General features: G+C 44.4%; 5 protein-coding genes across 10 annotated transcripts; 2 read left to right on the top strand and 3 right to left on the bottom strand.

The window, feature by feature from the left end:
• Positions 1-9,425: 9,425 nt before the first annotated feature.
• Positions 9,426-195,701, top strand: GPM6A (glycoprotein M6A). Of its 2 annotated transcripts, none has more exons than XM_054720176.1 (7): positions 9,426-9,471; positions 168,230-168,422; positions 178,064-178,220; positions 183,906-184,059; positions 189,459-189,535; positions 190,077-190,142; positions 193,596-195,701. In XM_054720176.1, exons 1-7 carry the CDS (start codon positions 9,468-9,470, stop codon positions 193,746-193,748), a joined length of 804 nt encoding a protein of 267 aa, XP_054576151.1. In that variant the 5' UTR covers positions 9,426-9,467; the 3' UTR covers positions 193,749-195,701. The 2 variants fall into 2 exon arrangements, with proteins under 2 accessions (XP_054576151.1, XP_008150103.1); XM_008151881.3 differs by lacking the exon at positions 9,426-9,471 and adding an exon at positions 107,670-107,728.
• Positions 195,702-207,850: 12,149 nt separating this feature from the next.
• LOC114235267 (beta-defensin 130B-like) lies at positions 207,851-212,339 on the bottom strand. The gene is made up of 2 exons (XM_028161090.2): positions 212,282-212,339; positions 207,851-208,032 (listed from the first exon to the last, which is right to left on the bottom strand). Exons 1-2 carry the CDS (start codon positions 212,337-212,339, stop codon positions 207,851-207,853), a joined length of 240 nt encoding a protein of 79 aa, XP_028016891.1.
• Positions 212,340-218,693: 6,354 nt separating this feature from the next.
• Positions 218,694-223,166, bottom strand: LOC114235266 (beta-defensin 109-like). Its single transcript, XM_028161089.2, has 2 exons — positions 223,112-223,166; positions 218,694-218,899 (listed from the first exon to the last, which is right to left on the bottom strand). Exons 1-2 carry the CDS (start codon positions 223,164-223,166, stop codon positions 218,694-218,696), a joined length of 261 nt encoding a protein of 86 aa, XP_028016890.2.
• Positions 223,167-234,424: 11,258 nt separating this feature from the next.
• On the bottom strand, positions 234,425-238,540 carry DEFB108B (defensin beta 108B). The gene is made up of 3 exons (XM_028161088.2): positions 238,314-238,540; positions 237,721-237,922; positions 234,425-234,750 (listed from the first exon to the last, which is right to left on the bottom strand). The coding sequence occupies exons 2-3, from the start codon at positions 237,887-237,889 to the stop codon at positions 234,587-234,589; spliced, it is 333 nt and encodes a 110-aa protein (XP_028016889.2). The 5' UTR covers positions 237,890-237,922; positions 238,314-238,540; the 3' UTR covers positions 234,425-234,586.
• Positions 238,541-243,362: 4,822 nt separating this feature from the next.
• On the top strand, positions 243,363-253,201 carry LOC103295451 (zinc finger protein 596-like). Of its 5 annotated transcripts, none has more exons than XM_054720177.1 (6): positions 243,363-243,572; positions 246,199-246,341; positions 249,167-249,293; positions 250,460-250,534; positions 251,046-251,128; positions 251,592-253,201. In XM_054720177.1, the coding sequence occupies exons 1-6, from the start codon at positions 243,368-243,370 to the stop codon at positions 252,237-252,239; spliced, it is 1,281 nt and encodes a 426-aa protein (XP_054576152.1). In that variant the 5' UTR covers positions 243,363-243,367; the 3' UTR covers positions 252,240-253,201. The 5 variants fall into 5 exon arrangements, with proteins under 5 accessions (XP_054576152.1, XP_054576153.1, XP_054576154.1 ...); XM_054720178.1 differs by having other exon boundaries at positions 251,595-253,201; XM_054720180.1 differs by lacking the exon at positions 243,363-243,572 and adding an exon at positions 247,507-247,594 and having other exon boundaries at positions 246,276-246,341; positions 251,592-253,200.
• The last annotated feature ends 35,157 nt before the right edge of the window (positions 253,202-288,358 follow it).

A 288,358-nucleotide genomic window follows, 5' to 3' on the forward strand; every position in this document is an offset into this window, starting at 1 on the left:
GGCTTTTTCCATGAAAAGCCTTATAACCGTGGTTTTGAACTCTATGTCCAGTCGTTTGTTCTCCTCCATTTCTTTTGTTTCTTTCTCATATATATCACACACAGTATAATTTTCTCTGTATCTATATTTTTCTTTATTTTGTGAAAACAAGGGGCAGACACCTCTGTGCTCTGAAATGTCTCAGAGTGTGTTTCCAAAATGCAAAGACATTCGCTCACTAACCAAAGCAGAGCGGTCACAATAAAACAACTAACATTGATATGAGCTACAGACATGATTTAAAGTTTTCCAGTTGCGCCAGTAACATCCTTTCCAGCAAGGGAAAGTCCCGGGTCATGGCCTGCTCCTGGTGGTTAGCCGTTTGGTCTGCCCTAGGCTGGAACACCTCGGTTTTCCCGTCTCCCTCACCTTGGCCGTGGTGAAGCAGGTACTAGAAGCCGGTTGCGTTGGAGAATGCCCTGACACTTGCTTTCCTGGGAGAGGAGATTCAAGGTGTGCATTTTGCCAGGAATATCGCAGACGTAGGTGTGTGCCCTGAGCCCCAGGCATCGGTTGGTCCTGTTGCTGGTAATAGTTACTTTGACCCCTGCATTAGGGTGGTGTCTGCCCGTTCCCTGTGTGAAGTTATATTCTTCCGTTGCAATGAATAAGCGCGTACGGGAGCCACTAGTGTCAGCATCTGCTGATAGTTCTGGCACTAATGAGTACTGCGATGGCTGCCAAATGTGGTAATCCACGTGATTAATAGGACTGCTCCAATCAGAAATGAAATATATTCTATAATTGCATTTATCGTTTTTATAGTTTAATTATTTCCTTAATGGATTTTTATGTTCTTATTTTTCCCCCCATGATTAGATTTATCTAAGAGATCCATGAAAATTCCCTAGGCCATTTGGTAAAAAGCTACTGATTTTATCGTTCATTTCCTTCTTATAATAAGTAATTGCGTTAGCCATATTATTTTAATAATTTAAAAAGTAATGACACTGACTATTTAAAGAGTGCAACTTTTTTTTATATATGTATTTAAAGGGATGTCCTTATGACTTTGTATGACCTTAACCCCGGGTCAGGAGTGAACACGTGGGTCGGTTTTTTGACAACACCCTGACGTTAGCAGCACAGAGCAAGGAGCTGTGGAAAGATCTTCATCACAAATGACATTCACTTTCATTTCTTCCTTTTTCTTAACTATATGGCACCATGTGGTTAATATTACATGATACAGCCAGGAGTTCTATACAATTTCTATATTATGATTCTTTTTTTAAAAACACTTTATCATTGAAAGTATTACAGAGATCCTCTTTTTCCCCCATTAACCTCTTCCAGCTCGCTCCCAAACTCCGCCCTCCCCAGACCCTCCCCGCCCTATTGTCTGTGTCCATGGGTTATGCATGCATGCATGTATGTTCATTGGTTGAGCTCATCTTCCCAACCACCCTCCCCTGCCTTCCCTCTGAGGTCCAACAGTCTGTTCATGCTCTATATTCTTAAAGAAAATGCCATTTTAGTAACAACACTGGGCAAAAATGTTTTTTAAATTATGTATTATTGAATACTCTCTGCAATGGCATTTAAAAAATTTATCCGCCTGAATACACATACTCTACTTGTGTTACAAAGATTTTTCTCTCTCTACAGACATGATGGAGATAGGAAGCATGGGTCTCATGCTTACCACTCCACAGATGTTACCCTCAATCAGGCACTCCTTATCTCTGGGTAGTAACATGCCATAGCTGCTCAATTTTAGTGACCCAAGTAAGAGTAATGGAGAAGGGCTTCATCTTTTAAGAATGAAATAAACTGGTGACAGCACAAAGAAAATGTAAACATTGTTTTGTGATAAAGTAGGGGAGCTCTGGGGTGGCAGTCACTACTGGGGTGCTGATATTCAGGTATAACTTTCGTTTTGTTGCCAGCACCATCATCACATTTGCCCCCATGAAAGCCTGATTGACTTCCAACCTGTGCTCTTGGACGTGTCCTTTATATTTGCTCACTGGGACAATGCTTTAAATTGTTGGTACCTTAATGTATTTACTCCACGGTTTGTGATCTTTCAGATGGAACTTATTTTTATTGTTGTTTCTTCTTGCATTGCCTGGGTGAATGTTGAGGAAGTAAGTTAATTGAAAGGATGTTAGCATTTATTTTTCTCCAAAACGAGACTGGATGACATTGCAAGGAAGTAATAAAATCTGTAGCCAAAAAGACAAAGGTAACATAATTCTGTGAGGATAGAAATCACGCATACTGATCTGTCTTCCTTTGTAACTTCATAGTAACCTTATAGTTACCTCTGCCCATCGCCCTCACCCCTCACCCACATCTGCTCCACCCCATCCCCTTTCTCAGCTCCTAACCATCCCCTTTCTCAGCTCCCATGCGCAACCTGCTTTCTCACAGCTTACCTGGGCCTAGTTTTATGTCTGCAGGATGTAATTTTCACAGATTAGGTATATCTGTAGAGGGTTTTAATCCTGGAAACTATGTAACCATATTTGCAGTTTTAGGATCATAAATTTGGTGGCAGAAGGGAGGATAAAAAGGTGGAGGAGCCGGGACACCATCAAGAAATTGTTGTATGTTGTAAATCAGGTGGTTCCCAACAACCCACTTCCTTTTTTCATTGAATTTACTGGGTGACTTTGGTTAATACAATTATATAGGTTTCAGGTGTACAATTCTACAACAAATAATCTGTATACTGTCTTGTGTGTTCACCATCCCAAGTCAAGTCTCCATCCATCACCCTGTATCACCCTTTTACCCTCCTCCACCTCCCCCATTCCCCTTCCCTCTGGCAATCACCCTACTGTTGTCTGTGTCCCTAAGTCTGTCTTTCTTTCCTTTTTTTTTTTTTTCTGCTTTGAAACACTGTTGTCACCTTCAGGCTGTCACATCCTACTCTGGTCCAGATGTGCCCCTTCAGAATAGAAACCTCTAGACCTCTGGTGGTCTCAGAGAAACTAATTTCTCCCGCGGTTCAGCTTTCACCTCTGTGTTTGGATCTTGTCCTCAGCACTCTGCAGGAAAGGCCACTGACTGGCCTCACACAGGCCTGTGCATCCCTTCAGGATCAGGGCCTTCTTCTGTTCTCGGATGGCTCCTCTGCACCTGCCTCCACACACAGGGCGGCTGTATGACTATGAATTACTAGTAATGCCTGCTAAACTCAGGCTCGCTACGAGGACTGCATATGGCATGTTTATGCAAAGAACCCAGCACCTAGGAAGCATTGCAATTAAATTCATGATTATTCTTCATAGTGGATCTGTTGCTTTCTTCCTCACAAGACTTGAGTATTCTCATGTGAATGTAACTTCTTCCCCCCACCCCATTTCCTAGACTAAATATACGAAATGGAATCAAAATAACTTTAAACCACGTGTATGTCTGTCAGCACAAAAGACAGCATCACGACTCAAATGTCGCAGTACAAACACTAGACCAGGCGTCCCGAGAGAAGTACTGGCTGGTGCTCATCTTCATGAGCGAGATCTGTGAGGTGCGGCCGAAGTGATGGGGCTTAGGCCTCGCTGTGAAGGCTGGCTCCTCAGCCACACACACAGCCATCCTCCCCACCGTCTAGTCCTCAGTAGGGACGTTAGAGTCGGAGCAGATAAGGGGTGTCTGGTTCTTCTACATTAAATGTAGATCGCATTTGAATTGCATTTTAACGATTGTGTTTCTGATGTCCTGAAATAATTTATTTATACTACAAGAACGCTTTGAATTTATGAAAGTCATCAACTATTTTTTTTCTGGGATTATCAAATCATCCTTATCCTTACAATATCTAAAGTAAAGTGAACAGCATTTAAAACTGATTTAATGGTGGGGAAAAAATGACATCTCATTTGCTTCGGGTAATTGGACCACATTTCACAGTAGATAGAAAGTGAAGTTTCTTAACTTTCCCCATGTCCTTAGGGGCATACAGAGCGGCATATTGTTGAGTGAGCTTATTTTATATGCAAAATCTACAGTGCGTCTCACACAAATCATCCTAAAGTAATCTCACAATATAGATGGGCTTCTTTCTAAGTTTATGTTTAATTTTGGTGGGGACCTCAATGCTACTTGATATTTCTTTTATATACTAGAGGCTGGTGCACGAAATTTGTGCACGGGGAGGGGGGAGGGTCCCTCAGCCCAGCCTGCACCCTCTCCAATCTGGGACCCCTTGAGGGACATCCCTCTCACAATCCAGGACTGCTGGCTCCCAACTACCCTCCCCTGCTGGCCTGGTACCCCCCAATTGCCCTCCCCTGCAGGCCTGGGTCCCCCCCAACTTCCCTCCCCTGCAGGCCTGGTCTCACCAACTGCCCTCCTCTGCCGGCCTGGTCACCCCCAACTGCCCTCATCTGCCGGCCTGGTCACCCCTAACTTCCCACAACTGCCCTCCCCTGCAGGCCATCTTGTGGCAGGTATCTTTGACCACATGGGGGCGGCCATCTTGTGTCTTGGTGTGATGGTCAATTTGCATATTAGTCTTTTATTAGCTCTCTGTCCTAACATCATAGCACCTTTACAAACTTCATCTCTTCCTTTAAGTGGAATGTAGCCTGAATTTACTCATTCCCAGCTCATTTCCTTCCTACTGCCAAAGAGTATTAAGATGATCAAGCACTAGATGGTCCACCTCTGTCCCCAAACTCCATAGTGAAATGAAATCTTGAATGAACTCTATCTCTTTTCCAACCTCCTTCCCTACCTCGGAGGACTGGGATTTTTCCTCTTCGCCCTTGCTGGTTCCTCCTCCTGTGTTCCAGATCATATCTCTTCCTTCTCTAGTATTCTGGGACATAAATCTCTAAGATCATTATCTCTCTGTTCACTAATCTATTAAACATGGTTTCGCTTCTTTTATAGTTCACAAAAATAAACTTCCCTTGACCCTAACAGCTTCTAGCTACCTCCCTACTTTCCCTGATGAGCTACGAATAGATTGTCTACATTGTTTTCCTACCACCGCCCACTTCCTCATTGCTCCTTCCTTTGAATTTCTCTGCTCCTCACCGTTGACAATACTCTTTGCTGATTGTTGGAGGAGGTCATGCAGAGGATGTGACTGCCAGTTAACCTGTGAGCTGGACCTGGACAATCAGAGGCCCCTCATCCCCGCCCCTGTCCTGGGAATGCACCTCTAGCCCACTGTGCCAGGAACCGCTTCAAGGACACAGCCTCAAGAGAGCAATGCGTTGTCGTGTGTGGTGGGTAGGTGTGGGAGTCTACATGTGTTGCAGCGCCCAAGACAAACACCATACGCAAATATCCGTGCTTATTGTAACTGCCACTTCCCCGGAGTGGTTGCCTCTTTCTTAGGCCTTCCCCCGCCCTCAGTAGGTCCAGCGGCTGGTTTCAGGCTCACCCGGAGAGCTCCCAACTGCCTAGGTTTCAAAGCAACACTCGTAGTTCACCAGTGATCTCACAACTGCCAAATCCAAAGGAAGCTTTTCAGTCCTCACCATATTGGCTCTGTCTGTGGTATCTAATCCAGCTGACCTAATCCATGCCGCCTCCTTGAAATTGTCCTTCCAGGACTTTCTCTGGGATCGTTCTTAGCCTAAGAACATTCTCTTGTGCTCCTATTTGTAGACGCCCTTTACCCACAGTTATTAAATGCTTTTGTCACCCATTTCCCAACTGTTGGTTTTCTTTTCATACTACATTCTCCCTCAGTGAATCAAACCATTGGTGATGTTGGAATGACATCTGACTAAGACAGAGAATGCTCAGCCAATGACCTACAGTCACTCTATGCCTAGATCAAACCTTTTTTAGTTTGCAATAGAATCTGTAATGAAACTTTCCCACTGACCTCAGAATTTGGTGAAAGCCTCAATGGTAAGAACCTCCATATTCTAAAAAAGGAATTGCTAGTCATAACTCTATAGAACTTGTGCAGAGTGGGTCACGAGGTGGGGCAGGCAATGAGGGATCAGTGGGGGGATGGTTTGAAGGCAGAATCTTAGGACTTGATGGACAATTAAGTGACAGGATGAGAAAGCAGAAATACAAGAGCATTGGCATTATGAATAAAATACATTAATTGAGGCTATGAATTAATTGCCATGCTTATTAAATCCCATGTAAAATGATATAATTTGTTAAATCTCAGGTGAGATAATGGCTTCTCTATCCCGCAGATCCAAGATATTGACGGCCATTTATATGGTCACTGTGAGATAGATTACTTCAACATCAGCCCTTATAACCAGCCAATAGAGAGATGGCATCATGATTTTGATTATTAGATGGCAGAATATCAAGAGTTATATCTTTAGTGTTTTCCAATATTCTTATAAGTCACTGGGGATGTCTTAAATATTTATGATTATAGTTAACGCTGACAATACCACCTCTTCCCCAAGTACGTGAGAACACACAGATCCAAGGAAGGAGCGTGGTGAACAGATAAGGTCATGCACTCTGGAGCACTCTGCCTGGGCGGGAGTCTCACCTTCCTGTTTATCACCTATGCGATTCCGGCGAGTGCATTACTTCCTAGTGGCTCAGTTTGCACAGTTATAAAGTGGGAGTAACAGTTTCTCCCTATAAGTTTGTTGTGAGAATTATATGAGTTAATATAAAGCCCTTAGAACAATCCCTGACAGTAAGTTGCACTGACTTTATGTTATTATCATTATTTCATGTAATTTGTAGAATTACAACATCTTGAATAGATCCTCAGGAAGTAAGTGGTGAGTTGTCTGCGGTGACCCCAAAGCCGTGCTCGTACATTTGTCTCCAAACATGCGTCGTCTGTCTCTGTGAACCCGTGTGTCAGTGTGAAGCTCTGCTGCAGCCTCGGTTCGTGCTCATCGATTTCCAGAGCGGTGATGCAGGTCTGAATGGCGCCCCCCTCCCGCTGCCTCCCACAGAATGACTTCCTGTTCCCACTGAGCTGAGGTGCACTTACAATGTCCCTTCCAGGAGCGCCCTCTTCCCTTATGGGAGAAAGAGCCACGTAAATGAGTTTGTGTCCCTTTAACCCTTTGTACTTGCTTGCTTTTTTCTCGATTCCTTTATTCTACTCGGGATTTAATTTTTTAAATACCCCAGATTTTACAAAGCGCGGCAGTAGAATAAAAAACTGGAGTTTCTTTTCATACAAACTTATTTATTTGGAATTTTTTATATTTCAAATTATTGATACATTCAAAGAGTAATTTCAATCTCTATAATTTTTCATGGTGTGATATTTTTTGAAACATTCACCCACATGAAGACCTGGTTTACATTCACATGTTTCGCAAATATAAATCGTCTCTCTTCTTCCTCCTTTGATTTTTCTGTTAGAACAAACAACACAATCTTTGTGTTTTTTGTTAGGGTGAGGTGTGATTATATGGAGCTTTCCATCTAAACATTGCTCTAAGTTAGTGGATAATAATCTACCCCTGGAAGTTAGTGTACCATCTCTGAATTCTCCAATAAGATCATGTACTAGTTTCCTAATAAATTTCACATGCGTTACCGGTTTTTCATTTTTTCTTTTTTGGCATCAGTTGAGACGGCATTTACATTTTACTTGTCCTTTCATGCTAATGAAAACAAGAAAAGATACTGGAAAAATAGACAAAAATCCCCCTTCCCCCCGCGGTGAAACTACGTGTCAAGTGTGGCTCGACATAAGAGCTGCTACCGATGCTAACCGTGTCGAGTCAAACTCGACATCCGAGTGCAAAAGGTTAATGATGTGCTCTGCATTTAGTCATCTCTTTCTGCCCAACATAGTGTTTTTATTTTTTAATCCTCGCCCAAGGATATTTTTCCACTGATTTTTAGAGAGGGAAAGACAGAGAGAAACATTGACGTGAGAGAAACACATCGATTGGTTGCCTCCTGCACTAGCCCTGACCAGGGCCAGGCCGGGGAGGAGCCTGCAACTGAGGTACGTGCCCTTGACCAGAATTGAACCCGGGACCCTTCTGTCCACAGGCCCACGACGCTCTATCCACTGAGCCACACCAGCCAGGGCTGCCCAACATATTCTGAATTATCTTTCACATCATGTCTTCTCCATTCCATGGCCATTTCCTCTGGGTCAGCAATCACGTCCCCACCGCTTGCTGTGTGTGAAGAAGAAGCGGCAGATACTTGGGGACCGACTCACTGAAATAACCTCCCGTGTGGATCTGGAAAGAGCTAGGCCAGTAACCGCAGAATTATATAATTCTTTTTAGCTCGGAGGGACCTTCGAGATTACTTTTTCCAGATCCTTCACTTTACAGATTAGGAAACTGAGTCCCAGCGATCACAAGCCATTGCTCCCGCTGAGGAGCCCAGTGTTCCACGGGGCCTCCAACGACTCTTGCCTTGAGTCACCTGTTCTGCAAGTGGCTGCTGCATATTAGGGCGCGCGTGTGTGTGTGTGTGTGTGTGTGTCCTTCAGGCCTTCACAGCCTGGCCAGGCTACAGGGAAATAGATTTCACATAGAAGAACAGAGAGAGGCATTGTGTAAATTAACGGGAGAATTTTCTCTTCCTCTTCTCTTTATTAATATTCTTATCATCGTTATTAAGGGGAACGGTACACTTAAGATTTCAGGGAATGTAAAATCTACATACAGACCAGTCTGTCCTGGAATATCTTCCCCTGGTCTCCAGGCAAGGATTGTTTTCTGGCCACCAGGTCCTTCTTAGCTGAGACCGTGAGTGTGTGTGTGAGTGTGTGTGTGTGCATGTGTGTGCGAGTGTGTGGGAGTGTGGTGAGTGTGAGTGTGTGTGTGAGTGTGTGTGTAAGTGTGTGTGTGTGCATGTGTGTGTGTGTGAGTGTGTGTGTGTGTGTGTGTGTGAGTGTGTGTGTGCATGTGTGTGCGAGTGTGTGGGAGTGTGGTGAGTGTGTGTGTGTGTGGGAGTGTGTGTATAAGTGTGTGTGTGCATGTGTGTGCGAGTGTGTGGGAGTGTGAGTGAGTGTGAGTGTGTGTGTGTGTGAGTGTGTGTGTGTGTGTGTGAAGGTGAGTGAGTGTGAGTGTGTGTGAGTGTGTGTGAGTGTGAGTGTGTGTGAGTGTGTGAGTGTGTGTGTATGAGTGTGTGTGAGTGTGTGTGTGAGTGTGTGTGAGTGTGAGTGTGTGTGTGAGTGTGTGTGTGTGAGTGTGAGTGTGTGTGTGAGTGTGTGTGTGAGTGAGTGTGAGTGTGAGTGAGTGTGAGTGTGAGTGTGTGAAGTGTTTTCAAAGTCTTTAAGGCGGAGGCCTTGCAGGTGGCTCCCTGGGAGTGAAGGGCGCGGTGGGGCGGTGGGCGGTGGGGCGGTGGAGGAGGAGGAGGACGGCCTAGGAGAGGGACCCGCGGCCAGAGGGGCAGGTGGGGAGTGGGGAGGGCGGGGTGCAGGAGCCGCCGGCTGCTGGGAGGGGCCAGGCTGTCACTCTGAGCCCGGAGCAGAGGGAGAGCCACTTGGAGAACTTGCCGGGCCAGGGGCTGCGCTCCGGGGAGGACCAAGGACAGGACCGGCCATGGGTGAGCGCTGGGCGCGGGCTGGAGGGGGCGGGAAGGAGAGCGGAGAGCGGGCTGGGGGCGGCGGGGGGGGGGCACCCTCCCGAGGTCTGTGGTGAACTTGTCCCGGAGCGGGGAGGGCGGAGTGGACCTGGGACCGGCCCTGCGTGCCCGTCCGTGGCGGGAGCAGGCGGCGGTGGGACGGGAGCCGGGGTGTGCGTTCGGGGGGGCGCTCGGGGCGGGGAGGGGCACTGCCAGCCCCGCTCGGGAAGGGCAGCCGGTGCTCGGAGGCTCGGAGCTGCGCCCCACGGCGATGGGTCCCTCGGACCCGGCTCAGTCCCCGCAGGCGCTGCTGGAGCTTCTGGAGCGCCCGCTCCCGGGACCTGGCGGCGCTGGGGGCAGCCGGGCGTGTGTAGGGGGGTGGGGAGCGGGTGGAGAGTCCCAGGGGCGGGAGGGCGTCCCCGGGAGGGCGGGGAGGCGGCGGAGAGGGGGTCAGGACCTGCCGGTGCGTTGGGACCCCAGTGGCTTCCAGTGAGCTGAGCTCCCCGCAGGGCGCCCGCCGGGTCTCCAGGCGGCTCACCCTTCCTCCCCGCGGCCCCCGCCCCTCCCTGCCCTTTGTTCAGGGGGTTCCCTCCCCCTCCCGAGGAAAGAGCCCGGGACCCCGGATGTGCCGGTAGGAACCCCTCGGTGCGCAGGCTGGGCCAGAGGGTGCGGGACCGCTGGTCCCTTGGGGACGGACAGGCCCACGTGGAAGGAGGGGAGACAGGGCGCTGCGGGGGGGGGGGGGGTGCTGCCTGTGGGGTAAGGGGGCCCCGACACTCACCGCCGTCCCTGCCTGACCCGGGGGACACCCCTGCCTGACCCGGGGGACACCCCCCCTGACCCGGGGGACACCTCCCTGACCCGGGGGACACCCCTGGCCTGACCCGGGAGACACCCCTGCCTGACCCGGGGGACACCCCTGCCTGACCCGGGGGACACCCCCCCTGACCCGGGGGACACCTCCCTGACCCGGGGGACACCCCTGGCCTGACCCGGGAGACACCCCTGCCTGACCCGGGAGATTCAGAAAGACCCGCGTTCAGGGCCTTTGAAGAAAACAGTGTCGCCAATGGTCTCCAGAATGGCCTGACTTTAAAAGTTTCTGAAACGGGAGTGTTTTCAAGTTAAAGATATATGACAGCACACTTCCCCAAGTGCAGGGGAATGTACTTCAGGCCTGCCCTCCTTCCTGCCCTCCCTCCGCCCTCCCTCCTTCCCTCCTTCCCTTCTTCCCTCCCCTCCTCCTCCTTTCCTCCTTCCCTCCCTCCCCCTTCTCTCCTTTCCCTCCTCCCCTCCCTCCTTTTCCTCCTTCCTTCCTTCCCTCCCATATTTCCCTCCTTCCCCCCTCCCTCGTTTCCTTCCTTCCCTCCCTCCCCCTCTCCTCCCTCCCTCCCTCCCTCCCTCCCTCCCTTCTTTCCTTCCTTCCTTCCTTCCTTCCTTCCTTCCTTCCTTCCTTCCTTCCTTCCTTTCTCTCTATCTTCTTCCTTTTCCTCCCTCCCTCCCTCCCTCCCTCCCTTCCTTCCTTCCTTCCTTCCTTCCTTCCTTCCTTCCTTCCTTCCTTCCTTCCTTCCTTCCTTCCCTTGCTTATGGGCTTTATAAGCTCTGGGTAGTATAACACTCTGCAAGAAAAAGCTCTCCTAAATGGAAATCCAAAGTGATAGATAGAGTGTAATCTATTTATTTACTCTATTAAGTGCATTAAGATGATATTTGGATCCAACATAAACTGTGTGGAAAGAATGGCATTTTTCTTACCTTGTAACCTCAAGCTTGTGTGGATTCTCTGCCCAAAGTGAAGGCACTCCTGATTTGAGAGTTCATTCTTTCTCTAGCTTGCATCTCCAAACTATAATAAAACAGTTGGTCTGCATTTTACTTCCATGCCCTGGGATAAATTTCCCATGACCCCATGTTCCCGGAAGGTGTTACTGTGGGGAGGAGGTGGAGTGAACGCCTGAGCTCTTGTGACAATCCTGGGCTTGGTTTTGAACTGTTACGTTTTCTTTCCTATCTGCAATCTGACCACTGCCTCCATATCATGGGTTCCTTCTCCCGCCAGGAGGGGAGGCCACGCTGTCCATGATAGTTAAGTCACTCAAAACTCCTGTTGGTGTCAGCTGGCTGGGAGGGGAGCGTGGGTCGGGGAAGCAGGTGAGAACCCCGAGGTGAGGGAGGTGGGGAGAGAACAAGAATGCACCGGAGAGGGCGAGCCTGAAGCTGGGACTCACACAGTGGCCCAGGCACACGGCCCGGGAGCAGGAAGAGCCAACAGGCAGATGGGCCGATGGCAGAAGGAAGGAAGGAAAAATGTCCAGAAACGAGAGAGAAAACAGAGGATCATCTTTGTCCTCCTTTTTAAATTTACGTGTGGAAAACACCGAACTTCATTACTTGGAACGTCTTGCACTTGGTGGTGGTGGAGGATGAGGGCGCAGCGTGAGAGGACACGTCGCTAAGAGAAGGGGAGGAACAGGGTAGGCAAACGGTGACTCCATCTTTTCTGGTGTCACGGCAACTGAAATTCATCATTTAAGGACGGGAAGGGGGTGCCCTGGGGTGAACACAGCATCAGTTCCTGTTTGACTCAGAAAAAGAAATCCACACTCTAGCATTGTGGAAGAGTGAGAGGAGTTGATTCATCAGGTATTCTGAATAATTGATACTATCATATCCATAATGCACAAGGCTAATTCTCAAAAGAAAAGTTATTTGCAAAGTAAGCAAATTGAGATGTTGGCATCTCATGCTTCTCCATTTTCTTTTTCTTTCTTTCCTCCACTTATCTAAGAATGCAACAGGGTTCTCTCCACCCCAAAATTGTGCTCTCCAGAGAAGGTATGCCGCAATATTCCATACTCAATATGCAGGACTGGTTCTTTGCTAGGAGTGTTTACATTTAGTTGCAAGATTCAGTTTCACCTGCCGGCTCTCTGATTGTGGAATCTCAGGCCCTAGTACGATAGGTCACTGGCTGATCTTTGTTTTATTTTAAAAATAATGAAGCTCTTGCCCTAACCGATTTGGCTCAGTGGATAGAGTGTTGGCCTGCGGACTGAAAGGTTCCAGGTTCGATTCCGGTCAAGGGCATGTACCCTGGTTGCGGGCACATCCCTAGTAGGAGGTGTGCAGAAGGCAGCTGATGGATGTTTCTCTTTCATCAATGTTTCTAACTCTCTATCCTTCCCCCTTCCTCTCTGTAAAAAATCAATAAAAATATAAAATAATAATAATAATAATAAAATAATAATAATAAAATAATGAAGCCCAGCCAGCGTGGCTCAGTGGTTGAGCATCAACCTATGAACCAGGAGGTCACAGTTCAATTCCCGGTCTGGACATATGCCTGGGTTGCAGGCTCCATCTCCCATGGGGGACATGCAGGAGGCAGCCAGTCAATGATTCTCTCTCATCACTGATGTTTCTCTCTCCCTCTCCCTCTCCTTTCCTCTCTGAAATCAATACAAATATATTTAAAAAATAATGTTGACCATTATTTAGCTCCACAGATATTACTAGGAAAGGGTTCATGAAGGGAACGGTATTGAACCTGGTTTGGAGGGATGTGAAGGACTTGGGAAGCGAAGAGGTGGTCTGGATAGAATCATGGGCCCCTCCTCAAAGCAGGAAGGAAGTGAATTTGAGGAGCAGGGGACATGGACCTGGGCTGCTGGGTGGGACTTGATTCTGAAGAACTTTTGAAAACAAGCAGCTAGAATTTACCCGGCAGGAAACAGGGAATCATGGGAGGTTCGGGAGTAAGAAATAATTGTAATGGAATTGGTGTTTAAGAAAGGTAAGTTGAGCAGTGTTTTGAAGACAAAGGATAAAATGGAGAGGGTAGAGCCAGTTGTGATAGTCATCTGGATAATAGGATCTATGTCAAGCCCAGTCAGAGTAGAATGGCGGTAACCATGGAAATAGAACAAGATGGAGGAAAGATAGTTCTTATGTAAAAAAAAAAAAAACCTATAAAATTAGGCAATCGACAGAGGAGCATGAACAAGAGAGACTCTCTGGAAATTTGAAACCTTGAATATTGGGAAATGGTCGGTACCTTGATAGAATATTTAAAGGAAAAACCAGATGGTTTATTTTCTGGACGCTTTGGGCTGAAAATCCATTTTATTTTTAAAATGTTAATTAAGAGGTGATGGCTAGATATCTGAACACAAATGTTGAGTGGGTTAGAAATACATAATGAGAATTTAATCAGAGCACAAGAACACGAGGAAAATAAGATTTGAGGGTTACCAACCTTCAGTGGGAGGTGGGAGGTTAATCCACATAATGAATTACCTGTTTGAAAGCATGAGTGGGGGGTGCTGGTTGAGGGGTACGGAGAGAAAAGATAAACACTCTTTGTAGGAAGAGGAGAATCAACCACATAATATGACTAAATGTGATATCTTTAACATTCTAGGAGTCCATAAACTTGACAAGAGAAGAAATTCAGGCAGAAATATTTTGCTGTCATTCAATTTTAGTAAAAATTAATTTGGTTAAAAATCTGCAAAATTGTTTGCTAACTTAGGGAAATAATAATGAGACATGGTATTATCTTGAACTCATAGATTTTCCAGGAAAATTTGACCCCCAAGTGACAGATATGAACAAAGTACAAAGAGCCAAGATTTGAAGCAGGAGTAGATGATAATCCCTTATGTCTTTGGGTGGGTCCTGTTAATCTTGGGGATCCTGTTTCCTTTTCTGGTTGAGGAGGGGGTTGGGCAAGATTCTATAAATTTATGTAGCTCAGATCTTGATTCAGTAACAATTAGAGGAAAAAGCATGTAAAGCAGATAAGGTTGAGCTATTTCCATGAAGCAAATCAAGAACATTTTAATGATGTTAGACTACTAGGTAAAATTTTTAAGGGTCATTCACTAGAAAATTATAAAAGTCTGACAGTCTGAACTTGAGCAGAGAAAGATAAACTCATGTTCTGGTTGTCTTTACTGTGTAATAACTATCAGTTATTAAAACATCAGTTTTAATTAAAACATCAGTGAATTAAAACATCAGTTTCTATTATCTTTCACGGTTCTGTGGGCTGACTGTTGAGCAGTTCTCTTTGCCATCCAATGTCTACTGGTTACTCGGCCGCCTGAAGACTTGTTCGGGCTGGTTGTTGAAGATAGCTCCCGCATCTCGATGGCAGTTGGTGCTGGCTATTGGCTGGAAGTCCAGTTGGAGCCATCTCTAAGGGGGCTGGGCCTTTCACAGAGGGGTGGCTGAGAACATTCCTAGAACAAGTGTTGCAAGAGACCCAAGCAGAAGCTGCAAGGATTCTCCTGCTCTAGACATTTAAGGCTATCATTTCTACTAGGGTGATTGATGGTCATAAAAGACATTCCAAGCAGTCATGAGACCCCTCTCTTGATGTGGGGAGTAGCATACTTGTTCAAAGAGAAAGAATTGAGGTAGCCAACAAATGGATCTTATTCCTACAGCAAGTATGTCAAACTCAAAGGCTAACACGGCCCAAATAAACAAGGTTTAAGTTCATGTGGGCTGCAAAAAAAACAAAAGCTTCAATTTTCATAGAAATGTAGGTTTATTTCGATAGAGACATGCTGTATACAAAGGGCTGAAATAAATGAGTAATCATTCACATAAAATAATAGAACATTTTAATAAAATTAATGTTTTTTCTTGAACATTAACTTACCAGACATGGGATAACTGCACAAATTAATAAGCGTAAAGCAAATAAACCTATTTTTCTTGTTCTCCAAAAGCACAATATTTCCTGTTGCGCACACCACACAAGTCAGTCCAAGACTAATGACGTGGCCATCGGCTGCTAAAATATTCGCTGCTGGTATTAGTGGAGAGAAATGGTGCGCCTGCACGTAAGGCGTGTAAGGGAAATGAATGCAACACGATTATAGTAATCGGTCATCAGCATATGTTGTAGTACATAATTAATAATTATGTATAACAGGATATTGTAAAATTTAAGTTACGAATTTTTATTAAAATGTTTTTTACATACCGTTATATTGGCTGGGCTGCAAAAATATTCGTTGTGGGCCACAAGTGGCCCGAGGGTCTCGAGTTTGACGTGCTTGTCCTTCAAGAAATGTCTGGTATGTGCACTTCACAAATAGACATCATCAGGTTTACAACTGAAAACTTGATATAAGTTTTATGAAACACATATGATAAAGGGCTGAACCTTTAATTAGAAATCTGAAGAAACCTAGATAGTCACACTAAAATGTCACGCAAAACATTTGAGTGTGTACATTGATGCCTGGGTGGAAATGTGTCAGTAGAATGCTGGGGAAACACTACTCACAACTATGTCAAGTACCACCAGCTAATCTTTCTTACTTTAATTTAGGTTGATGTTTCTAAGGCTATTTCAAATTACTGATTATTTTACTTTTAATTGAGTTTGTATCACAAATTGTAATATAAGTCAATTGGTATAAATCAGGGGTCCTCAAACTTCTTAAACAGGGGGCCAGTTCACTGTCCCTCAGTCCGTTGGAGGGCCGGACTATAGTTTTAAAAAAACTATGAACAAATTCCTATGCACACTGCACATATCTTATTTTGAAGTAAAAAATCAAAACGGCAAAAACACCCGCATGTGGCCCGCGGGCCGTAGTTTGAGGACGCCTGGTATAAATCCTTTATTCACTATCCCTTTGTCAGAAAAAACTAAATGCTTTGAGGTGAACTGTTTAGCAGCTGGCTTTATTTTTCACGTGTGTGCTACTTGCACAAAATACATAATTTGAATTGGTATTATATCAACTTAAAGTAAGTCTAGGCTTAACTGTACTTAACTGTACTTTTTTTGCAAGATATGTTTCTAAATTAAATATGTAAGATTTCAACTTAACAAACCTTTAAATATAAATCTCATTTTATTGTTTTTAACTGGAAAGGGTCAGAGCTGTCATTTACGATTACAAAAATAGAGGTCTTTCTCCTAGACAACTTAAGAACAAAGAAAAATTGGGATAAATGAGATGGGTTTAAACTCAAGGACAGAATTAGTTTCAACCTGGAAACTTAGAGGCCTTAAAAAGAATTAGATTCTGACAATTTCAACTTCATTGGTTTGAGGTCATTCTATTTTCAACTGTTTGACAAGAGCTGAGGAAATTAGGGTAATGTGAAGCTGTGTGCTCCATGCACACTGCTCTCGTTCAGCAAACAAAGCCACGTGTCCACAAGAAGTAAGGGCTGACCCACATAACCAACATCGCCGAATAATGCCTGAGGAGTCCGAAGGTCACTTGACATGCAGTTAAAACAGCTTCTTCATTTTGTTAAGATAACTCGTCAAGCCTAGCCGGCATGGCTCAGTGGTTGACCATCGACCTATGAACCAGGAGGTCAGGGTTCGATTCCCTGTCAGGGCACATGCCCAGGTTGCAGGCTTGATGCCCAGTGTGGGGCGTGCAGGAGGCAGCCAGTCAATGGTTCTCTGTCATCATTGATGTTTCTCTCTCTCTCCCTCTCCCTTCCTCTCTGAAATCAATAATAATACATTTTTAAAAACAAAGATAACTTGTCAAAATAGTCACTACTCACTCCACAATGTATAAGACATACAAAGAGTATATAATAGCAAAATAAACATCTCTTGTTGTTTCTATGAAACTTCTTGTTCTAGAAACCCTCATTTTAGTGTCTAATTGCAGTAAGTTAGAAAATATGTTAATACGACGTCCTGGATCTCAGGCTCAGAGGCTGGGGCTGGGGCGGGGGAGCTGGTCGTGTTCACATGCAGGCCACCGGCATCAGGCAGGACGCCTGGCGCTGCTTTCAGAAGCAGCTGTCCCAGAATGCCTCTCTCCACCAGCCCTCTGAGGACCCCCGATAACTGTTAGCCTTTGCCTGTATCTCTACTATGTTGCCTTCAGTTTCTCATCCAGTTCCCGGCTGTACGAAATGTTACCAAGTGCTGCGTCCTGGGAGTGCTGTTACTCTCCCTGTTGTACTTACTAAGTCCCCTAGTTGCCTTCTCCACCCTCACCTGTCAGTCACATCCATGGGTGTTCTGTAGAGTTTCCCGAAACTCTCCCCCTGAAAATTACTGCTGACTCGCAGCCTGGTGGTTTCAGGTATTATTTATGTGTCCATAATTCCCAAATTCTTATTGCTCGACTCAGCTGTCTCCACCTAGCCACGTCTCTCATCCTCAACCTCAGTGCGTTCAAAAGTGAATTCATCCCTCCCAGACCTAACTGGGTCTCTCTCCCCTTCCATGCCCTCTCCCTCCTCTTTGCTTTTCTTGATGACTCGGGTATCCCTGGCCGGCTGACCTCATGTCATAACATCACTTCTCGTCTGCGTCCGCATGGATTGATCCTACGTGGGTGCAGCTGGTTTTCTTGGCCCCTCCCCCCTCCCACCTGGGCCTCAGTGGTGGCTCCTCAGTGGGTCACTTCCCTCTGCCAGGGTCCTCCCACACTGCCCCCAAGGATGGTCAGAACCCACCTGTGGTCACGCCATGTGCCTTCTCCAGCTTTATTTCCTGCTATCCTCTCATGCTTGTTAGACCCAAAACAAAACCAAAAACCAAACACACCCACTAGCAATTTCATTGGTTCACCCTTTCTTACCTCCGACCATTTGATCGTGCTTGCTATCACCGCTTGGCCCGCCTTTTCTTACCCGTGGTCCATGGAAATGCAGACCTCGATTTGAGCCTTCATGAGCTCAGGTTAAGTGTATTTCCTGCAGGAAAAATCCCTGTGATTTCAGCAGCTTAGCATTCTCCAAAGCGTGGGGTAAGTACCAGTGAACCGCAAGGCACTTTTACTTTGTGTATTTCACAGGTACTTCTGTAGTACGTCCTATGTGCCAGGCGCCATATTAAGTGCTTTCTGAGCACTTAGTAAGTCAACTAAGTGCAGGTAATGGACGTTGAATACTAAGGGGTTTTCTGCATTCCCGTTTCAGGTTTTCTTACTAAATAGGACAAAAAGGACAAAAAATCACGACAAGGACGTACCAGGTAGATGAGACCGTGTGTCAGGTTATCCATTATTGTCACTGTTTTCACATTCTTCCCCTTCTGAAGAGAGATTTACAAAGAAGAATGCAGGTTGGCTTGCCAGCCCCTGTGTATGAGAGAAAGTGCATCCACAGTGCCAAGTCCCCAGAGAGGAAAAAGCCAGAGCAGCTATTCATGTAAGTGCACCATTTGTAAGTAATTGGTTTCTTAGTAGAGATGAAGTGGAGACCACTAGAAAAATGAGTGTGATTAATTACTTTCATTCATTTCACAGCAATTATCTTAATGGACTTCCTTTTACATAACAGGATAAATGCATCCTGGTTTAAATAAACAGAAATGTAAACTGATACTCATCTCACAAGAGGCAAAACGATTTTTAAAAAGATGGATGAAAACACATGTATTTCATGGCGTCATATTAAAATCATTGCTGTACCTGTGGTGCCCTGCACGCCCATGGTAAAGGAGCTCTCTGTAGTGTATGCTTGCTATTTTTAAAATGTCAGATATTTTTAAAATTAAACTGATTTTAACATGATCATTGGTCAACATGATCACATAGGTTTCAGGTGTGCGTTTCTAGGTTACAAGATTGCCCACCACCCAAAGTCAAAACTTCTCCTGTCACCACACGTTAGGACCCCCTTCTCCCCCCACCCCCTTCCCTCTGGAGACCACCACACTGCTGTTTGTGTTCATGAGTTTCAGTGTTATATCCCACATATGAGTGAAATCATATGCTTCTTAGCTCTCTCTGACTGGCTTATTTCACTTACCCTAAATTCTCAAGGTTCATCCATGTTGTTGCAAATGGCAGTATTTCATCCTTTCTTATGGCTGAGTAGTATTCCATTGTGCATATGTACCACATCTTCTTTATCCAGTCCTCTATCACAGGACACTTTGGTTGTGCCCATGTCTTAGCCACCATGAATAATGCTGCAGGGAATATAGGGGTGCATATATCTTTGCAAATACGTGATTTCGAGTTTTTTGGGTACATACCCAGGAGAGGGATTGTTGGGTGGTATGATAGCTCTATTTTTAGAGGAATCACAGACTGCTTTCCATAGTGGTTGTACCAGTCTACATTCCCACCAGCAGTGAATGAGGGTTCCCTTTTCTCCACAACCTCTCCAACACTTGTTATTGCTTATCTTGTTGATAATGGCCACTCTAACAGGTGTGAGGTGATATCTCATTATAGTTTTGATTTGCATTTCCCTAATTGACAGTGATTTTCATATATCTATTGGCTGTTGGTATGTCTTCTTGGGAGAGGTGTATTTTTTGGTCTTCTGCCCACTTTTTGATTGGATTGTTTGTTTGGTGTTGAGTTTTATGAATTCTTTATGTATTTTGGAAATTAAATCTTTGTTAGAGCTACTGTTTGAAAATATCTCCCATCTGGTTGGCTACCTCTTTGTTTTGTTGTCAGTTTAGGAGTATAGATCTTAAGCATTCTCATCATAAAAAAATAAAAAGGTAACTATGTGAGATGATGGATGCGTTAATTAACTTAATTGTATCATTTCATGGTATCTATATATATAAAAGGCTAATATGCAAAGTGTCCCCTCAGGAGTTCAACTGGGAGACTGGAGTTCGATCCCTTGCTATGATGTGTGCTGACCACCAGGGGATGGTGCTGAATGAAGGAGGGCCCTGGCCAGCAGCTGGAAGGCTCCGATAGGCCCTGATTGCCAGCCAGGCCTAGGGACCCCACCTGCGCATGAATTTTGTGCACCTGGCCTCTAGTATACATATATAATCCTGTCACATACTTTCAATTTTGTCAGTTACACCACAATAAGTTTGAAAATATTTAAGAAAATAAAAACCTATATTAAAAACTGATTTTAATATCGATTTGACTGAACAAGTATTTCTTAAGGCTCGATCACATGTACACCCTGCTTCTAATTTCTGCTGCAAAAGGGTATTAATTGGAGATATAAAATTCACATACAGAAAACTATTTGAGAATTTTATGAGATTTGATAATGGAGTTCTAGATGAAGTAAAATGATTGCTAAAACCATTGGTCCGGAATGGAAGAGATCAGTGGAGGCCACAGTCATCAAGGGAAGTTTTCTGAGTGAGAACCTTGAAGGAAGGCTGGATCATGTGTGACTGTCATGCAGTGGGTGGTTGTTGTGTGGGCGTAGCCCCAGAAGAATCGGACCAGTCACGGAGGTGGTATGCACCCACTCAGGGACCGTCTGCAGTGCTTCCCCCCCATAGTTCTTATGTGAAGGCTACTGAGTTTTCCACTCTGATGACTTCCGGAATGGGCATCGGTCCCATCCTAATCTAAATGTGCCTCTTTGATGTTCAGCCTCCTTATGGATTCAGCTTTCTAATTGGCCTCTGCAATGGACTCACTTCCAGCTCACTCTCTTTTGTCTATAGAGCACCTTGTCGACTCTGTTGTTCTCTTATGTATTCCCCAAGATATTGCCAACATTGTCAGCCCATGTGGGCATCCCTTTCAACAGTAGTTCTTTCCACCTCCACTCCTCTGCCTCACCTGGGCTTTGGTAGCTCACCCCTTGGTTTTGTCATTAAGTGAGATTTTTCTGAATATGTAATTATTTTGGTACTTTTTAATCCCCTTCCCCCTTCCCCTTTCCCACTGAATGTGTGAATTAAAACCACTCACACTCACACCACCAATAACATGGCAGGACCCCAGAGGGCATGATTCGCATTGTATTACATGTGCACCAAGGAGTTCCAGTCAGTAGAACAAAATGTGGATAGTGCCCTGGTGGTGAGCAAGTTGGGTTCTGCTCGTCACAGCATGGTATCCTTCGGTCCCTTCGCTCTGTTACCAACTCTAAATCTCTCATTGTCCTCACAACCCTTAGAACCTCGTCCCACTTGCTTGCTTTCTACTCCAACCTATCATTACTTCTTTCCTGCGCAGTCATGGCCTGTGGTGACAACCACTCTTTGCAAATATTCTTGACTCCCTTAGCCTTTTGTCCCAAAGAGTCTAGATTATTGCAGCATAGATGGGAGAGAGGCTTGAAACGAGGACTGAGAAAATGGTTCTCTTGCAGGATCATACAGTTGTAGCACTTCAGATAAAGAGCGATAGGGACGTCAGCAGATTTCCCGACTGATGTGGTTGAAAGGCAGGAAGTGGGAGAGATAACGAGAACAAACGCTATCTTCTTCTCTTTTAGCAAACCAACCAGTCCAAGTGGGTATTCCGGTGAAAGAGAGGAAGGAACCACCCAGCGCAAGCACACTGAGACTATTCACCACTTAGGCCAGGCAGCCATGTGCTCTCCCCCGGCGGCCGCCTTCTGTTTTCTTTGTCACTGGCTTTCTTCTTCCATCCCAGAGGCTGTAGCTCATTGTTTATTTATTGGCTGTTTAGCATGAAAAGCATCTAGTCCTTGATTGTTGACAGACAGCCAATGGGAGCGCTAAGCCCGTCCCTCACGGTCCACGGGCTGGCATCTTGGGCTGTTGGGCTCCTGGCTTGGTTAGGCTGGCTCTGCTGCTCTTCACTGCCCTGAAAGTTTAAGGACTCGGGCTGCTGTGTTGGTTGTTGTTGTCCTATCCTTCTTAACACTTGCCAAAGCTTTTCCATGCATCTTGGCAACCATGACAACTTTTAGGTCAGATTTCCGCTCTGATCACAGCATCCTTAGAAGTACAGCTCAGGACTGCGAGAGCCACTGCCTTTCTCAGTGACTGCCGCGGATGCTGACTGGCTGCTGGCTCACTGTCCTGCTCACTGTCGTCTAGACACCTCAGGCAAGTCTCTCCACTCTGTGAATATACAACCACAGAAGAGCTTGATCTCCTGGGGAGAATGAAGACGTTCTTTCACTGAAGAGCAGCTTCATGGAGTTAATTAAGCCTCCTTTTCTAATGTTCATTTCTGAACTAAGCTAGAAATCACTTGCACTCCTTTTTTTTCTTCCCGTTTTTATAATTAGGCTTTCAATGGACTTAATCTTTTAATTTAAAAATGATTATTTGCCAACTTGTTGGGTGCCACTGCTTAGGTGACAAAGCTAAGCCTACCAGGGAACAAGGAGAGGCGCAGCGAAGTTGCTATAAACACAGCGTGACAAATTTTCAAGTTTCGTTTTCCACAAAGACCCAGGGCATTTTGTAGTCAACGAGAGGAGCTATAGTTATTTTATTTTTCTAGAGAAAGGAAGATTTGGGAAGGCAGTCTATTTTTTGTATTAAATTCTGCTGCTATATAAAATATGAATAGAAAAAAAAATATATATTTTTTGTTACAAGTCACAAGTTTTCTCCCTACATAAAGAATCTTTTGGAAATGGAATTATAAAGTTTAGAATTCTCCCAGACAGGTTAATAGTGAAAAAATGGTTACGGTATTTTACTTTATATATCAACTTGGCTAGCATTTTAAGTTCTCTACTTCATTAATTTGTAAACAACCTGAACAAATCAGCTTTCCCTGGCAAACTCATGGCATTTTTATTGCATCTTTTAACTTAAAAACTCTGTTTTCAATTCCTAGATTCACTGCTTTGAAAAAGTGACCTAATCTCCCTATTATCTTATTTGTTATTTGTAGGCAAGATAATAATATGTACTACTTACTTTTGTTGACATGAATAAGTAAGGGGATGCATTTTAAATAGTTTAATGAAGTGTGAGACCAAGAGATAATACTCCAAAGCATGAACACGCATGCATGTATATACACAGATGTGCACACACACAAATTAATTATGAAAGAAAATTTGTCTTAACTGAGCCTTTAGTCTTAATTTCTTTTTAAGTTTATCACACAGGAAACTCTAGATTTGTGAGTATAAGACAAACTTCACTCAAATTAGTGCTTTATCCCTGTAGCCAATGCACAGAATACCAGGTGTTTTCTTAGGAATAAACAGACTAACTATGACTTTCATGGATAGGAAATAGTATTAGGAATAAAATTGAATTAAGAGCAAGACACCACCTTAACCGGTTTTTCTCAGTGGTTAGAGCTTCGGCCTGCGAACTGAAGGGTCCCAGGTTCGATTCCGGTCAGGAGCATGTACCTTGGTTGTGGGCACATCCTCAGTAGGGGGTGTGCAGAAGGCAGCTGGTTGATGTTTCTCTGTCATCGACGTTTCTAACTCTCCCTTCCTCTCTGTAAAAACATCAAATATATATATATATATATATATATATATATATATATATATGAGCAAGACACCACTCAACAGGTGTTTAGGGATGGATTAAACATCAGACTTGTAAAGCCTATCTGCAGAGCCCACTCCTCAGGCAACTTTTAAGCTTGCGATTTGCTAGTTAGTATGCTTAGTACAGGTATTGCCAATCCAAAGATGAATAAGATGTGGTTTTGACTTGGTGATAAAACAGTAGGAGTTACATGGGGTAGCAGATGCTGCAGTGGAGTTTGTGTGATATCTATGGGCAGAAATTAGTAGTTAAAATTCCTCCTAAAATGTCAGGAAAGGGTTCCTAGAGGCAGTCTAGGGCTGAGCCAGAAAGCTTGAACATGGTTTGCATGACTCATGGATCAGTAAAGGCCTTCCAAGTCATATGAATAAAGGATCAAAATGAAAGTCATGAGGTGTTTAATGAATGGTCAGGGGCTCAGTTGACTGGGGTGTAGAGATGTAGGAGATAAGCACTGGATGAAGAGGCCTGAACAGGTAAGCAAGAGGCAGTCAGGGGTCTTGATTGACACACTAAACAGTTGGCCTTTGGTGTAGTTAAGCATGGGGAGCACTATTGGGAATTCAGAAGGGACATAAGATTCTTATTTTATTAAGATCATTTTAGCCAGTTGGTGTGGCTCAGTGGTTGAGCATCAACCCATGAACCAGGACATCACAGTTTGATTCCTGATCAGGACATACATTCGGGTTGTGGGCTCAATCCCTAGTAGAGGGCGTACAGGAGGAGCAGATCAATGATTCTCATCATTGATGTTTCTCTCTCTCTCTCTCTCTCTCTCTCTCTCTCTCTCTCCCCTCCTCTCTGAAATCAATAAAAATATATTTTAAAAAAGATCATTCTAGCAGCATTGAAGATGAAAAATATGGTAAGTGGGAGATTAGAAACAATAAGGAAATTTAATAAAGTACATTTTAAAGAATTTAGGTAGAAGCATCAAAGACTAAAAGAGCTCATCTAAAAGTGTTTTAAAAGTAATTATGTACAAGCTAGAGGCACGATGCACGAAATTCGTGCAAGAGTAGGCCTTCCTTCCCCCAGCTGCCAGCACCAGCTTCCCTCACAGCCCCAGCTTCGTCCGGAAGGACGTCTGGTCCAATTAGCATATTATGCTTTTATTATTATAGATAGCATTAATTGGAATGGAAGGATGATTAAGGATCTGAAATTTTATTTTTAAGGTTTAAAGAAGAAAGATCATATAATCCTCTCAGAAGAGTATATTAATTTTTAATAGTAATTTATGGTAAATATTACATGCAAATTAGAAATAGAATATAAACTGATCTGGGATATTGGGCAGAGACCTACATGTGACATTATATTTAGTGGTGAAACACTAAAAGCATTCCCAATAAAGCAGCAACAGGACAGGGCTGCTTACTCTCAGTGTTAACACTCAGCACCATATTAGCTGTCCTAACCAGTGTAATTAGAAAAGAAAAAGAATTATAAGTGCAAAGAGTGAAAAGAAAGCAATGAATTTGTCATCTCAGTCGTATGATAATTTTTGCTTACCCCGCAGCATCTGGAAAAGTTGTGTTTAAATAACCTCTTAGGCAGTCTTGTGATTAAATATTCAGCAGTATAGATCGGCGACTGTTGAAAACCCAGCTATTAGTTCATGGAATTGAAATAGCATTGAGGTAGCAATGTTTGTAAACTTACACCATGAAACTAATGTTCATTTTTACATGATTGTGGCAGTTGTTCCTTGGTGGAAACTAATTTTTTTTTTCAAACACTGTGTTCTGGCCAAATGAATATTTATTTAAACTCAGGGAAGGCTAACATTTGTTTGAAACTGAAGGACGAATTCACTGGAAGCCATTGAAAATACTTTGGGAGATTTTTTTTTGCTACAAGGGTTCCAGATTTGCAATGTGTATTTTGCCTTCAATTGGTAGTTTTAGGTTGAACATGGACCATGATGAAATAGAAAAAATACTGGATTAAGACACCACCTTTACCATGATTGAATGCCAATTTAGCTCCACAATTGGCAGTGGTTCTCAACCTTAGTATGGCTCAGAATCCCTTAAGCAGCTTTTAAAAATTGTGATTAGTGGCCCACCCACTGGCATTTTTAAAGAGCTCGGTACTTGAATCCAATATGCAGTGAAGACTGAGAGCCGCTGAAGGGGACACTAGGGTCTCTGATTGAAAATTGTTCACTCACTCAGGATAGACTAATGGCTGTAACGAGCAGTACCCACCTCTCAGCGGCTCACACAATAAGATTAATTCCTCCCGTGGGTGACAGTCAGGGTGAGTGTGGCGAGGGTGTGCCGAGGCTAGTGGGGAGGGTACCGGCCTCTTTTATCCAGCAATGCCATGGTCCCCTGGAGGCCGCTGACCTTTCCACATGGTAAATGAGGGAAGGGAGAACAGGAGGATCAAGGGGAGACGTTTCTGTTCAGCCCTGAATTGGCAAATGTACTTGTATCCATGTTACCTTGGCCACACTCAGTCTTGGGGTCTCCACTTAAGTTCAAGGAAGTCTGAAATTCTCGTCTCAATTTCTGCTCTGGAGGAAATGAAGCAGGTGTCCTCCACCACAGTCTCTCTTTTTTATCGATGACACTATTACAGATGTCCCTCCTTTTCCCCCCTTTGCCCCCTCCCCCCAACCCCACTCCAGTTGTCACCACCCTATTATCTTGTGTCCATGGGTTATGCCTGTATGAATACATGTTCTTCAGTTAATCTCTTTCAGTCCTACCCATTCCCCTTTTTCTCTGACATCCGTCAGTCTGTTCCATGCATCCATGCCTCTGGTCCTATTTTGTTCATCAGCTTATTTTGTTCATTAGATTCCACATATCAGTGACATCATGTGGTATTTGTCTTTCTCTGACTGGCTTATTTAATTCAGCATAATAATCTTATTTTTACATGGTCATAGAATTTGGATTAAAGACGTCTGAAGCTGGGGCAGCAGTGAGGGGAGAGGCCTAGAGTCGGGAGAGGGAGGTTAGGCAGTGTGCTCAGGAAGGCGGAGGGTTGACTGGTGTGTGTAGGAACTCAGAAACGCTGCAGAGAAGGTCAGGTTCACATTTTCCCACCCTTCCAGGATCAAAGATCACCTCTTAAGAAGGACCCAAAATTCCTACTTTTATTTTGGTACTAATGTTAGTACATCACACAGATACTCGATTTGGTAAAATACTTTACTTGCCAGCCTGTTATTGATCATCTCACTGTAAGGCTGCTCATGTCGGGAAGAGAGAATTGGGGTCTCTAACTTTCTGTATGGATATTGTGTTGTATAAATATAGGTTCTGAATTGCAAGGCTTTTCCTGTGGGGCTGCTATTTAAAATCGGGTCAATTTATCGCTATTTTCAGATATTGGGAAGAATATAGTATATTTTCATTCACCAGGAATGTCTAGGTTCTTCTTGTAGGTGTGAAGAGTTAAGGGTAAATTTTAGCCAGCATTCTAAGATATTATTAAAGAGCAAAAATACTTTCATTCTCAACTCAAGACATTGAAATAAATTGCTCATTTAAATAATATACAACAGTGTGCTGAAGAGAGAATGCTAAATAAAATACTGCAAAATTTTGGTTTTACATGAATATTTTTAACCAGTGTAATAATACTAAAGATACAGAAATTGATGTTCAATTTATGATAAGAATTTTCATCATTAGCATGGCAGAAATCAATCTATTTTATAGTCATGTCATATCCTAAAGTCTAATTTTGATGAATTCTTCTGTCTCCGATGTGATTTCTTCTGGACAAGCATATTCAAGTTCCTTGGCAAACTGAAGGGTCTTAGGTTTGATTTCCGGTCAAGGGCACGTACCTGGGTTGCAAGTTCAAAAAATGTATTTTTATTGATTTCAGAGAGAAAAGGAGAAGGAAAGAGAGATAGAAACATCAATGATGAGAGTCATTGCTTGGCTGCCTCCTGCATGCCTCCTACTGGGGAATGAGCCTGCAACCCAGGCATGTGCCCTCCTGGTCATCAAACATGACCTCCTGATTCATAGGTCAATGCTCAACCACTGAGATACTCCTTCCAGACTGAGTTGCAGGTTTGATCCCCAGCCCAGTCAGGGTGAGTGCAGAAGGCAACCAATCAATCTCTCTCTCTCCCCCTCTTTCCCTTCTACTGTCTCTAAAAATCAATAAAAAAAAATATCCTTGGGTGAGGAATAAAAAAAAAAAGAATTATTCGAGCTATTCTAAAATTTATTTCTTTGATTCCCCTATTTATTATTTATTAAAGAATGAAATGTTAGTATTTTAACCCGATTTCAATGATTATATTAACATATCAGTCTATTAGTTTGCAGAATATTTACATGATTTTAAAAGACCAGATAGTTTCCAGTCGCTTAATTATGTAAATATATGAACACTTCTAATATCCAACCATATTAAGGAATGTGGGGTTTTATATTTGCTGTATTTTTCTATATATATTCAATTCTATATTTTTATGTTGTTTGAATATAAGGACTTCTATATGTTGTTATGCAATTTTGTGATTTATTTGAATTCTCTGAGTGTCGGCTTCTTTGTGGGCAGTTCTGCTTCGGAGGGTCATAGTGATGCTCAGAAGCAGAGGGTGCTACCCGACTGCCTCAGTGCCTGGCACAGGGCAGGGCCTGGTTAAGGAGCTCACTGTTGGGTTACCTGTGACCTGTGTGCCCACTGCACCGAGTGCAGCCTCTGGTTCTTGACCTTCTTTGGTGTGAACTTTCATTTAGTGAGTACACCTGGTACCTAGCGTTGGTTCTGAGTCACAATGGCACAGTGTGATGTTTGGTTTATTCAATAATTGCCTACAGTGAGCAATTGAGGGACAGCACATTTCAGCTACAAACAATGAGTAAAAACCTGTGAAGTCATTTAAAAACTGGCAAAAAACGTCAGTGTAAAGCATCATGAGATGATTTGTTAAAACTCGATAAGACAAATCTGAATTAGAAGTCTAAATTACTGAAATTTCAAAGGCAAGCCCTAGCCGGTTTGGCTCAGTGGACAGTGTTGGCATGCGGACCGAAGGGTCCTAGGTTCGATTCCAGTCAAGGGTACATGCCTGGGTTGCTGGCTCCGTCCAATGTGCAGGAGGCAGCCAATCAATGATGCCCTCTCATCATTGATGTTTCTATCTCTCTCTTCCTCTATGAAATCAATAAAAATATACTTTAATGAGTAGATAAGAATCACTTAAATAGGAATTGATTTAGTGCTTTTAATATTGTTTTTTTAACATAAAAATAATTAATAAAGTACTTATCAAACCTAAGACTCTTATTCTACTTACATTATTTTATCTCTGACTAATAAAAAAAAAACCCTAAAAATGAAACTCTCATTTGACCCAGTGATCCCACTAATAGGAATATATCCCAAAGAAATCAGAAACACCAATCAGAGAAGATATATGCACCCTTATGTTCATAGCAGCACTAGTTACAATAGCTAAGATTTGGAAACAGCCTAAATGCCCATCAGCAGATGAATGGATTAAAAAAACTGTGGTACATCTACACAATGGAATACTACACTGTGGTAAAAAATAAGGAATTCTTACCATTTGCAACAGCATGGATAGAACTGGAGAGCATTATGCTAAGTGAAATAAGCCAGTCAGAGAAAGATAAATATCACATGATCTCACTCATTTGTGGAATATAATGAACAACATAAACTGATGAACAAAAACAGATCCAGAGACAGGGAAGCATCAATCAGACCATCAAACCTCAGAGGGAAGGTAGGGGAGAGTGAGGATAGGGGGAGAGATCAACCAAAGGGCTTATATGCATGCATATGAGCACAACCAATGGACACAGACACCAGAGGGGGTGAGGGCATGAGTGGGGGTGGGGGTGGGGGGTGGAGAGGCAATGGAGGGATAAGGACACATATATAATACCTTAATCAATAAAGAAAAAAATATATTTTTAAAAAAGCAAATGTTGCCCTAACCGGGTTGGTTCAGTGGATAGAGCGTTGGTCTGCGGACTGAAGGGTCCCAGGTTCGGTTCTGGTCAAGGGCATGTACCTTGCTTACGGGCACATCCCCAGTAGTGGGTGTGCAGGAGGCGGCTGATCAATGTTTCTCTCTCATCGATGTTTCTAGCTCTCTATCCCTCTCCCTTCCTCTCTGTAAAAAATCAGTAAAATATATTTTAAAAAGCAAATGTTAACCTAAGATAGAGTAAGTGCAAATACTAAATTAATAGATTAAGAAATATCAATGCTTTAATATACATTTTAAGTGTTTATTTCTAAAGAGTTAGCTGGGAAGCAGGTAAGAACGGAAATTCTAGAAGCATTAATGCAGTTCTGAGAAGGTTGGATTTTATTGTTCTGGTTGTTTGTTCATTTTCTCACTAAATAAATACTGATTGAGTGCCTGCTACATACCGACTATGTGCCAGGCGCTGTGCTAGACACCAGAAGCATCTCGATGATGATGACAAGCGTGGTTAGTGATGTCAGATATGCGTACACTATGGGGGAGAAGAACAGGTGGGAAATTACAGCCCAGGCCGGGGTATTCAACAGATCCAGTAAATAAATAGCTCTTATTACTCACTCAGGTTGGATTGAAGACAAATGTTCTGGCAGATGGAACTCAAAATGTGGGCTCAACCGGCAGCCGCCTCGCAGAGCCCACCCTGTAGTCCTGTGGGGCACGAGGGGCAGGGATGCAGCGGGAACCGGGGTGCTCTGGAATGGCCCAGGGCTGGGAGAGGAGGTGGAGAGATGGTGGGCCTTGGGGAGCGCCGAGGTTCAGGGTGGAACTAAAGGAAGGGTGTCAGCAGAGATGTCTGGGGGAGACATGGTGCAGGGCCTGGGGTTCCGTGGAGAAGTTTCAGTTTCTTCCTACGAGCAGCATGGAGGCCACTGGGCAATTGTACGCAGTTGACTTGGTCCTGTCACTTTTTAAATGTCACCTAGAAGCATGGGGCGGGTGGATCTGAACAGAATGAAGGTCTGCTCAGCATGCTGTTTCCGTCACAGACCGTGGAGGTGATGTCGAGTGAACAGGAGGACGAACAGTCTGAGTGGACAGGTTGGGGGACGCTCCCTCCTTCATCTCCCAGCCTCCCAGCCATCTGGCTGCTCATTCGCACCTCCCCCAGGGGCGGCCGGAGGAGCTGACGGGATCTTCCTGGGGTTCTTCCAGAGCCTCTGTCCTGGAGGATGCTTAGCAATTCTTTTCATGGCAATGGACCGTTACAGTGTGGTGTGGGAGTCACTGAGCATTTTATTTATTTATCTGGTCCCAGGATCTCATTAGCAGGTATGATCGAGTTGGAAGCGATTTTAAGGATTTAGTTGACTCTCTTAATTACCTCACTTTGCCTGTGACAGTCTGTAAGCTTTCTGCACAGTTTTAATTTGATCACATCAGAGGAGTCTCAGTTTCAGTATGATGGGCCCCACTGAAAACCCACCGTCAGCAAAGCCACGTGGTCAAGGTCGGTGGCGCTCATCTCGGGATGGGATGAAAGCTGCCTTGCTTCTTGCATCACACGGTGCCTCTAGAACAAGCTTCTCCTCGCTGTGTGGGCTTCCTGGAGGGGGTGATGGGAAGGCCCAAGGGCCCAGCGGCCATCCTGCTGTCTCAGCTGTGACCCCACCTTAGAAGCTGCTGCGCCTGCAAAGCCAAGTCATTGGTTAACCATCTGGCTCCACGCTTTCCCGCCTTTTTGAGGTGGGAATGAACCGCCGTGCACACATTTCGTTCTCACGACCGCAGCCTTGTAGTAGAGCTATCCGTGGTCGGAGATGACAGCCACGTGATTGTCCACTCCTTCGAGGGGCAGCTCATGCCCACCACGCTGTGCCCGCACGGCTGCTGCCCTGATACGATCTAACGACTGTAGATGAACTGAGCGTGATAAGTGATCACAGACAGAGCTGCCTGCACAGCACAGGACAGAGAAGGGCGGGGAAGCTTTGGTAAGGCTCTGAAGAACGGAAAAGGGTGCATCAAACCACACAAAGGAAGACCAAGCCACGGGGATGAGCATGCGCAAGAAAAGAGAAAAGCCCGGAACACAGAGAACGGGTCGGTCCTGAGCTTCTGTTTTCTGCTGTCACCAGGGAGCATCCTCTCCAGATGTTAGATTACTGACTGTGCGTGTGGCCCCGAGAGCTGGGAGAGCTGCACATGATCTTCGGAGATCCTAGTCGCAAACCACTGATTCCACAGTGTGGGCCTGAGGCCCCGAAGCCGTGCCCGGCCCGAGGAGCGGTGGTGGAGGTGGGGAAGCATGGACTCTCTTTCCAATGAGCAGGGGGACAGCAGAGGGTCTCTTCTCCCCGAGAGGGTTACGCCCTCACAGCGACCATGTCAGCCGTTGCAGGCACAGCCATTACATTGAGTAGATCATCGCCACGCTCCGCAGACTGTATCAACATATACCCACTCTGCTGTCTTAAGTTATAGAAGGTTCTGGGGAGATATTTCCCCATTTGCTTTGATCTGACCAAGCAGTTTATATTACAGATTCATCTTCAACAAATCCCATGGCATTTAAAAAATATGTAAACTAGACCGGCCGGCATGGCTCAGTGGTTGAGCGACAACCTACTAACCAGGAGGTCAGGGTTCGATTCCCAGTCAGGGCACATGCCCGGGCTCCATACCAGTGTGGGGCGTGCAGGAGGCAGCTGATCCATGATTCTCTTTCATCATTGATGTTTCTATCTCTCGCTCCTTCTCCCTTCCTCTCTGAAATCAATAAAAATTTAACAAAAAAAACAAAACAAAAAAAAAGGTAAGCTAGCAGTTTTCAAAATAAAGATTTCGAAGAAAATGTTACAGGTCACCGGTAAGGTCTTTCAGTGTGCAAGTGAAAGTGTGTTTAAGATCAGCTTTACAATTTCACGGGCGGGATTTTTGTGGCTGTCACTGCCTGGGAATGCAAATAACATCACCTTTGAGCAGACTATCTGTACATTTTATGGTTTCTATTAAGGTACACTGGAGTGTTGTATTGTTTTTAAATATATTTCCAGCACAAGAAAATTAAAAGCAAAAAAGTTCTAGTGCCATTAACAGCTACATCTGATACAAGTCCAAAAACATTTGGCTTTTCATAAGTTTTAGAGCGAAGCTGGAGTTCTTTAAAGGAGCTGATGAGGAACAGAGTGTGTGCGGAGAATCATGATGTGCGGGGCAGGGCAGGGTGAACAGCAGCTGTGGGAGAATGAGGTCAGTTTCCCTGCGCGGGACCCTCCAGTGGAGAGCATGGAGAGTGAGGCCTGGGCAGCGAGTCCCAGCCGCCACTCTCACCAGATGTCCTCGTTATCTCCGCGTGTTTCCTCTGCGAGTGAAGAAAACTACCATTTCCTATTGCTGATTCCAACACCCTCACCCGCCTGCTTCCATTTCCTGGGGAAATCCATTAAGTCCTTTATTTCAAAAATGTTACTTTCACATAAAAGAATCGATAGGAGACTTCAAGGCCGATATTTTCACCCTGCCCACCTCCTTCCCTTTTCTACACAGGTCTCTCCATCTGCTCTGCTTCCGCTCTGCAAAGGGCCAGTGGGAGAGCGGGGAGGGGGAGGCAGGAAGGAACAGATCAGCTCGGAGAGAGGAATTATGGGTGCCATTCCTTAGGAAATGGTTTGGTGCCGGTCTTACATGGAAGAGATGAAATTTTATTTTATTTATTTTTGCATTATTATTATTTAAAATTTTATCTTTATTGTTGAAAGTATTACAGATGTCCCCCTTTTAAAAAAAAATATGTTCCCACACTACCCAGGCATGTCAAGCCCTTACTTAACTTCCGTATTTGATTCCAGCTCTGAAATCCATCGGGCTCAGGGGTGTCACTCGGGGGTGTGAGTGCTAACCTGATGGCAGGTGCAGGCGCTGGTCCCAGGACAGAGCTGGTCCAGGACAGAGCTGGTCCCAGGACAGAGCTGGTCCAGGACAGAGCTGGTCCAGGACAGAGCTGGTCCAGGACAGAGCTGGTCCAGGACAGAGCTGGTCCAGGACAGAGCTGGTCCCAGGACAGAGCTGGTCCAGGACAGAGCTGGTCACAGGACAGAGCTGGTCCAGGACAGAGCTGGTCCAGGACAGAGCTGGTCCAGGACAGAGCTGGCCCAGTCAGAGCTGGTCCAGGACAGAGCTGGCCCAGTCAGAGCTGGTCCAGGACAGAGCTGGTCCCAGGACAGAGCTGGTCCAGGACAGAGCTGGCCCAGTCAGAGCTGGTCCAGAACAGAGCTGGTCCAGGACAGAGCTGGTCCAGGACAGAGCTGGTCCAGGACAGAGCTGGTCCAGAACAGAGCTGGTCCAGTCAGAGCTGGTCCAGTCAGAGCTGGTCCAGGACAGAGCTGGTCCAGTCAGAGCTGGTCCAGGACAGAGCTGGTCCAGTCAGAGCTGGTCCAGGACAGAGCTGGCCCAGTCAGAGCTGGTCCAGGACAGAGCTGGCCCAGTCAGAGCTGGTCCAGGACAGAGCTGGTCCCAGGACAGAGCTGGTCCAGTCAGAGCTGGTCCAGGACAGAGCTGGTCCAGACAGAGCTGGTCCCAGGACAGAGCTGGTCCCAGGACAGAGCTGGTCCCAGGACAGAGCTGGTCCAGTCAGAGCTGGTCCAGGACAGAGCTGGTCCCAGGACAGAGCTGGTCCCAGGACAGAGCTGGTCCAGACAGAGCTGGTCCAGTCAGAGCTGGTCCAGTCAGAGCTGGTCCAGGACAGAGCTGGTCCAGGACAGAGCTGGTCCCAGGACAGAGCTGGTCCAGGACAGAGCTGGTCCCAGGACAGAGCTGGTCCAGTCAGAGCTGGTCCAGGACAGAGCTGGTCCAGTCAGAGCTGGTCCAGGACAGAGCTTGTCCCAGGTCAGAGCTGGTCCCAGGACAGAGCTGGTCCCAGGACAGAACTGGTCTCAGGACAGAGCTGGTCCAGGACAGAGCTGGTCCAGGACAGAGCTGGTCCAGGACAGAGCTGGTCCCAGGACAGAGCTGGTCCAGTCAGAGCTGGTCCAGGACAGAGCTGGTCCAGTCAGAGCTGGTCCAGGACAGAGCTGGTCCAGTCAGAGCTGGTCCAGGACAGAGCTGGTCCAGGTCAGAGCTGGTCCCAGGACAGAGCTGGTCCCAGGACAGAGCTGGTCCCAGGACAGAGCTGGTCCAGGACAGAGCTGGTCCAGTCAGAGCTGGTCCAGTCAGAGCTGGTCCAGGACAGAGCTGGTCCAGGACAGAGCTGGTCCAGGACAGAGCTGGTCCCAGGACAGAGCTGGTCCAGGACAGAGCTGGTCCCAGGACAGAGCTGGTCCAGTCAGAGCTGGTCCAGGACAGAGCTGGTCCAGGACAGAGCTGGTCCCAGGTCATAGCTGGTCCAGGACAGAGCTGGTCCAGGACAGAGCTGGTCCCAGGACAGAGCTGGTCCCAGGACAGAGCTGGTCCAGGACAGAGCTGGTCCAGGACAGAGCTGGTCCAGGACAGAGCTGGTCCCAGGACAGAGCTGGTCCCAGGACAGAGCTGGTCCCAGGACAGAGCTGGTCCAGGACAGAGCTGGTCCAGTCAGAGCTGGTCCAGTCAGAGCTGGTCCAGGACAGAGCTGGTCCAGGACAGAGCTGGTCCCAGGTCAGAGCTGGTCCCAGGACAGAGCTGGTCCCAGGACAGAACTGGTCTCAGGACAGAGCTGGTCCAGGACAGAGCTGGTCCAGGACAGAGCTGGTCCAGGACAGAGCTGGTCCCAGGTCATAGCTGGTCCCCATGCTGCCTCTGAGAACGGTCCCTGGGCCGGGCAGCCGGGGGGCAACGCAGGCCACAGGTGGCCCCGTTGCTGAGATGCTGGGCTGCAGACGCTGACTTGCTCTGCATGGGGAAGTGGGGCTGCTGAGAAATGCCCTCGGGAGACAGCGCGCAGACGGGCAGGCGGCTTGCTCTAGCAGCAGGCTTCCTCCCCTGCGCCCTCACTTTCCTGACTGAGGCTGCGACTTTCCCCGCGGTGGGTCCAGGGAGTGCTGACCACTGGCAGGATGTGACCACGGCACGGCCCCCTCCCTGTCCTGCAGCCCGAGCGCCTCCATGGCACAGGCGGACTCTGAGCATCAGCTGATGCCGGGTGAGTCCATGGCCTGACACGCAGCGGAGTGGGTCTCCCACAGCTTCCAGCTCTGAGTAGAAGGGGCCACAAGGATGTAAAATCTTGTTCTTCTTCGAGTCTCTATTCCTGCCTCGTAACGCGGCCCCCTTTCAGCACAAGGAAGTGGCTTTGAAGAGAAGGTTTGTGGGGTCCCTTCTCCTCCCCGTGTCACTGGGGATGGCATTGAGCTCCACCGCCCTGGCCCTGCGTGCTGCCCTGCGAGTCTCGTGTGAATAAGGAATAAGCTTCCAATGAACGTGGTTTTTCTTTCAAAGAGGGAGAGGACCAGGCCCAATTTGCTTTATGTCCCATGTAGCTCCCTATTTTATGCATAGTCGTCAGTGGATCCATGTGTGAGAGCACACACACATGCACACACACACACACACACACACATGAGCTACCTTGCAGAGTCTATTGCTCTGGTTCACTAGTAATTTTTCTTCCTTTTCCCTGATTTCTTTTTACATATTTTCCCCATTGAGGTTCTTCCTACTTAGTGTCTGATACTGTAGGGTGTTGGACAGCCACTCGGCGCTCGCGTTCACGCAGCGAGGATGTGACCTTCGACCTGTGGTTTCCTTCCCTCTTCTAAAGCCCAGGTCAGCTGTGCTTGTGTAGAAGCCAAAAAAGCAGATTTCCGGTGAAAACAAGCTTGTTTATTGAGAGGCGGCAAAGTGCACAGGCAAACGAGTCTGTTTTCCAGAGAATCTGCCAAACACTCTTTGATAGGAAAAGTTTTCTTTGATGTAAAAGAAAAAAAAAGAGAAAGGAAGGACACAGTGGAATATTTCAGAGGCATTGTGTTTTAAAGAACAATAATGACCTCTCAAAGCTATTGCTGAATTGGCCTTGAAAATAAAACTAATCTAATAGCTGTATTTTGCAGGCTTAATGATTACTCATCTTCAACCACGTCACTGTGTGCTGTTCTGTGGTACTTACTTAAAAATTAATAGACTTTTTTTTAAAGCAGTTTGAGATTTACAGAAATAATGAGCAGAAAGTACAGAGTCCCGATGTGTCCCCTCATCTCAACACAGTTTCTGGTGTTATCAACATTTTGCATTGGTATAGTTCATTTTGTTGCAATTGATGAATTGCTATTGGTACATTATCATTAACCAAAGCCCATGGTTTTCATTAGAGTTCATCCTTTGTGTTGTACATTCTACGGGTCTTGTCAAAGGTATGACAAGTGCCTGCTTTCCTAATATCATCCAGGATGGTTTCACAGGATGAACATCCCCAGGCCCACCTGCTCATCCCTTTCCCCACCCACTCAGGTCCCTGGCAAGCGCTGACCTTCTCACACTCACTCACTTGCATATATGCTTATCAGGTCTACACAATGTACTTTACACATTCTGTGTGTGTCAAATTACATTATTGCTTTTATCCCTAATGATGGAACAGCAGCTACATCATGCAATTAACGGTCATTTCCCCCAATTCAAACAACTTTGTAGTTAAACAGAATGGATTTTGTACATTGTAATGTAGCAATGTTTTGGGATTATAAATGAAATTTTAGAATTCAAAGGAACCCTTAAGGCCATTTAGTTTTGTGTCTTTTGGTACAGATCAAACCTAAAAAAGTGGAGTGTCTTATATGCATATGTGCATAACCCATGGACACAGACAGTAGAGTGGTGAAGGCCTGGAGGGGGCGCGGTGAGGGATGGAGGAGGGTCACTGGGGAAAAAGGGGGGAACATCTGTAATAGTTTCAACAATAAATACGCATTTACAAAAGAAACAGAAAAAAGGGGGACATGAGATTTCTAGACCCTCCTAAAAAAATGAAGTGTCTTGTCTAGCTTTAAAACACTAGTGCTGTACGTGGCCTGGCTTATACTATGTTCTCTTTAAATATGACTCCCTGTCTTGATCCTAACCAGGTTCAGACCATCCCGCTCTTATTTGCCAGGTGAGGGGGTTATGGTAGAATAGGGTTGAGAGTGCGGATCCTGAGACCTGGATGATTTCAAAGCCTCATCTGATGCATCACAGAATGGCTAGAATCTATGCTTAGAATTCTATTCTAGTTTTAAAACATTTCTATTCAAATCATCAAAAAACTTACCTCAAGTTTGGCAACTCTGTTAGAAGAAGAAAAGTTTAGTTAGCACACCCTGGTGCCCACCTGTGGGGCTTAATAGGAGCTGCCTAAGAGAATCGGCCAGGTGGTTTGGAACTATTTGGCATTGAAAGATTTGGCAGCGATTCCGTGGTGTTCAGAAGAGATGCTACACAGTGGCTGTAACAGTGGTCAGACTACTGAGTCTCATGCCTCAGTTTTCTCCTCTGTGAAATGGGATGTGGGTAATAGTTTCTGTCTCACAGTGTCATTATAGGGATTAAACAGAGGAAGTGTGTGCCTTGCTTAGAACAGTGTCTGGCAGGAGTTTCCCAGTTAATGTTAGCTGTGATAGTCAAAGAGTACAGAGAATCCACTCTCAAGCTTTGCATTTTTGGCCCTCTTCCATTGAAACCCTTTCTGAAACCGTCCTGGATGGGAGATGGGCCATTTCTATGTTACCTCTGAAATAGTTCCTTTCTACTAATTTTGTATGGATGTGTGTGTGTGTATGGGGGGGGGAGGAGGGGGTGATGAAACGGGAGTGTGTCCCAGGAGTGTGGATGATTGAATCTGCTGTCACACAGGGCAGCAAAGACTAGTCTTAAAGTTCCTTCGCATATAATCATCTGTCAGTGGTGACTGACCTAGCACATTCCCAACTTCCTCTAACTTGAAAAATTTTTTAAAATTAATTTTAGAGAAAGAGAGGAAGGGAGGGGAGAGAGAGAGAGAGAGAGAGAAAGAAACATCAACCTGCTGCTTCCTGCATGCCTCCTACTGGGAATTGAACCGGTGACCTTTCTGTGTATGGGATGGTACTCAACCAACTGAGCATACCAGGCAGGCTGTCCCCTAACTTTTGGATGTTGTGTTCATCTCATCTGTTACCGCATTTTAAGTAAACCTGTGTAATGGCAGCAGTCACTGAATTGTGTGCGTGTGACATGTGAGTGTGTGTGTGTGTGTGTGTGTGTGTGTGTGTGTGTTGAGGACTATTTCTAGGGGCATGCGCGGTTATTAAATGGCAGGCATGCAGCGGGAACCTTCAGTCCCTCGGATGATGAAGGAGGTGCTGGCTACGTCGCATGAGCTCTCACCAGGGGAGAACACTGAGCTGTGTTATTATGAAGGTGGACACACAACTGATTACATAATGTGAATATAGACTTCTCATAACTCCCAGGCCCCGTCCACCCAGACATTTGGAATTTAGTTCAGTTAGTGCATTTTACACTGATTTTGAGAGTCATTTCTACAGCCCACAGCGTATTGCTGTTTTCAGTCAGTTTTGTTGACCCATGTTTGCAGAATGATTGTGTGTCTTCCCTCCCCATTCCCATCCTCCGCCGCTGCCCGCCCCCCGCTCCTCGCCACGCTGTGGACATGCACTAGTGGGAGCGTGTGGCTCAGCGGGGGTCCCTGGCCCTTTCCTGTGTGTCCCGGCTCAGGGGCCTCTTCGTGCGCTCACTGCGTTTGCAGGCCTGTGACAGGAGCTCTGATCTGGAGAGAGAAACCCTGGTCCTTTGCGTGGGGAGGGACTCGGACCACTTCGCTTCTGTCCAGAGGAAAGACCTCAGTCAGGCGGCAGTGAGAGGCGGCTGGGACTCTGACAGGGAAACCCAAAGGGCTCCTCAGTGTAACCAGGCCTCCTGGACCCTAGCGCTCCGGGAAGCAGATAGCACAGGTGCCGGCAGATACCCCCACAGTGCATTTCCAGATAGGATCTACCGCAGGCTTAATGGGCCCCTAATAGATGCTCAGCTTGCCTGGACGGGAGTGTTCTCCAGAGAGACCCAGATCGGTGGAAACCCCTCTTTCTGGTTGGGAGGCGAGGGGTCAGGGCGGGGAAATAAGACCGGCATCTTTGTTTAGGGCCCCGTCTGGGCTATTTCTGCCTGTTGCCCGTCACTTAGCAGTGGGTTTAGAAACAGGGTTTGAAAGCGGCTCTGCAGTTCTCAATGGCAGTGGCTTTGAAAAGACATTTCAGATACAATTGCCCTTCACACACCGGAAACCCGACGCCACAGAGCGGCACAGCGGACTCCCTCTGAGAGCACAATGGTTTCCCAGACCTGTGGCTTCGGTTTCCCTAAGTGGCCACCATTCGGAAGGTGCTTTGAAGATGAAGGATGCCTTTGAAGGGCCTTATTTGGCCCATGAACTTCTTACAGGAAAACATGCGCAGTGCTCGGCGCTCACAGCCAGTGCCCTGAGTGACAAGGTCACAGTTACGGGAGCGTCGCCTCAGTAGGCGCAGACGGAATCAGGTTGTTTTAATAGTGCGTTTCTTCTTTGTTGTTAATTCTCACCTGAGGATATTTTTTAATTTTTTAGAGAGAGTGGAAGGGAAGGAATGAGGGGAAGAGAGAAAAGAGAGAGACAGAGAAAGAGAGAGAGAGAGAGTGGGAGAGAGAGAGAGAGAGAGAAACATTGATGTGAGAGAGACACGTCCATTGGTTGTCTCTTGCACGCACCAGGAACTGAACCACAACTCGGGGACATGCCATCCTCCCGAAATGGAACTCCCTGCGGTGCGTGGGCTGACACTCCAGCCACTGAGCCACACGGGCCAGGACAAGGACTCCTTTCTTTTGAGTGCAGGTCCCCACAGGCCAAATGAGTGGCTTGGCTTTGCAGGGCAGTGATGAGTAGATGTCACCCATTGCCCCGAATTTCTTGAATCTGGAGAATTTATTGAACATCATCTACAAATTTCACTTTTTTATTTTGTTCTCCTGCACTTTTCACTGGGACACCCTTTGCTGTTGATTTCCGTTTTCCCGTGGCCGTTGGGAAAAGGCGCCCTGACCCGCGGAATCCGCTCCGCATCAGTGACAGCCACGGCAGCGGCGAGCGGCCCTGCATTTCAGGTTGCCCCAAGACTCACCTCCACAGGGCATTCTGTACCTGTTCGAGCTCTCGTTAATATTTTGCTCAAATTAGTGTTCTGCTGAGACCTTGCAGTAAAAACTCTGAGGGTTTCTCTGCCCTTTGGTGATGTGTTTTCTATGTCGTGACATCCATATGTTATTCTTCACACAAACCACTGAGCTCCGCTGTGATCTGGGCGTGAGTGACCGTGGCTGTGCCGCCCGTGTCCCGTGGAAAGTCTGGCCCACGCATTCGGGCTGTTGGACAAGCTCAGAGGGGTGGTCCCTGTTCATTCCAGGTTGCTCTGGACATGCACTTGCGAAATGCAGAGGTTGCAGGCAACGTCCTTTCATCATAGGTTTGCATTTCTTCGTTTTGCTGGCCATTTGACATAGCAGACGAGTGTGCCTGTGGTACCTATCCCACCACCCGTGGGAATCAGGAAAGAGAAGGCGAAGTTCTTCTTGGCCCCCACCTGTCCTTGGAGATCTGCTCCCAGCACCCCAGGCGACCTCCTCTGTCATTACACACGGAGCAGATTGGTTCTCGGGACAATCCACTCCCTGTCCCGAGTGTGTCCTCATCGCCAGCCCTGTCTTGGCCCACGTGATTCCTGTTGCCTGAAATAATGTCTGGAGACTCGTGTATAGAGACCTATGGGTTAGCATTACTTTCATGTATACCGGATGACAATGTTCCATAGAGGGGACGTCTAAAACCAGAGAAGTCTCTGCTCAAGTACACAGTGACACACTTGTCTCAGGGACACGTTCATGGGCCGTGGTAACCTGCCCCTACGTGGACCCTGCTTGTGATGCTCCGGGATGGATTTACCCCTCGACTGCTTTTTCCTTTTTCTCCCATGACCACCCTTTCCCCGTGGGACTGCATGCTCTGGTCACAACTGAGCTCTTTTTTTTTTTTTTTTATTGTTTAAAATATTACATATATTAGTACATATATCTCCTTTTTTTCCACCCCATTGACCTTCCCCCAGCCTCCCCTACCCCCTGTGGCATGCCCTCATCCCACCCCCCACCCCCCCAGTGTCTTGTGTCCATTGGTGTGCTTATATGCATGCATACAAGTCCTTTGGTTGATCTATTTCCCTCCCTCCCCAACACTCCCCAGCCTTCCTGCTGTAATTTGACAGTCTGTTCGGTGCTTTACTGCCTCTGTATCTATCTTTTTATTCATCAGGTTATAATGTTCTTTATTTTCCATAAATGAGTGAGATCATGTGGTATTTTTCTTTCATTGCCTGGCTTATTTCACTTAGCATAATGCTCTCCAGGTCCATCCATGCTGCTGCAAATGGTAAGAATTCCTTCTTCTTTATAGCAGCGCAGTATTCCATTTTGTAGATGTACCACAGTTTTCTAATCACAGCTGAGTTCTTGCTGTGAGCTGTATCCCCGAGATGTCGCAGAGGGGCAGGCACTGTGCTGTGTGTTCCTCCTCCGTTGCCCGAGCGCCGGGCTGGGCCTTCCTCCACGCAGGGACCTGCCATCACCCCAGGAGGCTGCTCTCCCACGGCTGACATCCACGAACTTCTCCCCGTGGGACACCCACCTGCCGCCTCCTGATCAGCCTGCCCCCCGGGCTTCCAGGACGCATGCTCAGACTTGTTCCCTTCTGAAACAGGCAATTGTGTGGTTTTCCTCGGCCAGGCCACGCGGCGTGAGACCCTGCATCTCCCACCCTCCTCACATCTCCATTCCCTTCGGGCAGCCTTAGTTGCGCCCTCCCTTCTGGCCCTGATTAACCAGCGAAGGTGTCTTGCTGGAGCCTCCTCGCTCCCCCTCCAGCCGCTCTGCCACCAGGTCACCTTCTACCCACCTTCCCGCAGTGCACCCACTCCCAGAGCCACGGACACCAGTGGCTGTTGTGCCATTGAAATGTGGCAGGTGCGATTGATCTTATTTGTTTGTTTGTTTATTAATCCTCACCCGAGGATATTTCTCCATTGATTTTTAGAGAAAGTGGAAGGGAAAGGGAGAGATGGAGAGAAACACAGTGATTGGTTGCCTCCTGCACGGGCCCTGACCAGGGTTGGGGAACCTGCAACCAAGGTACATGCCCTTGACCGGAATCGAACCCGGGACCCTTCAGTCCAAGGGCCAATGCTCTATCCACTGAGCCCAAAGGGCCAGGGCCTGAGCTTTGCTTTCAGTTCATTTAATTCATTTGGATTTAAATAGCCTCACGTGACTAGAGACTTGTTAGATGGTCAGCTTTAGACTGAGCTGTCTCTAGGAGAAGCAAGGTACAGCCACGGCCTGGAGGAAGAGCTGGAGCGTCTAATGGGGCAAAGCCTCCCTCATTCCTTCTGCCCTGCCTGTTGTGACTGTGGGAAGAAGCCATTTGAAACCAGCCACCAGGAGCACTGCCCAGGGCCGTGAGCATCACCGTGGCGATATGAGCATAGCTGTGACTCCGCCCCTGTCCAGCAGGCTGGGTGCTGTGTGGGGTGTGGTCATAAAGACACAGTGATATTGTGAAAACTAAGAATACAGAGGCTGAGGGGAGCACCGGGACATTCCTGCCACTGACCACGTTGCAGGCATCGGGCGGCTCCTGCGTGGCTGGCTCCTGTGTTCTGTAAATCTTACAGAGGCTGTAACTTAGGTTCCCAAAATGCTGCTCCCCCAGCCACGTTCAGACCTAGTGCACCAACTCTGATCCTCTGGATGCTCCTGTGTGGAGAGGGGTCGGGGAAAGCAGAGGTCCCGACAGTATACTTGAGGGTTTTCAGCTGCAAAGATTATGGCATTTCGGGACCAGCTAGATATAGAATAAAATGCCCCTGCCCCTTGCTACCCTTCCTTATTTGGTAAACTGAGGACTGTGGATATGCACAATGCATGCTGCAATCTTCGATCAAGGTGCAACCTGCCGAGTGTGGCTCTCTCTGCTTCTTCTGGGCATGTCCTGCACGGAACTGGACTCATTAGAGGACAGCCGGGTCCTTGCCCACATCATGGTGGGATAGCAGCCAACATAACTTTATTTATTCTTTTCTAATCATATCATTAGATGTCCTTATTTGTGATAGAGCTCATAAAATATCACAATACTCTAGAAAGCAGATATTTTAACTTTATCAAAATATATTGAAATCTTCCTCCTCTGGCCCCCGATACTCAATATAAAATGAATGAATTTTCAAAATGGTGAACTCGGAGTGCTTTTATGGTTTTCTGAGGGAGTTCTTACTTTTTTGTGTGTGGGGTTTTTTGTGTTTTTTTTTTTTTTTTTTTTTTTTTTTTTTACAAAAGCACTTGTTCAATGGTGCTTGTACTTGCTCAGTACTAATAATTCGATCTTGTTCCACACATGGTGTATTAAAAACAACATGTGAACTCATAGAGCTACAAGTGCTTTTCCTGTTCAGTTCCATGCATTGTCATTCAAAAAACTTAGCCAGTTATCAGATAATTTTTAAAGGAGCTGTTTGCAACACCACCTATTCCAGGAATGTACTAACTGTGCGGAATGAGCAGACACCGTCAAGCCTATTGGTTCAGCGTTATCTCCTTCATGCTTTCAAAGCAAACTGCTGAAGGACGAAGGTTCGGCCAGAGCAGGCACCCTTGTTCCTTAGCTGGTCCCCAGGAATCTCTGCGAAGGCTAGCTCTGGATGCGAAGAAACAGTACCAGGCATGGCCCATCTCATAGCACTTGGTCATTTAGCATCTGAGATTAAAAAACATACCCAACTGAACCTCTTCTTTTACACAGAAAATATGCCACATATAGCTAAAGTAATTTTAAGATCTGATATGAAATTTATATTTAACGTTTAAAAATTTCCCTTTCATTAAAAAAGTAATTTATTTTTCAAATTACAGAGTATAGTAAGCATGAAAAGGAACATCAGTATCATTTATAATAACATCAGCCATTGATTAGCACTTTCAATACTTCTGGTGTTTTTTTTTTTTTTTTCTTTTCCTTTTTTTTATTGATTTCAGATAGAGGAGCAGAGAGGGAGAGAGAGATAGAAACATCAGTGATGAGAGAGAATCATGGATCGGCTGCCTCCTGCACACCCCACACTGGGGATGGAGCCTACACTCTGGACATGTGCCTGATGGGGAATCGAACCATGACCTCCTGGTTCATAGGTCAACACTCAACCATTGAGCCATGCGGGCTGGCCACTCTGTTTATTTCTTTTGAAAATATTAATGATGTGTTGGGGTTATATGGAATGTTGGGTTAGCTGTTCACATTAGGAGCTGGGTCTTGACTCCTGAGTTGCATGGAAGGGAGTTTACTGTGGGAGAAGAGTGCCTTCCTCTCCCTGTCCCCATCCCTCCACATCACCAAGTGCAGCCTTCTTGCTGGAACAGGAAAAGGGTCTGGTCTTTTCCAGGAAATTATCGCTTTTTTCAAGAAAATTTACTCGATTTCAACAATTGCCCTTGACTCAGCAACAGCTGAGTGGTGGTAAATACGGTTATTATTATTAGTAGTAGTAGTAGCATCAATATTTTTATGTTACTGGAAGCAGTATAGGCTCAGAGCACAGCTTTGTGACAAATGCTTCAACCTTCTTGCAAAAACCAAGGGTGGAATCACAGTTACAGTTCTCTGTTCTAGTTCATTGTTCCTGACTTACTCTGTGGTTGTATTAACCCTTGGGATTTATTTTTATACTGGAGACCCAGTGCACAAAATTTGTGCACTCAAGGGGGGCGGGTCCTTCAGTCCGGCCTGCTCCCTCTTGCAATCTGGGAGCTCTCAGGGGATGTCCAACTCAGGGAGCAGGCCTAAACTGTCAGTCCGACATCCTTAGTGCTGCTGCGGAGGCAGGAGAGGCTCCTGCCACCACCGCTGCTCTTGCTAGCCATGAGCCCGGCTTCTAGCTGAGTGGCACTCCCCCTGTGGGAGCCCACTGACCACCAGGGGGAAGCTCCTGCATTGAGCATCTGCCCCCTTGTGGTCAGTGCACGTCATAGTGACTGGTCGTTCCGCCATTCAGTCTATTTGCATATTAGCCTTTTATTATATAGGATTTGAGTTGTAATAATGCTTTAAGATTTAGTGGAATAATCAGAACTTCCTAGTTTAAATTTTCTAAAGTAGACAGTATAGAGAAGGTAGGACAAGATGAGGTGTATTACTTCAGCTGCCATAACAAAATACCACAGATTGGTTGGCTGAAAGAACAGATATTTATTTCTCACATTTTTGGGATCTGGACGTCTGAGATCAGGGTGCCAGACTATCAGGTTCATGATCAGGGTCCCTCTTCTTTATTCACAGATGGCTGTCTTCTGGTTGTAACCTCATGTGGCGAAGAGAAAAATCATCTCTCTAGTCTCTCTTCTTAAAAGGGCACTAATTCCATTGATGAGGGCTCCATCCTTATGACCTAATCATTCCAAGGCCCCACCCCTCAATACCACATTGGGGGTTAGTATTTCAACCTGTGAATTTGGGGCACCTTAAGCCCATAACATGAGGATTCTGATAATGGAGAAAGGATTGCAAAGGCTTGTCCTTCTTCAAAGGGCTTATTAAGCTGAAATAATACCCTCAGGTGTCCTGAAATAGGATGTGGTGGGAAGGTCAACGGGCATCCTATTGCTAGGCACTGTTGCCAAAAAAAAGGAGTGGACTTCCTTCACTCTCATTTTTATTCATATATTAATTCATCCATACATTCATTCATTCAGTGTCTGCTATGTTCCAGGTATCTTGCTAAAAGTTTAGAATATGATGCAAAAACTGAGACTAAAAGGTTTTCAGTTTTCCTTAAAAAACGTTAAAATATAAAAAAAGGAGACAATGTACATGAAAAAAACTCAGATCTCAGTTCTAGTATTTATTGTGTATTTAAAATCTTGGGTGTCGTTTGTTAAATCATTTGCGTTTTTAAATTTCAGCTGAGTGGTCCTGATGCCTGCTCCATTAGCCATTGGTGCGGAGAAGCAGTGGGGTAGTAAAGGCAAAGGCGTTTGCAGAGTACATGTTATAGCAGGGATGCCCATTACCGTCAGGGCTCATTGGAATGCATGTGGGATTTATGAGATGCTTTTATAATAGTTCATTGTGGACACATCATTATTTCTGAGTTCTCCACTTTTATGAAACAAGGGAAGCCATTTTTAAATTTCCTTCAGTAGAAGTCTTCCCTCTAGTGGTTGCTGTGGAAATAACAGGAGGAATTTCTCATGGCAGATATCCAAATGGAAAACACCCAAAGTAAAACATTTTTTTAAAAATTTACTTCGAATTATGGAGAAGACGTTAGCTGGGTTTTGTAAGACCATCCAGTTGGATTGTTAAAAATTATATGACACTCTTTTTGAAATGAGGAGGAAAAGTCTTTGCTCCTTTTACAGTATCTCACTGATTTGAGTGTCAATGATGATGGGGACATCCTAGGTGTGGGAGCAGGGACAGAGATGGCGTGCTGGGGGGCGGGGAGGACATCCTAGGTGTGGGAGCAGGGACAGAGGAGTGTGCTCTCTCCATCTCATCACTGCATGGACTCTCCAATCCTAGCTCCGACTGACTGGCTGCTCTCCTGGGAACTGCTCACAGGAAGCTGAGCACATTCGGTCTTGCTTACAGGTACCTTTTAGGAAATCACTCCCAAGTGGGGATTATATTTTAATTTGTTGTGAGGATTGGTGCACTGAAAAAATCTAGTCCCTGGTGTGGCCAGCCAGGGCCCCGTCCTCCCTCCCCTGCCTCCCCGCAGTGCTCCCCGGGGCTGCTGTCCTGTCCCTCGGTCACCGTCCGCTTGGACTCACTGTTCCTTACTCTTGTCCTGCTCTTCATCACATCGCTGGGTCCCATGGATGGGCTCAGACCTCACCGACCCCAGCAGGTCTTCCCTGAGAGCCCGGCAGTGTGGGCTCCGACAGTGCCTTTGTCCCGTCACCACTGATTTCCCCCAGGCGCTCATCACAACCCAAGTGCTGTGTCATCTACTTACTCACTGATCGCTGTCTGTGCCCCTCACAGAAAGGCAGCTACGGGAGGCAGGAGACTGGCCTCTCATTCCGGTCCGAGAACCCAGATCAGCATTTCTAGTCAATAGAACGAATGGAAGGTTATGTGAACATCAGCCGATTGGCGTCCAGTGTTTGACATTTTACCAAAACATCCGCTAGTCTTTGGGGCCCTGTCTTAGTTGAGACTCGTTTTTCCATCTTTGAAATAATTGAACTTCCTAATTTATTTCACGTCGAAATAAGGTTTGCGATTCTTCATCCAGAAACTCTACTCTAGAATCGTGAAATTGAAACATTGGGGTGGAATGTTTAGTGAGCTCTTGTTGTACCAAACTAGAACATGATGTTTCTATGTCTTTTTTATTAAATTCAATTGGACTCTACCGCTCATTTAGGGAGAAATTCAACTTCTTCTGTCGGTACAATAAGAAGTTATTTCACAAATTGAGGTTGTTTTTCTCAGATCTATGTTATTCTCTCTTGTTCTGCCTTCCATGAAGAGATGATTGCTGTTCACACTCTCATATTTGGCTTCCTCAGAGCTTTTTCCTGCCTCAGTAAATGATGAAAGAAGAAAAAAAAAAAAGCCAAGCCTCTTCTCAAATGGCTCACTCTTTATACCTTTCATCAGCGTTGATTGGTGTTCTCTTTGGAAACTGCTTTAAATATGCCTCAGATTCTTTCATGCATTTTAGACCAAAGAATGTACCCTGAGTGCTGAGCCGCCCAGGTGTGTGTGTGTGTGTGTGTGTGTGTGTGTGTGTGTGTACACTCAGGTCTCCCTGCGGCTGCAGAGGGCCCAGGACTGTGGCCTGAGGGAAGGGTGTGCTGGCGGCCACCTTCCCCTCCCTCCATGTGCTGCCGCCAACCTGAACGTGTTGCCTCTGCAGCCAGGAAACAGGTGGCTTTGCTCTAACTTTGTGGCAAAAAGGCAAAGGCTCCCCAATCTGAACTTCTTCTGTACATTCTCTACCCTGTCACTGCTGGCTTGCAACACAGCCCATGCAAGCAAGGGGCATGCACACGGACTGTGAGTGTCCCCTGAGAGTATTTTTAAAGAATCTCTAATGGAATAATAATCTGCGTCTGTTCTGACTGGCACCGTGTGTGTGTGTGTGTGTATGTGTGTGTGTGTGTGTGTGTGTGTGTGTTTACAGAACAATATGTTTTAACCTATTCCCTAGGAATGGCATGTACTGGGGGAAATTAATATGCATTTTATAGACAGTTCTGCTTATTACAAGGACGTTAAAAATAAACATGAAGAACAGCGATCGTCGGCTTCTTCGGGCTCTCCCTTTGCACTTACGCTTCCCTGCCTGCGTTTCCATAGTTACTGGTTGAATCGTGGTGCACAGCCCCACTTCTAATTGCAGAACATGAAGCACAGAAATTAATTCTTCGCACGTCTGAGGCCACAAACAGCTTGTGGCTTGTTTTGGGGCACTTTGTTACCACATATTCAGAAAAAGATGGTCGCACATAATTTTAAATCTGTTATTTTATGCTATTGGTTATTAAAATTAAAATAAGTCTCTAATGTGGATTGATGTCAAAATAAGCAAAGAAGGCTCCTAAGAGATGAGGGTTTATTACAAGGGATGTTGCTGGTATTATTCATAACACATTAACCAGCAGCAATGATAAGCATTTGACATTCTTTTCTTAACAGAATAATACTAACAGAATGCTCCTCATTTAGAGACCGACATTATTCAATTGCTGTGCCTAAGCACTTGAGCCAGAAAGCATTGTTCGAGCATTTATATTTTCTAAAAAAAAAATGAACAGTTTACATCAACATTCCTGCCTTGAATTTGTACAGGATCTCGGAGGTCCCTTAGTACAACCCATCACGTCTTGGTCTGTGGCCCACCCTTGCATGCCAGACACCGGAGAGTGCCTCCCGGCAGCGGCACTGAGGTGGACCAGCCCCGCTCAGTCTGGCTTCTTAGCTCCTCTTCCAGGAATCAGCTGTGTGCGCACAGTTAGAACAGATTAAAAGCTGTTGTAGGCACTCTTGTACATTTCTGTTGTTTTGCCAGCTTAGTAGCTGTTTTAAAAGAGCAGTAGATTATTATCAACAATGGAGATTTTACCTTTATGTATATTTTTATTAAGTTAAAATGCTATTATTATTATTTTTTAATATATTTATATTGATTTCAGAGAGGAAGGGAGAGGGAGAGAGAGACAGAAACATCAATGATGAGAGAGAATTATTGATCAGCTGCCTCTTGCACGCCCCTCACTAAGGATCGAGCCCGCAACCAGGCATGTGCCCTGACCGGGCAATTGAACTGTGACCTCCTGGTTCATAGCTCAATGCTCAACCACTAGCCACTCTGGCCGGGCTATTATTATTTTTAATTCCAATATGTTACCCTTCATTCTGCCTTAGTAAATTGTGTGATAAATGGAAAACATTATTTTTTTTCTCACAAATTTACAATATATCTTTTCCCCAAACTTCTAGGTGAATGTTTTCCATTAGATTGACCAAAGCTATTGCTGTGACAGATTGGTGTGATTCTGCTTCCAAACCTCACTGAGTCCTCAGTGCGTTGGTTGGCCTCTGCATTTTCAATAGGGATCCATGGATGGGGCCTTCATGACGCTTCTGGTTCTAAAACCTCTCACGTATTTCACGAATGCTAGTCCACCAGGCATTCTCAAGGTCACTGATAAAACTGGTCACACTGGTCACAGTCACACGAAATGTGTTTCTCATGTAGAATAACACATGGACTAGTGCACCATCGCGATCTGCCCTTGCTTGGCACTCCCACGCGGCCCTCTCCCCGCCTTCCCTGGTTGGGACCTCTATAGCACACATGTATTGCCCCCAAAACGATGCATGTGGCCCAGAAGTAGGCCCTTGGGGTCTGTGTGTGCTCCTGGGAAAACCTGTGGCTGCCAAACCATAAATGTTTTCCTGCCCGTGAAGACCGAAGCAGGTAAATGTAAAATAAAAACAGACAATCTCCTGCTGCAGAGACTAGTTTCTTTTTCTCCTTACTTCTCACTCCGGTTTGGAATCATCACACTAGAGGCCAGGCTATGGACGCACTCACTTTGTACTTTATTACCAAATAAATTTGAACTCCCAATTGAACTGTATTCTGACTTTTTCTGTCCGGTAGACTTATCGTTACAGTTAATGGACACATATAATGAGTATCTGTCCATTAACTGTAACTTTATTAACTGAAATGGCTATAAAGTCAGTGAATTATTGGATTGCCACTTAAATCGGTGAAGAACAGCCTCTCTTTAACTGGGGGAGGCATTTATTGGCTTTTTATTTGGCATTTTCACTTGCCTGGCAACAAATGCAAATGAGCGAGTGCCCGTGTAGCTCTGTGACTTCAGAGAGAGAGAGACGTCCTAGTTTGGGTACCAGCTTTTCCCTCAGGAAGGAGGCGGGTTGTGAAATCGTTCAGGATTGTAAGTGCCCGGAGAGGGGATGGCGGCCAGGAGCTTGCCTTCCTTTTACCTTTTCAGGACGTTTCGTTGTTCCGCTGGCACCACAGCAGCCGAGCACCGTCGGCTGCATTTGCTGGAACCGTGCTGGGTCTTCCTCACAGTTCATTCTGAGTCCTGCCTCGTCCATGGCTGTGACGGACAATGGAGCTTCCGCGCAGACCTGTCCACCGGCCGTCACACACAGGGTGGACAGCTTGGCCTTTTTCAGTACTGAGCACTTTTCAAAAAAAAAAAAATGTGATAAGCCAATTTGCAAAATTATCTAAATTTGCAAACATTTGTTAATTCTTGAAAATAAAATGATTGAAGATAAGCCTGAGATATATAAAAATAGAAACCTGGACTCTGTTATCCATTTTATGAGTAGATTTTTTTTTTTTTTACCAAACATTTAGCCAATATTTTCTATGCAGTTTTTTGCATAGCACTTAATGATCTACTGATTTTGAAATCTGAAAATGTTACTCTGATGAATTAATATGTTTCTGAGCTTAATTTGATTAAGTCAATAATATTGTACTTTTTCAATTATTTTTTAGTGAGTCTAGCACATTCACTCTCCAAGGTCAACTTTGGATTTGCTCATTATGTTCTGTAATACTTATATTATATAACTTGTACTGGGGTTTACTGAGTTTCTAGACACATTGGGGGAAGCAGAGGGTGTCTTAGTAATCATATCATCATCATTCCAGTAACCAGGAAATGCACATGGAATTAAATGGGACTGAGAGATTATCGTTCCTCCATCGATCACAAGCCATTCTTGATATCCGCTTTGGAATTTATGCTTGGTCGTACACTCGGGGCATGAGAGGGGGATTTCAGCAATAATTGAATTGTATCACTATTGCTTTTAAGGGTGTACAGAGCGTTAGCTACTTTAGGTGACAAACCTAAAACAATGGCGCTGCTCACATGATGGCTGACATCGTCAGCAGGAGGCAGTTTGCTATGCAACCTGTATATATGCCTGGGGGTGTACACGATCGCTCCACAATGATAAACGGAAGGAAAATAATTAAATGTGACAACTTGATTGTCTTGCTGTCATGTGAGTGTCTGAAAGCGTTTATGGAAAGTTAACTTCCTCTTCTACATTTCCTGTTACGGAGCTAGTTCATTTCAAACAAACCCCCACACGTTTCAGAACCAAGAGCCAAGCACTGCTGTGCGGCCTCAGCAGCACAGGTGCATCTTAGTGTCTGACCGCATCTTCCCGCGGCCATGGTGCCGACATTCCCTAGAGGAGCCTCGTCTATGGAATTTCTCCTGCATCTTCAGGTCTGGGCGCTATCATAGAACCTTCCAGGCACTGCCACTTCAAACTAACAACTGAAGTAAACAATTTCATTTTCAAGTCGTACATTATTTATCTATTTGATGTATAGCCAGTGTTTGGGGTACCTGTGGTTTCCTAGATTCATGGATAGAGCCCCTTTCCTCTTGGGTGTTTTATCTATGTATTATCTATCTATCTATCTATCTATCTATCTATCTATCTATCTATCTATCTATCATCTATCTATCTATCTATCATCTATCATCTATCTATCATCTATAGAGCCCCTTTCCTCTTGGGTGTTTTATCTATGTATTATCTATCATCTATCTATCTATCTATCTATCTATCTATCTATCTATCTATCTATCATCTATCTATCTATCTATCTATCTATCTATCTATCTATCTATCTATCATCTATCTCTATCTTCACCCGAGGATATTTTTCCATTGATTGTTAGGGAGAGTGGAAGAGAGAGGGAAAGACAGAGAGAAACATCGACGTGAGAGGAACACATCGATGGGTTGCCTCCTGCAGGAGCCCTGACCAGGGCCCGGGCTGAGGAGGAGCCTGCAACCAAAGTACATGCCCTTGACAAGAATTGAACCCGGGACCCTTTGGTCCGCAGGCTGACACTATTCTATTCACTGAGCAAAACTGGTTAGAGCCTATTGGGTGTTAATTGGTGAAAGTTTGCTTTTACAAAAGAGATAAATGCTATAAAATCAAAATGTAAGAAATCAACTTTTTGGAGGAAACATTTGCCTGAAGTAAAATGCACCCATTTTGAGGGTAGAGCTCAATGCCTTTTGGCCAATGGGAACCCATGTAACCACCCCCGGTGTTCAGAAAGGTCGCTAGTGCCCTTTGCTCGTCTCCATCCCCTCGCTGCCCCCACCATCACTGCTCTGCTGTGACCTCTGTAGGTTAGTTTTACCCGCTTTGGAATGTGATGTAAATGAATGGCACTGTTTGCGTCTGGCTTCTTTTGCTCAGCATAAAGCTTCTGAGTTTCACGCATGCTGCTGTGTGCATTTGCAGCCCATTTCTCCTGCATGCTGACTAGTGTCCCGTGGCATGGATTCACAGTTGGTTTGCCCACTCCCTTGTTGATAGGCATCTGGGTTCTTCCCATTTTGAGGCTGTTATGAAAAACACTACTAGCCCATCACATGATATCGCACGCAGTAGGCCGGGAACCACAGCGTGCCACCAGGAGCCACACTGCTTCCATGGGAGGTGGGCCAGTCGTCTCCTCTCCGGGCCTGCGCTCAGTCACGGAGGCTGCAGGCTGGCCTCCCTGTCCCCCAGAGGCCCTCTGTATCTGGGGCATTGCCGCAGCAATGAAGCAAGCATCCCGCCCCGGCCGCTCAGTGCCCGCTGCCCAGAGGCCCTCCATCACTGCAGCGATGAAGCAAGCATTCCACCAGGCCGCTCATGCTGCCCACTCACAGCAGCAGCTCCCCCCAAGAACTGGGGGACTCCCGTGAGGCTGAGGAGACTGAGCGCCACCATCTTGTGGCTATGGGCACTGCCATCTTTGTGATGGAGTGACGGTTCATTTGCATATTACCCTTTCATTAGGTAGGATTATGTACAAGTCCTTGTGTGGACATACGTGTTCATTTTCCTTCACTAATGACTAGGAGTGCTATGACTGGGTCATATGGCAAGTGCATGGCTGACTTTGTAAGAAACTGGCTCCCCATTGTCACATTTAACATTCCCACGAGCAGTGCAGGAGGCTTCTGGGTACTATATCCTCATTGGTACTGGGTATTGTCAACTTCTTCATTTTAACCAGTTAGAATGTATACACTGAGTGGCCAGATTATTATGATCTCTGAACGCATAATAATCTGGCCACTCAGTGTATATCCTATAGAATAAAAGGCTAATATGCAAATTGTCCCCTCGACCAGAAGTTCGACCAGCAGGCAGGCCGGCCAACCACCCATGTCCCCTCCCCCTGGCCAGGCTGGCCGGACCCCACCCATGCAAGAATTCATGCACTGGGCCTCTAATATATATTATGCGTTCAGAGATCATAATAATCTGGCCACTCAGTGTATGTATATAGTGGTATCCCATTGTAGCTTTAATTAGCATTTCTCTGAAGGTTGGCAATTTTGAGAACCTTTTTGTGCACTAATCAATCATACGCACATATTATTTTTGAAGTGTCCTGGTTTTTGCCCATTTTTAATGGAATTGTTGGTTTTCTTGTAATTAGTATTTGCGTGACATATCTTTTTCAGTATTTTTCTTTTAATCATATTTCTTTCTTTGTATTTAAAGTATATATCTCATACAGAGCAAATAGTTGATCACTGCTTTTATATACAGCCTGACAATTCACATTTTATTTGCAGTTTAGACCATGATTGTTATAGCAACTGACAGTATGAATGGGTTTAAGTTCTTGTTATTTTATTTTTTGTATGTTCTACCTATTCTTTGTTCACTGTTTAGTTATTTTCTGACTTATTTTGGGTTAATTGAGTATTTTTACTATTTTTATGTTTTATTTATCAATTAGATTTAATTTTTATTTTTTAGTAGCTGCTCTAGCATGGACAATGTACACTTCAGCTTATTGCGGTCTATCTTTGTATACCATATGTCTTCATATCTAAAGTAATAACCTTCAAACAGTGTCCTATTTTCACCTTTCTGTCTTTGCTTTATTATTTTACATCCATATATGTTATAAATCCAGAGGACTGGGCTATTACTTTTGTTTTAGACAATTATCAAGAAATGTTTTAAAACGAGGAAATGCCTTTAAGATGTACTTGCATGTTTATCATTTCTGGTGCTGTGTAGTCCTTCCAGTAGACCTGAGCTCTATCTAGTATCATTTTCTCTCTGATGAAGAATTCCCTTTGCCTTTTTTTTTTTTTTTTTTTCCTGGCAGCACTTCTGTTAGACATGGATTCTCAAAGCTTTTGTTTATGTGAAAAAGTCTTTATTTCACCTTTTTTCTTGAAGTATTTTTCCTGGGACAAAGAGATTGAGGTTGATGTTTTTCTCCTCCCAGCACTTTAAAAATAATGTTCCCTTGCTTTTGATTGTCTGGTATCTGATGAGAAGTCCTGAAGGTCTGATCTTTGTTCCCCTGCCTGTGATGTGTCTTCCTCTATGGTTGCTTTTACGGTTTTCTTTTTATCATCTGTTTTCAAGAATTTGATTATGATATGCCTTGCTGTGATTTTCTTTGAAGACTTGTTAACTTTTTTGGATCAGTGGATTTAGAAATTTTATTAAATTGGGGCAAATTTTAGGCATTATTTCTTCAAAATGTTTTTTCTGGTTTATATATTTTTTCTTTTTCAGACTCTCATTACACATAGATTAAACTATCTCAGAAGTCACTGAAGTGTTTTTTTTTCTTTTCAAGTCTCTCTGTACTTTAGTTTCCATGGTTTCTCCAGCTATTTTTTTCTACTCTTTATAGCTTTGTAATGGAGAACCATTAGGTCCATCCAAGGCACTTTTTTTTTTTTTTTTCAGACATTGTGCTCTTTATTTCTAGAAGTTTCATTTGTTTCTTTTAAATCCTTCAACACATTTATAATTGCTGTCTTAAAGTCCTTGTTTGCTAATTTCATTATCTCTGGCACTCGTGACTTAGGGGTCAGTTCTGTTGATTGATTTCCTGCTGGTCTTCACTTTCTGGGATATTTCATTGGATGTCGGAGAGGTCGTGAGTCTTTGGTTCTATGTCTTCCGTTAAGAGCTGACGTTTGTTTTAGCAGGAAGCTGAGTTCCTGCAGATCAGCTCAGTCCTTCTAGGCTTGCTGTGAACATTTGTTAAGGCTGGTTTACAGTTGTTTTTACTTTAGGGCTCGTTCAGTCCTGATGCTAAGACATGACCCTCCCCTAAGATCTCTACTGTTTGCCTTGGGACCTCAACCAAGATTGTCTACAGTGGCTGGTTGAAATTCAAAACTCTGTGCTTTGTTCAACACGTATCTCCCTGGCTGTCATTCTACAGAGAGCAGTGAGTCAGAGCAAGAGCTCTGTAGCCAGTTTGTTGCCTGGGCTCCAGTCCTATCGCTTGTCATGTGCTTTGGGCCAAAGTGCGTAACCTCTCTGTCTTAATCTGGTTGGGCTGCTATAACAAAATTCAACTGACAAGCTAGCCTATAAGCCACAGAAATTTATTTCTCAGAGTTCTGGAGCCTGGGAAGTGCAAGGTCAAGGTACTAGCAGGATTGCATTCAGCGGAAGGTGATCTTCCGAATGGCAGGTTGCTGGCTTCTCACTGTGTCCTCACCTGGGGGAGGGGGTCTCTCTTATATGAGCACTAACCCCATCATGAGGGCTCCACCCCGGTGACCTCAGCCTGCCCGAAGGCCTCACCTTTTAATCCCCTTGGGATTAGAATTTCCACATATGAATTTTGGGAGCACACACCCATTTAGACCGTAGCACTTTCCGTGGTTCAGTTTATTCTGCTGTAAAAGTGGGATACATTATGGTACCTACGTCATAGGGTTGTCATGGGGGTTAAATGCATTAAGACACATAAAGCACTTAGAATATGTATGGTACGTGGGTAAGTGCCCAATAAGATTTGGACACAGTTATCACAACTAACACTTTTAAGTAGGATATTCAAAATTATTGTGCAGGTGTGTGTGTGTGTGTGTGTGTGTGTGTGTTTATATAATGACACATATATGTCTACATAGCATCCATTGGTTATGGAAACCTCAGGCATATAAATCAAGTTGGGAAATGGAAGGGGTTTGGGAAGGGGAACCGTAATTGAGGATTGCCAGGTTTAGCTAATAAAAATAAAATTTGAATTTCAGATACACAACAAATAATTGCTTAGTAAAAATATGTCTCAAATGTTGCCTGGAACATAATTATAATAGAGAATTGGGTTTTATCTGGCACCCCTAGCTGCTTTCCACAAGCAGGGGAAGGATTCAAGCAGTCTAACCTCAGACTTCAGTAGTGGTTACATTAGTCTCTCTGCCCCAATTTCCTTACCTGTAAAATGGGCACAATAATAGTGTTTACCTCATAGGATGGCTGTGTAGAGATAGGAGAAACATATGCTGAGAACTGAGCCTATCTCAACCCAGTAAATATTCACTATGTGGGGTCTGTAATAATGATTTTATACCAAGACACTGCAATTGCTACTGTCTTGATGTTTTCAAAAATTAGGTATGATTTCCTGTCCCAACAACCTGACAATTTAGCTAGGAAGAGCTGAACAGCATCACAACAACAGGTGACTAACTTATATAACTCTGTGCCATACATTGCTCCCCACGCATAGTTATTTATCCGAGTATCCATTTTTCAATATTATGTTGTCACATTAGCTGAGAAGGAAGAGCCTACATGTAGGAAATGGTTGTGTTACCCTCACTGTTCAGTATGTGGGAGGACTGGAATGCCCACTTTATCTGCAGGAAAAGTGCCAGGATTCTTGACGGAGGTTTCCACATTATTGGAATAGTTCTTATTTTTAAGAACTCAAAGGGATTAAAAATGAGGTTCAGCAGTTAAGACTCAAAACAAAACAAAACACAAACCCAACAAAAACATCACCACCACCACCACCAACAACAAAAACACCCTCACCAAGCAAAGGAGGATTATTTTACATGTAACTCAGAGTTGAGTATTGTTGTCTAAATTCAGCTTGTGAAATACATACAATAAGCTGTGTGACACCCAAGAATACAGGAGTGGAAGCTTCCTTCAGGAATAACAGGAGAAGGGGTTATGAAGGTTTGACCTTTGCGTTTAGGCTTGCGCTGCGCCGTTTGCTGTCGGTGCTGAGGCCTGGTGTGAGGCCTTCCCGTGCAGAGCAGAGTCCCCCGGAGCCGCCTTCACCGAGCACAAGCTGCTCTGGGCACTTTGCCTTCAGTGCCCAGGAGAGCAGGGCCCTCCCAGCAGGTCTGATGTCTCCATTGCTCCCTCACTCTGCCGGCTACACCTCACCAGGCATTTATCACATCTGATTTATAATGTAATGACTTATGGTCCTCTTCCCACACGACCCTGGAAGCACAGGATGTTAGGAGAATGGTTTTGCTTATATGTACATCTACTAGTATGCATGAACTTGTATGGTGGTTTGTACATGCCATGCCTCTGTACACATTTTCTTATATAATTTTTTAAATCTTTTTATTGATTTTTAGAGAGAGAGGGAGGGAGAGAGAGACAGAAACATCGATGAGAGAGAAACATCCATAGGCTGCCTCCTGCATATCCCCTGGTGGGGATCGAGCCTGCAACCTGGGCATGTGCCCTGACTGGAATCAAACCAGTGACTCTTGGTGCATGGGTTGACGCTCAACCACTGAGCAACACTGGCCAGGCTGTACACATTTTTTAAAGAATTAAAACGTCATGATAGCTGAAAGGAATAAACAATTCACTGTGTTTACTTCTCAAATGCTTCTGCACTCCAGATGTGTGGGTTTTCTCCCCACCCACCAAGCCATTCAAACACTAACTGCCTGGCATTGGCATCAGATTCCACAAGTTTAGGGGCCAGTTATGTAAGACTGCACCCCCTTCGGACACTAATAGCACACTGAGGACATGCCACATCTAATTAACATGTGGAAATATACAAACGGATCATTTTATAAATGCAGCACACTGTTTTTTATTTGCATTTTAACAGCTGAAGTCATCTTTGTTTAATCTGAGTCCTACCCATGGACCCGCCTTGAAGAAATTCAGTCCAGCCCTGGCTGGGCACCCACCCCCCCACCCCCGTACCCCCGGAGTTCTTTTGGCTTCTTGAAGCATCAGCTAACAAGGCTTCACTTTTAAAACATGTGGACTGAGGTAGATGATTTCGGGCATATAAAGATATTCCCATTTGTTTCTGGAAGTGTCTAAATCCGAGAACATCCCTGATGCTCTGGAATTGGAGCCTGCCGCTGTGGTCCACGGCAGAGGGCTGGCGTCTCTCATTTCCATCTGCATTTCTGGGCAGGCAGCTGTTTTTAAAATGCTGTTTATTCCTTTTGCTTAATCTCAGCTCTGAAACTGTGGAGAGTGACGGTGTGTTTATTGGCTGCACATAAGCCTGAGACCTGCAGCAGGTGGCCTGTCCCGTTTCCTTGTGCCTTGGCCACCTGTGAGCGTGAGCGCTCCCAGGAAATGCCAATTGCAGAAAGGTGCAATCGACATATTTTTACACAAACCCCTCCATGCACGTTCATTAAAGATATCACCAGCTAATCTATATATATAAAAGCCTAAGTGACCTTTCAGCTGTTTGACAGTAGCTATGATGTACACTGACCACCAGGGGGCAGATGCTCAATGCACAAACATGGAAACATGGAACAGAATGATGAATCTCAGAGGGAAGGAGGGCGAGGGGGAGGGTGGAAAGAGATTAACCAAAGATCTTATATGCATACTAGAGGCCCGGTGCATGGATTCGTGCACCGGTGGGGTCCCTCAGCCTGACCTGTGGGGATCGGACCGAATTCGTCCACCGGGCCTCTGACATCCCCCGAAGGGTCCCGAATTGCAAGAGGGCACAGGCCAGGCCGAGGGACCCCACTGGTGCACAAATCCGTGCACCGGGCCTCTAGTAGTAAATATAGTGTTTCCTGTGGAGCTCCTTTGTTTTAATGTCCAGAGTTTGATATTAAGTAGAAATCCTATTAGAAATTGAAGTTCTTTGCTCAAACTGACTATAAAATTGAGTATATGAAAATGTAATAATCAGGTTGAGTATGCTTATTTATATTCCAACTCTTGGCATATGACAATTCTAACAGGAAAACAAAACCCTGCCATTTTCGGCCCTGCCTTTGGGTGTGTTTACAGAACTTGGCACTGCCCACCACATGCCAGACGGGCCACTGCAGCTCCCACGCGGTTGGTCAGCAAACAGCTTCTTAAACTACTCCTAAATCCAATCCTCATGGTGCCCAGCTCTTCTGCATGAGTTTTTCGTCCTCATATTATTTTAAATATGTTTTATATGGATTTTTTTTTAGAGTGAGAGAAAGGGAGAAGAATAATAGAGAGGTAGAAACATCAATGATGAGACAGAATCATCTATTGGCTGCCTCCTGCACCCCCTTACGGGGCAATCATCAAGCCTACCACCTGCGCATGTGCCCTGACCTGGAATCAAACTGGTGACCTCCTGATTCGTGGGGCAATGCTCAATCACTGAGCCATGCCAGCCAGGCTTCATTCTCATTTTTGTTGTGGGTAGAGAGTAAAAGTGGGGAGTAGCCCAGTCTTTGAAACTTGCAATACTTGGTACACAATCACAGTCCCAGGCACTGGATAATTTTTCTGGGTTAGGGTTTATGTTACTAGAGCAAGATGTCTCCAATGTATGTGTATTTTAGAATAAAACCTTCAAAATTGCGCTCTTTTATTCCATTCATTCCTACCTTCTTGTACCACGTGTTCTTGAGCAAGGTTATGTCATGAACAGGCACATTGCAAACTTTTCTGTAGCATGTCAGTCTTTCTGAGCCTTCGGGATTCAGAAAGGAAGAACTTGTCACTCCAGGAGACCCATTTTATAAGAAAAACATGAGTTTTTCTTGTTTTTTTCTTTTTTTCTTTTTCTTTCTGTGCCAGCTTATTCTAAGAAATTGCAATTGACCAAAAGCATCAAGAGCCAACTATATAGGCATTTCATTTATTGAATACTTTGAAAAAACATTCAAAATTTGGAGAATTTGTTCATAAACATGCACACATAAATTTTTGACAATTCCCGGTGTATTTTTATTAGTTCAATATTGAAACTAGAAACTAGTTTGGATGTAATTATACATTGTAATTCATCTCAACCAATTCCAAGTGGATATATTAGGAACATTGCTTTTATTTTTAAGTTCTGCTCTAAACAAAATATGTACTCATGGTAGCACCATAAAACAACTAGTTTTTATAAGTGGTAATCTTTTAAACTACATTTAAACTAGTATTTACCATCATGTTACATGTTGTCTCATGTACTGTCCACATTAACCCTGGGAGACATGTATGAGTGGCTCTATTATTGCCCCACATTGCATGAGCCATACACCTGTCAGGGAGCAGAATAGGATTTGAACTCGGCTCTCTTGGCCTTCAGTTGCGACACAGCCGGGGTCCTCTGGTGTTCATGTCCGAAGCACACTTCCTCCTCGCCCACTTCCGGTGCCTGGGTTACTGCTGGAGAGCAGTCAGGCACCGGAGAAGGACAGCTCGCCTGGTCCGGCTCCCCGCACCAGCAGCCGGAAGGCCCGTTCAACTCACCCCACAATTAGGGCTACGCTCTACTTCTCCTGGGAGTTGGGTGCTTCCGTAATTTGATGGTGTTCAACAGGTTATGGAATGTTTCATCATCTTTAGATTCCACTGTTTTCACTGGGAACAGGGGTCCTTGACTTTTCGGTGAGCTAGGACATGGCATCCTTGGAGGCGCTGAATAACATCCTGAAATTCCCCTAGGCCTGTGTAGACAAAATCTTGTTTTCACCTGAGGCAGGCCACAGGTTTCTAAGGTGCCCATTAACCCCTGGAACTCAGATTAAAGTCCCTATGACGTTGTCTGAGTAACTAACCAAATGAGTTTGTAATCTATTGGGGCACTCCTACTCCTTTCTTTTTCCTTTTCTTTTCCTTTTTCTTTTAAAGGAAAGAAATTAGTCATGGTTGTGTGTGTTATAAGTATTCTTTTCACAGCATGGTTTAATGGAGCGATGGTTATTGATCTAGAGCCAGCACAGTCTGACTGAAATCTGTGCCTGCGTATCCAGATGACATGCAGTTTGTGTGTACCTTGACACTTTTTATAACATGTACTTTTGCACCCTTTGCATGTACATGTGCAGAGTAGTGTCTGTATCTTCCACAGCTCTTGCTTCAGCCGTATTGTGGAGTCACTCCACATGAACCAGCCAGTGAGTGTCGGCCTGGAAAGAGACACTCGTCTTAGGGGCATCAGTAACCGTCCATGTATCCCGGCCGCACGTTACCCAGATCCTCATGGGCCCCTTCTGAAGAGCCTGCCTCGGGGCATGTAGGCAGACCTCCCTGATGCTTGTGAGTTTTGTTGATGATCAAAAAAATGACAGGACATGTTTTTAAGTTAGCAACGTTGGGTGAAATGCCAATTGTTATTTAACTGTAATGTGACCCAACAATCTTTCTTTCTTTTTTTCCCTGTGGATCTTACGCTGTTACAAAGGTGGGATTGGAGGCGGAAGGAAGGAGTGAGGCCCACGTAGCTCTCCTAAGTGACTTTCATGACACATACAATTGTTACAAGTTTCTCTGCCCCTCATTTTTGGAGACATGTTCTTCCTGACAGTTGCCTCCCGCTGTGTCCTTACGAGGTGGAAGGGGTCAGTTGCTCTCCGTCGTCTCTTTCAGGAGGGCACCCATCTGATCACAAGACTCTGCCCTGGCGACCTAACATCTGAAGGCCCCAGCTTCTCATCGCATCATATTGGGGGTGGGATTGCAGCATATGGATGGGGGCGGGGACACAAACATTAGACCATAGTGAGGGGTGTGTAGGTGAGGAAGAGCAGAGGTGCGAGGCCAGAGGACCAGAGCACCCAGGGGCCCCAGCGGAGAAGCACGCTGAGCCCAGGAGGCTTATGGCGACATTAGAGGGCTGTTTAGCTGAGATGGCCAAGGCCACTTGTCCTCGCTGTGGGGGGTGGTCCTGCTGTGATGCCAGAGGGAGTGTTACAGGTCTTCAGAATCTAGAAGTGAGATTTGCTTTCGAAGGCACCACATATGCCCTTCATTGGATGCATTTCAGTGGCTGAAAATGCTTCTAACATCTTAGCTGAGGTTGCCCGACTTAGTCTGGTTCTCGTGGAGCAGATTTCTATCCAAGGCCATCACGGCCTCTGTGCCTGCATCTCTGGGAAGGAAAGGATCTGTTTGCCGGCCTCCCGGGGCCTCAGCATTGACCTGAGCATTCGAATCAGGAGGAAATGAAACAATGGAGGGTGCAGTGGGTTTCAGGGGCGCTCTCAGCTCTCAGGCAGGGGCTGATGGGCACACAGGCAGCTCAGCTGTGCCGGGAGCCACGCTGTTTCTGAGCAGCACCATGGCTACGGTCTCCAAAAATACAAAAATCATGAGGCGGGGAGAGAAGGGCTCTGGAGTTTGAAGACATTTCTTTCTAAGACTAGTTTTTTATCTACGTGTCTGATAAAAGGAAAAATCCCTGTGGTTTGCATTATCTTGACCAAATGAGAAGCCAAAAGCAAATCATAAATTTCTGTCTAAATGCTTGCTGCTAAGCATGCAAGAACATGCTTGCTCCCCCTCCCTCCTCTCGATAGCCTGAATCTTGGGTTTAAGGAATCATGGTGAAATAGCAGCTCTCCTCCAGGCCGACTGCTGATCTGCAATCAAAATCCAGCCTCTGCACCCTCCGCCCACCCCTCCTCAGCCGGTTACCACTGACGCAGGGGCAGAGCGGCTTGCATGTCGATGCTCCTTGCATCCAGCTGGGCCATGGATTCGCTCTGAATTTGATGGTGTTCAGCACAATGAGAAAGATGATTTAATGGGCCTTAAATGTTGACTGGTGTTGAAACCATCCTGCAATTTTCATTACCCAAAGAAGCTCCTGTTGAAATGTGTCTCTTTCTACTTCCCAAATGCTTCTTAGAAGCAAAGGTACAAGGAAATGCAGGCCCCGCCAGCTGTCCCAGCCCCATTTAGAGAGAAATTAAGGCTCAGATTCAGTAAAACTCCACTAAAACCCTCTTCTTTTCTTAAGGACGAAAGGGTGTTGCTTTTTCACAATCCAAGTGAGCTTGCAAGTCGGCATTTTCCCCACACGAGCTTGCTTGCCAGAGGTGAAGGCCGGCTCTTTTAGAAGACTCCTTAACGCTGAGGGTCTCCGGCAGGGGACCAGCGTGCCTACCCCATGCTATTTCCCCGTTTTAGGCAGAAGCACGTTCATGAAAGGAGCCCGTGGAACTACATGTGTTCCGTGAGTGATGAGTTCCACCCTGTGTCATATTGGGAATTCTTACATGTCCCAGCCTCTGCACTGTTTGCTGCCAGGACCAGCCTCCCCGGTCCCTGCTCAGCAGACAGGAGATGCTCCTCTCTGCTGGCTTCCCTGGCAGCTGGGTGCCAGCCAGATTCCACCAGTGGGAGGTGCTGGCGGGAGACTGGGAAGTAGGAGGTAAGGAGAGAGCAGGTATGTGTCGTCTTCCTCACGGCAGCGGGAGCCTCTGCAGTTGAGTCCATTGTGGACTCTGCCACGTGCGTCGCACCTGGACCCCAGGGGCAGAACACCCTCCCTCCAGGTCACCCTCCCGCCTCTTGCTCTCACTAATCGCCATGGTGTCCGGTGTCCGCGGCTCACTGTCCCCTGCTTGGCTCCTCGCCAGTTCTGTCACCTACACAACCTGTTCCCTGTGTTGATTCTCTCATTTAAATTCTTAGCAGTTTTTTGTTTTCCATGTTGTTACCTAGTCATCAAGCAAGCAAGTTCTTTTAGGGTTTGAGTTCATCATCTCGAATTAAAACGTTTTCAGTAAATATAATCATTATCGCTGATACACTATTCAGATGAAAGATCCCATCCACAGAAGGGGGTTTCTGAGTGATGCATGAACAACCAAACAAAAGAACCAGAAATCTGGTCAAACTTCCTCCTCTTTTCATTGGCAAGCAGACTTCGGCCTGCAATAATAACTGTCGTGGCGAGTTGCTTTACTTGAATATGCATTTTTGGATTTCTCCTCATATCCACTCTTCCCTTCCCCTGCCCCAGCCCTAGAAGATGATTTAACGGGGTGGGGCGGGGAGGTTGTAAGGCAGGAGGCAGGAGTAGAGAGTCCTGAAGTCAGTGGCGCTTTGCATTTGCTCAGCTCTTTCACAGTAATGTGAGGTCCATGCCTGGGGTGGAATGAGGACAGATGTTGGGGTGGAAAGGCTTTTGCGTGGTTCTAGAAGCTGAAGGCTCCGAAGAGGACAGAGATCTCGGGATCTCAGTGGGAGCTGGAACTCACCAGCTGGGTGCAGGATTTTAGAGGGTGATTTTCCGCTGCATTCAGGAGGTGTTAAAGAAAAAGGAATACACCAGATGTCAAGGGAAAAATTGTGCATGACACTTGTGAAACCACAGAAAGACAGACTTTCTTCAAGGGGGGGCCATGGTGATAGGTATGGGGATCTACAGTGGGGCCTTGGGGGGGAGCAGAGATGGGGTTCAGCTCAGAAAGCAGCCTGGAAAGTGGGGTGTGCAGCCAGGGAGCAGGATGGGATTGGTGGATGGAAACATCAAGGGGAAGGGGCATCTGGCTCACCCACCCAGCAGGGGTCTTGCTGAAGGCAGCCTGGTGACCAGACCTCAAGAAATCAAGGATGCCAAAACCGGTTTGGCTCAGTGGATAGAGCGTCGGCCTGCAGACTGGAAGGTCCCAGGTTCGATTCCAGTCAAGGGCATGTACATTGGTTGCGGGCACATCCCCCGGTGGGGGGTGTGCAGGAGGCAGCTGGTCGATGTCTCTCTCTCATCGATGTTTCTAGCTCTCTATCCCTCTCCCTTCCTCTCTGTGAAAAATCAATAAAATATATTAAAAAAAAAAAAGAAAAGAAATCAAGGATGGCCACATGGCTCAGCCGGATTCTTGCTAAAACTGAACAGTGTGGAGATGAATACAGACACCTGCAAGTCAGGCTACTGGAAAAGGCCTGAGGCATGCCTGAGCAGGATTTGGTCAATGAGAAAACCTTCCAGCAGCAGAGTGCCAGGGGCTTGTGATTCTGGGGACCTAAGGCTCCCACAAAAACTCCAGAGCATTGTGACCTGAGGAACCACATGGACTGGGACTCGTCCTGAACCTCTCCCACCCCTCCTCTTCTAGGGCTTTTTTCCTTTGTAAGATGCAGGAGTATCTTTACTAGACTAAATGTAGATGATTTGCTATTCTTGGATTTATCTAAACACTTCATCTGAGAGCATTTAATTTAGTTTGTAACTTTTACTTCTTTCTGAGTGAAAGTATCTTCAAAGGACTCACAGAAGCCTTGTAATTGAGAGGTGGGGATATGCTGCCATCTTGTCCTGTTTTCTATCATCTCAATTTTAAGGTCATCAACAAAGAAGGTGACTAGGCACTTGTGAAACTGTCACCTGCACTGAGGCCAGAGTGTTCTCAGAAGGTGGGAGTTAAATGACATCTGGAATCAGAGGTTAATTCATCCATTCTCTATGTTTAGGACTAGATTTTTGACTAATCAGTTTTGATAGGTAAGATTCCCAAAATAATAATGTGAAGTTTAGAGTTATCTGGGGTCAATTTTGACTATTATATTCAGTACTGAAGCCCTGTGCATGAAATTCGTGCACGGGAGGGGGGTGTCCCTCAGCCCAGCCTGTACCCTCTCACAATCCGGGACCCCTTGGGGGATGTCTGACTGCCAGTTTAGGCCTAAACCGGCAGTCGGACATCCCTCTCACAATCCAGGACCGCTGGCTCCTAACTGCTCACCTGTCTGCCTGCCTGATCGCCCCTAACCATTCACCTGCCTGCCTGGTTACCCTTAACCCCTCTGCCTTCCTGCCTGATTGCCCCTAACCGCCTCTACCTACCTGCCTTATCATCCCTAATCACCCCTGCTGCCGCAGCTTTGCCTGGAAGGAGGTCTGAAATGACGTTCGGAAGGTCGTTTGGCTGTCCGGTCTAATTAGCATATTATGCTTTTATTATTATAGATCATTTTGTTAACAAATACATTTATACTGTTTTTTCTTGCCAAGTTTTAGCATCTCGAGGTCCCACAAGGGGATGAGGTAGTTTGTTATCGGTAGGGAGAGGTCCATGTCCCCGCTGGTTTCTGGTGGGAGTGGCTTCTGGCGATATCCCCAGAAAAGGAATTTTCTGAGATTTGCACAGGAGGATGAGGTATTGTAGAAAGACTTATTTTTTTGTGGGAATCAAATCCCTGAGCTTCCAAGGCCTACTTCCCTCTGTTGGACTGAGGAAGAAGTAGAGCTGTGGCATCGATAGGGCTAGAGTCAAAGCCAGTGTCCAGAATTTTTGCTCCACATTGAAGCAGTGTTCAGTCCAGCATCAGACTGGCTTAGTTTGTGTTCCCAGTTGCAGTCCATTAGTCCATTGCATGTGGGGTCCACAGGGCCACATGGCTACGGGAGGAACATGGGTGAATGCAAGAAAGCAGGAGCAAAATCAAAGGAACCGGAAAGGCAAGAGTTAGCCAAGAGCCAAGAGAGTGGACTCCTTTGTTTTGGGCGATTATGTATCCCCAAATTTTCACACATCTGTAGTGGCCTTGCCCATTCTGAGCAATGATCTCTGTTCCTAGCTTTGACTGACAGGCACCTTCCCTAAGTCACTCCAACTTCACTCTGCATGTGTCTATCTCCCCTTTGTTGGACCCCCTACCCCCAGTAATATTCAGGGAATAGGCTGGTGGCTCCCTGGGGAGTGAAAAGTTGCAGCTTCCTGGTTAAGCTGCCCCGATGACCATGCTTATAATGTCTGGCTTCCCCCTTGGCTCCCTTCCTACTATTAATAACTAGCCAATCACAAATGTATCAAGTTGATAGATGTCAGGGTATCCCAGACTATAAATTCCTAGGGTAAGCTTAAATTCTTCTGTCTTGTCTTAGGAGGGTTAGCAAATTTCTTAACTAGCTTATGCAAATCTGAACTAAACCAAGATTTGACTATTAAACCAGTAAGGTTGGTCATCACCTCCACCTGTATTATACAACATTGGGAGGGAACATCATGCCTTCAGAGGGATGTGTTTAAGCAGGACAGTGAAGGAAAGGGAGGAGGGGACCATGAAGGTGCTGGAGGATCAGAGGAAACAGACAAAGGGGGAGGAAGAAGCCCACATAGGGAGGCCAGGAAGGAGGCTGATCAGAGTTTGACCAGGAGAGAAAAAGAGAAGTGTTTAAGTTTGGATTTTAGGTCCTGCATGCTTTATTATATTTTCTAAGGCGTTCTTAAAGGAAGCAATTTTAAGTTTTAGAGGCCTCTTCATAACAATAAAAAAATGCAGCTCATGGAATATTTGAAATTGTTTTCTAAGGAATCTCACAAAATGATTATTTTATTCATACCTCAAGCACCCCTAGTGTGGGCAAGAAAGTTCAAAATTATCTATGGTGAAATCCTGCCAGAGTATAAGAAACTGAACAACATAGAGGTTCATTGAAATGACCAGGCAATTGATTGAAAACAAGAGAATCTGGGAATCGGAGCTTTTGAATCCTGGGTCTACTCACTGCCCAGCCCAGTCCCATCCATTGTTGACTAGTGGTTGGCAAACTCATTAGTCAACAGAGCCAAATATCAACAGTACAATGATTGAAATTTCTTTTGAGAGCCAAATTTTTTAAACTTAAACTTTTTCTAACGCCACTTCTTCAAAATAGACTCGCCCAGGCCGTGGTATTTTGTGGAAGAGCCACACTCAAGGGGCCAAAGAGCCACATGTGGCTCTCGAGCCGCAGTTTGCTGACCACGGGCCTATACCAAGGGCAATAGAGAAGGAAGAGTCAAAGCGTGGGCGGGGCTTCCGGTGCAGGGAGCAGAGCACTGGAGAGGAGTGGCTGGCCCCAGCAGCCACCAGTGCTCCTCAGACAGCCGCAGATGGCTGGCACATGAGGGCCCACGCGGAGCCCCAGAATACCTAGGTGGTCCTGAGCTGAGCTGTGGCATCAAAACTGCAGAAGGAGATCAACCAGGACATCAACAAGACCTTTATTTTTAAAATGCCAGGCAGGGAAGACTCAGAGAAAGATGGAAATTTTAATGAAGTTTAGCAAAAGGGCTCAAGTGATATTCATCTAATAGCAGGAATAGCCGGTCAAGGATGATTCCCGTGTGTTCACTGCCACTGTGTGGGAAGTTCAGGTGCTTTCGAGAGAGTGAAGGTCATGTGCAGAAGAGGATGGGAACAGGGCACCGCTGTGGGGACCACGGACATGTATGAGCCACTGTGGAAATTTTTAGTTCTTTGGTGCGTCTTACTCATGGATATATACACTGAGTGGCCAGATTATTATGACCACCCTATCAGTACTTGGTTGGGCCACCTTTTGCCTTCAATACTGTGGCGATTCTTGGCATTGACTCCACGAGATGTTGAAAGGTGATGCGAGGAATCTGACACCATGCCTAATGAATAGCACTGTCCAGTTCTGTGAGATTTGATGGTTGTGGAACCAGCTGCCTGATGGCTCTTTTAACTCCGTCCCACAAATGCTCAACTGGATTGAGATCTGGTGATTGTGGGGGCCACCTAAGCAAGGTAAAGTCTCCCTCATGTTCTGGAAACCACTCCTGCACAATACGAGCACCGTGGCATGGCGCATTGTCTTGTTGGAAGAAGCCATCTCCATTGGGATACGCCATCAACATGATAGGATGAACTTGATCAGCAAAGATTCTTACGTATGTTGTGCTATTCAGATGTTGTTCCACACAAATTAAAGGGCCCAAATCATGCTAGGAAAACATGCCCCAAACCATAACACTGCCCCCACTAGCTTTAAGGGTTGTACACATGGGCATGTGGGGTGCATGCTTTCATGCTGTTTCTGCCAAATTCTCACTCTGCCATCTGCATGATGCAACTGGAAATGTGATTCATCGGACCACATAACTTTTTTCCAATGCTCGACCGTCCAATCCTTGTGTTCCTGTGCGAATTGGCGACGTTTTATCTTGGTAACTGCAGACAGCAAAGGTGTTCGAACAGGCCTTCGGCTTCCATATCCCATACGATGCAATGTGTGGCTAATTTGCCTACAAATGTCAGGTGGTCATAATAATCTGGCCACTCAGTGTATACTTACTGACTAAATGAATGAAAGAATGAACAAATAAACAAGAGGTGGAAATAAAGTGCCACAATTCAGGGGCGACCCAAGAATGTTGCATGAAATGGGTAGCCCGTGAATTGCACCCTGAAGGACAGATGGAGTTTGGAAGAGGTGGGAAGAGGAAGCCCATTCAGCGGAGAGAAGAGAATGAGAGCGTAAACAATAACCGAGACCTGAGCAATCGCAGGGAAGGGCTCAGAACAACACATCGCGCTTTTTTTTCTAGATCTAAAATTTTTAAGTTCATGAGTTACATTGGAATGAGACAATAGAGAACCTTGAGTTCCTATCTCATGATATTAATTATTCAAATGCTGAATGCCTATGACATCGCCTCTAATTTGGGAGGATTTCTATCAACAAGATGCCATTTTGTTCATTTGTTCTTCTTGAATATACGTGGTTGTTTGCTGTAGTTACCAAAAGGTGGCAAGGTACAAGCTTGGCAGCTTTAAACCGGCACACTGTTTCTGACCAACTGTCCAATTTTGTTCCGTGACGGTGACAGCGCACATACAACATGCAATGTAACAATGGGCAGGACACACTGCAGAATTCAGTGCTGAGGGTCACTCTCTGCTCTTGACAGTCCTGTGGCATCGCAGCGTGGAGTATGATGCCATAGCCTTGCCTTCCACTGTATTCTTCCTTTAGTTCCATAGTTGTCCAGAAGAGATTTGAAATTGTGAGTTGACCCTTCTGACTAGTTTCTGACTCTGCTATTCTCAGCCTCAATTTGTTTCAATACTTAACGTTACTTAAAAAGAGAAATGAGGAGCCTGCCTGGTGTGGCTCCATGGTGGAGCATTGATCTGTGAATCAGGAAGTTGTGGTTTGATTCCCAGTCGGGGCACATGTCTGGATTGCTGGCTCGATCCCTGTAGGAGGCATGCAAGAGGCAGCTGATTGATGATTCTCTGTCATCACTGATGTTTCTATCTCTCTCTCCCTCTCCCTTCCTCTCTGAAATCAATAAAAATATATTTTAATATGGAGAAAAGAGGAAAGTGATTTTTAAGATATAGTTCAAGTTCTCAGCACCTATTCATGTCCCTTACTTTCTCCCAAGGAAAAGCCACTGCCCTGAAACTAGAGGGACTTTTTTTTTCTATGTATGTTTCTGTGTTAATTACTGATATTTGTTCAATGCCTTCCCAAGACCTCCATGCGCACGCCTGTATTTGAACAAGTTGAGTGTATTTCACTGATGGAGAATGCACATCAGAGGGAGATGGGGGGAATCTCAGAGAGTGTTGGGAAGGACTTGTGAGAGACTTGAACTTGTGTTAGAGGCATGAGGTAGGAAGTGGGGCTTTGCTCTGGTTGTTTACTCTTAGGAATCAGGGGTAATTCTGTTACCTACTATCTTCCTAAGTCTCCCCGGGAAGGAGGAAGGGATAGGACGAGACCAACGCTGTATGGTGAAGAAACAACAGTCACTCATATGCACCAGGATTAGGGGACATTCGGGCGCTACTCCTGGTTTGCCGTTATTCAACATGAATTCCTAGTGGTTTTGTTTCTATGTTAATCCACGGCGGTTACCGATGTTCAATAGAAGAACATAAAGGCCATGGGTTATTGAACTCCTCCTTGATGGTACCAGGTCTGTTCACAGATGTGTTTTTTCAGAAATGTTCACTCAGGTCCAGGCAACAGTTTTCTGTTAAACTATTTCCATTTGAACTCCAGAGAGTTCCAGTTGCCCAGAGCTCTCACCAACACGTAGGTTTGCCTGTTTCTTTCATTTTACCATCCTGTCTCAAAGGACTTTAAATTTACAAACGCATTTGATCTCCGATATTTTGAACCCAAGAAGCACTTCGTTGAGATAGGAAAACAGTAAGTTCCCTAGTAATAAGTGTTGCTTCAAGTACATTTGATGGGTCAGGTTTATTGGGATTTTAAAACTAAACTGATCATTGCCTCCTTCCTTTGTTCCACTGTGTGTTACGTTTTGCAAAAACTGGAGCTCAGTTTCCTAAAGCCGACTGTGAAGAGCCATGCATGCAGTTGTTTAAACTGTTCAGAATATACGTGTAAATGATATGAATCACCGGAGTGTGTGGAAACGTAGGAGGAAGGAGAAGACAATGATTCAGTAACGCTTGTTGATTGAGTCATGGGAAGGTTTGACAAAGACTTGCCATTCTTTTAATACCATTCAAGATTTCTTGAAACGAAAAATAACGTCTGTCGAATATTCAATAGTCAGGGACAAAAATGGCACTGTGGTTTACATCTTGTTATCAATATCCTACTGCATACGAATAAGCTAAATTTGAAGCTCCAAGGAAAAGAAAACCTTATGTTTGATTTTGCTAGATAGCAATGAGAATTTATTTTGAAATTGAAAACTTTTTATAGTACAAAGCAAACATTGTATGTGTTTTCCAATATGAATCAATGTGTAAACATTTTAATTGATATTAGCAGCATTATCTAAGTTGGCTGTAAAAGCAACAAGAAAAAGTTGAGCAACACCTTTTTGCTACTGATAAACTTAGAGTTGCTTTTCAGTTCCTGAAATATGTCTGTGATTTTGTTGTTAATTCTGAGTTGACACAGAAGTTAGTGATTTGTTCTTTTGAAACATAGTTTTGCTTATATGCTTTTGCTTTAAAGCCAAATTTATTGCTGTAGAAAAAAATAAAAAAAAAAACATATATAATTGCAGAAATCAAAGGAAAATGACTTACAATACCCAATTCGGTGGCTAGGGAACTTTTAAGTATGTTTGGAATAACTTGGACATGCCTTCTAATACCTTTGATCATGTCATGAGGGTTCACCACCTTTAAATTTTACTTAAATTGTCCTGCCGCTTAGAATCCCTGCACCACCTTGACTTGGGGCGAATTCCTGCTAATTTTCCCCAGGCCCTACTCTTGTTTTTCCATTTGATAAGTTTCCTGGCTTTTCCCAGTGGGAGATTAATCTTCCTCTGTGTAGCCGCCTTGTTTTCCTCACAGCTCTGTTATTACCCTTCATCAGAATATTCCTGTTGACAAATCTACTCCCTACCATACTGCTGATTCTTTCCATCCTGTTCCTTACATTTTATTACATGTTCCTTACAGAGAGTCTGGAGTAGCACCTGGCTCAGAGTGCGGATATTAACATTATTTAAATGTATGATAGGGGGAAACCTATGTAAAGTAAGACATCTAATTTTAAAGAGAAGGTGAAATGAGTAAAGGGAAAATTAAAATTTTCCAAAAATTGTAAAAATGGTAGGCTGGGTCTCTATGGCAGTCTTCTTAGCTTGGTTGAAAAATAATCGTAAATGTTTGTCAAAACTCTGAGGTTAAGTCATATGAAAAAAGATGAGCTTTTCATTTTTAATTTAATATGAAATAAGGCATTATATAAATTCAAGATGTTAATATTGAGTCCTTATCATTCTTTACTGACAGTGTTATTAACCATTCAATAACATAAAATAATTTCAGTGCTCACTCATGCATTAAATTACTGGCTGTTTCAGCTACCTTTAAATATTTTGGTCAGTACTTAGCAGACCTCCTGGAAAATATTAAAGAAAACTGATGTCACTGAAAAATAATAATGGGTATTAAAGACGCACACTAAGTCAAGCAAAATGGAAACACACATTCTTGCCATCTATTAACTGAAACTGGGGAAACCGAGGCGTGAGGTTCTCATTTGAACTGATTAAAATGATAATCATAAACTCTGGATAAATAAATGTATGACAAACTATTAATCTAAAATATTATTTTAATCAACTTTTCCCCTAAGTATTTTTTAAAGCTTTTGGCTACAAATTACATATTGATTATTGCTTGACATAGTGAATGTTTTAAAAAGTCTGTTTCATTATTAATGATTATTATTATCATTTCTATTTTGATTATTTTCTCATTCAATAATAAATATTATTCTTTTTTAATAAAAAATATTTATCAAAGTAAAATAAATTTCTTATACATAATACTAAGCAGAGAAAAGGAAGTCATTTTCCCCTATCTACACTAATAAAAGAGAAACATGCAAATTGACCATCCTTCCGCTACACCCACCAGCCAATCAGAGCAAGTATGCAAATCAACCCAACAAAGATGGTGGTTAATTTGCATTCACAGATGCCAAGTAAAGACTGAAGACAGCATAGAAGGAAGCCAAGCACTGCAGAAGGGAGCAGAGCCAAGGCAACGGAGATGGGAGCAAAGCCCACCTCGATGGGCTTCTCTCTCTCCTCTGCTTCACTCTGGCTGCAGGAAGCCCTATTCTTGCAGGAATCTTTCTGCAACGGGCTTCTAGTTTTATATAAAGGCGCTCAACTCTCCATGTCATAGGAGCACAGTTGATGTGAACAATATGGGTTTGAACTGAGCAGGGCCACTTAGATAAAGATATTTTCACTGAATATGAAATGTAAAGGTATTTTCTCATGATTTTCTTAATACCATTTTCTTTTCTCTAGCCTATTTTATTGTAAGAATACAGTATATAACATACAAAATATGAGTTAATTGACTGTATGTTATGATAGGCTTCTAGAACAGTAGGGTGTCAGTAGTTAAGTTTGGGGGGGTTGAAGTTATGCAGGGATTTTCGAAGGTGCGGCCATGTTGATGCTGGACCCTCCGCTGTGTAAGGGCCGACTGTGTATAAACCCTCTTATGAGAGCACGTGACTTGTAAAGAAGAGAATGAGCTCTGTGGCATGATTGCTGCCACTCCATCCAGGGCCACTGACTTCGGTGGCAATTAAAACGACTCTGATTTACTGCCCCCTCTTCTCCTGCAGCTGAGTGAGAGACAGACTTCCCCGGAGGTGAGGACAGCGGCCTGGCCCCACGTGTGCCCACAGGTGCCCCTGCTGGCTGCCCTCACCTCGGGGCAAAGGCCACTTCCCACTGGCCTTGCCACTGGGCACCCACTGATACCCCGAAGGCAGGGAATCGGGAATCTTCAGGGCCCGCCTCCTAATCAAGCTTCTAGAACCTCCAGAATGGCCCCCGAGGCCCCCTCGGCTGTGCAGAGCTCCCAGGGACAGGGTCAGCAGGGGTCATTCCCTGTCCTGCTCCTGAGTGGGAGTCTCATCACTTCTGGCCCCTGTCTTTGGGGACCACGGGCTTCCACCCCAGGCAGAGAACCACTGAGGCGTAAACCCCAGATGACTTAATGCTGAGGCTGGACAGAAAGCACGCACACACACACATGCACACGCGTGTGCAAAGACAAAGGACTGATAGTTCTGAGCAGCGGTTGTGCTGGTTGAATCCCACTCCTCGTCCGCATTCTCAGCCGTGACACCAACACTGAGCGGCGCCCCCTGTCAGGGTACAGCACCCTCCTTGCTTGCTTCAGCGTGATGTCAGGTGGCATTTGCAAATGTCTGAAATGGCGGGATGTGGTTACCATGGTGCCCAGGAGATGGCTCTCAGGGAGAAATCTATCTCCTCCACAGAACAGAAGTGAAAACTGAAAATAGACTGCCACATCTTCTCTCCCGCCACCGGGGCCCTGAGTCTACGTCAGCAGAAGGCAAAGTGTCATTTTAGCGTCTAAAGCACCCTTTCTCCTTTGAATCCAATCGAATGCATTGTAGTCATGAACGTGGCCATTGCACGCGTCCTCTTATTGCTCCTGTCGCTCATTCTGACATGAGAGGCCATAGCCTGGCAATCTAACAGGACTATTTCTCTGGACCGCTCCTCTGGGATGCGGGGCCTGTCAGCACACTCCTCCTCCGTGTCTTCCCACAGTCACCCTATTTTTAGCTCCGTGAGCCACATGGGAATCAGCCACACAGAGAGATCACAGCTCCCGTCGTGGGAGGTTTGAGCTGGATGAAAATTTTAGACAAAAATCTCAATTTACAGGAAGATAAAAAAGACAAAACAGGTATCTGACTTATCTAGTCAAGCAGGCGTTATAAATGAAGCCAGCACTGCTGTTAGGTCTCGTATTTCGTTTCTTGCACTGGCTGGTAGGCCGCCTTCCACTTCCCTTACCCCTGTCCGACCTCAGGGGCCAGTCTGCCACGGAGGCGTGGCTCTGAAAGACAGGTGGTCCTCCAGGGAGCGCCCCCGAGAGCCAAAGCGAGAGTTCTGCTTCTCAGCCAGTCACTCTTCCAAGGACCGCAGGGACCTGGACAGGATGGCGACTACTCACCTGCTGCTTTCTGAAAAGCCTGGAAAGGCTTGCTGTGTTATAAATCATGTCATTGGGTCTGGATGTTCCTACTTTTGAAAAAATACATGTTTTTATTGATTTCAGAGAGGAAAGGAGAGGGAGATAGAAACATCTGTGATGAGAGGGAATCATCGATTGGCTGCCTCCTGCACACCCCCTGCTGGGGATGGAGCCCACAACCTGGTCATATGCCCGTGACTGGAATTGAACCGGGGACCCTTCAGTCTGCAGGCTGACGTTCTATGCCCTGAGCCACACCGGCTAGGGCTGTGTCTGCATTTTTATTAGGCAATGTAATGGTGTCTTTGGGGAGACTGTGCAGTGTCTTTACCGGTAACCAGTATTTGAAACCTATCACATGATTTGCTACAAAGAATGCAAGGTGTGGGAAATAGTCGTCGTGTAGGACATTGCACGTGGCCATTAGAAAACTGTGTGTCCTTTTATGTTGCCCGGTTTCCAGTGCCCGGTGACTCTGTTGCCTCCAGTTGACTGTTAATCATCCCAGGATCACAGCGGCCAGTGCCTTCTCTCCTCCTTCCGGCCAGTTACTTCGGGGAGGCGGGATGGTCGTTGCCAGAAATAAAGCTACTTCTGAGCTTAGGGATGACAAGCAGGTGAAACTTCACCAGCGTGTGGACTTGCTGGGCGGCTGGAGAAACAGAGGCTTGAAACCAGGGGTCCTCCAACTTTTTAAACAGGGGCCAGTTCCCTGTCCCTCAGACTCTGGAATTCATTCCTAGAGATATAGCAGAATCAGCCCACAGCGCGCAGCTGCTCGCCAGCCCCAGGGACCAGTTGGAGGGCCGGACTATAGTTTTAAAAAAAACTATGAACAAATTCCTATGCACACTGCACATATCTTATTTTGAAGGAAAAAAAACAAAACGGCAAAAACACCCGCATGTGGCCCGCGGGCCGTAGTTTGAGGACGCCTGGTTTAAACCCTGCAAGTAAGGCGTGGAAAGAAAAGGGGTCCATGGGGTAGGACAAGGCCGTGAGAAGTCGAGGGGTCAATGGACAAGCCTGAGGCAGCTGCGGCACTGGGAGGCGGGGGGCAGGAGGCGTGGCACGGCTACTCGGCAGGAGCGTGAGGGGTGCTGCGGGGCGTGTGCCCTCCTCTTCCTCTAGCCCTGCTTCTGGGAATGAAGGCTCAGCCCAGTCTCAGGCCTGCCTCTTGGCTGGAGGCCAAGCAAGACCTGGCCCTTCAGGTCTGTGGTGGAGGCAGGCACCTGGGTTCCACGTGTCAGCTCGCCACAAACACGGGGTGCAGGTGACAACACAAAGGAAGTCAACGTGCTGCTGAGGAGCAGGAAAAGGAACCGAGGAGACACCAGCTGTCGGGCAGTCCTGCCTGCCGCCCCCCAGCCTTTGCGGGGCCACACGCCGGATTCCTTCTGAGGGCCGGTGCCAGTGGAAGTGAGCTGCGGAGATGCTTCTCGTTCCCCGCGTCCCATGTGTTTCAGAACAGGATTCCTTGGTTTTCATTCCGTTTTCCTTTTCTGTCACCACCTATACTTCCTGGCATTCAATTTCACGATCACCATTTCTTTTCCCTTGACTTTTAAGATGTTCCCCTCCTCATTGCCCAGTTATTACAAAGAAAGCGTGGCCTTGATGCTTCTCTCGCCTTCAAGTACCATCAGGGCTCCCAGTCTCTCCGCGAGTCTCACTCTGCCCCTATGAGGAGTCTCACTCTGCCCCTATGAGGAGTCTCACTCTGCCCCTATGAGGAGTCTCACTCTGCCCCTATGAGGAGTCTCACTCTGCCCCTTCCACCATTGCTACTGTTCCCTCCTCCTCTCCACAGCACACAGCTGCTCGCCAGCCCCAGGGACCAGTCCTGTCCGTGCAGTCTCACCCGTCCTCACCCTCACAGAGTGCCCAATGGCCACTGTCTTTTCCCGGCCTTACATTCTGGCTCTAAAGCGACGCTGGCCTCCTGCTGTCCGTCTTCCTCCTGGAACAGTTTGCTTCTCTGACGAGCTCCATGTGGGTGGTTATCAGTGATGCATCCTAGACCTGTCATCACCTCTGTTACTGGTCGAGGCAACTGCTCAGGTCCCCACTTCCGTAAGGTGCCCTTTTTCACTTTACTTCATTACGCCTCCTTCATGAAAGATGTATTGTTTTTTTTTTTTCTTTCAGACCAGCTAGCCATGCATTTTGTGCTAGTGTGGCTAGAGATTGTAATCTTCTGGAGTTTATGGGACTCTTTCATTACTTTTTTGCTATATGACGGGTGCTCAGTAAATGACTATTATATTAATGAAATAAATTAATACAATGTAAAATGGACATCTTAATAAAAGTCTGTAGGAAGCTGGGTGCAGGAGAAGCAAACATGTGATAGGCATAACTTGGGGCATATTAAAATTTTATGACTATAAGCACAATTGTTTGCTGAGCTTTTTGAATTACAAGTTTGGGATGTGGTTCTATATTGAGAGTGTAATGTAAATCAGACCAAAAGAGTGTATCATATTTTATTACCTCTTAAAAATTAAGAATTCACTTTAGAACTGTATAGGAAATAATGGGACTCCATACAAATTTTAACAAAAATTGTATGCCCTTTTCTTTTGCAAAAATGAAATCAGTTCATTGACAGTTATTAGATTTCTATGAGAAAAAACAGTGTTGGTCCTTCACATCTATGACTTATTATAATTAATTGCTTCATAATCCAGTCATGTTTTTATTAGAATATATTTTCTCATTATTGTGGAAATTATAATAATGTAACTGAATAACAAGTAAGATAGTGATTATATGTATCTTAAAGTATAAGTAGTCACCTGTTGCAGCAAAAACATGATTAAATTTTTAATTGTAATTTAAACTATTTCACACAAAATATTTTTGGTGATAATTTTTTTTCTTCACTAGCCAATTTTCTTTGCACACTTCTGGATAAATTTTCAGTAGACATATAGTTACAAGTGATGAAGTAATTAATTTAATGAAGGGATATCTTGATGTGACATTGTACCAGCTAAATAGTTATTTTTGAGAAAAGACTTGCTGATGTTAGCTCATTAAACTGAGGAAGGCATGAACATTCCCCTACATTACTCATATGAAAATTAACATATATACATATATTCAACAGGAATATTTGTAGCAGACACACAGATGCACAGACCCAGAAAAACAAAACTTAAAAATATACCTTAAGACCTGGCACTATCGTCCAGTGGTTAGAGCATCAGCCTGTGCACCGAAGGGTCATGGGTTAGATTCCTGTCAAAGGCGTGTACCTGGGTTGCAGGTTCCATCCCGAGTGCAAGAGGCAACCAATCGATGTGTCTCTCATCTCTCTCTCTCTCTCCCCGCACCCCGCACCCTTTTCCCTTCCACTCTCCCTCCCATTCTCTCTAAATATCAATGGAAAAATATCCTCTGGTGAGGATTAACCAAAATATATATACCATGATATTTTCTTCTTCTACTTCTTCACCCAAATACTTTAAATAAAATCAGTAGGGATCCATTTGGCCAGCAAACAATGTCATTTCTTTGTAGCCCTTTTAGAGGGTTAATTAGCATCATTTCTAGACCCTGAGCACTATAATGTGATCCATCCTAGTAAGACTTGTTAGACAGAATCAGAGGACCACATTCTGGTTTCACAGAAGTGTACATTTTAGAATCTTACTTTCCCAGGAAGGCAATACCATCTGTCTCCATGTTAATTTGTTGCTTCAAATGCATTAACTTTTTGTGCCTTTTGTTACATAAATGTTGACATTGTTTACTTATTAATCCTTGTATTTCTAAGGTAGAATTGATTTTTTACTCTACATACCCCAAATAATAAAGCGACTGTAAAGACAAGAATATTTGTTAATACTATATGCACTGATAGAAGATATTTATAATGCTTCTTCCATTTCTCAAAGAAAGCCAACTAGACAGAGTTTAATTATATTAATTTTAGAGATATTTTAGCCTCACTTTTTTGCTTCAGATTTATGTACTTCAATTGTATGGCATTTCATGATTTTTAGGAATAATTGAATGCTTTCTGGGGGAAAATCAAGATGGCTGGTGCCTCAGAGAAAAAGAAATAAATCAGAGCTGCTCTGGAAGCCATTTTCAGAGGCGCATGGAAATAGAGAAGGGAGTGAGTCTGCAGTGGGGTAGCGGGGGAGGGCGTGGAGATGAGAGTGGATGGGGTGGGGACAGCCCAGTGCAGAGGAGGGGCCAGAGACACGGCACAGGTGTGTGGAACCTAAGGCCACCAGCCCCACACCTGAAGAATGTGCACACTGAAAGGAGAGGAGATTTTTTACAGTTACTTTTAATTTAGCAGGTTAGTTTGCCTAATTAAAGCATTCCAGGAGACCGAGAAAAAGCCAGTAGAAAGAAATGAATGAGTGTGTGAATACTCTGAGGGTAAGAGAACAACAGAAAGATGAAGGGATGCCACATTGTTAGTTTTATTGTAAGGGATTCAGAAAAAATAAAAGAAGAAAGAAAGCATAGATTATGTTGTATAAGCTGTAATTGTGAATCTCAGTGGAACGCATTAGACATTTTCTCTGGATGCATATGTCAGCGACAAAAAGCATGTTCGTGGAGCTTTAGTAATGAAACATTCTATGTCCTCTTTGGGAATATCTAGAGGGAAAAGAGAGAATAAGGCTTTTGATCTGTTTCTGCTGCAAAAATTGTGAGTAGATCACAGATATTCACAGACGAAATAGTTACTAGAGGTGTGTTGGTCTAAGGTTAAAGAGACATCGTAGTGCCTTAATTTTGCACCAAGACCCTGCACAGAACAGTGACTCTATGTAGGAGAAGTTAAGGACAGGAAATCCTGGGGTAGAAGAGGTCAAATAAGCCAAAAATGGTGATGTGAATGGGTGTAGGAAATGGTGTTATTGTCAACAGAGGTGACGAGGGAAAAAGAGACAAAAGTGAGGACCAGGGTAAGAACAGAGCTGGAGGCATGTTCAGAGGTGGAGGAAAGGCAACTACTTTTGTTGGTAAGACTGACTTCTTCCTTAAGGACAAACATTCCTGTATTTTGGTTAAAGCTTTGTTCAAGGCAAAGGTAAAGTGTTCATATGAAATCCCGAGGAGAGACTAAGCAATAAATAAGGCGGGAGGGTTAAAGAAGAAGACGAATTGTTCAGATAAGCTCTGAAGACATGGTATTAACATCATGAAGATAAATAATGACCGTAGCAGGTCACATTTGTTGAACATTTCTTAATTGTTTCTCACAATGTCTTGTGTCTTGAGAGCACTTATTTCATCCTCACAACGAGCCTTAGGATGAGCATTCCTTGAGTCTCTGTTTTATAGGCTGGGAGGACCCAAGGGATTTGTCCAGGATCCAAACTGGTAGAACTTCCTTCCTGTCTGAGCTTGACCACAACAAACAGGGAAAGGGGAGAAAGAGCAAGTTTTCATCATGAAGAAAAGTGTGGGGAGAAGGAAGTTAGAGAAGAGAGATCATGCCGTGGAAACAGGAGCCCCATGTACTTAGAAGAGGACCCGTCCGGGGCTCCAGGTGGAACCCCAGGGCAGCAGCCCACAGGGAGAAGTGCGAGGTTTCCAATGTAAAGTCAACGCTTAGGAAGGTTTTGGTTGCATAACTAAAAACCCTTCATACCTTATCTTCTCTTTCTATACTCACCACTGAGCAAAGTGGGTGCCTGGTGAAGTTCTGTAGAAAGGGTGAACAGAGGAAACCTGAGAGCAGATTGGTGGGGGTTAGAAGTAACCTGAGAACCAGAGCTGGTGGGTCAGGGTAACTTTCTTCAGCCGGAACTCTTTCAGGATGTGTTGCTGTTTGCTATTCGAGGAAGTGAATTAGTTCACTGAAAAAAAAATCGAAGAAGAGTTAAGACTCGTTTCAAGAAAAATTAGATCTTGTGTTTGCAAGTGACGTTCGGATGGTGGACAGGTTCAGGGAAACACTCATCAATATCTGAGGGCGGAGATGACACGTCAAAGCATTGTGTGCCCTTTGGAACAGTTGTCCTAGCCACGCCGATTATACCAGGGCCGCAGTTAGGTTTGCTAACCAGTCTGTGAGTGAAGGGGAAACCAGCCCCCAGCTTTGCATGTAGGCCAGGGAGTGTGAGTGCAGGGCCCAGTGCTCACACCGTGAGCCCCGTGACCGGAGGTGAACTTCTTAGTGTCTCTGTGCTAAATTTCCTGAAATTCTAGCTTCCTATAGTCCTACATTCCTGCTAACACAAGGGCAATAATTGCAGACAGGAGGATGAAATGAACTAGGGTGTGCGAAACGTTTAGGATAGTGTGTGGCCCTCGGTGAGTGCTGTGTTGGCGATTTAAACACAAGTGATTCTCCGACACGTGACTAAAGAATTTTTCTGGGTGTAGGTGCCACCGTTCTGTTTTCTGTTTGTTCTCTATACAGAATCACCTGCTTCTATAAAGAGGAGACCGGTTTCTACCAGCTTGATCTTCAACTATTGCCTTGGTCTTGGAAAGCCTCAGTTTCTTGTTGTTGTTGTTTTTAATTACTTTAGTTTCTCTTTCAGTATTCCTGAGTTATGTTCTGGGATGTAGTTACTTATTTGGGAGCAGTTTGATCCTCTTGGGGCTTCCTCTTAGCATTTGTTAGTTGGGTCCAGAGCAGGGTTTTGTCGAAAGTATATTTGTTGCTGAGAGGAGATTGCCCTGAGCCTCGAGGTGCTCTCCTCCAGCTGCTGGGACAGTCACATGTCCAGTTCTGCATCGGGAGCGAGAGCTGTGCCTCCTAGTCCTTGACCGTGGTGTGCCCCTCACATGTGTTTGTGGGCCCGCAACCCGCATCCGGCCATGGATCCCCAGAGGCTGCCCTTCGGTCTCTCTCTGGTCAGCTCTCTTCTGTCTGCTCCCTTGTCTCTGGAGCTTCTGCGTCCTGGTCCCTGTGCTCTAGTCCAGTCTCTCCGGCCAGGGAGTTCAGCAGACCCTGCTGGGTGTCCGCTCCCTGCGCCTCTGCTATGTGTCCGCTCCCTGCACCCCTGCTGGGAGTCTGCTCCCTGCGCCCCTGCTATGTGTCCGCTCCCTGCACCCCTGCTATGTGTCCGCTCCCTGCACCCCTGCTGGGAGTCTGCTCCCTGCGCCCCTGCTATGTGTCCGCTCCCTGCGCCCCTGCTGGGGGTCTGCTCCCTGCGTCCCTGCTGGGTGTCCGCTCCCTGCACCCCTACCTGGATGGCCTCTCAGGGAGCGAGCTGGGCGATCCAGGGCTCACCTTCCTCAGACCCATCTTCTGGGATCTCTGTCTTTCGATGCCCTTGGTCTCGAAAGCCTTGTTTCATGTACACATGTTGCCAGTCTTTGGTTGTTTCAGGTGGGAGGTTAAATCCTACCCGCGTTCCTCAGTCCTGTCCACCCACTGGTCACTCATTAGACCTTTCCTCTCTCGGGGTGTGACCTGAGCTTCCACTGGTGTCAGATCAGAGCAGGTCATGTGAAACAGGCTCTGACCTGCCTCACCTGTGCGTGCAAGAGGCTTCCTGGAATTTCTGGGCGGCACACACTGTCTGTCTGCACATCCCTCTTGCTTTCCTGTCCCTGGTTCCCTCTGTGCTTTGCCTCTCATGTTTTTCTAAGAAACAGGTTCTCTCTGTGTCTCTCTCCTGGAGCACTTCTCTTCTGCTCACTTGTGCTGACGCAAACTATTTCCAAAGGACGTGCTGCATAAGGACACACATGTAACACCGTAATCAATAAAGAAATTAAAAATAATAATAATAAATAAATAATAACATTAAAAAACTTAAAGGACGTGCTGCTTTTATAATCAAAACAGCGTCTCCAGAGTTTCCAGGGAACCTGGCGAGTCAGGGAGCCCCTGCTCTCTAACTTATTCGCTTAAGTCAACGGGCTCCGCAGCCCCTCTCGGGGGAAGGAGGCGTCGGCCGCCCAGGGAAGGTGGGGCTGTTATAAAATAAGTCATAGGAAGCCGCTTTGCGAGGGAAGCAGTTAGGAGGGCTTAGGCGGCAGCGATTGTCTGGACTTGCTAAGAAGGCTTAAGGTTTCCTCCTGGGTGACTGAGTGATATTCATATCATAATATCTTCACGGAAAAGCCCTGCTGGGAACGAAAATCTCGGTCATGTGCGTTCTCATGCTCGGCGGGTGTTGTCCGTTCCTGTTTCCTCCACGTCCACGGAATAGATCCCCTTACATAAGAGCACGGGCCTCGCTAATCGCATTAACGCTTTGTGAAGAGGGTGAGGATCCCGATTCCCTTTCCCCGGGCCGCACTGTTTCTGTGGCTTTGCCACGCTAAGAAAAACAGACAGAAAAGCACTCGTTTGATTTCCCATCATCGTCTGATCGGTGCTGCACTTTTATTGAATGCGTCCTTAATATTGCGAGAAGTTACAACACAAGTTTTTAGTTAAGATCGGGTTAAAAAAAAAACGGGTGGGGGGGGGGGTGGGGAAAGCTGCTTTTGTTAATACTTTACGATAAACTTAGCTCCAGGGTATTTTTATTAAATAATCCCATTTCTATATTGTGCCAAAAAAAGTCCCATTTTAATAGTATTTGAGGGTTGAGTTGAAGTAATCACTGCAAATATGCGTTAGTTATGGAAGTTAGAAGAGGGAAGTTCGTTTTAAAGTGCTTTAATAACTTTGAATCAGAGTGGTATAGAATGTTTTCCTGGAATTATAAAGAACGGGAACGAGGCAGGTGGACTATGGCGCTCGGGCCCCTCCATGGCTTTCTGTAACTGGGCTTTTGGGGGACCCACGTGTCCTGCGGAGGGTGGTGGACTCGGGGTGGTGCCCGCAATCACTGGATCCCCAGATGTTACTGGGTGCAGTGTCTGCTGCGTGTGGATCCAGGTCTTACTCGTCGCCCTGCTGTTCACACGAGGCCGTCTCTCCAGTGCTGCCTCGCTGGAGGACTGTGCAATGTTTTATTTGATTAGCACTCCCAATTTTCATGAAAGCTTCATCATTTTTTCCTTCATGTTTTTCTGAGATCAAAAAACTTATTTTATATTTAAAGGCAGCAGATTCTATATATATAAAAGCCTAAGCGACCAATGACCGAACGACCGAGTGACCAGTCGACCTGTTGCTATGATGTGCACTGACCGCCAGGGGGCAGACGCTCAATGCAGGAGCTGCCCCCTGGTGGTCAGTGCGCTCCCACAGTGGGAGTGCCACTCAGCTGACCAACAGGCTCACAGCTGGCAAGTGCAGCTGTGGTGGTGCGAGCCTCTCCCGCCTCCATGGCAGCGCTACCCAGTGGCAGCAGGCACAGTGGGACTGGGATGAGCAGGAGCGGCGTGGCACCCGGCCCAGGCTTGGGCTCCTCCCCAGATGCCTGACACTTCGCACACTACTACATCTCTCAGGGGATGTTGGACTGCTGGTTTCAGCCTGATCCCCGCAGGCCAGGCCAAAACCAGCACTCTGACATCCCCCGAGAGGTCCCGGATTGCGAGAGGGCCCAGGCCAGCCTGAGGGACCCGCCAGTGCACGAATCCGTGCACCGGGCCTCTAGTATTGAATAAAGAGAAGAGAAACTTAAATGTTATGTAATTAGCGCTCTGGAGTTGTTTCCCACGGTCCATTCCTCAAGGGAAAGGAATGCATTAAGTGACTTTTCAAATCTGGGCGTGGAAACGCCTATTTCTGACGTGAACTCCCAGGGCTTTCACCGAAGGGGTTTGGAGGAAGACAGACCAGGGCACAGGGGGTGTTTCACTTTTTCGTTACCGGGTAATGAAGTGCCGATTAGAGCAAGAATGAAGCCGAGTCTGCGCCCTAGACAGCATTACAGTTTTAGAAGCTGTCTCTATCTGCCTCATTGTCTGGCCTCTGTGCCCTGGTACCTCCCGGGCGTCTGCCCATCCCTGAGACTGGCCCTGGCTTCCAATCCGTCCCTTTTCTCATTCCGACCTTTCCTGGGATAGATCCTCCAAAAACATCCTTTCCTCCAATATCTTTTCTCTCGCTGTTTCCTCCTTCCGGTGCTCACACATTGCCACTCATTTATGTGTTCGTTCCAAATGAAGTGAGTATTCTTGCCTGGGAATAATACCAAATGCCAGGGATAAAGGTTTTACTTCCTGGTCTCTTCCTTTTACTTAACATTTAGTAAGGTGCCTAGGACTTCCATGGCGAGTCCTCTCCTGGGAGCTCGCTTCCTGGTAACTGCTCCTTATTCCTGCTCCCGCTGGCCCTTGGGTACCCAGTCACTTCCTGAGGCTGCGTTATCCACGTCCACCTTGTGAGTGGCCACTGTCCTGGTTTGTTTGTTTAGGACGGGGTGGGGGACCTTATCCCGCCAAGGGCCATTTGGATATTTATAACATCATTCTCGGGCCATACAGAATTATCACCTTAAAGATCAGCCTGTTATATTTGGTCAAACATTTCATTAACTCACCCTAACACCTTCGAAGGGCCAGACCAAGTGATTTCGAGGGCCTTACATGGCCCGAGGGCCGGACGTTCCCCACCCTGGTTTAGGGCACTGCTGACAGGTGTCTGTTGCACAGAAAGGATGGGACAGGAAGCTGAAGGACCTTGGAAGAAATTGTTGCTCAATACAGAACAGAAACTTATTCAAATTCATTATTAAACTGAAAACAAACAAAACCTTGGAAGTGAAAGAAATTCCCGCGTGTGTGACCTGGACTTGCGACCACAGTTTGTCTGCATCGATGCCACCTGTGGGTGCAGCGAAGTCCAGCATCCATGACCCCGTCTCACAGCGGAGGACGAGGTGCTGCCCTCTTCAGTGTGACCTGGCACTGTGCCCTCTCAGGCCCTGCAAGAGTGTGTGCATGCTCACCAGAGCCTGCAGCCGCTAGAACACAGGAGAAAAGGGGCTGCACCGCACTGCATCCTGGGAGGAGGAGTTCCAGTATGTCAGGGACAGAAAGAGCACCTATGTGACCGGGATTCAGTTTCATATTATGTCTCATGTGATGGACTGCGATAATGGGCACCAGGGTGTCCAGGAGAATAATTCACATGTCGTTGCTGTTCAGAAAGCTTCTCCCAGGCTGCACCCCTCCTGACCTGCACCCCACCTTCACCTCCTCCGGAACTGCACCCCCTCCTGACCTGTACCCCCTCTTCACCTCCTCCAGAACTGCACCCCCTCCTGACCTGCACCCCCTCTTCACCTCCTCTGGAGCTGCACCTCCTTCAGACCTGCACCCCAGCTTCACTTCCTCTGGAACTGCACCCCCTCCTGACTGCACCCCACCTTCAACTCCTCCGGAACTGCACCCCTTCCTGACTGCACCCCACCTTCACCTCCTCCAGAACTGCACCTCCTTCTGACCTGCACCCCTCTTCACCTCCTCCGGAACTGCACCCCCTCCTGACTGCACCCCACCTTCACCTCCTCCAGAACTGCACCTCCTTCTGACCTGCACCCCTCTTCACCTCCTTGGGGTGCTGTTGGCATAGCAAAGCTGGCATGTCCAACATCAGATCCCCTCATCCCAAACTTGTTTCTGGTCCTGTTTTATACTAATGACAGTCCTTAAACAGTCACATCTATATCTCTTCCAGTCCCATCGTCCTTATCCCCTTATTTTTCTTTCCCTGAGCTTTTTGAATCTACATTTCTTAAAAATGTTCCAATTCATCATCTCCAGTGTTGAATTCCAGTGCTAGGCCCTTGCCATTCTAATTTAGTTTCCAGTTACCTCCCGAGCAGGGTATTGTAATGAACTTCTTGCTTATTGTCCTGTCTCTATTCATCCCTTTTATACTAAGACTAGAGGCCTGGTGCACAAATTTATGCATGGGTGGGGTCCCTTGGCCTGGCCAGTGATTGGGGGCGATTGGCGCCAATTGGAGCCATCTCGCCCAGTCTGGGGGGAGGGACCATGAAAGGTTGGCCAGTTGTGGGAGGTTGGCCGTAGGAGCGCACTGACACCAGGGGGCAACTCCTGTATGTAATGTCTGCCCCCTAGTGGTCAGTGCATGTCATAGTGACCAGTTGTTTTGTCATTCGATCACTTAGGCTTTTATATAGAGAGGATAGATTTCTAACATGGAGTGTAGAAGCATGCTCCTCTCCAGATTAAAACCCTTCAAGGTCATTTTCTCTCACACTGAGTAAAGTTTCCATCGCTCTTCAAATCTTTACTTCAATAACTTTGTTAGGTTTATCTCATATTTTTATAGACGTGCATGAGGGTGGATAATAACTTTTTATTGTTTTATTTCCATCCTTGCAGACTCACCCAGCCACTCTTCTCTGTTCCTGGCTTTACTCATGCTGTTCCCTCATTTGATCACCACTGTTTGCTCTGCCCTCATATTCTGCTCATCCACACTTGTCCAAAGCATCCCATTCTTCCAGACTTAAGCCGTATGGCCTCTCTTCCCAGAAAGCTCCTAGCAGGACTTGTCTTTCTTTCCTCAGAAGTCACTTAACACGTTATCTGTGCTTAGGTGTCACCAGGACCCTGTCTTGTTATAAATGTTTTTCTTCTCTTTCTTATCAGGCAATGACCTAGTCAGGAAAAGTGTCTACACATCAGTTCCATTATCTACTTATTAAATGAAATTGAAGTTATGATATTGGAAACGACTGAAGATAAAGACAGGTATCAAGGGACAGATTAATGCCACATCACGATTGTTTTCACCTCTTGTCAATGAAACCATTTCTGTATTCATCAGAGTCGGCGAGATCACGCCGCAATAACAAACTAATGCACAGATTTTGTGGTTCCGCACACCAGTGGATTATATTCTGTGGATGCCCCGGGTTCCACATGGATCTCAAGGGAACTTCAGGGCCTGGGCCAGGGAAGACACAGCATCTATCAATGTGCATTAACCAAGAAAGGCAGTGCTCTCATCTTTCTCGTGTCTGTTACCCAGGCTTTTGCTTAGAAATGACACCTGTGGTCTGTTCAGTCAGCTGGCCCACATTAGTGACAGGTCGCATCCATCTGAAAAGGGGCCGGGAGATTGGGGCCGCATGGGAATAACCCGGCGCCATCTTTACCCGCTTCCTCCCCAGGCGAGTCAGTGCTGACCACCTGGTCCTCTGAACAGGGACGTTCTTTACACTATGGGACTGTAAATGCCTGCAAAAGTAATCCTTGCTTGGATCGTTTAAAAATTCATACACAGGTAAATAAAGCTCCAACATCATAATACTATCTCCTTAGCCTAATAATAACAATAATAACAACATTTATCAAGTTTTTGGTTATTAGTTAATAGGTGACAGTATTTATTACTGTGTACTAAAAACACATGCTGAGCAATGTATACATTATCTGCTAAAATATTCAGAAATTTTGTCTTTGGTAGGTAAATTATTAATATTTTCATTTTATATGTGAAGGAATTAGGAGCTAAGAAAGATAACTTTCCAGAAATACCGCAGTTACTGCGAGGTAGAGGCTGATTTGATCTCCGTTGTGTCTGACCCTCGGACTCAGTGATAATGTTCTCAGGTAACCACTGCAGGTCTGACCGTAACTCAGATCGCCTCTGACCCTCCAGAATTCACGTGACTTGCTGGATTTTAAAGACTTTGAAACAGCTGGATAGGTTCAGAACCTAAGTATAAAATGAGAAGGAAGATGTAAGGCCTTCCGATTAAGAACTCGCTCATCTGATGATTCCCCAAGGCACCAATGAGTCTTACCACTGGCTTTCAGGGCTGGAAACGGGCTGTATCGATGCAGGAAAAGGCTTCGCCCGAGGGGCTGCTGCCTTTGGCACCAGCAGACCCTGACAGCTACAAAGCAGGCTGTCACGGAGATGGCACATGACTGCCTCAGGTTCCAGGAAACTTCTGCACGAGCGTGTAGAGCCGCCAGCCCCCAGCCTTGGTGTCTGACAGCTGTCCAAGATGCGCTCTCTTAACCAGGGACAAAGGAAAAACGTCTGGGCCAGGGCGCAGGGGTAGGCAAAAGGGACGTGAAGGTGTGGTCTCGAGAGGGAATTAAAGAGTGCCTACTTCTTCAGGAAGGTGCTAGCGCGCACGGGCACGCGTGCCCACAGAAACCTGGTTTCCAGATTGAAGGAAGGGGGGCCGTCCGGTGGGTGGTTCTGAACGAAGCTGTGGCAGGGGGGTGTTCCGCGCTCACTTGTGAGCATGTGTTAGACAGAATGTTCTAGTTCTTTCTCTCTGTCAGGCCATACTGCCTCCTGCTGCTCCCTAGGGTTGCTGTTTTGGTTTAGTCTCTATCTGCACTGTGCCTTTCTCTGTATGTTCTAGGGAGCTTTTAAGCCAAAAAGGGAAACTCATTGATTGTTGGCTTTTACTTCTTATACAGCTTATATTAGCAACAAAAATATTCCAAAAATATTGTTTGTTTTTGAGCTCAAAATGAAGCTCATGCAAATCGAATACATTGAACTTCACCTCCATTCCTTCATATGTAGGTTCAGTCACATCAAGGCTTCATTTTAGAGGTAGGGGATTAAACGAGTACAGAAGTGTTTTACAGGTGGGGCAAAGGCAGGTTTAGAGTGGTGGGTACTTGAAACAGAGTGTAGATTTGTACTATTAGTTATTAATTATCATACTATTATTTATATGAGCAACTGGAAACCGACTTTTGTCCCAAACTGTATGTTAGTATGAATATAGTTGTGACATGTCTAAAATTCTTTGAATTTGATACTATGTACCTCAAGTTCTTGATATTCTGTGCAGCATCTTATTATACGGCTTTGTGAATTGCAATGTGATATGGCAGAATCAGCCCAACAGAGTTGGGTTTTATAGAAAGTCATGAAGAACAAACATGGAATAGGTTTACATGTGAGAATGAACATGGGCAGTCTGCATAGAGAAAATTGCTGTCATTGAAACCCAAAATGGACAAGTCAAGACAGGACCAAAATCAGATAGACACTGTAGGACAGTTCACATCTTTGGTTTTATACGGTGAAGAGGGAAAACGTTGCTATTGGAATAAAAGTGATGTTGACAGTGGGTAAAGTGGGGTTCAGATGGCTTAGCTTTGTGGGGGGAGGCATGTGAAGAAAGGCTGTCTTCTCCACTAACCTTGGGGGTCCCATGACCTCTGGGTTTGAGGTGAGAGAGATTTAGGCCCACATAATTACATACTTGTCATATTAAAGAAAAATTATGACACTTATTAAATTCTGTACAAACTTTTTCTCAGATTATCTTTAGCTTTGTTTTTAAAATGACCTTTGAAATAAACTGTTAAAACATCAAATTAGCTCTAGCTTACCTCTTTTTCTCCAGAATACTCTAGGCCCATCTGGAATTTGTGCTATAGTTTTACAAGATGTCCCCAGGGAGAGGAACTGGTTAAATTATGCTCAAGAACTTTCTGCATTGTTTCTTACAACTATGTGAGAATCTGTAATCATCTAAAACAAAAAGTTTAAATTAGGTAAAATGACGTTTTCTAATTTTTCTAATTCCGTCTTCTCAGGTAGATATGTTTATTCTTCTGTGTCCACTTAGCATGTAATGTTGGCGAGCATTAAAGGCCTCACTGATGAAAGGAAGGCCGGTGAGGGTGTTTCCCTATCCATTCACACTGGGTTTCTGTGAAGGCCAAACTTAATCCCATAATGCCTTTAAAATCCATGATGTGGTACATACAGTTTCATTTTAGAAAATATATTTTTATTTTTATTATTGATTTCAGAGAGGAAGGGAGAGAGAGAGAGAGATAGAAACATCAATGATGACAGAAAATCATGGATCGGCTGCCTCCCACATGCTCCACACAGGGATCGAACCCAGGCATGTGCCCTGAGAGGGAATCGAACTGTGACCTGCTGATTCATAGGTCAACGCTCAACCACTGAACCACACTGGCTGGGCTGGTGCATATAATTTTAAGTAGCATTTAGAACTTAAATTATCTTACATAATTTAATGATAATTTGCCTTTGGAGAATCTTTTAAATTTAGGAAACTTTAGAAATATTATCTCCCAAAAGATCTCTGTGCAAAATATTGTTATTACCTTAGAGAAACAAAGCTATTTTCCAGAATTTTCTCAAGTGTTTTATATATGCAACACCAAAAATAACTAAATTCTAATATCTAGGCGAACCAAGTATGAATGACTATGTGTAGCTTATATCATATTTTTGAATTAAAAAAGTATTTTGGCTCCATGTGTATTCATGAGCAAGCACTCTGTATGTTATCGTAAAGCAATAGGACTTAACTGGGCAATTTTTAAAATGATGAGTTGAATTACAAATATGGAAGCTACAAAACATGTAGTTTGTAAGCAATGTGAATTGATGCTGTCCATTTTATTTCTGCATTTCCCAGAATCAGTAGAAAACCTGCTCATTTGCATCTGACTATTAAAAATGTTGGCTTCTTACCCTCGTTTTTAGAAAGGGCTAGCATGTTTTCACATGCGTAGTTATAATTTAGCATGAAAGATTTTTCCTTCTCTCGAAAATATTTTAGGGGGTTGGATGTGGCAGCAGTGGCGCATTGCGGAGGTGTGCTGGCCCTTTAATGCTCTGTTTCTGTTGTCATGGAAATAAGATTTTCAAGTAGGTTTATCTGTCTGCTTTGCTTTTTATAGATTCCCTATCAGTTTCAGTTGGTTTTGGACAAGCATCCTTATTCTTCAAATAAAAAACCAATCTTTACTGGTTTTCGAAATTTTTATCAATATAATTTCTTAAAAACCTAGAAGGGGAGACTTCCCAGGAGTGTACATTAGATGTAGATCCTTAGCTCCTGGCTCTAAGGTGTAGGGTTTCTTTTAAAAGGAGGATAATACAAAACACCAAAGCAGGATTCAATGCCAATTTCAAGCTTGTAAAATGCGATGTCCCTTTCACCTGGTTATTGGTTGTGTGAGTACAGTTTATACAGGGAAAGTTCTTGAACCATGAACAGAATCATGTAACTACTCGTGCTGCTCATTCAAGTCCTCACCTTGGCCCCCGGGTTCCTTTACAACTCAGCAGCTGCTTACTCTGGAATTCATTCCTAGAGAGAGATCTATTGGGTTTGGATGTAGATTATGCCACTAACTAGCTGGGCAGCCTTGGAAAATTACTTCACCTATCTCTTTCTCTGTTTCTTTCTTTCTTTTTTTTTTTTTTGATTTTTCACAGAGAGGAAGGGAGAGGGATAGAGAGCTAGAAACATCGATGAGAGAGAAACATCGACCAGATGCCTCCTGCACACCCCCTACCAGGGATGTGCCCGCAACCAATGAACATGCCCTTGACCAGAATCGAACCTGGGACCTTTCAGTCCACAGACCGACGCTCTATCCACTGAGCCAAACCGGTTTCGGCTTTCTCTGTTTCTTTATCTGTAAAATGGATTTAGTAACAGAGTTATTGTGACAATGAAATGTTCTAATATATGGAGAGTAATTAGAACAGCAATTTGAGGCAAATAACTGCTCCCCCGATGTTGCGTCTGCCATTATTATTGTTCACCGTTCTCCACCACTCTCCCACCCATTCCTCAAGTGCAGCACGCCTTTGGCCTCCTTCCGGCTTTGGCCTCCGGGTTTACCCTGAAGTTAGTAATGACACCTGTTTTCTCTCTCACCGTAGCCTGATACTCCCTTGACATGTATAAAACTTGGAAATTATATGTTTATTATATTAGTGGTTTATTCTCTGTCCTTCTCCATGCCAAAGGGCCCCATACATATTTATTGAAGTAACAAGTAACGGAGAATATTCATTCAAACTGGCCAGATACTCCCCCACTTCCTGAATCACGGAGTAGCTATTTTAAAGATAGAAATGAGCCCTAAATTTCCAAACGACACATCCTCCTATGCTCTGGAGACTTTGGCATGTGTTGGCATTGTTGTTCATTATGAGGGGACTCTCTGTTCTACTCGAGAGTTGTAGCTGCAGCTGCTTTCCAGCATCTGCCCTCAGACCTGACCACACGCTCCTGCTGGACGGGAGATGGCCACGCGGCCCTCCTCGGTGCTTCGGCCCCAGGAAACCATCACTCTCCATGCGGGAGAAGGCTCGTGGCGATGGCGCTCAGGGAACCACGGTTCCCATGGCTGCCCCCTTTAGGGATCACCCTTGGACATTTGTCTTTCGTATTTGTCACCCTTGGATTTGTCATCCGTGCCGTTGTCCGAAGAGAGGATGGTGGAGTGTTGTTAGGCAGGGTCCCCTCCGGCCCGTTCAGATAAAGGTCCGTGCCCTCTGTTGGCAGCGGAGACAGGAAGACACTCTGGAGGAGGCGTAAATGAACAGCGAGGTGGGAATCCCCAGGCTCATCGCTTCGTCCTCTCGGGCGTGTTCCTAGAAACCTGTGGTCCAGCCTGGTCTGTCCCACCGGGAGCAGGGGGAGCGGCACCTCCTGTTCTGGCGAAGTGCCTGTTGCTGTCCAAACCCTTTGCCTGTTTGTTTAATCGTCGTGTTTGTTTTTAAATGTTGAGCTGCCAGATTTCCCGTGTACCCTGGACACAAGGTCATTGTCAGAGAGCGGAAGCATGGCTCTCAGCCTGGGACTTGCCTTGACTGTTCTTAACAGCGTCTTTCAACGGGGAGTGTTCTTACTCTTGATGAAGGCAGATGATTTTCTGCCAGTGTGTCCTTTGTTAGGTTTTGCTTATGTTTCATGCGAAGTCTCTTTTTCACTTTAACATAGTAGAACATTTTTCTCTTTTAGTGCATCTGGGATATTAGTCATAGCTGGAAAGGTTGTTCCCTTATCTAGACAACAGCGGAAGTCATCTATGTTTTCTTGTAACACATTTCATGTGATTTGCTTTCTTCTGACTCATTTGGAGTTTATTCTAGTGTGTTTATAATGTGTGGATTGAACTCAAAGTGGCTATCTTGCACCAACACCGTGTATTTAATATTTAAACGTCCATCCTCGTAAGGAGCCTATTAACCTTTGCCTTATCTTGAATAACCTTAAGTGAAATTCACTAGCAATGTTAAGATGAAAGAACAGTGGAAAATGATGCCTCAAATAGCTATTTATTTTGACTTATTTCTGAAGACAGACCAAGTATCGTGTATAGATGACAACTTCCAGCGCTTAGAAACACCATAGCTAACGGCCAGCAGGGGTAATGGACTAAACGTGGGTTGCGACGTAGTAACCGAGTCTACTTGTGTCTGCCCGTAGTCAGTCCTGCTTCCTCGGAGTAGCAGCTGAGTCTGCAGGGACCTGGCATTTGGTGCCGTAGGCGAGAATAAAGTTGTAATGTCCTTACTTAAGGCCGTAGCATTTCATGTGTGGCTTTATTTCTATTTTAATTTTTCCTGAGCAAATGGAAATATGGGTTTTCATGTCCAGAGATAAAGAACATTACGAGAAGAGCGGTTTTTTTCAGGGGAGGGGGGGGGCGGCTTTAGGTGAGGGGAGAGCAGGCACCGGAGGTTTGATGTCTGAGTCGGCGGTTCCCACGGATGCCCACGATCTCCCTGCGAGACAGGCGGACCCATGAGCCGACTTCAGCGGGTCATTCCCTCAGGTGCCAGGGAGACGCGTTTCACAAGTCGCCGCGGTCTGTGGCCTGGGTTACAAAGCACTGTGTGTCTGCACTGCATGGCGCGTTCAGCGTTCAGTCTCCCTGTCGAAGCTTGGGTGATGCTACGGTGCTGGTTTCTGTTTTCCTGTGGGAGAAAGGGAACCATTTCAAAATGAATGGAAAGTCCTCATACACAGATCAAGACATGCTTTATTTTTTCTCTCAACCCCTTACCTTGGAAAACACAAGCACAGTCACTGATTTCACCATGAAAAGTCATTATTGGAAGTGTCTGTGTGTCTGTGTGTGTGTGTGTGTGTGTGTGTGTACGAAAGGGTTATCCAACATCCATTGAACGGCTTTCCTTTGCAAGGTGCTGTGCTGGGTGCTTTGTGGAATCAAAGGAAACAGGAGCCTGGCTCTTGGCCTAAGGTGCAGGCACTCCTCTATTGAAGAGCAGGTTTTACTTGTGGAGTTTGTCCCGTCACCACGTGTGCTCTCAGGTTGAACAGTCTCCCTTCTGCTCTGGCAGGACTTCAGACCCAGCCAAGCTGAGAATGCCGAGTAGAGACACTAGTGCTTAATTGTAGCCACAGAGACGGACGTGGCCACAAGTGACTGAGTGCTAACTGCCGGGGAGATAGCCACGTCTGTCTGTGATAGGAAGAGGGGTCCTCGGTCCTTTCTTCCCCAGACCAGCTCCTCCTGCCCCACCTCCCTGGACAGCAGCTTCCTCTCAGCCCAGGCTCAGAGCTCCTGTGTCCTTCTCAGCTCCTTCTCCCGCACCTCACCGCACACTCCTAGAAAGTTCTGTCACCGCTGCCTTCCAGATAGTTCCAGAATTTCACCATTTCTCAGTAACCCCACAGGCACCCTCCTGGTTCTACCCATCTCTCACTTTTGAAAGACTCTGTGGTCACCCAAGCAAACAAGCAGGCAAGAATACAGCACTGAACCCGGCAGCTGCGCAGTCCTCAGGGACGGTGGAGTCTTGTCCTTCAGCTGAAGCACGTGGCCCCTCCCCCACGCTGGGCCTGAAGCCCCCCGGGAGGCTCGGGGACATCCCACAGCCCATTTCCTCTGCCCCGTGGAAGCCGGGCCATCGTTTTCGGACTAAAGGCCTGAGGAGTAAGGAAATCTCAGCACGTCTCACTGAGGGGAGGGGGGGGGTGGTCCACGGCCACGCTGGCAGCCCAGGGAGCGCCCCCCTCCGAAGCTGCCATGGGTGTCAGGCCCTGGTTACCTGGCACCATGCGAAGCGACGCAGTGCCCAGTAGAGCTGGCTTCTCCCAAAGCACGCCCGCTCAGAGGCCTGGCCTGGCAGCGCGTCTCTGGGCGGACGGCGGCACGTCCAGCCCGTTTCCTCATTTCTCATTCAAGACCCATCAGGGCGGAAGGATGCTGCTCTCTGTCCTCTCCCGGCAGCTGCTGCTCGGTCCTGTGTGCTGCCTGGGCATTGCCGGTGTGAGGTGCCCACTGGGGACCAAACATTCTCGGTGGCTGTTGATGGGGAGAAGAGTTCAGATGGTCCCGGTGAGTCCCAGTGTCTGCCGTGACTCAGGATGCTCTCGGGAGCACTGCGGCCATTCTCCGTCCCTCAGTCTCCTTGTTTGTTAAATGGGGACATGATGCACCTCCTTCTCCACTGAAGACACCGCGGAGCTCAATGAGACTTGGCTAAAAATATTCAATTGCATCTTCCCACCTTGCCTTCTTCCACAAAGGAGATCTGTTGGCTGGGAAGTAGGCATGAAGGACGGAAGGCTGCTTTGGGAGCTGGGTTGAGGAAGTGGTGAAGACACCTGAAAACAAGACAACAGCACAGACCGGCCGGCATGAGAGTGAGTCTCTGCATGTTGCTTTCCCACCTTCAGAAAGCTGAACGGAGCCCCCACGGCAGGGCCGTGACGACACGCCATTGAGTCCGGGTAGAGGAAACAGCCACTACCCAGGCCTGTAACCAAACATGTGTCCGATCTGGGTTTCAGCCTGTGTGCTGGGAGGTGACACTCGGTTCGGGGCACATTCAGGCCTTGTTCCCTTCAGTGCTGATGGGCTGTCTGCTGGGTTTGCTGCGTGACGCGCGACCGCCACTGTGACCGCGCGCCACGGTAGACACGTCGAAGCCACTGCAAATGTTTCCTGGTCCCTGACCTGCCCCCTGAGCCCATCTACTCGCCTGCTCCGTCTCCAATGGTCCCCCCTCTGTGCACCCCCTCCCCACGGCCCTCCCTCCGTGGTCCTCCACCAGGTCACCCTGCGAACCCCGATGTCACTAAGCTGCAGGTGGCGCCTTGAGAAGAACTGAGCATCCTGCCCCATCTCTCACTTTTGAAAGACTCGGTGACCACCCAAGCAAACAAGCAGGCAAGAATACAGCACTGAACCCGGCAGCTGCGCAGTCCTCAGTCCTCAGGGACGGTGGAGTCTTGTCCTGCAGCTGCCTCCCTCCGTGGTCCCCCCTCTGTGCACCCCCTCCCCACGGTCTCCCCGTCTGAGAGCGGCCCGGTGGCGCTCAATGGCAGCGAGGAACCCTGCGGCACAGATGCTATGCATCCTCCTGAATCAGGTCCCGAGGTTGGCATCTATTTCTTACCATTTCTTATCCGTTGCCGTCCCCAGCAGAGTGCGGTCACTGGGCATGTCCTCGATACTGAGGGAGGAGTTGAACTTGTCAGAATCACTGCGTTTCCCCCTGCTCTGTCCCTGCTCTTCCGCTCACGCAGAGTTCTGTGGGCTCAGTGGGGAGTCAGGGCCGAGAAGGGCTCCGTAGACCTGCGGACAGGCTTTCTATCATTTTTCCACCAACTCTCTGCCTTTTTCAGTGGCCCACATTCCTACTCCATTTGTCTTGTCTCTCTAATTGCCTCCCTGGGAGTCTTTATCCCTCCTCAGTGTTCACCAGAAATTCTCGCTGAGGATAGGTTTGCCTTTGCATTGAACATCTATCCAGAGAGGACTTTCATCGTTGCTGCCCAGCCCCTCGGATCTTCTGGGAGCAGAACCTTCTCGTGTTGGGGAAATGGTTCTCCCAACCAGTTCTCCCTCCTGTTGGAGTAATCCTTCCTTCTGGTGCTGCACGGAGGTGTGAACCTTGAGGTGCGACACTGTTGTCAACCATGATTCCTGCTGGCAGAGGAGTCCAGAATGGAGAGGCTGGTGTCAGGTGGCAGACATGGGAGAGGCCGGAATCCCTCCTTCTCACCCCTGTGGGCAGGCATTCTTGGGACCCACGTTCCCTGTCAAGACCTGCCCACTTGGTAGACAAACACCAGCAATCCGCTTTGGGTTCAGCTTCTTGGAGTTGGCTTTCCAGCTTTTGCACCAAAAGAGCCGTGAATAACACACCCAGTAAACATAGTATGTACACATGGATAAATGCCGAAGTTTGGGTCGTTTTTGGAGATTAGAAAATGGAGATCAAGATATAAAATCATGTAGTTTCTGTCACATACGTTAACATTTTATAAAAAAATAGAATAATACCCCAGTTAATGTTTCCTTCCTGATGTCCCAGCTGTCATTGGTTCTCGCCGGAGCCTATGGGAGGCTGGCGTGCTTTGTGAATTGTGCTTTGCTAGCACAATTTCTGATACATAATAAGAACTATGCTAATGATGTTGAGATGAAATCATACATTAGTATTATTAATTATAATGTAATAATTGTCCTCATACAAAATCCTTGGACTAGCCAGGATAATTTTTAGGAATTTGTTACATTACTTACTGTATCAGTTTGTTTCATACTCCTTGTGTTTATAAAGAAAAAAATGATATTAAGCTTCCCTTATACTGTCAGGTAATTTACTTAAATGGGAAAAACACTATCTTATTATTTATTTGGGGTTAAGGTTTAAATCTTAAATACTTGTGAGAGGTCAAGATTAAAAATATTTCTAGAATCAGCTGGCCAAAGAATAGTGTGTGTGGTTTTTTCTTGTTGTTGTTATTGTTTATTTGTTGGTTATTAAATGAGTTGCTGAGTGCTTTGAGAAAAAGATTAGAAAGCCAGAATTTTAAGAAACAAACAAAGGAAAGTGGAGATGGGATTGACAGTGAAAACCAAGGGCGAGCTGATGCGGACACATCGCTGTGTGGCATCCATGAGGTGCTGACAGTGTCGGGAACTCATCTAGAATTAAGATGGTAAATTGGGCCTTACGGTCAGAAATCAGACGTCCCATTCATGACTATTGAGAGCAATATTAGGAAGATGAAGTGACTGGAAATCAAATTTCAGGGGACCTCCTAGCGGGGGAGAGGATGGGGGAAGCCTGCCAGTTAATCTAATTAATACACAGATTTGCTTTGCAAACAGAGAAAGAGGCTGTTCCTGACATGGAGCCCAGCGGTGGAGGATTTTCAATTTCATGTGGAGGAATTTGTGCTCGAGTCACTGGGGCATCGGTCCGTTCAAAACAAATTACTCCCTACAGTCAGTCACAAAGTAATCTAGACTCTGGGAATGCAAGCTTAGAGCTCTGAGCTTTTCTTTAAAAAAATGTGCCAAAGGAGGTAATGTTACAGTAAACAGAGCAGCCATTCAAGGCTTTTGCAGCTTAGACCAATCATTTATCCTGGTTCTTTCTGGTGTCTTCGGGTTTAAGCATATAGTCTACTAGATTCAAACTCCATTTCGCTTCTATCCAGTGAGTGTAATTTATCCAGAGTGTAGCTCCATAGGGAGTCGCAGTAATTAACTAAAGGGCATTTCTTTCAGCCACTCTGCCCGCTTGGAGAAAGCTAGCCTTAATTACTAATTGACAATTAAAGGGCAAGTAAAAATAGGTGCTATATTATTTACAATAAAAAGAAATTATTGTGTAAGTTTTTAAAAGAATACATAAATAAGTGAATCTTACCTTTCCAATTCAGGGGATGAATAAAAATCCCCAAACTAAATATAAAGGTGTTCAGCCCACTTTTTTTCTTAGCCCCGTTAGCCTAGGATATATATGGGGTGACAGACAGAAATAAGTCAGGAAGTATATGTCAACAAATAAATGGCGAAGTAAGTCAGAACTAACGGAGACGCATGTGAAGATGAACAAACTCAGTAAGGACAGCAAGCGGGCACTGAGCAGCGGCGTGGCGGGCCCAGGTATAACAGGAGCCTGTTTTGGGTGTAAATTCCTTCCGCATGGATGGAGGGCATGGACCCTGCGGACAGACGGGCCGCCTTGAACCTCAGCTCTCACTCCTTAGTTGTGCGATCTTGGTAAAAGCACGTAAACCCTTAGCACCTCAGTTTCAATATCTGTGAAATGGGGATGATAATAGTATCCACCTCAGAGTGGTCTTGTGAAGATTAACGGGGCAATGCGTATAGTGTTTTTACAACAGTGCCTGGGACATCCAAAGGGTTTAGAGTAGCATTAGCCATCATTATCATAATCACCATCATCATCCTGACTACCATTATTATTATATACATTATGTACTACATAGCTATAATGTGTCAATAAGTAATGACTAGCGTGTGTGTGTGTGTGTGTGTGTGTGTGTGTGTGTGTGTAACAAATGTGATATAGCAGACATGCCCACCTTTATACTGCCATCTTATCTAGCTACACAAGAACAACTTTTAAATATATTTTTATGTCACTTATTTTCAGGGATTGATTAGTAAACACTTATTTGCTTTTTGCTTACCGAGTCATTTAAAGTAATGGGAACAATGAAAATTTGAGAGCTCCTGTTCAAATTTTGCTTCCTCACAGCTGTGGGGCTTGTACGAATTATTTGCTTATAAAAGCCTCAGTCTTGTCACCAATAACTGGGAACTCCACTTATTTTCAGGGTTGTAAATCATCAGGAGGGTAAAAATGTGCCTAGCCTGCAGTGAGTGGCCACACAAATATTTGTTAAATATTATTGAACAAGAAGAGTTAAGCACAGTCCCTGCAAAGCTAGGGAAGTCAACATCCATAGGTCTGTCCTCAGTCTGACTTCACCAGCCGTGAGGGAGAAACAAGGGTGACTTATGGCATCTGCTCTCAATGACGGGAATACATATTGAAACAGCTTCCATATTGAAATATTAAAAATGAAAAATGGATGGTTCTTGGCAAATGTGAGTTGAAGACAGATGACCTTGACATTCAGGCGGTGGGGTAGAGGGAGGAAATAAAGTACTTCTCCCTCAGTATTGGCAGTAGCCAGCCCGGAACGCAGCCTAGCATTTTATCGAGGACACTGCAGTGGGCTGTGCATGGGTGACTTGTGCGTCCGGCAGAAAACCATAAGGAACAGTTGCAAATGGAGGGATGGCCAGACTGCTCACAGCCAGAGGAAGCCCAGCGTGAGCTCCAGGCCGTGAACCTGACAGTGAGCACTGGCGGCAGAGGTCCAGTAGGATGTAGGTGATTTGTGTCACTCGAAGACTCGAGTGTGTCGATATTCCTGGAGCCATGGTCTGTCATCCAAAGAGACCCTATACTGTTGACAATAAAACTTTCTTGGGCGAACATTTGCTGGCTGTTTCTGGTACATACAGGACTTGAGCGTGTCTGTATTGTCTTTGATGAATGGAGAGAAGGTCGCAGTCAAAGGTCTCTTGCTCAGGACTAACACCCCAAAATATCTGCAGATATCCAGCTCCCAAAAAGGGACAATGCAGAAGTCACAACCCCACTGGGAGTCGGGAGTGGGGAAGGAAGTGCCTTTATTGGCTTGCCTGCTTCCCACTGCCTTTCAGTCGTTGGTGTGGATTACTGGTCCAGGCCACGGTGAAGAATGAGAGCAGTTGTCCATCTGTGAGTAGTCTCCTCCTGGAGACAAGAATTTGTAGGTCACCTTCGATGGTCTCTGGAAATGTGAGAGTAGACGTTCACATATTTTTTCACCCATGAACGTGCTTGCAGGGGAATGTATAAGCAAGAAGGCCAACATGCTTATTACAAAGCTGAGGAGACAGTCTTGTTTTTCCGTGTCATTTCTCTGTGCACCACATTGTGTAATCAGCTTTTTCAGAGGATTTTCCCTATCATCTGTGTCTGCGAGAATATTCAAAGCAAGACTTAAAATCGGTATTTCAAAACTCAGGACTTCTGACAAGCTGTAGCTTTGCCTGACATGTACTTCCTCCCTCCCTCCCTCTTCTCTCTCTCTCTCTCTCTCTCTCTCTCTCTCTCTCTCTCTCTCTCTCTCATCTCTCACTCTCTCTGTTCCTATTTATTTATTTTTATAGGCTTGTCATTTGCAATATCCAATGTGGTGTGTAAGGTTAGGCTTAGCTGATATTTCTAAATTATTAAACTTTAGTTCAAATGAATGGAAGAAAAAAAAATCCATCCTTCAGCTGAGGTATAAGCTATGTCCATTGTCACTAAGGTAACACTAAGGCTTTATTCAGAAATGAAGGCAACCTGACATGACCTGCCTATGGCTGTGCTTAGTACTGAATGACTTGTCTGTGTGGGTGAATGTAGAAATAGAAAGACCAAAATTCAAATCCCAGTTCCTTCATTCACCAGCTGGGCCGCCATGAGAAACTCGTTCAGCCTCTGAAAGTCAGATCAGCCTATGCCTTCCAGAAAAGCAAGAACACTTTCCCAGCTATGAGCCGGAGAGCAGGCTCGCTCTCCTTGCTGTGGGCTCCCGTGGCTCCCGTGGCTCCCGTGGCTCCCGTGGCTCCCGTGCCCGTGTTTCCGTATCAGTTTCACATGTCGCACAGATGGAGGCTTTGGACCTGCCTGTGCTGTTAGGCTGCAAACATCATCACGACAGGGAATGATCTCTCTTGCCTACAGCAGGTCCCTAGGCGTGTGAAAGCCTTGCGTTTTATCGAGGACAGCTGCAGTGGGGAGTTTGATGCGTCCTGCCGATACTTAAGTTTAGAACATCCGTGGTCATTCCAACTCTTAATGGTCATTACAACTCTTAAGAGTTGGATGTTCTGCGAATCAATTGTGTTATACAATTGCACAACGTCAAAGAATGTTCTGCTACTTTGACCATTTAAAAAATTCAAGTGTTTGTGGTCATTTTAAGTCTCTTTGGGAAAATCCTATGTCAGTCCATTTCTGACCTAGAGCTTACACCAGCGGTAAAACCAACTAAGACACTTTTTTTTTGAGCTAGTGATGGATCTGCGTCTGAGACATTTGAGGAAAAGACCAGTTTTTACACAAGGCTCATGGTGGTTTGTCCTGTGTGCTGTGTACTTGGTTCATATGACTGTTTCCACACGTCCTTTTTTCTGTGTCTGACCCACGGACCTTGACCACGGTTTTCCATTTCCCTCAGTTGATGCTGACTTTGAGATCCTCAGCTTGCTATTTGATCCATAGCTATGTTTCCTTGTCTCTATGTTGAACCTTGTATCACAAAGATGACTGATTATCTATTAGAGGAATATGTAGATATTTTCTTGGCTTATGTAATAAAATGTTTATAAAGACAAGATGAAGTGTTAGAGAAAGTGCCAACTCCAAACTAGGATGAATTAGGAGAAATGAGGACTTCCAACAGGTTGAGGTTTAGTGGGCGATGTGTCTTCTAGCTAACACAGGAAAATGGGGATATATATTATAAACATTTCCTGGACAATATTTGAAAGGGAAATTGTGATGAACATTTGTTACCATATTTTTAAGCTAGCTATTGAATGCATATTTTAAAATAAATGACTAAAAATAGAGAGAGGGGAGTACAATGTACAATGTGGTATAATGAAAAGAATGTGGTATAATGAAAAGAATGTGGTATAATGAAAAGAATGCTAGATGAGCCATCTTGTCATCTCATGTTACAGGTCTTGAAGGAGACCAAGCAGGAAAACATTGTCCATTCTTAAGGCTCATAGAGTAGCTTTTAGAATTCATAAAGTTGGTCTATAACACTGTCAATTGTTTCTCTTTCTTTTTTGTTTAATGTGTTTTTGTTGATTTTTAGAGAGAGAGGAAGGGAGAGGGAGAGAGAGATTTCTCAATGACAGAGAAACATCAACACCGATCAGCTGCCTCTTGTATGATCCCTACTGGGGATCGAGCCCATAACCCGGGCATGTGACCTGACCAGGAATCAAACTGTGACCTCCTGGTTCATGGGTCGATGCTCACCCAGTGAGCCACACTAGCCAGGACCGTTGTTTTTTTCTCACTAGTTTTCAGATAGTGGGTTGTTAAAAATATTATTAGTTCAAGACTTTAAAAAAGAACAATTCTAAAAATAACAAAAATCAACCACAGCAACTCAAAGAGGGGAGAGGAGAAGGGCAGTTCGTGCTTCACGGGGTCAGAGTCTCCCTGTGGGAGGATGAGAAGTTCTGGACATGGCTGGCGGCAGTGGTGACTGTACCTGCTGCCCCAGGACTGTGCTCTGAGCCATGATCACAATGGTCGTGTCATGTGTGTCGAGTGTGCTTGACCGCAACGGAAGACTTGACTTCGCTCTGATGGGTGGCTGCCATAGGAAGCTGCGTGCACACGTTTCTCTTCACGGGTCCATCTGGCTAGCATTGGAGGTGGTTCTTTGTACATTTAAACACCTGCATACGATGCTGTTGTCTTCTGTGGGTGACGATTTTGGCGTGGAGACGTCTGTCTGAGACGAACAGTGGGTCACTATCGGAACCGGGTGCTCGGCTGCGGTTTCCAGGAGGAAAACAAGTCACGGCTGCTTTTCCCCTGGTCTTGCCCCGTGCCTTCCTGTCCCTTCCATCCCCCTTCGCTCCCCCTCTCCTGTGCGGGGCGGGAAGAAGGCCGAGGCCCGAGGCTGGAGCTGGAAGCTGCTGAGACACTCGCGAGGACAGAGCAGCAGGAAACGCGGCCTCGTCCACAGCCTCAGACAGGACGTCGCGGACATGGGTTGCGAGACTTCCTTGGTCCTTGACTGGCCCATGCCTTGGTGTGCCCAGGTCTCAGTTTTTCCAACATAAAATGGGAGGAAATAGTATTTTCCCTGTTTCTTTTCACAAACGGCTCCATGCACACGCACGTGTTCTGTAGGTTGTGAAGTGTTCTAAGAACTTAAAGTGGCTTGGTTTCTATTGCTTTGCCTGTTAATGGTCTGTTTCACTGGTGACCTGTGAGGTATGCCAGGCGCAGGGCATGTCAGGAGGAGCGCGCGGCCTCTGCAGGGGGGGAGGCGGGGGGAGCTCAGCTGCCTGTGGCCGGGGCTCGGTGCCTTCCTCCTGACCCCTGCCCTGAGCAAGCGGGCCTCTCACCAACCCTGGGGCGCAGATGTGACTAGGTTTCCGATTTATTTCAATTATCCTTACCTAGGGGCTCAGCTCAGCTGACCAGATTAAGCAAACGCAGGTGATTTACAGAATCAAGAAGACGAGCCATCCTTTGATGAGAAACCCCGAGAAAGAAAATGGGATGTTGCACAAGACGCCTCTTCTGAACAGTTGCTTTTGTAATGACTTAGAGGGTGATGTGTAACATGCTACTGACCCACTTTTTAAAATGGATGTGAAATATATTCTTTAATGCCAGAAGCATACAGTAGATATTCTTAGGCTGTAAAGTGTTTTTGATGAAGGGGAAGGAATACAGTGTGCCTGTGTGCATGTGTGTGTGTGTGCGCATGTGTGTATGTGTGTGTGCATGTGTGTGTGTGTGTGTGCATGTCTGTGTGTGTTTCTCTGTGTGCTTGCTCAGCGATGGAAACAGAGACAGGGATTCTTCCTCCTTCATGTCCCAGCGAAGGTCTGCTCCCCTGAAAGAGACGCTGTTTGTCTTCTCACTGCACCTCTGTGCAGCGTGGGGCCTGGGTCGTGCCCTGCCACTCAGGGGCTGCAGCACAGATGCGAGCTTCTGGCCAGCCTGCGAGGCTGGGATTTGCATTCCAAATCAGGCTGCAGACGCCCATTATCAATGGCTTAGCCCCTTGTTCCTTCTCTAGAATTTCTTCCTCCGCCTTCCCCAGGAATGACCCCTGAGACCATTCTCTTTCAAGAGATTCCCATTAAAGTCAGCAGTTCTGGTGGGCTGTGATCAGAACAATAAATGACAAAGACAGCGATAGATGCTTTTATGGGATATGGGTGTTTTTCTCCCTTTCCTTGAGGAGTCTCGTGGCACTGAGGAAAAATAATTACTTAAAACACATCTTTCAGGCTTAAAGATTTATACTTAATTCTTTTGAAAGCCGTATCATTCTATATCCTTTTAAATCTGAAAGGTGTGAGCTTACACGTCCTCTCGTAATAATAACCCTTTGCAGACTAGACCTGGCGATGGTATAACTGTAAGCTTGGGGGGCACTCTTTAATCAGATTAACTAGCTCCTGAGTGAGTGGAAGAAAGGAGGGCGCCTTTTGCAAGGTATGTGGCTGGGGAAGCCACTCCTGCCGCATTGAGAGGGACCGGCTCTGGGCTTGCCCACTGTGGTGCGAAGGGGGGTTCCGGGTGGTGGTCGCTTCCTGCAGGAGGCCACCCCTCCGTCTGTTCGCAGCCCAGCCTGCTTCCCATTTAAAGCCCAGAATTCAATACAGCCCTCTATGCCTTTCCCCCAATTTAAATGCAAAGCGAGGCGTATGAATCATAGAGTCCCCGCTCCTGGGATCCAGACCAGATTTCCCCCCAAAACTCTCAGGCTGCCTGCGTGCCTCCCTGCCTCCAGTGCTCCACAATGGGCAGCTTTGAGAAGAAAAATTGATAATCTTCACGGAAGAGTAATTTGAATGAAATTGCACTTGACAGCCTGTCTCCAAGCAAACAGGAGGCGCGAGGAGCCGGGCTCAGCTCCGGGGGCTTGGAGCCTCTGCGGTCGGAGCCTCCCGGGAAGGAGAGCCGCCCGTCCCCCAGCATCTCATTGAGCTTCTGATTAATTCCGGGGACCAGACTCCACAGAAGAGCGGTGGCCATGGAGGAGAATATGGAAGAGGGGCAGACACAAAAAGGTACTGTGCCGGCGGGCTTTCTCCGGAGCAGGCATTGTGCTGAGCTCCCCGTCTGCGTTAGGCACTTGCCAGGAGGTGACGGGTGCTGCTCCCCGGGCGGGCATTCCGGTCCCCTCTCCCTGGCCTCGCTTGCAGGCCCCTCTGGCTGCGCGGTTGCCATGATTGCGAGTCCCGGGGAGCTGTCAGGTGGCAGGGATGCAAGCGTTGCGCTGTGGCCGAGGACAGTTCTTTAGACCCGTCTTGGTGAACCGTGTTGGGTGCATGTTTTCATGCTTGGCGAGCTGGGGCCAGGGATGCCTGGTGTGAGCACAACGCAGTCTTTGGCGCTGGTCGTACTTAGATGAGACATCTGGTGATGTAACCCTCCTCGATGCCTCTGAGAGGCCATCTCCTAGAACAAAGACCAGGAGTCTGTTTATCCCGGTTTGGTGGGGACACCTGTTTTAAAAATCTTTTTTTTTTTTTTTTTTGCATGTTTGCGGTTAAAATATAGATGAAGCCACGGCTCGCCCGTTTCCAGAGGGCACCGACGTTAGGTTTTCCTGCCTAAGGACCTGGCTGTCGTCACCTCTGAGTGACACACGCCACGGGGTCTTCTGATGCTTTGTTACGCCTGTGTAGGTCCATCTGCCCATGTACGTTAACGGGGAACTGTCATTTTTATAGGTTGAGAATGGGCAAATATTGGCAATTTAAAGCGATGCAAGCACCCCTGAATGTGTGTGCGTTGAGTGGTGGCTCTGAAGGGACCAGCTTCACCCGGGGGAGCAGCGCTTCCCTCTTGTCTGCGTCCGGGCTTATGTAATGTCACAGGGAACGCTGTGTGTTCTTAGAATGAAGCAGGAGCACAGGCAACACATACATGAAGGCAGCATGCAAGAGTAGTCTTGAAAGGATCCAGGCATCAAACCTGATTTCGCATGTGTATAAATGCATTATTTTAGAAGATGCCATATTTTACATGATAAAACAGCCAGTTTGGAAGCACAATATAGTGTTTTTATTATTCTGAGCCATTCAGCTTTGCTGGGTCTCTTACACACATGCGCGCGCACACACACACATACACACACACAGAGTCCATGACAATAAGTACATAAGGATTTTACATAAGCCATAGAGGGAGCTAATAAAAAAGCCCGTGCCTACATTTTTGTCATTAGCATGCTTGTTAATGACAATCTGTACTATAAACAAAATAACCTACAGAGATTCCATGTGATCTCTCTGTTAAATGTAAAAACAAAAAAAACAAAAAACCTCAACTACCTCTATCATATGAACAAATAGCTTAAGTGTTCGTCAGTGATTTGAAATGGTGAGTTTTCATGGTACGTTCCATCCTTAAGAGGCATCTCCATGCCTGTTTTACTTTAAGAATAAAATACTTCAATATCTTTTCATTGCACATAATAAGATAGCTTTTTTGGCTAGTCAACTTCTTTAAGGGAAGATAAGCTGATAATTTTAAATAGAAAGATGCTATTCATTACACTCAATAAAGCCTTGAGATAAATCATGGATTGTGGTAACAGGTTGAATGTGTCTGAGCAAGCCTTGGTAGATGCCGGAATGAAGAAAAATGATGTAATTAGTTGTTATTTTTTTCCCAGGGAGCATTGACAGTCTTTCCCCTGTGGGGGTGGAGACAGCGGTGATGTGATGGGGAAGAGTCTGTCGCAGTGGGCTCTTCTTAGCATTAAGATGTGCGCACTTACATCAGGAACAGCAGTGGAAAACAATTTTTAAAAAATTATAAGAAAAAAATTTGTATCATGGTCTATAAGTATATAGAGATATACAGTTAAAATATCTCTGGTTACGCTTTTTTTCATATTTGAGAAGAAGATGATTTAATTCTCTCCACACCTGGTGGTCTGTTCCTCTCGACTCTGCCTGCGACGCCGTTTCTCGGTAACTCTGTTGTTGGGGAGTTGTCTTTGAATATTAAGGCTTCCTCTGCATCCTGATGGGATCTAAGTTGGAGGAGCCACCTGACAAGCAGGTGGACTCTCAGAGCTTGGCCAGGAGTCTGGGTGGACAGGTTGAACGGCCCATCTGCTTTCAAGGGGAGCCATGCTTGGCGTCAGCTCCTCTCCTGTTTTTCTGACCTGCACAGGCTTCTCTTAAATAATAGTTCAGATACCACACAAGGTTCTTCCATCTGAAAGAGGCTTCTCCCCACCCCCTTTGCAATGAAAGCCTACTCTTCCCTGTTACAAATGGGAAGGACTCAAATCCATGTCAGTGCTGACCCGGATCACCTTTCAAATCCAACCAGAATGTAAAATGGAAGCTGACAGTCTCATACACACACTTAAAATAACATAGTTGATGCTTAAGAGCTCTAAAAGGTCTTTCATAAGGAATATCTTTCTCTTCATAATGAGATTTCCCTACCCCACTTAATCTGTAAAAGGCAATTGATGGCAGTCCTAACAATTACCCTAATTTAACTATATGTGCTCGGCCTGGGAGAGAGGATGACTTACAAGTACGGTGACTTCACAGCCACTGCTCACGAGCCCCTGCCTCGGTGTGACGCGGCACTGGGGTCATTGCTCTGTCTCTCCATTCATTTCTGCCCCCCTCGCCGAAGGTACAGATCTACCTCGTCACACTGAGTGGGAGTCTAGTCTTTAAGAAGCATATGTTCTTGGTAAAACATGTCTTCTAAATGAAAGCCAATTACTTTATCTTGTGTTCAACCAAAGCAACTGTGTTCTGGTTTGGAGGGGAAAGAGACAAAAAGAAAAGCAGCTGTTTTGAGCATGGCCCTTACGTATGGCCACCATAAACCTAGCATTGTGGGCATCAGAAATTGAGATATGTGGTCACCAAATCAGGACAACAAGGGCCCCACTTAGAAGGGTTGGCAAGGTCCATGAAGAGGTCTTTAAAAAGATGTAAAAAGGTGTACACTTATGACTCGGAGACATGTGATTATGTCTGGAACATGAAAATTATTTAAGGGTGTCTGATCATTAGTGAATTAGTGAATGCATGTTCTGGCCGCCTGGGAAGTATGTGACACCATAGATAACCTCAGTGACAGTGTTTCCAGATTAAGAGGAGGTCACCAAGGTAGGAATCAATGATCGATGATCAGAATTGATCAAATTATATAGACGTAAAGGAGAAAAAAATATGCACAGAAAGAGCTCTCAAGCTGGAATCTTCATAAATTGACTAAACTGTCCCAAAGAGCCAGAAACCTCATTGACCTCATTATTGAACGTGAACATCCTATGAAGCAAGCTTCAGAATTCCATCTTATGTACGGAAATTTTCTGATCAGCCCAAAAGATAATGCACGGTGTGACTCGTCGTGTTTTTCTAGCGTGATTAACCAGGCATATGAACGTATGTCTTCAACTTCTCAGGATGAGCAGTCAGCCACTGACCTCTTCTCCAGCACATTCCCCAGGGAAGCAAGGCTCGGTGACCCTTCAGGGCTGGGTCACTGGAGGAAGGAGAAGATCAAACTTGGTGTGAACCGGGCCAGCTTTTCCATCTCAACACCCAGCACAGGGCCACCTGTTCGTGGTCATTATTCATCCTTAGACCAACACCACTAACACATGTCTTGTCAGCATACGCTTACCTTTGAAAACCAGCAGGAATATCTAGATGGAAGGACATTGGGTCTTAATGTCTATCTCATATTGACAATACTGTACAATTAAATTTGAGTGTCTGCTCATAAGTACTTGCTTTACATTTTACATTCTACATTTATATGCACACATCACTATAAAGGAGTCTATTCACAAAAACATATGTATCATATTTAGGGGCTGATTGAAAGTCTTTTTGAACATTTTTTTGACCAGGGTTATTTTTGCCTTGAAAGAGGACTTTGGTGCCTCACCCTTCCTTAGCCAGACACCATCCCTTGGAGAGACCCCACTATAATAAAGGAGAAGGGAGGCGCTTTGGCTCTATGACACCAGATGCGATTGGTCAACCTAGATTGCTCAGTGATTCCAGTGCCAGACAGTGGCCTGAGGACTTGACATAAATTAACTCATTGACTTTTCACAATGACCTTAAGTGGTTCTAATACTGAGGAAGCTAAAAAGTCAAATAGATTCATTAACTTGACCAGAATCCCAGAGTAACAAGTATTAGATCCAGGGCTCCATGCAGTCAGACTAGACTGGGGCCTGACTTTTAACAATACACTGAGCTTCACCGGACATCGGACATCCGTAATGGCTTGCCTGCCACACCCCCTTCTCAGTGACTCTGCCTCATCCACACAGGTCTACTGCAGGAGTCAGCCGCACTCTGTAATTTATGGCTGCATTCTTTATCACCTGCGCTGGCTTTTTTGGCCAGCTGTGCACAGCCTTCCCAACAGCAGCCAATCCCTAGGTGAGCCTATAATCTTGGCTCAAAAGAAAAAAAAAAAAAAAAAAGCTGGGTCTATGGGCTCCTTTCTTGAGAATTGGGAAAAGATGAGTCTCGGTAGCCCTGACAGTCTCCTCATTCCTCCACATATTCTTAGAGTGACCATGCTGCCCATCCTCAGGTAACCTGAGTGAATCCTTGTTCTTTGCAATCAAAAGACCCCAATAGAAGACCTCTTCATGTCCAGATTCTGTTAGCAGTCTTAGGTAAAGAGGCTTAATGTTAAGAACTTTCCCCCCAAGTTTAACCTGCAAAGGGGCAGCTGAACCAAATGCATACTTACTGTGAACTTAAATCTCAACTTGACACTACCTTTTAACACATTCTAGGTGATTCCCAGACTCGAATAATTAGTTTACCCTAAAGCCACTACCTACCAGTAACTAAGTATTGGTAGTAAAATATTTTGAGCACCATTGCAAAGAGATTAAAGAACCAGAATGACTCAAAGTGTCTGCTTTATTAACAGAATTAGAAACTTTAATAGCATGCTATTGAAATCAATAGACCAGTGGCTAGGAAAATAATAACAACATCAAAACGATTTGAATAACCTTAGAAATGGAAGAATTAGCCTCCTTTTGCTTCTTGGACATTGGCTACTTACAGACCTGTGAAAAGGAGGACTTGTCTTGTTTGTCTAGCGCCATGTGGACACATTTCACTTCAACCATATTGTCACCCGCCACCTGACAATATTGGATGACAAAGCTGGACGAGACGGAGATTCAGACTGTGTGCAGCGTTTCGGAGAAACCAGTCCCACCATTTGCAGCTGTGTTCCTACTTGCATGCAGTGCTGGGGGCTAAGGAATGAGCTCATGCTGTCACCAGGGTGGTTCTGACACTTGTCAGTGAGGAAGATTAGGTGTGTTTTTCATAAAATTTAACAGAGATTCCAAGAACTTCTGCATTGCTCTGGTTATTGTGACTTCTGTGGTTTAGATAATAATGATTTAGAATTTTTTTATCTTATATTTTCACTGGATCAGTTGCTAATTAATTTTTTTATAACGTTGGTGCTATTTGTCTCAGCAATCCAAAATGCTTCATACACGTTCTATCATCTTGTTAGGATAAAGCGTGTGTGTGTGTGTGTGTGTGTGTGTGTGTGTGTGTGTGTGTTTAACAATATCATTAAAATGAGTGTATTCATCTTTTAGAATGAAAGTGCTTGATATAGTTGCTTCATGAACTCTTTGAATTTAGGGAGACTGAGAAGTTCGGTGCTGTAGTCTGAGATAGTCACACAGAACATACGTACAGTGATGACTACAAGATGGTTCTTAAAAGCTAATCATTCTTAGAAGTTAATCCCAGAGGTAACGGCACATGTGGGATTTATGAAGTGCAGGAAGTACGTCCAGTGTCCATTTTGGCCTCCATTTCCCTCTACACATACACCCCTCCCCGTGCAGAAGGTTTGACAATTTTGTTTTCCGTATCCAGGGCAGACTGCCTGGCTGCGCTTCAAATCCCTTTGGACAGCGTCCACACGAACAGGTGGCACAGCTGTGGATTAGCTGACAGTGTAAAAATAAGTCTTGTTTTCCCCTGAGTTCTCTCTCCACATCGTGACCATTGTCTCAGAGAGTCTTAATCTGAGGGCAACTTCCTCCTTTGTCTGTGAAAATAAAAGGAAAGAACAACAGAAGATTATGATTTGTTTTCTCTTAAGTTGTGAGTGGGAAATTTGATGTGGGTCACAAATGAAAGTCAGTGGAGTTCACGGGGGAATTACGTTACAACGTGAGAAGACCTGAGGTCAGAGGAGAAAGGAAGGGTGGCTGTTGGCTTCTAAACGAGGAACGTGAATATATATCAGCAACGTTGGAACATTGCTGCTGTGAATAACTAGATAGCTGCTCAAAGGAAGAACGACATTTTGACACATAGTTTAAATGGCTGAATGTTTTGGGGCTTAACTTACATTATATGAGAAAGAGTCATCTTTTCATTTACCTGCCTCAACAAAAGAGTGATTGGATGGAATCTATTCCTGAGAATTATGCTAGGAGTACCAAACATATTGTTCACATTGCCTCCCATCATGGAACATGCGTGCTTTTTTTTATTATTATTATTCTCAAGTACAAGTAAAGCAATTGAAAATTTTGGCTAATTATTATTTTCCACTAATAATAGAAATTTCAATGTTTTGGCAAACAACTTATCTGTTATTTTAATGTAATTTATTTCCCCCATTAGAAGGATTCTTTGAATGAATGAATGAGCTATTCTTTCTTAATAAAATAAAATCTGGAAGAAATACTTTATAATCATTTTTATTTTTATTGTTACTTGATGAGAAAAAAAAGTTCTAGTAAATAATTCAAATAAGAAATAGTACTTGGTCAGATTCCTTTCCCCAAAGAGCCATTTCTTCTCAATTTTTTGTTGTTGTCAATCCCCATCTGAGGATATTTTTTCCATTGTTTTTTAGAGAGTGGAAGGGAGGAAGGGAGGGAGGGAGAGAGGGAGAGAGAGAGAGAGAGAAACATCAATGTGAGAGGGACACACATATATTGGTTGCCTCCAGAGGAACCCTGACTTGGGCCTGGTATCAAACCTGCATCCCAGGTAAGTGCCCTTGACTGGGGATTGAACCCGAGACCTTTTGCTCCTCTGGCCAATGCTCTAACCATTGAGATAAACTGGCCAGGGCTCTTAAATTTTTGAAACACCTCCCCATATCACCTTTCTTATATGAGTGGATATTGATTTTCATTTTTAGTAGTCTATACTACATCACATTTGCACTTCAATTTAGTGATTGCACATCTAAACCGTAGCTAGCTCCCTTTACTAACATGATTTTGTTTTCATGGAAAATAGTAAGTACAGGTTGAGGCAAAAGTAGGTTTACAGTTTTTTGTATGGAAAAATAATATAATAAGTAATAAATAAGAATATAAGAATAAACTATTTTGTGTACTCAAAATGTAAACCTATGTTTGCCAAACCCTGTACAATAGCCAATATTTAAAAATCGGGGCACTTTCCTAAGCATTTCATATTGAGTATCTAGTGTCATATATGTTAATATTAATAGATATTGATTATACTTTTCTTATAAATTTTAAATGCTCTTTAACTTTATGGGCACACTATTTAGTCAGGGGATATTTAGTAACTCAAATCTAACCTCACACAGTTATCTAGACAACACAGAGAATTTTAACTTAATGAAATGACTTATTATAACTTAATAAACTTTATTTCATTTCTGAGAACAAAATGTGTCTAGTTAGAAAATAATTTTTTCCCATAATATAGCATTTAAATTCAAATTTTGGAATTCTAGACTTAAATTTTCTTTCAGTGGTAGTAAAGAATTACATTTATTTTTAATAAAACACCTCTACAAATTTTGCAATTTAGAATCAATTTTTAAAACATAGGGTTGAACATGGTTTGAGCACTGAACTTTTAGCTGTGACTCTGAATATGGTTTGGGAAGGTCTGACTGTCTGAGGTAGTGCCCTTATGTTACCAAACCTAGATTGACTTAATGGTTTGTTATAACTCAGATTTTTTTTTAAATATATTTTTATTGACAGAGAGGAAGGAAGAGGGATAGATAGCTAGAAACATCGATGAGAGAGAAACATCAATCAGCTGCCTCCTGCAACACCCCCTGATGGGGATGTGCCTCTAACCAAGGTACATGCCCTCGACCAGAATCGAACCTGGGACCCTTCAGTCTGCAGGCCGATGCTCTATCCACTGAGCCAAACCGGTTTCGGCTATAACTCAGATATTTTTATGACTAGAGGCCCAGTGCATGAAAATTCATGCACTGGATGGGGAGGGGGAGGCGTCCCTCAGCCCGGCCTGCCCCTCTCACAGTCCTGGAGCCCTCAGGGGTGGGAGGCGACCCAGCGATCAGGGGAAGGAGATGCCCCATCACACCTCTGCTGCTGCCACTGCCGGCAGTGCAAGCCTCGGCCGGCCCTGGTTACCTGAGCCTCGGGAGGTCCTGGGCAGCTGGGAAGCCAACATCTGAGGCTTGGCTGCACCTCGGGCCGGCCCTGGGAGGCTGGGAGACTGAGGGGACTGGGGGACTCTGAAGCAGGCGCATAGAGTGGCCGGGCCCGCCTGGGGTGGGCCCAGACTTGCTGTGTGCCTGACACCCCAATGGGGCTGAGGGGACTGTGTGCCGCCATCTTGTGGCTGTAGGTGCTGCCATCTTTGAGGGAGGGGCAGTCAATTAGCATATTCCCTCCTTATTGGCTGTGGGCGCTGCCATCTTTGCAACAGCATGAGGGTCAATTAGCATATTTCCTCTTTATTAAATAGACTGGTTTGTCATCAAATGTTTAACATTTCTCATCCCTTTACAGTAAAAGATGATGTTGAATGTTACTCATAGAATAATTGAACTTACAGCATTTAAGTCTCGTTACTCAAACATCCACAATAGAAATTTGTGATTACGTGATAAGGTCTAGAATTCAAAAACCATGCACTCAAATTCCTTCCGTGAACCTTAGGGAAGTAGAGCAGCCGGCGGTTTGCAGTCGGCTGCCATCCCGAGTGGCCAGTGACCTGGCAGGTTCCCAGATCAGGTGGCTTCTGCTGCAGCCCTGGCTCCTGCCACACCTCACTCACTTCCTGTGAAACTCAGCCTGCCTCGTCCACGCCTGGTCTTCTCAAAACCCACTTTTTAAAATAATGTTTTAAAATATGTTTTTATTGACTTCAGACAGAGGAAGAGAGAGGGAGAGAGAGAAAAACATCAATGATGAGAAAGAATCATTGCTTGGCTGCCTCTTGCATGACACCCACTGGAGATCGAGCCAGCAACCCAGGCATGTGCCCTGACTGGAAATTGAACCATGACTTCCTGGTTCATAGGTCAACACTCAACCACTGAGCCACACCGCCGGGCTCCAAACCCACTTTTTAAAATCCATTTTCTCTGCCATTATCTTTGGATTTAATGTTAATATTAGTTGAAATAGTGACCTGGTGAAAGTACTGTCATAGTGTCTGCACCATAGTAGGAGTTTAGAAAATTCGAATTCCTCCTCCTTTTCTCTCCTCATAACCCATTGTAACCATTTACAAAATAACTAAGCAACTTCCCTCGAGGCAGAACATCAGAATTAAAATTAAATAATGCTAAAGGGTTAATCACTCTTGAATTCTTATAGCAGTTATTTTTTAAATGTCTGTTTAGCATTTAATATATGGCAGGTCTCGTTGATTAGTTTTAATGTGTATGTTATGCCCCATCTCACTTTTCAAAGGATACAGATTTTACCTTTCGTTCTTGAACCCAGCCTGCCAGGTGCTCTGAATACAGTTATATGTGATGATGATGATGACGACAACGATGACGATAGAGATGGAGGAGATGATGATGGAGACTAGGGGAAGAGGGAAAGGAGAGGAAGAGCAAGAAGAAAAGGAGGAGTCTACCATACAGGCCACAGGATGGAGGGAAAACCCTTTTCCATGTGAAGACATCTCACAGTGCAGCTAAACCTAGCTTGGAAAAATGCTGCCATTACTCTATTTTATGTCATTATATTTGAACTCAAAATAGTTTTAAAAAATGCTTTGACCTAAAATACATTCAGTGGTTTGATAGCAACCTTCATGAAAACAGATTTTTGTTTTTATTATTAAAGTGCCCACATATTTTTCACATTACAATTCTAGCAATTAAATGAAATACAGTGAACTGTTAAGTTCAGCAGATGAAAATTATAGCTTCCAATATTTTATAAGATGCTAATAAAAAAAGTGTAGCATAGTGGCTTATAAAATTGCTGACATTGGGCTCACTGTATTCCTTAGTAAGTATTGTTCAAAAAAAACAAAACTGCAGAAGAAATAACAGTTTGAAATTATTGAAGACAGTTTAATAAGATAAGGCCGATTGGAGGCTCTATCTAGGCAGTCAGTTTTCAAGACCATAAATTCGAAGAATAGCATGTCATTGAGTAACAGATTTCCTTTGCCTTCTTTTATGCCTTCACGTTCCCTGTTTTCATCAGAATATGGCCTCTACAGCTGATCGATGTTTCTCTCTCATCGATGTTTCTAACTCTCTATCCCTCTCTTCCTCTCTGTAAAAAATCAATAAAATATATTAAAAAAAAAATCAGAATATGGCCTCTAACAACTGCCTGATACTGTGGTTGTGTGCAAAGCACAGTCTGAAGCGGGGCAGCTAGCATGAGGCAATGGTGTGTGCAGTGTTCCCCCAGGACCCCTGCCGTTTGCTGGGCTCAGTTTTCCGTATGCTCATCATTCGTGTGTGCTTCAGGAGAAACACGGGTACCCCTACTTGGTGGAATTGAGAGTGAGTTCTTCCTGAACATCTAAAGCAATGCTGTGCTTTCCATGCCAATGATGTGGCCACGCCCAAAAGCGGACCCCTGAGAAAAGATCATTTCACTTACGTGTTTGTGTGTGATTTTGTGGTTTGTGCAGCGCTAGATAAAATGTAATCCTCATAGAGGTGGCACACACTGCTGGCAGTGATCTCTGCACCACACGGGCATGAGAGGGCCTGCTAATAAATACATGACATACGGGCCTTCCATTGTGATGTTTGGTAACAAGTGTGGCTGCCACTTTTTTAAATATATTTGTATTGATGTCAGAGAGGAAGGGAGAGGGAAAGATGGAAACATCAATGATGAGAGAGAACCTTTGATTGGCTGCCTCCTGCACACCTCCTACTGGAGACAGAGCCCACAACCCAGGCATGTGCCCTTGACCGGATCAAACCCAGTACCCTTCAGTCTGTAGGCCAATGCTCTATCCACTGAGCCAAACCAGCTAGGGCTGCCATTTTTATATGAACGTTAAAAATAATTTACCCGCTGAAACTGGTTTGGCTCAGTGGATAGAGCTTCGGTCTGCGGACTGAAGGGTCCAAGGTTTGATTCCGGTCAAGGGCATGTACATTGGTTGTGGGCACATCCCCAGTAGTGGGTGTACAGGAGGCAGCTGGTCGATGTTTCTCTCTCATTGATGTTTCTGGCTCTCTATCCCTCTCCCTTCCTCTCTGTAAAAAATCAATAAAATATATTTAAAAAAATAGTTTACCCATTGTTTCTGAGAAATTGGAAGGGAATTTTGCATCGCATTCACAGTTGTATTATCATTCTAATCTCTGTCATCAACTCTAGTACTCTATTTTTTTTCTTTCATATCCAGCAATGATGCAAAAGCAGCATCATTATAAACTAACTAGATGCCCAGTGCACAGATTCATGCACTGGTGGGGTCCCTCGGCCTGGCCTGTGGGGATCGGGCCAAAACTGGCTCTCTGACATTCCCCGAGGGGTCCTGGAAAGCGAGAGGGCAGTTCTCGGGTGATGCACCCCAGAATCGGACTCCTCTCTGGTTCTGGGTGCATCACCCGAGAACCGCAGCTGCCAAGTCACCGCAGCTCTGCAGCTCCTGCATTGAGCGTCTGCCCCCTGGTGGTCAGTGAGAGTCATAGCTACCAGTTGGATGGTCACTTAGGCTTTTATATATATAGACTAGAGGACTGGTGCACGAAATTCATGCACTGAGGGGAGTGTCCCTCAGCCCAGCCTGCATCCTCTCCAATCTGGGACTCTTCAGGGGATGTCCAACTGTAGGATTGGGCCTAAACCGGCAGTCGGATATCCCTCTCATAATCTGGGACTGCTGGCTCCCAACTGCTTGCCTGTCTGCCTGCGTGATTGCCCCTAACTGCTCCAATGCCATCCTGATTGCCCCCAACTGCCCTCTCCTGCTGGCCCGATCGCCCCCCAACTGCCCTCCCCTGCCGGCCCAGTCTCTCCCAACTGCCCTCCCCTGCTGGCCTGGTCACCCCTAACTGCCCTCCCCTGCTGGCCTGGTCACCCCTAACTGCCCTCTCCTGCTGGCCTGGTTGCCCCTAACTGCCCTCCCCTGCCAGCCTGGTTGCCCCTAACTGCCCTCCCCTGCAGGCCATCTTGTGGTAGCCATCTTGTGACCACATGGGGGTGGCCATCTTATGCAAGGGCATGATGGTCAATTTGCATATCACCTCTTTATTATATAGGATGGTGCTGAGGCCTCTCCCAACAGCTGGATTCCCCATGTCTCTGTCCCATGGAGCACTGCACACTTTTTTAAATATTAAAAATACAGACTCTATTTTTTCACCTAATATGCTCTATTTCAAAATATCAGATCCACTGGCCACTCCATTCCAGCTGTATCAGATTCTGACACATCTCCTATTGATTGACAGATGTTCATTTCACTTCAGCCTTTAGGTATTAAAATAAAATTTTTTAAATGTCTAAGTGCCTGGCCAGTGGCTCAGTGATTGAGCATCAACCTATGAACCAGGAGGTCACTGTTCAATTTCCGGTCAGGGCACATACTGGATTGTGGGCTGGATCCCCAGTGTTAGGCGTGCAGGAGACAGCCAATCAATTATTCTCTCTCATCATTGATGTTTCTATCTCTCTCCCCCTCTCTCTTCCTCTTTTAAATCAATAAAAAAATATATTTTAAAAATATCTATGTAGTGATTTGTAACTCCTTTGATTAAATGATGGATGTATTAGGTTGCATTGCTAATATTAGATCCTTGTGATCTACAAAAATGGCACTATAATATATCTATGCTATCAGTGTGCTGCACTTATGGAAATGTTCAATGTGTGCATTATTTCTCTGTAGAAATAGATAATATATGACATAAGATTTGCATGTTGTATTTACATGGATTATAGTAAGTTACAACCATTCTTTCTCCAAAATCTTTGTAAGCTCATATCTTTGTAAGCTCATTAATTTGTTGTTGTGTTATTTTTCCCTTTTAACAAAAATTGGCCCAATGTTTGGAGACTTTGTTGTTCGGTGCATTTATATATAATGCCAAAGCTGATCTTATTTTTTTGAGGTCGGATGAGTTTGGCGTGTTGGAGCTTGTTGAAGATGGTACTGAATTCGAGTCTATGGTTTGCTTTGCTGGTCTCAGTAACCAGCATGACCTTTCACCTGGGGAGGGGAATACCTGTATTTAATCCCTTGGATGAGTTATCACTCCACCATCACCTCCATACACGTTGCAGGACTCCGTGGAATCTCATCTCCCCCAAGCTGACAGTGCCACCCTGTCACAAGTGGGAGTTTTATATCATCGAGGACCGTGGTCAGCAAACTGCGGCTCTCGAGCCACATGCGGCTCTTTGGCCCCTTGAGTGTGGCTCTTCCACAAAATACCACGGCCTGGGCGAGTCTATTTTGAAGAAGTGGCATTAGAAGAAGTTTAAGTTTAAAAAATTTGGCTCTCAAAAGAAATGTCAATCGTTGTACTGTTGATATTTGGCTCTGTTGACTAATGAGTTTGCCGACCACTGATCTAGGATAAGTCTACAAGGGTTTGTGTGGCTGTGGAGCAACACTGAATGTCATGCCATTTCCTTAGTGAATGGAACCCAGAGAGTCACTTGAACTGTTATGTCTCTTTGCTTAGTTTGAAGCTTCACTGTGCAGGAAACAGCAGCCTTCGCCGAGAGGGTCTTGTGATCTCTGTTTAGACATGGGATGAAGCGGCTTCTCAGGTTTGGGAGTGGGTGGTCCTGCAGGACAGCACGGGGGGCAGCGGAGCCCCCTTTATTTTAGGAAGACATGCTGTCTTACCTGTGGCTTTTTCAGGGTGGGTGTGAGGGAAAAAGGGGGGAAGGATGGGAAAGAATTGGGTGTACTGATCTTGCTGTAGGGTGGACGCTCTTGCTACTGTCCAAAAGTGACAGTAGTTCAGAGTCAGATATGGAAGAAATGTATGTATATTTCCAGCCAGAGCAGGAATGATGTTGTTTGAGAAGAGGGCTGGTACCTGTGAGCGTGTAGAGAGGAGCTGGCTGGAGCTCCCGGGAGACCTGCGGGCTCTGCCCAAGCTGTCCCGGGGCAGCGATGGGCCTGGAGGACCTGGCTGCAGGACATGGGTGGGAAAGAATCATGTGGCTTCCCATTTTCCAAAGTGAAAAAGAAAAAAGAAAAAAAAAGGAGATGTTACTATGCACCAGACCACAAATTCTTTGAACTCTCTGCTCCTAACTAGCCCCGGGCAAGGATTTCCAATTTGCTTCAGTTTCTTTTATGTGAGGTGCAGCTGAGGATTTGCCAGGAGACAAATGGAATGCCTCTTTTGGAGCAGTGTAAAAGAAATGCATTTTACATTTCCCTGGGTAAATTGCTTTCCCGGGGAAATCCACTGTTTTCTAAGGAGAAAATGTAGGTCACAAAGGAGAAAGAATCATCACATTTTCGGCAGTGAGCTGCATTTGCTGGGATAAAGAATGGCCTCAGGTTGAAGAGATTAATCGGAATGATACATTGGAGAAGGAGAAACCAAACGTAGTGATCTGTGACTGCCAGCATATTTCCCAAACATTATGGAAAGGAAATGAAGTATAAGAGCAATCAAAAGATCATATAGGATAGCTTCTTCTCTTTGGTTACTTCCTTCCTTGAATTATCTTCTAGTCTGACTTTAAAAATTTTTAAGCACAGTACTTTTAAAAGTAGGTACCAAATTTCCCATGAAAAATTACAGAATAAAAAAAGACTGGCACAACCTGTATTCTGATTTTAAGGTTTCCTACTAGTTATTTTAGTTTATTGGAAATTCTCATCCAATTCTAATCCAGAAGAAATAAAGGCTGTATGGTACTGCCAGTGAACACAAGGAATGAAAGTGCACACATGAGCTTTGACATTCTCAATGGGAATTTAAGAGACTAAAACTTTTTTGTAATAAGATCAAATTATTCATGCAATGTCAATGTTATACCTCAACCAAAACAAATACTATCACTTGTTTGTAGCATTACTACCTGCCTTAATAAATTATTTTGTTTCTATGCTAATTTTATTAATGACTTCTTAGGCTGTGTGAAGACTCCTCAGGTTACATAATTAGTAACTCAATATGACGACAGGCTATGGTATTGGGGTATTAATTTGATGGGAAAACATGCTTCTCATGAAGATGTTAATGTGTGCAAATGTTTGGGAGGTCAGATGGGACAATATGTCAATTGTTAGAAAGATAGTAAAAACCACAAAATATTTGTAAAATAATGTATTCTTGTTGTGGGAGGGAGGGAGGGAGGGAGAGAGGGAGAGAGGGAGAGAGGGAGAGAGAGAGAGAGAGAGAGAGAGAGAGAGAGAGAGAGAGAGAGAGAGAGAGAGGAATGTTCCTGTTTTGTAGTAAGTAGTTCCGTGCGTTTTAGACCAATGCTCCCACTTTACCATCATCATTCTACGAGCAGCCTCTATTAGCTAAGAGATAAACAGCGCTCTTCTTCCTTCCATAGATTAAGATGATTGCAACCAGTTCCCAAGTTCAACTGTAAACATGTAAAGTTGGTCTTTTATACATTAGTCTTCCTTTACACAGAAGAACATCTATAAGAGCACATCCAAGAGCTTGACAAATTCATGCGGAATAATCAAGTGAGCTCCGAGTGCTGTGGCTGCCACTAGCTAGCTGGCTGGGGACATCCGGCCATCACTTAGCCCCCATGACCCTCATTCTCCTATTTGCAGTGTTAAGGGAATGCATTGGAGTTCCATTTCTGTGCTTCTATTAATTCTAGACGACATGTCCTTTAAAGCCGATATTTGCATTAGTTATGTGAGGACATTATTACGTTCTTGCCATCTTACTGGAACTAGAATATCTTTTCTATCTGTACATTTTATGTTTTTATAAAATCTACTTAATTTTTTATCAGATAAGCTCACCTGTCACTTGATGTTATTTATACAGTAAACTCATCTGAGCATCGATATTCTATTAGCTAGTAGGTAGAGCCAACGCATGGGTTGATATATTAAAATGGAATCTCTAGTCAAAACTCATAGAAGAAAATAAGATCCCTTATATTTTACTCATTTATTCTCCCCCCACATGCACACACACTTACATAACTGACGCAAAGGATCATAAATACAGTAAAGAAATGACTCAGTGAAGGTAAAACGTTTCATATGTTATAAATGCGAAGGATTAGTCCAAACATTTTCCCAGCCCAGTGCTGGTGTCTGTGCGGGCTGCTGGCCTTTTCTTGCTCTACAACAATAAGCAATCTATCTCTTTTGTAATTAATAGCTAACTTCATCATGTTGCAAATCCTCCAATCCATAGCATTTGTTGTTCTTGCCTTTGAGCTAACAACTAATAGGGTTATACAGCTTAACCCAGGCCTTTGTAAATTTTCATTTTTATAACACAGAATTGAGATAATTTTGATATCCACTGATTTCCAATTTGGAGGATATGGTATCTTTATACCATGTGTAAGTAAATACCCCAGTGGCATTTGCTTTTGTAGTAAAAGAGAAGCGAAATATATTGACTTCAGGCATTTTTGATTAAAAAATCTCATAAAGACAATAACCAAGGCGGAGCATTAAGAGGATCCTACTTGTGAAACATGCAGCGTTTGGATTATTTTGAATATTGATGACAATCTTGTTGCAGACATCCCTATAGTTCAGCCTCAGAAATTACGTGTGATTAGTGTGCGAGTTCCTTTATTTTGCTGGTGAATTTGTTGACAGATTGTAATTGGGTCACGGTATTGAAATGCCCCATGGAAGCTCAGGATTCTCTGTGTTGGTTGGCATGACAACCATAGTGGTCGATTAAACATGCTCAGAAACGGAGAAACTGTGCTTCTCAGAAGATGTTAATGAGGTGGGGAATAGAAAACTGTCTAGAGACTGGCCAAATGGACAGACTTCTCAAAGAGTTGCCTTGAATTTGCTACTTTGAATTCTTTTATTTACAGCTTACTACGATAAACATAGTATGTGCAAAAAGCTAGATGTTTAAAGATTTACTTAGATGAATATCAAATACATTTTCATTTTGTGTGGATTTTAATAAGAAGAGGTTGAAATAGCCTTAAAATATTAAGTATTCTTTCAGAGAAAATGCTAATACTACTTAGAACAAGTCTAATTGCTATAAATACCGGTTTCCACTTAGCTCTTTCCCCTTTAAACCATTCTGTGAGCAGCATGGCAGATGACATATGCAGATGGCATAGATTGGCACCTTGGCACACGAGCCCTGCCTTTGGCGGCCAGTGTCTCCGCAGCCAACTTTAGGGACCAGGGAGATGACGAAGGAGCAGGTCTTTAGCAGCAGAGGCAGAGCGATGGAGGAGGACGGGCAGTGCGGCTCACTAACCTGTCTCCTTCTGCATCTCAGCCCCATTCCTTTGGCTGGTACATAACTGGGAATCTAAGACAAAATCTCAGGTAGAAAGTGAGAGCAAGCTTTTATAATCATGATTTTGTCATTCATTTTTTTGTTTTGTTTTCATTTCTAATCCTTTCAAACATTTGGGGTAGGAAGAGAAGGAATTGACTATCTAGCAAGTTTTTGTTGTTGTTGTTGTTTTAGCTGCTTTTCTCTGGCTAATAAAATAACAAAGACAAGATCAAACAGAGTTACTGTGATTGCAGCTCAGTGTAGGTGCCAAGACAGTCGATCCCTGCATGAGATCAATGAAGGTGGCATATTTTAATTTGATTTTTTATTACTATGCCTGTGTGAAAATTCGTACATGGATGTTTTGATTAGTCAGTGAACAGAATATGCAGAGCAATTATAAAAATGATTTTCAATAGACCAAGGTAATTCCAAAAATCTATTGTTGTTGAGATAAATTTTTAAAATCAACATTCATAATGACATTTTTTAGAAGAAGAGATATTACAGATCATCTTCATTCTACAAAAGGAAATTAACTGGGTAGGATTACGGAGCTAATGAGCAGTAGAACTAGGCCTAAAGCCCTGCTGGCCTCATTCAAAGGCAGGCTCCTTACAGCACCACCAGGCCTTCTAATCCCACCTCCATCAACACTGTGGTCAAACAGAACTTGCTATTTCCATGAGGTGCCCATTTAGTGCAAAGGGAACTGACACTGTAGTACAATGAGCTATATTTTGATAATCCTCGTTTTCTTTCTTTGTCATAGTTTCTTGCCTGGAGCAATGGGCCCTAACATTACTTTTTGTGTTCGTTTTTGTTTAGTTTTAACTTTGAGGTATCCATGTTAATATTTTCATTGTATTTAAATACCTGATTTTTTTCACCAAGAATTGAAGGTTAAACATTTACCCATCATGGGTTGGTATTTAAAAATCAATCTCTGAAAAACAAAATCGACTTTTGAAATTACCCTGTAACATTTTAGATACGCACTTTGTAATTTTTTTTTATTTTCTCTATGCAGTGATCAACAATGATAAAACCTAGTTTCAGTTTGTTTTAGAAGTGTGTTGGTTTTTTTTATTAAATTTTCTAGTTTTGAGGACAATGGTTTTGTTTTATCATTGTGATGCTTTGGTTAAAGCTTTTCAAGTATTACACTAAAAAATGTGGCATTTTTAAGAATCAGTTAACTGTACGTTTCTGTCTTAAAATTCTGTTAATGAACATGAACTGAATATATCTTACCAATTTTAATATATTTCTTTGAGAAAAAAAATTGCCTGTTTTCCTTGACTTTGGTATTGAAAATGCATGGGTCCCTTGTCTTGCTGTGTGTGTGTGTGTGTGTGTGTGTGTGTGTGTGTGTGTGTGATATCAGTTGAAAATCTTTGTTTTCATTCTCCTTTGTTTCCTCTTTGCAGTCTGTCCTGAGACCTTTATCATCTTCCTTTTTTTGAAAAGTCTCTTCTCTATTCTTTATTCCCTAGTCAGATGCATCCCCCTCCCCCTCTTGCAGTTGCTTTGACTAGATTAACACCCATTAATGAATATCCACAAAGGAACAAAAAGAATGGGCGGAGGGGGGAGGAGACAGAGAGGACTGCACCAGGGGAGCGACAGCTAAACTGAAACAGAAGAGCTTGGATAGGAAAACTGGGGGAAAGGCTAGCACAATGGACAGGATGCTATTTTGCAAGTTAAAACTCCATAACATATATTTATTTATTCATTTTTATGTCATTAGTAATTATTTTATTTATTATCTGATTTTTTTCAGACTCCATTGTATACTTAATGGAATCTGACAAGTAACAGAAAAGCATAAAAGAAAAACAGCCATTTCCTGTATATTTATATAAAGATAACCACTATTAATCTTTTTTATGCATTCCCATTTTTCCCTACTTTTCTTTCAATTACAGTTGGCATTCAATATTATTTTATATTAGTTTCAGGTGTACATCATAGTGGTTAGGCATTTATACAATTTATAAAGTGAGTCCCTCCACCTGACACCATACGCAGTTATTATAATATTATTAGCTATATTCCTTATGCTGTATTTTACATCCCCGTGACTATTGTGTGACATAACATACATTTATGATATTTTTTCATTCCTTATTGGATTGATTGATTCATTCATCATTTAACAAATATATAACACCACCTGCTTTGTGCCAGCTCTAATGAAGTTGCTTGGGATAGAACAGATGAAAATGCACACAGATACCAGGTCCTCACCTGGAGCTCAGAAATAAGGGCAAGAAGAGATTTCTCACAGAAAAGTATGTCTCGCGTAGATGAAATTTGTTTGACTGTGAAGAGCGAGGTCCCATAAGCAATTTGATGCAGAGGTTCAGAGTTTGGGGAAAAAGTCTGCATTGGAATTCTCTGATTGTAAGTTATCAACACGTGTGTGATTATTGGTGGTAATGCTAATCAACCTAAAGATGTACGCAGACTTAAAAGGGACCCCAAACAGAGATTTAAAGAAAGGGTTGTAGAAAGAAGCTGAGAATAACAGAGAGAATGTTAAGTTGCCAGAAAGACTGTATAGTGTCCTTGAAAGAGGAGAGGTCATAAGGAAGAAGTGGCCAACAATATCACACTCTCCGGAAAGACCAGTGAGATGGGGTCAAGGAGAACTTCGGGGAAAGCAGTTAAACCTTCGAGTAGATCTTTCTGCTGTATTTCCCTGCAGCCCGTGCCATATTAAATACATTATTAAAGCTTTAAGATATAGTATTTTAATACCAGGTATGTTACATCTAGGAATAGGATGTTTTTTGGTGTATTGTTGGTCTTTGACATGGTTAAGGGTTAGAATATGCATTTATTTATTTTATTTTTATTGAATTTATTGAAGTGACATTGATTAATAAAATTATATAGGTTTCAGATATATAACTCTAGAATATGCATTTATTTCAAGGGCAAAGAATCAGAATAGTGGGAGAACTAGAAAACAAAAGGAAAAAATCCCGCAAATTATAGACTGATAAGAAATGAGGAAGCCAGTGGTGGGACATGCTGAAATCCCACAGAGCAGTTGAAAGGTCAATGCACACCTTTAGAGATGACTGCAGATTTTTTCTGTCTCTATTTAAATAATAAAGTGACTTGCTTCTTGAACATGAAGAAGGTTTGTCTAAGCCTCGTTTTTCTGTGCCTTTCGTCTTATGTATTTTGTGGGAGAAAGCAGGGTGGTGGTGGATTAATCTGGAGGTTTTGTGCAGGATGGGCTGGAGGATAAGAAACTAAAGGTTGGTGGTGATATAGGCTAGATCAAGATAAAGGCTATATTTTGGAAAGATTCAATTAATTTAAAGGAACAGGGTGAGGAAAAGTTGATAGTACACATTGTCTCTAGGCCAAAAGAAATACCTAGCACTTTTATCTGTTAAATAGTTATCTTTCGTTTTTTGTCTTTTTTTTTTATTGTATTACTTTAAAAAAAATGTTTTCAGAGAGGAAGGGAGAGGAGAGAGAGATAGAAACATCAATGATGAGAGAAAATCATTGATTGGCTGTCTCTTGCATTCCCCCTACTGGGGATCGAGCCCACAACCCAGGGTATATGTCCTAACCGGGAATCAAACCATGACTTCTTGGTTCTTAGGTCAATGCACAACCACTGACACACTGGCTGGGCCAAATAATCTTCTTAATAATAGCAGCCCAACACCGTCTGGCAGATGTCACCGTGTTTGCTGTTAAAAAATGAAAAGTATCCAGTATGCTGTAGGTGCCTTGGGTTGCAGGTGGGAAAACCATTGGCCGATGCTACTCTTCCTCATATCTTGTTCTTCTTGTATCAGAGCATATATTGCACTCTATCATGATAGCTTGTGGAATTTTCTGTCTTTTTCGACTGAGTCTGCAGAGTATACTGGTACGAGGAGAGGAACATGTCTGTCTTGTTCGTCACTGTGTCCCCTGCGCCCAGGACAGGGACTGGCTTGTGACAGGTGTTCAATATCTAGTGGTGGAATCCATCCAAATTTTGAATGGGTTAATCCTATTAGTCTTTATAAACAATGCTAAGTTATATCCAATGCTAATTTAGCTGCTTGCATTTTTCCATCTCTGAATTAAATTTCTGGCATATTTTTTTAGTGGAGACATCTTAATGGTCTATGTAGACTTCGTTGACAATATATAAATATAATTAATGCAAGTGCTAAAAAAAAGAAATGCATTTTAGTTCTGAATAGGAGAAGATAAATTACGTGAATAATCAGTTTGGGTACACTTTTAAGGGAATTGGATAGACATGAGAATAATAACTATGGCAATAGTTAGAATTCGTGTAGTGCACTTAACTCATTTTATTCTCCAAACAGCTGTAGGAAGTATGATGCAGAACAAACTACCCCCAGAGTTAGTGGATTAAGACAACATTTATTGTTTTCTCTTACCGTTATGTGGGTCGTATGATTCTTTCTTCTGCTCCATGTGGTATTGGCTGCAAGACAGGGACATCTGTAGTCATGTAAGGTCTGCACTCGTCTGGAGTGTCCAGGGGGCTCAGTTGATGCTGGTTGTTGGCTGTGAGCTCAGTTGAGATTCTGAGCCAGTACACGTATGTGTGGCCTCTACATGGGACTAGGGACATCTCAGCATGGCGGCCAGATTCTGAGAGGGAGCACCTCAGGAACAAGTGCATGTAGAGACCCAGGTAACAGTGGCAAGGATCTCTATGATGCAGCCTGGGGATTCGGAGGACTTCTCCTCACCAGGTGAATGACGGGCCTATCGCTATAAAGGGAAAGGTGAGATTGATTTTAGGCGGGACCATGCACTGGAGAGATTTCAGATGACCATGTCATACAGCACGTGGAAAGACCAAAGCATTTAGAAATGCCAAAGGGAATGTCAGGTGAAAGGTTAAGATTAGGAATGAAGAAATTTGAATAATCTGCAGAGAGACAATGATTAAATGTTTAGGATGGAGGCTATCTGAGACAAAAAGAAGGAGTGAGGTAGAGAGAGTTTAGTCCATGCTCATCTTTAGAAGTTAAAGGAGGATAAAGAGATAGCAAAGGTATCAGATAATTATATTCAAGATTCATTAGTGCTGAGGTAGAGGTTCAAAAAGGAAAATGTTTTAGGAAGGTTGACGTTAAGACTGAACCCCTGCCCCCCATCCCTTCCCTCCATTTCTTCAGGGCATTGAAACAGACTGCTCGGGTTTCTTATTGCCACTTGGGTCTCTGGTAGAAAAAAATCTATGTGCTTCTATGGACAAAGGCAAAATTCAACTGAATAAAATGTTAAAAGGCAAAATTCTACTAAGTAAAATGTAAAGACTTGTTGGCTTTATTCAAGGATTCATGAATCAGGCGGGGTATCATCTAGCAGATAGAATGGAGCTCGGGCAAGTTGTACAAAATGAAAGACTGAAGGGGGCAAGCAAAGGAAGTATCTAGCAAAGAGTGGATTGTTTTAGGCAAGGTCATGTTCCCACGGCTGATGGAAGGGGTCTGTTGGGTAGATTACCTCTCTAGTGCTAACCAGGTAATTCCTCATTAACTGGTTAAAGGATACATTCCCGGGAGGCTGTACCCTGCACTTACTAGTAGGTTAGGTGTTAAGTCTTGGTTTCCTGATGTGGGGCTTTGCACAAGTGACTCCATATTGGATCTGTTGTCTCTCTCTCTCTCTCTCTCTCTCTCTCTCTCTCTCTTTTTAACAGTTTAAAGTTTATGCTAATGTAATATACTGTTAGAAAATTAATTCTATTTAAGATTTGCAATGTTCTGATATTTTCTAATTAAAAATTATCTTTGTTATTAATGATAAAGTATGAAGTTAACCTTGTAATTTATGAGACAAATATATTTATGGAGTCACAAGGAGAAAATATATATTATAATTTTTGTACTAATTTAATGTTCCCTCTCCCATAATTGCATCTTACATAGAGAAATAACTTCATGTGTAAGGTAAATCAATAAAATAATAGATTCTTTATATAATTTATTGAGTGCCTATATGACAGGGACTAAGATATGTAATTTTATTTATTATATATTCAGTATTAGGCAATATTGAACCCATTCACATTCTCAAAGGATCTGAAAGACTGAGTGCTATTATTCATACAAAAACAATTAAATGAAACAAAACCTATGATCTTCATAACCTCTAGCTAATATGGTAGGCCAGTTATCGAATCTCATCTCACTAAACTAAGCTAATAATTGCCAGAACTAGAATTAAAACCCATACCTATTTCTCTCCAAAGACTCTGTTTCCATAACAACAGCTTGCCTCTCTACCTTGCATTTATGTCTCCTTCCTCCTACTCTCTGCCCCCCGCCATGTATCTGTAGCTATTTGCAAAATCTAAAATTAAATGTTGCTATTAAATATGTCTATATATATATAAAAGGCTAAGTGACTGGCCAACAGGCCAACTGGCCAGTAGGTATGATGCACACTGACCACTAGGGGGCAGACACTCAATGCAGGAGCTGCCGAGCTGCAGTGACTTGGCAGTGGTGGTTCTCGGGTGACGCACCCCGGAACCAGAGAGGATGGAGCCCGATTCCTCACAGGGCCACATGATTCTTTGTATGGCTGTGGGTTATGTTGTTGCTGAGGCACCGTCGGCCAGAATCTGGTTTACTGCACACTTGCGTTTGCATTCCACACCCTGTACCACAGCAACTTTTCAGAGTGCCCTCTCTCTCTCCAGAACCCCTCGGGGGATGTCAGAGAGCCAGTTTTGGCCCGATCCCCACAGGCCAGGACAAAGGACCCCACCTGCTGGAGGGACCCGGCTCACTCGCAGATAACCTTCGAGCCTCTCGCACCCCAGTGCTGCTGTAGGTCGGCTGACTGGGGAGGGACTGCTGTAGGTTGGCTCCAGGGCATGTCCAGCCCGACTCGCCCAGTCCCGCCCCACCGACCACCTTCTAATTAATTTCCTTTCAATGTGCACGAATCCGTGCACCGGGCCTTTGTTCCTTGACTCTCTATGGAGGGCTTGCTGTTGGCATTTGAGCTGGGTGAATAGGCCTTAGCAATGTGGTTTGCAGACCTTTATCTCATTTCAGCGCCCAGACTCTTATTTTCCCTTTGTTCCCAGGACCCCCACCTGTTTCGCATACCTATTCCTTTGTTTAGATTACAATACATCAGAGGTTTAAGAAACCATGATGGGGGTGGACATATAACATGTAAATGTGAACTTCAATGGTAACCTTCAGCAGGGAAAAGAAAACTTTGTTAGGAAATTAAATACACAAGGAAACTAAACATTATTTCGGTTGGGATTCTTGCTCCGCCTCTTCCTGAAATTCCTTTCCCAGGGCAGCTTCTTGGTCCTTGCAAACAGCCTTCCTGCTTCCCAGATCCGTGCTTGGACATGTCCGGGCCTGAGCAAGTTAAAGGATGCTCAGGGATCCTCAACACCTGAGTCTCTTGGCAGAAGCTCAACCGTTGACATCATGGACCCGCACAGTTTGCTCTTTCAGAGCCTGCCTTTCTCTTACTCCAGCCAGATTGCCTCCCTCACACCAGGTCGGCCGGGTCTTTGTTTGGAAGCCAAGAGGCAAGATGCATTTGCTCTGACTGTCAGTGACATGAAAAGGGCACAGTAACCTCATTCTCCATGGAATTTACATGCAAATGGACTTAACACAGGGGGTATGTCAGTTCCAAACAGGACACTTTTAGGATATACACTTAACATAATGCTTAGTATAATATTGAATTGGAAATGTTATCTAAGAAAGGTTTATTAAGGTTCTTGCCATAGATCTCTTTTTGAAAATCCTCTCTTTCATCGGTGTTATCTCATCTATTTTTTTTGTTTAAAAAAATCTGTTTCACCTTCTTGCAATTTCCATGGTTATTATCACACCACAAATTAATAGAGATGTCGGGTATATTGTGCCCTTGGCTTTTTATAATCTTATTTCTTTGAACTTAGTGTCAATTTATTAGTGTCTTTTGACATTTTTACTTTTTTCTCAAGCTCTGCTCTGTAGTGTCCTCGCCCAGTGCCTGTCTGTACAGAATGAAATATAACCTCTCTTTTTGTGCTGTCATCCCAAGGGCTGACTTACAGATTTACAACGTAGGTATTCACAGCATGCTGATCCGAGGTGGTTAAAAAACAAACAAAAAGCAGTGGCTCTGTTTTTATAAACTGTTAATTTGCTTTTCTGACAATAGTAGATCATGGTTTGGGGTGTACTTCACACATGACTTGCTTTACAATAATTTTTATATCATCAGAAGTTTTCCTGATTTTCCCTATTTAATCATTTGGAAATTCAGTAGATAGTCCCATATAGGTGCTACAGGAATATGTAAGAAAGGTGTTTGGGAAGGCAGCTACCATTGTTTTCCTCTGCTGTGTCCTTTCTTCCACTTGATTTTTAAATGCAAAATGTTTGATAATGGGTGGGAGAGAATTAAAAATTACTCACAGGCAATGGAAATGGAAAAGTCTAGAGATTTTAGTAAAATCCTGGAAATATATGCTGGACATCAGAGTCCTCACTTTTTCTATTTGGAGGCATAACTTTGGAGAAGTATTTGAAAGTGTTCCTTGTTTTATATTGATTGTCAAGTAAAAATGTTAAAAAGAGAGAAAACACCCCCTTTTTCCACTTGTGTCCTTCAGTGGCTGCGACTATCGGGGGTCCTCCTGATGGAGTTGCGATGCCTCGCCTTTTTAGAGTTTTGTGAAGTTCATGTTGTTTAACACAACTGCAGGCATTTTGGTGATGCTGCTATTACATGACTTTGCAGAGTTCCAGACCAACTGTGAATACTTGTGAGGTTTCCCCAAACACCAACGCTGATGTGGGAGTGAGCCTCCACACCATGGCGGATTCGACCTTCTCACGCCCAAGAAAGAAAATAAAAATGTTAGCTCTGCATGAATCTGCTCGCCTTATATTTTGGTTTTAGTTTCTATCCACAAGGAATATGGTTTTGCCACAATTTCGGTAAACTGGAAAAGAGAAACTATTTTATGGAATTCTTCATTGAAACAATGAATAAATGAACAAAATTCAGTCCATTATCAAGTGTTTGAGAATGTGTTTTTTATATGTCAGTTTTATAAATTCAGAGATAGACAATAGCTATGTTTTATACATCCCGTGTTTAGTGATTTGTCAGTTGTTTCCTCTTAAAAATGCCCTTTGATAAACAGTCATGTTTACTTTTTTACTGATTGATCGTCCTTTAACAATCCAGTGTTGACAGTGACAGGTATGCCTTGCTCTGTTCTTCAGTTGTTAGAAAGATCTTGTCATTATTTATGGTCGTCTTCATTGTAGGAAACATCTGTCCACTCATGACAGTTGTTCTATCTAAAAAGTTTAGTGCCTGATGGTTCTCAGATTCTCTTTGGAACTTCTGTTGGATTCTATGCCAAAATATCAAAGTTTTGGGGTGTGTCTTTTTTTGTTTTGTTAATTAGATTGGCTTTATTTTTTGACTATGTTAATGTCCCCATTTTTTGAACATAGATTTGAAATACTTCAGTATCAGTATTATAGAGTGGATGGGGAGGGGTATCCAATGACCTACTATTTAGATTTTATATGAAAAAATGAACATGTTTATTAATAATACAGTTAAGTAATTACCAGGGTGAGGTATATTAGATGCTGTGGGAATAGTCCAGGGGTTACTTACTGACTGTTTGGGAACTTTGGGAGCAGTAGAAGAGAGAAACAGGATAAATGCAAATGCAGATTTCCTCCCCACTGGCCTCATGGGCACTAAGGGATCCCACTTCCTCTGAGCAGATATCTCAATGGCAACAGTGACGCTACCAGAAGTCTGGCCCACAAACCTGGGTTGTCCTTCATGGACATTAGACAACTGGGATTTCCGATTTTGCTGATGAACTTCAAGCTGTGTTGAGCAACAAACTTGATAGAACTGGGTTTCATTAATTTCATATGTGGATTGAAGAAATAATTAAGGGATTTCAGTTACTCCATTCCAGTTGATTTATGGTGAAGGGTTTATTTTTAAAGATCTTTATGAAATGGCATATCATTTTGCTTTTGATATTTCACACATTGAAAATGCTCCTTTCCGTTCTTAATGAGAAAGGCTTTGTTCTCTACATGAAGCTCAGGCCAGCCTTTGTCTGGAGATGACTATTGCTTTAGCGCTGGCTATTGCTGTGTTTCTATGGAAACGGCAGGACTCTGAGGTATAGAGGTTTTGTCCAACAATGCACAGTGATAGCCAATCAGTTTCTTTCCATAGTTAGCTCATCAACATGTAACTGTTGTTCTCCAAGGAATCCATGTTCAATGCCATTAATTTTCCCCCAAGTGCCCTAGTGTGCACCAGGCATTTTGTATCTAATTAGTATTATTTAGTATTAGTGTTATTTTAAAAGATGATGTGATAAATACAGAATCAATATTTACCTGGAGAATTGTCTATTTTTCTATCAGATAAAAACATTTCCTTAAATTTGAATGTTGGGATTTTCTTTTTCAATTTGCAACCAGTCTATGCCAAATGGGCTCTCCTATTTTCTCTATTTACTGTAAAGATCCTATATAATAAAAGCCTAATATACAAATTGACCAAACGGTGGAACGACCAGTCGCTATGACACGTACTGACCACCAGGGGGTAGATGCTCAATGCAGGAGCTGCCCCCTGGTGGTCAGTGCACTCCCACTGTGGGAGCACCGCTCAGCAGACCAGGATGAAGGGCTGCTCCAGCAGCAGGAGCAGCTGCTCAGAGGGCAGGTCCACAGCCATTTGGCTGACTGGGATAAGGCGTGCTCCCACAAGGGCCGATCCTTGCGGCCCATGCCCCCCACTAGTGCATGAATCCCGTGCACCAGGCCTCTAGTGCAATAATAAGTCTGGTAATAACTTCATGTGCTGGCTTTTTGTTCCAGTCAAGGCTCTAAGTGTATGGGAATAGAGATTTGTTCCCCTGAATCCAGAAAGGTGTGTGCCGATCTTATCCCTTGACATGGCATAAAGATGGCAGTGAAATTCAGCCTGAACATAGGAAATGGGTCTGAAGACCCAGCAACTGTTTTTTAACATGTCAGGCAGCTGGTCAGCCTTTGGTCATCTGAGCTGATGGAGAATGTCCAGAGAGATGTGTGGCACTTCCAGCGACAGATCATTGGAGGAGAACATTTACATAATTATAAAGGGATTTTAATATGCTGATTTATTCCAACGCCCTGGTCAAGACCTAGGATGAATTATTGACCAGAGTTCAGGGTAATGCAAGATGCCTCGATCTGTAAGCACATGATTCTATATTAATTGGACATCCCCTGCTCCCATTTGACTTCTGAATACTAGATAGTTATGTCTTCTCCTGTGATGACTATCTTCCCCTCTTTGTCAGTACATAACAAGTAGGTAGGAAGATAAAGTATGGAGAGCTCTGGGTGACTATAACGGAGAAAAGGAAAATAGATTCTAACCCCAAACGGATGTGCAAAGCGAGACTAGAATCTGTTCCTTTTATCTTTGCTTTTGTTTTTGTTTTACTCTTGGTCCCCAGAGGAAGTATGTGGAAGCCAGTTAGGAGCCTGCAGCTTGAAACCCAGCACAATAACAGGAAGGCAGCCGGCCAGTCTAAACAGGGTGGCTAGGGTTGGGACAGGCTCACGCTGGTTCCCTGCAATCTGCCTGGGACGTTTCTGGTGGCACGGGCTCTGGCAGGTCTCCTTGACACTGATGGATAGACTGCTGCAAGCAGCTGGTAAACATGCTATCTCGTATTGCTCTTCATCCTTTCTATCCCCTAGGCCTGTGGTCGGCAAACTGCAGCTTGCGAGCCACATGCGGCTCTTTGGCCCTTGAGTGTGGCTCTTCCACAAAATACCACGGCCTGGGCGAGTCTATTTTGAAGAAGTAGCGTTAGAAGAAGTTTACGTTTAAAAAATTTGGCTCTCAAAAGAAATTTCAATCGTTGTACTGTTGATATTTGGCTTTGTTGGCTAATGAGTTTGCCGACCACTGCCCTAGGCTTTTCGCCTTTCCTGGTGCTTCTATTCCAACCAGAGCCTCTTTCAAAATGGCTCTTGCTCAGAACCCATCCTTGTCTTCCCATTAAAAACTGGCATTTCCCGAGGATAAGTCCAAGAGCAGTGTCCCACTGAATTACCTGGTAATAGGCTGTGCTTGACATGTGTGCTGACCCCCTAGGAAGGGGATCATGTCCACAGACCCAAGCAGCTGTGTGGGAAATGTTCATGAGGAAGATATTCTTTTCCCTCCTCTGTGGTTGACCTGAGATCAACACATGTGTACTGAACGGAAGAATAAGAGAAGAGGACACTCCTGGCAAAGCACCGGAGAGCAGGGCAGACGCAAGAATCCGGAATCAGTCTGGTGGCCTCTTACATCAACAAACACTAATTCAGATGAATGATAATAACAAAATTAACTTAAATTTTTAAAGCAAGGAATGTTAGTTTATTCAGAACAGTAGGGACATGGATGCTGTCTGCCTTGTTTACTATGTACATATGATTTCTCTCTCCATAACCAGTGCTTAATAGCAGTCCTGAACATTGTGAATCAAGGAATAAACAAATGATTTATCTGTACAGTTGCACTGTAATCCCAGGCATTGAATTTTTTTTATTTGAGTTTGTTTTTTTATTTCTTTTTTCATACTTTCATTTTGTTTTGTCTAGTAAATATTAGCTGTTTATGAAAAATCATAAAACCAAAAAATGAAAATATTGAAGGCACTTGAAGACCAGAAGCAATGAGAGTGACAAAATCCAATTTGAGTTTTTGAATTTATAAAAGATTCCATGTACGGGTTGGGAAAGAACAAAAGTTAGGAGGCTATTAACCAAAATCAAGGTGATAAAAGTTAGGACAGAAAAAAAATGAATCGTAAAACACACACACACACACACACACACACACACACACACACACACGAGTAAACAAAAATTTTATATTTGGGAGAGCTAACTTCTAGATATATACCTAAAAAAAATCTAGATATTTTCGGTAAGTATTTTTACTATTTATTTTATTTTATTTTTTTACTTTTGTTGCCTATTATTTCATTCTTCAGAAAGTAAGGGAAGCAGTTCTCAGTATTTGATGAATAAGGGACGTCCCATGGGTGAAGTCACAGGAAAAATCAGGTTATAATGGATGAGAACTTTTGGGGAAGCGATGTATAGAGATTAAAAGCAATCCCTGAGTGTGTATGGACATCATGGCTGAGGCACTAGTGGAAAAAGAGGTATTAAAGATGCAACAGGGCGGAAGTGTGGAGTGGGGTCATGGCTGAGGTGGGAAGGATCAGAACTCAGCAGGGGTGTCAAAATCAGTCTTCAGAGACAGGACCCGCATAGGAAAACTCTGAATGGGAAGACTGTCTCCTGAAGAAAGCTCACTTACAGTCATCCAGTATGAGGAGAGCATAGAGTGCAAAGAAGGAAGTGTGAGCGATGAGGCTGGATGTGGATGGTTCAGGTCTGCTGGTGTCTACTCATCAGACACGGGCTCAGCACCCATGGAGTCAGGCTTGGAATATGGATGTGGACTTTCAAAACACTCTAGATTGCTACACTGGGAGTCAAGAGTAGAAGACTTGTCTTCAGGAGTTTAAAGGCTACAGCATTTAGTTCGTGGACAGTACTGTTATATCACACCCTATCACCAAAGAAACAACAAAGAACTCTGCAGGACTCCAAAGGCAGCATGTGCCATGGCTGAAGCCATCGCCCAGCCATGTATTTGATTTGATGGGGCACGATAGAAATATAGTTGATTTCATGAACATTCTTCTATTTAAAAAACCAAATGTGGAAAAGATTTCTTCTGAGAAGGTAGGTCTGCGCTGTGCTTGTTTTCTGACCTGTGGGCAGGGGATTGTGGAAGGCCTCCGAGGCAGAACAGCGCAGGGCCAGGCAGGGTTTTGGGTTTGGCAGACGCTCGCTGGACGTAGTGCGATCCCAGGTTCCTTGGCCAGGATGCAAGCAGTGTCACGTGTAGAGATGTCACCTTCCTGTCCCCCGCAGGAGCGTCACCGCGCTACAGCATATGTGGCTCTCTTCTGCCAAGAAGGGGGCAGATTGGGAATCTTGCCTTTCCGAGAGCTGTTTCCATCCGTAGCTCTTCATCTTCTCTGTCAATTCTCTACCTTCTCTTAAAAGAATGCTGTGTCTTCAGGAGACCGGCAATGTGCCTGATGCATTAAGTGGTCCTGGTAGATTCCACTTCAGGAAACTGTGCTAGACTCACTTAATATACAAAGAATGAAAAGAGAGAAGGGAAGTCCTTACCACCTACAGTATTTCTTTTTGTGCCCTGAGAAGCACAGGTGGGAAGCCAACTAGTGTGGCTCATTAACCGCTAAGAAAGGTTATGATTTTGGGGGCGAACACAGAGGTAAAGGGAGAGTGGGCACATGGTGTTCTAACACATGGTTGATTAGAACTTGTCAATGGTAGGTAAACGAGGGGAATTTAAATCTACTAAATTGATACATTAAAGACAGCCAAGTACAGCTGAATTAGAAAAAGAGAAAAATGAAGCTAGTGACCAAAGCTCAGCTGATTAGTATAAGCTGAAATTGCTTTCATTGAAATCACTTGTGTAATTTGGATTGGCATTCTTTCCGATTTATTTTCCCCAGACAGGGGCTTGTTTTACTAAGCACCGTTTTCCTAACAAAATATGACCTGCGGCTCCTCAGAATCTGTTAACCTTGGCTAAACTTTTTTCCCCTCATCTGTAAAATTCAAGGGGTAAAGCCAATGAAAACACTATCCCCAATTTCTAATGATTTTTGAAAGCATCTTCATTAAATGAACTATTATAGAGACCACAGGATAATATGTCCTTATCTGATATATGATTGTTTTAATTAAAAGAGGAATATTTCTTTGTAAAAAAAAATCCCATGAATTTACAGGATGCTGTGGGAATGGGAAATTAAACAGATTTACAGTCAAACAAATAGCCTATATAATAAAGAGGTAATATGCAAATTGACCATCACGCCCTCACAAGATGGCTGCCTATGACCAGGCCAGCAGGGGGGCTAGTGAGGGACAACCAAATGAGTGAACAAGCAGGCTGCATGGGGCAACCAGGCCAGGAGGGGGGGTTAGTGAGGGACGACCAAACGACTGAACAAGTAGGATGTGTGGGGTGACCAGGCCGGCAGGGGGGTCAGTGAGGGACAACCATGAATGAACAAGCAGGCTGTGTGGGGCGACCAGGCCGGCAGCAGGGTGCAGGCTGGGCTGTATGGGTGCACCAGGCCTCTAGTATAATAAATAATACACTAGATTAACTGCTAAGATAAAGTTAAGTACTGGACACCCTGATTTTGATTGGGGGTGTTGGAAGAGAGTTTGGAGAACACAACATGGCTAGAGGTTTGAAAAATGATTGCGCAGTTGCTTAGGTGAACAGCATTTGGGAAGATTCTAGAACAGTGTGGTGCAGGGAGGATGCTAAAAACCGTTTTTGTTGGGGAGTAAGTCTGATAATACTAACTATAGAATTCACAGAGTATTGATTATAACCTATTAAAATCAAGCATAGCTGAGGATTTGTAAAAATGAAAACTTTTCACTGGGAAAGAAAAAGAAATTCAAGGTTTTCTTTGGGTCCACAGAAGACTTTTTTAGAGAAAAAATATGCCTCTTTTCTGATAATAGCAGATCGACTTCCTTAAGAAATCAACATTACTACTTCAAGTTTTATCATTGAGACACGTAGAATGTTTTGTTTCACAGAGTTGCATGAAGAGTTTATAATTAAATGGTGTTGGGTTATTCTACATCATTGCATTTTATTCCCTAGATAAACTACACTTAATGAGGCCACATTGCAAAAGTTAAGAATTTGACACATCATTAAATAGAAAGTGAAATTAATTTTCCTTGGCCATTAGTAAGTTATGCTCTATTTAAAACCTAAAAATGTTAGTAATATTAATAAAAATAATATGATTATTAAAAATGGCACAACTTAAAACAGCATCTATTTTTAATAGACTTATTGAGATATAAATTACATATCAGGACATTCACCCATTTAAAGTTTACAACTCAGTGTTTTCAGTATCTATGTAGGCAGAGAAATAATCATATAATAGACCTGAAACCATCACCACGATCTAATTTTAGAACCATTTTCTCTTTAAAAAAATATATATTTTTATTGACTTTTAGAGAGAGAGGAAAGGAGAGGGAGAGAAAGAAAAACATCCAATTGGATGCCTCCTACACACTCCCCACCAAGTATGGAGGCCATAAACCGGGTATGTGCCCTGATTGGGATCGAACCGGTGACCTTTCAGTGCATGGGATGATGCTCAACCAACTAAGCCACACTGGCCAGGGCAGTACCTTTCCTTTACCCCAGAAAAGGGCACTTCTCATTAGTAGCTGCCTCTTCCCTGTCCCCTCCCACTCTCCATCCTGGGCAATCACTAATCAATCTATTGCTGCCCTGTAGACAGCACCCCAATTTTAAAGGGGTAGTCTGCTTTGTTTTCTAGTCCTGGTGTTCTGGTATTTTAATTAGGTCCCTCCAGGTTTCAGGGAAACAAAAAGGAATGATATTTATGTCTGGCCTGTTGAAGGGATGTTGAGATGTTCTCTTTTCATTTTCCCAGCTGTAATTGCTTCCCCACAATTCTTTATTTTTTAATCTGGCACCTTTTATAATAGACATGAATATCATTTTATCTGCCCAGAAATGTATACTTAGATTCAAACATTTAAGTCCTATATTCCATTATAGTCTAACTAATGTCCTATATTGATTTCAAAGTTTAAGTATTTTCCATAATAAATATAGCAATCCTATATAATAAAGAGGTAATATGCAAATTAACCCACACGCCATCACAATGGCTGCACCTGCAGCAGAGGCAGGGTTCCCATAATGAGCCATCAGCAGGGACCTGAGGCTGCATGGTGCTAGGCCGAGGTGGGGGATCTGAGGCTGTGCCCCACACCCAGCGGGGCTTGACGGGGGACCTCAAGGTGCGCCCTCCACCCCAGCACCAAGCCAGGGGACCTCAGACCATGCCCCCCGCCTGGCGGGACTTGACGGGGGTGGGTCCAGCCAGGTCTGGATCTCACCCAATGGGGGTGGGGACGGCCAGATCTGGGTCTCACATGATTTCAAGGCACATGCGGGTGCGGGATGGCGGGGGGTGACTTGACTCTGGGTCCCGCGGTGTGCCCCAGACTCTGACAGGAGGAAGGTTTTCATATACATTTTACTAATTTTCTTTCATCTCTGACATTTCTATTATAGAGAAAAAGCAAATAGCAATATTAAAATATTTCCTCTAATTAACTCCCTTTTAATGTGCACAAATTTCATGCACTGGGCCACTAGTAATCAATAAAAAAAATAGCAAATTGGTACTAAACAGTGAATTTACTCTTAGGGCTTCAATAGTTGGGATGTAATAAATGTTTCTGAGTGAGTGAAGGAAAGATAAATGAATGAATAAGTGAAAATATGGCAAACTGGTGGTATATGGATAATATAACATACATTGTTAATAGAAAATGTAGATGGTCGTTTCTTTTGTAGCTCATAATATTAAGCAGCATCTCTGCATTCAGTTAAGCACTCAGCAAACAATAGTAAAATACACACATGATGTCAGGTAAGCATCAAGAGGGAATTCTAAGCGCAGCCACTTACACTCCAGGAGCCTTTGTTCTCTCTCGGAATTCAAGGCTTGGTGTTGGACAGGTAAGAAATTGTTGATGTTACTTAGCATTACTACAAATGTTAAATTAATTTAGATTTCATACATTTTATCTTCATTTTCCGCAGAGAGGGAGATGCGTATTATTCAGATGACTTCTATTCCTTTAAAAATGTTATCAGTATGTTATTAATGATTAGATTATAAATTTCCAAGATATTTATTCCAAAGTTTTAAATCTGTCACCTGCTACTTACTGATGGCAAGATAGATGTAAACAGTGAATAAAAGTGCAGAGCTTTTGTGGGTCAAGGTTTACCTGAAATATTGGTGTAAGGGTCTTGTAAGAAATGCAATGTTCAGTTGTAGGAACATAAACATCCTTTCATTTATTCGGCACATGTCTACTGAGGTCATATTGTGCAGCAGCATAGTGTTACAATTGTGGGCTCCTACCTCAGTGTAGGACTTTGTTCTTGACGTTGAGAGCATGGCTCCACTTCTCCACACAAAATGCTGTCAGTAATTCCAGGTCAATAGGAGTGCTCTCCTCAGAAGTTCTTATTGGTGTTAAGATTCTTGATAAACTGGGCTAAGTGGGTAATGACGGTGACACAGGTAGACAGAGCCTGGTAACTGTAGGGAGAGGAGATATAAAGGGAAACTTCTCATGTTCAAAACTCATGGTTTTGTGCTTCTAAATTGAGTGGTTTGGAGCCCTGTCAGCTTTTATGAGGAAATGTAACAGTAATTTATTTTTTATTATATTGAGTTTAAGGTGCCTGTGGATATATTGGAGCAGGAAATAGACAGTTCTGATTCTTAGGAGACAGCCTACACTACAGCAAGAAATTTGAGAGCTATAAACAGATAATTTACAAAATTGTGAAAACAGATGACATCATGGAGAAAAGGGGCAATGTGGGAAGATGATAGAACCAGCAACATTTCCATCGTGGGACAGGAAAGGGAGCCAGAAAGGGGGGTAAGAAGTTGAGAGAATGGAGGAGACCTGGGAAGGAACAGGGTTGATGAAGAAAACTAAGGAGAGATTTTCAAGAAAGCAAAGGGAGGGATGTCAGATGCTGTGGAAAACATCAAGTCAGAAAAGTGAGAAGCTTTCCCTAGATTTGGACTGCAGTGACTCTGTGTGGCCTCAGTAGAGCCCTATCAATAGAATGAGCAGATGACCTCAAATTGTAGGGTCAAACTTGAGGATTTGAAGAGGGAAGGTAGTAGAAGCAATGGGTGATATTTCAGGAATATTTACTAGTATTAAGCCAAACACTTAGAAGTGGAATACACTTACAGTCAGGGACTCCATGCACTTACCTACTCCCACGTTCCTACTTCCGTGTTTTCAGTGGCATTTAGGGGCCTGCTCCTACAATGCCCCTCATCATTTCCTCGGTGCCACTGAAAACACTGCCCTTTCAGCATATTTCAGGAAAGCTTTACATTTGAGAGAAACATGAATATGAAATAAACTCTTCTACAAACACAGTCAAATCAATGATCTATATACGTATATATAAAAGGCTAATATGCAAAGTGTCCCCTCCGGAGTTCGACTGGGAGACAGGGAGTTCAATAGCTCACTATGATGTGCGCTGACCACCAGGGGGTGGCGCAGAACAAAGGGAGGTCCCGGCCGGCAGCCAGCAGCTGGGGAAGGGGCCCCTGGCTGGCAGCTGGAAGGCCCCATTCAGCTCTGATCGCCGGCCAGGCCTAGGGACTCTACCCATGCACGAATTTCGGGCACAGGGCCTCTAGTAGTAAAATAAAAATGAAACAGAAAAATCTTTCTAATCTAACAGCTGCTTACCTCTCTGCATAGAGATATACATGAAGCCACATTCCTCAACCTCCAAACTGTTTCCAGGGCTCCAAAGACATTGCTACTGAGGCCCGTTAATTCAGTTCTTTTTATTCCGAGGCATCCATGGGAAAAGGACTACAGGAAACAGACAATGAGAGATTGTCTCGTGCCCCAGAGGTTCCCAGTGACCCTTGCTGGTCTTTAACTCTGGGTTTCACACAGAAATTCCTTCCAATGGTGGTAACTAAGAATGTTCAGCTATTGGAATTCTATCCATAATTTGCATGTAATGCTGATTCTTTACAAAGTTAAATAGATGTCAAGTATCCAAATATGTGTAGGGGCAGAATGCTTTAAGACTCATCTCCCCATGCACATTATTTGTATTATACAACTAAGAATTTTAGTAGGACTTTTGCCTTAAATACATTATGAAACAGAATAGTAGCCATTTTGTAATTTTTGAGTGTTATATTAGATCAGGGCATCAAACCCTGTTTGATATGGTAATAAATGATTAGCCTGTCCTTCCTCATGCCCTAAAATTTTACTTTAACTGATAAAAACTGTGTTTTAAAGATAGTGTTTTCTGTATATTTGTCTTAGTAAGCCATTGGTCAAATATGATTTACTATTTTTCAGCTTTTTTTGAAGTTTTTTGCTTTATGTTTTCTATTTTCTGGCAGCTTTTTAGATAATCCTCAGATTTGTTTAAGGCATAAAATGATCAGTAACAAAATTCTTATTTTGAATAATTTGATCATTTCTAAAAGCTCACTTTGTATCTAGGGCCGCATCGCAGGAAAGTCCTATGACGTCAAGGTGGCCAAACCCATTGGGAGGAGCCAGATGGCTCAGGCGCCCAAGCTTCATCTAAGCATCTTTGAAATGTCCTTTAACTACCTGCAGAATTAGATGTTCAATGTTGTAGGGTTATTTACTTCTAAAAATGTGGCTCCTGAATGACATTAATTAAGAAATGTCAGCTACTACCAACCTCTGCATTTCCTATGTAACACATTTCCCCAGGGCAGATTGTTAGCACCTTCCACCAACACTTCTTCATTAACATCAGTCCTCGCACTGGGAATTGCAGGAATTAAACTACAGGCCTTGGTGACGAGGGAGCTTAGAGAGAACATTTCTTTCTAGGAATAGACATACTTTGTGTGTGGAGAGAATATGGCAGATTTTTATGCCTGAGACCTTTGGAGGAAACCTCTGCTCATAGATATTTGACAAAATGCATCTAATTGATTACTATTAATAAGTGGACTAGAGGCCCGGTGCACGAAATTCGTGCAAGGGGCTCGGCCCTTGCAGCCATGGTGGCTGCCTCGGCCCTCACAGGCCCAGCTTCATCCGGAAGGTTGTCTGGAAGGACATCTGGTCTAATGAGCATATTATGTCTTTATTATTATAGATAGGTATAAACTAAATGACCTGGCATGAAATTTTGGGAGAAGAAGGGTGTAAAAGGAAACACAGCTATACCAATTTTTAAATGCAGGCGAGGGACTTCATGGGAATGACCAGAAGTTGTGCCATGGACAGGAATGCATTCGGCCCCTGGGCCGCAGCTGCACCTCCCGGGACGCCTGCTCCAGGCTTACACCACATGCTCTCGAGTTGCTCAGAACAAGACAGCCACCTCCTCAAATTATGGCAGTTTTGTACTGAAATGGCTTTTTAATTAAAGCAAAGGCTACTAGGCTTCAAAACTAAGCTGCATGGTCTTAAAATTAAGATTGTAAAAGTCAATCTTATATCCCCTCCACCTATATCTTTTATGTCTAAAGCAAATAGCAGATGGTGTGTAGGGAGGGGAGGAGTGTAGAATCCATCTGGAAGGAAAACTCATGGAATTTCTTTGACTTATTCTCTGCATACTGAATTACAGCATGAACACATGGCTCAATTTTAAGTGGAGAATTGCATTTAAAATAATTATCTTTGCATTGGTGTTTATCTATTTGTCTAATATAGAACGAAGTGTTTAGAAATTCTCAGACTACTGACTGTTCCAACCCTGGCTCTCTATTTTTGGTTTCTTTGGCCCTGTTTTGCCCTGTTCACTGGCTCCTTCCCAGGCACCTCCAAGGCGTGTGGGCCAGGAGAGCCGCAGCCTTGCTTGCTGATCCAGTGTCTGCATTCAGTTTGCTTGGGATGATTTCAGGAAGAGAGACGGAGGAGACTCTCTCATGGTAGTGTCATCAACAAAGGCAAGATGGTTGTCCTGGCAACAAGACGCACTGGCATCTTCAGAGGAATTGTGGGTGATGGCCAGTGAGGAGCCGTGAGCAAACAGCTTTGTTTCCAGGCTGGGTGGCCAGGAGGTGCTGTGGGATTTGATTGCACGGGAGCAGGGAACACCTCCTATCTCGTACCATGCCCCTAAAACGATGGGTGCCCAAGCCACCCCAAGGTGATACCTGGAATTCTTTCTGCCCGCCTGGCTCCTTGGAGCCCACCCTTAGCCTGTCCTATTTCTTTGTGTCTTTGCTCCTGTCCCATTTTGACCTACGGAATGGTCCTCTAAATATCGATTGCTTAGTTATTGCTTATTGTCTCTTTGCCACACTCCAGGATGTAAGACTCACGGGGCAGGGATATTGGTGTTACTCAGCAATATGAAAAAATTGATGAGGGCAGTGCCACTCAATAAGTATTTGTTAAGTGAGTAAAAGAATATTAGAGTTGATGTTATTATTACTATTTTGCAGCAGAATTTTACACTCAAACGTTTCGGGAGGCAATGTTCGGGATAACTTGAGAAAATTGAGTCGATGTGGTTCAAAATAGTCCCTGGGGGCTTCCCAGGTGCTTTAGTGCCTCAGGCAGGGAGAGGAGAGGAGGTTGAAATCCCCCAGTTTCTTCCCATCACAGACTGGCTGCGGGACAGGTTTCCTCACAGGCAGAGGCAAAGTGCAAACATCACCTCGAAACAGCTCCCCAGCGGCCACCCATTCTCTGTGAGACTCAACTGCTCCTGGTGTGGCCCAGGTGCTGCTAGGGGTGGAGAGCAGTGAGCCCCTGAGCAAGAGACAGAAACCCTATTCCATCAACTAGCACCTCAGCCATGGGAGATAGAAGAGTGAAGAAGGAGGAGGCAGTCACCACAAGATCACTGTAGCGTTAAAGAAACCAAGAATGGAAGGAAGAATAGGTGATTCCCAGGGTGAGGGTGTTTACAGCTTTAGCTGGAGGAGGGAGAAGGTGACAGGGCACTCCCACTGAGAAGGTCACATCTGAACAAGGGCATGAAGGATGCCAGGGACTGGCCCGGTGGAAATCGGGGTGTTGCATTGCGCGGGAGGACCTCCATGTGAAAAGGCGCCTGGCCAGATAGAGTCTGACTGCGGGGGCTCCAGGTCAGGGCACCAGTAGCAGGAGTCACGGGGGGGTTGTTGGGTGCCTTGCTGGATTATGAGCACCTTGAAAATAAGAGGAAGTCTTACTTATCCAGGGCCCAGTCCTCAGTATATCCACACCGGCACTCAGTGAGTGCTGTTACATACCCCCCAAAACCTGCTCTCCCTCGCTTCATTTTCCTAGCTTCACAAATGTTAAATCAAGACAGCATTTGCAGTAAGTAAGCTTGTAACTGGCACATATTTCACCAAGAATTCAAATATTCTTCTTAAAACCATGCTTTCTCTCCTTTTTGCATTCAAACAAAAAAACGCAAAAAGAGCTAACATGCCTTCCTGGGACTCTCAATAGCAGTAAAATGCGTCCTGGAGTCCGTTTCTGCCTAATGTCACTTTGGTTAATCATTAAGATTTGCAACTGTTTTTTAGCCAGGCACTTGATAATGAAGTTATTTTAAGGAAAAGAGCATTTTTATGAAAGTACTACCTATACCATTGTTTGACTCTAAAACCCATGAATATCAGAACTCTCTCCTAACAAAAGCATGCAAATACATCTTGTAATTAATGTAATTTGCATATCTTGCTTGTTTTTAACTTATTCCAATTAGTCCATGACTGTATTTTAAATAGTCATTTTATACAAGGATGCCAGTAAGCATACTTGTTAAGGTAAGCCTGAAGGCTGTTTTGCTAGTTTTCACTTTGTGAATTTAGCTGTTTCAGGATACTACTTAAAATTTATTTTATTTCAATAACACAAAACTAATTTTATAGAGAAAAAAACTGTCTTCTATATTATAGCATTTTAATTTTTTTTAAAGATATTAAAAAATAAGCTTAGCATTGATACTGTTTGGTGTACCAGAAGACAATCAATTGGTAGCAAGAGGTCAATCTAAGACAGAATCTCATCTGTCAAGATTCTGAGTTGGTTTATTCACATTGATAGATGCCTCCTCCTAAGAGTCCTTTCTATAAGTCATCACTTGAGTCTCAGGGAATTTGTGGGTGAAATCCACCAGATTGAATGTAGAAAGAGGTGTGATCGCCTTTCTATTTTTATGCAGGCCTATTTTTAAACGGCTTTATGCACACTCTGTTTGTCTTCCAGCCCATTTGTTCTTAGACTTATAAATAATACAGGTTCCTAATTTGTGTTCTACTTTGGTTAATAATTCTTATTTGTAAAAAATCTTACAGTGGTAATATCTATGCATTCATTACATTCATTACAGTGTATTTGTCCTCAGGAACTAAAAATGGGCCACTTAATGACAATAATTAGGAATAACAACCCCTTTTTGCTTCCTAAATTAGACAGAGTGTGGGGCCAACTCTGAAGATAAGTATGGTCAATTTCTCTTCACAAGACCTCTGAGATTTTTAAATTCTGAAAATCTAGGCCCATTTGTTTTGCGTTTTCCTGTGTAATCCCCACATTCACTCTTCACACTATAAGTGCCTGGAAGCTTTTCTTGGCATAAAAATGGGCATTGCTATTCATTCTAGATTTTAGAAACAAAAAGATATGCTAAAGTAATGGAAAACTCCAGAAGGACATTTCTTTATAAGAGGTGCTCAGTGACTCATATTAAAAAAAAAATAGAATCGATAGCATTGTTCTGGACAAAGATAAATATTGTTTCATGACAGGGAGGCATTCAATCTGGCTCCCCGGCTCATTGGAAGCCTCGCTAGTGAGAAAACATTCTTACAAATGAGTCAGGCTCAAAGTGTGATCCAGCCTCAGAAAGAAACGTTTTGGCTGCCGTCAGGTTGGGGTTCCCAATACAGAAACAGGATAAGGAATAGTTTACCTGATATAAGCATTACAGCACAGTTTTTAAAGTGGGGGACTGACTGCCTTTGAAATAAGTTCACGTAAATTGCAAAACCTGGAAAACTCACAAAGATCAACAGCCTCGGGTAAAACATCTCTGCGTAGAAATGATCAGTAGCAGGGGCTGAAGCATACCCGCTGACGACTGTTGGGATGTGTGTTAGGCAGGAGAACACCATGACAAGGGGACAGAATGCGGTTCTGAGCATAAATCCCAGTGAGAAGTGAATGGTTATAAGTTAAAATGGCAGCGCTGGAAATGGCAAGGAAATGTTGAATTAAAGAAGAAAAGGTTTGACCAAAAAATAAAAAAAAACTAAAGCAATCTGACTTTGGATTGACCGCAGGCAACAAAAGAGAGGAATTTAATCAAAGTACACTTTATTTTTTTTTCAAGCTTGGGATGATGGAAATCAGCTTAAGATGATAAAAGTTCAGCTTGGGAAATTTGAGTATGATCAACATCAAATGTGACATACTGCGCAGGGATTCGGGTGTTTGGGGTGAAAGATTAAATAGGAATGCCATTAATACTATTGTAATGCATGACATTTTCATCTTTTATATTTTTAAATATGTTTTTATTTATTTCAGGGAGAGAGATGGAGAGGGAGAGAGAGAAACATCAATGATGATCATCATTGATTGGGTGCCTCCTGAGTGCCCCCTACTGGGGATCGAGCCCACAGCTTGAACATGCGCCCTGACAGACCACCCTGGCTCATGGATCAACGCTCAATCACTGAGCCACACTGGCCAGGCCATTTTCATCTTTTAAACTAAACTGATTCTCAAAATGGAATTAAAGTGCCATGCTAGAGATAGTTTAAGGTTCCCTTTTAAGCAAAGTTAGGGGCCTATGCTATGTACCCACGATTCTTAAACGCGTAATTAGGCTAAAAGCTGTGCAGGTACAAGCCTAGCCTTTGACCTGGTCTTTGCATCCTAATCTTTTCATGGTGGCTCCATGGTTCAAATGCACGAGTTAGACACACAGTAAGTGAAGTAAAAAGCACAGGATGGCCTGAGGGAAGCTTCTGCTTTGTGGAGGAAGTTCAAGTTCTTCCAGTGTCTCAGAAAGGGGTATTTCTCCCCAGTTAGGTAAATCAGCAAGGACACAGGATGATGGAGTTAACTTTTAAAACTAGCTTGAACTGTTTACATGGCTTGATTTCTCAATCTTTTCCAGAAAGAAGTGATGTTATACAGTGAAAAGCCATTTGCCACTGGGCTGTGGGCTTCCAGAGAGAAGTAGCATGCCATTGTCATGCATAGTCTTACTGCCTGTCCCTATCGTGGGGCTGACAGTTAATAGATCTGGCTTATATCTTAGCTGTGCCACTGCAGCCTTCCTGCCTTGGGCAAATCAGGCCCTATCTCCACGGCTGAGTTTCCTCAGGTTATAAAGCTCAGATGATAACATGGAAATTCTTGGGAAACAATTGGCTCACAAGATGGGAAATCTCTTCAGAATGCAAACCCCTATCTAAATGCAAATCCTAGAACATTTCATAATATTTCTCTGAGATAAGTGGCAAGTTAATGATAACCTTCAATTACATGGGGAATATCATACGGGGACTACAATAAGCTCTCCTAATATCTGCTGTTGCAAGGCACTAAGTATTTGAGTTCATTACATCAGGGTAATATTGTCGTGTCAAATGATTCTCTTTAAAGTACAGGGTGGAATATTTCTGTAATATAAGTGTATCACTTACTGAAACTAATATAAATCCTTCAAAATCCCTTGCTACTTCAGATTATATAGATGAATTTAATGAGAAAAAGTGTGTTACACACACACACACACACACACACACTCACGGAAGAACCTGCCTCCTCTGTTACAAGGTATGGACATTATAGTTCTTGCAAAGTAAGTGACATTCAAAACCAGGCAGTGAATGTATATCCATTGCGCCATGTAGCCTGAGTCTCTTTGTAAACCACTGTTTGTGGAACACGCGGTGGCTGCCGGGTGTTCTCAGGTGCGGAGTCTCCTTTGATTTGGGGCCCTGCCTCCCGGTTCTCAGGACAGTCTGTTCATCCAGAGCAACCTCAACGGTTGCTGCATGTCCAGCGTGGTTATTAAGAACATCCTCTCTTCTTTTATTCTCATGGGCATCCTGAACTGGAAAATCAATTCTTTTGTCACTTACATTGTATCTTATAAAAGAAATCTCTGCAGTAGGAGCTTTAGATAAGAAAAATGACTGAGTTTCAGAAAGGGCAAGTAGCTGGTTTAAACCCACGTACCCCTAGTACGTGGCTGGCCCAGCATTTGAAACCAGGTCTGTCAGTTTCCATCTTTACTCTGCTTATATTCATATACTACAGGCCCGGTGCATGAAAGTTCATGCATTGAAGTGGGGAACCCTCAGCCTGGCCTGCCCCCTCTCACAGTCCGGGAGCCCTCAGGGGCGGGAGGCGAGCCAGCGATCAGGGGAAGGCGACATCCCCATCACACCTCTGCTACTGCCAGTGCTGGCAGCGCAAGCCTCGGCCGGCCCTGGTTACCTCGGGCAGCCCTGGGCGGCTGGGCAGCTGCCATCCAAGGTTTGCCTGCACCTCGGGCTGGCCCTGGGCAGCTGGGGCGCTGAGGGGACTGGGCGTCACCATCTTGTGGCTGTGGGTGCCGCCATCTTTGAGGGCGTGTCAGCCAATTAACATATTCCCTCCTTATTGGCTGTGGGTGCTGCCATATTTGTGAGGGTGTGATGGTCAATTAGCATACTCCCTCTTTATTAGATAGGATTTTTTTTATTTTTTTCATCACCATTTATCCCCTTTATACCCCATTCCACCTCCACCCACTCCCCTTTCCCCCACAATCACCACACTATTGTCCATGTCCATGAGTTTTCTCTCTTCTTTTCTTGTTTGCTCAATCCCTCCACCCCCTCAACAACCCTCCCCACCACCAAAGCTGTCTGCCTGCCCTTTCCATGAGTGAGTGTGTCTCTATTTTGCCTGTTAATTCATTTTGTTCATTAAATTCCACATATTAAGTCATTTGGTACTTGTCTTTCTCTGGCTAGCTTATTTCACTTAGCATAATGTTCTCCAGGTCGCAAAGGGTGAATTTTTTTTTTCCTTTTTAAAGCCCAGTAGTAGTCCATAGTGTAAGTGTATCACAGCTGTTTTATCCACTCATCTACTGATGGGCACTTGGCTGTTTCCAGATCTTAGCTATGGTGAATAACTCTGAAAAGAGCATAGAGGTGCAAACATTCTTTAGAATTAGTGTTTCAGGTTTCTTCCCATAAATTCCCAGAAGTGGACTTTCTGGGTCATAAGGCATTTCAGTTTGCATTCCCCCAACAGTGTATAAGGGTTCCCTTTTCTCCACATTCTCACCAGCACTTGTTGTTTGTTGCTTTGTTGAGGATAGCCAAACTGACAGGTGTGAGGTGATTCTCATTGTGGCTCTAATTTGCATCTCTCTGATGATTAGTGACACTGAGTATATTTTCCTATGTCTTTTGGCACATGTGTGTCCTCTTTGGAGCGGTGTCTATTCTGACGCCTCGTCCAGTCCCATCCAACATCCAGCACGGTCTTCTATTATGTGTGTAAATAAAACTAAGGAATTCGAGGTGCATGCTTTATGATTTGCAAAGGTGATGGAAGAATATCAGTATCAAAGTCAGCCTTTCCAGCCAACAGGATGTACCCACTGCTCCAGCCTTGCCCCGGCCCCTGCTCTGAGTGTCCTACAAATGCACCTGTTGAGTTTCAGTCTGTATTTTTTTAGGTTCATATGCAGATCTGTGCCACGAGTAAATTAATCCCTCTTCCTTTTCTTTGGGGTTCTTATTTTTTGTTTCTCATTGTTAGGAAAGGCCGATGAACATTTGATTTGTTAACTATGGCTTAATGATAAGCTTACAATGACAGCATCTTTCATTTGCACGGCTTTTATTGGTTAAGACTTCTATTCTCACTTCCGTAATTGAGAAAAGAGAGATTAATCTGATGGTAATGATTTATTATTTGATCAGCAAATATGTATTAGCTTTACTATATGTCAGGCACTGTCCTAGGTGCTGGAGATACAGCAATGAACAAGACTCCTGCAGGCAAGAGTCCTAATGGGTCTTCCATTCTAGAAGCATACAAACATGGAATTTAAATCGTATACTAGAGCCATACTCGAAGGCATTAATTACTATAGAAAAAGAAAGATTCAGGAATGGAAGTTCCATTTAGACGAGAAAAAGACGGGCCCTTCCATTTGAGGAAGTGAAGGAATAGCCATGTAGGTATTTGAGGGAAGAGCATAATAGGCACAAGGAACAGCCAGTGCTAAAGCCTCAAGACGAGCATTCCTGTCATGTGTGAGGAGCAGCAAATGCAGTGGGAATGGAGCTGAGTGAGCGTTAAGTCCATCAAAGAGACGTTCAGGGAGGTGACAGGTGTTGAAATTCTGAGGGCTTTTGAACTTCATTAGGACGTGGCTGTCACTGTGAGTCTACCATTGAAGGGTTGTCAGATGAGGGGTCGCCTGAGCTAACTTTCTAACAGACTCATTCAGGCAGCTCTCTTGGGGGCAGGAACAAGTTAGAGAAACTAATACTGACCCCACCCCCGCAGAGCGCTTTCCAGATTCATTAATTGTTCATTCACAAATACTTGTTGCGCATCTGGTTTGTGCCAGGCCTTGCGCTGGACACTGAATATAAAAACCCAGAGCCATAAAGAAATGATCACCTCAAGTCAAGAACTGTGCCATCTACTACGCAACCACCAAGATGGGGATGCACCGCCGCGGGCTGATCCTGGATTTCCACACTATCGCAAGAATTCTTACAAAAATCCTGGAAAGTGAAACTAGAATATTATTTAGAGACTTTAACAAATTTACCAACAGGGTCCCTACATAAAGCTGTCATTTCCCAATTATGTCAGCTACCAATCCAATCAATATGCCAGGTACTGAAATAAATAGAAGTTGGTATAAAGCTTAGCTATCATTCTGTGTCACTTTGTGGCACGTTTCTCCTGATGGCTTAAAAAACAAAGCAAGAAATCAAAATAGAAAGTCTACTTGTACTGTAGCCACAATTTTTTCCTCTCTTCCCCTGACATCGATGAACTCTTGTACAATCAATTTATTCTGTCTATCATGCACATTCAGCTTCTCCAGTGGATTTCCCATTGGCTTCCTAACATCTTCAAATACTTTTTATTTTAAAAACCTCTCCCCTATTTCCACAGGCCCTAGCAACTACATGTGGCTGCTGACCTTGTCTCCTTCTTCCTTTTGCAGCCAAACTGCTTCTGATGGCTGCTTCCATATTTGCCTCACTTTGTCATCTCCATCCCACTCCATTATTTCTCTAGTAACAGATTTAACATTTGGTGACTTACTATATCTCTATAAATGGCGAAGCCAGCTCCCTTTTATTACTCATTGTCAAAAGCAGCCAGCCTATTAGATGAGCATTCCATATTTTCTCTTACTTGAGGTGATAAATGACTAAAATTTAATAAGCCTACCAGTTCAAATTATGGACTTTTGGGTAAAAATATAACATGCTGGCCGACCTTCTCCAAAAATATTCTTTTGGCTTGCTCTTTAGCACTTTGGCATGTGTTAAATTTTCAAACTGGTAGACCTGATTAGTCAGCTCTGTCTATGTATTTAAAAGTCAAATATGTGGTTGAAGTGGGAGTCCTGACAATGTTGAGGAATGAGGGAGGCAGTTCCTGCAGACAGTGAGTTTATTTTCCTTAAACATTTATCTGGGATCAAATGTGGATGGAGCCCCAGTCCCTCCGGGATATTTGCTTTCCCATCATGAGATGGTCAGGGTCACTGCTGTAGCCAGTTTCCCCTGGATTTTCCTCCTTCAGTTCTGGTTGTGAAACCTTCAGGTCTGTGATTCCGTAAGTGAAAGGGAAATGATGGTAACTATCTCATCCTGGTGTAACCAAACAGCAGTAGCGTAGTTCTCACTTAGAATCTCATCCTGAGCGAACCATTGGGTTACTCTAAACCTCTTCTCCCAGGATATGATCTTGAAACAATTATAGATTTTTAAAAATATTGTTATTTTAACAGTAAAGAGAAATTTTTGCATATTATACATTATGCATAATATAATTTTATAAATTACTAGAGGCCCGATGCATGAAGATTCATGCAAGAATGGGCCTTCCTTCCCCTGGCTGCTGGTACCGCCTTCGCTCTGGCCCAGAGCCACCTTTCCCCCTTCCCGCCTTCCCATGCTGCCCAGAGGCCTGGAGTGGCTAGGGTGGAGAACACCTGCGTCGTCACCATGGCGATGATGCAAGTGTCCCACCCAGCTCCTGGCTGCTCAGCGCCTGCATATGCAAATTAACCTGCCATCTTTGTTGGGTTAATTTGCATACTCACTCCTGATTGGCTGGTGGGTGTCGTGAAGGTATGGTCAATTAGCATGTTACTCTTTTATTAGGTAGATTACATGGAATTTGGTTCACATTGGTGAACTAAAAGAAAATTGCCATACCATTAGAATACATTTTTCATTACATTAAGTAAAACCATTTAAATGTCTTTCACTCCAATTTTTTTCTCTTACTTCCAAGTTTATTCTTAACATGAACATTATCAGGTGGTTGAGAAAAACTTTCCACTGTCTAAATGTGACCATACACACCTGTTGAAACTGCATGGAGTGTCAACAGTTCCATCCTCAATACAAAGTGCTGTCTTCCCTGTTTTAATTCCAAACAAAGTCTTTATTTAGTAAGCAGGGTCTTTAAGGACCGTCCAACCTAGGGCTTTGCTGAGTTTACACAGCAGCTTTAAGGATAGAAAAGGCAATTGTATACCCCACACAACCCCCCAAAGGACTTTTCTAAAATAAGATTTTGCTTTTTTAAAAATATAAAAAACATATACTAGAAAAGTTTAAGTGACTTACTGGAAAAAAAGCATAAATAGAACACAGTTCTTCTATTACTTTCTATGGGGTCTTTTAATTATACCTTAACAAGGACCAGTCATGGCCAAAAGCAAAAATTACTGTTTTCCTCTACTTAGGAAATACACCTGTAAGGTTTGCCCATGGTTAAGCTCCAAACTTTGGTTTTCTTGTTGCGTGACTCCAGTACATTTTTTTTCAATATAACTGAAATTGAAGGATAGAGATTTTGTTGGGTGAAGTTGACTCAACCTTCCTGTGCATAAGTCACTAAAGCCAACAAAGAACAGCAAATAGAATTCCTTAGAGTGAACCCATGCTTGCTGGGTTCATGAGCCAAATGGGGTATGAAATGCTGGATGTGTCAAGTTACCGAAATCCTAGTCTTTGGTCTCAGAAGCTCCTGATCAAACCCTGGGCACACCGCAGTACCCGAGCGCCATCCCCAGCATAGGGTGGTCCTGGAGACTATGGACTCACATGTTGTATTTCAGGTTCCCGGGGCATTCTTCTGTTCTTCTGCAGCAACTCTAACTTCACAGCCACCTGAGGGGACTGGCAGGAGCTGAAAATGAGTTTTGTGTGCATTCACACAATCCTGGGGATTAGGGACACGGAATAAAGAGATTCATGTGAAGCACAGATTTTCACATGAGGCTGAGCTCTCATGAAGATGCGCCCCATGGCGAGCGGAACACAAAGGGAGCCAACAGGCATGTCTGTCAGCACGTGTCCACACTGCTTTGTTGCCTTCGCATCTCTCTCTCAACACTTATTTTTCAGTCGCCACTATCTAGGAGTCATATGGGATAGGATCCAAAGAAGCAAAGGACACTGAGTATCAGGGGTCCAGGACAAATTAGTCAGGAGTGAAAATCTCTGTGATAAAAAAAGTGCGTCTATATTTTGTGATCATGGTGCTCATTCAGATTGTGATAGAGGCAACAAGATGGCAGGCTTATCGTTGGCTCAGATAAAATCAGCATTTCCTCTATAATACTTAACAAGATTTATTAGAGGCTTTGAACTTGAGCTTCCCTGGCCTTCAGGGAGCAACGCGTGTGACATTAGCTCCTCTAATGAGAGAAAGAGACAGGAGAAAAGAAACATTCTGTGGATTTAAAAATATATTTACCTTTTGAAAGTCTGTGATGCTTGAGAAAAGATACTGCCTGCAGAAATGCCATTTCCACTTAGAAATGCTGCCGGTTTGCCTATGTCCAAATGTGCTTGACCACTGAGATGCTCTTGCCAGTATTTCAAGAGAGCAGTTTGTGACTAATTGTAAAAACCACCTGGTATGTGCCCATTTTGAAACTTCTGGGAATGTTCAGGGTAAAACAGCATAATGTAACTATCAGGAGACCATTAGAGAACCTATATAAGCACTGTTTCAATTACTCTGAAAGAAAAAGCAGCTGATTTGGGGACAAGAAAAGAAAAAAAGGAAAGCTAGTGTAGTAACTAATAGCCACCCTACAAGTGTCTCTGTCTTGCTCCCAAAGTCGGAAATTGCCATGATTCTGACACTTGTCTGTGAGGTAAACACGGTGGGAGCTTTGAGACGACCTCTTTTTGACCCATTCTGGTTGGTTGTCAGAACAGATTTCCCAATTAATTCATTTATTCAACAACTGTTAATTGAGCATCTATCATGTATCAGGTATTTTTCTAGGAATTCGCATACAGAAATGAGCAAAACCCAGAAATGTTTGACCTCAGAGTTTTTTACACTGTGGCGAGGAGAGTCAATAAAGTCAACAAATAAGATAAATAGTACATCAGATGCTGATGAGTGTCATGGAGAAAAACAAAGCAATCCTGGGTAGAGAGTTCAAGTTTAAATTGGATGTTTTGTGGCAGATTAAAGAGGACTGCAAACTCTTTATCACCCCTCCCATCCAGGATTCAAGTCAATTTCTCAACGCCCCGAAACCTGGGCTACCTATGAGGACTTGGACAGTCGACTGTGGCGAAAATGATGCTCTGCCATTTCTGGACTCAGCCTTTAAGAAGATAGGAATCTTTGACTTCCTCTCTCTCTCTCTCTCTCTCTCTCTCTCTCAGAGACCACCTGAAGTGAGATGCTCCTAGGAAGTCATACCCCAGGCATGCTCTCAAGACCCCATTCATCCCATTTAGCGCCCACCCCCAATGGAGCATTCATTGCCTCCAGCCCTATTCCCCTTTCAGCTACAGCCACTGGAATGAGTCCAAGTGAGAACTGTCCATTGGAGTCCAGGAAAGCCAGGAAGATGTGAGAAACCACAACATATTGTTGTTTTAAGCTAATATATTTTTGGCATGGCTTGCTAGGCTGCAATGGATACCCCAGCCAACACACTAACAACATCTTGAACAGATCTGGGGGCTGTGAGGAAACAGGCCGTGCCATATTTATGTTAATCGGTTCAGTCATTACAGGAGAAGATGAGGGCTTTACCTGGATTTCTAACGTCATCTGAACAAGCAAGATGTGTTCTGCAGAAACCGCACAGGAGTCTGGACTCAGCAGCCTCTGCTCCACCTTCCTCCTCCCAAGGATTCTGCTCGCACATCAGAATAATGCCCCCACCCCCAGCTCTCTCACCCTTGGCCTTATTTATCCAGTCAGAGAGGATGGCTCCACTGAAGCAATTAACTTTCCGGTCTCGGGGAAATCAGCTCAGTTAATCAAAACATTCTTGCTTAGTCACGTTGACCAATACAGAATGTCCCATAATTAGGGATATATTTTTGAAAATTGTAAATGTTACTAATCATAAGCATTTTCATAGTAAAAATATTTTAAAAAGAAAAATATCGCTATTCTCCCAGAACATTCATCTACTTTTCAGGATCAATGCTCAATAGTCATTTGAGAAATCACCTGTCTGTAATGAACCCCCCACGTGGGGCATGGAGATCACACAGACCAATGCGTGGGAAGTCTTGGCCCTGTTTCTCATGCACTGGAACTGTTCAAGAATTCTCACGGATGCCATTTCGTTCGACGCTGTAGACTTTGTTCAATCCTGTTCAACATTCCTAGAGCAAATCCCTTTTAATCCCTGCATTACACATGTATCTAGTTCACTCGCTCGTTTTCGAGCGTGCTGGCATTGAGTGTGGTCATGTGTAACCCTGCACAGTTCCCATGTGCTGCTGCCTCTGCACATCAGAGGCCACCGATGCTCCTGACAGAAACAGGCCTTTTCTACAGAGGGGATCCTGGAGGCTCTGTATTTGATGAAATCCCTGGTGACCTTAGTACCCAGCCACAAAGTTAGGAGGTTATGAAGAAAATCTCCAAATTCTGCCTATTCAAGAATTTCTTTTTAAAATTCGGAAGTAATTTAAGCATGGTATTATAGCAATGACTAAAATATTTAACATTAAAAGCTGTCATTTGAGTTTGTTATCTTGATAATGGCACTTTGTCCCCAATTATTCCAATGTTTACCTTAACTCTGTACTCTGTTTAGGCCAGGAATATATCTAAATAAAATGTAAGTTTTATAATATTGGGCCTATTTGAACTATATGCTAGAATGCTTTGAAAATATAGACAGCTATGTCATCAACTAAAGGGTCGGCTGTCAGGAAGCCTGTTGACCATAAAGTTTACAGTGAAAGCTTTCTGCAAAGCATAATTTTGAACCAGGGTATTATTGTCATCTTCTGTTTTTACAGCAAGGCATTTTTCTACTTTACCTGAGTAATGTTGAACTCTGGGCTCACTGACACTCTGATTTGTTGACCTTGATTCTGGAGGTGGAGGTTAGGAACCAGCCTGTGTCCCTGATGGGAGTGAGCTTGGTATACACAGCGGACAACCAGGACTCTGGAAGGCTTGAGTGGAAGGCTGAACCAAAAATACAGACTTAAACAAAACAACAACAGACAGAACAACAGTAATGACCACAATTCTGTGCAGGACAGAAAAGAAAAGTTCTGTCTTTACCTTGGGTGTTGTTGAGGGAGAAAGACATCTCCCCAGGAACTGATAGAAGCAAGCTCTGCTGTGTTATGACCTTAACTTCTGTTCCCTTTCGAGACTGAAAAGCTCTCAAGTCTTAGATTTATTTTTTAATCATTTTTTATTTTCCAATTATGGTTGACATACAATATTATATTAGTTTCAGGTGTACACCCCAGTGATTAGACAGAATATAACTTACTAAGTGATCATCCCAATAAATCTCATACCCATCTGACATCATGCATAGTTATTAGAATATTATTAATAAAGTCTAAGATTTAATTTAAAGGAAGTCGTCATGGACATGGACAGCAGTGTGGTGATTGCTGAGGGAGCAGGGGTAGAGGTGGAGGAGGGTATAGGGCGGATAAATGGTGATGAAAAATACATTTTTAAAAATAAGGTAAAGACATTCAACATAAATTCTGAATTGCTATTGTATAGACTGTGCTTTCTAATGACAATGCAATTAAGGTAAAAACAAATAAACTGAAAAATAGAAAATCTCATATATTTGGAAGTTAAACAAAAAAAAAAATAACCAAAGAAAATAAATATATAAAGAAAGTATGTGTCAAAAAGAAATCATGAGCCCAGAGGGCATGGTTCAGTGGTTGAGCATTGACCTATGAACCAGGAGGTCATGGTTTGAGTCCTGTTGGGGTACATGCCTGGGTTGTGGGTTCAATCTCCAGTGTGGGGCATGCAGTAGGCACTCAGTCATTCTCTCTCATCATTGATGTTTCTGTCTCTCCCTCTCGGTCTCCCTTCTTCTCTGAAATCAATAAAAATATGTATATATAAAGAAGAAATCATGATAGACTTTAGAAAAAATTTTTATAAGTGAACAATAATAGAAATATTATATATGAGAACTTGTGGAAATAAAATCAGAGGGAACTTTATATCTTTAAATGTTTTTATTAGAAATGAAGAAAGACTGAAAATTAAAGAGCTCAGCATTCATCTCAAGACATCATGAAATGTACAGCAAAATGTACCCATAGAAAGTAAACTAAAGAACTAATTTAAAATAGAAAATAATGAAACATAAAATAATCATACCAGAAAGAAGAGCCATATTGAAAAACCATTTTAATTACTTAGCATGATCACCATTACTGCTACTCGCCGAGTCCCTGTGATTGTGGGCCTCTATCTGTATTGTGAAAACTAGCCATTGGCGTGTCCCTGGCAGCCCGGAGTAATTCCTTTTTAAAGTGAGAGCTTCCTGATGTTCTTTATTCTGGTGTTATGACTATTCGTAATCAAGAGGATGTCTCCTTTATAAGTCTCTGTTTCTGAATGGGCAGAGAGCCCATGACTAATCTGGGGTGTACATGTTACAGCATAGCCTGATTGAAAAATAAATGTGATGTTTTAAGCCATTGAACATTATTTTATTTTGTGGCATCATAGAACATAAAACATAGGCTGTCTTGACAGATGCACTGTAGAGAAAGAGAGAGAGAGAAGAGAGAGAGAGAGAGAGAGAGAGAGAGAGAGAGAGAGAGAGAGAGAGAGGTGAGGTGGTAGGGGTGAAGAAAAGAAGGACAAAAGGATGGGAAGAAGGAAGGGAGGAAGGAAGGAATTGAAATCATTAGAGAAATAAAATGTGTGAAGATGATTAATAAATTCAAAATATCATAAAATAAAGTTACCTACAATTTCATCAAAAATTTAAATCTGAACTTAAATTTATAAATGCCTAGAAATATGGAACTTAGCAAATAGACTTAAGAAGAAAAAGAAAACTTGGTTAGTTCTATAACCATTAACAAGTCGGATCAGTAGTTAAACTTCTTTCCATAAAGTACACAAGTGGCCGGAAATGTTTTACTGGCTGATTCCACCAAATAATTGCCGTGCAGCTAACCCTTGCGCCGACAACCCAGGCCAGAGGAATTGGTACTTGCTTTACAAGACTAGGGTAAACTTGATCCAAAACAAGTAAACAAAAATTAGCTGTCCTGTCATACCCATTATGGTTATAACCTCATCCTACGTTCCTTTAGTTCTATCTATTTTACCACCACTGGCTTCTCAGATTTTCCTCAAACTCCCTGGGCCTCTACTGGCCTCAGGACATTGGCATTGACTTTTCCTCTGAAACCCCTTCTCCCAGACAGCCTCTGAGAGAACAGCCTCCTGCAAGGCTCCTTTACCTCCTTCCTGTCTCTCTGAAAATGTCCTCTCAGTCATTCCTTCCCTGAAAATCACGGACACTGAAGCCATTAGGCCGATAGTCCCTACCCCTCTCCCCTGGTTTGTTTTCTTCTCTGCACTTTTCACAATCTCACATGTATCACTTCTGCCTCCCGTGTATTTTCTGTCTCCCACCCCTAGGATGAAAGTAGGGGTTTTCTTTATTTCAGTGCCTGGTGAGGGCTGAATACCTATTTCTGGAATGAATTGGTAAATGCAAAAGTATTGAACAAAATGTTAGCATGACAAATTCAGCAATGCATTAAAAAATACAGTATGATTCAGTTGGATTTTTCTCAAGAATTCAAGTTTAGCTTAAATTAGAAAATAATGATTGAAATGGCAGAGGAAAAAAAACAAAACCAAAAACATAAAATTATTTCAACAGATGGGGATAAAAGCATGTTATGGAATTCAGAATTAAAAAGACCTTACCATCCTTAACCAATAAACCAACAGCAGGCATTACAGTTCATGGTAAAACATGAAAAGTGCTTTTTTTAAAAAAATATATCAGGAACAAGAAAAGGTGCCTTTTTTTCATTACTACCACTCTCCTCACTGCATTTTACCCAACAAAGTCAATAGAAAAGTAGATGAGAAGGTACAAAGAACGAAAAGAGATAAAGCTCAAAATTTTCACAGATGGTACGATTATCAACATAACACTCTCAAAGTAATTCACAAAATGAAAATAATTCAGAGGGTCCCAAAGAGAATTTTGCAATTTTTTTAGATGCAAAATCACGCCCTAACTGGTTTGGCTCAGTGGATAGAGCGTCGGCCTGCGGACGGAAGGGTCACAGGTTCGATTCCAGTCAACGGCATGTACCTTGGTTGCAAGCACATTCCCAGTAGGGAGTGTGCAGGAGGCAGCTGATCGATGTTTCTCTCTCATTGATGTTTCTAACTCTCTATCCCTCTCCCTTCTTCTCTGTAAAAAAATCAATAAAATATATTTTTTAAAAATCACGATGAAAATACCAATCAGAATCCCAATGAGTTAAATTGGGGAGTCAGATGAACTGTCCCTAAAATGTATATGTTATTGTAAAAGGGCCATGAATAGCATGACACACAGGAGGAAGATGAACAAGGTGGGGAATTTCCTCCACCAAAGCAAGACCTACTATAGGGCAATGCGGCGTGGCCCAGGGACAGCCCATAGACAAACCCAAGCCTCTCTGGATGCTTGGTAATGACAAGGTGATGCTGTAGGATGGGAGAGAAGAATCAACTCATTGGTAAATGGTGCTCAGAAAGTTTGCCAATGAATATACTGCCAGTCTCTTGTCAATCTCCTTTGTCATCCTCCTTTCGATGGGCCACCGTTGCGTTGGTCTGGCTTCTCAGCTGTCTGTCTCCCATGCCAGTTCTGTTGGGTTAGATTCCTTCCCCATTTATTTTGGAGCATCTGTGGGGTGAGCAAATGCAATGGCTTGTGCTTATTTCACAATGTTTAAGTGGAAGTAAATTAACCATATAGCTCATCTTTTTAAAAAAATAGGCTAGCTTAAGAGTTTTTATTTTGTTTGTAATTTTTGTGTTGGGATAAGTCAACTTATAACCCCACAAAGCATTGGGCAAATGCTAATGTTTCAGACTGTGCTGGAGGTATCCTATTCCCTTTAATTTAGTGTTAATTCATTTGAGAAAATGCACCCAGGAACTGGATCTGAGGAATGCTTCTTTGTGTATTACAGGCAGTTCTAGTCCCATGTAAATTCCATGTTCAACATTTGAACCATTAGCTCTATTCAAGAATCAGTGGGCCCTGTTCTCATTATATCTGGTCCTGAAAATGGTTCTGGTGCCAAGGACTCTCTATTGTCTTCATAATTTCTGAAGAAAGGTGTTTCCTTCCAGTGCCCACACTCCACTCAGGATGCTCTCAGAGGTATTGATTTAACAGACTGGTTTCTCATCTGAGGTGCAGTGACAATGTGGTGATGGGTGGCAGCAGAATCCACAGCCTCCAAGAAGGAGGGTTGGGAGCATATCCTGGGCCCAGGAGCCTGGTTGCTGTGGCAACGCTGCTGCTCTGCCAAGGCTGCTTCTCACTGTGGGTGGGAAGAAGCTCCCTCCCCTGCCAGCAACTACGTGGGCTTCTGGCAGCTGGAGAAAATGCTGAGACGATGCACTGCTTTCCAGATGGGAGCTCTGAGAGTCTTCGTTTCAATCCAACAGGCAACTCAGGCCCTGCGGAAGCTCGGGGTAATTAGTCCATCACAAGTGCAAACTGTGCAAGATGAGGCACTCAAAGTTTCTTACTTTGAGTGACAGTTTTGCAGAGGACCCGGACTTACTAGTAAACTGAATGGTTCCAGCCTGACCTGGAAGGAATGGAGGTTTAGAGGAATGTGTATTTGTCAATAGGGGTAATATAATTCTGAGCAATTTAAATGGCAGCATTTGAACAGGGAATAAAAGAAAGATTTCCATTTAATTTGGAGATCTTAAACTCATTTGGAAATGCCTGTTAACTCGGGGTTGTCAATTTAGGGTTGCTCAGCATTGCAATTTATCTCATGCTTTTCTAAATTTAAAAGTCACTACTCAATTAAAGCCATAATTAATGACTGTGACACTAATAGCGCACGTGTGCGTACACACACACACACACACACACACACACACACATACACACTAGGAATATATAGTCTAGGTAACTAAGGATACTTGCTGGCATGGAGGCTAGTATTGGTCCATCTAAACCTCAATCAGGAAAATGTGAAATGAGTGGAAACTAACTCTGAACTAGTAATGGAATGAACCAGATGTCCTCCGTGGCAGTTTTGGTGATCATCTGTGAGTTTACCACGTCATTGGCTCCTAAGCCCAACTCCTCCTGATTTTATCTTTATTGTTATATGCTTTAGGTCTAGGACCCAGCAAAGGTAATTCCTATCTAGGAATTTGATGTTTGGACCCTTTTCTTTATATTTGAAATTCCATTCTGAAGGGTTTTGTTGAACTTGTTATTCTGGCCTTGACACCTCCATGCCTGTAGTAGCAATCTCACAAATCTGTATCAAATTCTTCGAGAACAATCGGGGAGAGAAATCACAAAGGAATGGGATTTGAGATCATGGGGCTGTTTGAGGCACTTGCCAAAATTAGGAGTAACTCTTCCTTGAGTTGGCACTAATTTTATTTGTTTTAATTTTTAAATGATCAGTAAGATGTCAATTTTACACCATGGCGAGACTGAGAATAGTTCAAAGATTCTTCCGCTACTCTGTTCATCTCTATCCACAACTGTGTTCAGTGACATTCAGATACTACACACACTGGTCTCCTCCATCTGCTGGAGATATTTCCTCCTATCGTATGAAGCGTCAAGCTGTTCTAACCTTTTCTACTTCCCCACCTGGGGTGTGTGTGTGTGTGTGTGTGTGTGTGTGTGTGTGTCGGGGGAGGAGTGTTCAGGAAATGATTTTTCCTGTAGAGGCAAAGCTATGGAAGCAAGGAGGTGTTCTGGCTTCCTTTCTTTTTAATCTCTTCTGGAACAGATGAGATGAGCTGTAATTCTCTTAAGAAAGCCAGTTCAACGGTCAGTATTTAAATAACCCTCTGAATATGAAGTTGCTGCTCACCGGAACTTTGCGATCATTGCATGTATCATATGTTGCTACAAACATATAGGTGTTCCAGATAAAATGCACACAGATCTTCCTGGGACTTACGTACAATAAATAACAATGCATTTTCTAGTCCCATTCGTTTCTGAGGAAAGAAAAAGGCAGTTATGTGGAGAGTTTTTGAGGGGCTTCAACATTCCGAAAAAAAAAAAATTCAATCAAGGATTTCCCAAAGGAGAGAAGTAGGAGGAAACCTTTGGAGTAGGACGTGTCGGGGGAAGGAGTGGTGGTCAGAGGTGGCCCGAGGTGAGACAAGCCATCTTCCTTGTAGCCTGTCAGCCCTCTTCCCTAACTGTGACCGCTCACCAGTGGCTGGCACATAGTATGTGGCTCATCAGTATTTCTTATTGCAAAACATAGACACTTAGGCTTTCTAGTCAGATTTTGGTAGAAGATACCTATAAGTCACCTAGAAAATTCTGGTGCTTAATTTGAATATTAACAACAATGGTTTTTTTATTTCTCAAGCTAAATGCTTAAAGGCATCTTTTGAAAATCAAGGCTAAAGTGACAAAACTTCAAAAGTGATCACTGTGGTCAAAAAAAATTATGAAAGCCGTATTGCAACACAATAATAGTTAATATTCACGTTAAAGTGGACACTTACTGAGTAGCTCCTCTGTCATGCACTATTAACTCATTTAATGCTCACAAGAATCATTTGAGGGCAATCTTACTGTCACCTTTTTGCAAATGGCGAAATTGAAAGAATAAACTTGCCAAAAACACACACAGTGGTGGACCAGGATGCTAACTTGCCCTGCTCTCTCTTTCCCACTGTGCCAATACCTTTCTCATTTTGTTTACCATGCAGCACAGCAAGAAACAGATTTGCATTATGAGTCACTAGAAAAGCAACATACATCAATTATCTGAACTAAAAAGATTCTAAAATAATTTGCCTTACCACGTGCAGGATACTGGCATTGTCCAGTCTGCTCTTTCACGTTTAAAAATTGCTAGCTAAAGTTCACTCAATTGAGTTCCCAAATAACAGATTTTGACTCAATGTTTAAAAACAATACATCTACAGGGAGTTCAGAAGAATGAATTTCATTGAAATAAAAGCTTCAGCATGTGAAACTTGAGAGCCATGAGTCAAGATGGAATGACATGCGTGCATATCTGTGTAGATTCATTGTTAGCGGACGTCTGGGTGGCAAGGAAGGGATTCTGTTCTTTTGGGTTGGAGGAGGAAGCCATCAGCAGACGCCATCATTCTCTTGTTTGGAGGAAGGTTCATAATTAAGGAACTTGATATTTATACCCTTCAGGGCAACCTAGGACTTGATTGACAGGGTTGACCTGATGTCATCTACAAATGCAAATATACTTTCCCATAATGCTGAAATTCGAAAAAAAAATAAATTAGATGAACAAAAAATACTAATTTATGCCTTTTTTCTGTTTTCTTGTGCAGGGTGTTTCGAGTGCTGTATTAAATGCCTGGGAGGCATTCCCTACGCCTCTCTGATCGCCACCATCCTGCTGTATGCTGGCGTGGCCCTGTTCTGTGGCTGTGGTCATGAGGCGCTTTCTGGGACTGTCAACATCCTGCAAACCTACTTCGAGATGGCGAGAACTGCCGGAGACACGCTGGACGTCTTTACCATGTAGGTCGCTCTGTGTGGCTTCTCATTTCCAGAGTATATGTGCACATTGCTGTGTGTGAAATGCATGGCCTCTAGAGTTCAGTGAGGCAATGTTATACAGACGAACAGAATTCTCTTAGGTTATGTACACGAGTCAAAAGGACATTGACCCTGACCACGAGCACAGGCTGCAGAGCAGAATATCAGAGCCCAACTTAATTTGGACTTAATTTGTGTGTTCCTTGACTGTAATGCTTTACCCAAAATTCGGTTACCATTAAGTGGATTGCTCAAGTTTCTGTTACTCTTGTCATCTGAGCAGAGGCTTTGCTAATAGGGTAGAAAACAAGATGGAGCACAGGGCCTAGTGTAAATGGAGACTCTGCTGCTGACTCTAGGAAAATCACCCAAACTCGCTGGGTACTCAACCATGGGTGTTCTATCAACTCTCTTTTCCTGTATCACAGGATTGAGGTGACTACTAAGTTAACATGGTGAAAGGTTCCTTATTGACTCCTGCAAAAGGACAAGTCATAAGACACAATGAGTCCCTTTCCCCAGCACCAATTCCTCTTCAAATGTACACTTTACCCACAGCATGTAAACTCCTGGGGCCACTAAATTATGGGGATGTTAATGTTGTTTAAAAAGAGAACACGGGCATAGTCTGGAGGTAGAAAAGAGTTTGTGGTTCAAGCTTCAGTCCCTGACTGCCTAACATTATAGGGAGCAAACATTTAGAACTGAACTACAGAAGAACTTACTTTCCAGTCAATTCCCAGTTCAGATCATTTATTTGGCGATTTCTTGCCCACACAGCTTCTTGCAGTTAGTTCATGCTTCTTGAGACTGCTGTTCACATTGCTTTATTTTGTCATTCTAAATAAATTAAAACCTTCTTAATGTGTATAATTTTTCTGGAATGGGATGCTTTTAGAGTTACAAGTCTTGGTAGTTATATGGCTGGTAGAGTGACTTTGCCTTTGACTTATATAACTCGATCAAAAAGGGATTAATCACATTCTTATTTACCAGGGCAGTTCCTACTGGCCAGGTATACCATATTTTCCGGCGTATAAGACGACTTTTTAACCCAGGAAAATCTTCTCAAAAGTCAGGGGTTGTCTTATTCGCCAGGTGTCATCTTATAGGGCGGGTATATCCCAAACTCTATATTTTAACTGGAAAAGTTGGGGATCATCTTATATGCCCAGTCGTCTTATATGGCAGAAAATACGGTAATTATCACCTCAGACCCTAGTCTAAGACAGCACTTGGGCAAGCTGGACAACTTTCTAACTAGAAGATAACGTTTCTCCAACCCCAATTTCAGAAAATATAACATATTGCTATTTTTTAAATAACCCATCAGCTACAGATACATAGATTGTCTTGAGAAAAGCATTGCTCGTAAGTTATACTTGTTACTTTATTTATTAAAGTTGCTTATTTCCATGAAACGAGAAAAGGAGATGCACATTACTATCAAATCACAGGGCAAGAATTCCCTACTGGTGGGTGGAGGGCAGGTACCCTGAGTGGTAGCAAAAACTTTAGGGAAAGGGAAGTTGAAATATTTGTGTTTATCTAAAATATACTAGAAGTAGTTCATTATCCACTTACTTAAAAACTAGATTTATTTAAAAACATATTCCTGTGTCCATGGGTTATGCATATATGCATACAAGTTCGTTGGTTGATCTCTTCCCACCCACCCATTCACCCCCGCCTTCCCTCTGAGGTTGGATGGTCTGTTCGATTCTTCTCTGTCTCTGGATCTATTTTTCTTCATCAGTTTATGTTGTTCATTGGATTCCACAAATGAGTGAGATCTTGTGATACTTACCTTTCTCTGACTGGCTTATTTCACTTAGCATAATGCTCTCCAGGTCCATCCATGCTGTTGCAAATTGTATGAGTTATTTCTTTTTTACAGCTGTGTAGTATTCCATTGTGTAGATACTTTTTAATCCACTCATCTACTGATGGGCACTTAGGTTGTTTTGAAATCTTAGCAATTGTATAGGGGGTTGAAGGCCTGGGATGGGGGGACAGGGGTAAGCTGGGAGAGGTCCATGGGGGAAAAAGAGACATATGTAATACTTTCAACAATAAAGATTTTTTTTAAAGTGGAATTTAGCAGGCATATAAAATAGGAAAAAAAACACAAACATATTCCCTAACTCTGAAGTATCAATTTAAAGTTTCTCTATGTCACTGACAAATGGAAATGATAGTTCTGAAAAATTGGCATTATCCATTAAATTTATTTCTTTAAGCCCACAGTAGATAATTTATCAATTTCCATTATATTGGCTATATAGCATGAATTGATCCTTGAGAGTTTATAAATGATCATCATCATTTGAAATATAATTAAACTATTGAAAATGATTTGGATTGTTGCAAGTTAGTTTTATAGAACCTTAAGAAAATGATTGCATGGATATATTTTAATGTGATAAAACTGACATTTTCTTTTTCGTTTTATTTCAGCCTACACTGGACAAAATATATTTTCACTGTGCATTATTTTAAGCTACCACAGATGTCCTTAAAATCTCCAGATCCTCTGTATTTAGACCACATCCAAATTGCTAACTTTAGTTTTGGGATAGATAATTTAAAGAAATACAAGCCTAATAAATGTCATGAGATGGTTGTATACATTTATCAGAAACCAATTGTCAAGATATTTATTTGACATTTATACAGTAAAATTTAATATACCACAGAGCTCTGCTAAAGCTCTGAGGGAGTTCAGGAGAGAAGTCAGAGACCATGCTTAGTTTAGCACTTTTACCAAAAGCTGGTCTCTTAGATTGGAAGTGAAATGCAAAACCAATAATGCATGGTTGGATTGGAAAGGATACCATTTTGACAGGAATAAAAGCAAGGGCTCAAATGATCTCTCCTATCAGACTTCAAATAACCAAAATTCCTATACCAGACCCTGTGATGCTACCAAATGAATTGAGATTCTGTCAACAAACAGGTCATGAAAACACAGAGGGAAGATAACGCACCATTAACTACTCGGTACAACTAGTACCAATGGATACATTCAAAAATTTCATAAAGGTTCAGACAAAGTAGAGATTACCTCAGGTGGGGCTGCCTTACAGGGATCTCAGCCATCAGAATAGGTAAGACACAGACTTGAAATAGGGAATACAGAGCAGAGGTAAGTGAAAGCTGATGGCAGGCAAAACACACTTGGAAATAAGCTAAGGCAGGTTTGGAAAGAATGATTTAAGAGAATGATTGTGGAGAAAAGACTTGCTGGCCAGCCTTAGTGATTTACGGAGTCAATTTCTTTTCTCCATCGTTCTTATGCTTGATTCAGTCAAACTGAGCGCTTCTATACCACATGCTTATAAAGGGAGAGAAGCCTGTTTACTGGGTGTGTGAACCCAAAGGTAAAGCCAGTTGTCCCAGACCCCTGTCTTCCTCATCCGACACACACACACACATCTCAAGGCGGTCAATGTCTCCGAGTCTCAGGAATCATGAAGGACTGGCACACTGAGATCTGGCTCTTCCGTTTCACTAGCCATCTGTCTAGCATCCAATCTTCTTCTCATGAATGAATTGCAAATCACCTCCATTCTCATGAAATCTCTATTTTAGACATAACATTCTAAATACCACTAGCCTTCACCAATGGATGGCGATCTGAAATCTGAAATGTAGCTCCTGTTCTTCAGCTGACATCACCCATCAATCATTTTGTCAAATGCTACTTAAGGTGTGAGACCTCTCTAGAGAGGGAAAGAGCGAATTTCTCAAAGATTTGGGACTCGTTGATACATATTTAGAACTCGCTCTGCTCCTCCTCATTTACTTGTTCTCCCAGCAGCTTTTCCTCCCTTAATCTGTCGGTTTAGTATGGCAAGTCCATGGTCATCTGCTGGCTCCAAATGGTTGTGACAATGAGTATGTAATTTCACCCACTGTTCCCGTTGGGGAATTATTCCCACACATCAAGCACAACTTCTATTGTCCCACTTAGCCGGTTAGGCCTCCCAGCACGGGATAGAGTTCAAAGCTATGCCACATTCAACTACAAGAGGAGGCCTGGTTTCTGGTTTGTGATTCAGACTTTGTCATCGGCCAGCCCCTTGGCAAGGTGTTATCATTGTGCTCCCTATGGGGTCTCTTGACTGAGTGAGCAAGTACGTACGGTAGGTATTTTACTTTTGCAAAACAGATCCACATATAGGACAATGAAATATGGAAACTGGCTAGAAAATTAGATATCAAAGAATTCAAACCACTAACTTGGCTCAGTGACTTGGCTCCTTGAATAACTTTCCTGAGGACTGAGCAAGGGACAGCCTTATTGACGAGTACACACCCCTTCCCCCTAAAATGTATTAGACAGGGATTGTATCGGGGTTTTGACAGATTATAGTGAGGGCTGGGCAGCTTGGTACTATTGATTTCCAGAATGACTATATTTCATTTTCAAAATGTTATGACTGTCACTTGAGGTCAATGCATTAAAAACTGAGCTTACTAGATAGTGAATTCTTTGATATTTAATGCACACATAAAAATTAGTTCCTGTTTGCCGAAAGCAAAAGCAAGCAGTAAGCTCATAAAATAGATATACTGGTTTTGCTCTCAACTAATGTAATGAGTGTATAAATCTTTGTCTGCTTGTTGTTCATGTTTATTCCTTGGGTGTTAATGAAATGGGAAACTGTTATCAGTAAGTTAATGGATGGGAGTGAGAAGGAAAGGAAAGCAGGAATAAATTCATGGCACGATAAAACCAGGTTTCCTAGGCTCATGGAAAGCACTGCAATGCGCAAACCATCTGTTCTGACTCAGGGGGTTGATAATGACACCAGCTGGCTGAAGTCTCCTACTTATAAGAAGTTCGAGGATCAGACAGATTAGTATTGATGTGAGATTATTGATTAGTTGTGGAGAGTCAAAACTAATTTCAGTTGTAGCTAGAACTTCAGTTAGAAAACCGTACTGAATTCTTAACTTCTGATAAAATAAACAGTGAGCATCTCCTTGGGCAATATTTCAGCCAGACTGGTAGTTCTGAAATGAGTGTCTAAAAAAAAAACCCACTAATATAAAACAACAACAACCACCAAACCAGTACACAAACCATGAAGAATTGAGACAGAGAGACAACAGAGTGTGTGCTGATTCTGGGACCAAACTCCCTGGGTTTGTTTCCTGGGTCTCTGCTCCTTTCTACATGCCTCACCTTGGACAAGTTCTGCCTCTGCCCAGTCCCTCACCAGTAAAAGGGACTCACTAATGCTGCCTATTCCTAAGGTTGGCATTTTAAAATGATTGTAACATGGTTTACACATTAAAAGCACTAACATTTGATGAACATGTTGGTGATAATGGTGGTGACCATGGATATCATAATGGTGGTGACCATCTATACTAATAAAAGGGCAATATGCTAATTATACTGGGTCGACCGGACATCTTCCAGATGTCCGACTTCCTTCCAGACAAAGCCACGGTGGCAGGGGCCGAAGCAGAGGGAGTTAGGGGTGATCAGGCCATCAGGGGAGCAAGCAGTTAGGGGCACAATCAGGCCAGCACGGGGGAGCAAGCAGTTAGGTGTGAGATCAGGCCGGCGTGGGGGAACAAGCAGTTAGGGGGCGATCGGGCCGGCAGGGGTGGGCAGTTGGGGGCAATCAAGGCAGGCAGGCAGGCGAGCAGTTGGAAGCCAGTGGTCCTGGATTGTGAGAGGGATTGCCAGTGGGATTGGGCCTAAGCTAGCAGTCGGACATCCCCAAGGGGTCCCAGATTGGAGAGGGTGCAAGCCGGGCTGAGGGACACCCCACCCCCCGCACGAACTTTGTACACCAGGCCTCTAGTGATATCATAATGATGGTGACCATGGCTATCATAATGGTGGTGACCATGGCTATCAGGATGGTGATGTCTTCCCTGAAGCTGTATCACAACTTGAATGGCCACCATCATGCTTCCTAAAGTCTGTTGGTCTCTGGACCACAGTGGAGCCAACCTATTCATGTAATTAATCTATGAACTTAGGTTTTAACTAGAGTAGATATTTCAGGTAAATATCTGAGTAGATTTCAAGCTGAATTAGAATTCAAAGATCTAATTTCTGTTTACTTTGATAACAGCCAGGAATACAGCAACTTTAGAAAGAAAATAGTTACAAATAAGAATATGATGATTTTATATTAAAATAATATTAAGATAATCAGGTAGAAAGGAAACTTGCTTTGTTCTTTGTGGGTCAGAGAGAGGTTTGGGCCAATGAGTTCCAATTTATAGGGAAATCGTTGTTTGGCTTAGTATAAAGAACTTTCCGAGGGTCAATTTTCTAAAGAGTACATGGCTGCCCCTGTGAAGGTGTTCAGACAAGGCTGGTGAAGAAGTTCCAGACCTAAGAGCCCAGAAGTAAACCCTTGCATGCACAGAGAAATGATTTTCAACAAGGTGTCAAAACGACACCATGGGGCCAAGATGGTGTCTTCAGCAAATGAATTTCAGGAAAATAGATATTCACTTGCTAAAGAATGAAATTTTCCCCCATCTTACATCATTAATAAAAATCAACTCAAAATGGTTTACAGAATGAAATGTAAGACCTGAGACTGTAAAATTCCTAGAAGAAAACAGAGGGGAAGAACTTCGTAATATCAGTATTAGGGATGATTTCTTGGATATGTGGCAAAAGCAAGAATAGACACGTGGGACTACATCACACTTGGAAGTTTCTGTGCAGCAAAGACCACAGCAGAGTGAAAGGCAACCTGCAGAGTGGGAGAAAATATTTGGAAACCACATGTCCAATAAGAGATTAATATTCAAAACATATAAGGAACTCCTGTCACTCAATAGCAAAACAAACAAATTACCAGACTTACAAATGGGCAAAGGTTTTAAGTAGACATTTCTCCAAAGAAGACAGACAAGTGGCAAACAGGTACATGAAAAACTGCTCAACATCATTCATCATCAAGGAAATATACATCAAAACCACAGTGAGATACCATCTCACAGCAGTTAGGATAGTCATTATATAAAAATCAGAAAACACCCCCACCCTCAAAAAATAACAAGTGTCGGCAACTATGTGGAGGACTTGGGACACTTGTGCTCTGTTGCTGGGAACATGCGCTCTTGCAGCCGGTATGGAAAGCAGCATGGAGGTTCCTCAAAGTGAGGAACTGTCATGTGACCCAGCAATCCCACTTCCAGAGGAAATTCCAATGTTCCTCTACCAGCAAATCTTCTGACCGGGTATTATTTATCTACACAAATGCTATTGATTTTTGCATGCACATTTTATATCATACTACCCTGCTGGATTCTTTTATTATTTGAATTAGTTTTATCATTGATTCTCTACAGCTTTCCAGGTGCACCATCTATCATTTGTAAATAGAGGTAGTGTTGTTGTTCTCTTCCAATTCTTAGGGCGGGGATTACTTTCCCTGATCCAAGTGAATTGGCAGATACACCCAGAACAGCTTTACATGGAAGCAGAGACTGTCCTTCACTTCCTTGTTCCTGACTTTACTGGGGACACCTCATGGAGTAAGATTCTGGGCTTAGGGTCATGATATTTACATATATATGAAAACATTCATCTATTCCTGTTTCTCAAGAAAGTATTAGGAAAACATGACAGTTTTACCAACATGACTTATAGGTTGAAATAAAAGCAATCAGTAAAAGATTGTGTGTGAGGTTGTGTGTGTGTGGTAGTATGTGTGAGGTTGTATATGTGATTATGTATGAAGTGTGTGTGCTTGTGTGTGTGACTGTGAGTGTGAGGTTGTGTGTGTGGCTGTATGAGGCTGTGAGTGTTGAAGTTGCATGTGTGAGGTTGTGTGTGTGGTTGTATGAGGTTGTGTGTGTTGAAGTTGTGTGTGTTGAGGTTGTGTGTATGTGTTAGGTTGTGTGTGTGTGGTTATATCAATAATATATTTCCTGAAATAGTTAACTGTACTGTGGAGCATTTCTCTATGTTCAGATATAATTTTCCAGAGAGAGAAAGAGAACAATGAAGTAAGATAAAATGTTATAAAATAGATGTACAATTTTTCTTCATACTATTCATTTTCTGCAACTTTTCAATAGATTTGAAATTATTCTCAAATAACAAAAATCTATTATTAAATGTCACTTTAACCTGGACATTTTACGGGAAAGCCCATTCCTCCAAGCTCTCCAAAGTGTTTGTGATGTCCCGTTAGATCTGTAAGCTGAAATCCTCAGATTCTCTGACACGCGTGAGGGGCTGATGCAGTTCACATCATCTGCCTCATTGCCCTTGACAAACACAATTGTGACAATATTTAGATTTTCAGACAGTGGAAAGCAGCCACTAAACAATCTCTCTGGTACATTGAATGTTAGCAAGCTCCTCTTGATCTTTTTTATATGCCAGAAATTCACTTATGCTGTTCTTTAAAAAATATTGCGAAGGCTGAGGAGGGGGAGGGGATAAATGCAGGGGGTCAATGGAGGACATCTGTAATACTTTCAACAATAAATTTTTAAAAATATTGTCATAGCATCCAGAGTTTGCAAATCTCCATGAGCATGAACTAAACTTCTATGCCCTCATCTCTCTCCTTGTATAAATTGGACAGGCTTTGCTGCCACCTACCTGCTCCACTCCGTCTAACTAATGTGGAGAGGCACAAATGACGCAGGACAGTGTGAAATAGAGCCCCTCTCCCACATGGCTCTCCCGGCTGCAGAAAGAGAGCGCTCGCTAGCATGTGTGCCTCTCCACATACCAGGGCCACACAGCTAGCTTGCTTCTAGAGGCAGCAAAATGATTACTTTATGATTTTTCTTCGAAAGGGCTTTGGGGTTCCCATACAATATTTTGAATAACAGAAAAATCCATCTGCAATTTACAGGCAATACACGCGTCTCTCTCTCTCTTAAGTACATGGGCACTCGATTGTGAGAAAAGAAGGAATACCTACCCATGCCTCTATGCTATGGAATTAGGTTCTAACTTGGCTCAGGCCCAATTCCATGTAATATCTGTTAGTGATTCTGCCTAAAAGTCTTCCTCACCAAAATCACAACTTCTCTCTGGAACTATATTTTTATGAGTGATATTATCAGCAGCAGACAACACGAGGGGTGGTTTCCAGTAAGAGTGACAAAATACCACCACAACTGACTCTTAACAATAACAAAAATATGAGGTGGTGACTTTCTCGAAAAGGAACGTATCATTAACCATAAGGCTTTGTTCCTCTCTTCGTGTAAGTTTTTAAAATTCGGTGATAGATAGATAAGTCTTTCAATTTGACATTTCGTCATAATTAGAGGCCTCACAGGCTGATGACCCTGCTCATCAGCCGGAGTTAAGCAAACTCCTTTGGAAATGGGATCCGCTGCTTCACCCAGACCAGCCTGGCATGAGCCGGGGAAGGGCCAGGGGAGGGAAGAGGAAGAAACTTAGACGTGGCCAGCCCTGTGCACAGACCCCGGGTGTGGCAGAACAGAATGTACACACAAACACGGGGCCGTGGAGCCACAAGGCTTCTCCATCCAGCTTCGGTTGTGAGCATCAGCACCCTCAGCCTTCATCCCAAAGGAGGCATGAGCTGGGGGGCCTGGCTGCAGGTCAGCCGTGCAGAGGTGCTGACACAGTCCCTGTCTCCCCGCAGGATCGACATCTTCAAGTACGTGATCTACGGCATCGCGGCCGCCTTCTTCGTGTACGGCATCCTGCTGATGGTGGAGGGCTTCTTCACCACGGGCGCCATCAAGGACCTGTACGGGGACTTCAAGATCACCACCTGCGGCCGCTGCGTCAGCGCCTGGGTATGCTGTGTGCCCCCCGCGCTGCGTGTGTGCATCCGGGGCTTGTCCTCCTCTGCCAGGAACTCAAGTGTTTTTATTTTTATTTTTTAAATATATTTTTAAGAAGATGTTTAAAAAATATATATTTTATTGCCCTAACCGGTTTGGCTCAGTGGATAGAGCGTCGGCCTGTGGACTGAAGGGTCCCAGGTTCGATTCTGGTCAAGGGCATCTACCTTGGTTGCGGGCACATCCCCAGTAGTAGGTGTGCAGGAAGCAGCTGATTGATGAATATATATATATATATATATACATATATATATATATGTATATATATATATATATGTATATATATATATATATACACACATATATATATTCATCAATATATTAATATTATTGATTTCAGAGAGGAAGAGAGAGAGAGAAACATCAATGATGAGAATCATGGATCTGCTGCCTCCTGCACGCCCCACACTGGGGATGGAGCACAACCCGGGTCTGTGCCCTGACCGGGAATCGAACCGTGACCTCCTGGTTCACAGGTTGATGCTCAGCCACTGAGCCACGTCAGCCGGGCTCAACTATTTTTCTTAAACATAGTAACATTCCCTCCTTTGATCACTATCTTAACTCTTAGAATATTATGTTCTAAATTAAGATTATTTCATGTGAAAATTCAGTTTCAAATTCTCAAATCACACACAACACAACTGGTTTTATTTTAGAGGCAGCAAAACTGTCAATTGATTTATGATTCATTTTTCCCCAAAGGGCTTTGGGATTTCAATATAATATTTAGAAATTCCAATAACAGAAAAATCCATCTGCAATTTATAGACAATACTTGGGTCTCTTCTCCTTAAATACATGTGTGTGTATCGTACCTTAAATTTGGGGGGAATTGTATCATCTAATGTCTGTTTAATCGTGATATGAGGTAAGCATTATGCTGTCATACTAATTTAGGTTGTAAAGCCTATTGGTATGACATCTAGTGGTAAGCCAATGCGTGGCACCCTAGAGCTGACACAGCCAGTGCATGAACCTCTATGAACGCACAAGAGGGCGGCAGTGAAGGGCGATGCGGGTGCATTAACTTTTGCATCTTTATGCAGCAGAGTTTCCCTGTAATGACACATCAGAGCTGCCATCCTTGACTAACATGTTTTCTTCTTTTCCAATGTCATATAAGAACATGAATTTAATCTCAGCACATATTTCATATTAAATAAGATGTCTCTAATAAGGAATGATATACTTTATTTCAATCATACACAAAAAGTTTTTTAAAAAGCCTGTTAACCACAAACTTTCCCCCAGCTTGTAACAAGTTCTGTCATGCTGCTCATGTCGGTGGCCATAAGAACCTGATATGTTTGTCTGTGGCATGAGTATCTGTGGTTGTCTCTGGAATGATTTCTTGTAAGACCCTTTGCAGAGACGGGGGGCAATGCTTATTGCAATATCTAAGTTTTTAGGATCAGTAATATCAAATTACAGCTCTGGAGGATGTTAAGTGAAAGGTCTTGGATTAATTTAAAAAAATAAAATATGGCTATTCAATGGGCCAACTGTCAGTAAGAACTAAGTGATTTCTCTATTAAGAAGCCAGATCTGATTTTAGATCCATTTATATACTGCCAATCGAGGATAGTGAAGTCAATTAATGATAGGCTTTCTCTTATCACTGGGACAATATTACTCATTTTTAAGTATTTTTTCTTAAATTTATTGGGGTGACATTGGTTAATCACATATACATTTCACATGTACAACTCTATAATCCATCATCTGTATATTAATTGCATCAAGTCTCCTTCTGTCACCATGTATTTGACCCCCTTTACCCTTTTCTCCTCCCCCCACCCTCTTTCCCTCTGGTGACCACCATTCTATGGGACAATATCATTGTGACACATCTGTGTGCCTCAGTAAGTCCCTCAGCTCCTCTGGCTCACGGTTCACTCATTTACAAATGAGACAGTGGGTCATCTCTAATTCGCACCGCCGCTCAGGGCCCATGATTCCAAAGCACCCGTGAGATGACAGAGAAGGGGGTCTCCAGGCAGATTTCACCCCCGGGAGCCACCCTGGCAGGAGGAGTCAGCACCGGGGGTTTCATGAGAACGGTCATGTAATGATCTGCTCGCCATGCAGACAGCTCAAAGCCCTCTCAAATAAGAATTTTTAAAGCAAACACGCAAGTCACATTTTTTTCGGTAATAGTAACAGTTGTGTCACCAGTTCTTCCCAGCAGACCGGAAGGGTGGCAGCCGCTTCATGGGCTCCTCCAGAGGCACCCCACCTCTGGCTCAACCTCCTCCCACAGAAGCTGAGCTCCTTCTTCAGGCCAGTAGCTCAATGGGGAGGTCTCTGCATCTCAGCGGGGAGGCATGGCTGTCCAACCATGCCACGTGCGGGGAACCAGCTCCCCTGCACACCCAGAGCCCAGCACCCCTCTCCCACCACGTGCCCTACACCCCTCTCCCCACCACATGCCCAGCTGGCTCATCGTGCTGGATTTGTGGCTCCATGGAATCAGAGGAGAAAATGAATGCTTTATCACTCACCCATCTGCTGCTTCCCTTCCTTTCTTTCCCATTTCCCTTCTGCTGCTTCCTTTTCGGTCCGCAGGTAGAATGTTCTCCACAGTCTGCTTCACATTCTGTGCCTCACCTGTGAGCCACTTTCTCCATCAGCCTCAGCTTTAAAACATTCTTTCGAGACTGTGCCCCTCGGCTTAGCATCTACCTGATGCGACTTCTCGGTCACAGGGTGGAAATGCTCTGAGCTCGTTCTGCCACTGATGGAACCTAACGCGGTCTCCCTTCGTTAAAGTGGAAGCATGATTGAACTGATAACTTTAAATACCTTTCAATTGAGGGATTATAATTCGGACATGTATTACTGTGAAGTGGCAGGTCCTGAGTTCCGAGTTAGTGAGTTGTTTCTATATTCTGTGCCAGAAACAGTTCATGAGACGGACCCTCCTCGGCCGTGGCCTGGATGGAACCTGGTAGTGCATGTCTGGTGCACAGAGAGGCTGTGCATACATCAGGAACTCCATTTGACTCACGTCCCTGAAGTTTGGGTCTGTCTCCTTCCTGAGTGTGTGTGCTGTATCACAGCAGCATGTTCACTGCGGGCCTGTTTCCCGGTGTTGAGGTGGCTCGGAGCTCAGAACCTTTGGGTCAGAACCACCTGCTGCTTTTCGTCAGCGCCTCCGGCTTCTCGGGTGTGAGTTTTACCTGACTGGTGCGTGTCTGCTCAATGAACTGTGAATGTCTTAGACATCAAGGCTAAATTGATGGGAATTCAGGTGAAAAACCAATGACCGTTCACAGTCGCTCTCAGGTCAAACACTGTAACCTCAGTGGCTACACGTGCCAGGAGCAAATGTCTAGGCTAGCCTCCTCCCGAAGGGCAGGGCCGCTGGGCCTCTCACAGGTCTGCAGTCCAAACTCCTGCTCAGGCTCCAACAACCAATGTCCAAGTGGAGATCAAAACAGCAATTGCATGTTTCTTTAAATTTCATGTACTAAGAAATAACTCCTAGCAATCTTGTTGAATTGAATGTTAACACATGGTAGCACGTGTGTAACATATGTGTGGCACAGCTGAAGAAGTGTGATAACAGGACGCTTCCTGTGGCAGTCATTTGCATGTTCTGATGAAATGGCACTGAAATAATGATGTGATAATGAGATGTGCTGGATATTAATTATGAGTCTGGCACCCAATCCCGATCACTCTATGGCAGTTTTTACCACCCAGTATCAATGAGTTAGGGTCAACCAACTCAGAGAAATTTTACTGAGTTTTATTTCTTGGTGAATGAAAAGGTCAGCATCTTAATAAGTGTGAGTGATGTATAAAACAATGGCTGAAATACAAAAAGCCAGCGAGGCCACTTTATGTATCTAATGTCCACAGGGCCCCGTCCTCCCCTCCTCCCTACAGTCAGGGCCCGAGCTACTGGAAATTAAAAGTCAGTGTTGATCAAGGCCACGAAAAACAGATGCGACTTAAATAGGTCACCCCTGTCTGCACCTGACCTTTAGAGATACAGATTAATTAACAATTTGCTAAACCAAACAACTTCCTTTGAGTTTATTTTTGATGTTAGATTGATGGTGGACTGTGGTGAGTTTCCTTTGACTCCATCACAGCCCCAGAGGTCAGCTCACTCCCAGCTGGTGAGTGAGGACGGGACCTTGAAGGGTAAGGATGTGCCCCGCTCCCATACGGGCGACCCAGTCCCTGACTTCCAGTCCAGGGACTCTTTTCTCTCTTCCAGTTGTTGCTGGTTTTAACTGTATTCCCCAAAGAGAAGAAGTGGAGGTGAATTTTACAATGAGTTTCATCTAAAAATAGACATTAATAAGGCCAAAAAGATTAGGAGAATGTCTATAAATCCTCACACTGTTCTAATAAGACTAGTTTATTTAAGATCCAGAAAACAGATTGGTGGTTGCCAGAGGCTGGGAGCGGAGGGCGGGGAAGTGGGTGAAGGGAGTCTAGACATGCAGACTTGCAGTTATAGATAATAAGCCCTGGGGATGTCATGTACAGCGTGGTGGCTGCAGTTACAATACTGTGTTGCATATTTGAAAATTGCCAAGAGAGAAGGTCTTAAAGGTCCTCACCACCCACATAACATTTTGTAAATGTGTGGTGATGTGTGTTAACTAGACTTACTGTGGGCATCCTTTTGCAGTGTATATAAATTTCAAATTATGAGTTATACTTATGTTCACACGTGCCGGACATCAGGTGTTCTGACTCTGATCATGGAACTATACCACAATTCACTCATGAGACACAATAAGCAAAGAGTGGCTCTCTCAGGAGGCAAATTCAGATTTGTTGGTACATGCAGACATGCATCTGTGCCCAGAACACATCTTTATCCAACTTCCAGTTTTGTGGTGAAGCTATAGTTAAGGGTAGTTGGGTTGTGAGAGAGAAAGGGAAGGAAAATTGTATTCCTATTGGGGAAATGTCCAAAACACCAATCATAAAAACACAAACTGTGGATTGAAAGAGCCTACTGCTAGGTGAGTTACCTGGAAGATGTCTGTACACCTGGGTGTTCCCTGCAGGCAGGAACTGAGTTCCACCTCTGACCACCAGGGTTAGAGCAATAACTGAGTGGCGCGTTTGCTCATCCCTTCAGTCCATGAACACTGCGTTAGTGACAAGTGTGGGTCAGTCGTTGAAATACGGATATGACTGTAGTCCTAAAAGCTCTCTCTTGGTCTTGTTGTTCATTCCTGTTTTCTGTGTGTAACTGGCAGATGACTTGCTAGCATCAGGTCAGGCACATAGGTGATGGTGAAGGCTGCACTCTTACTGAAACAGGATTCAGCTGTGACTCATTCTGCACAATCCACTCTAAATATTCCAGTTCATGTTTTCTAAAGTTCACAAAACATGTGGTCAGATTCATATGATCAACGCACGAATGAACTGGGCATTGAGATGCAGGCAGATCGCTCCTTGTACATCCCAACCACTACCGTGGTGACTCCCCAGCAGGTTTATTCTCCTAACCTTCAGAGTCCCTTCTGTTTCCCACGCCACAGCCCTCACCAGTGTTGTATTTACAGCACCGAAACCCTTCGATATGGCACATTGTGAACAAAAAATCCTTCTTTCCCAGTGAATAACATGTGTTCTCTCTCGACTCTTTCTCGGTTGCAGTTCATCATGCTGACCTACCTGTTCATGCTGGCCTGGCTGGGCGTGACGGCTTTCACCTCCCTGCCCGTCTATATGTACTTCAACCTGTGGACCATCTGCCGGAACAGCACCCTCATGGAGGGGGCCAATCTCTGCCTGGACCTGCGTCAGTTCGGTAGGTGCATCTCTGAACACCATCTCACAGTGTTTTCCCCGAGTAACTGCCTCAGAAATACTGCCAGTCACCTCTGCCAAAGGGATGAAGTGATCAGAGTATCCATTCCCTTTTAAGGCATTGCATTTGATTATGAGTGGGCATTGGAGACGGCTTGGGAGTTGATCTCACATCGTGAACATGGGATCGCCCATCTGACTCCTCGCACTTTCCCAGGCTCAGTGGGTGCAGCCTGTGTTCATGGTCCCATGATCAGCTGTACATATCATGAGGTCTAGTCCAAAAATCACCTCAGAAATATGCACTTCATTATCTTCTGAAACAGGACAAAGATACTGAGCATTTTTTGTTTAGTTTTATAATTTTTTTCATAAAGAACTCATCAGGCTTTCAAAGTGGAAACAGCCACCTAACCATACTCTATAAAGAGTTTAATTTCCCAAACTGCAAGTCAAAATAGTCACATTTCCCCCCAAAATGTGTGTTTTAATATTTGATTTTGTTTATTCTTTTAATTAGTAGAGCAGGGAACAAAGACTCTTAATAATTGATAAGTCACTATTGTAAGTTTCAGTTTTATTTTATGGATTAAAGTCTACTATGTCTGATATTATAAAAGCTACACCAGCTTTTTTTTTCATTAGTATTTTCATATAAAACACTTTATTCATACATTTATATTCAACATTTCGGTATTCTTACATTTAAACTGTGTCTCAGATATAGCAATATAAAGTTATTTATAGCTTACATTCAGAGTGATTTAAATTCACCTCTTGAGCCCTAACTGGTTTGGCTCAGTGGATAGAGCATAGGTCTGCGGACTGAAAGGTCCCGGGTTCGATTCTGGTCAAGGGCATGTACCTTGGTTGCGAGCACATCCCCAGTAGGAGGTGTGCAGGAGGCAGCTGAATCGGTGTCTCTCTCATCGATGTTTCTAACTCTCTATTCCTCTCCCTTCATCTCTGTAAAAAATCAATAAAATATATTTAAAAATAAAAATAAATTCACCTCTCGAGCAGACTGGGCTGGGAGCTCTAGCCATCCTTACCCTAATCCATCAAGAGTTAAGAAGGTTTCAATCTGGGGTTGAGTATTGGACTGGCCTATTTCCACCTCACCCTGGGGGGTTGCTGTTCATTATTTAGCTTTTCTAGTTACACCCAGGTGGTAATAACAACAAAATCAAAGGATGTTAAATGAATCAGAAGTCCTCTTTGGTTATTTTTATTTAGGGCTGAGACCTCATGTAATAACAATTTTTTTTTTATGTGTGTATGGGCTCATTATGTGTGGACCTTATTCTAAATGATGTATATGCATTGACTTGTTTAATTCTCACAAGAGTTCTGTGTGGGGGACACTATTACTACATCTCTTATAAATGACAGAACTAAAGCACGGGAGGGTAAACGGCTTGCCCATGGTTACACATCTAGTAAGTGTCCGAGAAGGATGCAATCCTGGCAGGCTGGCTACAATGTCTATGTTCCAAATTTTAAGTCCACTGCATCTCCTGTTGAAGCAGGTACTGAATTACAACTGTGGAAAGGTCAAGTCCAATCTCACCTACCCTATTTGGAATTCTATTCCTTCATTTGTAAAACCATGGGGGCTATAGGTTTTATAAGAGACATGCAAATCCAAACTTTTTTCACAGAATGACTATTAACATCTCACCTACTAACATCTGGGAACATTGTAGATGGTTAACATCTGGGAATGCTGTAGATGGGAATGCTGTAGATAGTTAACATTTGGGAATGCTGTAGATGGTTAACATCTGGGAACACTGTAGATGGTTAACATCTGGGAATGCTGTAGATGGTTAACATCTGGGAATGCTGTAGATGGTTAACATCTGGGAACGCTGTAGATGGTTAACATCTGGGAATGCTGTAGATGGTTAACATCTGGGAATGCTGTAGATAGTTAATATCTGGGAATGCTGTAGATGGTATTCTCCAATGAGGTTTCCTTGTGCGTTAGGAAAGCGGGAATCTTTCACCAGTTGGTGTCCTCAGGCCCTGTGGCTCCTCGGTGATAGTGTAGATAGAATGTGGGGGGTGGGCAGTATAACTGTTCCGTCACCACCCCCATCTGTCAGACCAAGTCCTCAGGTCCCTCCGTCTGACCCAAGTGAAAAGCGGATGATCTGCTCTGAGCATGAAGTTCTCAGCAAGAGGATGATGGGAGGGTACGAACGGCTCTCCCACTGGGTAGGTTTCCCCCATGGAATCGTGTCCCATGTGAACACAGGCAAAGGACACCTCGGCTGGCAGTCACCACAGGACACCACAGAACAGCTGCTTGGAAAACCATGGCTCTGACCCCAGTCCCTCCCCGCAGTGTCTTCCTTTTATTCTGCTCATCTGAAAAATTAAAACTGGAAAGATGTGACTAGTCTCTCAGAGAGAGTTGCCAGGCAAAATACAGGACACCCAGTTAAGTGTGAATGTCAGCTAAACAAGCGATGTTTTTAATACAGTATGTCTCAAATATTGCATGGGACATACTTATGGTAAGTTCAAAGCATGACTTTGATTAGAGCTGCCCTTGAACCTTAGCACTGTTGACAGCATAGTCATCAAGATTTATTCCAATTTAACTTCCCTCCTGCCATGGAAGAGAAGACGCTTTCCAGATGTCATGCAACCTTACATCAGCGATGAAGCTTTCTGTTTTCCCCAAACACAGTCTACTGTCTGACAGCTTTTATTTGCCCTCCAGAGAGTGCACCCTTCATAAAAAACTTGGAAGTAAGCTTGCAATCAAGCTAGCAACAAGGGGCGTCAGAATAGAAAAGAAATGCTCCCCAAAACCTGGAGTATAATCAGAATAGACATTTGATAATTTCATCCAAAAAGTAATTGTGTAGGTAAGGACATAACGTAAAGCTATTTGTCTTATTTTGCAAAGTTGTCTCGTGAGTTTGTAGATGATGGCACCTTTGCTCTTACAAATGGGAGCTCTCCCGTGTCCTGGTGTTGTATCTGCTTCGTCTCCACTGCGCCTCCGGGCCTCACCCCACCAGCAGCAATAAGCACGCACATTTCAACCAGGTCTGGTGGGAAGGGGAGACTTACTTCAGACAGATGAAGGATTTGAGGATGGCTCATCACATCAGGGTTTGCTGTATTTCAGAGTGAGTCATGACATCATGTTACTTCCAACTTTAATTTTTCATACTTTTATAATGATCTTAATTGTCCTTCAATTCTGTGTACAGCGATGTAATGACATTGAATGTATTAGGTATTTGTCCCAGTAAATTTGTTTCATAAAATATTAGAACTGGTCCCATCATAGCATCTAGATCCAGGATGTAAAATTGTGTTCTCTTAAAACCTGGAGATGATGAAACTACCACAGGGCCAACATAGGGAGCACGTGGCCCCAAGTGGGCGGGGCTTCTGCTAGCCTTTTTGCCACGCCCACCTCTGGTCCCGCAGGTCCCCACACTGGCAGGAGTAGCTTGCCTTCATCTGAGTTCCATGAAGCTCTCATCATAGGATTTCATTTCACATACTTAGCCACCCTTTTCCCAACAAGTATTGACTGAGCTCCTATTATGTTCAAGCACTGCACATGTTTGATAAAAACATACTGTATATCTCCGTGACCAAAAAGTAAAATAAAATAAAGTTTGACAAACTCTGAGATTGTGAACCTGCCCATCACGCTCATCCTGGAGAAGGGACCTGCTGGGAAGACTGCGTTTCTTTGCACAGGACAGACCAGAATCACAAAATCAGGAGCCAGGTTTGCAGGCCCCATGAAGAGAGTGGAGGGGGAGGACATCATGGGCAGCCTCCCTCATGAGCAGAGGACCAGGAATTCGCCTTTGCTTTTAACAATGCGAGGTCTTGGTGAGCTTTACAAGAAAAATGTCCATGGAGGGTTGGGGCAGAATCTGACTGGAAAGGGTTGAGTGGAAATGAAAAGAAAGGAATTGCCAACGGCAAACATGGCAGTGCTGTCTAGGGTTTTGCTATGAGTGAAGAAATGGGCATTCCACACGAATGTCACCTGCCTGTCACTGATCCGATGGAGGAGGCCTGCACCAGGAGCCTCCTCAATGACAATGGTTTATTAGACAGATCGTAGGCGGGCCCCCACCCCGCCACTGTGGCAGAGACAGAAGAGCTCCTCATGCTGGGTATTGCATGGAGATTATGCTTTTTATGGAAATCATTGCACAAACTATTGGCAAAGCAGAATGGCGGCAGCTCCAGAGAGGGGTCTGGCGGTGCTCCTTGAGCTAAGAATATGTGAGTACACATACCGTAAAACTAAATACAGAGCAATATACAGATCCTGTAACAGAGAAACCCACTAAAACCTGCTGATCATATTAACCAATGTCACCCCAATACATTTAATTTAAAAATAAATTCAATTAAATAAAGAGCAGCAAGTGTGAAAAGCTTAGGTATTAGTTTGCCCAGAACTTGCGATTTTTTTTTCTTTCTTGTGTATTTGTGTTTGACACGTCAGTACTTCTGGACATCAAACTAAAGATCCATTTCTGGATGAACTGGATTCCTTCTGTAAATGAGACCTGTGGCAGTGGGTCCCTGAGTAGCTGTTCGATGCCACAGGCTGGGCAGATGGCCACAGGCTCTCATTCAACAGCTCTCTGCTGGGTCCACAAGTACTTTCAGAGAGGAAGGGAGAGGGAGAGAGAGAGAAACATCAATGATGAGAGAGAATCATGGATCGGCTGCCTCCTGCATGCCTCCTATTGGGGATGGAGCCTGCAATTGAGGCATGTGACCTGACCTGGAATCAAACCATGACCTCCTGGTTCATAGGTCAATGCTCAGCCACTGAGCCACACCAGTGGAACAATCCTTATTTTGATCATTGCCCCGAGTGGTCCTGAGACAGTTGGTCCATAAATCAACTGGATCCAGACTCAATCGAGTGACATCACAGCTTTGTATCCCTCCTCACTGACAGCACTGTTTTCGGTCTGAGCAGAGAAGTCCTCCTTCAGACCGTGTGCTTCTATAGACTCACGGGAGCTTGGTGCACAGAATGACATGAGATCCAGGCTGAGGGCCATCTGGGACGTGGCCGTCACTGTAGCTGCGATGCCTATGCCTCACATTAATGACCAAACCAATCCCCTGGCCACAGCTGACCTGAGATTCAGGTGCTGGCCCCGTGAGTTCAGACTGAACACGTTTGGCCTTGCTGAGGGCCGCAGAGGTGGGACCTCCCACTTACCACTCTACTCATAGTCACTCTCCAGCAACGAAAGTCCAGGACAGAGGTTTTATTGTAACAAAACCTAAAATGGACCGTGCTTAGTTTTTATCTGCAAAAGTGTCATTTTCTCTCTGGGCTCTTGAAAACCTGTGCGACGCTAACCCGTCATTGTCTACATGTCGTAGGGATTGTGACCATCGGAGAGGAAAAGAAAGTCTGCACCGTGTCGGAGAACTTCCTCAGGATGTGCGAGTCCACGGAGGTGAGTCTTGCAGCCTTCAATCTGGTGGGAATTCTCACTCCCTGGTGTGGTTTGAAGGACACATAGTTAATTCTACACTCGGTTTTCCCCTTTTTCTTCCAGAGGCCATTTTTCTTGTCCAAAGATTATGCAGGGGGTGGGGCTAGAAAACAAATATGAGTTGCGTGTTCTGCGCACGTCGATAAAAATGATATCTATTTTAAATTTTTTTCCAGAAGCTGTCATTTTAATGCAAGTTGAAAAATTATAGATTTCTTTAAAAAGAGATAACGTCGCCTTCTATTGTTATATTACTGAAAACCATCGTTATTCATCATGACGTTATCTTTATAATGAAATCGCATTCACATGATGCTGTTGCGAAGGTTGACATGATTTTCAGGAGGAAAGATCCTGCCGTGGTGTTTTTGGAGGAGGGGGTTCTCGCAGGCTCACTTCTGTTGAAGATGCACGAAGCTCTTGCTCATTAGAAGCTGCGGGCCTGACCCCTCTTCCGCTTGAAACTCTGACACGCGTGTTGGTTCTGTGGTTTCCTCCGCAGCTGAACATGACCTTCCACTTGTTCATCGTGGCGCTGGCTGGCGCGGGGGCAGCGGTCATTGCCATGGTAAGATCTCAGAGACCTCGGGCGTGGTTTTCCCATTGGAATTAGAGGTATTTGCTTGTAGAGATGAGTATCTCAAATGTCTGGCGTTCATAGGAATGATTTATTTTATTATCATTTAAAAAAAAAAAGTGAGGGAACACTGGGTTAATAAAGGCTTCGCCTGAAGCAGTATTATCATAACAACAGAGATAATATTGGTAATCAGTGAATGGATTACAACACCCAGTAATATGGTAACATTAATGAAAACAAGCAAATTCATTAGCATGTAGATATCAAGTTACTATTAACATAAAAATTATCTCTGTTGCATATATGAATGTGTCAGTGCACTATCCTATATAATAAAAGGGCAATATGCAAAGTGACCCTAATGGTGGAAAGACCAGTCGCTATGACATGCACTGACCACCAGGGGGCAGACGCTCAATGCAAGAGCTGCCCCCTGGTGGTCAGTGCGCTCCCACAGGGGTAGTTCTGCTCAGCCACAAGCCGGATTGACAGCTACAAGCACAGTGGTGGTAGTGGGAGCCTCTCCCTACTCTTAGGCAGCACTAACGATGTCCGACTGCAGCCTAGGCGCACTATCCCAAGTGCTCCCAGGATGTCTGACTGCCAGCTTAGGCCTGATCCCCCTGAGAGTGAGCCTATGCCGGCAGCTGGACATCCCCCGAGGGGTCCCAGACTGCAAGAGGGCACAGGCCGGGCTGAGGGAGCCCCCCAAGCACATGAATTTTTGTGCACCGGGCCTCTAGTTCTAAATAATATCATCACTCATTCACTCACATTATCCTTTTTTCCTCCTTAAATAAGAACACTAAAAAGCCATTGAATCACTTATGAGAAAGGGATTAATTTTGTTAAAATAAATCCCGGTAGTTTAAAGTCAATGTCTTCTCTATCTAATTTTCTTCAGAAATATTAACAAGTCCTTAAAGCCAGACTCTTAACACGTGAGCAGGACCTACTGTGTGCCAATCCTGCTCCCCATTTTTAACTCCCCAGGAATTCCAGATTGCTTGCTGGGATGCCGGGGGTCAACACTGCTCCAAGCATCAATAAGAGCTCCTGCAGTCAAATATCACAGAAATCTAAAAGGTTCCTGGTAACCTCATCTATATAATAGCCAATTCAAGATGCAAAAATCATGAATTGATTTGGGTTTATTTAATTCTTTTCCTATGGTGCCAGTACATGGTCTAATGTGTTGGTAGAAGCAGCACCTTTTGAAAAGTAAGAGCATTTTATCTCTGGTCAAAGACTAAAAATAGGAATGATGAGACAACGCTAATGTGCTAATGAGCATTTCAAACCAGTTACTTTTAGTGACTGCGTACTCTTGTATTAAGATCTGTTTTATTAAAAACGATTTTTTAAAATATCTAACAAAACCAACTATGTCAATGCTACAGATATTTTCTTCATTTTAATCGTACTAGAGGCGTGATGCACAAAATTCAAGCAAGAATAGGCCTTCACAACCCCAGCCGCCTCAACTGCTGCCTCACAGCCCCGGCCACCTCAGCTACGGCCCCAACACCAGCACACTGGTCTTTATGGAAGATCATCCGGAAGGTTTTTCCGGAAGGTCGTTCTGCCGTCCAGTCTAATTAGCATATTAGCTCTTTATTATGTAGGATTAATTCTTCCACATTTTAGATTTAGTGTAGGAACCTCTAATAGGAATTTCATTAGAGAATATGAGCTGCTTAATAAGGTCATGGTGGCTGACTAATTGGAGGGATGACAATAAAACAATCAGCAAAGACCTTATCATCCCTAACCCTAACCCTAGCCCTAGCCCTAACCCTAACCCGTCTATAACTTAAGGCACAGATTATTAGAAAATGTACTAAAAATAGCACGTGCTCCACTGTGTGAGTTTTTGGAGCTCTTAGGAGGCTCCGTATGCCCACAGAACTGTGGACTTGGCACTGCACCAGCTTCCACGATGGTGTTCACCTGCGGAGGGACAGTGGCCAGCCTGGCGGCTGTGTCCCTGAGGCCAGGTGAGGCATCTGAAGACCAACTGGGAAGCACCAGCGTCTGCTGGAGTGACATTGAAATTCAAACATGCAGACGTACATCTTGGATAATAACTTAGGGGTCATATCTCCACAGACTTTAAAGGGAACATCTGAAAATATAGCATTTATTCACATGGCAGGTACTTGAGTACCTACCACTTGCCAAGCTCTCTCCGCAGCACTTGTTATGTTTACAGCAACACAAAATCACCACATAAACGTGGTTTATGCATGAGACTTATTCCCCTTTCACTATGGATAAGCCACTGATTAAAAGAATGTCACTCACAGCTCCTGCCTACACATGGCTTATAGTTTTCATTAACCAACATGCAACATTTCAAAGGAAATGGAACGTTCTGAAAACAGCTTACTCTGATGGGGATGCATGGTTTCCCTACACTCTTGTGTCAAGATTGCTTTGTTATTTTTCTTTCTATTGTGTCTTAATCACCTTACTATACCACAGCAGGCACCATTTAGGATGGACTTTGCGTTCTTGATGTCCATCTGTACTTTCCTAGAATCAGCCTACCTCCTGCCTTTCAATGTATTCTTGAGGAACCAAAATTTTAGTGTTCTGTTTTACTAAATTACAGAGGAAAATATTGCCCACCCTTCAAACTTAGAGAAAGTAAATAACTGACCTTGGTTTCCCTTTCCTGTTTACCCATCGAAGTCCATCACTTGGAAAACGGCTTTATCTCTCCCATGGTCCAAGAGGGAGGGTAAGAAAGAAAACAAATAAGTGGCCTCATGGCTGAGTCAACCCAAGTCAAATGTGGATCATCATTCCCTGAGTAATTTCATTATCCCAGACAAATCAGGAACTTCCTTTTTGAACATGGCGCTAGTCTCTCACAAAATCCATGACACCATACTTGCTCTTGTGTAGTTTGAATCAAATGGAAACTGCAAAATTCACTGTATGGGAAATTAACTGGATAATTAAATGCACAGATTTATTTGGGGGCTTCCATGATCCCCCTTTCCATTGCACAGTGGACAGTATATCCTCCCATTAATTCAAGTTGACTCAAAGTATATACGAGACCATTTCCGATGATGGGTTAGAAAACATAGATCCATGGACATGAAATGTATCATCTTGTGGTTCAGGCATATGAGGCCAGAATAGACAGAAAATATCACATCGAGGTTAAGAATCAGTCTTGGATACTTCAGAGTTGAATAAGAAGAAGGAAAAGAGATAGTGAAAGAGGTCAAGATGGTGTCTTGTCATTGGAGGAGTGAGCCAAGAATGCATTTTATTTATATTGTTCCTATTACCACAGAAATTTTGGTCCATTTTATTAGTGACTATATCTTCCATAACTATACACTTTGAACATTTCTTTCCCGATAGCAAGGTGAAATGAAGACACTGAACAGGCTTCCTGTATAAATTACTTTTGTCTTTGATTAGGTTCACTACCTTATGGTTCTGTCTGCCAACTGGGCGTACGTGAAAGATGCCTGCAGGATGCAGAAGTACGAGGACATCAAGTCCAAGGAGGAGCAAGAGCTGCATGACATCCACTCTACTCGCTCCAAAGAGCGGCTCAACGCATACACATAAGCAAAACCTTCCCATCCTCCCACTCAGATGCATTGGTGTTTAACTAAGGGCCATCCAACCATCCAACCATCCAACCTTTTGAAGAATAAAATGAAAGTGCTTCTCATCAATGATATGGAGGGTGACTTATGAATCACCCAAATATAGTTCTTTGTTGTTTAGCACTTAACTTCCGAATCTGTTAAATTGGTGTAATCAGATCTCTTCTACAAGCTCCTGTCCAGCCTTTTTTCTTTTTTTTAAATTTCTCAACCTCACTTAATAATTCTTAAGATCAATGAAACTAACATTGTCAAATACAAAGATTTGATTTTTAACCACTTCCCATGTTGTTATACATAACACCTATTGCATTATTTCTTATGTTTTGAAAAGAAAAAGTAGCTTTTTATACTTTTTAGTTTTCATTTCGGTAACTAGCTTGACTACAGGTAACCTTCAAAGGGACCATTGTACATTACCAACAACAGACAGAGATGACACCATGATGACTCTTCTTGAAATACGGAAATCTTTCTGAAGATCAGTGGCCACATGACTGTAGGCTCTGGTTAATGTTTTCAACAATCTAAGGTGCAATTTCTAAATTTGTAAGAGTAGGTTTTAAAAAAAAGTGCTTCTTATCTTTGTTAACGTTGTGTTTTTTCTCGATGTATGGAAGAGGTATTTCCCTTGGATTCTTCAAGTTTATGTTGTGAGCATGTAGAAACAGTGATGCTAATGCATGGCTAGTTGCCGTTTTAAGACCGTGACACCAGGCATACCTTTTAAAGTTTAGTACAGAGACAATTTTCATGGGAATAACGACTGTGGACCTGCTTGGAGAAGGGTCTCTTTGTGACTTATGCAGTGGCTGGATTGGAACTTGAACATGCTAATGTGGAACATTAATTGCCTTCATGAAGGTGGCATATGAAAAATAAGCACACTCACCCCTCAGAAGTTGTTTTGCCTACCTTAGAAAGGTTCCGTGGGTTGCACCTCTGTAAACTACCCCTCAACCGTGTATGATATATTTGAAAAGGCTTCCATTAATATAATAGCTTTGCTTGCAGCCTTCCAATCTACGTTGGCTTACCTGTAGTGTTTTTTAAAGTATGGTAGGAGGCCACGTACACTGTATCCTTCCAAAGTGTGGTGGCACATCTGTGTTTTCATTTCCAGTGAGTCATTTTAACCAACTGTTCATTCACACTCATTTATAAGAAGTACCTATATCAAAGGAATAAAAAGAAAGCAATCAGTATTACTGGACCAAATTGGGTGTTTGTTTTAACCTTGACTCGTGATTATTTCTAATGCTACAAGAATGCTGTAAAGTGTCTTTTAAAATGATGTCGCCTGACAAGACATTTTTGTCAGTGTATAAAATCTAGATAGTATATTGTGCACTGATTTTACCATTGTGAAATCTCTTATCAACGTAAGTGCATTTCTAATAACATTTATTGAGTGAAACAATCTTTGTACAATGACTAGCCATGCATCATCCACGATTTTACAAGTTCTTGTAGTACGTAGGGATATCACTAGGGTTCTCCATGGCATGATAATGCATCTGTAGTATTATTTAATTAATTTGGGGTTTGCTTCTTGTTGTTTTTTTTATTATCTTCCTGGTTCAACATTTTTTCTGATATATGCAGTATTACAGATATTCAGCAGAAGTATTAATGGGCTTCTTTAAATTCTATATGGTAGTGTTTCAGTTCTGTGTCTTAACAGTTTGTGATGATTTTTAAAACTGTCTTTTAAACTTATGTAATGATGTTGACTCTCTTGCCTTTCTTTTCTCCTGGTATTAGAGTTTGTATTTTCACAGAGAGTGCTTTGTAGCAGGCATTACAATTAATCTGTTTTGTACATACATGTGCCAACAGCTTGATGGTGGCGTTTTTGAAATGTAGAACAAAGTGCTTGCAAACTGTAATAAATACACTTGTGTACTTTGTGTACTTATTATTAGTTTCTGCAGTGTTTCTTTTGCTTGTTCTGCTCATTCCTCTTTCCTGTGTGTGCACATCCTTTTCCAGTGCAATAGGTCCTCTTTCCTTCGGATGCTTATTAGCTCAGTAGAGCTGACCCAACACTTCGAACTTCAGTGGAAATTCTCTGCGTGGACACACAGAATGGGGGTGAATGCAGGGAGGTGGGGAGAGCGTGAAGCATGACAGACTTAGAGGCCATTTCGTTTAGCAAATGGTCACAGTTCCTAAGTTGTGCTACTTTCTCACTTAACTTTTGTTGTTTTGTGCTTCCTTTAGTGCTTCATAAACTAACAGAGAAATAAAAAAGACTAATGCATGTCAGCAGGAAAAAATGACTTCTTGGTTCACTTCAACATATCAAGGTAAGAGCAATGAAATGAAAAGAATATTTTCTTTTTTCTAGACTTTTTTGTTTGTTTGTCTCGGGTGTAATTTCTTCTGGCCAAACTAGAAATTATGTCAATTTGAAAATAATAACATAGTTTTAATAAGAATCTTAATTTTCATAAAGCCTAAGGTTTTGTATCAGTCTTCAGTTATCTATGTATTAAGTAGCAACTTGGAATCTTCACAGATTTAGGTTACAAATATCCTATATAATAAAGAGCTAATATGCTAATTAGACCAAACAGCCAAACGACCATCCGGATGACATTCTGGACGACCTTCTGGATGAAGCCAGGACTGCAAGGGCTGAGCCCCTTGCACGAATTTCATGCGTTGGGCCTCTAGTCTATAATAATTGTAAGTAGATTTGGACAAAATGTTTTATGTCTTTAAAAGTTAATTTTAAGACAATAAGAAAAGTATCCCCTACCTAAATCTTATCAAATGGTAATTTTTGTTCTTTCTAGTGTTTATGAAATTCTTAGCATAGCAGCAAAATAAAGAATTATATGTTAAACAATGTCAACATGAACAAAATTTCACATTTTATGATTTTTTTTTAAAAAACTGATCATTATTAGATAATTACAATGTTTGAAAACTCAAAAGGCCATTTCTCTTTTTAATATACACATTTATCTTTAGAGAGCACAATTTCCTTTGGGGAATTTCCTGCCAGACTTTACTGAGATATAATGAACACCCAATCCTTTGGGGAACTGTGAAGCTAATGTTAAGACTAGGAACTCACTCGCTTTGAGAATGAAACGCGTGTTGGCCTGTTCTGATTTGGGTGTAATCAGACTACATCTTCATGTTAAAATTTAGAAACAGCAGCTCCTGATTTTTTCACTCAAAGATCAAGTACACTTGACTTTCTCATTGTTTTGTTTTGTTTTCTTGGTTTTTGTTTTTTGTTGTTGTTGTTTTTTGTTTTGTTGGGGGTTTTTTGTTTGTTTGTTTGTTTGTTTGTTGTCTTTTAGACAAAATAGAAACATTCTCCCCACGGAGCCAGGCAGGGGCTCGATGACTCAGGCGGAAGGGGGTGAGTGGGGACCCAGGGGCCCGGGTGCTGCCCAGGGCCCAGAGGTCAACTGGGGCCGGCCCTTTCACACCAGATGCTCACGCTTCAATCGCTGGCCAGGCCTACGGCCCACACCTGTGCACGATTTCATGCACCCGGCCTCTAGTTAATAAATAATCACATAAGAATAAACTCTTTCACATACTCACAACTGTGGACCTACTTTTGCCCACTTCCGTATATTTCATAGAGTAACTTGATAGCTGAAATACAATGAACATGATGGAATCTGAATTAAACTATCATATTTTTTAAAGTCCATGGAGCAAGTCAGCATTAAATGCCGCTGACTTCAAGGCCGGTGTCTCCCTACAGGTGGAATAAACCCAGACATGTCACGAGTGTTGTAAGAGAGGAGCCAGGGGTTCTCCTCAGGGATATGACCAATTTGGGACAGCCACTGCCCACATCTAGCTGGAGAGAGAGAAACATTGCTCTATGGTTTCACCTCTTCACGCATTGATTGGTTGGTTTTTGTATGTGCACTGACCAGGGGTCAAACCTGCAACCCTGGTGTATCTGGAAGATTCTCTAACTAACTGACCTACCCAGCCAGGGCAGGAATTCACATTTCCGATTCTCTGAACTGCTCCACAAATTGTTTTTAATTAAGATTTTATAGTTAGAACAGACAACGAGCAGCACCCTAGAGAAAATGGTTATGTAATCTCAGGTCACCCCATGGCCTAGCCTGAGCCATTTCTTCTAAAAATTCCAATTACTGTGTCTATACGGTCAGCTGGGGAGGTCTGATTTCTCTGCCTGTGAAATGTACTAATGAGAAATGTCTGCAAGATGATTTCATGTCTCCTGTCTAACTGTGCTATGTGAGTTTCAAGTACTGACAAATTAGGGAACATTATTAAGACGATTACAAGTTGTAATTTAGTTAGATGATTTATTTTAGGCTCAGAACACATCCTGTTTTGAACACATCTCTGTGTCTCCCCCAGCGGCCCTAGCACCGTGCCCCAAAGACAGCTGGGCTGAAACGGTATTTACTGAGTAGATTTTATAGTCTCGGTCTGTAGCTACCGTTTCTCAGAGAAGAGGGGAGACCTGTGTTAGAACTGGGATTGAAAGAATGATCCCACTCCAACGAACAAGTACCCCCGAGCTGTAGCCAGTTTGCAACAGGAAACTGTTGCATCGCTGATCGTTAGGACCTTTGTGAGTATCAGAATTTCCCAGTTGCATGTGTACCCTCCTTCTCCCCAAACTGCCACCTACACAGCCGCAGACTGTATATGTTATTCCACTGTCCGGTGCAGGCGGGGGGCTGTGCTAGGTCTCCGTGGGTTGTGTCTTTCATAGTTGGGATGAAGGCAGACAACCCTTCTCTCTCTGGCTCTCCTCTCTCCACAGGTAGGTGTTGGGAGAAAGTGATACGAGGGGAAGGAAAGGCACAGGGTAGCTCCTTGGTGGCTGTTTGAAGATTCCTAATATCTGTCTCCAAGGAAATGTAACGAACGCTACGTCTTCTCCAGCGTGCCTTCCTCAAAACTCTCGGACTGGCTGAAGAGTCACAGCTTGCTCTTAAAATTATCTCCTTTGGATGAATTGATTACTCCACATGTTAATTCCCTCCCAAATCTACTGATGTTTACCCTGCACACATGGTGGGCAAGAGACTCTGCTGGCCCTCAAGGAAAGACTAGTTAGTTCGGCCCAAGTGTGGAGCTATCCAAACACACACACACACACACACACACACACACACACACACACATACACACATACTTACATACACACACATACATACATACACCACACATACACACACACACATACACACATACATACACACATACACACACACACACCCAAAAATATCCACACAGAACATGGAAAGGGCTACATTTACAATAGAGTAAACCAGAACCCAAATCATCACGTGTCTGTGTTTTTACCCACACGGCAGCAGAGGGAACACTCTTAAAACGAGGGAAAAAGCCTTGTTGAGCGTTTAAGGTGAGAATGTGTTAAGCGGTTCCTTCTCAGAACAAGGGCAACACGCATCATGTACATCCATACATGTATAGACACTACTGGCACTTTTAGGATATCTCTGCTTAACATGTCAGAACATGTGTGACTGGAAAAGTCGTGACATCAAGTGACCTGCTGGTCTTCTTGCGTGCGATCTGATGACTGTGAACGGCATGGGATGTCTCATTCCCTCTTTCCACGGATGGGGAAGATGGCTGAACAGAAAACCTGTCGCAGAGAAATGAAAAGGCAGCCGGAGCCCTTTTCAGAGAATTGTCGCGCGCTGCCATCTAGTGGCGCTCACGACGCATAGCCATGGCGCACTCAAGGATGCTCCTCTCCCTTCACCTGCCGCAGGCCTCCAGGCACAAGGGCTCACCCGTGCACACGGCATCCATCTCTCACTGTAAGGCCCATATGGGGCCTTTCCACGCAGTGCTTTACGTTAAACTTCTGCTGCTATTTAGACTATAAAACACTGGATGCAACGAACAGTTTGTGATCGGTTTTACTCCACATTCTACACAAAGCTGAAGAAAGCCCCCCACCCACCCCCCATTTTTTTTCTTAATTACTATTTTTATTGCCTAGGAGAATATCTTTCTAAATAGCCTTGCCACTTCCTGTTTTAGACCTCTGGTCATCTGAGAAAAGCCTGTGGATTAAGTTCTTCTGACCTTTATTGAAGTGCTTGCCTCAATTTCCCATGTCTGTGTATGTGGCATTTTCCAGGTTACAGTGCATTTTTAAGGCTGTATATGATGTACTAGTATGTAGCTAGTCAGTAGCGTTTTAACTTGGTTTCTTTTCTTTCTCCACTTCTTTCTTTTTTATTTCCCTTCCTCTCATCCTTCTTGCACCTTATAATTTCAGTTCAATACTTACTGCTAGCACAGACCTCCAAGGCTGATCAATGCTTTTCCATTGATCGATGCTCCTAGTAAAAACCAGGCAGATTACACTGAAAGCTTTTTTTTATTGTTTCCCCCCCAGCATGCTTCTCTCCTTGGTCCTTGTCCAACAGCCATCCATTTACAATGAGTTTGCAAGGAGCTTCGTAAGCATCCACAGCCTCCTTTGTGGAGTTTCCATTCGTTTTCCCCAGGGGATGGCATAGACAGCAGCTCAGGGACAGGAAAATGCCCCCTGACCAGCTCGGTGCTCTCACTCCTGAGTTGCGTGGAGCTGAGTGTCAGAAAGTGGGGGTGGGAGGGGAAAGGACAAAGAAAAGGTGCAGCTCCACCAGAGAGTGGCCTCTGGGTCAACCTGAGTGTCTGCAAGGACGCGCGTGCCATGCAGGCTCCCCGGCTCGGGCACCTGAGAAGAGCTCCGGGTCCCTCCGGGCCTGTGGGAGGGGAGTCCCCAGTGCTGTGGGCACAGCGCTCCTCCCCCGCCTCCTTCCCTGCGGCATCAGCGAACAGAGTAGCGGGCTTCCCAGGGGTGTCACCACGGGAGCACCAAGTGCTCTGTGGACATGATCTCCTTTAATCCCGACCACAAGCCCAGGAAATGAGCTATTTCACAGCTGAAAAGTCAGCCACAGTGTAGGGTCCCGTGGCCACTGGTCCACTGATAGGCCCATTCCATTCGGCGTAATGAAATTAGACAACAAAAATATCTACGTGAACCCGGCCGGCGTGGCTCAGTGGTTGAGTGTCGACCTATGAACCAGGAGGTCATGGTTCGATTTCCGGTCAGGACACATGCCCAGGTTGTGGGCTCCACCCCCAGGGGGCGTGCAGGAGGCAGCAGATTGATGATTCTCTCCCATCATTGATGCTTCTATCTCTTTGTCCCTCTCCCTTCCTCTCTGAAATCTCTGAGATAGATAGATAGATAGATGGATAGATAGATAGATAGATAGATAGATGATAGATAGGTAGGTAGATAGATAGATAGATAGATAGATAGATGATGATATATAGATAGATAGATAGATAGATAGATAGATAGATAGATAGATAGATGATAGATAGATAGATAGATAGATAGATAGATAGATAGATAGATGTCACTTGATAGCTGACTGTGGGTGAACAGTGCGGCAGGATTGTTTTTCGGCAGGTAGTGCTCGGTAGCACTATTCCTCCCAACAGCCTTCTGAGTCTGGCTGACAGCTGGAAAACACAAGGCACTTGTAACTGATCTTTCTTCATGTGCAGGGCTGTCTTCTGATCGATGCCATGCTGCAACATGCCACACACGCAGGAGGGCTCGCCCATTGGAGCCGAATCAAACGCTCCTCAAGCATGGCCGGGCTGAGTCGACATGCAGGGCAGTCACACGGCCTAATTGTGTGCCATTGAAGGGACGGAGGAGAGAAGAGAGAAAGATGGGACAGAAACAGTATTGAAAAGGTACGTGGGGTGAATTTTCCCAAGTGAGATTCAACACGTTATGGAAGCACTTGGGCACACGCTTGGCAGGAGAAAAACAGAGAAAGCACCTCTCGGCCTGTCCTAGTCACCCTGGCTGGAAACCAAAGGGAAAGAGAAGGCGTTAAAGCCCGCCGGTCTCGGGGTGTGGGGGCGCAATCATGTCAAGGGAGCAGCAATAGGACGTGGAGCTGCCTTGGTGGGAAGACAGGGGACACGGGAAACAGTAGCTCACTAGTCTTGGAAGACTGGTCAACCTAGAATTCTTCACTCAGCAAAATACCTTCCCAAAATAAGGCAAATGAAGATGATGCTTCCAGATGAACGTGGGCTGAGGGAGTGTGTTTTCATTGGAGCTGCCCTGTGTGACGCGCTAAAGTACATGACTTAGATGCAAGTGAAATGATCCTGAATGGAGGGCAAATCTGCAGGCAGAGGTTCCTGAAGTGGGAAAATAGGAAAAGAATAGTTACCACTTAAAGAAACAACCATTACTGTGTCAAAAACTATTCTTACAATTTTATAAGGTGTGGCGTTAACTATAGCACAACAATAGAAGGCCGGGGAATAAATATAGCTACATTGTGGTAAGGTTTTGTATTTTATGGAAAGGTATACAGTTCTAATGTAAGGTAGAATCTAATAAATCCTGGATGCCTAATCCCGAAAATGATGCAGGTGTGGCTTGGTGCAATGAGACACGAGTAAATAGGTCTCGGAGAATCTGATGGTTTTGATCCACAGAAGCCAGCGTCTTACTCCGTCTGGACTATCTCACTCTGTGAATATATGGCCGGCCCACAGCTGCAGACAAGACTAATTTCCCCTCGTGGTGACATCTCTGAGAGTGACAGCATTTCCCGTTTAGATGCACCATTTCTGTCAGGACTAATAAGTCCTAATTGGCATTAAGATAAAAATATATGCTTACGTAATAAGAGACGTGCCCCTCAAACCCATCAGACAAGCAAGTGTGCTCTTCGGTAAATAGCTTCTTTCCTTATCAAAACTATCAGACGCGAACATCCCAGATCTCCTAAAAGACTCATACGCTCACATGCCTCATCCCTAATAATCATTCGCATACAATAAATTCAGGCTTCTTTTGTGGAATGTGTCAACCAGATCACACTTCTGTTTAGAAATACAGAAGTTAGCTTTTACTTTATGGTGCCTAGAGTTTGCACCCCTATGTGGGGTATAAGATAGTTCAGATGACTTAGCAGAGCTCAGGCATGGAATGAAAAGGAATCCCGGCTTCCAGAACACTCACTAGTGTGGCGAAGGCTGCAGCCGGATCCGAGGGGGTGGGAGGGAGGGAGCTGGCGTGGCCGCACACTAGCCCAGGACTGTCCGCGCTCTGAGCGGCCCTGGAGGTGCTGAGTCAGGACCCAGCCTGCCCTCTCCTTGCCTTCACTGATCACGAGGTCCTTGACACCTGCTTACACGTGTCCTTACTTCTTGAGCCCTGCCTTCGGTGCTAGCTGAACTCATCCCTCCCAGAGCCCGTCAGCAGCCTCCTAGTCACACCCCCAGCCCCCAGGACTCGCTGACGGGCTCATTTTGTCTGACCCTTTTCACAGCTCCTTCCCTCGTCCACGGCGATGCACCAAGTCATTGCTTGTGGCACAACCTCTCTGCCATTTCCCCTCTTCCTCTCGCGGCCTCGATATGGGCATTTCACAGTATTTTCCCTTGGTGTTGTGATGGACTAAATGCTGCCCCCACCCATCCTTACACTGAACTCTAATTCCTAATGCCATTGGGAGGTTGGGCCTCTGGGGTGGACTTGGTCATGAGGGTGGCGCCCTCAGGAATGGCACTGGTGCCCCTTTGAGAGGAGACAAGACGTTAGTGGCTCCCTCGCCGCCATGTGAGGACACTATGACAAAAAGATGGCCACAGGCACACCCGGCAGAGCTCTCAGCCGACACGGGATCGCCTGCACCTTGACCCTGGACTTCCCAGCCTCCAGGAGTATGAGAAATGAACATGTGCAGTTTTACGCCACCGGGCGTTCATTTTGTACAAGGGACGTCCTTATAGTTGCCACAGTGAAGGCGGGGGTGGCAGAGGGAAGGGGAAGGGACCAGGTGGGTGGGTTCTGGCCCCAGGGTCCCTGGAATGCCAGGTGCTGAGGGAGCAGTGCCGGGAATGGTCACGTGTGGGCACCAGCCGCACAGGACGCTCCAACCCTAGGTCCAGCAGGGAGCTCGGGTCTGTGGGTGCTCCCCCAGGGTCTACTGGACCAGCCTGCACAGGGCCACTGGCCCAGGAACCCCCTCTCAGGCCTCCGACCCAGGTGTGTGAGGGGCAGGGCAACGACACAACCTGGGATCTGGTCCAGCCCAGCCAGCCCCTCCCAAGGTCAGCCCAAGGTCCTGTACCAGCTCCTCACCAAGGCTGCGCTGCTGAGGCCACCGGACCTTCCCCGTCAAGGACGTTTCTCTGGGGTCAGGCCGAGCTCCAGGTGGGCCAGCTTCCTTCCTCACCATCGGCCTTTCCAGACCCGAGCCAGCCCAGGTGAGAGGGCAGAGCCTCTGAGGGCCGCACGGTGATGGGGACCACAGGTGGTGGGGACCCGAGGGCAGTCGGCAAAGTGCACTGAGAGTGTGCCAGGGGTACAGGCGGCAGGGGCCAGGCTCCCAAAGTTCCGCAGGAGCCATGGTGGGCCCTGTCCAGCTCCCACCTGGGGCCTCACATGGCTGGGGGCAGGGGAAAAGCTGAGAGCTCCTGGTGGCCTTTCCTGCTCATCGCTGTGCTCTGGTGCCTTCATTCTGCGCCTTCAACCAGCACCATCTTCACGGGCTATCCCGGCTAGCTCCTCCGTGGCTGAGCTCCTCCGTGCTGCAGGGTCACTTTATGGCTCTCTAATTTTCACATCATAACACACAATTGGTCGATATCTTTGTGCATATGTCTTTATGTCTATTTTTATCATTTTCAAGAAGAATTCATTTATAGTGAATTTCCAAACCTCTTCTAGCCTGCTGCTTATGTGAAATTGAGACAAGCATTTAAGTGCCTTAAGGCACATTTTCCTAATTTCTCAGAAGAACAACATCGAATTCACAGGGTCTTACGGGTTAAATGAGACAATGATGTCAGGCACATTGCACAGTGCCTGACAGATGATAAGAAATTAAATTTTTTACAATACTTTGTAAAAAAATGGCTCTAAGTATTGTAGTGTTTATAATATAAATTATTAAGAGTATTCTTTTAGTTGTTTTGTATAATTATCTTCTGGCACAATTGAAACGATTTATAGTCCTACCAGCAGGGTCTAAGGGTCTCAACTTTTTATCCTTTCTTTTTATTTTATCTTGTTGATTTGAGAGAAAGAGAGAGAGAGAGAGAAGCATCGATTTTTTGTTCCACTTATTTATGTATTTATAGGTTGATTCTCCTCTGTGTCCTGACCTTCAGGATCGAGCCCACAACCTTGGCGTACTGGGATGACACTCTACCTAACTGAGCTACCTGGCCTGAGCTTTGAGGGTGTCACCTTCTTTATATTTCCATAGGAAGTAGCGTAGTCAGAAAGTTTCTTACTATAAGTGTCCTTTTGTCGCTGAAGGAAACCATCACTAGACGCTGGTACCACCTTCCACAAAGGGCTCATCGGCCAGACAATGTGACAGCCCCAGGCCTAAACCCCAGAGGCCCAGGGAGCAGGGCCAGAGTGGTGATCTGTGGTGAGTTAGGAGTCCCTCCTCCCCCCCTCCACCCCCTACTTCCCATCCAGAGGAGGCCCGACCATTCTGAGGAAGACACTGGTCAAATCTGCAGGTCGGCAGGGCTTTGCCAGCTGCTTTCCTGATCCAGATGAGAGAGGAGGTAAGACAGTGCCAACGGAAGTGCTCGCTAAAGAATCCTGGGAGAGAATGGGCCTGGGGCCTAGATTTGACCAATCAGCGTGGGGGAGGCAAGGGATGGGAGCCCGGGGGAGGCAGGTTTCTGTCCCGCTACCTGAGGGGTCACGGCGTTGTTCAGCAGCATGAAAGTTTTGGAGAATTCGATCAGCTTAGCTTGGGTCCTAGAAAGTTTGATTGTGTTTGGATGTCCACAAGGAGACATTGAATGCACGGTTGCATTAGGCTGTTACATGGGCAGGGTGCACGGGGCTGGGTTTTGACAAATGTGAGTTAACAGCCAGATAAAATCGCTGGCTGTGGAAAAGGCGTGCTACTTCCTTCACCTTGAACATCATTCCTGCACAGTCTGCTCAGCAGCTCGGCACAGCAGGATCCACGGTGGCGCTGGGATTATTAAAGCGAGCGGAGGGAGCACATGGGTGCCCAGCTCAGAGCCCGGGCCTGCTCTCTAAGTTGAGCTTGCACAGGACTGTGGTATTTGGCAGAGGAGAATGAAAGTGGGCGAAATCCACGGAGGACAGTGCTTAGCAGGTTCATGATGATGGCGGGATGGTCACGTTCTGCCAACATCTACTGCCCTGCGTCTGCCATTCATGACAATTATCCCTGACTGGCAACGGAACCATGCAGCCCTGTCATCCTAGCGAAAGATGGCAGTGCATGACAAATTCGAGTCCAGATATCAGGGGCATGATTGATGAAGAGGTGGGTGTCAGCCGTGTGAGCAGGAAGCATTCTGCTAAGCAGATGGAGTGCCTGGAATTTCCCCCCAACGGGGATTCAAAGTAGGGTTGCAGCTTTAGCAAATAAAAATATAGGACACTCAGGTAATTTGGATTTCAGATATAACGAATAACTTCTAGTATAAGTATGTGCCAAATATTATCCATTTTTATACTAAAAATCTTCACTGTTTATCTGAACTTTGTATTTAATGGGGCATTCTGCCTTTTCTCTGGCAACCCTCATTAGAAATGGACAGTCACAGAAAGGCTCAGAGAAAGTGGGGTGAGTCTCCCTTGCTCTAGGGTTCATTGATTTTGCTCATTTCTTGAAGGAGAATGCTCAGGCAGATAAAGGCTAAGTAAATAGTTCAAAGTCCTATGAATAGTGAGCAAAAGAATGACAGTTGTAACTTAGAGATGACTGTCACAAGAACCTGTGATCGTCACCTCGTGTGTTAGGATACTATGCTATTCTGGACATACAGGTGTGGGTGAAGGTGGCTCTTGTACTCAAGAAATGGGTGGTCTTGTGGACAACAGCTGTCCACATTAATAATAGGAACATAGCCCAGCTGGTGTGGTTGAGCGTTGAGCCATGAACCAGGAGGTCACAGTTCGATTCCCAGTCAGGGCACATGCCCGGGTTGCAGGCTTGATCCCCAGTGTGGGGCGTGTAGGAGGCAGCCAATCTATGATTCTCTCTCATCATTGATGTTTCTCTCTCTCCCTTCCTCTCTGAAATCAATAAAAATATTTTTTTTAAATATTTTTAAATTAATACTAATAGGAACATGGATCCTACAAACTATTAGAAGGTGGGAGCGCCCATCTTCCTCTGAGTGACCATGGGCTTTATGGCTCAGAAAACAACAACCCTGGAATTTTGGTTGTGGGGCCTCATTCAAGAGGGTCTGTCCATGCCTGTGGGCCTGCGGGACTCGTGTCATGTAACATTCCCGTCCTCTTTTTTGCCATTAACTTTTCTTAGCCATGAAGGAGAAATGATCCAGAGTTGTTATTCTGTTGGGAATTACTGCAACCAGGAAGTGGAGTTATGTGACGGTGAACTTGGAAGAGCCAGGACACATTGATTTCTCAGCTCCTCTGCTTTCCGCTCTCCGGTGTCCCCAGGGAGCCTGGCTGCAGAGGGCAGTTCTGTTCTGCTCCTCCACGGCCAGGGGAAGGGGAAGAGGCCACAGCCTCAGGACAGGACAGTGCCACGGGGCGGGCATGTGCCTCATCTCCGGGTTTGGTGTTAGCCAGGCCACGTGATTAACCGACCTTACCCCCACATCCCCCAAGCAGTAATGAAATGACATATGTTCAGAATCAGATGAGGTTGCTATTCCACTTCAGGTCATCCAACAGAGCCTCCTGCTCTCTCACACCTGTATTATTTTACACATTTAAAATGTTATCTTTATATTTTCTTTTTTAAAAAAGTCATATTTTGTACAAAATGTTTAAGGTATGAGATTCCTCTCTTGTTTCGTTGAGCCTTGTTGTGCGTGAGAGGCTTTGCACGCGCGGCGTCCAGAAGAAATCTCTCAGGGATCAGTACAGGAAGCAGGACCTTTATTTCCCATCAAGGGAGGGAAAACAAGTCGGATTGGACAGGGATCTTCCAAAGGCATCCGTGTGTCCTGGAATCAGAGGGCCCGGCGGGTTGCTTCCTCCTAAGGAGACTTGGACTTGGGAGCCGGCGTCGCGTAGGGAAACAGTATCCACCACCTCCGACAACATTTTTTCTCGTCGTTACACTCCCCGATGGTGTCGTCCGTGGAGGTGCAGCCGCCAGGCTTGCAAATGCCTCTCAGAAGGACGCACTGTTTTCTACCTGGGATAAGGCCGGCCCTTGCTGCACAGGGAGACATTGGACAAAGCCATTAAGTCACCATCACATTCTGGTCATGCACATAGAGCAGGACGTTAACAGAAAACTGGCTATGGGATGAAAAATCAGACTTTTAGGCCAAGAGAGTGCCTTTGGGGGAGGGCCAGAGACTGTGGGACCAAACTCATGTGGAGAGGGCGGTCCACGGACTTCTAGAAGCTTGGAGAGAGTGGTCCTCTGCTGGGAAGCACACTCTGACACGTATGGGGCAGTGTATTGTCAGCATGACAGGGGAGGTGTCCGTGGTGTGTAGTGGGTAAAGCACAGGGTTGTTTTCCTGGAACAACATTCTCACCTCCTTCTGCAGACAGTCTAGGAGTCCTTCAGTTTCCACCTTACCTAGTTCCCCATTTCGGCACTATGCAAGGAACACATTTTCTACGTTGCTCCACACCCCTTAAATGTAGATACACAGAGAGGATTTCTCTCAAAGGTGAAAAGCAGTTTTCCTTAAATACATCCCTATGTCTTCTTCATTCATTTGGCTGGGGAGAGACAGAACTGTATGCTCCAACGCCGTCGTTCCCTTTAGTCTCAGTACCTGGATCTCATTCCATCCTTATTGTCCGGTGATACACTAACCCTTTACTAGCCCCCTGGTGTAACTGGTTTGGGAAAGACAAACCAGGCTGATCTTTACTGTTGTGGAAGAAAGGAGACCTCATGGCTTCAAAGGCTTCTGAAGGCCTCGGTGGCAGGGAGGCTCACTGCTCCAGATAACCCCCTGTTCTCCACCGTCTCTTCTTTTCCTGTGATAAGGACACTGAACGTGAGGTCTACCCTCTTACATGACTGAGTGCACAGTTCAGGAGTGTTCAGTCTAGGCTCAGTGTGGGCCAGCAGGTCTATGGAACTTGGTCATCTTGTGTAAATGAAACTCTACACCAACTGAGCAGCAGCTTCCACCCCTCCAGGCCCTGGCAACCACCCTGCTGCTCCCTGGTTCTATGAGTTTGACTATTTTAGACCCCTCATGGCAGTGCAATCCTGCAGTATTTGTCTTTTGTGACTGGCTCAGCTCACTTAGCATCATGTCCCCCTGATTCCCAGTGTTGTGCATCCTGTCCACCAGCCTCGTGTCCATTATCACTGGCCTCGGTGGTTTCTGCCTGTGAATTCCTGGCCCTTCATACCTTCAGTGATGTACTCGCCGTACCACCTTTGCTGATCCTGCCTATGCGTTGGGACCAGATCATCCTTACTGTCCTGTGATACACTAACCCTTTACTAGACCCCTGGGATCTGGGTGCCTAGAGTAGAAACTTCCTTTGGGAGAATAGAGAAGGGGCCTCATCCAATGAGAGGTGGGGACACAGGGGCAGCAGAGGGTTGGGACAGTACACGCTTTCAATCCAGACGTGATGCTGACCCAGAGAACCCATGCAGAGTTGAAGCAGGCTTATTTACCTTTAGATCATGGGAATTACCAGATTGCAAAGGAAGGAATTTTGACTTCCTAAATCTGCATGATTGTTCTTACACTTTCTCTCTTTTCACCTGGTTGCTGGTGGTTTCTCAGACCCAGTTCCACGTGTTGACCTCAAAAGGTGATTATCTCAAGATTAGGAAAGAAGGAGGCTACTATAGACCTGAAACAACTCCTGTGGTGGAGTCAGGAAGAGAGACTGAAAAGATAGCGGAAGTCATGAAACAAAGGGTAAGACTGTCAAGGACACCCACCTGTCAGGCTTGTGGGCTGCCTGGAGTCTGCAGATAATCCTGCTTTGTGTGTGTTACCCACACACAGAATAAAATCTGACTGCCTTGCGCTCCTTGTCCTTTAAATGCCCACCTTCCCCCAATCAACATTGGTGCCATACACCTTTTTCTTGGGCATCATTTCATAAGAGCCTTGTGACTTCCTTCTCCATCAGGGATGTGACATTGGCCTCCTTCTTTCAAAGGGTTCATGAACGAACACTTAGATTCAGTTTTTCACTCCAAAGGCATGCCTCAAGGAAGTCTTCTCTAACCTTGAACACAGACAATGGCCATGTGCAATCCTCTGTTCCTTTTCATTGACTCATTCAAATCTACAATTACCTGCTGATCTGTGCAATCATTTGACTAACATCTGTCTTCTGTATCATGAAAGTCACTTCATTTGGTTTCCCATTGGGTCCCAGGGTCTAACACAGTCTTTGTTAAATAACAGGGGCTCAATAAATATTTCTTGCTGTTGAATGCAGTTACTCTGACCCCCTCCACATTTTTTCTCTTGTTCCTTCTTAAAACCTCTTGGTTTCAGCCTAGTTTTTACGGTCTGGTTCCTGCTCTTGGATGGATTATTCTATTTGTGGGTATATAGTCTGGTTATGACTGTCAGCTTTTCTCAATCTTAGACCTAGATTTCCTAGAATCCTATTTTCCCATCAGTTATTTCTGGCCTTTGCTCTAGAACCACCTTTTTATCTCAGTTTTCTTCCCACCCTGGGACTGAACCATTGCCATATCTCTTTTTCTACCACAAGAAGACACAGTTGTGGAAAGACACACTTGTAGTGACACCTAATGTAAAATTATGTGATGTTAATGACTTAAAACTAGAAAGTCATGGGTCTTGGCTAGCCCTTTACTTCTTCCAATCTATCCCTCTTTAACCTTTAAAAAAAAATAGACCAGACTCACAACATGGGCTGTGACTTTGGATAGAGACAATAATTTAAGCTGAGCTGAGTTTAGCTTAGGTAGTGGAGGGCAAGTAGAGAGAAAAATATACACTCATCAGCCATGCTGACATATGTATCTTGGGCAAGTGCTTTCAGCTATCTAAAAATTGATAGCCATTTATCTGATTTTCAGGAACATAGATCAGGAAAATCTAAAGACCAGCATAAAACAGTCCAATAATAATACCAGAACATGAAGCCAACTCAACAGGCCCACCTTAAACACTGAAGGAAAGGAATTTGGAGGAATGTGAAATAAGATGTGTTTGTGTCTTCTAAAAGAGAAAACTTGAAAATCTCCTTAGGTTCCTCCACATCCAATTAGGGGACTGGGGGAAAGGGCCTGACAGAAATTGGGATTACCATATTATGGGTATACCCATGCCTATAGATTAATGGAAACAACACTGACCCATGTTAAAGATACTTGGTTCTAGCCTCAGTATTTGCTGCCACTTATGTGACTTGCATAAAGTCATATTCTCTGTGTGTACAAGAACTCTTTTATCTTTAAAATTAAAATATTAATCATTAAATTGCTTTCTAGTTTTAAGTCATTAACATCACATAATTTTACATTAGGTGTCACTACAAGTGTGTCTTTCCACAACTGTGTCTTCTTGTGACAGAATTGAAAACCAAAGGAGAAACATATGAACTCCAGGAGGAGAAAATTATATGTCTTATAGATCCCAATATATCCATGGATTAGGCAATGATCAAACAAAAGAGCATCTTTGATTTCATTTAAGTTGATCTTAGAGATGAACCAAGGAAGAGAGAGAGTTATCCAGACTATGTCTATGCTCAGTGGCCACAGACTTTATTTTGAAGGATGTGATCATCCTGTCACTAAAAGTGGAGAAAAGGATTTTGTCAGTTCTTACAAAAATTTGGTTGAAGGTAACCACATTCCCCTTTCTTTTTGAGTCTACATGTCAATACTCAAACTTCTGAACCATGGGTCCTAAGGGTGTAACTCAGATTCTCAAAATTCTTCTTTCAGATTTTGTATTTTGCTTAAAATTTGGCCAGTGAAGCTTTATCCCTCTGTTGATGCTTTTTCCAAATTCTGCCGCTCCCTATTTGTTTTTTATGACTTGACACAATCCTCTCTTGTTGAGCTCTGCCTTATGCATCTAACTTCTACCCTTCACAAAAATTCCTCACCAATTGACTCTACATCTTCCATTCACTAAACCAATAGCTGCTATTTTCACTCTCCTTTTGAGGGATTGTGGCCCTGGTAATAGCTATTTGATTTGTATGCTAATTCTTAGGTCACATTTCCAAGCTCCTTTACCTCTCTCTCTACTTGGGCCACATTTTATAATCATGGAGCTCTTGGGTCTTGTTTTCTGTTGATGGAAATCCTTGCCCTGCTTTGCCATGCTGTCCTCATCTGTTCAAGGGAGACGAGCGTGCTGCAATTCTGAATTCCTAAAGGTTATGCCTTAGGGTCTGAGTGAAGATGGCCACAGGAAAACTGAGCATACCAGTAGGCCTCCTGAGAAACCAGGCTCTATAATTATTCACCATCTTACCTTCCGGTATTATAGTCACAAAGAAGAGGAGCACAGGAAGCAGGGGAGGGAGTCTCATGGTTGAATGCCCAGTAGAGAGGTGAATGATCAGAGGTAACGGAACACAGCGCCTTTTATTAATTTCTGGAGAACTGACATTCCTCTTGGTCAGTGAAGCTTAACAAGTAAGAAAATAAAACAGCTTCTGTTGGAATATCTCCAAAATGTGGAATCTTTAAACTTGGTGACAAATTAACCTAATTACAGGAAACCAGATGGCCAACCCTTCACTTTTTCTAGGGACACTCCAATTCTTCAGAGGCCAGTACCTTTGGCCAGTCCTTTGAAGGAGACCAGGAGGTAGGCTTGTTAGTGTAAAGTCTTTTTACCAAAAGTCCTCTGGCTTGAAAGGGGACTCTTCCACAACACACTCTTTTCCACAATAGGGATAAGAGATTGCCAAAGGATCTTTTTTTTTTTTTTAAGTGAAGTGCAAGTTTAAATTATTTCTTAAAAGAGAGGATAGTGTCACATATGTGCAATGTTCTTAATAGCATCTGAAAGGTAAAGATACTTAGTTCACATAGAAAACTAACATTTTCTTGTCTTTTATCAATCCTTTGTGTAACTGTCCCACATGGCAAGGATGGTGAGATTGGGTGAGTTAAAATATCAGAAATACAGAGCACAATATTTCCTCAATAGCCATCTGTTGTCAAAACTGTATGTCTAGTCAACTGTAATTGAAAAATCGATTCTTAAAAAAAAGAGAGACTATATGTCTCCAACTTAAAGAGACTCCCTATCCTCCCAACCTTCCCCAACATGTTGGAACAAAGTATTAAAAGCTTAAGAAATGCCTTTGGCCAAGAATTGATTGACCTAAAACCAAGTCATCAATGCTAATTTTCCTACTAATCAATGGCTTAATGACACATCCTACCTTATAATAGAGAAACATGCAAATTGACCGCACCTCCACTATGCCCATGATTGGGCCTGCCAGAGGCTGGGGGCGGGACTCTGGGTGGCCTATCCGACCGTTGAGAAGACCAAGATGGCGGCACCCAATCCTCTTAGTTCCGGGGGTCCCGGGGCGATCGCCACCTGGGGGGGCGTGTCCGGGCCGAGCCAGGCGCTCCGGGGGGTCCTGGGCAGCAATCGCCACCCTGGAGGGGCGTGGCCGGGCCCAGCCAGGCGCTCCCGGGGGTCCCCGGGGAGATCGCCACTCTGGGGGGTGGGGGCATGGCAGGACTCGCCCAGCCCCTCCCAGTGTCCCTGGGAACATTGCAGGCATGTGGTTGCTGAGACCCAGACCAGGCCTCTGGCCACAGATTCATAGCTTTGCAGAGACCTAGGGCAGGGATCTGCCTCATCTGCAGAGAGACAGAGGTTCTGCAGTGCCCCCAAGATGTGGGTGGGCCCAGCCAGGGATCAAGGGGCATGGAAGGACTCCTGGCAGAGGGTCAAGGACCCTCACCCCTGAGGCGGGGGTTGAGGGGTGGAGCCACCTCAGTGAAGGGGTGCTGCACTGCAGGGTACTGGACTGACTGAAGTGATTCAGAGAAGCTCCCAGTGCTAATGGGCCTCGCTCAGGCGGCCTTCACACTTCAGAGGCAGTGACTACTGCTCCTGCCTTCACCCAAAAGCAAGCTTGCTACACCCTGCCCCATAGCAGAGCATGCCTAGGCAGTGAGTGGGAAGCCTTCCACCTGCTTCGGAGAAGGGGGCGCAGTAAAGAATGGGGGGAGAGGAAAGAATGTGGAGCATCCACAATGAAGAGGTGCTTGAGAAAGAGGCTGGGAAGCCTGACTGGAAGGTTTGTTCTGTTTGCTGGGCCGCTGCCCCTTAGGAAGCGCAAAGAGCATGGCTCTGAGGGCTTCCTGTGTGCTCTGAGGGCTTCCTGAGTCAAGTTCCACAGCCAACTGGAATTGGCCTCAGTTTCCTGGTCTGTAAAATGGATGAAGCGTGTCCCAGTGCCTTCACTGAGCTTTGATGGCCAATTGAGATACTATATAAAGAAAATGAGGGAAGAAGTGAGAAAGAAAAGGAAGGACAAAAAACAAAAGAAAGATTGAAAGGAACCTGTAAACCCATTGTCACTTAAATAGGGAATATAGTCAGTAGTGTTGTAATGATGGTATGATGCCAGGTGGGTACTAGAAATATCGGGGAACACTTTGTAAAGTATATGATTCTCTAACCACTATTCTGTAACTAATATAAAACCTGAAACCAATACAAAATAATGCTGAATGTAAAGAAATGAAAATTGGAGTGAAATTTTTATAAATTTCAAAGTTTAAATAAAAGCTGTAAAGGAAGGAAGGGGAGAATAAAAAGTGTTTTTCATTTTGCCACTTCATTAAAAAGACAGTTGTCTTTATGTGGTGCTTTTATACTTTTCTAAGTCATTATCTCATTTTAATTTCCGGGCAACTTAAAGACAAGATAAGTATTCCCTCCACTATTCAAAGAAAGAAAATCTTGGTGTCTGGTCCTAATGATTCAATCGTCAAGCCCTTATTGTAAAGCAGGGTTAGTAAAATTTTCTGTGCAGGGTCATATCTATACTAATAAAAGCCTTGGGGGTGATCAGGCCAGCAGGGGAGGGTATTTGGGGCCAATCAGGCCCACAGAGGAGCAATTAGGGGGCAATCAGGCCAGCAAGGAAGCAGTTAGGGGGCAATCAGGCAGGTAGGTGAGCGGTTAGGAGCCAGCAGTCCCGGATTGTGAGAAGGATGTCCAACTGCAGGTTTAGGCCCGATTCCTGTGGAATCGGGCCTAAACCTGCAGTTGGACATCCCCCGAGGGGTCCCATATTAGAGAGGGTGCAAGCTGGGCTGAGGGACACCCTCCCCAGTGCACGAATTTCATGCACCGGGCCTCTAGTTCATATATATTCTTTTTTTGTTGTTTATAAACTTTCTTATGCATATCAGCTTTTTTGAAAAAAAATGTATATAGTTTTGTGTCTTTTATTTTGATGACTTTTCATCATTTTGATGTGTGTTAACTAATTTTTTCTTTGATCTGTTTAGCGGAGTATTGCTTAATTTTACATACTCATAAGTTTTCCAATTTTCTTTCTGTTGTTGATTTCTAATGTCATACCATTGTGGTTGAAGAAAATACTTGATATGATTGCAATCCTCTTACATTTGCTAAGACTTCCCCCGCTGCGACCTCCCCCCACCCCACCCCGTGGCTTAAAATATGATTTCTACTAGAAAATATGCCATGTATATACTTGAGAAGAATGTGTATTCTGTTGTTGTCAGATAGAATCTTCTAAATACATCTATTAGGTTCATTTGGTACAGATATTATTCACATCTGCTGTTTTCACATTGATTCTCTGTCTGGATGATTGATCTATTAAGAATGGGACATTAAAGATCCAAATGACTATTGCATTACTGTGTATTATTGCTGTTGGTTCTATGAGTTTTTGCTTTATACTGGTATATGCATGTACTTGATGTTGGGTACTTAAATATTTACAATTTTTATATCTTATTGATGGATTGACCCCTTTATTATTCTACTAGAGGCCCAGTGCATAAAAATTCATGCACTGGAAGGGGGGTCCCTCAGCCCAACCTGCCCCCTCTCCCAGTCCAGGAGCCTTCAGGGGCAGGAGGCGACCCAGCGATCAGGGGAAGGTGACGCCCCATCACACCTCTGCTGCTGCCACTGCCAGCAGCGCAAGCCTCGGCCAGCCCTGGTTACCTGAGCCTTGGGCAGCCCTGGGCAGCTGGGTAGCCTACCTCTGAGGCTTGCATGTGCCTTGGGCTGGCCCTAGGCCACCATCCAAGGCTTGCCTGCACCTCAGGCCGGCCCTGGGTGACTTGGGGGCTAAGGGGACTGGGGGATTCTGAGTCAGGCGCATGAAGCAGCCAGGCCTGCCTGGGGGTGGGCCCGACCTTGCTGTTTGCCTGCCACCCTGGCGGGACTGAGTGGACTGGGAGCCACCATCTTGTGCCTGTGGGCGCTGCCATCTTTGAAGACGTGGCAGTCAATTCACATATTCCCTCCTTATTGGCTGTGTGCACCACCATCTTTGAGGGTGGGGCAGTCAATTAGCATATTCCTTCTTATTGGCTATGGGCACCATCCTCTTTGCAATGGCATGAGGGTCAATTAACATATTCCCTCTTTATTAGATAGGATAATGATTTTCTTTGTCTCTTTGTACCACTTTTAGTTTAAAGTCCATTTTGGCTGATATAAAGAATAGCTAACCTTGTTTATTTTGGTTACCATTTGCTTGAAGTATCTTTTTCCATTCCTCCACTATAAAACCTATGTGTATCTTTAAAGCTGAAATGAGTCTTTTGTAGACTGAATATTGTTGGATCTTGCCTTTTAAATTCATAGAGTCATTCTGTATATTTGATTGCAGAGTTTAATCCATTTATGTTAACACTAGAGGCTCAGTGCATGAAATTCGGATAGGGTCCCTAGGCTGGCCAGCGATCAGGGAGAATCTGAGGGCCTACCAGTGGGGGCAATAGGAGGGCACCCACCTTGGCCAGCCTGATGCCACCCACTTGCTGGCCCCACCCCCTGCTGCCGCCAGTTGCCTCCCTTTACGGGACGACCGGCGGGGTGATCAGGGGGTGTGGGGGGCGCTGGCACCTGCCTTGGCCAGCCTGGGGCCTGTTGGCTGGGGGCAGCTCCTGCATTGAACGTTTGCCCCCTAGTGGTCAATGCATGTCAGAGAAACCGGTCGTTCCACCGTTAGTCGATTTGCATATTAGGCTTTTATTATATAGGATGATTATTGATAAGTAAGAACTTACTATTGCTATTTTGTTAAATTTCTGATGATTTTGAAGTCCATTATTTCTTGCTTATTATCTTGCTGTCTTTTATAATTTGATCCCTTTTAGTATTGGTATGCTTGGACATCATGTTCTATTGTGTAATTACTACAGGGTTTTTCCCTGGCGATTACTATGAGACTTCCATAAAGTATATTAAAGTTTAGCACTTTATTTTAAACTGATAGAACATTCCCAGCCTGTGTGGCTCAATGGTTGAACGTCGGCCTATGAATCAAGAGATCATGGTTCAAATCCTGGTCAGGGCACATGACCAGGTTTTGGGTGCAGGAGGCAGCCAATCAATGATTCTATCTCATATTGGTGTTTCTATCTCTCCTCCCTTCCTCTCTGAAATCAATAAAAATATATATTTAAAAATAGTTTAAAAATAAATAAACTGATAGAATATAACTTCAATAGTATTCCTAAACATTTTTATGACAGTGAATATATTTTATTTAAAATATGACAAATTTTTAAAAAAATACCCAAACCACCAAAGCTTACTCAAGAAGTTATCGATAACATGAATAGTCCCTGATATCCCCAGAGAGTGGAGAGGGTGAAGGAGCTCTCTGACCACCATTTATGCTTAGTGCCTGACCTGCAGCCTAGCTCCAGTTTTAAGGTTAATTTGCCCTGACCCTTGTCCCGTTATGTAGAAAATGTGCACACTCTGAGAATAAAAAAGTAAATACTGCATTATAGAGAGAAAAATGGGACCCTCACCACATTTTTCCAATCATCAGAATTTAATACATGAGTGAAAACTGAAACTATTGAGATGTAACTATTTGAGGGGATGTGACATCAGGAAAGGAAAGTGAGAACTTCGGACAAGAGGGCGAAAGATGAACTTGAAGTCAGAAGTTATGAAGTAACCCAATCTCTATGTGAAAGGAGTACTGGCAGCATACTCTTCAAAGAGGTCGATATATAGTCACAGTGAAATTCCAGTTCTATGAAGAAATTATGTGTCTAGGGGAGTAAAACCTTGGGAATCTAACTGATCATAATGTTCTTTCATGGGGGTAACATCAGAATCTCTTTGTTAGTTGAAGTTTCATCGTTTAGATACTTAATATACATTTCTGTTTATCTTCAACCTCTCATTCTCTCTCTTGTTTTCACCTCTTTATAGTTATCTGCTGTGCAGTTACCATCTTTGTGTTTATCCCAAATTATTCTTTTCCCCCCTTTCTATTTTGTCCCCTTTCTTTATCTATATCTCTTCCCTTTCCTTGTATTTTCTGAATTTCCTCTGTGTTTTGCCTTTGCATTTTCTCTGCGTGTCTATTTAATGATGTTTTGTGTAATTAATTTCACCTTTGCAACTTTTTTGTTAACCTTTTGGTCTTTCTGTGACAAATTTTAAAATATGCATTTATTGTTAAATAAATGGCCTTTCTCACTTTAAAAGACATTGTTTGGATCTGAAAAGGAATCCAAAGAAGTAGCATGTGGGTAGATTTTAAATCAGTATGTATTTATTTTTAGTGACACAGAAAAATGAAAGTTGGTCATAACGTTGGAATACATCAAAATATATATATCCTAATGTTAGATGCCAGCAACGTTCCTTTGGATTCTTTCTTTTCCTCATTTCATTTCACTGCAGGCTTCAGCGGTTCTTGGTATTCTGAATATATAACTGGTGTGGGGACTGGTATCAGGACCCACCATGCTCTGCAGCATTTATACCTTCTTCGGCAGCCACCAATGGTATCCTCTATGATTTTGCAGACGTCTCTTCTGCAGACACCGGACAGATTGAGACAATGGTTTTCAGCAGCACCCAGACCGCTTCTTACTGCAGAGAAAGAGAGTCTGTGAGGCAATTAGTCCACGAGTGAATCCACTCTGCCTGTGAGGACAGAGAGTTCTGGGTTGAGCATTTCTACATGGAGAGGAGGAGCTGGATGAAGGCTCTGCCCACTGTCCCCACCGCGTTCACTGTCTCTGTTGTTCACCCAACAGCCTGAGTGTTCACAATGCCCTTCCTTTTCTTTACGTTCTTGTCCTTCCCAAGGTAAGGACTTTGGTAAATGGCAAAATGGAACAGCAGGTGGATGGATAAAATATACATTTTAGCTATCCCTGTTTTCTTCATTCACTCGTTTATGTGGGTCTTCAGCCAAGATTCACTAACTTCTTCTCTTTGTCAGTCATTTTTCTTTATATTAATAATAGAACACTGAAAATAGCTGAAATAGTTTGTATTCTCACAGAACTTATATTCAATAAATGAAATAATGACAACACAAAAATAAATGAATAATATAATATCAGAAAGTGGCAAGTGTTTAGAACAAAATAATGCGATAATGGAAAGGTCTGGATGATGGAATTGATAAAATATAGGCTTTCTGAGGAGGATGTAGCTTTTGAAATGACATCTGAATGATGAGAATAAAAAGACATTCATTCTCCTGGCTTAGTTTATTTGAAGAACAGAAAGACCTGTGTACATGGAAAATATTGGAAAAAACAATTCTAAAATTCATATGACACCATGAAAAAAATCCCTGAATAGCTAAGGAAATCTTGAGAAAGTAGAACAAAGATGGAGGCAAAGTGTATTCCAAAGCTATATTAATCAAACTGTATGGTACTGCTCTAGAAACAAATTGAATAGACCAAGGGAACTGAATTGAGAGCTCAGAAATAAACCCATGTATTTGTGGTCAACTAATATTTGACAAACGAGCCAAGAATACCCAATGAGGAAAGGACTGTCTCTTCAATAAATGATGCTGGGAAAACTGGATAGTCACATCAAAACAATGAAACAACTCACAAAAATTGCCTTAACCCTTTGCACTCACTTGCTTTTTTCTCAATTCCTTTATTCTACTCAGGATTTAATTTTTTAAATACCCCAGATTTTACAAAGCGCGACAGTAGAATAAAAAACTGGAGTTTCTTTTCATACAAACTTATTTATTTGGATTTTTTAATATTTCAAATTATTGATACATACAATAATCGTCACACTCGACATGCGAGTGCAAAAGGTTAAAGTAGATAAAAGCTTCAACATAAGACCCAAAGCCATAAAATTCCCAGAAGAAAACATAAGAACAAATTTACTTGACATTGGTCTTGGCAATGACCTTTGGATGTAACACCAATAGAACAAGTCATAAAAGGAAAAATAAATAACTGGGACTGCATGAAACTAAAAATCTTCTTCACAGAAAAAAAAAAAAAAAAAAAAAGCCATCAACAAAATGAAAAGGAAACCCACAGAATGGGAAAAAATTGCAAATCATAACTATCCAGATATATAAGGGACCCATACAACTCAACAGCAAAAAAAAAATAATAATAATGGTAATCCAATTAAGATATGAACAGAAGACTTGAGTAGACATTTTTTTTCCCAAAAAAGACTAACAAATGGCCAACAAGAACATGAAAAGGTGCTTAACTTAGCATCACTAAATTGAAGCGAAGTGCAAATCCAAGCCACAATGAGATACCACCTCACACCTGTTAGAATGGCTATTATAAAAAAAGACAAGAGATAACAAGTACTGGTGAAGATGTGAAGAAAAGAGAGCCCTGGTACACTGGGGGTGGGTTTGTAAATTAGTGCAGTCACTATGGAAAACAATATGGAGATTCCTCAAATATTTTAAAGCAGAACTACCATATGATCCAGCAAACCCGCTTCCGGGTATATATACAAAGGAGAATAAATCACTAGCTCAAAGAGATATCAGCACTATTGTTCATTGTAGAAATATTCACAATAGCCAAGATCCCAAGAGTCCATCATCAAGGCAGACATTGAATCTGTTGATGGAGGAAGAAAATGTGGTATGTATAACAACGGAATATTATTCTGCCACAAAGAGAGAAATTCCATAAACACTCTGGCATTTCACTGAGTATGGGGCAGTTATTCTCGGAGGCTGGTCATGGGACAGAAGCCCGGAGAGACACTTTCAGGGTTCAGATGTAGAAACTTTTGAACATGAGATGGTGTGGAAGACCCAAGAGAGGCTCCATGGACTGCTGGCCACAGCCGACCATGCTGGGGTAAAACTATGGAGGAGATTCATGGAGGGAAACTTGGGAGCTCATTTTTTAATATTAATTTTTAAATTAAACATCCATATAATTATATAAATTATACACCATTGAATATTCATTACAAGACTGGAGTTCAAAAGAGAAATTCAAGAGGGGAATTTAAAAAGGATGGAACTAGCCCCAAGGACTGGATGGAGAGAGAGAAGAGAAGAGGACCAGGAACTGAGCCTTGGGTCTCTCCAGTATGGGAGAAAAGGAGGTGGCAAACTACAAAACGGCAGCCTATTCCATAGAGGGCCCAGAAGGAAGTATCAAAGTGAAAGATAAGGACAGAGAAGCAAAGGCAAGGACTAGGTGGGCCAACAGGGCTGAGACCACTGGGCAAGGAGGTAGTATTTGGACCACTTGAGTCTCAAAGCTCCTTCCTGGACAGGGGTGTGGAGACGGAAGAACCCCCACGCAGCTCTGACCGTTGTTGACCCCTGCTTCCATCGTGAGCACATGAACGCCCACAAACTCATGAATCCACATGGTCTGATTCGGCATTGTCCACAGTTCAGCGGAGGCTGACAAATAAGCAGCCTGGGAACAGCGTGGAGTTCACTTTGGCAGCTGCATTTCCAGCAGCAGATTTTTCTGTATTTGAGCCATAGCCTTCGATAGTCCCCGTTGATAGCATACTTCCCAGGGTGAAATTCAGAATATTGCCTAGCAGTTAGTACAATCTGAACAAGTCCTTCTCTAAATTAAAGGATTTAATTTAGCGTTCTAATACAGTTATTAACAGCGGTCCCTTTACTTTCCAAAAGTGTCTAGGTTGGATAAAAAGGCATATGTGCAGCCTCCTTTTACAACCATGGACATACCTCTTCCATAATGAGAGCTCATCTCCAAACTGAAATATTTCCAGGTGCAAACAGAAAGACTATTTGGTGTAATATGTGTCTTCTACATATGCTCTGTTCCACTGATATGGAGTAGCCTTGCCTGACAAACAAACTAAATTCTCTCTACACCATTGCCTATTGGCCTCTTAAGCCCTGGAGCATTGTTTCCAGATGCACGTATGAATACTTAAATTCCAGACTTGTGGAGCACTGCTACAGACCTCAGTCCTCGTCTCTGAAAATGATGAGTTTGAACCTGATAACACAAAGGATTTGTGACCGTAGAATATCGCCTTTTGTATTACCCCCTCCATTCCCCAGCACAATTGCTTTCTTCCTGCATAACTAATGCATTAGTATTCCAAAGTGTGTGCTCCAGCCTCATGTCACAGGACCAGATTTAGGCTTTGGGAATATTTTTGTGACTGTCATTTACCATAAGAATCCCTTGCTAGAATGTGGATGAGCACATCATCTTCTCAGTAACCCCTCCTCCTTTTGAAACCCAACACCGGGTGTGTGCCATTTAGAGACAGTGACCAGTTTGGCTGGGACAGTTCTGTTTTGTGCCTTTTTGTTCCAATGCAGTTATAACAGGGGTCCCTTTACTTTCCAAAAGTGTCTAGGTATATGCCAAGCCTCTTCTTACAACCATGGACATACCTCTTCCATAATGAGAGCACATCTGTATCCATTCAGGTATCAAACACATCATGACAGAGATCCCTAAGACATGCCCTTAGCACCAGCTGCTGGTGATGGGATTCTGTCCATCTCCTTTGACCTAGTGAGTAGATATAATGATAGATCTGAAAAGCCACTGCCATTGAAGCCCTTCAGATTCACCTGCCTACAAATCAGTGATCATGCCTCATCAAGGCATCCCAAGATACAAGTATGGAAAAAGCAGAAGTGACCTCAGCAGGCAGTTTGGTCAATGGCAAAGGAGTGGTCTCATTCCTATCCTACCCTGTTATGGTCCCAGAGAAGCTATTGATAAGTAGGTCTATGAGTCCATAAGACTGATGCCAGGGTTTTGTTGGACCTGTCAGATAGCCTGCTAAACCGCAGACCCCAGTGGTTAGCCATCACCTTACCTGGGGGTAAGAGGGTCAGAAGGAGAAAAGTGGAGAGAAGCACATGGTGCCTCATGGTTGACCAGCCAGTGAAGAGGAAAGGCATCAGAACAGTCAGAGTCCAGAGTCTCTGAGGATGGCAGGCCCCCGGCTTTTTATGATGCTCCCGGGCCTGTGGTTTGTTCTTGGTTAGTAGACCCTGACAAAGCCAGAAGAACTCAGTCTTCCACAGGAAATCTCCAGGCACAAAGGTACACACTGTGCTGGCAACTCAATGGAGGAGAAAGCCAAAGTCAATGCTGTCCATGTCCCCAGGGGTCGGGGTAGCCTCCCTGTAAGCCATGTTCTCTCCTTCTTTCCTTAGGCACATGCACATGTGACCACTGGCCATACGTGATGACTTCCTGTGTGCCAGGCAGTGTTGTAAAGCTAGGTTACACCAGCTGGATCAATCAGGTCATTGGAGATGAATAGTAAAGTGGATGCAGGCATTAATATACATAAAGGACACAACAGGCCCAAGGAGATAGTGGTTCTTTATACCAAGGAGAAGGGAGAATGTGAATGTCAGGAAAGGCTTCATGAAAAAGATGATCAAGAGCATGCTCCAGCCTGGCCTGTTTTTCCCAGTGGTTAGAGCATAAGCCCATGGACTGTAGGGTCCTGGATTCGATTCCAGTCAAGGGCATGTAACTCGGTTGTAGGCTCGATCCCCAGCCCTGGTTGGGATGCATGCAGGAGGCAACCAATTGATGTGTCTCTTTCACATAGATGTTTCTCTCTGTGTGTCTCTCCCCGTTCCTTAACACTGTCCCTAAAAATCAACGGAAAAAAATATCCTCAGTGAGGATTAACAACAAAACAGAACACGCTCCAAAATAGTTTGGTATTTCATCCTTATAGCAACTATGTTGAAAGCATATTTGAACCTCTTTGTAGACTTTGTGGCCTTTGGAAATATATTTTTACTATTTTTATAAATGTTTGTTTTTAATTAAACCTGGCATTATAGAACATGTAGAAAACATAGAAAAAAAATAAGTTCTTGGAATTCCACTGCTGAAATTTAATCATAACTATACATTTTAGAAAACTTTTCCCAGGATAGGTATCTTTTGCTTTCTTAGCAGAATAGTCACCATAATAATTGTCCTTTGTTTAAATCTAAGTTGCACCATCTGGATAAAAATCCACTCTGTTGGATGCTAGAATCATCAACTTCTATGATGGCCCCCAATGACCTCTGCCTCCTTGTGATCACGCCCTTGTGTGATATCCTTCTCCGAGAGTGGGCTGGACTAACGGGTAGAATCAAGCAGGTGGGATGGTATGCCACTTCCTAGGTTAGATTATAAGAAGACCACTTTTCCATCTTGGGCACCCTCTCTTGCCCTCTTGCTCTAAGTAAAGCCAGCTTCCATGTTCTGAGCTGCCTTAGGGAAAAACCACTGGGACCAGGTATGGATGACTAGTGATCAGCCAGTGAAGACCCTAGTCTGATCATCACTACAGGAGTGAGTCTGGAAGCCTACAGATGAACCTCTAGTCTGGGCCAAAGCTTAACAGCAGCCTCAGAAGAGCTTTTGGGCCAAAGGTGCGCAAATGAGCCTTACCATGTAAATTGCTTAGACAGTAAAAATGGTTATTGTTTTAAGCTGCTAAATTCTGGCCATGTGCCATACATCAGTAAATACTTAGGAATACAAGCATTCCCTGCTCCTCAAGCAAGCATGCTTTAATATGGCAGGAACAGGTTGGGGGAAGAGAAAGGGGTCACAGTTGTATTCAGGTATTTTCCAGTTTATGTCAAAGAGGTGATTGTGTCAAAATATTTTAAACTAGAGGCCCAGTGCACGAATTAGTGCATAGGTGGGGTCCCTTGACCTGGCCGGTGATAGGGGCCAATTGGTGCTGGCCGGCCAGGAGGAGGGACTGCAGGAAATTGGCTGGCCACAGGAAATTGGCTGTGGGAGTGCACTGACCACCAGGGGACAGCTCCTGTGTTGAACGGCTGCCCCCTGGTGGTCATTGTGCATCATAACTACCATCTGGTTGTCCGGTCCTCTGGTCGTCCAGTCATATTGGTTGCTTAGGCAGATAGATAGATGATAGATGATAGATAGATGATAGATAGATAACTAGATAACCATGCCAATAATCCTATCTACCTGGCATATAATTACATTACTGAGTGTGTGAGAGAGAGAGATAGAGAGGGAGAGAGAGAGAGAAAAAAAAATAAAGAAATATCACCCAACAGTAATTGGGTCAAGAGTGTTCCCTGTGATAAACCATCACTTAATGTTTCTTTTTCATCTTTATGGTCCTTGTTGGAAGAAGAAAGAACAAGGAATACTCCCTGATGAAGATGTAAGAGACATTTCAGATCCTGCAGATAAAAAGTCATTGCTCCTGGTAATAAAGGTAATGGGGATGAGGGCAGAAGCAATGACAACATTCAGTTTCTGTTCACATCTCCTGCCATCAGGAGCTGTATCATCACAGTGGAAGACAGCAAACAAATAGTGTGTTTGTTTGTTTCCATTCATTGCTTCATCCAAAGCTTTAGATAATGGTGTGTGTCCATATGATCCTGAAATATGAGAGCCAGAAAAAGAGGATTGTCTGCCCGTGCTTTGGATTTGAATATTGGTGAATTTTGTGCATTTTCTGACTCACAATGTTGCCATTTCACTTTTGTTCAACTCTCCCTCCCCCAACCCAAGGATGCTGCCTCACCTGCCCCCCGTGCACCATCAAACCACACCCAGGTAGCCATGCCTTGGCCATTAAATATATTGCCTCCTTATTTTTTACTTGGCTAAATGTCATTTTCTCTTATTGTGTATCTTTATTTACACACCAACAGATATTGATTGTAGTGTAGAAGGAAGGAGATATATATATATATATATATATAAATATATATATATATAATAGCTTTCCCGTTGCAGGAAAATTCCTGCAATGGGATTTCCTGCTGCACTCTACCCCGCCTCCGTTCCTCCCTTGCCGCCCGCCTCGCCTTCTCCTCCAGCCCGCCCGCCCGCGTTTCCCTTCGCCCCCGGCCCCGCCTCCGCCCCGCCCTTGCCGCCGGCCCCGCCTTCTCCTCCAGCCTGCCTTCGTTTCCCTTCGCCCACGGCCCTGACTTCGCTCCTCCCTTCTCCTCCCCCCGCCCCCCTGGCTTGCTTGCTTCTTCGAAGCTTTACTCCCCTTTGCAGCTCTTGGCTTCTTTCGACACTGTCTTGATATGCAAATTAGCCGCCATCTTTGTTGGGGTAATTTGCATACTCGTCCTGATTGGTCGGTGGGCGTGGCTTGGCTGGTGGGCGTGGCTTAGGTGTAGCGAAGGTGCGGTCAATTTGCATATTTGTCTATTATTAGATTAGATATATATATTAGCATTCCCGTTGCAGGGAGAATCCTGCAATAGGGTTTCCTGCTGCACTCTACCCCACCCCGCCAGCTCTCTGCCCTTCTCCCCCACCCCGCCTCCGCTCCTCCCTTCTCCACCAGCCCGCCTGCTCTTCTTCTTTCTTCCCCGCCCCGCCTCCGCTCCTCCCTTCTCCTCCCCCCAGCTTGCTTGCTTCTCCGCAGCTTTGCTCCCTTCTGCAGCTCTTCACTTCTTTCTATGCTGTCTTGGTATGCAAATTAACCGCCATCTTGGTTGGGGTAATTTGCATACACGTCCTGATTGGTTGGTGGGTGTGGCTTGGCTGGTGGGCGTGGCTTGGTCATAGCGAAGGTGCGGTCAATTTGCATATTTATCTATTATTAGGGAGGAGATGTGTGTGTATATATATATATATACTAGAGGGGCCTGGTGCATAAAATTCATGCACTCAGGGGGGTCCCTCAGCCTGACCTGAGCCCTCTCACAGTATGGGAGCCCTTGGGGGATGTCCGACTAAGGCTTAGGCCCGCTCTGGACATCCTTAGAGCTGCCATGGAGGCAGGAGACATCGCTGCTGTGCTCACCAGCCATGAGCCTGGCTTCTGGCTGAGCAGCGCTCCCACTGTGGGAGCACACTGACCACCAGGGGTCAGCACCTGCATTGAGTGTCTGCCCTGTAGTGGTCAATACACATCATAGTGACCGGTCATTCCACCATCGGGCCGAAACCAGCTCTCCAATATCTCCTGAAGTGTCCCAGATTGCTAGAGGACACAGGCCAGGCCAAGGGACCTGACTGGTACACAATCGAAGCTGGGGAGGGATGCAGGAGGTTGACCAGCTGGGGAGGAACTATGGGAGGGCTCCAGGGTATGTCTGGCCTGTCTTGCTCAGTCCTGATTGGCCAGACCTCAGCAGCAAGCTAACCTACTGGCCAGAGCATCTGCCCCCTGGTGGTCAGTGCACGTGATAGTGAGTGGCTGAGAGGCTTTAGCATATCATTAGCATATCATACTTCGATTGGTTGAATAGTCGACTGGTCACCAGACAACCGGACACTTAACATATTAGGCTTTTATTATATAGAATATTTATAGATATATTTATATATTCATATATTCATATATGAATATATTCATATATAAAAGCCTAAGCAACTGTCAGACTGTTCAACCATTCGCCCAGTAGCTGTGACGTGCAATGGCTACCAGGTGGCAGACACTCCAACCAGTAGAGGGAGCCCAATTCCTCACAGAATCAGCAGTGGGTTAGGTTGCTGCTGAGGCACCGTCAGCCCCAAATCTGTTTCACCCGCACCCCAGACTCAGAGAGGAGGGAGGTGGGAGCTCGATTCCTCACGGAATCGGCCGTGGGTTAGGTTGCTGCTGGGGCACTGTTGGCCTCTTGCAATCCGGGACCCCTCAGGGAATGTCGGAGAGCTGGTTTTGACCGATCCCTGAAGGCCAGGCCGAGGGGCCCCACAGGTGCACAAACCCATGCACCAGGCCTCTGGTATATATATTTATCAATGTGTTATATGGTAAATAAGAAGTTAAAATTTGAAGTGCTTAATAGCATATGAAAATTTAGGGTTATTTGAAAGATCTGGTAACTCACTCATAGTTTTTCAAGATGTAACAATAGGATATAGGCTCCAGTTATCTAAAAATACACTTCTCATCATATTTTAAAAACACATTAGATACTGACAATTAAGAATTTCTGTATTTTCCTATGTTCTAAGCTTCATTTTTTCACTTTACCTTTTTCTGGAAATTTTCCCCCCTTTCCCATCTCTTAAGTAGGTCAAGTTTAAGATATGTGTTCTGGGTGATATGGGTTTGGTTTTCAATTCTAATCTTAAATTAACCACCTTCCTCAATTCTGTCTGTATGTTGGTACCAATTGCTACATAATTACCCCAAATCATAGTAGCTTAAACAACTTTCACTATCTCAGAGTTGCTGTAGGATAGGTGTCCTGATGCATGGGTCTGTCTTAAGGCACGCATGGGATTCTGGGCAGGATTTAGTCACCTCTGGGCTGTTGGACATGCTCAGCTCCTTGCCATGTGGACCTCTCCATGGAGCATCTCCCAGCATGGAAGCTGGATGGGTCAGAGCAAACAGGAATAGGGGGAGTGTGAGCAGCATGGAAATCTCAGTCTTTTAAAGCTCAGTTACAGGTCAGAAATAGATTATCACTGTTGCCATAATCTGTTCATTAGAAGCAAGCTGCTAGATCCACCCAACACTCCAGGGGAGGGGATGATACAGGGCAAGAAGACTGGAGGTGGGCATTCTTGGGAGCCAAGTAGGAAGCTGCCACTCTATGGGTCATAAAGATTTTCAGTGATATTTCTCCATTGTTAAAAAATAGCATGGTCAGCCCTAGCCAGGTGGCACAGTTGGCTGGAGCATCATCCCATACACCAAACAATTGCTGGTTAGAACCCTACTCAGGGTGAGTACTGGAGGCAACCAATTGAGATCTCTCTCTCTCTCTCTCTCTCTCTCTCTCTCTCTCTCTCTCTCTCTCTCTTTTTCTCTCTCCCCCTCCCTTCTCCCTTCCTTTCTCTCTAAAAATCAATTAAAACATATCCTCAGATGAGGATTAAAAACAAAATAGCCTTATCAAACATTGAAAAAGTCTTCTCATTTTAGCTTTTACTTTTTTATTTTTGTTCCCTTCTATTGACTAATTTTGGGACCTAGAATTTCTAGAACAATTTTAAATAATGGTATCTAATAGGAAATCCTTATTTTAAAACTAGCTTCTTCTATTTCATTATTATGCAATGTGCTGATAGATGTTTTAAAGCATTTTTTAGCAAGGCAAATTTATTCATATGTATAAAGAAAATGTATGTTCTATCTCAGTCTTCTATTGTTAAAGCAAATTCGTTTGGGTTTCTGTCTCTTTTAGGTTAATGCTCAATCATTTTGAGTTCATTTCTCAGCCTCTAATTTTCCCTAAAATAATTTTGTGTTTGTAAGTGTGTGTGGGGTGGGGGGTATGGAAGGGTGATGATCTTTTGTTATTAAAGGAGAGAGAAATGTGGAAATTATGTTTAAATAGATACACTGTTGAACACAGTCACTGTCAGAATTACACAAGTTGAATAAAATTTTCTATTTTATATTGTCTAACATTTGGTGGAGTAACTTTAGCTTATCTGATCAGCAAACCAGTATTAGGAGTAGTTTTTTATCATTTCCTTTCTAATTATTAAGAATGTTTTTTAAGTATTTTATTATTTGTTATTAAATTCCATTTGTGCCAAAACCGGTTTGGCTCAGTGGATAGAGCATCTCCCTGCGGACTCAAGGGTCCCGGGTTCGATTCCGGTCAAGGGCATGTACCTTGGTTGCGGGCACATCCCCAGTAGGGGGTGTGCAAGAGGCAGCTGATCGATGTTTCTCTCTCATCGATGTTTCTAACTCTCTATCCCTCTCTCTTCCTCTCTGTAAAAAATCAATAAAATATATTTAAAAAAATTCCATTTGCATTTCTTTAGGATCAAATATGCCTATCTGTGCTCTTTTCACTTAGAATTATTGAGGGTCTTGGAAGAAATATGTAATCTGTTCTTATGCTCTGGAGAAAATAGAAATTGAATTATATGTCACATGTATGATGTTTAGAGTAGAACATGTCTTCCAAATTTGGCCTGACCATTTATTGTTTTAGATCCTCTAGAGTTGGTCTTCATGTATTTAACACCTACCTGCTCTATCAGCTGTGAGTTGTGCATTCCAGTCTACATTGCTCCCCGCCCACCTGTTCAACAGGTAACTAGAGCTGTGTGTCCTACACACTGTGGTATGATGTAGTCATTGTGTGAGCAGCAGCCATAGGAGAAGCAGAGGGGTATCCGCTGGATCTGTCAGAATAGTGGTCAGTAAACTCATTAGTCAACAGAGACAAATATCAACAGTACAGCGATTGAAATTTCTTTTGAGAGCCACATTTTTTAAACTTAAACGATATAGGTAGGTACATTGTTACTAACTTAATTAGGGTACTCCTAAGCTGGCCTTTGCTAAAAACTCAAGGGGCCAAAGAGCCGTGTGTGGCTCTCGAGCCTCGGTTTGCTGACCACTGGGTCAGAACAATGGGGATTTAAGTCATGATTGTTGCACAGGTGTTGAGGTTAGGGTTAGAGTTAGGGAGTGCGGAGGTAACCTGGAGATAACAGCTGGCGGCGGCATCCAGCCTTCCATGCTGTCTGGGAGGGCTCCCTGGGCAGGCCACCTTCCCAACTGTCATTGGTACCTCTGGCGCTCTGAGAAAAGACCTTTTGGAAGACATAAGATGAGTTGTAGAGCACCATAAGAAGGTGGACAGGAGCCGACTGTGATGGCTGTAGTGAGAAGTCACTGCTGTGACAATGGCGACAGGAATAAAAATGAGAAGGAAAGGCCCTTCCCTCATCTCCAGAATTCAGGCTCTCTGCAAAGGAGTCTGGGAAATAAGTGCAGGGTCCTGTTTCCCGTGTCACCAAGGAGCATAGTATAGAAGAAGGACAAAGTGACAAAGTGGAAGCAGTGTTTTACTTGGTCTTAATTATTTTTGACATGCAAATGTTCTACGTGAGTAGGTTGCAAGCTCATTTGTGATTTCTTTGGCAGGTTTGAAGTAACCCACGGAAACTGTTTTATGAGTTGGTCTGGACCTGAGGAAGAACTAAGTCAGATTCTTTTGGGCAGTTGGATCTGATGCTAATTGGCCCAGATGTGTGTTAAGCCCTGAAAAGGGGGGACAAGCAAAAACAAGAGAGAAACAATATGTAAAAATGACAACATCAACCATGATGCTGGAATGTCAAAGAGTGACTGTCTGATGCAGCCTGTCCCTGAGTTAAGGTGAAGCATTTGGGGCGTAGATGCAGGAGGAGGGGTGCAGAGGTGACATGGATTTCCTAGGAGAGATGCCCTCGAGGCCAGGCATTTGTCCCCTTCTGCTTCTTCTCATGGGTCACAGCCTGGAGCAGAGTTTTCTGACATCAGCACTGGACACTTGGAGCAGATAATTGTGCCTGAAGGTCATGGGGGGATGATTTTACTGAAAATTCTTTGTTTCTGCATGCCATGGTTCTTCCCAGTGCTCACACATTGTAGGGTGGTTGGTAGCGTCCCTGGCCTCAACCCACAGATGCCACTGGCATCCTTCTGATTGTCACAGCCAAAAGTATCTCCAGACATTACCAATTAGGTGTTGAATCAAAAGCATCTCCAGTTGAGAACTGTGGTTTACAGCATCTAAATCCTCCTGCAAATTTCCTTTGTTTGTTTGTTTCTAGTTTTTTGGACAATTCTTAGGGCTTAGGCTTGGCTCTAGGGCCATCGGGTTGAAGCTGACTTTGAATGAACCTGGGGAAAGTTTGGGTTATATACATGGATCAGGAGCCAAGCCAGACCGGATGCTTTCCTGTCTTGGGAACAGTGCCTATTGATTTATACTTGGGACTGAGAGAGAGAACAGTGTAGGTTTTCTGCATGACTGGGCTCCTCCAGGCCACAGAGGTACAGGGAAGTTATGGGGGTGGAAGCTAGGATTACTCATGTTCTGGCTGAAGAGATATAGCAAATTCTCTTTTTTTCTTAGTTTTTCCTTTTTTTTTTCTAATTTTTCAATTACAGTTGACATACAATATTATATTAGTTTCAGATGCACAGCAGAATGATTAGACATTTATATAATGTGCCAAGTGACACACACCCCCCGTAAGTCTAGTACCCACCTGGCATCATCCATAGTTATACAGTATTTTGGACTATACTAGGGACCCAGTGCATGAATTTGTGCACCTTGAAAGAAACTGTGGGCCCTGAGGTTGCGGTGGGCACAGGGGAGAGTCTCAGCCCATCCTTGGTGCCCCCACCTGGTCCCTCCCACCAGCAGCCCCACTCCCACCACTGCCGCCCCCACACACTGATGGTGATGGCCCCGCTTGCACCTGCTCACAGTGTGGAGTGATTGGGTCCAACACCAGCAGCGGGTGTGAGCAGCGGCTGCTGCCCTGATTGCCCCTCAGGAGCAGGAGGAGGTGGAGAAGCCCTGAGGCACCAAATGATCAGGGCCAGCACTGGGAGCAGGTGCGAGTGATGGGCAAGACCATGGCACATAGGAGCAAAGAATTTTCAGTAACCACCAGAGGCTCACCCCAATGACAGTGACCAGTGCACTGCCTTGGTCTGGTGCCCCTGCCGTCTCATTACAGCCGACACCCACCATATTCCACACTCTGCTGCTGACACCTACTATGTTCCACACGCACCCCCTGGTGGTCAGCACATGTCATAGCAACCAGTTGTTTGGTTGTTATGCCGTTCAGTCTATTTGCATATTAGCATTTTATATAGAGAGATTCCCTAGGGCTAGGCTGTACTTTACATTATACTAGGTGAACTAAGTCAGACCCAGAAAGACAAATACTGTGTGATCGTGAATGCAGGATCTAAAACAGTGGCACTCATAGTAAGAGAGAAGAGAGCAGGGGATGGGTGAGGGTGGGGGTGGTAGGAATTAGAGAGATAGTGGTCAAAGGGCACAAACTCTCAGTTAAAAGGTGGCTGACTTCTGGAGACAGAAGAAAAAAATATTCATTGATTATATCTTCTCCCCAGGACCAAGGGAGGCTCAGTGACTTTTCACCCAAAAGAAAACTCTAACAATGATGGTTTCTCTACACCAAGTAACTAAAACCATTTCTAAGTAGAACAAATGGGTGACTGATGTGTGGGGCAAACCTTCGGTGGCTATTGTCGGTAAAATAGTGTCACACCTCCTCTGGCAAAGAAGGACATATTCTCATCCCTGTTCTCATAATTATTCTCAAATTATTCTCATAATTCCTGGAACTATGACTATGTCACCTGACACAGCCAAGGAGTTGAAGGTAGGGTTAAAGTTGACAATCACGTTGCCTTAAAGCAGGGAGATTATCCAGCTTACCCAGATGGGCTGATGGCATCACAGGGGTCCCAAAGGGGAGTGGAGGTAGCAGAGGAGTGTTAGGAGGTGAGAAGGAGGGATGCCCATCACTGGATTTAAAGATGGCTGAAGCCTGGTGGCTGCTGACGAAAAGCAGCAACTCCCCATTAATGTCAAGAATGTGGAGGAGCCGAAACTGGTTTGGCTCAGTGGATAGAGCGTCGGTCTGCGGATTGAAAGGTCCCAGGTTCGATTCTGGTCACGGACATGTACATTGGTTGCGGGCACATCCCCGGTAGGACATGTGCAGGAGGCAGCTGGTCGATGTTTCTCTCTCATCGATGTTTCTAGCTCTCTATCCCTCTTCCTTCCTCTTTGTAAAAAATCAATAAAATAAAAAAAAAAGAATGTGGAGAAAGGAGTCTCCAGAAAGGGATGCAGCCTTGACTACTGAGTCTTAATTTTGCCCTGAGCTACAGGTCAAACTTCTGCCCTACAGAACTCCTTGTTGTGCCTCAAGCCTTTGGGTCTGTGGTCATTTTCAGAGTGAGCAAAGGAAGCTGAGGCCCTGGTTCCCAGGGGGAGGGAAGTTTAGTGACCAAGCCCAGTGAAAGGTGGACCCAAGGAATCCAGTCTCAGCCAGGAGCACATGGAGAGGCCCTGAGTGCTCACTGCCATGGGGAAGCATGAGGACAGGGTATTTTCTCAGCTGTGACTCTGTCCCTGGTGCAGGATTCTGATGATGGCTCACTGACTGGAGGGGGGGGTCTTACTGCAGGGTACCTGTGGGCTGCCCTTCATCAGGGACAGAGACCCATGGAACAAGGTTGAGCATCTTCCCAAGGCAAAAGCAGCCACCCCGGTGAAGGCTGAAGGTTCCGGGGCCAGGCACAAAGTGTGGGGCGAATGAAAGTGTCCCCATGAAGCCTGGAGCTCAGCCAGGTGCTCATGAAGACCAGAAGACCAGACAGAAAAATGCAACCAGACAGCAATGCAGCAAGATAGAGCACATGGGTGTGCACAGTGGCTTTGTGTTTGCAAGTGCTTCTTTATTATTTATTGAGGACTCAGCGAGAATCCCTGTGAAAGACAAGACAGAGAGCAGGAGATGGAGATGGAGAACCAGATAATGAAACATCCAAACAAGCAAGACCCTCTGAAAGGCCTCAGTACTGAGGAGGTGTCGTCGGGTCGATCTGCGGTTGGTGCCCCAGGGGCAGGCAGCACGGCTGGCCGCTTAGGCATCTCCCAGAGTGGATTTCTGTTTCAAGGCAGAATTCTTGGCAGGAGCCGTTTGGACGCTCACAGATCTCCTTGAATTTGCCCCTGGCTGCACAGAAAAGAGGGTTATTGTAACTATTGATTTGTCTCCCTGAATGTCTATTGAAGCACATGGAGGGGGAGCGTGTCTGGAACTAATATTGTGTGGATTGCTGTTGCTGTTTTTGATTCCTTAAACCAACACTTAAAAATCCGCTTTCACACAAAGATTTAGATTCTTGGCATTTGTGGGGAATGTGGCAATGCTGGGTGTGTCTAAGTAACAACAGGCCAGGCTGGGGAGCTGTGCCCCGCTGGAAGTTCCAGGCAGATGCACCAGCTTCTCCCAGCCCTTCTCACTCCCGAGTAGCTCCTCGTGCTGATGTGCACGTTGGGTTTTGTTTTAAATCAGCCCTGGACTGCTAATGATAGTAAGAGGTATCAAAGCCAGCATGTGTTGGTCTCTTTATTCTGGAACCAAAGGCCAATTCTTGGATAGCTTCTCATCATTATAGAGCATTTATATACATCCAGAAAATGCCTCTTGAAACCAAGATGCAATACATTGAATGTAACTCTTCAATGTTCACAAAGCCATCAGTTAATGGCTATGAAGATCAAATATGTAACACCATATTTTTACCTTATAGACGAATTCAGAAATAACTTAAGGGTATGTTGTTGTTGTTTTAAATCAGTGACCATTGTCATTGTTGAGCACTGTGTAGAAACCACTTGGAATCGGAGCTTTTCATTCCCTGGGCCGCACATCTCTTCCTTCTATCTGCTACCAGCTCAACTACTGTGTAGATGGGCCGCAATGACATTGGGCTAGAACTGGCCTGCTGCCACTAGAAGGGTCATCTGAGGTTAGTATATGAGAAGATGAAGCACTGGCATGTCCTGTGACATGTGAGAAGTCACTCTGGGACGTCCCTCTGTTGGGGCACATCTTGCATTCTATTCTGCTGTCCTGCCTCCACCTGACCCCACTGCTGGGTGATGAACACCTTACTCTTTTCTGTATGTACATCCCAGAGCCCAGCTCAAGGGCATATCACAGGCATTCAGCCAACGGTTATGCAATGCTTAGTTAATGCAGAGCTATTTTCTATCCTTTAGTATGTTGGTACAGAAATGTGTTGTCACTTTGGTGGCACACATCTTGGAGCTAAGTGTGCAGTTTTGTGGCAGTTGACAACTGAACATTTCCTTTTGAATCACAAAGGAGCTCTGTAAAAATATGACCCACTGTTACCTGTGTGTGTAAGAAGCCAGGTCACATTCAGGGTATTTTTCTTACTTTTTTGGCCATTCATTCCCTTATACTAGTAGAGTGTGGGGTAGTCACACACTCCACACATATACAGAGACACACATGCACACACATGGACACACATGCAGACTGGCACTGAGGGAGAGAGTCAAGTGGAAACCATGGACAGAGAGCCTCAAGCACTCTTAGTACTAAATAGATGCCATGGTTCTGACTCCGTCAGGTCCTGTAAGGCTCAGGATCTGGGCTCTCAAATAATGCATTGCTCTTGATTTGCCTTTCTTTTGGTTGTTTTCTCATAGGTCCCATGCAGAAAACCTCTCCTCCACCACATGCTAATGCCGTGCTTGGGGCTTGCTTTCTGTTCCCTGGCAGTGAAGGTGGCTGACTCATGACTTTGTGGAAGTGAAGGGCCATCACATCTTCTTTCCCTCACATGCTGCTTCATAGTAAGGGTGCACAGTGATGCTTAATTAGCAGATTGACTGCCCTGTTGCCACTAGAAGGGTCCTCTGAGGTTAGTACATGAGAAGAGAAATGGAACTGTTGTCTCACCTCCAGTCTCCCCTGACTGCAACCTCCCTGTCTACTTCCTCCAGAGTAGTTCTCAAATCGAGTTGAAATTTGCCTCACAAGCTGCACCCACAACCCCCCAAACCTGAAGTACTATCTACCTGTTCACAGTATTCCTTTAAAACACAGATTTAGACAGGCAAGTTTGGATTCACCAAGAATAGGCATGCCCCCCCAGTATATTTTCATGCCTATTTTGAAAAATTGGGGACGTTTCCTTTTTCAAACAACAGAAAGCATAACAACCAACAATTACTTAAAATATAAGAGGATTGTCCACATTTCCACACGTCTGACTACTTGGATACTCCTTCCTGACCCTTGAGGGCCTGAATTCTCAGGAAAAGATAAGATATTCCACTAGATGTAGAACAATAGGTTGCTTATTCCTCTTTGGATCTACACACCCAGGTTGTAGGAAATTTCCTGATCTATCTTGGGTGTCTGGTCATCTCCTTGGGTGAAAGCAAGGAGATTCCCACAGATGCCTCACACCTGGGATGCACCTGTGCATGCTGAGTGCGGGAAGATACACTTTAGTGCAGTGTTGTCTCTGATCCCTTTGTTTAACTTCTACTTCAGAAGACTAGACATTGAAAAGGAAGAGGAAAAGCCAAGGGTGGAGATGGAGCATCACTAGGCAGAGCCAAAGCCAGGGACCAACATTATGGAGGCACAAGTTGGAGAATTCTTAGATGCACAGTACACCTTTCAAATACTACCCCCCCCCTCACTAATCCCTTCCTGGGGTCCTACAGCTCTGGTGTAGCTCTCAGGCCATCATCTTAGGGTAACTCGGCCTTTGCAGATCTTTTGCTGAAAGTAAGTGGAGGAGTTTTGGAGGTCAAGTTTAGTAGACTAACACACCATTTTTGTTTTGTTTTGTTTGTTATCTAGGTCTAGAAACTGCTAGTAAATTTGCCTAATTAATTTTATTTTTAGAAATGGAGCAGATAAGGTTTCAAGCACTTGAAACATCCTCAATTTCATTTCATCTGAGAGTGGCTACGGAGAGCTAATGAGACATGGCTGCAGGTAAGTGGCTAAGGGCTCTCAGCCAACAGGTCTTCCAAGTTTGCTATGAGACCCTCCTCAGGGCACAGGTAACAGACTTCTGCTCTGAGCACTGGATCCCCACGAGGTCCAGGCACTTCACCCTTACCATGGCTTCTGCGAAGCTGATTTGGTTACCTGGTGGAACTTGGCTCATAGAGAGAAGAATGGTACAGAGGAAGACAGCAATCCTCATGGCTTCCGAGAGGAGAAAGCTTGGCTTCGTTTCCAGGAGGCACAGAAAACTTCCGTCTGCGGTTATCACACCAGCGGAATGTCTGTGTCTGGGTATTAAGTGCCTTTCCATACCTCATTAGGGATGTTCCTGGACAGAGAGGTCCTATGAAGACACAATGGCCTTCATAAGGAGACCAAAAATCCTTGTTTTTTTGGACACTTGGTTCATTAGGAGGATGTGGGTGCACAGTTTTGACCAGAAATCCTTGTGAAATGGGAACATAAGGTACAAACATTTTGGCAACAGATTAAGGTCTATGAACAAAGAGTTATCTGTATTAAGTTACAATGAGCCAGACGATGTTGAGAAACCAGCCAATTTAGTCAGTGACTAGATACTTTGTTAGTGAACACTTCCTGGGATTTATTAGCCCTGCGAATAATTAATGCCCTCCCCCCACACACACACACACTACTCCTGGTCTGAATGCCCAGGTGCTCTGCTCCCATATAGTGCTCACTGTACCATGTTAGTTTGCTGAACATACACTTACCTCCCCCTTTATATGTGAGCTTCTTATTTGCCAGGACCATGCTTTCCTCCCCAGAGCTGATTAGACTCGTGCGTCCTGCAGTCATATCCTCCCAGGTCCTCCTCATCAGCTGTCAAAGTGCAGGGCAGCGAGATGATGAACATGGAGGCAGTGATTCTGGATTTAAGTTCTAATTCTCTAGACCTGCTGCTAATGAGAGGTCTGGTCCTCCTCAAATCTCAGCGGCATCTGTTGAATGTAGATCAGTAGGCTCTCAATCATTACTGTGCATAAAACCAACTGGGAAAGTGGCTTCCAAATGCACACTTAGATCCACTCCAAGAAGATTAGTTTGGTCAGGTGGAGGGAGCCTGGAAGTCTGCATTTTTAACAAATTTCCCAGGTAGCGATTATGAAATTTATCCTTGAATACTTACTGGAAAATGTTAACTTAGATCATCTCTAGGCTTCTTTCTAGCTCTAATATTAGCATATTCTAAGTTCTCTGACTTAGAATAAATGTCATGTTTGGCTTTTACTAGTATGAGTGTTAGGAACAGTGTGTGTGTGTGTGTGTGTGTGTGTGTGTGTGTGTAAGTGTGTGTTTTCAGCATGGAAAGGAGAAACACACACCTTAATCCATGCATAATTTGGATTCTAGTTTTATAAGGAATAGTCAGGGATCGGCCTGGGTGAATAAGATGACAGACCAATTTGGAAGAAGGCTATTGCAGTAATCAAAGTTCAGTGAGGCTCCAAACTGTACAGAGAAAAGGGAGGGAAGATGTTTGCAATACAAATTATAGGGGTGTAATGACATACGAAAAAAGTGGGCACATGCGAATAACCCAGTCTGCTTGCCCTGAGTGCCGAGGTATAGGGCAACAGCTTTGGTTCAGATCTGGAACAGTGAGTGCATTTTACTGGAACCCCAACATGGCTCTCGCTAATCTCCATCCTGTGCGCATGCCCTTGTGTCACCCTCTTCGCACTGAAGGAGATGGTACGTGTAAGAAATGGAACGGTGCCCAAATGATGGGGTCAGTCCCAGGGCTCAATCATCAGGGATGTTACGGGAACCCTCCCTCTGGGTGAAATATGCTTACATTTCATGAAGGTACTCAAGCAAGAGGGTGGGTGTGTCCACGTAGTTAGAAACTAAAGCCCCTTGCTAACAGCCTTTTGAGTGTGACATCTCAAAGGAAGATCCTCCAGACCAAGCCAAACTGGGCTGCCTGATCCTCGTCTCTGTGCCTTCCAGCAGCACCAGCATTTCTGTGGCACCCACCGAAATGTAGAACCTTCCAGAGGCTTGGGTGGGCTTTGGAAGCCATCACTGCACACCTATTTTAGAAAACATCAGGTCCAAGGGGCCCGAGGTAGAAAATTTTCCAGTCTTTCCAGGACCTGGGCCGCCAAGTTGAACTAGAAACACATTTGCTTAGACATAGCTGATGAGTTTCCTGGAATGATCAAGTCCTCGCTGGATGCAGGGATAAGCTCAGGTCCACAGGGCAGATTCGCAGGGCAGATTCGGGGAGAGCATCTCTGTTTAGGCTCAGCCTCTGCAAACATTCAGAAGTGCCCTCAAGGGCCCAGCAACCACTTCCCCTGGCCTGAGGCCAAAGCGAGGGCATCCCTGCCCTGCAGGAGCCAACACAAAACTTTCTAAGTCAACTTAGAAACTGCTCCTGGGATGGCATGGACAGCAGTGAATAGCACCTGGGACACTTCCAGGGGGCCAGACCACCGGTTCCTATTTGGAATGACAGGAGAGGGTGTCCTATCCTCCAATTTTTCTAGTCAATTTTACACTCTGGGAACTGTCATTATTGACAATGAGCATCTTTTGATGCCTGAGTTCTGGGAATGGTGTAAGTCCCCTCCAGCATACAGAAAGGCTTTATTCAGCTGCACTAAAGGCACAGTGAAGGTGACCCACCACCTGAGCAACAGCCAAATTCTGTCTCCCAGCGACAGCAAGAACGACTGCTGCTGGCCCCCTGCTGGCCAGGCGGCACACAGACCATGCCTTGAACAGACCCTGCAGAGAGGTAGAACCTATCTGTCCTGACAGGAAGGGCCTGGCAGATGCCCCAGGTGGAAGAGGGCAGTTACATGGTGAGTGCTAAGGTAGTTCTGGGGCTGAGAGTTCCCTGAAGGCAGCGCTGCTGTGTGGGACAGATGTGGCTCTGGAGCGCCTGCCTTCCTCACAGGGAGCTCTGCCAACCAGGCAGCTGAGGGAAGTACTGAGAACTGCCCAGTGCCCTGTGGCATCCAGAATTAGAGTCCTCAGACCTCTATCCAGTGTTCCTCTCTTCCAGGAGTTCATGCCCAAGACCCCATGCTTACCACGCCCTCCTTAGAGCTGGACTAAGGAGGGGAAAGATGGAGGGGCAGGCTATGTCTGGTGACTCTCACTTCCAGCTGTGGGATGTGTAAAAACGTGGAACTCCAGACAATGCTGAGGAAAGACACGTAGACATAGCCTATTCTATTTGTCAGGTTAATATGTATTTAAAATGGGACTTACTAGTATCAAACTGGCATTTGAACTTGTAATTTATTTTGTAAGAAATTGAGTCCATACACAGAGCTATCAAAATATAATGTAAACTGGAAGCTATGAGATTAATGTGTACCTGTGCAAATGGCTAGGGAAACTCTGGGTAATGTACCCACCTAGAGAGTCTGAATCTTTCCAGCAGCATATTGACCTGAAATGCAAATTTTCAATATCATAGAGCTATTTTAGTGGAAACAATTATAGGGAATATTCTCTTGGCCTTGTACATTTTAGTTATTATTGGTCACTGTAAATGTATTTAAAATTGTTGTAATGTAAATAAAGCTCTCTCAAATATGATATTCTACAGGAACTTTGATTTCTAAACATTGCTGATCTTTTTAAAAATTAATTTATCCATTCACCAGAGCATAAAGAGGATCTTGGTTGGACCTGTGGCTTATTAGATATAAAGAGTCTTGGGCACAGCCCAGCTCCACTGCATCACTACATGCATGTCAGCAATGACTCCACAGTCTGCACACACATTAAAGTGTGATCAACATGGCATTTAGATCAATTCTTAATTTGGGTTACACTGGAACCACTTGATGAGAGATAAAAACTACTGATGTCTGGATCCTTCTCTCAGAAGTATAAGTTCAGCAAGTTCTTGTGTGAGTCCTGAGCATTGGAGCTGTTAAACACGTTCTAGATCATTCTAATTCTCTAATCAGGGAACTTGCAAACAATACCCTTGTGCACCCCAGAGGAATCACTTCAGTTGAATTTTTGCCTCACAAAGCTCACACTGTGTATAAACCAGAAATACAGAAGGTTTGATGGAGAAGGTGGGTCAGAGGCTGAAGGGTTTACAGGGACTCCCATGTAAAGAAAGGCAGATGAGGAAAAACTAAATGGGGGAAGACTTCAGATATCTGGATTCTTTGAACTCAAATCATGTACAGTCTTGGCTCCTTAATCTGTGTTCAGGTCCACATAGACCTGAGGATGAGGAGTGCGATGGTAAAGGACCTCAGACCTAGAGACCTGGGGGAGCAGTGGCATGGACCCCAGAGTGTATACTGTCCCCCCTGCCTAAGAGAATGTTATTCTCCAGAACTTAAATCCATTTGAGTCTAAATATTTTTTAAAAATCAAAGCTGGAGAAACTTGTATTAGACATTAGAAAACCAGAAGGGTTCTTCTTTGGAAATACCTTTAAGATATTTCTGCAGCATGAATAGCTGGGATGTGTAATCTTGCCAAATTTCCTCTACCCTGAACTTCAGAATTTACACAGGAAATTTTAACTCACATACTTCACATTGAAGTTTATTAAAGGCGTAAATGAGGCAACTGAAATGTGAAAATCCAGTTTTACACTGCTTTCAAATGTTCATGTAGATATTCCAATTGGGTGTGTCTAAAAAGAATGGGAAAATGGATTTCTCATTGTTGAAAGCAAAATCTACCTGTCTCCTAAGGAGCACATTTTTTACAAGCCTCCTGATCCATCCTTAACATGAAACATTCAGAAAAAGAGAACAAACGCATGGATTAATATATCTCATCTTTCAAATTAAAAAATACACTTTCAGATAACGGGAGTAAAGATAAGGGAAACATGTGAAGTTACAAATATTTAGAAAATAAGAACTTGTGTGCAAGTTGTAGGATGTCATCTCTATTTGCCTGAATGTATAAATGTCAAGAATTGCGAACTATAACATTAAACGTAAAGGAGAAAGGGATACATACACACACACACACACGCATGTACACATACGTATTCGTACACAGGCAGTGATTTTGTTCTTTTAAAGCAACTGCTCAGCCCCCTCCCCCATCCGTACTGGAAACCAAGTTCTGTGGTCGTCAGTGTGAAATGCGCCTTTCACACCGGCATGTTTGGCGCTCCTGTTCTCGTTCCCATCACAAAGGGAAGAACAGCCCGGCCACGGGCTGGGTGGCCGAGCATGGCCCTAGGAACCGGGAGGTCCCAGCTCCATTCAGGTCAGGGCTCAGGCCTGGCTTGCGGCTCCATCGCCAGCAGGGGGCGGTGCAGGAGGCAGCAGGTCCATGATTCTCTCTCATCACTGACGTTTCTGTCTCTCTTCCTCTCCCTTCCTCTGTGAAATCAATAAAAATATTTTTTAAGTAAAAAGAAAAAGGAAGAATAAAAAGTTTACGCGGGGGGAACCTCAGATGTTCAGTTTCCCACCCACAGCGACCTGCCCCGAAGGCACGGGTTCACAGAGGGTTAGACGGACACCGTTCTCAGGAGGATGACCGGAAGTGCCTCCGCATCCGGTGTCAGTGGCGCCACAGCCCAGAGTTTTTGTGATGAAGCAGCGGAACCACGGAACGCGAAGCAGGGTGGGCGGCGGGCCCAGGGACACCCACCCCACCCGGAAGGAGACAGGAAACTCAGGTTCCGCGCCCGGAAATGCCTGGAGGTGGGGCGGGACTGAGGGGCGCCAGGCCCCGCCCCCGAGCGCTCGCAGTTTCCCTTGACCTGGCAGGCCCCACCCCTTCGGCTCGCAGTTTCCTGCCGACCCGGAAGCAGATGCCCCGCTCCGGGATCTTGTTGGCGGGAGCGAGTGTTGGTATTTCTAGCTCAGGATCGCTGGTGACGACCCAGCGCCGCGTCCTCCGCACCCGCAGCCCGGGATCCAGGGCCCCGGTGGCACTGCGCCCGCCCGCCCCCGCCGCGGGGAGCCCCGCGCAGTCGGCAGCCGCGGAGCCGCGGGCCCCGGTCCGCTCACCTGCAGGTACAGTCGCCCCGCCCCGCCCTCCCTGCCTGGGCCCTTCCGCACCCGCGCAGCGCCCCCGCCCCGCAGGCCCCGACCCTGGGGATCTGCAGCCCGCTGAGTCCCCTCCCCATCCGGGCGCCTTCGGGACCCCGCAACTTCCTGGGCAATTTGGGTTCCCCGGCCCTCAAGCCCCGCCCCCCGGCCCAGCTGTCAAGGCTGAGTTTCCAATCCTGTCCCACTGGGAAGTGCGCTTCCTGCGCAGGGACCGCCTCATCCCATGGGGTGCCCGCGGGGTCAGGTGGGCGGCGAGGGAGACCTGGGGTCCAGGGAGACCTGGGGGGCCATGGCGTGGGCAGGAAGAAGGAGAGGGCCGGGAAAGGCAACAAGAGTGAAAGACAGCGGCCTGGCAGAAAGCAGTGCCGCAGAGGCCAAGAGACGGGGGATCCGCAGGGAGGAGTTTGGACCAACAGTCGCCACCCGGGGCAAAAGGAAGGCAGATCCCAGTCTTATTCGAGTTCTGTTGTTCAGTAGCAGTTTGTGTTCCCATTTACGTGTGTTTTGTCCGGTCCAGATGAGGAGGTTCTGATTGGAAGTCACTATTTGGTGCTTAGCAGGGAATCGTACACTATTCCAATGTGTAAGAATGGTGGTGATTTATTTCATATAAACAGTCAAAACCTAGTTTAACCAATTAGTTCAACATTTTTCTCCCCTTATGTAATCTCTTAAGTTAGCCGGCTGTGAACTAAAATTTCCAACGAAATCTGTGTCTTGTATCTGAAGATGAGCGAGGATGGGCTGGGTTGTCATGGAATTTTGAGGGAAGAGAGCTTGTCTGTTCATGGCTTCTACATTGCTCTGAGCTATTTTCATGATTTCCGGTGCTGCTAATTAGGTCTGCTAACAGTCATAATGTGTTGTTGTTAATCCTAACCCAATGATATTTTTCCATTGACTTTTAGAGAGAGTGGAAGGGAAAGAGAGAGACACAGAAAGAAACATCGATGCGAGAGAAACACATCCATTGGTTGCCACCTGCATGCGACCCGACCAGGGCCAGGGATCCAGCCTGCCACTGAGGTACCTGAATCAAACTCGGAACCTTTTAGTCCACAGGTTGATGCTCTATCCACTGAGCCAGATCAGCTAGGGCTGATAGCTTATGTGATATTCTGGAAAAGAGGAATTAAATACTTGACATCATTTTGTTAAAGCCCTGAATGATGGAGAGGTGGCTCATGCTCAGTGGTATGAAATATGAACTGTACTTTTTATTTTTAAAAATTTTTATATATTTTTATTGATTTCAGAGAAAGGAAAGGAGAGGAAAAGAGAGAAACATCAAAGAATCATTGATCATTGATCATTGATCAGCTGCCTCCTGCATGCCCCCTACTGGGGATAGAGCCTGCAACCCAGGCATGTGCCCTGACCGGGATTGAACCATGACCCCCTGGTTCATAGGTCGACACTCAACCACTGAGCCACACCAGTGGGCGTGGGCTGAGCTGTACTTTTTAAGGGTAGGGGTGAGAAGGGCAAACCCTGCCACTCTCCCATCCAGGTCTGTCCTTCCTGTGAGGACAGTGCTGCTCCTCTCTACTGGCCTCTCCTGCTGACCTCTTTACCTGCCCCACAGTCACAACTGAGGGTATGTCAGAAGCATCTCCCCATGAGGAGAGGGCAGACTCTGTGAAGGGAGCTTGGAGAAGGAATAAGAATGAGGATCAGGGAGTGTGAAGAAGACAGAGATGCTCAGAAGCAGGAGAAATTTGCTTGGTACATACTTGGCCTTACTAAACTTCTTGCAGTGTTTTGAAGTGGAAATAATCACATATTTTAGAGAAGTTCTTCAAGCAAGGATATCTATGAAATGCTTAGTGTCAACAGTTGTGGCAAGGATTTTTTTTTAAGTTCATAATATTTAGTGAGTCTTAGAAACTTTATTAGACGATATTAATATCCTCTTAATAGCATCCAGTAGGAGCAAATGTGTGTAGGTCCAGCAGAAACTCTCACATTTCTTCTGTTTTATTTCAGAAGTCTGCGTGATATATGAAAACATATATGCTAATGTGAAAAAAACTCCTCTTGCCTGGACTTTGTCTAGTTACTGTATGACTTTTAAAATGGCCCATTATTTGTTGACTATGCATATTGCTTATTGCCAAAAGGATGTTCTAGAATAAGCCGTCATTTGAATTGCCTGTGTAATCTGCACTCATGTTGTAGCAACTGTCATCCTTTCTCTTTAAAAATATATTAAATAAATTTTTATTTAGATATGTTAATTGTTCCAAAATGCTGAAATACGCATGAGTAAAAAATGATCCTATATAATAAAAGGGTGGTATGCAAATTGTTCTCTCGACCATTGGTTCATCCAGGAGTTCTACCAGGGGGTGGGGCTGGCCAGGGAAAGGGAGGGAGGCCCTGGCTGGTGGCTAGGGGAAGGGAGGGAGGCCCTGGCAGAGGTGGCAGCAGGCGACAGGCCCCTGCCAGCAGCTGCTAGGGACCCTACCAGTGCACAAATTTCGTGCACTGGGCCTCTAGTAGAATATAAAAATATATCTGGAAAACTATCTGCCATTCAGAGACAACTCTTATATTGGGTCATTTAAATATTTTTGTGTGTGCCTTCCAGGGAATCTGGCCTCCAGGAAGGTGGCTGGATTCAAGGACCATGTCCTGCCCACCAGTCCCCCAAAGCCCCACCTACTACAAACATTCCTGGCTCTGACTGTCTTGCTGCACTGTCTGCCTCGTGTTCCACTCTACCACCTTGAGGTATGTACTTCTGGCATCCTGCTTCTGATCCTGTGCTGTTGGTGGGAGATGAGCTGTTGTGGGAGCCAGCATTGGCCCATCCTTGCCCTGTTCCATGTCCACAGGTCTGTGGAGCAGCATGAGCAGTTCCGTGGTTCTGTAGTGCACTTAGAAAATACTGCAAAGGCTCCGGAAGGCTTGGATCTCCTCTCTAGCTTTCTATGCTTGTTCTCTCTATTCCTGGGCCATGGGGGTTTTAATAATTTGTAGGCTGTCCATTACTGAAATTACTGAATAATTTTAAAATAATGTTCTGGTACAAGGCAAAGGATTCCTTGAATATTAACTTTCAGTAACTTTTCACTCCTACCTCTTTAATGCTTCAGCCTTTTTAATAGCTACTGCATCTTTTTTTCAAGTAATTTTCATTGAGTTTAGTTCTCCTTAAATCACATGAATTCATGGTGATTGTTTAGAGAGAAATATATGTCTGTAGCAGGCACTCTGCTACCACCTTATGAAAATATGAGATGGACCAAGTAGATTTCCAGCAATTTTGTATTATCTGGGCACCCTTGACCTTGAGGACCGAGGCAGTACATGCCCGGGCCTCCATGACTCATGTATGTCCTCCTGCCACTTTCTGATGGCAGAGATTTTAAGGACTTGACTGATGGGATGAGTGCCATTGATCCCTCCAAATGGAATAAGTTGGTGAGTTGATTAACTCTATCAAAAAACAAGTTCTTAGTTTCTTGGATACTTGAGCGGGAGGAAATGAGGGTCAAGAGGAGTATGTGTAGGTTAGAGAATCCCTGCTAGTGCATAAGGTGGGACTGACACCTGAGAAATTCCACAGTGCTTACCTGCAGGTGGAAACCAATGTCTACATATGGTGTGAGTCAGGGATTACTATACTTGGAAATCAGGGAGGGAATTGAATGACTGAATGCCATGGCCACATTAGTGTACAAAGCTCAGTACATTTGATATTCTTATCCATAAAGTTCCTATATTTCTTTGCTTTTTATTATCAACTCTACCCATAGTCTTCATTCTTGTGGCCCTAGGGGAGGAGGAGAGTCCTCTGCATTTCTTGTGGACTCACTGCCTGTTTGTTAGTTAGGCTTGGAGTGGGGAACACAGCTGAACACTGGAGTCTCATGGCTTCTTTCTCTGTCCCCAGCTTTGCCTGTTTAGTCCTTAAGACTGTCTGTGAATGAAAACCCAGAGAAAGATACTTGGCAACTGAGTCACTGACCATGCAGCCGCTGGTAAGTAGGAATGCCTCTTTCTACTGAAATCACTCTGCTGTGGACATCAGTGGGCAGGTTTATCCTACTTCATCACTGTCCTAAGCAACCAGGAGGCATTCAGAGATCTGAGCTCCAGGGAAAATTCCCCAGGATGCTGAGATGGCTGTAATGGGTCAGGAATGCCCCAATGACTAACATTCTTCCTAACATCACACTGATTTATTCCAGCAGATTGTACATGTACAGAAGAGATGAGAGAAGCTCTTTCTCTAATTCAGTCCATGGCCTCGCTGGGAAATAATTGACTCCTTAATCATGCTATTGACTACAGTGTTGAGTGGGTGGTGGTGAGTAGAGATGAATGAGGGGTAGAACAGTGGGGAGGCAGTGGTTTCATCAGGGAGGCCAGTCATTGAGGTCCTGGGTGAGCATGAGGAATCATTCATTTATTTTTTCCATTTTAAATAGAAGGTTTTGTTAGAATATATTTTCACTTTCGGAAAATTCCTAAGAAGACAACTAAAATTCTCATGATCATTCTTGTCCCCAATCACACATTTTGCCTTTTTTGTAATTGACCTTTCTTTCATATTTGGTAGCTGGAATTCAGGTCTAGGTACTGTTATTCCTTAACAGTGGCTGTGCATGCAGGGCAGGGAGTAGAGCAGAGTCAAATGTAAGACCCTGGGAAATCGTTGGAAAATTAGATAGACCTAAGCAATCCAGGGGCTTCTTTTATCCTTTAGCTGGAGACAAGATAAAGCTACAAAGGACACAGTGACAACTCCTGCTTGAGGCCCCAGGTAAAGTCAAGAATGGGAGGCCTCGTCCTGCAGGACGGTCAGATTAGAACTGTCCTTCAGCACAGCCTCTCTGAGCCCTGGCCTGCGTTGCTGACCATCTCACCTATTGTTTGTTATGAACACCTGAGTCCTCTAGCAGTGAGACAGACAGCACCTACTAGTACCAAGTTCTGTGTGAAACTTACTCATTTCTGAGGAATGCTGGAGTTTGCTTCAAGGATCCTGGACATTTTAGTGAGTTATAGACCAATGGCATGTATTTAATACATGTTTACATAGAAAAAATTAGTTCATTGAATCTTTCAACACTCACAAATTATTAAACCCTTTCATAGTCAAGGAATCTGATGTTCATCTAGGGGAATGATGTAACTATAGTATGGTTCAAAAGTGGCAAATCATAATTATTGTTTGCCTTAATTATAAGTCTGAAATTTACTTGACATTAACCAGGAAGTAAGTTTTACTTTTAACTTTTTAAGGGTACTTTTTATAATCATGTGTCTGGAAGTAAAAATGATCAGTTCTAGAAAATTTCAAGGTTATATTACACCATATTTCATATGATGTTCCTTTTTAACAAAGGCTTATTAATTCAGACTATGAATATGTCTGTGATATAACTGAAAGGCAGATACCAGCTCAGCACTGAGAACCCCAACTTCAGTTTGATCTTCCTATATACCCAGCTCCTCAGCCCCCTTCCTTAGGTTGCCATCTCCACCCTCCTACTCTGGACATTGGCTGGGATTAGTCTGTCTAAACCAGAATGTCCATGATATTTTAGGAATCAGTGACATTTGAAGATGTAGCTGTTGTCTTCACCCAGGAAGAGTGGGCCCTGCTGGACACACCCCAGAGAAAGCTGTACAGAGATGTGATGCTAGAGAACATCAGACACCTGGTCTTTCTGGGTGAGTGTGTCAACTTTAATGTATGTATGTAAGTATGTAAATAGATATTCATTCATTCATTCAACAAGTATCTAGAATGGCTTCCACAGCCTACTCCTCTCTCTACCATGATTCTTTCATAGACCTTAAAACTACATGGAGTAAAAGTTGTCTCTTTTCATTTACTTACACCTAGTTTATCACCCTACTAGAATGTAATCTTGATCCCAATTTAATGTCTTTCTTACTGCTCAGTATCTAACACTCAAAACAGAACTGGGAGCTCAATGAATGTTTAAATAAATTGATTAAATTTTCTAAATAATTATTTTGTTCTAATCACTATGCTGAACTTAAGACCAGAGTAGTGAAAATGACCAACTTGATCATTCTTTTGAAACTTATGTTTGAAAATAATATTCAAGCAACTTTGGAGACATTTAATTTCCCCATTTTTGAAAAGATGGAGGATTCTGCTTTCCGTGTGAATGTGAGCATGGACATCAGCACCCAGAGGTCTTACTACTGTGGACATGTGACCTGGATTTCTTCCCTGTTTTCTTTGTTAAAAGTGGTGGTGCCTGGGGTGACCTTCAGTGATCTTATTTTTCATCAGTAGCCTGTTGTGGACTTGATGAGAATGAACTTTTTTTAGCACACTAGTGCCTGGTGCACGGATTCGTGCACGTTGAAAGGAAATTAATTAGAAGGTGGCCACAAGAGCGGGACTGGGTGAGATGGGCTGGACACACCCTGGAGGCTATCTCCCATTGTCCCTCCCCGGCCAGCCACACCTGGGGCAGCGCCACAGCTCACAGGGTATCTACGGAGTGAGCAGGGTCCCTCCAGCAGGTGGGGTCTCTCAACCTGGCCTGTGGGGATCAGGCCAAAACCAGCTCTTAGACATCCCCCAGGGGGTCCCAGATTGCGAGAGGGCAGTTCTCAGGTGATGCACCCTGGAATCAGGCTCCCTCCTCTCTGGTTCTGGGGTGCGTGACCTGGGAACTGCCACTACCAAGTCACCACAGCTCGGCAGCTCCTGCATTGAGAGTCTGCCCCCTGGTGGTCAATTTGCATCATACTGGCCAGTAGGGTGGTCAGACAGTCACTTAGCCTTTTATATATATAGATATCTCAAAATCCATGTGCCTTTCTTTCACAAACATGATATCGGATCTGCAAATCAGATGTGGCTTTTCAGCTGGAGCAAGGAGAAGAGCTATGGAGTGAAGGGACTGGGTTCCTCCAAGGCCAGAATGCAGGTGAGCAGTGGGGGTCAGGTATTCAGTGTGAGGAGCTGTCTGCTCAGTGACTGAGTAAGTCCTTAGACTATCAAGTGAAGGCTTTGGGAAGTTTGAGTGACATTTTTCAAAATGTAGATGGACAATGAAGCAAAATTATTCAGATATTGTCATTATTCCATTCATTCATATATATATATATATATATATATATATATATATATCAGTCACAATTCATGTGTCCTCCTGTCATTGGCTCGAAGAATAAGGATTTTCATATACTATTGAAGTTAAGCTTTCACATAATAACTCTTGTTCTGATCCTCCCCTTTGAAAGTTTTCCCTCTCTTTTATTACCCAACATCTATTTTACGTTTTTCATATTTCGATCCTGAAAATCTTTACGAATTGTCAGTGCCTTTGGATGTGTTTCTACTTCCTTAGAGTATTTCCCATCACAATGCCAATTTTTGAGACATACTCACATGTTCATTCCCCTAAAGCTGTTCTAATTTTTTAAAAATTATTTCAGGCAGGGAAAGTGCCATTCAAAATGAAGAAATGACAGCCACACAATGTATCAGTGGAAAGGACATATTTACAATCATGCAACTGGTAAGTTTCATGAGTGTTCACTGTGGTCATTCAAATTAAAACTTGGCAATTGGATGTTAGTACTTGAGTAAAATACTGTGATTTATGTTAATTTGGGATAAAGCTTTTTCTGAACAAATAACTCAGGGTAGTTTGAATTTAGAGAAGGAATTAACCTAAGTTCATAACTATAAGCTGAGATATTAATAAAAAGAACAACTGCATGAACATTGTTTGCATACCTAGCCTTTGAAACATGTTGAAGTTTTCAAAATTAACCAATAAGCTCTGCAGTTGAGATGCTACAAAAGAGAAAATCTGTGTGTAGAGTGGAGTAACATACCATGCATATGCAGGTATCATTGGGAAGGTTTTAATTGGATACCATCACTGCAAGATTAATTTAGTACTCATTGGTAGAGAAGTGAATGTATGAACTTATGTGGGCAAATCAATTAACAGCCTTTCATCTTTTTCCCCAAAGCAGAAATTTCACACTGAAGAGGATCCCTATGAATATGATGATTTGGGAGATTTTACCCATAGCTCCACAATGACTCAACATGTGTTAACCAATATGGAAAAGAAACCCTGTATCAGCAAACAATGTCAAAAATCCTTTAGTGACCATTCATGCATTAATCAACATAAGCAACTTTACACCAGAGTTAAAGCATATGAGTGCCATCTATGTGGGAAAACGTTTAGTAATTGCTCTAGCCTTAGAAGACATGAGATGACTCACACTGGAGAGAAACCATACGAATGCCACATCTGTGGGAATGCCTTTATTCAGAGCTCTGACCTTAGAAAACATAGTCTTACTCACACTGGAGAGAAACCATATGAATGTCATATATGTGGGAAAGCCTTCAGTCAGTCGTCTAACCTCAGACAGCACCAAAGGACACACACTGGAGAACAACCGTATGAGTGTTGTCAGTGTGGGAAAGCCTTCAGTAAATGTTCTGCCCTGAGACGACATGAGAGAACTCACACTGGAGAGAAACCGTATGGATGTCATCTGTGTGGGAAAGCCTTCAGTCAGTGTTCTGCCCTGAGACGACATGAAGGGACCCACAATGGAGAGAAAATTATGAATGCCTTCAGTAAATATTCTGACCTGAGATAACACGGTATTATAAGTAATGAATGTATGAGAAAACTCCATTATAGTTTTAACATTTAAAAACAGCAAGGACTCACACATTAAGGAAACACTGTCTGTAATCAATGTGGAAGACCCTGCAGTCATCCTTACTCATCTTCCATGTGCAAATGTAGATGGAAGATAATCCATCTGTATGGAATCTCTGGAAAGGCCTTCAGTCACTCGTCTGACCATAGGTGACATGTGAAAACTCGCACTGGAAGTATAAAGAAAGCAGAAGTCTGCAGCAAGCTCTCAGCTTCATACTAGAGAATTCACGCAGGGGAAAGCCCTCAGTCTGCAGTCACTGTGGGAATGCTTTCATTTATAATTCATGGTAAACAATGTGAGCAAACCCCACCTGGGAGAACCCCTAGGTGTGTAATTGCTGTGAACAGATACTCAGCCAAGCTCAAGGCATGGTGTGCACAAGAAAACTCGGTGATGAAATAACCACTAGAACGGTATTTAGGAGGCAAAAACCTCTTAAGGAATACCAATAATTTTTCCTTGGGAAATGATTCAGTGAAAACTTAGGAGAAGTCCTTTATTCAGAGAGGAATGCGATGGCTTGTATGAGAATTTGGAGAATACAAACACTTTCTGTGTCATGAAAGAAGGACAGTGGTCACTCATTTATAGTCAGCACTGGAGTCCTCATGTTGAGGAGACAGCAGTTCTAAACCCGGAGAAAGCTTCAGCTGGATTTCATACCTGAAAACTCAATCTAGGGGAAAAAATAAACCCTATAGGGTTAACACATGATTCATAATTTTGAGGAAAAAAAACTATTTCTGGGGAAAATACAGCATATAAATGCAAGAAAGAGTGACTGAGAATATTAAACGCAGAATTTTGTAAGGAATTAGATTAAACTTTTTCAGTAGATTATTGCTATTAAACAATAAACTGTTGCTGAAAAGAATCTATGTTGCTGAAGTCCTAGTTTGTTTGTTTTTTTTACAGTTGTAAATACAGATGTGAGAGTCTGTACTCCTTGGCATGTGGGTTAGAAGTTCATCCTGTTTCTGAGTATTCCTTTCTCCCACAGCTGCTTTCATACAGCTCACCGCAGTCTGTCTCCTTCTGTGTCCTGGTGGTTACAGCAGGAACCTTTAACAGGTCTCTCTGTGCTGTGAGCTGGGCCCAGCAGGGTCATGGGAGCAGTGTCATAAACATCTAGTATAAACAGTAGAATGGGCCCCAGCCCTGCCCCTGCCCCTTCCAGGCCAAGAACTTTTGGATTATTTCTTAGGATATTTCTGACTCCAACTAATTGGGGCAGAAGTTCATCCCACATCTTATTTATATGAGTTCTGAGTTATGCACTTACTCATTCCCCAAACTGAGCCAGTGCTGTGTGTCCCCACAGCAAGCCAGAAAGAAAACTCCATCAAGATAGAATTAAGAATTACTTTGCCCCAGGGGTTGGAGGTATATTACCCTTCAACCAACCCCAGTACTGGACCCGAGCCTCAAGGAGAAATGTTCTCAAGACATAACTGGGCTGATTGTGCTCTTCCGGAACACACAATCCCAAATCATAGCCTGAGATCAGTGAAAGGAGCACTTCTCTGCATGACATTAATATGTCATTCTTTTTTAGAAAGCTCCACAACTGACTCTACCACTGGAGTAGGGGACAGTCAAGTCATGTATGAGGAGATGAGCAATCAGAATTCAACATCTCTGCCTTCTGGCTGGAGAGGCATGGGTTGTGATCAGCCAGGGACACATGGAAGTGTAAACAAGGGTCAAAGAGAACAAATTTGTTGTGATAAGTTCAGACCATAGAGACACAACCCAGGGGTTCTCATTTCTGCTGTCACAGCCCATGAGAACTTGTAACTGAACTTTTCTGTGACTCAGTTTCCTCATTTCAAAGGTAGAAGTAGCTTAGTGCCTTTATCTTAGAGTTGCTATGAGTACTAACGTATTCATACTGTATATACCAAGTAATTACAGCTGGTGGGCACTTTGTGTTTGCAAATAAAAATATTTTACTAGGTATATCCTTGAAACCTGCTCCACAATAAATTCAATTACAAATACTTTTTTTTTACCATTTACGTTGCTATCTAGGTACACCACTCTTCTTTATCTTATTTTTACATTGAAATATTTCATAATCATTTTCTAAAATAAAGTCATATTATTACATAACTAATCTACTTAATATATAATTTATCTCCTCCTCAATACTGTAATTGATTTCAGGTGTGATCCTGGGTAAGAATTGGATTTGAGACCTATCTGGTGGCCTAGCCAGGAACCACACTTTTCCCAGGGGGTCCCCAGGAGGGAAGGGGCAGGTTCGGCTGCCTGTGCTGGTGCTGGGATCCCCAGATTTGATGTCTACACTCTCAGAGAAGCACAGCCCAGTGGGATTTATCTCCATTAACCTATGCACATAAGTATGTTGAGCAGTCACAGTGAGATCAAGGGGGTTGGGAGTAGATAACGGACAATTACATGACTGCAAGGTGACAATCACACAACTAGCTTAATTTGGGTGCCACACTGACAACTTGATGGTGAGTGGAAGTCCCTCACAGTATGGTTCCCTCCAGAGGCAACAGTGCAGGGCCCCCACTCAGAGGGAAGGGAGCTTTTTGGTTATTAATAGAGTGTGGGAAACCCCTGGGAAGAGGGTGCTTCCTTGTCCAGAAGTAGTCTCTCTGCCATAGATGGGGTGTCTCGGGGACAGAGAACTACAAAGGACTAGCAGCAGCTTGGCGACTTGTGTAGTCCCTAGTTTACCTCATCTAGGGCTTGCCAATGGTGGACGCATTTTAGCAGGGTATGTGCAGCAGGCTGGCTCTAAATGGTTACCAGTACATATGCTAATTTGAACTATATTTAGAATAATGCAGAGAGTATAAGTTGGAGTTTGGCACTAGTGAGCTTTTGAACTAATGGGCCTGGTCTGCTGTGAAGATGGAATGCTGGGCAAAATGGAAGAGATCATTCAGCCTTGCTTTACAAAAGAATCCCATATTTGCCCTGGCCAGTTTTGCTCAGTGGATAGAACGTTGACCTGTGGACCGAAGGGTCCCAGGTTTGATTCCTGTCAAGGGCATGTACCTTGGTTGCAGGCTCCTCCCCAGCCTGGACCCTGGTTGGGGTCCTTGAAGGAGGCAACCAATCAATGTGTTTCTCTAACATAGATGTTTCTCTGTCTTTCCCTCTGTCTTTCACTCTCCCTAAAAATCAATGGAAACATATCCTCAGCTGAGGATTAACAAAACAAAACAAAACAAACAAACAAGAAAGAATCCCATATGGTACTTGCTATTCTTGGTTCTCATTTGCTGTAAGGAATTTTTTAGACAACTGAGATAACTTTGTGCTGAGCCTCAGCTGAGAGTTCTTGCCTTTGTGATAATAAAATAACAGGCATGATTTTCTTTTCTTTTTTTAAAATGGAGAGGAAGGAGAGGGAGGGAGAGATAGAAACATCAATGATGACAGAAAATCATCTAAAATAAAGTCATATATTATTACATAACTAATCTACTTAATATATAATTTATCTCCAAACTGTAATTGACTTCAGGTGTGATCCTGGGTAAGAATTGGATTTGAGATATATCTGGTGTCCCTCCTCCCTGCCCACTAGACTTCTTGAGGAACTGCTCAGGACTTTCCCTGATCACACAGGGTCTCCAGGACCTGACTCTACCATAACACTGCTTCCCTTTGTCCTCAGGGAACACGGGACATGGTGCCATCATAGGACACTGCATCCAAGGACTTGGGAGTCACCTAACTGGGCCACTGTCATCCCCTTAGGGGGGTTTCAATTTCCAACTATGTAGTTGATTTTATTTGCACATTGAAAATTATTTTTCCTGTCATTATGATCAATACTTTGGGTCCTTGTCGCTATTTTTTATGATAACTGAGCTCAGGAATGATTTTTGTGGGTTTTTCTATAAAGCATTAAGTTGACTTTTTCTGAGAGCTAGTTGTGTATTTGTCTTATGATGATTCGGATAAGGTTCCTACACAGTCAGACACACAGCTTGCTGAGAACCAATTCCAGCATGTAATAATTACAAGAGTTCTGTCAAAAGGTGGATGGGACTTGGGAGGCCTCAACAAGGGTAAGCCACATATGTAATTTACCTGTTGGAAAAGGCTAAGGCACTTCCCCCAAACCTGAATAAAATTGTTAACTGACAGACAGCTCAGGGCATTTTATTGCCTCCTATTGGCCAAACTCCTGAACAGCTGTGGGCTATTCCCCAAACTGATAATGCTTCTGTACCCATTGAAGTGTATATTTCCACCTTGCCTTGGGACAAATTGTGTTTAATAAATAGCATGGGGTCCTTAGACAAGAGTAGTCTTCAGTTCCTTTAGCTGAAGCTCCTCTGACCCCCAATGCCTTTCAAAACTATCTTTCCTCTTTGGACTCTTTAATCATCTACACGCAGCCACTTTCTCCAGAATGCTGAACCCTTTGTAAGGCTGGGAAAAGAACCCCAACAATTATGATGCCCTAATGAGGGACACCGGCAACAGCTGAATCCTGCCTGTCTTGTGGTTTAAAAGCAGGAGCCTGTCTGTCCCAGGGTCCCTGCCTTGCCTCAGTCATTCCATGAGTTGCTCTTCTCAGGGTCACCTTCTGTACCCTCTTTTCTCTCGGCTTTTTCCCCATCCCCCTCCCTTGGTTCCTCTGCACTGGTTTCCCCCCTAATTGGAACTATGCTCTCCTCACAAACCATTGCTGGACTTCCACCTCTCCTGGGAAATAGAAATGGTCCCTACTCAACAGTTTACCAGTTTCCCTCTTCCTCACCCAGGCCCAGGGCTCCCTTGTCCTGCCCGTTTCTCCCCTCCACACCTGGGACCAGCACCCTTCTCTTCTTTATTCCCTCTCATTTTCCGACATTCCCAGACTCTCTCCCTCTTGTCTGATCAGGTCTAAATCCAGACTCCATCCCTAGGGCCCTGCTCTTCTTCCCTAGTTTATCTTCTGAGGGACTGAGAAGAAGTGAATATGAAGGGATCCTTCCCCTCCCCGTCCCGAGAGCTTCAGCCCCACCTGTGAGTCCCTGCATATTCCCTTCCACTAATCAAGGACATCCCTTCTCCAAGTTGCACTAACAACCTTTAGGGCTTTACCCTCCAAACATGTTCCTCCTTCAGGATCCTTCAGTAGCTTAAGTGCCCCTCCCAGATGCCCTGAGTCCCTGTCCCCCTCCCCAAGGAGCAATCCTGACCCATAGGACTTAAGAACCTGTCCAGGATCCTGTCTCTTCTCCAACCATGACCTGAGATGAAAGGCTCACCAAGAACTCCAGATAAAGGATCCCAGCAACTAATATGACGAAAGGAAAATCAACCCATTTTAAGATGTCCACCTTTAGACTATGTCACGCTTGAAATAGTCACTGAAAACTGAACGTTTAAAATTTAAGTGTAGATTAATGTACTCGAGGAATGTGAACCATTATGTGGGACACACTTCTGCCACCTCAATGCTCCTTTGGGAAAGGAAGGATGAAACTCTCCGTAGCATCAGGAAGAGGTGGGTGCAGCTGAAGGAAAATGCATAACGCAATATTGCCTATGAATGTAGGAACCAAATCAAGAAATCGTCCATCTAAATGACAGCAGCAGTGGGTTTATGAGATCTCACTGTGATGGCAACATACAAGAGATCTATCCAGATCCCCATTCAGTAATTTGCCCAGATTCAAAGGAACAGCAAAAAGTAATGGATAAGTAAGGCATTAAAACTTTCTTAATTTCCTTATTGCTTCAGTTGACTTATTACAAAATGAGAGAATCTATTTTTTCAGGTATTTTGATTTTATGTCTGACAAATAAAATAGGACAACTTAAGATGCACAATATGGTGATTTTCTCTACATATTCACGGGAAAAGGATCCCACAGGATCAAAGTCATTAACACATCCATCCCTTCAAATCACCTCAAACTCGTTTCAGTTTGTGTATGGCAGGAAACCTTAAGATCTTGGAAAGGTATTGGTGTCATATTAGAAAATAATGTTTAATTAGAAAAGCCATTGTACAGTGTTTTAGAAAAAATGGAAAACAGCCATAACTGAAATATGGAACTTTAGATGTGGGGTAGTTAGAACATACTCAGAATCAAAATTTTTCAGGAGAAATTACTTCCAATGGCATTCAAAATTCCAACAGATTCCATCAGAAGAGATAAGGGGCCGAAACCAGTTTGGCTCAATGGATAGAGCGTCAGCCTGCGGACTCAAGGGTCCCAGGTTCGATTCTGGTCAAGGGCATGTACCTTGGTTGCGGGCACATCCCCAGTAGGGGGTGTGCAAGAGGCAGCTGATCGATGTTTCTCTCTCATCGATGTTTCTAACTCTCTATCCCTCTCTCTTCCTCTCTGTAAAAAATCAATAAAATATATTTTTTTAAAAAAAGAAAAGGAGCAAATTGAACAATTAATAATTTAGAAAATTGCACTAGGGTGGTGTATGCTGCTCCATATAACTCCCCCAGTAAAATGGACTTATTTCTCAGACATGACACAGTTAACTCTGACTTCTGAGGCTGAACATAAGAGAGGACGAAACAACAACTTCCGGGCTGAGGCTGACCAGAGAGAATTAAGGTCATGGGCTGGACCAGCCTGGAGAGGCAGACCCTGGGAGGTGCAGTGGCCAGGCTGAGCTCCAGGTACAGAGAACCAAAGGGTGGGGCCCTGAGCATAAACACAATGGAAGAGAACTTATCAATTATACACAAAAGACAAGGAAGCTCACTGGGAGATAAAATATATGAAAATTATAAAATGGGGCACTCTTTGATTTTTGTTCGGAAAGATCTGAAGGGAGCTACAGAATGGTGGTGGTGAGGAGTGAACAGAGAAGCCTCTGACCACAATCTGTATCTTACTTGATTCTGATTTTTGTGCCCAACACTCCTCCAGATTGGGCCTTAGCTGTTTCTGCCAACCCGAAGGAAAAGCCCAGAAAATAAAGCTGGTAGGAGACAGAGATCTGCCCACCTGGAGCTTAGGAAGCTCTTTGACTTTTGTTCTAAAAGCTCAGAATTGAACTAAAGGTTGCTGGGAGGGAGGAAGGAAAGGGTTAATTCTGATATTTGCGCTCAACACTGACTCTAGATTGGGTCTTAGCTGATTCTCTCTGACTCCCAGGAGCAGCCCAGGAAATAAAGCTGCAATAAGGTGAAATACCTAATCTTGTATCCACTCCTTAAACTGTTTTTGTTGTTTTTTAACAATGAACAAAATTTGCTGTCTCCAGGCAAAATGAAAGGATGTTTACCACTTTGTCCCAAACACTCATATTGAACATAAACATCAAGGGGAGATGCTCCCAGCAGATCCACTGGGCTGATCTGTGCTCCTCCCAACAAGCACAGTCAGGGGTAACTTAAGGTCAATGGCAGGTCAAGCAGGGACAAGGATCCCATAAGAAGTTGGTAGTACAGACTGAGCCACAGGTGGAAGGACATCAAGGGTGGGGCCAAAGATCCAGGTCCTTAACCAGGGTCAACATGGGGGCACATCCATCAATAATAGAGGGTAGACCAATGAGAAGGTCAGTGGAAATTCATACACATGCAAATTATAAAATGGGAAACTACCCAGAATGCCCACGTTTTGAAATCAGACAGGCCTACCTGTGCTGGAGCAAAGCTGGGCCTGATTGGTTGACTTGCTTTGAACACAATTCTCTGGGGAAGGAAGTGGCATAAGGCCGAAATGGGATTATTTGCCTTTAATTCCTCAAAGCCTCTTAGTAAACGCCTAGGAACCTGCCCCAAACTCTCCTCAGTCAGATGACAGTGGGAGAGAAACTGAAGAAAATACCAAGTATCAACCAGAAGGAGAAGAGACTAAAGGAACAGGGCCCAGTTCATGTACATCCACGCCCTGGAGACAAGGTGATCTTGGAGGATATAGAGCTCTTTGTGCCGACATGGAATGACTCAGGGACAATGATTTGAGTCAAAGTGCAAAGTGAGCTAGTCCCCCAGGGACAAAATTGGGGGCTCCATTCCTGTGAGTTCCCTAGAGGGTCCGCTTCCCAGGCACAGAGGTTACAATGGTGGGAGACAGTCTAGAGCGAGTCTAGGAAGAAGAAATAATTTTGACAGAATCAAAGATTCAGTTGTAAACGTGAAGAACTCTGGAGGTGGGGGCGGTGGTTTGTTGCACACACTGTGGCGGACTTCATGCCAAAGAACTCTATGCTGGGTGGATTACTAGTTGATTTATCTCGCGTGCATGTCATCACATGAAACAAGGCCAAGTGCAGAAGGAAGCGGCAGGGTAAGGGGAAATGTTGGTTTTTCTTAGGGAAGCTACATCTGCCTAAGTGTAAGAAATGGATCGAAGTCATGTGTAACTGACTGAAAACGCTAAAGGGCGCAGAACAGTGTGTCCCTCCAAGACCTGTATCCCTCCGCGAGATTATGCTAATTAGATTGTCTCCGCCTACATGTGACGTCAACTTGAACCAGCATACAAATCCAGGAGGACTGGAGATTCCCTCAGTCTCCCTGAGACAGGCACCTTGCAAGCAGCAGCGGATCCAGGGGAGCTCGTCCAGCACCCACTGCTCTGAGGATCTGCTCACGGGCTGAGGAGCTAAGCGGGATTGCTGGTGAGTTTCCTTCCTTTTCCGTGTCCTAAAAGTAGGTTTTATTGATTTTTGAGGGAGTGGGAGGGGGAGGGATAGATCCAGAAACATTGATGATGGGGAAATATCTACTGGCCGCCTCCAAGCAAACCTCCTTCTGGGGATGGAGCCCGCAACACGGGTATGTGCCAGGACAGGGAGTCCAACAGGTGACCTCTTGGTTCCTGGCTGGATGCTCATCGACTGAGCAACACCTGCTTGGCGGGTTTCATTTCAGTTGTATCCTTCAATTCTGATTTTCCATCACAGACACAAGACAGTAAAAAAAATTTAGGAGTGATTGGATTTTAGGCAGTGGGTCAGCATTCTTTCCTAATCACAGGTAATCCTGTAGAGACATGGACAAATCGCATCTTATCCATGCTCACTATTATGCCAGGTATAAATTTTTTAAAAAGTACCACAGCATTGTAATTTGTGGGAGCTGCTGGGTAAGCAGTTACGGAAACACGGTAGATTGAGCTATGGGCACTTCCATGTATGATTTATTCAGACTTAGTTCAAATATATTAATTTCACATTTATCAGAAACTATATAATTATAGGAAACTGAAGATAAAATTATTTTAAAAGACAAAATAAAGAAAACAAACACAAAAACAGTCCAGACTAGCAGATGAGAATATCTTTCTATATTCTCCTCTGCTATTTGAAATTTGCCACCGCTTCTGTCCAATGGGAACTTTGAATTTTCCAGAGGGGAGCATATTTTACTTTGATTTTCTAGTAAGTCTCCCATAATACTCAATGCATTGATGGTGATGTAAGTCCTGAGAAATACTGTCTTTCTCTGTCCTACTAGGGCTCAGAGGGTAGAATGAATCCCAGTCTCCTCTTTTAAGTCCCTCCTTTATGCATGCTCATCCAATTCACCAGGTGAGTCTCAGCTGTGTCACCTTAGAGTCCTGTCCGGGGACAGGCAATCATGAGAGGACAGACAAAGGACTCAGAAGGAGGGATCACAGGGCAGACAGATGTGTTTCCTGAGGTCCTGAGGTCTCTTCAGCAGATTTGAAGCAGAAGGTGCCAGAGGAGCTAGCTCTGTGTGTGATGTAAAATGTTTCTCTTTCCTTTTTCCTCAGGATATTCCCAAGTCCATAGCTGAGACAGAAAGACGTCAAGGTCGTAGGTGATATGGCCGAAGGCAGGCTGAGATCCAGAACATGCGCCCTTCAGACCCTTATGGCCCAAAAAGGGAAGCAGCCACACAGGGCCCCAGTGGCACATAAGGCTCCTCCACCAGAGGAGGAAAATCCCAGGGTAAGTAGAAGCCTGGCTTGGTGGGGGGCCTGGGGAAGTGGTGGCCTGGATGACAGAGACAGGGCTTGGACAAGGCAAGTTCTGTGTCCATAAGTGGGGTGTTCTTTCCCATGCAATGGTCCCCTAACCTAGGACATCGTCACTCATCTGACTGATCCCTTCATATTTGCAGGAAAAACCTTATGTCTGTTTGTTTTTTAACATATTTGATTGATTTCAGAGAGGATGGGGCTGGGAGAGAGAGATAAAAACATCAATGATGAGAGAGAATCATGAATAGGCTGTCTCCTGCACACCCCCTTCTGGGGACCGATCCCAAAACCCAGGCATGTGACTTTGGCCAGAATCGAACGTGGGACCCTTCAGTCCGAAGGCCAACGCTCTATTCATCGAGCCAAACTAGCTTCTCCCTGCTTAATAGTGTCCTATGCAGCCTGCTTTTTTGTCCATAACTTTCTACTTGGTTCTATATATTAATGCTCATCCCTTCCATCATTTCTCCTATGTTCCTTCCAAACTAATCTGGGCTTTGGGATCCACCCTAATACCTTAAACAATAGCTACCTAGTGATCCCTCCCTGGTGTGACCCAAATTGGACCTCCACCAAGCTGTCCCATTGTTCCCCTTTGAAATGTACCTGTGTTCGACCTGACTCTCTGACCTCCTTTTCTCCTCCAGGTGAGATGTTGGAAATGTGGGGCCTTTGGGCACAAGGCAAGCAGCCTCAGGTGTCCCATGAAGCGTCACAGTGGGGCCTTAGCCGCCCATGCCCTGGGCTCCAATGAGATGAAGGAGAGCCGGAATCCTTGGAATCCCAGGGACCTGAGCCACCGAGCACACTTCAACAAGGCTGCTAGGTTAACCCAGCAGAGAGTTTGGTGAGTTTCATGGATGAGTGCAGCCGAACTTTGGGGGAAATCTAGGGGACCCGCACCCCTTACCTCTCCAATATCTGCATTGTCACCTCCAAGCAAAGACAGGGACCTGGAGAGTTTGAGAAAGCTGCCTGTGGCCTCCAGGGGTGATCAGAGTTTCATTCCCTTCCTGAGAGTCACTGAGAGTTAATGGTGGTGGGGGTGGTGTGAGACATAGTGGATCTCTGCCAAGGACAAGCAGAGAGTCAATGGAGGGAAAGGAAAGTCCTTTGTGAAAAATTCTTGAGTGCCCACAGGGAGGGGAGGATCTGAGATGAGGCAAGGAGAAGTCTAGTAAATGCATAGACCCCACGCCCTGGATCACACTAATACAGGGAAAGAGAATAGACCATGGGAAGGCTTGTTTCATTGGGAACATGATTGGATGGACCCATATACTATGCTGTGTCCTCCAGGAATGAACAACACAGACAGGATCTTCGTCAGAGATTACGACAGAGAGCCCGAGGAGGGCCCCAGCACAACTGGAAGGACAAGACAGAATCCTGTGACTACGTGAGGGTGAGTGTCCCCAGGTTCTTGGCTTTTTACTGCATCAGGGTCACAACCTTCCCCTGGGACTCAGAGAACACCTCACTCCCTAGCGAGAGTCCTGTGCATCTGGTTTTGTGTCCAAGTCTTTGCATGTAGGTCTATGTATGCATGCTGAGAACTGTGCTCCTTTCACCATGTTCCTTCCCAACTAATATGGGCTTTGGCATGCACCACAACATCTTAATAACAGGCACCAGGTGAGCCCGTGTTTATGTCAGTCTCCGCAACCGATATTCCACCTCCATAATCTGTCCCCCTGTTTCCTTTGAAATGTGCCCCTGCTTTGGCTGACTCACTGACCTCCTTCTCTCCCCGCAGGTGAGATGTTGGAACTGCAGATCCTTTGGGCACAAGGCAAGCAGCCACAAGTGTCCACTGAAGCACAGGAATAGGGCCCTAGCCCCCCAGGCTATGGGCTCCAACAAGATGAACGAGAACCTGAAACCACGGAATCCCCGTGTCCAGCAGAACCCAGGACGCTTTAACAGGGCTGCTAGGGAGACTGAGCAAAGAGCATGGTGAGCATTGTGGGAGGCTGGAGAAAACATTGGGGTGGAATCTATGAAGCCTGTGTCCTTACCTCTACACTGTATGCCTTGCCATCTCCATTCAAAGTCCGAGCCACAGAGCAAAAAAATCCCCATGTCTTCACCATTCAAACTCTGAGTTTCATAGAATTCCTGGCAATCAATTAGGGTGAATGGTGGTAGGGTTGGTGCTGGGAACATCTTTAATCTATAAAGGTGTCAGGCAGAGAGGAAATGGAGTGAAAGAAAGTCCTTCATGAAAAACCCAAATGGGTTGCTTGGGGTGAGCTGAGATGAGGCAAGGGCCAGTCTAATAAATGCACTGGGCTTTGCTCCCTGGATCACAAGAAGTGGGAAGGGGTGTGGGCCAGGGAAAGGATCACCTTCATTGCAGAGAAGAAATGGAGTGTCTCATGTATTATGTTCTGTCTTACAGGCAGGAAGAACAGAGACAGGCCCCTAGCTGGAGACTTCCCTGGAGACCCACACCCAGGCCCCAGGAAAACGGGAAGGAAGAGACAGAACCCTGTGCCTATGTGAGGGTGAGTGTCCCCAGGTTCTGGGCTTTTTATTGCATCAGGGTCACCCTTCTTCCCTCCTTGTCTTCTCTCTGAGGGGAAGGTGAAAGTTCAATGGGAACTCACCTGCTTTCTCTAGTGTAATTTCCCAATTCATTTTTCTTGGTGTCTTTTATGTGGCCTACACTTGCATGTGTCCCAACAATACAGGATGGGGCAAAAGTGGGGTTACAGTATTCCTTTGGAAAATGGTAAAGTAATAAATCACAATACAGCAATAAGCTCTGTCTTTAGTGTACCTACGCAACTGTAAAGCTACTTTTGACGCACCCTCTAAGCTGATTGAGGGCAATTGTGTGGTCTCATTAGATGTTTCCACCAGGCACCATCCCTTGCGGGAAACCAGGCATCATGAAATCAGAATCCTTTCTCCCAAATTGCACATGCAAACTCATTCGTCCCCAAAATTCCTTCACATCACCAAGAAGTGTCCATTCCCTGGAAGAGGCTAAGAAAGGCTTGTTTCACTTCACTGACAGGAGACAGTTGTGAAAACTTCATGTTTTCCTATCTGATGTTAGAACAGGAATCAAGGGGACATTATATCTGCTTTCTGACTGAGCTCAAGGACCTCATCTTCTTTAGTTTCATTGTTAGCTTGTCCTTTGCAGTCCATATCTTGTCTCAAGATCTTTTTTTCATTGTTGTTGGTTTAATTTTATTTTCTACTTGGTGGTGAGAAAATTCCAATGTGTAACATATGTATTCTGCCTCTTACAGGATCCACACAAGCTGAGACCTGATCACAACACCAAGAGGAAATATGTGGGGTACCCTGATATCACCACTTTGTCACCAAAAAGAAAACCTGTCATGACATCCACAGCACCTCCCATCAAAGTTGTTGAGAGAAGTGTCTGCTTACCTCCTGGACCAAAGAATGGACAGGAAGGGCCTGTCACAGACTCCCCTCAAACAGAAGGTACACACTTTGTCCAGGATTCCACCCATAGGGTCCTTGAGAGGGACAACAGTCACCACTCTGCCTTCAGGATCCAGGGCCTGGACCAAACCCTCATCCACCAGCCACAGGCCATGTTCCCTGATGGGAACTCACACAGCATCCAACATGCTATTGATCACAGTGTGGGCCAGGACTCTGATCTCATCTTCAAGGTGCCTGGCAAGAGAGCTGCCCAGACCTCCAGCCAGACCTGCCCAAAGCCTCAAAAGAAATCCAGACTCAGCCCCTACCTGAAGAGCACCCAGAGTCCTGACCCACAGCCTCCGTACCAGGGCCCTCCGATCAAGACTCTCCAGTGTTGCCATGTGCCCCAGTTCCCACCAATTCATGAGGTTCCAGGCCAGCCCCTCAGTAAGGTCTTCATGACATTAGACAAAGGCCTGTGGAGTGCCAAGTACATGACACCTCCATCCCTGCCTCCTTCTGAGAAGCCCAGCACTCCTGCTCAGATTCCTCCCACCACTGAGAAGTCAGAGGCACTCTGTCCCTGTGTCCCTTTGAGTGTCCTCCTTGAGGCCCTTCAGCTTTCCTCTTCCTCTGAAGGTGATGGCCAGTGAGACACTCCATGTCAGGAAGACATGTTCTTCAGCCTCAGGCCACCTGGAGGTACCTGAGGAACTGGAGGGGGGGAGATCACTTGGAGCAAATGTTTCTGGGAAATCAGAGCTTCCCTTCTGTGCTATGTAGACAGAAGGTGGGAACTCTGATCAGGCTTGGGGCACACAGGCTCAGTTATTGCACTTTCAATTTACGTAGGTGTAGTGATATTTTATAAGAAACTATAGTTTGTGCTAATTGAACTGGAAAGGGAAGTAGATTTTTAGAAATTTTCATCCATTGTTTGTAAAATTAAGCTAAGTTATAATAATTGCCCTTAAAGTGGAATGGAAATAGGAAGCTATATAATGAATTTGTATCAGGTGTGCACCTGTGTTCTTTGGGGAACTTGGGGCAGGGTCACCTGTGTAGTGTGTAGATTTGAAGCAGTGCCTGTTGTCCTGATATGAGACTGTTCTACTCTACTGTGTTATCTCAATGGAAATTAGGACGGGCACCCTTCCCATGACTTTGCATCTTTGGTTTATGGAATGTCATATTAAAATTTTGTTTTAAGTATAGTTTGTGTTTGGCATCAATAAAATTTTGCAAAATAGGTCACATTGTGATTGGATTTCATTTCTGTCCATTTTGGATCATTTTAAAAACACTGACTGTGCCCCAAAGCTCATGTCACTGAGAATAGATGGGAATATGATGTACCTTGAGGTGGATTAGTTTGGGCAATGCCTGTAGGTCCCTGTACATCCCTTCTTCTCAGTCAAGATCGTCTCCTCCCTAAGGGGCACTAACAGCCTTTAGGGCCTCACCGTCCAAAGTTGTCCCTCTCTTGTGGTCCTTCAGCAGCCTCAGTGCCCCTCCCTGGACACCTGAGTACCTGACCTCCCCATCTGATCCCCAGAAGCAGTCTCTGATTTGTGTGACTTGTAAACATGTCTGTCCCAGCCATGCTCTGAGAATGAGAGCTCTCCACTGGTTCTAGAAAAAGGATCCCAAAGGCTGATTTCAGTGATGAATTTACTCATAGATCTGCTGTGTCTCAACATTCATTAATTTATAGAAGAAAGAAACCTTAGGTCAGCCAGTGAAGAGGGATGCCCTAGAGACACAATGAAATTCACACCAGAGGTAAATTATGTGAATGTGGGAAAGCCTTTAGTGATGCCTCAGCCTTAGAGGACACAAGATGACTCACACTGGAGAGAAGCCATTTGAGTATCTTCCATGTGGGAAAGGCATTTTTCAAAGATCTGATCTTGGAAACTACAATCGAATGCACATTGGAGAGAAGCCTTATGAGTGTCATGACTGTGGGAATGCCTTCAGTCAACATGCTAATCTCATAAGACAGCAGAGAACTCACACTGGAGAACAGCATGTGCAAGTCAGTTATGTGGGAAATCTTTCAGTCATTGTTCTTCCCTTAGAAAACACGAGGGAATCCAATGAAAGCCTCCAGTAGATAGTTTGACCTTACTGTCATGACATGGCATTACTTACTTAATAATTATGGAAGGAATGTCAATCATACCTTTAGCATTTGAACATACTGCAGACTCATACATGAAAGAAACACTCAGTAAGAAATGTGGGAGATCCATTTATCTTCATACTCCTTGGCCTGAAAGACCTTTAATATGGGGGTGGATCCATCTCCATGGCATCTTTGTGTAATCCTTTAATCTTTGGCCTGATCTCAGAAAACAAGACAACTCACATTGTAAACGTGCTAATTTAGATGTCCTTGGAAACAGCTCTGAACTTTGAAGATGCTTGACTCATTCTTCAGAGGAGAATGTGTAAGGCTTCATTTATAATTACTGGTATAAGGAACCAATTTCACAAGGGAGAAACCCTAGGACTGTGGTCATAATTGACAAACATTCAGCCAACTTCCAGATTTTGTGTGCACTTTAAACTCAGGGAGGACAAACCACAAAACAGGAAATTAGAATATGAATCCTCATGTGGAAATCCAAACATTTCTTTGCACATCATTCACTCTAGTAAAGTTATTCAGTGTAAAATCACAAAAAAACCTTTTCTTCATAAAGCAACACTCATGGTAAATGTGAGCATTCATACTGTACAAACCACTGTGTCAGAAAGACAAGACATTCATTGATCACTTATTTCTTAGTCAAACTTAAGATTCCCAAACCAAGGAGATAGCAATCCTAAATTCAAAGAAGAAATAGCTTAGTTAGATTTCATATAAATAATATAAGTGTATGTGATAGTCTCTCCCTGTGTGTGTGAGTGTGGAAAGTTGTTAAAGAATCCTCTAGTCCTAGCTGGTTAGGCTCAGTGGATAGAGCATTGGGTTGCAGACTGAATAGTCTGGGGTTCAATTCTGGCCAAATATCCCATTGAGCACATGCCCATTTGGGGGCTCTTCCCTAGGGTGGGGCATGTAGGAGGCAGTTGATCAACGATTCTCTCTCATCATTGATGTTTCTATCACTCTCTCCCTTCCTCTCTGAAATCTCTAAAATTATTTTAAAAAATTATCCAACACTCAATTCAGGAACTAATTGAGTGGTTAAGGAAGTAAAAGTTGTGTATAAAACTGATGGCATCAAATGTAGGAGGCTAAAGTGATCTGGATATATTGAATGTGGAATTTTAGATTTAGCAATGCTGTCTGATATTTGACCAATTCAATCTGTTGCTGAAGAAGCTGAATGTTGGTGTTCTAGTTTTCCTTATGCAGTTTTGAACACATACATTCAGGTCTGTACCCTTCAGCTGTGGGGAGAGAACTAGACCTCAGATTCACACAGCCCTTTCCCCAGTGGCTGCTTGGAAACATTTCAGTTCCCTGTGTCTATCTTCCTGCCAACACCATGTGTCTCCTTCCAAACCCTGGTCATGACACAGCTATGACCTTCAGCCTCACCTTCTAGGTGTCTCCGTTTGACATGACCCTGCTCAGGCAAGGTCATGGGGGCATATCAAAGGCATCTCACCTAAAGTCTTGGTGGTACCTCTTCCTATGGCTCTGCAACTTGAGGACAGGAGATATAATGCTGCCCACACGGACACAGAAAGCTCTTGATTTTTGTTCTAAAAGCTCTGATTGAGCTACATGGTGGCGGTGGAGGGGTGGACGGGAAGTCTCCTAGCACCCTCTATATCTTAGTTAAATCAGTATTTTTTGCACCCAGCACTCACCCCAGATTGAACCTTAGCTGTTTCTCCCCCATCTCAAGGAGCAGCTCAGAAAATAAATCTGCAATAAGGTAATTTTCCTAATCCTATTAGCCACTACCTGAGCTACTTTTTAAATGATTAAGAAAATTCGATTGCCCCAAGCAAAATGAAAGGATATCAGCACTTTGTTCCTAGAGAAGAAAATGTTTTCCTAAAACAAACACCCTTATTGAACCTAAACATCAACGAGCTGACGTGTGCTCTTCCCAACAAGCACCGTCCCCTAACCACGGGCCTCACTGAGACCCAGTGAATGAGTAATTCTGTGGTTGAAATGGACGTATATTTATTTTCCTGAAATCTCTCCCCAGGTGATTTCACTGTAGAGGCAGGGTGAGGAAATGTTAACCACAACGGAGGAAGATGAGGAATTAAGTCTATGGTCTGCGTAAGAGAATAGGTTCCTCCCATCTGTAGTTGAATTCAGCTGCAATTCTGACACCTCTCAGAGACCAATCAAAGTGTGTGATTTCACATCTTTGTTTTCATTAGAAGGTCAGCTTATGTGCATAGGAGCCACTATTTCTAACAACTTGCACACAGGACATCCTGAGACTGTGCACCCCTGGATTTTCAATGTCCTGTCAGGCGTCCTAGCTGGTTAGGCTCAGTGGATAGAGTGTTGGGTTGCAGACTGAATAGTCTGGGGTTCAATTCTGGCCAAGGGCACATGCCCATTTTGGGGCTCTTGTCCATGGAAAGGTGATGTCCTCGGTAGTAAATCTCAGAGCAGGTACCTGTCCCCCTGAAAACACTCAGAGATTTCCATCTCCACCAAAGGCCAGATCCATTGGTGCTCACTCAGTCCCTCCTCCTTCACACAGCCCCCCTCCTCCCGCTGGCCAGGATTACAGAAGAAGCTGCTGCCAACATCAATGGGCTGAGATATGGGTACCCAGAGGACCCTGAGGCTCCCAGGAGAACCTGATGTCAGAGCCCCTGGTCTGTCAGTATGATGTCCTTCTGGACACATGATGTGCAATTCAGGCCAGACTTCAGGGTTCAGGGGAGGATTAGGTGTGGCTCAGGAGACTGTTTTGTAGGGAGCCCACCCTACCTCACATTGTATACCAAGAAACTCAACTACTATATAAGATACTTTAGAATAACGATCACTGACAAAGTACAGTAGAACAACAACAACAACAACAAAAAGTCCACTTGGGGAAAACATTGTAAAGTACTTTTTTTAAGATAAACATAATTTATTGATTTTTTACAGAGAGGAAGGGAGTTTATCTTATTTTTAAGATAAATATATTTTATTGATTTTTTACAGAGATGAGAGAGAAACATCGATCAGCTGCCTTCTCTTGCACACTCCCCACTGGGTATGTGCCTGCAAACAAGGTATATGCCCTTGACCATAAGGGAACCTGGGACCTTTCAGCCTGCAGGCCAATGCTCTATCCACTGAGCCAAACTGATTAGGGCAAAAATTCTTTTTCTCTTTTTTTTTTCTTATAAATATATTTTATTGATTTTTTACAGAGAGGAAGAGATAGGGATAGAGAGTTAGAAACATCGATGAGAGAGAAACGTCGATCAGCTGCCTCTTGCACACCCCCTACTGGGGATGTGCCCGCAACCAAGGTACATGCCCTTGACCGGAATTAAACCTGGGACCCTTGAGTCCGAAGGCCGACGCTCTATCCACTAAGCCAAACCAGTTTCGGCTCTTTTTCTCTTAATGTAAACCACCCCTAACTTAAATGCTTGACATTAAATAAGTGGTAGCTAACACAATCAGAGTGGGGAAAATTTTTCATAAGAAAACACTTTTGATAATTTTCAAAATTCCAATAGATTCCATCTGCAGACATGAGAGACAAATTTGATAATTAATAATTATGAGAATTAGACCAACGAGGTATATGCAGTTTCTCATAATTCCCACAGTAAAAGGGACATGACTTTCAGACAAGACACTGTTAAGTCTGACTTGGGAGAGTGATTCTGAAAGTGAGCCGTCCCAACTTGTGTGGCAGAAAGTGGATTAGAGTGTATTGAGGTCAGTGGCAGGACAAGCAGGGACAGACAGCCTCTGGGAGACCTTTTGGACAGTCTGAGCCCAAGGGTGTGGGGACCTGAGAGATGGAGTCAGGGTTTAAGGGCCTTGACCAGGGTCACCTTGGTGGCACATTCATCAATAATAAAGGAAAGACAAATGAGAAGGTCACTGGGAGTTCAAATATATGCAAATTCTAAAATGTAAAACTACCCAGAATGTCCACAGTTTGATATCAGACATGCCCACCTGTACCTGTGCCAGCTGGTGCTGAATTGAGTGACCAGATTTGAACACAATATCCCATGGAATTGTGGGAACCCCTTTCATGTCCTGCGTGATTCAGGGTTCGGGTTCTGGAGAAGGCCACACACAAATGAAAAGAGACATTAGAAAAGACTTAATTTGGGAAATGGGGGCCAGGTGGTAGTCCAACTCTAGTGGGAGGACTACTACTTGTTCTGGCTTTTCCATCCCTTTTATTAAGATTAAAATTATAGGATACACCCATATCCCCTAGGCAGGAAACTCCAATAAAAGCCAATCAGTGAATTTAGGACTTACCGGTGGTGGCTGCTTCAACTACCAATTTCTAGTAATTAGCTCTGACCCTTTAGAGTAATTAAGGTTGACCATCCCTCCCAATTCCCTGCCCACAGCTCTCTATTATTAAAACAATAATTGGCTTCCAGCAGGAATGAAATAGAAAATGCTCAAATGAGATGATTTGCATTTCTGTTGCTCATTGTCTCTTAATAAAAACACAGGCATTTGCCTCCAACAATCTACAGTCAGTGGAAGAGAAACTGATAAATTATCAAGTATCAACCAATAGGAGATGAGGCCAAATGAATAAGTCCCAGTTCATGTACATCGACCCATAGGAAAAGACCCATCTGCAATGACATAGAGCTTCCTGTGTCCACACAGGACAACTCAGGGACAATGACTTGAGTCACAAGGCAGAGTGCAAAAAGAACTATTCGCACAAGGACAAAATTTGGGCTCCTTTCCTGTGGATTTCCTAGAGTGTCACATCTGAGAGACAGAGGAGGATGGCGGCAGACAGTCTTCAATGAGGCTAGGAAGAAGAAAGAATTTTCATAGAATCACAACTTCAGTTGGAAATGTGAAGAGCTCTGGAGGTGGAAATGTTGGTTGCAAACACTGAGGATGGACTTCATGCCAAAGAACTCTACACTCGGATTATGAGACCATTTGTCTCATATGCATCTCACCACATTAAACTAGGCAAAGTGCAGAAGGAAGCAGCAGGTGCACCCACAAATGTTTGTTTTTCTTATAGAAGCTACGTCTTCCTAATAGTGAGCTCGTGGGTCCATATAAAGTGAAAAGGCCTGAAAACCCTAAAGAACCCACAACAGAACTTCCCTTCAAGCCCTGTTTCCTTCTGGGGGATTATGCTAATTTAATGGTCACCGCCCACATGTCACGTGGCCTTGACCCAGCCTATAACTCTACCAGGAAGGCAGGCTCTCTCAGTGACCCTTCCTCAGGCACCTTCAGAGCTGCATGGCGTCCAGTGGGTGGACAGATTACTCTCAGAATCTGTTGACAACGGGGGGAGTACAGGCCAATTTCAGATGGGTTTCCTTTCTTTATTTTTTTTAAATAAGTATTTAGTGATTTTTGAGAGAGAATAAAGGAGAGGGATAGAGAAAGAAACATTGATGAAAGAGAAACAAGGATTGGCTGCCTCCTGTACGCCTGCAACTGGGGATCAAGTGTGAAATTCTGGCAAGTACCCTAACCGGGAACCAAACTGGTAAGCTCATGGTTAATAGGTCCATACTTAAACACTGAGCAACCCCAAGTGGGTGGGTTTTCTTTTAATTGGCTCCTTAGTTAGTCCCTCATATAAATGGTACACTAGGAAAAGATGAAAGAGATGTGGCTTTACTCAGTGCATAAGGATTCTTCTGTTTTCATAGAAAATCTGAGCAAAGAGACAAACTACATGTTCTCAATGCTCACTGTTACCCCAAGAGCAAATTTCTAAGGAAATGGACCCCAGCATTGTAATTTGTGTGAACATCTGTGTGAGCACATACAGAACTTGGTAGATAGAGCTGTGGGCACTTAAAGCTAAATAATTGATTTACTCAGTCTTAATTCCTAACATATTCATATCACATTTATTAGAAAATAATTAAAGATAGGATGTTGAGGATAGAATTATTTAAAAAAAGAAAACAGTCAAGACCTTCATTTTTGAAGCTTCCAAACTGGTAGACGAGGAAGTACTTTTGTCTGGGTGAATTTGCATTAGAAAGTTGCCTCTTCTTCTGTCCAATGGGAATTTGAAATTTCGCAGGGAGGAGCATACTTCACTTTGCTTTTGTAGTATGTGTGCCACTGTAGTCAATGCATTTCTGATGGTGTAAGTCTCAGGAAATACTGTCTTTCTGTCCTACTAGGTTAAAAGGGTGACCTGATCACAGTTTCCTCTTTTAACTCACTCATGCGTACTTGCACATTCAATTCAACAGGTGAACCTCAGCAAGGGCCCTACAGATGCTGGATGGCCCAGGAATGGAAGCAGCCACAGAGGGCCCCAGTGGCACACAAGGCTCCCCCACCAGAGGAGGAGAATCCCAGGGTAAGTAGGGGCTTGGCCCTTACTTATGGGAACCTGGGGACTGTGGCATGGGTCACAGAGACTGGGTTTGGACATGGCTCATTCTATGTGCATGAATGGTGGATCTATTCCAAGGACAGGCAGAGAGACAATGCAGTGAAAGGAAACTCCTTTGTGAAAAGTGGGGTGTCCTTTCCCTTCCAATGGTCCCCTGTTCTGGGACATCCTCACCAGGCAGACTGGTCCTTTGGGACTCAGAGAAATAACCTCACTTTCTAGTTAGTGTCCTATACAGCCTGTTTTGTGCCAAAATCTTTCCATTTCTGTCTATGTAGTCATGATTAAACCTCTAGTTTTCTTTCTCCTGCATTCCACCCCAACTAACATGGGCTTTGGAATGCTCTATAATATTCTCAAAAACTGGCAGCTCATGGGTCTTATAGTATGTCCCTCTCTATAACCTCCATAAATATATCTGTCCTCTTGTTTCCCTTTGAAATGTGCCTGTATTTTGTGTTAACTGACAGACCTGTTCTCCCCTAGTTAAAATGCAAGGACTGTGGGAGCTTTGGGCACAAGGAAAGCAGCCTCAGGTGTCCCATGAAGCTTTGGGATGGGGCTGAACCCCCTCAACCCCGAGGATCCAATAAGATGAAGGAGAACCAGAAACCATTGGCTCCCCAGGATCCACAGAACCCATGTCATTCTTACATGACTGCTAGGGAGATTGAACTGAGAGCAAGGTGAGCATGATAGGAGGTGTAGACAAATTTTGTGTGAATTCTAGGGACCCTGTGTCTCTTACCATTGCATTGTCTGGATTCCCATTCCATGCAAAGTCAGGGACATAAGAGATTGATAAAGCTGCCCCTGTCTCCTAGGAGTCACACTCAGAGTATCATTATGTTCCTGGAGAAATGCTGAGGGTGACTGGTGGTAGGGGTGGGGCATTTTCTATTTCTGCCAATGACAGGCAGAGATACAATGGAGTGAAAGGAAAGTCTTTCATGAAAAATCCTGGAGGGCTCCCAGTAGTAATGAGTATCTGAGATGAGGCAAGGGCACGTCTAGTGCATGCTTGGGGCCTCACTCCCTGGATTACCTGAATCTATACACTCCCTGGGACCTGTGTCTCTCAGGGCCCTTTAACGAGACTGCAGGGGAAATGGAGCAGAGAGCTTGGTGAGTATGGTGGGATGGTGGCACCAAACTTTGGGGAAAATCTAAGCAGCCTGTGTGTCTCTTATATCTACACAGTCTGCATTGACATCTCCAGGCAAAGACAGACATGGAGAGATTGAGAAAGCTGTTGGTGTCTTCCAGGGGATCACACTCAAGAGTTTCATTTGCTCCCTGAGAATCACTGAGGATGAATGGTGGTGGGGGTGGGATGGGACTGTGGATCTATTCCAAGGACAGGCAGAGAGACAATGGGGTTAAAGGAAAGTCCTTTGTGAAAAATCCTTGAGTGCTCCTGAGTGGGGACAAGATCTGATATGAGGCAAGGGCAAGTCTAGTGAAAGCAGGAGACCTCACTCCCTGGATCACACAGACACAGGGAAAGGGTCTGGGCCGTGGAAAAGTGTGTTTTGTTGGCTACAGAAATGGAGGGATTCAGTGCCGTGTTGTGTCTGGCAGACTCAGTGAAGAACAGATACAGGCTATGAGCCAGAGATTTCCCCGGAGATCCCCAAGGAGGCCCCAGAAAAACTGGAAAGACCAGACAGAACCCTGTGCCTATGTGAGGGTGAGTGGCCCCAGATGCTGGGCTTTTTATTTCATCAGAGTCACACAACTTCCTTCCTTGTTATCTATCTGAGGGAACTGTGAAAATTTTGTGGGGTCCCAGGTGGTTTCTACAGTTAGTTTCCTAATGTCATTTTTCTTGGTGTCTTTGGTGTTGCTTTCTATTTGCCTGAGTGCCAACAACTAAGGCAATAGTAAGTTTTCCATTTTCCTTTGGAAAATAGTAACATAATTAATAAAAAAGTAAATCAACAATAAACTCTGTGTTTTGAGTACCTAACACTGTAAACAGACTGTTGCCCCCCCACCCCTGCCACTCTATGCTGGTGGAGGGAATGGGCGGGATCTCATTTGATGCTTCCAGAAAGGTATAATCCCTTCAGGCAACCAGGCATCTTGAAATCGAGATCCCTGCTTCCATATGGTCCACCCAAACTCATTAGGCCCCAAACTGCCTACACAACGCCATGATGTGCGTCCAATCCCTAGGAAGAGGCTAGGAAAGGCTTGTTTCCGCTTCACTAACAGGAGACAGATGGAGAACCTTTGTGTTTTCTTATCTGATGTTACAAAAGGTGTCAAGGGCACTTTGTAACCTGTTTAATACAGAGCTCAAGAACCTCCTCGTCTGCACACTGATTGCTGGTGTATCTTTCACTGCCCATACTTGTATTAAGATCTTTTTTGTTTGTTTATTTAATTTTACTTATACTTGATGATGAGAAAACACTAATAAGAAACCTCTGTGTTGTGTCTCTTACAGCTTCCAACCCGGCCTAATCCTGTCCTCACAAACAAGAGAAAGTGGGTGCAAGACCCAGATTTAACCAATGGGTTACCTTTCAGGAAACCTGACATGATATTCTCAGCGCCTCAAATCAAAACACTGAGGGAAGCGCCTGCTCACCTCCTTGACTAAATAGTGGGAAGGGAAGACCTGCAGCAGACACTCCTCACCCAGCAGGCACACTTTGTCCAGAATCCCAACCACAGAGTCCACCAGAGGAAGAACAGGCCCCATTTTGCCTCCAGCAACCAATTCTGCCACGCCCTCATCCCTCAGGCACAAGCCAAATTATCTGATGGAAACTCACACAGCCTCCTACATCCTGCTGCACAGAGTGTGTGCCAGGACTCTAATTGCAGTGTCGAGACACCAGACATCCTTCCAGATCTGCAAGAAGTGCTGGGGGGAAAAAAACACAAACCCCAGATTCAGCACCTGCCTGTTCCCCCAGAAGAACATGCAGAGACCAGACCTGCAGCGTTTGGACAAATGCTCTCCCTATAAGTCTGTTCAGCCCTATAAGGAGCCCCAGCTCCCACCAATTACCCAGGTTCTATGCCAGCCCATCCAAATGGTATTTAAGAGAATAGATGGAGGCCACGGGAGCTACAAGATCCTGAGAGCTACATCCTTTTCACCTGCTGAGAAGCCCAACTGTGCTGCTCAGAGCCCTCCCACGTCGGAGAAGTAAGAGGGACTTGGTCACAGAGTACTCCTGAGTGTCCTGTTTGAAGCCCTACAGATTTCTTCTTATTCTGAAGAGAGTAAAGACCAGTGACATCCTCATGTTACCTATGACTTGTTCTTCAGCCCCAGGCAACCTGGCAGTGACTGTGAAGCTGGGGAGAGGTAGTCGCAAGGAGCATCTGTTAATGCTAGGTCAGAGACTCCTGGGCATGATGCGTGGACAGAGAGTGGGAAATAAAATAAGACTGTAGACACACATGAACAGATAAAGCACTTGCAATTAGTGGTATTTCAAATGGTACTTTTTTTAATAAACTGAAGATGGTTTTTTATAGAATTCATATGGGAATGGCAATTTTAAAACTTTTAATCCATTTTATAGGAAAGTAAGTTGAAAGGATGGCATCCAAGTCTAATGGAAAACAGAAGCTATAGGATGAATCTCTATCAGGTGAACCCTGTCTGCCTTGGGGAAAGTGGGGCAGAGCCCCCTGTGAGATGTGCAGTTTGTAAGCACTACCTGTGGTCCTGACGCGAAACTGTTTCACAATGCTGTGTGATTTCAGTGGAAATCAGAATGGGGACCCTTCAGATGACTTTGTATATTGGCTTTATAAAGGTTTTATTAAATTCTATTTTATATCTTTTTATTCAATATTAATAAAATTCTCCAAAATATGTCGTGTTGAGATTGGGTTTCATGCTGATCCTTTCAGTCATTTTTTGGAATAATGAATGTATCACAAAACTCATATCCCTGAGAATAGAGTGGAATCTGATGTACCTTAAACTGACATTAGCTTGGGCACCACCTGTAGATGCCTGAATAACCGATCTTTACTGTCCAGGATGTCCCCACCCTAAGGTGAACTGACAGCCCTTATTGATTCACCCTCCAAAGGTGTTCCTCTTTTGTGGTCCCTCAGCAGCCTCAGTGCCCCTCCCAGAATCCCTCAGCCCATCTCCATCCCAACCAACCCCATCCTAGGAGCACTCCCTGACCTGGACCACTTAAGAACATGTCCAGAATCCTAAGTCTGCCCAAACCATGCCCGGAGAATGTGGGAAAGCTCCCCATGCTTTCCAGGAAAAGGGTCCCAAGGGCTGATTGGAGGGATGAATTGACTCATAGATCAGCTGTGTCTCCACATTCCTTAAATCATCTCAGAAAGGAACCGTATGTCAGCCAACAGTGGGAAAAGTCACCCAGAGTGGAGGAATGCCTTAGTACACACAATGACATTCACACCACAGGGAAAATATGTGACCGTGGGAAACCCTTCAGTAACGTTTTCCACCACAGATGTCAGAACATGACTCACCATAGGGAGGAACCCATGTGAATGTCATCCATGTGGGGCAGGATTTTGGCAAAAATCTGAGCTTAGAAACCACAATCCAATGCACACTGGAAGGAAGCCTGATGAGTGTTGTAAAGGCTTCAGTCATGGTTTTACCTTAGCACGAGGCCATCCACACAGGAGAGAAATCATAGGAATGTCCCCTATGTGACAAAGATTTCAATCAAAGATCTTACCTTAGGAAAACAGGAGAGAGTCCATCCAGGGAAGAAAGGTTCTGAATGTCACTAGTCAAAGCTCTGGCCTGAACCAGCACGAGAGAATCCATCCGTGGGAGAAACCACATGAGTGTGAACGCTTTCAGGCAAAAGGCTGACCTTACACATTACAACATAACACACACCAGACAGAAACCAGGTGAATGTGGTCAGTGAGGGAACGACTTCAGTCAACATGCTAATCTCATCAGACTCCAGAGACGCTTCAGTGGAGAAGAGCCCTAGGCATGTCAGCTACGTGGAAAATTCTCCAGTCATTGTTCTTCCCTTAGAAAACATGACAGAACTCAACTCAGGAGAGGGAATCATGAAAGACAAACACTTCATTACAGACCCATCACTCAAGTGAACTTATTCAGTGTAAAATCAGGCGAAACTTTAATTCATCCAACCACACTTATCATATACAATATGTGAGGATTCACACTGTACAAACCACTGTGTCTGAAGGCAAGGCATTCCTTGATCACTTCTTTCTTACTCAATCTAAAATATCCCACACCCAGGATACAGCAAATCTAAATGGAAACAGAGATACTTAGTTAGATTTTATATTATCAAAAATGAGTGCCTGTGTGTTTGTGTGTATTTTCTGTGTGTGTGTGTGTGCGTGTGTGTGTGCGCGCGCGCGTGTGTGTGTTTGTGTGTGTATGTGTGCGCACGGGTGCGAGCGCGTTGGTGTGCATCTGCCTGTGTGAAAAATTTAAAGAGCCTTCAACATACAACTCAGCAGGTAGTTAAGTGTTTGTGCAAAGGAAAGGTGATTATAGAACCATGGCATCAATGCAGGAGGTTAGGGTGCTCTGCAAACTTTGAATGAATGTGGAATTTTTGAACAAATTTATGCCTATGGTCAGCAATGCTTGCAGATATTTGAACAATAAAATCTGTTGCTAAAGACGCAAAATGTTGTTTGAGTTTTCCTTGTGCAGTTTTGAACACATACATTCAGGTCTGTGCCCTTCAGCTGTGGGGACACAACCAGACCAGACCACAGGTTCACACAGCCCTTTCCCCAATGGCTGCTTGGAAGCATTTCAGTTCCCTGCATCTCTTTTCCCACCAACACCATGTGTCTCCTTCCAAACCCTGGTCATGACACAGCTATGATCTTCATCCTTACCTGCTGGATTTTCTGTGTGACATGACCCTGCGCAGGCAAGGTCATTGGGCCATATGAAGGCCTCTCAGCTAAAAGTCTTGGTGGTACATCCGCCTATGTCTCTTCTGAGTGGGGCCAGAAGACAGAGTTCTACCCACCTGGCCTCCAGAAAGCTGTTTATTTTTCCCCCTCAAAGCTCTGAATGGAGCAATAGGTTGGTGTTGGCGGGTGGTGGACAGTGAAGTCTCTGACCACACTCTAAATCTTGGTTGACTCCAATATTTCTACCCAGCACTCACTCCACATTGAGCTTTATGAGATTGTCACCGATCCCCGAAGTAGCCCAGAAAAACAGAGCTGCAATCAGAGAAAGTCCCTAAATCCTAGTAACCACGCCTTAAGCTGTTTCCTTAGATAAGGAACAAGGTTTGCTGTCCCGAGGCAAAATCAAAGGATGTTTACACTTTGTTCCCCAGAGAAGAATGTGCTCCTTCAACAAACCCCAGATTGAACTTCAACTACAAAGGGAGTTGTTCCCTGGAGATCCACTGGGCTGTCCTGTGTTCGTCCCAACAAGCACATTTGGGAGTGAGTTCGGGTCCAGGGCAGGACAAGCAGGGACAGGGGCCTATGCCAAGTTGGATATCCAGGCTGATCCCAGGGGGAGGGACCTAGGGGAGGGAAGGGGCAGGGTCCTGGGACTTTGACCAGGCTAATCCTACAGGCTCATGGGTACATCCTAGAGGATAGACAATGGAAAGTCACTGGCAGTTCAAATACCCGCGTATGATAACATGGGAATCTACCCAGAGTGCCCACATGTTGCCATCGGACAGGCCCCACCTATGCAGCCAGCCGCCAACTGGTGCGCTTTCGCTGATTGTCTGCGACTGCCATTCCCCGTGGAAGGAAGAAGCCAAAGGTCCCCTTGAGATTGTGCGTGATTTGCTTCCCCAAAATTTGTCAGTAGAAACCGAGGCGAGGGCCTCCACCGATCCTGTGTCAGATGCCAGAGGACGAGCACCTGAAGAAACACTCAGGTGTCACCCAGGAGGAGAATCTCCTCAAGGAAAAAGTCCCAGCGCCTGGACATCCACCCAGGAAAAGACTGTCCCCTGTGGAACACAGCCGTCCTTGTGCCCACAGGGAATGCCTGGGGGAAGTGACCCGAGTCACCAGGCAAAGGATAAAGCCAGGTAGTGGCACCAGGCCCACACTGGGGGCTCCATCCCGGTGCATCTCCTAGGCCCCGCTTCCCAGGCACAGAGGAGACAATGGCGGAAGGCGGTGTGCAGCCAGGCCGGGAAGAAGAGAGGATTTTCGTAGAATCGGAGCTTCAGCTGGAAACCTGAGGGGTGCTGGAGGTCGACCATGTCGGGGGTTGCACACACTGTGGGTGGACTTCTTGCCAGAGCTCTCTGTGCTCTACGTATTCCGAGACGCTTGCTCTCCCATGCATGGCATCACTGTCAACAAGGCAAAGCATTGAAGGAAACAGCAGGCGCATCCACACATGTTCCTTTTGATTAAAGAATATCCATCTTCCTAAGGGCAAGGAAAGAAGGGGTCCATGTCATGAGAAAATGACCCAAAACGATAAAGGACACAGAACAGTGCAAAGTCCCTCCAAGTCCTGTATCCCTCCGCGAGATTATGCTAATTTGATAGTCCCCGCCTACATGTGACGTCAACTTGAACCAGCATACAAATCCAGGAGGACTGGAGATTCCCTCAGTCTCCCTGAGACAGGCACCTTGCAAGCAGCAGCGGATCCAGGGGAGCTCGTCCAGCACCCACTGCTCTGAGGATCTGCTCACGGGCTGAGGAGCTAAGCGGGATTGCTGGTGAGTTTCCTTCCTTTTCCGTGTCCTAAAAGTAGGTTTTATTGATTTTTGAGGGAGCGGGAGGGGGAGGGATAGATCCAGAAACATTGATGATGGGGAAATATCTATTGGCCGACTCCAAGCAAACCTCCTTCTGGGATGGAGCCCGCAACACGGGAATGTGCCAGGACAGGGAGTCCAACAGGTGACCTCTTGGTTCCTGGCTGGATGCTCGACGACTGAGCAACACCTGCTTGGCGGGTTTCATTTCGGTTGAGTCCTTTAATTTGAATTTTCCATCACAGAGAAAAGAAAGTAAAAAATATATATATTAGGAGTGATTGGATTTTAGGCAGTGGGTGAGCATTCTATCCTCTCACAGTTAATCCTGTAGAGACGTGGACAAATTGCATCTTAGCCATGCTCATTATTATGCCAGTTATGAATTTAAAAAAAAAAAAGAAAGAAAGGAACGAAGCATTGAAATTTGTGAGAGTTGGTGGGTAAGCAGTAAAGGAAAGTTGGTAGATGGAGCTCTGGGCACTTCAATATTTGATTTTTTCATACTTAATTCCAATATATTCATTTCACCTTTACTAGAAACTAGATAATTATAGGAAACTGAACATAGAATTTAAAAAAAAAAGAAACATAAGATACAGAAAACAAACCCAAAAGCAGTCCAGATTCTCATCTGTGAAACTTCCAGACTAGCAGAGAGTACGTAATTCCATCTGGCTGGATTTGTGTTTGAAATTTGCCTCCTCTTCCATCCAATGGGAACTTTGAATTTCCCAGAGGGGGGCATATTTTACTTTGATTTTTGCGAAAGTCTCCCACAATCTGCAATGCGGATTGATGATGGTGTAAGCCCGAGAAACACTGTCTTTCTCTGTCCCCTACTAGGACACAGAGGGTAGAATGAATCCCAGTTTCCCCTTTGAAATCCCTCCTTTATGCGTGCACATCCAATTTACCAGGTGAGTCTCAGCTGTGTCGCCTGAGAGTCCTGTCCTGGGCACAGGCAGTCATGAGAGGACAGACAAAGGACTCAGAAGGAGGGATCACAGGGCAGACAGATGTTTTTCCTGAGGTCCTGAGGTCTCTTCAGCAGATTTGAAGCAGACGGGGCCAGAGAAGCTTCCCCTGTGTGGGATTTTGAAAAGGTTCAATTTCCTTTTTCTACAGGAGATTCACAAGTTCATAGCTGAGAGCGAAAGACGAGAAGGTCTTTGGTGGTGTGTTCCATGGCAGATTGTGACCCAGATCGGGGGCCCTGCAGACTCTGGAAGGTTCAAAAAGGGAAGCAGCCCCAGAGGGCCCAAGTGGCACGCAAGACTCCCCCACCACAGGAGATGTTTCTCAGGGTGAGTATGGGCTTGGCTCTCTGGGGAACCTGAGGGAGTGGCATGGATGACAGAGACAGGCTTCGGACAAGGCAAATTCTGGGTCTCTATGTGGAGTGTCCTTTCCCATGCCAGGGTCCCCTACCCTAACATATCCCCACCAGGCTGACCTCCTCATCTGCACATTGATGGCTGGTGTCTCTTTCACTGTCCATAGCTCTTCTTCAGATCTTTGTTTTGGTGTTGCTTTCATTTTATTGACACTTGAAGATGAGAATATTCTCATGTGAAACCTCTACATTGTGTCTCCCACAGCGTCCAACCCGGCCGATGCCCATCCCCACTCCCAAGAGAAAGCATGTGCCAGACGCCTGTCTCAGCACTGGGTCACCTGGCAGGAAACATAAGGTGACATCCTCAGCGCCTCCCATCAAAAAAGCTGCGGGGAGTGTCTGCTCACCTTCTGGCCTACATGGTAGGCAGGGAATTCCGGTCACTGCCACCCCTCGGCCAGCGGGCACACGCCTTGTCCAGGATGCGACGCACAGTGTCCAGGAGATGCACAACAAGCCCCCTTCTCTCTCCAGAACCCATGTCCTGGGTCACACCCTCAAGCCTCAGGCAAAAGCCAACTTCCCTGCTGGGAACTCACCCAGCATCCCACGTCCTGCTGCATGGAATGTGTGCCAGGACTCCGATCTCAGCATCAAGGCACCAGGCAAGAGAGCGGCCCCGACCCCCATGCACCTGTGCCAGAAGGCCGGAAAGAAACCCAGACTCAGCCCCTGCCTTTCGCCACAGAAGAGCACGCAGAGAGCCGGCCCCCAGCCTCAGCAGGAGGGCCCTGGAGCCAAGACCCTGCAGCCCTGCAAGGAGCCAGAGCTCCCACCCAGTCCCCCGAGTCCCATCAGAATGGTCTTTAAGAGATTAAAAGGAGGCCAGTGGAGCTGCAAGCTGCTGCCAAATCCCTCCCGCCCTCCTGCTGAGAAGCCCACTCCCCGCTGCTCAGAACCCTCTCACCTAGGAGAAGACAGAGGGACTCGGTCACAGGGTCCCTTGAGTATCCTCCAAGAGGACCTTCAGCTTTCCTCGTCCTCTGAAGAGAGTGACGGCCAGTGAGATGCCCCGTATCAGCAAAGACTTGTTCCTTGGCCCCAGGCCTCCTGGTGCTTTGACTGTGGAACTAGGGGGGGGGACACCACCGCATGCAGCTGTTTCGGCTGCACCAGAGCCTCCCTGCTGTGCTGTGTGTTCAGATGTTGGCATGTCCACAAAGGCTTGCTGACACAGAGTCCCAGTTGCTGCGCTTTTCATGTGTGGAGCTGTACTGATAAGTCAAATGGAAGTTTGACAGGAAACTGTACTTGGTACTTATACAAAGGGCAAAGGAAGGTGATTAATTTTGAAAAGTGGAATCCATTGTATAGGAATTTAAGTTGCAACACAGGCCTCAAAGTCTAATGGAAAGGGGAAGCTATAGAATGAATCTCTATCAGGTGTGCCCCTGTCTGCCTTGGGGAACGTGGCGCAGGGCCCCCTGGGAGTTGTGCAGTTTGTAAGCAGTGCCTGTGGTCCTGAGGCAAGACTGTTTCACTGTGCTCTGGTATTTCAATGGCAATCAGGATGGGGTCTCTTCTGATGACTTTGTACCGTGGCTTTATGAAAGGTTTTATTAAATTCTATTTTATATACTTTTTTCTCGATATTAATAAAATTCTGCAAAATATGTCGTGTTGAGATTGGGTTTCATTGCTGATCCATTCTGTCATTTTTGGAATAATGACTGTACCACAAAGCTCACGTCCCTGAGAGCAGAGTGGAATCTGATGTACCTGAGAAGGACATTAGCTTGGGACCCACCTGTGGGTTCCTGACAAATCCCTTCTTCCCTGTCAAGGTCGTCCCCACCCTAAGGGGCACTGACAGCCCTTAGCGATTCACCCTCCAAAGGTGTGGTCCCTCAGCAGCCTCAGTGCCCCTCCCAGAATCCCTCAGCCCACCCCACCCCAACCCACCCCATCCTAGGAGCACTCCCTGACCTGGAGCACTTAAGAACAAGTCCAGAATCCTAAGTCTGCCCAAACCATGCCCGGAAAATGTGGGAAAGCTCCCCATGCTTTCCAGGAAAAGGGTCCCAAGGGCTGATTGGAGGGATGAATTGACTCATAGATCAGCTGTGTCTCCACATTCCTTAAATCATCTCAGAAAGGAACCGTATGTCAGCCAACAGTGGGAAAAGTCACCCAGAGTGGAGGAATGCCTTAGTACACACAATGACATTCACACCACAGGGAAAATATGTGACCGTGGGAAACCCTTCAGTAACGTTTTCCACCTCAGATGGCAGAACATGACTCAGCCTAGAGAGAATGTCATCCATGGGGGGAAGGCTTTTGGCAAAGATCTGAGCTTAGAAACCACAATCCAATGCACACTGGAAGGAAGCCTGATGAGTGTGGGAAAGCCTTCAGACGTGGTTTTTCCTTAGACAGCACGAGGCCATCCACACAGGAGAGAAATCATAGGAATGTCCCCTATGTGACAAAGATTTCAATCAAAGATCTTACCTTAGGAAAACAGGAGAGAGTCCATCCAGGGAAGAAAGGTTCTGAATGTCACTAGTCAAAGCTCTGGCCTGAACCAGCACCAAACAATCCACCTGGGGGAGAAACCATGTTGGCCCATGTGTGGGAATGCCTTCAGGCAAAAGCCTGAGCTTACACGTTACAACATAACACACACGAGACAGAAACCAGGTGAATGTGGTCAGTGAGGGAACGCCTTCAGTCAACATGCTAATCTCATCAGACTCCAGAGACCCTTCAGTGGAGAAGAGCCCTAGGCATGTTAGCTACGTGGAAAATTCTCCAGTCTTTGTTCTTCCCTTAGAAAACATGACAGAACTCAACACAGGAGAGGGAATCATGAAAGACAAACACTTCATTACAGACCCATCGCTCAAGTGAACTTATTCAGTGTAAAATCAGGCGAAACTTTAATTCATCCAACCACACTTATCATATACAATATGTGAGGATTCACACTGTACAAACCACTGTGTCTGAAAGGCAAGGATTCCTTGATTACTTCTTTCTTACTCAATCTAAAATATCCCACACCCAGGATACAGCAATCCTAAATGGAAACAGAGATACTTAGTTAGATTTTGTATTATCAAAAATGAGTGCCTGTGTGTTTGTGTGTATTTTCTGTGTGTGTGTGTGTGTGTGTGTGTGTGTGTGTGCGCGCGCGCGCGCCTGTGTGTGTATGTGTGCGCACGGGTGCGAGCGCGTTTGTGTGCATCTGCCTGTGTGAAACATTTAAAGAGCTTCAACATACAACTCAGCAGGTACTTAAGTGTTTGTGTAAATGAAAGGTGTTTATAGAACCATGGCATCAAATGCAGGAGATGAGGGTGCTCTGAAAAATTTTAATGAATGTGGAATTTTGGAAGAAATTCATCCCTATGGTCAGCAATGCTTGCACATATTTGAACAATAAAATCTGTTGCTAAAGAAACAAACTGTTGATGTTTGAGTTTTCCTTATGCAATTTTGAACACATACATTCAGGTCTGTGCCCTTCAGCTGTGGGGACACAACCAGACCAGACCACAGGTTCACACAGTCCTTTTCCCAATGGCTGCTTGGAAACATTTCAGTTCCCTGCATCTCTTTTCCCACCAACACCATGTGTCTCCTTCCAAACCCTGGTCAAGACACAGCTATGATCTTCATCCTCACGTGCTAGGTGTCTCCGTGTGACAGGACCCTGCTCAGGCAAGGTCATTGGGCCATATGAAGGCCTCTCAGCTAAAAGTCTTGGTGGTACATCCGCCTATGTCTCTTCTGAGTGGGGCCAGAAGACAGAGTTCTACCCACCTGGCCTCCAGAAAGCTGTTTATTTTTCCCCCTCAAAGCTCTGAATGGAGCAATAGGTTGGTGTTGGCGGGTGGTGGACAGTGAAGTCTCTGACCACACTCTAAATCTTGGTTGACTCCAATATTTCTACCCAGCACTCACTCCACATTGAGCTTTATGAGATTGTCACCGATCCCCGAAGTAGCCCAGAAAAACAGAGCTGCAATCAGAGAAAGTCCCTAAATCCTAGTAACCACGCCTTAAGCTGTTTCCTTAAGATAAGGAACAAGGTTTGCTGTCCCGAGGCAAAATCAAAGGATGTTTACACTTTGTTCCCCAGAGAAGAATGTGCTCCTTCAACAAACCCCAGATTGAACTTCAACTACAAAGGGAGTTGTTCCCTGGAGATCCACTGGGCTGTCCTGTGTTCGTCCCAACAAGCACATTTGGGAGTGAGTTCGGGTCCAGGGCAGGACAAGCAGGGACAGGGGCCTATGCCAAGTTGGATATCCAGGCTGAACCCAGGGGGAGGGACCTAGGGGAGGGAAGGGGCAGGGTCCTGGGACTTTGACCAGGCTAATCCTACAGGCTCATGGGTACATCCTAGAGGATAGACAATGGAAAGTCACTGGCAGTTCAAATACCCGCGTATGATAACATGGGAATCTACCCAGAGTGCCCACATGTTGCCATCGGACAGGCCCCACCTATGCAGCCAGCCGCCAACTGGTGCGCTTTCGCTGATTGTCTGCGACTGCCATTCCCCGTGGAAGGAAGAAGCCAAAGGTCCCCTTGAGATTGTGCGTGATTTGCTTCCCCAAAATTTGTCAGTAGAAACCGAGGCGAGGGCCTCCACCGATCCTGTGTCAGATGCCAGAGGACGAGCACCTGAAGAAACACTCAGGTGTCACCCAGGAGGAGAATCTCCTCAAGGAAAAAGTCCCAGCGCCTGGACATCCACCCAGGAAAAGACTGTCCCCTGTGGAACACAGCCGTCCTTGTGCCCACAGGGAATGCCTGGGGGAAGTGACCCGAGTCACCAGGCAAAGGATAAAGCCAGGTAGTGGCACCAGGCCCACACTGGGGGCTCCATCCCGGTGCATCTCCTAGGCCCCGCTTCCCAGGCACAGAGGAGACAATGGCGGAAGGCGGTGTGCAGCCAGGCCGGGAAGAAGAGAGGATTTTCGTAGAATCGGAGCTTCAGCTGGAAACCTGAGGGGTGCTGGAGGTCGACCATGTCGGGGGTTGCACACACTGTGGGTGGACTTCTTGCCAGAGCTCTCTGTGCTCTACGTATTCCGAGACGCTTGCTCTCCCATGCATGGCA

The sequence above is a fragment of the Eptesicus fuscus genome, chromosome 8 (genome assembly GCF_027574615.1).
Source record: "Eptesicus fuscus isolate TK198812 chromosome 8, DD_ASM_mEF_20220401, whole genome shotgun sequence".
In the NCBI taxonomy this organism is placed as follows: Eukaryota; Metazoa; Chordata; class Mammalia; order Chiroptera; family Vespertilionidae; genus Eptesicus; species Eptesicus fuscus.

Bases quoted from the DNA above. Each gene is read 5' to 3' on its own strand.
- GPM6A (XM_008151881.3), top strand. From the start codon at position 107,692: ATGGAGGAGAATATGGAAGAGGGGCAGACACAAAAAG. The intron at 178,221-183,905 runs GTATGCTGTGTG...TCTCGGTTGCAG, and splicing joins GCCGCTGCGTCAGCGCCTGG to TTCATCATGCTGACCTACCT. The intron at 184,060-189,458 runs GTAGGTGCATCT...TACATGTCGTAG, and splicing joins CCTGGACCTGCGTCAGTTCG to GGATTGTGACCATCGGAGAG.
- LOC114235267 (XM_028161090.2), bottom strand. From the start codon at position 212,339: ATGAGACTCCCTCCCCTGCTTCCTGTGCTCCTCTTCTTTGTGACTATA. The intron at 208,033-212,281 runs GTAAGATGGTGA...CTCCCTGTGCAG, and splicing joins TGTGACTATAATACCGGAAG to CAAGGGCCGGCCTTATCCCA.
- LOC114235266 (XM_028161089.2), bottom strand. From the start codon at position 223,166: ATGAGGCACCATGTGCTTCTCTCCACTTTTCTCCTTCTGACCCTCTTA. The intron at 218,900-223,111 runs GTAAGGTGATGG...CTTTCTCTGCAG, and splicing joins TCTGACCCTCTTACCCCCAG to TAAGAAGCGGTCTGGGTGCT.
- DEFB108B (XM_028161088.2), bottom strand. From the start codon at position 237,889: ATGGAAAGGCACTTAATACCCAGACACAGACATTCCGCTGGTGTGATA. The intron at 234,751-237,720 runs GTAACCAAATCA...TTTTCTGTGCAG, and splicing joins TATGAGCCAAGTTCCACCAG to CCAGGGGCAAATTCAAGGAG.
- LOC103295451 (XM_054720177.1), top strand. From the start codon at position 243,368: ATGCCCCGCTCCGGGATCTTGTTGGCGGGAGCGAGTGTTGGTATTTCT. The intron at 243,573-246,198 runs GTACAGTCGCCC...TGTGCCTTCCAG, and splicing joins CCCGGTCCGCTCACCTGCAG to GGAATCTGGCCTCCAGGAAG. The intron at 246,342-249,166 runs GTATGTACTTCT...ATGATATTTTAG, and splicing joins TTCCACTCTACCACCTTGAG to GAATCAGTGACATTTGAAGA.